General features: G+C 45.4%; 6 protein-coding genes across 8 annotated transcripts; 4 read left to right on the top strand and 2 right to left on the bottom strand.

The window, feature by feature from the left end:
- Positions 1 to 5,269: 5,269 nt before the first annotated feature.
- On the top strand, positions 5,270 to 15,555 carry arrdc3b (arrestin domain containing 3b). 2 transcript variants are annotated; one of them, XM_064309608.1, is made up of 8 exons: positions 5,270 to 5,787; positions 8,793 to 8,874; positions 9,077 to 9,224; positions 10,210 to 10,312; positions 10,606 to 10,862; positions 11,517 to 11,679; positions 12,325 to 12,458; positions 12,774 to 15,555. In XM_064309608.1, exons 1-8 carry the CDS (start codon positions 5,508 to 5,510, stop codon positions 12,840 to 12,842), a joined length of 1,236 nt encoding a protein of 411 aa, XP_064165678.1. In that variant the 5' UTR covers positions 5,270 to 5,507; the 3' UTR covers positions 12,843 to 15,555. The 2 variants fall into 2 exon arrangements, with proteins under 2 accessions (XP_064165678.1, XP_064165679.1); XM_064309609.1 differs by having other exon boundaries at positions 5,647 to 5,787; positions 8,722 to 8,874.
- Positions 15,556 to 100,628: 85,073 nt separating this feature from the next.
- LOC135239425 (lysM and putative peptidoglycan-binding domain-containing protein 3-like) lies at positions 100,629 to 104,104 on the top strand. 2 transcript variants are annotated; one of them, XM_064308068.1, is made up of 4 exons: positions 100,629 to 100,792; positions 101,318 to 101,390; positions 101,494 to 101,773; positions 102,309 to 104,104. In XM_064308068.1, the coding sequence occupies exons 3-4, from the start codon at positions 101,500 to 101,502 to the stop codon at positions 102,878 to 102,880; spliced, it is 846 nt and encodes a 281-aa protein (XP_064164138.1). In that variant the 5' UTR covers positions 100,629 to 100,792; positions 101,318 to 101,390; positions 101,494 to 101,499; the 3' UTR covers positions 102,881 to 104,104. The 2 variants fall into 2 exon arrangements, with proteins under 2 accessions (XP_064164138.1, XP_064164139.1); XM_064308069.1 differs by lacking the exon at positions 101,318 to 101,390 and having other exon boundaries at positions 100,646 to 100,792.
- Positions 104,105 to 105,552: 1,448 nt separating this feature from the next.
- cetn3 (centrin 3) lies at positions 105,553 to 108,359 on the top strand. Its single transcript, XM_064308326.1, has 5 exons — positions 105,553 to 105,709; positions 106,534 to 106,669; positions 106,897 to 107,011; positions 107,176 to 107,367; positions 107,676 to 108,359. Exons 1-5 carry the CDS (start codon positions 105,693 to 105,695, stop codon positions 107,717 to 107,719), a joined length of 504 nt encoding a protein of 167 aa, XP_064164396.1. The 5' UTR covers positions 105,553 to 105,692; the 3' UTR covers positions 107,720 to 108,359.
- Positions 108,360 to 109,535: 1,176 nt separating this feature from the next.
- zcchc9 (zinc finger, CCHC domain containing 9) lies at positions 109,536 to 114,101 on the top strand. The gene is made up of 6 exons (XM_064307827.1): positions 109,536 to 109,665; positions 110,108 to 110,513; positions 110,957 to 111,107; positions 111,356 to 111,448; positions 112,205 to 112,273; positions 113,034 to 114,101. Exons 2-6 carry the CDS (start codon positions 110,115 to 110,117, stop codon positions 113,144 to 113,146), a joined length of 825 nt encoding a protein of 274 aa, XP_064163897.1. The 5' UTR covers positions 109,536 to 109,665; positions 110,108 to 110,114; the 3' UTR covers positions 113,147 to 114,101.
- LOC135239276 (acetyl-coenzyme A thioesterase) lies at positions 113,658 to 126,716 on the bottom strand. The gene is made up of 15 exons (XM_064307826.1): positions 126,312 to 126,716; positions 123,642 to 123,711; positions 123,361 to 123,421; positions 122,791 to 122,892; positions 122,497 to 122,635; positions 120,017 to 120,176; positions 119,369 to 119,488; positions 118,573 to 118,714; positions 118,109 to 118,164; positions 117,790 to 117,853; positions 117,253 to 117,336; positions 116,773 to 116,906; positions 116,453 to 116,581; positions 114,341 to 114,467; positions 113,658 to 113,847 (listed from the first exon to the last, which is right to left on the bottom strand). The coding sequence occupies exons 1-15, from the start codon at positions 126,634 to 126,636 to the stop codon at positions 113,707 to 113,709; spliced, it is 1,854 nt and encodes a 617-aa protein (XP_064163896.1). The 5' UTR covers positions 126,637 to 126,716; the 3' UTR covers positions 113,658 to 113,706.
- A 4,186-nt stretch (positions 126,717 to 130,902) lies between these two features.
- ssbp2b (single stranded DNA binding protein 2b) lies at positions 130,903 to 219,363 on the bottom strand. Its single transcript, XM_064309395.1, has 17 exons — positions 219,210 to 219,363; positions 191,581 to 191,653; positions 188,081 to 188,142; positions 187,441 to 187,525; positions 159,552 to 159,641; positions 143,767 to 143,826; positions 142,951 to 143,017; positions 142,672 to 142,742; positions 142,394 to 142,461; positions 142,054 to 142,099; positions 140,114 to 140,149; positions 138,372 to 138,426; positions 137,842 to 137,912; positions 136,657 to 136,735; positions 134,035 to 134,063; positions 131,931 to 132,029; positions 130,903 to 131,285 (listed from the first exon to the last, which is right to left on the bottom strand). Exons 1-17 carry the CDS (start codon positions 219,263 to 219,265, stop codon positions 131,256 to 131,258), a joined length of 1,077 nt encoding a protein of 358 aa, XP_064165465.1. The 5' UTR covers positions 219,266 to 219,363; the 3' UTR covers positions 130,903 to 131,255.
- Positions 219,364 to 220,563: the final 1,200 nt, after the last annotated feature.

Here is a 220,563-nt window from a genome sequence, read left to right as displayed (position 1 = left end):
GTGCTGATCACCTAGCACCAGTTGTGGTGTTTACTTTCACGTGTGCCTTCAAAAATACATTTTTGCATCTCCTTTTAAAAACCAACATTGTGGAGTGGCGTGTGCCTCTTTAGCCACAACACCACACTTTACCCTTTTTGAATGTGTGTGTGTGTGTGTGTGTGATGTAAACAGTATTTGTCTCCTCCTTATAGTTAAATAAATTGCCTGTGAAACTTCAAAAAGAAAACCATAGAGAGGCGCAATAAGTTCAAAACACATCAATAGGAAGCCCAGCAAAAGCGCCTGGCAGTATCTTGTTTTGAACAATACATGGTGATTCTGAGGTAAGGAATATACTTTTATGGTGATACACTCATGTGTTTGATGAAGATGATCTTACTTGCAAAATAGAAGAATGCAGAGAACCGCCATTCCCAGTGGCTCTATGCATTAATATACTGCCTGGTAAGCTCATTTGAGAATAATTATCTTGAATCATTAATGTGGGAGGATCATCAGGGTTGGCACTTTGTGATATTAACCATGCACACTTCATACTTCATATTTAATTACAAAATGTTTATCTGGCAGTGTAACACCCCTTGTGTGCTGTACCTCATGATGGTCATTCATTCTCTGCTGTAAACACCAGCCGATTGAAGAAGTTCTGAGGCGTCTCTTGTTTAAGACATATTCCAGTCATCCCTGGTCTAACATAAACCATTTCAGATGTTGTCATCATCCCAGAAGAATCTGTCCTTCATATGTCTCGATAGGCTCAGCCATTGTGTTTGCATGAATAATTTTAAATGATCCCCGTGCATTAAGGTAATTACACATTCTCAGTGTGGTTGTTTGAATTCCCAATATTTTTATTGCAAAATTATCTCACGTATTCCGATGAAAAGGCTATTGATATTGGACAAAGTTTTCATCATCTGTATTTTAACACTAATGGAAATAAGCGATATAATGAAATATATATAGGGTTTTAGAGGCTCAGTAAAAAGAATGGCCCTGCTTTTCACTTGTCTCCACGCGTGACAAAGAAACAACTTAGCACACAACAAGCTTTATAAGCAAAGGAGTGTGGCGTTTTACTTTTTAGTTTTGTCGCTGGTTTAATTTCACTGTCCAAAAGCAACACTCCCATAGATGTTGTGCATGCTTTTAATTTCTAATGTCTTATGACAATACGGAGGTAGTTCTATGTATAATTTTTGTACAATATTTTTGTTTGTTTCTGCAAATCACACAAACCGAAATACATGCCCTACATAAGTGCAGACGGAAACGCTTCAAGCTGCACAAAGTTGGTTTTATGTGTCAGTGCGTTTTAAAATGTCTCACCTGCAATTTTTAATAATGCAAGCGCAAGCTGCAGTGTCAAGCGCCGCAGCAAGGGGCGCTATGACAGGAAGCTACAGGATGAAGCCGTCTTCTTCGATCTGTGTTTTCTTCAGCCTTTTCACAACTGTCCTGCATCGCCCCCTTGAGGACTCAGGTTTATTACCTCCACAGGCACATAAGAGCTCATGCTGAGTGTGTGGAACCGGGCCGTGCGTTTGCAGCGCATCGGCCCGGAGTCGTCACTTGCGATCGTGTACTTACGTAAGGGACGTTTCAGGCCTAAAGACAGGTGCGGAAAGACCGAGCAGAAGAAAGCTGAGATCGAAGACAGCTTCACCCTGTAGTTGCCTGCTGTAGTGCCCTTTGCTGCGACTTACAGCACGGGAAACTTCCTGCCTTAGCGTTGTGCGTGGGCACACACCTGTTCCTCCCTCTGTTTGCAGCAGAAAATGATATTGCGGTGGAGGTGTGTGGAGGGGTGTGGGGAATGCAGGATGGGGCAGGGGGGGGGGGAATGGCAGTATCTTATGATTTTTATTGCTTGATCCTTTGTGTTTATTCTGTATGTTTGGTGTTCACATTCAGATTGTACAGACGTGTCATTGACATACAGATGGGTGAAAAAAATAAAGGAAAAACCTGAAGAAATGAGTGAGGAAATATAACGAATGCAGATGCTTCCATACAGGTGTACTGCATGATACAATTGAGCAATTAACATCCTGTCATGCTCTGTGGCATGTATAAATATGCTGAGCAGGCCCAGTTGACCTCAATTTTGGATCAAGATGGCAAGAGGAAAATATCTAAGTGACTTTAAAAGAGGCTTCATTTTTGGGGCATGGATAGCAGGAGCTTCAGTCACAAAGACCGCTCAACTGACTTGTGTTTCAACAGGAACAGTGACTAAAGTGACACCTACATGCCAAATGAAGATCTATGGGAAAGACACCAGTAAATAGGGTCAGAAATTGTGGTCGAAAGCACACATTCGATGACCAGGATGCTGTTAGTGCAGGGCATGATCAGACTGTGTCAGCAAGAACAGTCCATTGACAACTACATAGAAAGGGATATTATAGTAGAGTTGCAGTGGTTAAACCCCTCATTACAGAGATGAATGCAAATTTGAGAGTTCAGTGGTGCAAAAACCATAGGCACTGGTCTACAGTGATGTGGAAAAAGGTGATCTGGTCAGATGAGTAGTCCTTCCCCATATTCTTGACAAGTGGGCGAGTGCATGTGTGGCGTACACCAAGAAAACGGTACAGGCCTGGATACTTACAGTGAAGGGGTCTGGTGGCTCTGTTATGCAGTAAGGGGGGGTGGGGGGGGGGCATTTTCCTGGCATGGCAAACTGTGAATGCATCAACCTAGCGATCAAACTATTCATCGAAGTATAGAGCAAACTATAGATCACTCATACTCCAAACCCACCTCAATTTGTTTTTGTGATGTTTTCACGTATTTTCCCTGGTCATGGATGTAGGGACTTCTAATTCATAGTGTCAGAGAAAAGGGGGTTATGGGGTAATGGCTTTCTATTCTGCCTGTGCCGTATTAACACACTTACAGATGACTTTAGATTTTTGCTGAGTAATAAACCTGAATGGAATTTGAGCCCGAGCAATTTGTCTGAGGGAAAGGGCAGACACACAGTGACATGTATAGCATGCTTTGTACAACACTCACTGTATTCTCATTTACTGAGATAACCAGTTGGTTTCCTGCTTTGAAAATATTTTGAGTAATGGCTGTATATGAACAGCAGGTGGTGGTAAATACACACTTAAGGACCCAAAAAAATATAATGGTGAATTGTGTGTTGTCAGTATTACCTTGATTAAAATTCATGAAATTTTTTTATTTTTTTCATATGCTTAACACATGGATTTCTGTCTTTGCCATGATAGTAATATATGGCTGTCCACCCCATCCCCACCCCCCCCCACCCCAAATAAATAAATAAATAAATAATAATAATAGATAAATAAATAAAATAAATATAAAAAATGTAATATAATAACCTTTTTTGAAATTTGTATACTGCCATGGACCTTCATTAAAACAGCAACAAATCTTACACTGTAATAAGTTTTGTCTGTTCTTTATTTGTCTGTACTGTAGTAATAAGCACCGTAAAAGGCAGAACAGTCAAAATGAATGATTCCTTTATTATTAATTAAATAGTGAATTAATTGAATGATGAGTTCTTTTTTTATTTCTTTAACAATGGCCACTTGGCCAATATTTCCTTACAGAAGGGTTTCAAACGTATTGGATTGTATCAAGGAAGGACATATATGCATGAGGCTATTTCTCATTAAAGGCAGCGTCGCAAATGAATACAGTTTCCAGGTGCCACGGTTCTGGATTATATTTAGCATTTTCAAAAATTGGGGCGAAGAAAGCTTCAGTAACGAGCACAGAGGGTTCATGTTTATGCCATCTATGTTTAGACTCAGGTTTGGGTACGTTTCCCTTATGATGACATCATCGATATCAGTAGTTTGCGATACTGTTGTGTCAGCGAAAACCCAAAAACTAATTTCTGCACTGACGGGCAGAATGAACGCTAGAGGTCGGTATCATACCGTCATATTGTGAATGTGCTAGAAATTGCTTGCTTTGAGTTAATTGCAGAAATTGCAAGGCGGAACTGACCAACTGTCAAAATTAGAGATCAAAAGACCAAAGACCAAAGGAACATACACTCTCAAAACAAATGTGTTAAAACAGCATAATGTGTCATTTTAACACACCTCCATGTGACGTTAAGGACAACACATTTTGTGCTACTTTAAACATAGAGTGTGTTTTTAAAAGTCCCCATTTTTAACACATAAATAGTATATTTGTAACTTTGAAACATATGTTGAAAGTAACAGAAAAACAGTACCAGAAAAAGAGTGTTGCATATTAACACATCCTGTATGTTTTACTGGATGGGCGTTTCGAACGCGTGTGAAATTAAAGATCAGGTAGGAATGGCTCGAATTCATTTCAGGGAAAAAAAATATGAAGTATATGTCTACTCTATATAGCCTAATTATGTCGTCGGCTTTTGGTGATATCAATCAAGTAGTGAGTCATAAAGTCATTTTTTCCTCCACAAGGTGGCGTTCCGGGAGCAATGATTTCGTAGTGTTTTCTGTAGGCACACTTGACTGATTTTCCCCTCTTGCTGTTGGAATTTCAGCGGTTAGCACATTATACTTGAAATATATGATAGGCTCTACATATTGAGGTGTTTGGTTTGTCGTGTAATAGGCTACTAAATATGTTTTTGTTTTCTACTGAGTTTCATGAGACCAGTCAAGTAGGCTACCTGTCTGTGAATCTGACGTTGAAAATTAGAAGGGGGCGTGGTTGTGCCTATTACGCTGTATTGTACCTTGAAAAGCGCCAAACTTTCGGTGCCATATAGGTATGGGGCATGCCTTCCCCCCAAAGGCGTACCTGGGCGGGATGGCATCATATCATCCCAATAAAGCTCGGCCCTTTTATTAAATAATTTGTTGACGCTTTCATTGTTTTAATGCCTATATTGTGTACGATTTTACAGTTCGCTTCTAAGTGTCTAATATTTCAACTGATACAACAGTGAAAATATTAGACATTTAGAAGCGAAATGTAAAAATCGAAAGGCCTAGACCTCTTTCATTTTATGTTATCTGAGGCAGGCAGAGATATTATTTGTATAACAAAATTTTATAAACCCGTTCTATGCAAAGATATAATCTAGATATAATTTTAGCTAAATATTATCAGGCAAAACTGCATTCAACTCCATCAGCTGTTCGTGCACGCTGGTCATCTGGTCCCAAGCCCAGACAGAAAACACCCACTCTGTTCTAGGAGGCGGAAGCAGAGGACGGTCGAAATGCTTTGCACATGCTCAGTGTGGTTGTTTTTTCCAGAAAGCCTCGCTTAAAACGAGCCGAGAAACAAGAGCAGCTTGTCTTTGTACGGAGACCGTAGCGTGACAAGGTGCGAGATAACAGCTCGTCGCTGTTATTTAGCCTTGAAATCTCAATGAACTGTTTGCGAAGACAGCACTGATCCTGCCTGCAGCTTTTTGCAGGGCAAAGGCACAGATCAGTGTTTCAAGATCACATTTGATCTTCATTTTCATAGTTTCATTATCATTTTTTTAAAAACTATTTCTTACGACAATGGTGCTAGGAAAGGTAAAGAGCTTCACTGTAAGCTATGACTGTCTGAATGACAGTAACATCCCCCTCTTTTCAAGCGGGGACTCGGTCTCAGGAAGGGTGATTATTGAAGTCACAGGAGAAATCCGCGTGAAATCTCTCAAAATTCACGCTAAAGGATTTGCAAAAGTTCGTTGGACTGAATCACGAAATGCTGGATCCAACACTGCCTATACTCAAAATTACACTGAAGAAGTGGAATACTTAAACCATAGGGACATCTTAATTGGACACGAACGAGGTAAGAGGATGAGAACATTGTGTCATTTATCTAAGAAAAATTATCAGCCTGGTGTAAAGTAGGTAAGATGTTCGCTTAAGGCACAGGCTGTCTAGATGATGCTCCGATTAGGTTTCTATGTGTATATGCGCATTGGCATAGTCTACTGCATTTAGTTTAATTTAGCCGATAATAATGATTGAGTACATTATTATACAATAATACATGGAGGTCTTGTTAGGAGTTTAAGTATGTCCAAGTCTGGTCTGCTGCAGCTTTTACATTGATTCTAAAAACGATGTCTACTAACTACCGTGTTGAAATATAACCACATAACAGCTATTAGCCAATATATTTGCACACATTAATAGAAATCATTGCCAGTCTTGTTTAAAAAGTAATAACAATGAGGGATGTTAAATGAGACTGAACAACCTGACATACATGTCTTGAAATTGAAGGTCTTCTGAATCAATGAAATCTAGTTCAAATATACGTCACAATTCAAATTGGCATTTATCCGGTTGAGATGAGTTCCAATAAAAAATAAAACAGCAATTAATTCATTAACTTCACTGCCAAGTTAGATTCTTTATCGCAAACAAGCAATACAACAGGCATGCCTTCAAGATCAAATAGTCAATGCGGCAAATGTAAAATGTAACAAATATATCATAATTACACAAGTAAATGATAGCACGGTACATCCTGAATTACGCAAGTAGAATTATATTGTTAATTTCTACATTTCTTTGTTTAATTGTGATCTAGAAATCCTTTTTCAAAGACGATTTTCTTAAGTTTCCACCCTTTGTTAAAAGCGGTTCAATCCTGTTCCGAAACTGGATGTTGAGGAGGAGGGGGTGTGGGGGCTCGCCTTTCTGTTCCCGGATTGGTTGAAGTCCTCGTGTGTCTTCAATGACCTCATACTGTACATGTACCTTCGCAGAAAGTGACTGGTAAAGCGTACAACTTTGTATTTGACCTGTCACTGGAGAGTAATTTTAGGCAAATACTTTGGTGCAGGATAGACTGTATATTGAATAACCGTAGCCTATGTATCCCGTTGTTTAAAATGGCGTTTACTTCGACCCTGCCGCAATTAAAAATTTAATGGCATGAAACCGTCTCAATAGACGGAGCATTTCTTGCTGTGGTCTTTGTGATCTCGCGGAATGGCGTGATGAAAACTGATCTTAATTCTGAGAAGCACAATTTTGATTCATTGTCGGAAAGCAAAATCTTGCTTTCATATTTCTTTTAATAAATGGCCACACGAGAACCCACTGCCAAGAAAAGTATTGAAGACTTCCAAGTTTGCACCCCTCATCCAAACATGGTTACCGGATTGACCGTGATCAAATTGGCTGGGCTACTTTTTACGCATGTTGTCCACGATATATTTCAGGAGAACCAATGTGGGAAAATGAGAAAGATAAATGAGACGACCTGTCATCATTTTAAAAAATTCAAAATAGTTATTCCAGGGAAGTATATTATTTAAATGTAACTCGTATTCGAAAAGATTGACATTTATCCATTCTGTAGCACTCGTAATGTTGGTAATGTTGATTTAGCCTACTATTTTATGAAGTGAATGACGATTAGAGATAGCATGTTACCAATAAGTCTTTGTGTACGATTCTGCTTATGAGCTTTACAGTTGCATGCGTCTGATGTTTGGTACAATTGTTTTTATTTTATTTTTTTAATACACTGTGTAATTTTGTAGGCTACACTGTACTCTAGACGCTACAGTTTACCGTGTAAAGCATGTGTTAGTATCTCGGCGTCAGGAAAGCTGACTTTAAGTGTGTTCTCAATTTTGTAAGAAAACATAACGCTCAATAAAAGTGGAATGAATTGAATCGCTTTCTTGTCTGTGTTTTTATTTGTGTTCGAAACTAAGTGTGTTTCTCTGTTTGCAACAATTATGTCCAACCATAGTACTTCCTTTGCATGCTAACTTCAGCTCATGCTGCGGTACACGCGTTCATTCATTTGGGGGCTTTCCTAAGGTGGAAACATGGTGGGTTGCACTGACTGAATGCCGCACAGTGTAATGTATGCATGGGAGACCGGCTGAGGGAAGCTGCTAGCTCCGGTTTAGTCCGGTCCTCTCCTGCTCTAGTCAGCCTCTGATTGGCAGCTCAGCACTTGTTTACCACATTTCCGTCGCTTGTAAGGCTATATGGAGTGCTGAGGTGGCAGAAAATAACGTTCATTTCATCTGGTGTAAAATTAAATGCACATTATATGTAACGAAGGTTAGGAAAATGAATAATAATTTTATTGGAGTGTATACTGTTTTAAGGGTATGTTTTACTTTTGTATTCCGTGTCTTCAGATATGCAATGCGAGAATAAACTGGTGCAATCTGAATGTTTAATCATTGGAATTGCTCATGCAGGCCTCTGCTGCTCCATCCATATCACCCAACGCAAAACCTATTAAATGTACACACAAAAAAACTTTTTTTTTTAAATTATTATTATTATTATTATTTTTATCATTTGTTTTGACATGGGATTGTCGGTTGCAAATGCTACCAGGCAAAATATGCTGCAATATTATATATACCTTTTTTTTATATGGAATGAATAAACTTGTTTACAGCTAGATTCTCCTCCACCATCCAACCTTTGTGTTCTTTATCCTCACAAGGCGGAGAGTGCTCTGTTGAATTTATTTTGATGGGTTGAATGTGAATGGATGCATTTCTGTGCTTTTTGAAGGAAATGATCACTTTGCTCCAATTTTGAGAATTCAATAATTTGTTAAAGATGTACAGACTCCATCATGGTTGATTCTTTCACTGAAATTGCAGGGGGTTTTATGCCATGTCATTTGATGTGTTTTGGTGTCTTTGGTGTATTGGTGTTTCGTGAGGTGGTTTTAACAGAAAGTAAAATTCTGTCTGTTTGAATTTGATTTTCCCCCTCCTTTTTTATTCAGGAAGCTTCCTAAAGCATTTTACAGGTACGGTATGCGTGTATTTGGAATTTTGTGTTTTTCCTCTCTTTCAGATGAGGATAACTCAGAAGAAAGTCTCACCACTATCCATTCAGGAAGACACGAGTATGCATTTAGTTTTGAGCTTCCACAAACGTGAGTACCCTTTTATTAACTATCAGATAAGCAGGCAAACTTTAATCCAGATGTGCATGCTGGCTGCTACCATCACATGTAATTAGCAGGGTGTCAGTGTTCCTTCTCCTTACAAACGTGACAGAATAACTACGGCTTATGTGGAGGTGTGTGCAGAATATAAATTCATTTTTCCTTCTTTTTTCCCCCTTGCTACACACAGACCTCTGGCTACCTCCTTCGAAGGCAAACATGGCAGCGTGCGGTACTGGGTAAAAGCAGAACTGCACCGGCCTTGGCTCCTTCCCATGAAAGTCAAGAAAGAATTTACAGTCTTTGAACACATTGACATCAACACTCCGTTACTGCTGGTAAGATTCAGAGTTTTTCTCCCACAAGCTTTCATTGTTCTTATACCATATCACCTGCCAGGAGTCGCAACAACCATCTTCAAAATTTCTCTGTTTTTATTTTTGTTTTTTGTTTTTGTTTTTTACCAGGAGATCTCTTGAGGCAAGTGAGTTAGCACACACATACATTACTTTTCAGGTTGTACATGAACTAATCCCTACCCAAGCCTCACAAAGAGAGAATAATAAAAAATAAGCAGAAGTTGTTTCTTTAAAAAAAAATGATCACAGGGTGCAGCCATGTCAGTTAAAAGCAGTTATACCACAGCAAGCTCACAAGGGTGCTACCACTTTTAGCCTGTAGTGTTGCTTCACTCTTGCTAAATTTAGGAGGTTTCAGTTGAAAATGCAATTTCCCTTCATCCTTCTTTCTTTTCAGTTGTTCTCCCCCTGAGCTGATTAGAGCTGCTGCAAACCCGCTTTTTTCCAGTTTAAAAAACCTGCATTTCAAGAGTGTGCTTCACATGCGCTCTTATGTTTCACATTTGAATCCACTTTGATGTGGAAAGGCCTCAACAAGTGGCTGTGAAGTACAGAGTTGTAATGCTGCTAACAAATTTGGCTCTGGGCTTTGTCCTTTTGGCAGAGTGAAGCATTTAGCGGTTAAAGTGTAGCTCTTTCCCTTTTGTCACCGTAATGGCACTGGTCGCATTTATTAGCTTTGACAGGTAAAAGTTAAATCTCCATTCGCTAGTGATGACAGTGCCTTGAGGATGGGAAAATATGGATACGCTTTGACAGGTCTATGAGAAACGCCATTCGCTCCTCCCTTGTCATTAAGGTCTTCAAACGCAAAGCTGTCGGCGCGAGAGCTGATTTAGAGCAGGCTGCAGGCTCGCGCTTCGTCTGTTCTGTGGGGTTTTCTGCTGAAGGTTCGGTGCAGGGTTATTCCGGAGTGAGTGCTAAAAGCTAAGCGTGGTTCTGCATCTCTCTCCGTTTTGGGCAGGCACCCCAGGCAGGCACGAAAGAGAAGACTTTGTGCTGCTGGTTCTGCACCTCAGGCCCAATTTCCCTAAGTGCCAAAATTGAAAGGAAGGGCTACACACCAGGTGAGGGCGCGGCACATGCCTCGACTGTCTTTGCTGAACCCCTAACTGCTCTGAAGAAGCCTGTGTGTTTTAGTTAAAGTCTGTGATGAATTTTGTCGTATTACGGTCACATCTGGTTACATTGCTAATGCTATTATTGAGGCTGAGGGGGACCTGAAATGCTGCCACGTTAAACTTGGTACAAAATGTACACTGATCTCAAGCCTGTGGGTGATGAAGGATGCACGCAGTATAATTTCAAATGGATTCAAACGATCTTTGGGCCTGACTGACGACACGACGTCCTCCTGCAGGAGAGTCGATTCAGATCTTCGCGGAGATCGAGAACTGCTCCTCCCGCGTGGTCGTGCCAAAGGCAGCCGTTTACCAAACACAGACCTTCTACGCCAAAGGCAAGATGAAGGAGGTCAAGCAGCTGGTGGCCAACCTGCGGGGGGAGTCCCTCTCCTCCGGCAAGACGGAAACGTGGAGCGGGAAAATGCTGAAGATCCCCCCCGTGTCCCCCTCCATCCTGGACTGCAGCATCATCCGAGTGGACTACTCCCTCATGGTGAGCATCCAAGGTTCAGTGTTAAATCAAGTCTTGTGGAGCTGATTCAACTTTTAAAGAGTTGATTTAACTTGAGGCGTTTGTGAGACCAGGAGGAATTATAGACTCTATCTCTGTTGAATGTATTCCGTTAATGTTGATTCCGTACTGAGCAGATATGGCTTGCATTTGTAAAAACAAATGCTTGTCAGTTTTAATAATAACACACTACTAATAATTCTAATAATAATGACAATAAAATTGATTCACTCAAGGATGTGCTCCGATGCAGCTCTCCTGTAATTCTGTTGTTGGTGCTGCATCTCATTGAGTTGCTCAAGTTCCTGATAAGCAAGCTTAAGGCTGGAACCCTCGACCAGATCACTCAATGTGTTCTGTGCAAATGCGATCAGCATGTAACAACTGCTGAAATACAGGTCATAAAAATACTAGTCGCACCTGCAACCCTCATATGCTAACTGGGTCATCCGCCGCTTGTGTAAGAGTGATGTTTACTCTGGGCAAGCCCAGGAATTGGCACAAGGTCTTTGAGGAAAGCCAGCCCTCTCCGTCGAAGCTGGACGTGACCGAGGGTGGTCCTGTTGGGGCGTTTCCGTTCTCGCTCACCCTCCTGACCGGGCCTCGCCGTCCTCTCTCTCTCTCTCCCTCTCCCAGGTGTACGTGGACATCCCGGGAGCGGTGAACATGTCCCTCAGCCTGCCCCTGGTCATCGGCACCATCCCGCTCCACCCGTTCGGCAGCCGCACCTCCTCCGTCAGCAGCCAGTGCAGCATGACCATGAGCTGGCTGGGCATGGCCCTGCCGGAGAGGCCCGAAGGTAGGGCCGCTGGCCTCAGTAATGAGCATCGCTCTTCCCAGAACCTCCCGTCTGCTCTTCACAGCTCTAATTGGAGAGCAGGGACCTTTCTGAAACTGCAAAAGGTGGATTAGTTACAGTAATGAGGGCTCATTTCACAACGTGTACTGGTTCCTTTTCCTCCCATTTCTCTTCTGAAAGCCCTCGGCATGTCCGTTGTGGTTTCACATTTGCATATTAACAGATGCTCTTATCCAGAGCAATGCACGAGTGTATTGCATGAAATTCCGTTCCGAACACCTGGTCTACACCAGCATAGATCAGATCTTGGAAAAGTAATTACTGGACATACATTTAACCCTTTGCACCAGTAAAAAAATGATTACTGACAATTTCAAAAGAAACTTCCATTTTCACCAACATTCAGAATGAAATGTCATGACTGTGTATGTTGGTTTGTAACATGACATGTTGCGATCCTCAGAGATCTTCAGGAGTGTTTTCAAATTTCACCTGGATCACGTTACGATATTTCAGATACACACTTTAGGTCTCATACAGAAATGGACTAGCACAATCTAAACGGTTGGGTTTAGACCTGAAAGCTGTTTGGGGGAAAGAAAGATTGAACGTAGCGCTAACGTGCTAACCGCTCTCCTTTCCCAGCACCGCCAAGCTATGCAGACATCGTCACGGAGGAGCGGAGGCTGGAGGCGCCCGTTACCCGGGATGAGTTCGAGGGGACGCTCTTCGCCTACATCCAGGAGTTCCGTTTCCAGCCTCCACCGCTCTATTCCGAGGTACGGGGAGCCGGCCGCACAGCCCAACCGCCAACGGAAATCTCATTAACCTACAGAGTCTTCAGCATTATCCCGCGCCAAATGAAGATTGATGAGCAGGCTTAATCAATGAACTGCTGAAGTTAATGTCTTCAGTTTGCCTACACCTGTGCCCTTGGTCTTCATCCTCCAAGACAGCCAGTTAATGGACAGAGCAAATGTTTAATGGTAGAAATTTGCAATCGAGATGTGCTTGTGATAATGCGGGAAGGTTTAGTTTGTAAAAAACATTACCAGCGCCTGCTTCAAAAACGTTTTTTTTCTCCTGTTCGCTAGATCGATCCGAACCCAGACCGGGCAAACGGAACGGAGGAGGGACGGCCGGACACCTGTCCATCACGCTGAAGGCACCGAGGCCCCACCCAGAGCAGTTGGGCTCCTTGCTTCAGATGTTTTTGTACTGCTTTTCTTCCCTCCACGTCACTGTGGACGAGAGAAAAATGTATAAACGCCAAAAGGTGACAAAGAGGAGGAACGTCCTCTTCTCCCCTATCCCCTCGCTCCCAAAAACCCCCACCCTCCAGAGACATGCAGGATGTACGAGGCTGTTCCGTTCCTGTCGGATAGGTTGGGCAGACGCGAATCCCGCCACCAGGAAGCCCAGCGGTCGGCCCCGGCCCGAAGAGATGGCGCACTTCTGGCCCAAAGTTGTTGTTTTTTTCCCATTTCTTTCAATATCTATGGCACATAAGTGACTCTGTAACGGAGCCAAACAGTCTGAAAATACCAAGCCGGGGGAAAAAAAAGCGGATGGGGGAAAAAAAAGAGGATGACGTTGTTGTAACACACCTCTGTGGCTCTTAGCGACGGCCGTCGGTGATGGACAAGAGCCTTGTCTCCCACTGCGTGTTGAGTTTTGCACATTTTATTTGTTTCTTGTGTCGCGTTTTTGTAAACACTACTTTTTTTTTTTCCTTTCTTCTTCACGACTTGCATATGGTGGACTAAGAATGCAGTCCGTGCTCTGATATTCCTTACCCGCACAACTCTACGAACAACGCAGGTGACCGAATCCAAGAAGATACGACAGCTCGGAGGCTATATATGAACCCCTTGCAAAGCTGTTCAGATGCTCTCTTTTTTTTCTTCTTCTTCTTCTTCGTTGTGCCATTTTCTTAGACTGGCAAGCCTGGTGCCTGTAGAACACGTTCTGCTGTCACTCTGGGCTCTTGGCTCATTAAAGCAGATTTGAGTGTGGCTTCCTTTTATATGTTCAAACAGAAGTTGCCTTCTCGCCAACTGTCCTTTTCATTGTGTTCGCATGCGTCGCACAGCGTCTGCAGGACAGCAGCCACGCAAGAAACCTGCTAAACGGGGAATGTGCTGAGCGAGCGAGAGGTTGAGAGAGAGAGAGAGAGAGAGAGAGAGAGAGCGGGTATAGAAATATGCTCTACACACTCTGTTACTCTTTGCCTTTGTACTTAATGCCACAGAGAAGCGCTTTTGTCACTCACTGCCTAAAAAAAAAAAGCACTCTATCTCAGGTGCCCACCCCCCCTCTCATTTGCCAAAACGGTCGGGAGTTAAACTCGTCTTTATTCCACTTGTTGTTGCACTGTTTGAAAATGGCAAAAAAAAAAAAGGCGAACCGACTGGGGGGGGAGGGGGGGGGAGGGGGACGCGCACAGAAACGCAAGGCAGCTTTCAATGACGAACGACATTCCCTTTTTGTCCCACTGCTCAAGTCTGTCAAAGTCAGATATGTGTTTGCGTGTGTGTGTGAGAGAGAGAGAGAGAGAGAGAAGGAGAGAGAAAGACCTCTGCCAAAGACGATGCAAGGGTCTGAACTGGCCAGCTAAACAGAGATGGAGTGATAGAGCACAGAGAGAAACCCCTAGTCAGGCCCTGCAGAACGAGGAAGCCATTTGAATGAGTGATACATTAGTTTCCAAACTCATTCTATCACTGAGCAGCGAGCGGGTGCATGTGCCAGACCTTTCACCACGATTAGCACTTTTTCATTATACTAATGGTGAGAGTCTGGGGAATAAAAATGATAGTTATAGAAAGCCGAGCAAAAAAAATATAAATAACATCTTAAGCAGGGTTGAAAAATACATTTATTACCCAGGGAAAATATAGATGAAGAATAGTATGGGTTTAAAAAGAGAAAGTTTACAGTCACGCGTGTGTGTGAGTGTGTGTTTATGTGTGTGTGTTGCTGAGAGCCAGCAAACTGATAGGATCGCATTGCGTTTAACAGCCAGTGGACATGTTAAAATGTGATCTTGCCATAGTGGCCTTGACAAAGCAACAGCTGATATAATTATTGCTTTGTAACCAGAGCTTAAAACCATTTGTGGCCAAGCTTGGTTTTTGTTCAGCTCTCTCTTTGTATGAGATGTGTATGACTTGTATTTCTTTTCTTTTCATTGAGGCAAAAAGGGAAGAGCAATTGTCATTCAAAACAAGACTTTGAAAATAATAACCCCTGAGCGAGTGTTTTCTGTATTTTGTTTTCCCTAATGACTGGGAGAAGTAACCTCCCCATGGGCATACGTGCTTTGCTTTCTGGTCAGATAATAGTGTAGGGAACAATGTCTCTCTCTCTCACCTCCAGAGAATGCAGAAGTCAGTTAAAGGATTTGCTTAAATGTTTAATTTCTGTTCTGAGAAAATGTTACTAATGAATGGTGGCACTGACTTTTTTATTTCTGTTTCGTTTGACTTTTTTGACTTGTGGTTGTTAAGCTCTGAAATTGAACTTTAAAACTGGGAAAAATATATATTTACATACTCTATTTCATATCTGTCATTTCCATAGTTCATAACCTGGACTAATGTTATTCAAAGTTAAAGCTAATTTCCTGATATGCACACCAGGAATGACAATGTTTTCAATTGGAGTGGGGATTGGAAACATTTGAAAAACAAGGTGCAATATTGTTTGAGTTTGAAAGAAAATTATTTTGTATTTTTAGTCTGTTGGTTTCTAAAGTTTCCCATTATTTTTCATTTATGTTGTATTTTTTTAGTTGGATGTTGACTGCATAGGTTCTGTTACGTTATGAGTACATGTTCCTTGAATCAAATAAACAAGGTTTTTTTTGTTAAACAATGTTTCTTGACTTGCATTAATTGTCCCTGTACATAATTAGCAGTGATCTTCTGGCAGGCAAATATACATTTTTATTTTAAATTTTAGGTGTACAGTTCATTCATAGTCCTGAGTGTCATGTTTGTTCTTTACTGGCCCCTAATTAATGTGCTTTTACTCACAGTTTGTTTTGGCCATGTTTGGTTAGTTATGGAATTTAATGCTAACCCAAAAAGAAATGAAGACCAGTACTAGTCTCCATATACTTAATTTTATAAAGCATATATTAGCAGTGTCCTTTGTTGTGAACCACCTGTGGAAAGTTCCCTGTTGACAGATGTTCATAAAGGCTGTTGCACAAAGGTGTAAACCCTGTTTTTCAAATCTAAGCAGAAAAGCTGTTTGCTTTCTAGCATTGGCATGTACAACAGCACCCCCTCTGGCAACTAGACTTATTGTTCTGTTTTGGCTGAGTAGAGTAAGCATAATCCTCTAGCACAGGGTTGCATGACAAGGGCCAATCCAACTTCTGCTCTTATTTAATTAGCCCAATCATATCTTGAACCGTCATTTGTATAAGCACCTGGTACAGCCACAGACAATGTATCGCAAAGATTTTACTGTGCTCACTTGCAGGACAGGACCAACACAGTTTACCAAGCTGTCCACAAAAATGAAAGGTGCAGAAATTGGTTGGAACAAAAAAATTGGTTGGGCTGGCCTTCCAGGTTCAAACTTATCCTAAAAGGGACAGTGTGTTTGCAGGTTTTCCTTTCAGCCCAGCACTAAGACACTGATTCTACTTATCAAGGTCTTGATTGAAGACCATGATCAGTTAATTAGTGAAATCGGGTGTCATCGTGCTAGGCTAAGACAAAAACCTGCACACACACCTGCCCTTTTCGGATATGACTGGCTGCAATGCATGGGCTTTACAGAAATGAGGTCCTTGAGTGCAGTATTCTTGTTGGTTTTCATTCTTTCCCTCTAATCAGGGGTGGAATTAGACCTGGGACAGTAAGTCAGTCAATCGCAACTTTGGCCAGTCAGTGACATTAATCAATCAATTAACTACCAGGACCGGCAAAATCAACAATACTTCTGGCTTTGAGGACCAAGATTTGAGCGTCCTTGCTCTAGTACAGAGGTTCTCAAACTTGGTCCTGGGGGATCACTGTGTAATTGCAACCACAATTGCAATCCCAGAACTTTAACAAGCTGTTCATTTTTTGTTAATTACACTTTTCATGTCTAGAGGGACTATTAAGACAACTTATTTCAGAAATAGCTATGCATGCCATGAGGAATACAAGTTCCATATTGGCACTGAGTTATACTGCAAATGATTACATAAAGAGAGGTAAAAAAAATAATAAAAAACTGATCGAATTATGTTTCTGACATAATGTGCTTTAAGAGGATAAATCATTCATCTCAGCATGAAAACCACCTAAGAAAAATTCTGGGACTGCAACAGCGGTGGCAATGGAAACCAGCGGGCACAGTGGTCACCCAGGACTGAGTTTGAGAACTTCTGCTGAAGTATGTTAGTAAGAGCCGCTGCTCCCCTGTATGCAGCACACGCTAATTCTCTTGCAATTTAGCTTCTTTGGCATGAAAAAATAAAACAGCGCAGCAAAAACCCAGTTGCTCAAGGTTAGTCATGAAGGTTTGGGCACACAGCAATTCACTTAACACTTCACCGTCCCCAGCCTGTTAACACATATCTCCTGGCCTGGTGACTCAGGCGTTAGGCATTAATTGACCCCCTCCTGTTGGTGCGGCATGATGTAGCCTCATTAGCATGGGATTTGTAGTGAACATTGCGTGCAAGGGGTGGTTCCTGTTGAACAGTAGCTGTGGAAAATGTCTCGAAGGTCTTTTTGCATGTTCTTTATCTCCTCTGTTTTATCACCGTTGCTATCTGGGGCCTAAGGGAGAAAAGTCATGGGAGGCATTTTGTGCAGTGTATTTTAATGGGACTTTTTTCTTCTACAAACACAGGCCTTCGACACTGGGGAGAAAAAGAAAGCAGGCTCGCAAATAAGATGATTTGCCCCCTGCTGAGCACCTTCCTGCAAAGATAACTCACTACCTCTGTATTAACACTGTCCCGAACCGTCATGCTTCAGTCTAGCATTGCACATTTCACAGCGCAAATTGGCTCTGGATGCGATTTGTATGTGTATGTGGAAAGCTTTGCATAGGATCTTAGTGAGCTCATTTTCTCTGGGAGTCCTTCTTCAGTCATAGTGGTGAGGTTTTGATCCGCACAGGGAATATTTAGGTGTCTGTCTCTCCACTGCACAAGTGGAGACACCTTTTTGTGTTCGTGCTGTTAAAAGTTTTTTTTTAGATCTCTCTTAATTGGCGAAATGGAAAGCACCAAACATTTGAAAGTGTTTATTGGGTGCTTGTGGATTTTAACCTGTGGTTCAGGTGATAATGAATGTGTGGGACAGACAGGGTACGGTGTGCTATGGATAAATGTGTTTCCTGCTTGGTTTTATTCGGCCTTGACTCTCAACATTCATTTGAAATCTTGGATAGCAAGGCCAAAAGGGCAGTCTGGTTCGCATCCTTTCCCCCGAGACGATGTTTTGCTCCCTCTTTAATATAGAGCAGGGCTGTCAAACCCTGTTCCTGGAGATCTACCGTCCTGTAGGTTCTCACTCCAACCCTAACAATGTACATCTCAATTTACGGCTATGGATCTCCTTGAGTTGCAAACAAGTAGAATTAGGTGTGCCAAATTAGGGTTGAAATTAAATCTCACAGTAGATTTCCAGGAACATGGTTGGGCAGCCCTGATATAGAGGCACTGTTCCATGCCACAGATGGAAATTCCAGCATCATGTCCAAGATCTGAGCTGCTGTCACCTACTGCCAAAATACAAAGTAGTCGTCAGCACAACTGGCTTCTCATTTGACGAATGCACAGTTCGTGAATTTTAACATCTGTTTGTAGGAAAACAACATTTTCCCCTGCCCGCATGCACACAGTGTGGCCCACCCAGCCATCAATCATTAGGAACATAAGAATACAACATATAGAACATCATTCCGCCCTCGTTTACCTGCAAACTACAACATCCATCACTGTGTCAAGACTGTATCACATGACCTGGCAAGCTCTTCCATGGATTGACAACTTCCTCTTGTCCAAGTTTACCTTTATCTAATTTTCACCAACGCTCCCCCCCCCCCCCCTTGTTAGTTTCCCTAGTAAGTAAGGTGCTGATCAGTGGAGAAAAAAGAAGCGTAGGTCCTCTGTACAGCATCAGCTGTAGCTCTTCTTTAACAAACGAGGCAAATAGAGCTTGACATTAGAGAAGACCCACTTTTAACCCACCTATTCCCAACACAACCTTTGTAGCCACGGAAACAGAGAGGGAGTTTCGCCAAGGCAACAGGTGTTTAGAGCCAGTAAACACAGTTACACAGCCTGACCCTCCTGGCACTGTCTCATGCTGGAGGTAGACCCGTTTGAAGTTGATAGGACCCTGGCAGGGGACCTCAGGCCACCTTCAATCCCCACCCAGTCTGCATGCCTTGGCACACAGTAAGATGTTCAGTGTAAAATCAACTCTTGCTGAGTACATATGGTCCCTATGGGACTCACATGTACTCTGTTCAAGTTGAATTAACACCGGACATTATGCTGTGCATACGTGCATAAGATTGAGGTTCCTTCACAACAGGCTGCAAAGTTCACATCTTCACTTAATAAGAGTCATGTACATACACTTATTTTATTCCAGTGCATTTATTTAACTTTTTTTTTGTTCATATTTCCTACCCAATATTGATAAGAACAGTTAGCGGTATTCTTAATTAAACATCTGAAACAAGGCCCTCTCCTGCTGTAATGACATCATTCCGTATCATGAAAACACATTGTGAAATTAACGGGCATGGTTCATTTGTTATGTATCATGAAGACAAACTAACTGCAAACTAATTACAATCTACCTGACAATAACATTTGTTCACTAAATCTGACAAATTAAACTTTGGTCACGTGTAATTAATTAGAAAAGCAAAAAAATGTACACTGGGAATGATAGTGAAGTATTCTAAAAACCTTAAAAACCACAGGTAACTGGTGACGAGAATTTTGACATGCGTTTGACACATGCTTCAAAGGCAAGTGAGTCTGCCCAGTCTTTTCTCCTTTCAACTGACAGGAGGTTGCAATAAACATATAAAAAGTCCGAAAAAGGAGGTCAATAAAAAAATAATACTCTTCTCCACAGACTGCAGAGGGTGGGGCGCGCAGTCAAACTAGCGCATCAAAAATAAAGCACAGATACATTACTCAGGCAGCTGCATATGTTTACCACTACAATCTCCCATCATATTTTTAGGGGTGGTATCAGTGTCCCCTAATAGTGGTATGCCCGGCACGGTGTCACCAGGATTGCTGAAATTCTATAGCGCCGTGCTATAAGGAGCGTCGTGTCACATCTGCAAAGCATTTGCCTTGATGTTCACTCTTGTGTAATGGGATTTGCTGGCCTAGTTCTGACCATGAGAATGTGACTTCATGATGCAAAGGAACACAGGCCACACCGCCTGAGTGAGTTTGCATACTTTCTCTGGGGAAAAAAAAAAACTTAAATCCAGGCAAAAGAGGGGGAATACCGAACAGCAGGCATGTAAAGTGTAAGCCGCCTCATTTCTCCTGAGTCACGCTTGTTCCCCGGCCGCCTGGCGCTGGTCGAGCGACCAGCCCGGAGCAGTAGGTGGTGATAAGGGCCGACTGCTCCGCCCTCCTGATCCAGAGGAGAGGGGAGAGCAGTGGGCGGGGCTTGGGCTCCGGTCTCTCCACGTTATACGCCAGGCACATTCCTCCCGGAGCAGGGGTGAGACGCGGGCCACATGTCTCGCATCCCTTAGTCACGAAATGTGGGGGCTCGTCCTCAGCCGCCGAAATGAGGGCGGAGGGCTTTCTGAGCCAGAAATGTGAGCCGGAACATTCCGGTCTTTCTGCGTGCTTGTTTTGTTCGGAGGGGAACGCATGCAGATCTTTGAATCGGAGAAAGTGCCATTGACCACTGAAGCAGTGCTTCCCCTACCCCACCCCACTCCACTTGCTCTTTCTCACATTAATATCTGCCACTCAGCCTCATCTAATTGCCCCTAACATCTCTCTCCTCCACAGAAACATGGGTCACTTTTCCCAGTGAAACAGCTGGGTTATTCTGCACTACACATCAAGGGCACTGGATGGACATTTCAGGTTCTACAAGGATTAGAAGTGATCTACAAAGCCTGGGCCCTGGTAACAGAAAGAGTCTGCTTAAAACCTCCTTGAGTGAGTCCTTCTCTGTTGAGATCCCATCCCAAATGTTTCATTGTGATGCCTGTAAAACACATGAATTTGTATTTATCACTTTAAAATTGACTGCACTAAATCACAACAGATCTTGTTTTTTTCCTGCTTGAATAAAACAAAATCTGAATTGAGACATACTTCACTTCTTATGATGAGTAATGCTTCTGTACTTCTGCCCTTGTTTTCTGTTTGTAGACACCCATAAATCTAACCAGCACTAAATTATGAAAGCTACCTGCAGGCTGCCTGTCCATGTGCACATGGAATATAGCCAAAAGGGACAGAAAAGTATACTTTCCAGTGCCAAAAATACTGAGAATTGTATTTTAATTTGTCTCAAATTTGCCATCTTACACCAGTTCATGTCCCATTGGTCCTTCAACCTCTATGGGGTTATACCCCTGAAGTAAACAAGTTAACAAATCCATGTTTTCTGGAGCCTTGATTCTATGGAAAAAATGAGGGTAATGACTGAGTGATCATCGTGACTGTTTGCACATAAACCTTTTCCTTCAAGGGATTTGTATAAAACATTTTATTTTTATATACAATATATTGAAGGAAAACCATTTATTTGCATTCTGTTGAAGTTATCATGATGAAATTCTCAATGATACCAACCAATAGCTCTTCAAGTCTACTGTTCAGAATTCTAGTTAATTTGTCTCATGACTATATTGGATAAAGGCTAAACTATTTGCCAACCTTTGTTGAAAGTGATGTTTTATATAAACTAAACTTTCTCTTTTTTTGCTCTTCCTCACAATCTCTATTTGTCTTTGGCTCGTTTATTTGCCCTGTAATATGAATACTACCACCTGCCAAGGGACTGTGGAATGGCCAGTTGACTCCCCAGGGCCTGTTTTGCCTGTTTTAGTCCTCACACCGTAAACATAATTAGCCGTCTGTTAGAGTACCATATTACTTGGTCAATATGGTGCCTGTGGGCAAGAGGTACAGTGCTGTTACAGCCATTCATATGAGCAAAAAAAAACTTTTACACTATACAGGAAATGTGCTGTGAAAATAAAGATAATGGCATATGATGGAAATAATGAACAAACAAACACAGTTTAATCAGTTCATTATTTAATTAGGGGGGCCACAATCCTGCGTACAGTTTTATTATAATCAAAAAAGGGCTTCACCTGTTTGGCTCAACACTGTTTCTAGTATTTCCGACTGATATCTGAAAGCTCACATTTTCACATCTCATCTGTCTGAAGTTTCATAACTTCCCCCTGCACTGAGGGTGGATATTGTAAAGCGCTTCTAAGGACTGAGAAGATGTTACCGCGGTTGCAAAACACACAAAACGGAAGCCAGATGCATCTGTGTAGGTAGTGTTTCCAACAATCGCCTAGCAACCCAGTGAGGTCATAATACAAAGGGAAATTCTAATCATGTTGAAAGCTTTGTGAAAGCCACACTGGTGAGCATTGAGGTTCTTGACTTTTTGTTACATGAGAGCTCTAAACATTTCCCGTAATACTGTTTAAAGTAAGGACTGTTTGGACTAAAGGGCCTAAGATGGTGGCTTGATAAGATGTGTGTTTAAGATATTTGTTCCAACAAATCCAGGTAGGATATAAACAGTGAAACGTGTCTTCCAAGCCCAAATATGGAAAGGCCTGTTATTCAAAAAGCATCATTTATTTTTTTCATTATCACCATTCCTCCTGGTAATCTTAATGGATTTTTGTTTAATTTGCTTCCTTCTTTCAATGGTTAAAATATTTTATCAGTTTTCTGAATATAAGTCAGCTGTCAGGGAGAAGACAAAGATGTTGAGCCTGAGGGAGCTGAAGCTGGTAATTTCTGGTCACTGGTCTTTTCTGGACTAAGATTCATTTTACATGCGTACTGTGTGCGTATATTTTCTCTCTCTCTCTCACTCTCCCTCTCTCGCTTTCTCTCTCTCCCTCTCTCTCTTTCTTGCTCTCTCTCTGCCGCTCTCCCGCTCTTTCTGTGCCACGGAATTCTGGTGAGTACAGTCAGCACTGACTCATACCATCCTTGGCTACGGATTCTCTGGGCACACTTTCAGCTGATTCAGCTCAGCCAATGGGCTGCCAATAGTGAGGTTACGCCACTGGGCTGCCGCCCTTGTCCCGCCCCTGTAACGTATGCTAGTCAGGGGCCGTGGCAGTCAGGGGGAATGCCCCGTCAGCTACGACAGCCCCTAACCAGGGCCCCATATCACTGACTAAGGGGCTGTAGTCATTTCTGTTTCCATGTACTCCACTGCCAGAGCTATCTTCATGCAAAGAATCTTGGGTAAACACTAGCTGAGTATTACACAGGCTGTAATGAGCAGATATATGGACATCTATCTCAGTATCTGTCTCACTCTTTTCCTGTCTGTATGTCTGTCTGTCTACCTTCTGTCTGTCTGTCTTGGTTTTTATGTTGAGCGGTCTGGTGTGTTTTCCATTCTTTTTTTCATTCCTCTTCTATTTCTTCAAACTGTTCTTCAGTTAATACTGAATAAAGAGCTTTGAAAAGTCAAGCAGGTGTCATTGTTGAAGGCCAAGGCACTTACAAAGGGTAACAGTGCACACAGTGAAGGGCTGGGTCCTTTGAGACAAGTGACTCAGTATGCTTTGTCACAAAACAGGTCTCCTCCAGAATAAGGTTTATTCTTATTCTTAACCCCGCCACCAGTCCTGCAGTTTCTGGTATGACTTCATCCTCTACACTATCTCAACAGAACTGTCCTCAGTGGTTCTCATGCTCTGTCTACTTAACAGTGATGAAGAACACTACTGATTTACTGATTCTGCTCTCAGTTCACCCCCCGCCCCCAGTATGTGAGTAATAATATTATATGCAGTCGCTCACACGCAACATACAGACCTTGTACTGGTAAAAAAGTACTGGGGTTCTAGCCCCTCCCCAAAAATTCAACCAGCATTATTTTCCTCTTTGAATACAATACAATAAAATAAAATAAAATAAAATAAAAAATAAAAAAACAGAACAAATAACACTGAACAAAACTACTGTAATGGTAATTATTGACAACATTATCATAGCTGGCATTACTGCTATCACAATCATTGGCACCCTCTGTTTACCTCCAACCATGATCCCTCCAGTCATCGTCATCATCATCATCATCATTTGGCAGAATTATCATTGTTTTACTAGAAAACTCATCAGACATTTACATTACATTTCAATCACATAGCAAGTGGTCTTTAACAGAATGACTTACAAAAGTGATTTAATGTAACCATGATAGCACAGAAGTGGGTAGAATGCATTCATAACTGTCCTGTGAATGATCTGTCATACTGGCAATAACTGCCATTAGAATAGCGGGTATAATACAACAGATATAATGCAAGAACAGGCCATTCAGCCCATATAAGCTCGTACAGTCATTTTTCAAGTCTGGCTTTGGATAGCCCATAGGTCTACGCCAAAGGCTTGACAGAAGCAAATATTTCTGCACTCCAGAATGTACCAAGTGTAATATGTTGCATATATCAGCACGGTTCAAAATTCAATACTTTATTGCCATACAACTTAGTTGTTAGGAATTTGCCTCAGTGTGCTCATGGCAGAACAGCAAACAATAAACAGCAAAACAGTCAAGACACATAATAAGAAAAATATATATATATATATTCCCAGTAAATTTGCAGATTTTGTTTAAACCAATATTGTTCATGCAGAGAGGACATGCTGTGCAGCTGACATATTGTTTCAGTATTTTGTTTTGCAGGGCATTACTACTCTCTTAAACCTTCCTTCCTGTCATATTTTTCTTCCATGATGCTAGTGCCTCCAAAAAAAAAATCTATTTTTGCATTTTAAAAACTGTGTTCCTCCATTCTGTTTGCAAAAAGGATGGAGATGCAGTTCATGCACTATGTGGTCACACTGAATCAAGAAGGGGCCATGCTGTTGGGCTGAAAGAGGTGCTGCAGTTGGCTTTGGCTTTGGCTTTGAGTTACTGGAAGATTATGTGTAGTTAAAACCACACCGTAGCATTGATTTCAGATTGTGTAATGAACAGAATTAGTGCTAATCCTATGTTTTTCTGATGTAGTCACTATGATGTCACTGGTCTTAACCAACCAGCTTCTGTGCATTTTCACCTTTCATGGACTCACTGATTGCAGTTCAAACAAAAAGGACAAAAACAAACTAAGTGCCAATAAATAATCAATATTGTACTTTTGCTTTGTTAAAAAGAACAGTCTTTATATATATTATTGAACCTTGACTTTAGTTAATATAGTTAATTATAGAAGTTAATAATAATATAGTTAATAATATAGTTATTATAGAAATTAATATTTATTGTCTTCATGCAGCTACTATGGACTATAGAGGGAAATCTAGACAATGTGTGACGAAGAAAGAATCCTGGGAAGTTATTTATAACTTCTTTATGTGCTTGACCAAGGGAATCCCCATATGATGCCTTGCCCTACAATAAACAGGTTGCCCAGGTCTTAGCTGACGTCATTACAACAGAGCAACCCCTCAATCATTTTTCAAACCATTTTAAGCCTGTTCACAATTAAAGTACAAAGGAAGCTTCCTGTGATCTGTGTGCCTGTGATGATCCTTACTGAATAGCAACTGAAAATCATTCATATATTAAACATTCTAGATGGTTTTTCCGTGTTTGTGTGAAACAGATCTTTTGTCTGGTGTGGATATTTAGGGGTCCAAACAACACAGGTTCTGGAGCACTATTGTTTTTGTTTCTTTTTCTTTTTCTTTTTCTTTTTTCTCCCTTGGCTTTGACCTCTAATAACTTTTAGCTCTAACTCCAGAGGCTTAACAAACTTGGTAGGCTTATTTAGATGGATGACCTCTTGCCTTAATTATGTTATAGTGCAGATTGGCCACCTGTTGGTACTAGAGTGCACATGACAAAATCTTGACATTAACAAGCCCAGTCCCCACGGCACTAGCCCAAGTGATGATGAGGTTGAGTCAGAAGCATAAACAATGATGTTGGCAGTGTTCCCAGAGAGCGAACCACATAATATATGTTTGGCTTAAATTGTGCTGAAGTTGAGATACAATATATCATCCTATACAGATGACAAAATGGGGGGAAATAAGAAAACAAGTTCTTAAGCCTTTCTTAGAAAACAAGGTAACTTGTTTTCAACTAATCCTGGTAAAAAGTAATGGAATTCATAAAGATACTGGCTCATTCTATAACCTATATATGCTTAAAGTAATTGCTATCACACATGTATAGTGACCCATGTATTTATTTTAACAAAGAACAGTGTATCATTTGTTTTGGCTGAAAGGTGGGGACATTTTGATTGATTTGGGGCATTACAAATCACTTTTAATAAAGACCAAGCCTGTGGTGGTATTTGGTTGAGTACAAACTTAGCATTCCAGTTCCAAATAAATTGGAAAATGAAAGGTAATATTTACAGAAACTTCCCGCAATAGATTTATTTATTTATTTATTTATTTATTCCATTTTTCATTTATTTATTTTTTAGCATTTTCCCAACACCCATTCCCTGTTCTTTGGGGATACTCTACTCAGTGTACATGATTGACTAACAAAAGGGGGAGCATTAGTGTATGACTATAGAGCCAGCTCTCATTTGATTGTAGGAAGATTGATTATAAGATGTTAAAGGTTTTCCCGGCTGGTTGCCAAAGACTCCTCAGTTTAATTTATCCATGAATGATTTATAGCACACTTCGACACATCTCTGTTAGCTAAACAAATCCTCTTCAGAATGGCCTGTGCACTGTTTTCCCTGGCCTGTCCATCACAGCAGGCTCAAAACAAAGAAACAGGTGCAGAGGTGGACCTACTTCTTGACCTGCAAACACCGTAGGTCTGCATAATAGAAAGTACCAGACATTATAAAATCACATTCATGGGTGAAACACAATATAGAGAGATGTCTAATAAGGTTTTACAAACTTTCCCCTGGAACGGGGAGGGCCAACTATCACTTTCTAAATGAGCAAAGGTTTGTAGGCTGTGTGTCAGAGACATGTCAAGTTTCCAGACATTCAGTACACTTCATGGTGCAATACATAATTCAGTAGTGAGGTTGATGGGGGTTTTTTTTTTTTGAAAACCAGTAAGTTCTGGCTTTCTCATCAGCCTTTGTTTCAAGACTGCCTTCCTCTTTGACGCATAGCTGACAGGAATAAATCCTGTTACGATAACGTATAGCCTGATGTTTTGTGCTCACTGAATCTCTATCAGTGACACGCCATCTTAAAAGCTTGACCATTGTTTCTTAACAAGATTCTGGTGGCCTTATTGCCAGTGAATGTTAAACACTGAATATAAACATAATCTTTTTTCTCTAAAATAACGTCTCTCTCTCTCTCTCTCTCTCCTTCCTCTCTCTCTCTCTCCCCCCCCCCCTCTCTCTCTCTCTCTCCCAGCTCTACGCGCTCTCACCAGGGAGCTGAGGGGGAGTGATAAACAAGCAGAACTGGTTAGGACCGGACTGGGGTGCGTGCGTGCCGTCTCGGGAGAGGCGGTGTGGTCACCCTCATGCTCCGCCTGCGCGCTGATAGCTGAGAGGGTGGGGACGCGTTATCGCGGCCCTGCATGGCGGAAGAGGCTCCGGCGCAGCACGCTAGCGGGACTCCCTGTTATGACGGGGGGAAATAGCGCTGCGCTGAACCTTTGCCCTGGCCCAAGCACACAAAGAGAACGTAATGCTAATTGAATAGCGCACAACGAACATCTTTTTAATTCATTATGCTCCCCAAAATCCGCACAATTTGCCACACATTTAAATGTTAACCTAATGCAGGTTTACTTAATGTAGGTATTTTCTGATTATATTCCAAAGCATCAGAAGCCGATATAAATGAACGGTATTACCACTGAGGAATGATCGCAATTGGCTAATATATTCACATATATTGAAACACCCCCGTTTACTTAGGTATCAGGTGTGGCCCATTGTACCTGGAAAATTACTAAAGTCATGGACTATGAAATTAATAATGAAATGGATCTGAAAAAAGTTTACGAAAAACACTTTCATTGACTTTTAGAGTGACATATTGAGTCTAGTGCATTGTGTATTATGTGCTGAGTTTATGCATTTACATCTCACTCGGACCCTTACTGTCACACCAAATAAAATAAAACAGGGACATGGCATAGACAAATAGCTCAAGCTATTTCCCAAAAAAACAAGTTAATTAAATAAAAGTAAAACACCATAAAACAATTTTTTAAAATTTAAAAAGAGAAAAAAAAAACACAGACGGGTATTAATAGAACCATGCTTGTAGGCTTGGAGGTCTTGGAGCTCCTCTATTTAGGTTACAGTTTTTTTTTTTTTTTCACACCATGATGGGCGATGCCAGAACAGAAATTGCACGTCATAGATTCCTGCCAGACCCCTTGGCAGGTTCTGGTTTCACGGAACTATGAGACTTATGGGATCGAATGCACATGCAAAAGCTGGTGCTTGGACTCCGAGCCATCTTGACTTGATCCCTGTGACCTTTGGCAAGAAGTACGCTATGTCAAGAGGTTACGAAATGAGGTTGGCCAGCTGTTTTGCGCAGTGTTACAGTTAACACATGAACCCTATCCGTTACGCTCTGCTGTACGTCTGGCTTTCCATGGTTGATTTGTGTCCTTCCTGGACAGTTTGGTAAGTAATCTGACATCTGGGCAGCCTCTGGCAGGACAAACTTTCCCTTGGCTTCCTTTCCTTCACATTTTCTCAGAGAGGATGTAATACACAAGATGCCCCCGGACCTGCTTGTTGGATGCAGCTCTGGATACGCCCCAACACTGACAGTTTCTTAGGCCTAAGGCACAGACAGCTTCTGACTTCCTCTGTAATGATGCAAACAGCCTGAAAGCCAAAGGAGAAGATGGAGTTTATTCACATATTCATCTTCTGAACTTTAACATACATACAATAATAAGAAAACAAAGAACATAAGTCCATCACAGAAACTTAAAATAAAAATGAGGCAGCTAGCATACATGATTGTGATTAATGGGATGAGTGAATGATTCATTTGATCTTCTTTATCTGACACAGGCATATTTTAATTACAATCTTCAGAAGTCCTTTTACTGCTAGATGCCTGTTGCAGACAGGATGGCCTAAAGCTGAAATACATTTCTTTGAATCTCCCTAAATGGTCTTTAAATGAGTAATGTAGCGAATGAATTAGTAAAAGCAAATGGTCAGCCTTGCTCTTTACTGCAAGCCAAGCATTTCTTCTTGGAAATTTCTCACTTGTAATACATTAATATCGTTTTGGTTTGTGGACAATGTAGCTCCACACCTGTTGCAATCATCCACACGCCCTACTATGTCTATTCAAACAGCTGCAATGACATTTGACTGATAGCTCTTCTGGCATATTCCTCAGGAACTGTATATGCAACACACTGGAGTTCTGGAATGTTCTGTTAGGGGACCCTGCCCTGCCGACCACATAAATTACAGCTGGTGGAACTCGAGGAGACCATCCTGAGGCTGTACGGTGGGGTGGTGTTTACTTGTGCGGGGGGGGGGGGGGGGTTTGGGGGTTATACAACACTTGAAAAAAAAGTGTCATAACCCCCGGGTGCCATAACGGCCACTGTACATGAATCCTAGAGTGATAACTCTGTGACCCCAAAAAATGTGTTTGTTTTACTGGAATTATGCAGTGGGGTCTGGAATGCCATGAAGTCAAGGGACCAAGGTACAGAACAGTATGTAACTGGCCAGTCTGAAAGATATATATACATATATATATATATGTATATATATAGATATAATATATATATATATATATATAAGAGAGAGAGAGAGAGAGAGAGAGAGAGAGATAATGAGAGAGTGGAATAGAGACTGGTAGTGTTTCTATGTAATATAATTTGTTTTCATTAAATGAAGCTAAAGTGTGCAAGGACAACAGACATTGTGCAGCATACACACAAACACGTGTATCACAAAGAGACGGAGACATGAATCGAAGCACACCTGCATGTTAACAATATTTAGTATGAACTCTGAGCACATAGGAGTTTTCCTTTCCCTGTTTATAATGGACCAGAAAAAGAAGGTCACCCCTCGCATTGTGTGTGAAACAAGAATGTTCTCATTGCGTAACAGCACAAGGTATATTTTCACAATTTGACAATTATTTCACAAATGACTAATATATTGCCTCGCCAAATTACCCAGGTAAAGCTGCAGAGTTAAAATTAAAAATGAAAAGCATTACATAAAGAACATGTATTATTATTATTATTATTATTATTATTATTATTTATTATTATTATTATTATTAGTAGTAGTAGTAGTAGTAGTAGTAGTAGTATACAACATCAAAACAGATGTCTGTATTTTGAGGAAAGAAGTCTTTTTCACATGTGCAGTTCAGTGGAGCAATCAAGGAACCAATGCCTGTAGTGAGATTTATATTTTTGGTTCCGTCTATTTAGGCTGCCTTGCCTTGAAAGCAAATTAAAATTTAATCAGCATAGGCTTATAATAGCTCCAGTCTGAGCATGGCTGCCCTCTTATGCAGTGATCCTGGATGGTGGATGCAAGAGGCTTTTGGGATGATAGCCCTCAGACAGAGCTAACAAACAGCAGAACTCTGGCTTGAATCATTTTTGTAACAGAGCTGCAGGCTGGGCCAGAGGAACTCTACGGGATTCGGGAGGATTCAGAGAGTGAAATGGAACAGGAGGCCATTATGTTTTAAATCCTCAGGAAAAAAAGCCTTGAATCACCGCTTGCTGAGTATATGGTGGAGGAACGGGATGACTTATCACAGGGAGAAACTGAGAGAAAACCTTGTTTGCTCAGATTGCATCTCTGAGTTTCATGGGGTTTTTTTTTGTTTTTTTTGTTTTCTTCCAACCGTCAACTTTTTACCTGCAAGGCCATCCTTTAACATCACTGCCATACTTCTACAAACAAGCAACTAGCTATAAAAACGTTTGTGACTGAGTCAATGTTTTTAGCAGCTCCATATCCACATGGCCACAGATATGAGGGGAAAACTGGGACATTTTGTCCCATGCCTGGGCCAAAGGGGGACCCAGGATATAGGGCATACCTATTTTGAATTTGTTACAACATATATTGGTGGGGGCTCCCAATATATGCTGCCCAAGGCCAAGAGTATCCATAGCTACAGGCCTGCGTATCCACTACAGTACATTTATGCAAAGGGTTTTTTTTATGCCTGACTTTAGGCTCATCCCTGAATCAACAGTACTAAAAAAATGCAAAATAATTTGTGCAAATGAGGTTTAGGCAAAAGGAAACTGTTATAATTTGTACAAAATGTGCTTTCTCACACGCTGAAGGCAAATTCCAGGGCTCACTCCAGTGAAACAGGAGGCAGCGTGGCGTTAATATGGTATTCCGGTCATTTAAGTCAGCCATGGTGTGTGAAATTTTCATCAATAAAGAGCACTGTTGAGTTGACTCAACAATATAAAATAGGCCAACTTCATAGACTTGCAGTGTTTTCAGAAAAGCTATTCAAATACATAACATGTACAAATATAAAAAGGAGCAGAGTAAGTTTTTAATATTTTAATAAAATAACAAAGGTGTTCATACATACTGTACTGGTTAGCATTAATCATCACTTTGCCCGGGCCTTGTTTTATCCGTTTGTATTTATTATTGTGAAAATAGTTGCTATTTGTTCTCCAATACAGATATAGTTATATGCCGGGTGAAGTTAATCATTCTCTTATGCAAGCAGCATCAATCAAATTAAAAACACTGCATTAGCGGGAATAGAATGTGGAAATTATAACCTGAAACACAGCTTGCCTCAAGCTTTTATCTTTCTGGATCACAGTGTACCCTTGGAGGCTTTGAAGTCTGAAGGGGCGACGTAGTTGTTGACATTCTTGGTGACACACGCTGTCACCCCATGGCCTCTTTTTGGTAAAGCACTGACAGCAACTATTGTGGCACCACATGTTTGCCTTCTTTTTTTGCTGTGTTGTCTGTTCCTGCTTTGCTAAGAAGAATGAAAGAAGGAAACCACTGTAATTTGTTCTGAGTAGGGGCCAGAACATTTTGTATCGTGACTGAATTTGTTCTTCTAGAACCCCAGAACATTGACCAGGAACCAAACCCCAACAGCAGCCCATGAGAAGGTCTTGATACATTATGTCTCGGCTGTGACCTACTGCTTCAACACACGGGTGTGTTAATGAATACACAGTGACTACTTGAGCAGTACCTCCAGACCAGAGGAAATAAATGCGGAATACACAAGTACTGTGAGCTGAAACCCGCACGATGGGATACGCTCTGTGACACAAGGCTGTAGTTTACACCAAATCCCTTGGCCCTGTCATCGCTGATCATGGCTTGTCATGTTGTCACTACTTTATTATCAGTCCCACCATCTTACCTACAGGTCTCTGTACTCATCACAGCCTGCCTGAACAGCATCTTGCGCCGGATGGAAAATCAGCACCAACAATGAAGCTGAACCTGGCAAAGACTGCGGTTCTCTACATCTCTGCCATGTGATCCTGTTTGAGACCACTAGCGGTTTTTCTAGCTCGATGACAACTTGATGATAACACCGCAGATATTGCAGGGGTGAGCTGAGAGTGCAGAATTTCCCTATGTGCAACATAAGAGAATCTGCTCAGTCCTCCACCGACTCAGTCCAGATTGTGGTTTAGGCCCTGGTCCTCGCTCACATACTACTGCAGCCCTTTCCTCAGTGGCCTCCCTTCCTCTGCAGTCCATCCAGAAGGCTGCTCTTTGCTTGGTCTGCAACCTCAAACAGAACACTCCACACGCAATCTCCACTCCTCACTGCCCTCCACTGGCTACCTACAACCGTTCACCTCACATTTAAAACCTTTGTCCTCGCCTACTAGGTTACCAAGGGGACTGACCATACCTTCACAAGATCATCAGACCACATACAGCAGACCGATCCCTCTATTTCCCGACCTCTGGGCGTCTGGCTCTTTGCTGGTCACTCCCTGGTCAAGTCCTAGATGAAATGAGCGCTCCTATTCTGGCAGATCCCCACACCTGTCTTCCACATGGGCATCAAGAATGTGATGGACATCTGCTGGGAACATGGACCCAGCTGTTTAAAATCTAAGCCTTCACATTTCCTGTTTCCATCAAAAGTGCTTCCTTTTGCTAGTATATTTTAAGATTTGGAAGAGTAGGAACTTCAAGGGAAATACTTGTAGCAGTACCATAATTCTCCCTCTCTCATCTTCCACAAGTCTGGTAAATCACTTTGTTGGGGGAATACTTTGACTTCTTGATGATTTTCATCATATTCTTCTGTGCCTAGCAGGTTCATAATTACAATTTTATACGTCCAGGCCATTGAAATGAGAAGTCTTTACTGAACTGAGTTCTGGGCTGCTGACAGGGAAATTTGTCCTGTATTACAAATCCCTACTAGCTTTTCCCAGTCCGCACACAGCAGAGTTACACTGACTCTGAGAGGGAAAAAAATTGCTCTCGTAAATGCAACCATTGTTTCACTTCCTTAGCCATTCAGTTCTGATTAGCCAATCGGTTCTGAACAATGCACTATAAGCCACTCATCGTAGACACTGTGAAATGGCTTGTTTGCCATTGTGAGTCATGACACATGATAGAAAATGGGGCCAGCTTTGTTGTCCATGAAAGTGACTGTGAACACTTGGAACGTTGATTGCTTTCCAGTGGAGCTTTAATTGCTGCAGCGTGCGCCCAGAAATCACGTTGTCTGTAAACAAGTAAATAATTGCAGCTAATTAGCAGAAATTGGCACACATCTTTGAAGCTCTTAGGCTGATTCTGTTTACAGGCCACCTCAAATAAATCTGTCATATGAGAAAATTAAACAAATCATTATCAAAATCCATGTGCAGGTATTTGTGCTAAACACCCCTCCTCCATTTAACATCTTGGACTGATATTGTTTTCAACCACAAATAAAATGATTGCTGAATATGTTATTATTAAATTAAAAAGCACTGATGTTGTTAGATCTCCTGATACCAAAATTGTTCAGTTGGCCTGAATTGACATAACATTACATATGCGGCTCTCTGTGCTATCACAGTCTACAATCCCAATTATATAACTGTTCAGCACTCCCTGCAATGTTTAAAAGGTTAAATCTCTAAAGCACCATCTGAGGCAAACAAATAAAAATGAGACTATCTGCAAAGCAGTTGTTAAATTATTTATGAACTCTGTAACACAAACCCAGCAGTGGAATTATAGAGAATATTTGCCTAAAAGCTTAAGATACTTAATGCAGTAATGTGAAGCCATTGCCAAAATCTCAAATCAAGGGCCCTCACTGAGAGATGTGTTATCAGAAATGAGAATACAATGAAACAAACACACAAAAAAGTTGTAAATGCCATGCCAGAAAGTACTGAATGAATGTACATGAAATGTGTTTGAGTTTAATTGAGTTTTTTTTAGGTTGAACTGAGAGTCAATTTAGATTTTCCTTCCCACTAATGAGCCTGCACACACATTCACACACATACAAACACACAAACACAGACGCCCGCATCAACTCCCATTATACAATTACTCACCCACAAAGACAAGAACTCACCCACAAACACTAAATTTACAAGACCCTGACACCCCCTACCACAGCAACCACTCACACACACTCCCATCAATTCTTATGCGGTTTTCCATAAGCATGTAAACTCAGCAGGAGAGAGTGAAAACTTCTTCAAGGAGAACAGAATGGCTTTCTGTCAGTGCTTCATTACAAGCAGGGTGTTCCTGCAAAACAGCATCCGTGCTCAGCGAACCTACAGAAAGCCATTCTGAGTTAAATAAAAAAGTTAATTATGGACCACATGGACAGAACTCCTGTAGGGGGATTCCCTGCATGTAAAAATGGTCTCTGGAAGATGGATTATCTCTCTCTCTCACCATTGAGCCACTGACACAGTTCTCCTCCACGCTGCATACAGTATGTAGAGGTAATGCTCAGCATCTCAGATAGATAGAGAAAGCATGGAGCCTGCCTGCGGAACCACGTCCAATTGGATAAATTATTTGGCTTAATTAAGGGGGTTCAGAGGCAGCCAGTCCAAGTCCTGGGGTATCAGTGGGAATAATTAGTTAAGTAGCTCTTGGATTTACTGTATGCAGTGCATACACAAATGAATACATAAAGTGTATAATATGTATATGTATGTATATACACTGTGTGAGAGAGAGAGAGAGAGAGAGAGAGAGAATAAGACAGGCTGTGTGTGTTCCAAACCACTGACAATTTCAGAGAGGGTTCTGTCTTAGACTCTGGTGTGCACCCCACCCCCAAGAGATCAAATGAGTGTATTTATTCTTAGTTGGGTCATGGTAACCCCCCCTCACCTTTGTTAAATCCTGGACCTGGCCACCCACACCAAGCTTTATAAATGAGAGCCAATTTACCATTTTCTCCTATGATCAGAGAGAAGTCAAGCAGATGGGTGTGATACGTTAACGAACTCTCTTTGGCAGTTTTGTGACAAACAGACGAGAAGGTTAAATGTGTGGCCTCAATGTGCCAGCTTGTTTTCAAAGGGCTGCCTTTTTTTAGGTCAACATACAATCTTTGTGAGACCTTTGACCTCAGCCCTTTTGGCATTGATAATGTCACTTTATAAGCTTGCGGGGAACCCTGGGGTAGTAACCCCCAAAGTAGCGGCACCAAAAATAGGCCGTCCTGGTTTGTCTCTATGTAGGGAAAACAGCTCCAGTTCCACTCAGGTGTGTGCCTGATATGCATGTCTTCAGAGAGCTTGGCTGTGGTACCGACGTCAGAATTTTTCAGAAACTTTCAGAGCTGTGGAAGTGGTCAGCGTCGTTGCAGAGGGGAATTTACGGTGGCAATCCATCACATCACAGAAAATGCGTTTTCTCGTTAAAGATTGAGGAGATGAGAATGGACCATGAGCAACGAGATTGGAGTCTTTCAAACCACAAGGGACAGACTACCCTGAGTGAGTTTGTGTGTGTGTGTGCATTGGAGAGAATGTGTGCATTTGTGTGTCTGTATATATGAAAATGCGCATATTGTGCGTATTTGTGTGTGCATGTGCGTGTGTGTGTGCATGTGCATGTGATTATCTGTCTGTATGTGCATTGTTGTTTTTCCTCAGTGATATCTGTTGATTAAACCCAGACACAGACTAAACTATAATCTGAGAGGAAGATTCTGACTAATGCAGTGTGTTTGGGCTGGAGGTAGCCTGAGGATTAGGGGTATTACACACCAGACTCAGCACATAGTACCGTGAGGAGAAGAAAAAGAACACACTCAGCATTCACTGTTTTACCTTCCATTCCAGGAACGATCATGCGACTGTTTTACATATTTTGTTGTCTTTGGAGATTTTTGGTATGTTACCATTATTATCCTGCTTAATGTCCAGCACCTTCTCCAAAGCCATGGAGGTTGTCAAGTGCTTGGTGTAAGACAACACTGAAAAGAGTAGGAAAGAATATGAGCATATTGGTTGAAACGAGGACAGATCCCTTTCCCATCAGACCACAGCATGTTCATGTACAGTGTGCAGAGACCTTGGGTGGAGATGAACAGACACACACACCCTCCCTCCCCTCCCCCACACACACGCATGTGCACGTATGCACACACACAAGTAACGAGAACCGGTTGCACAGAATCAATTGGCAAGGCAAGCGTGACCATCAACGCAAACAACAAAAAGCAGGGCAGTGACAGACATAAAAGAAAGAAAAACACACCCAACATCACTCTATCTGCACAGCTAAAAATAGCAAAAAGACAGCCATACGCTTCTGAACGCATGGTTCTGTCAGATTGTGTTGGGTAAGCAGACTGAGCACATCAGCAACGCGAATGTATAACATAGTGTCAGTTATCCGTTCCAATCTCTACCAATTTCACATCACAGGGTCACTGAGAGTTTACAGTATCAGAGCGTGAGCAGAGTTGAGACAGCAGGCTGCATGTTGGTGTTACGTTAGGGTCACAGGAGGCACATGAAATCTCTGTGGAAACAGGCATGTTTAGCCCAGACAGAGTCAAACAAAGAGGTCAGTAACCAAAATTGGAAAGCCCCAATTTTGGCCCAACCAGAACGGGATGAAAGAAAGTGTGATAAGCAGTAATGCTGGTTCGTTTGAAACAGAACTGGGTGGCAACAGCACAAAGACGAGGAAGAAATGACAGCCAGAAGATTACATCGGTTGTAGTCTCCGTCCCCGTTCTGCAGTGGGGAATGCTGGTTGGTTGCACAGACGGTGTGTGGTTTGGCAGCGTAATCCAGATTGCGTGATTCCCCCAGAGAGAATCTGCTTAACGATGGTCTGAGACAGCTCTCCAGGACCATGCCACCAACCCCCACCCCCACCTGACCTCACGCCACCAAACCCCCAACCAACATGTCTTTCCAGACAAACAGAACGACCCACCCACCCACCGCCTCCTGTCATCACATTGTTTGCTGTTCAATTTTGAACAGTGGTGTTACACTGTTCCAACTTGTCAACTTACTGCCAAGCCCCTAATTACTCATTATTATTATTATGATTATTATTATTATTATTATTATTATTAATACATTTTTCAAAGGAATAATTTACAGCACCTATTTCTAATGGAAACGTGCTGCATCACAGAAGCGAGAGGTTTTTGCTGACCTTCACAGACCAGCGCAAGCTCCACATGTGGAATTCATACTGGAAGCAATTTATTCAGGCAGCCTCCTGAAGGCGAGAGGTCAGGCAATGCGGTGCGTTAAAGCTTGACGAGGCCTGCTCGAGTTCTCAGGGACACGGATTAACGCGTCCCACTGCTCCATAATACCACTGGGATGATTAGCTATCGGGGGGCTAAGGCTTGGAGCAGTTGAGCTGGCCAATCAGGCACTGGCAGGCACAGCTGGCTTTGTTGTGTCTCCACGCGCTGGCCCAAGAGGCCATTTTTCTCCCCTTCTTCTGCCAAAAACACCTGATCAGAGAGGCCCCAAGTTGAACATCCTCATCTGTGCTTTCGTGAATAAGGCTGGATTACTGGGGGGATTTCTTCTGAGCGGTAAAGGGCCTGGCCCAGGTCAAACTCAGAAAGACTGCATTAATATTGATTTTGACAATGATTGCTGACTAATTTGAGGTCAATTGAAACTGGCTAACTGTGACAGTCTATAAAGTTACAGGATTTCCAGAAGAGCACCAAAGTTATTTGGATACCTTCATTATTCATGAATTTTCATTACCATGGCATGATGGCATGTTAATTTCACTTGTGCATCTTGAATCTTTCAGGTTTTTTAGCTTACTTTCTTCTTCAATCATGAATTCATTCACTGATTTTAGCCAGTGTCTGTTGAGACATACAGTATGCAGAATTAGCACTCTGCATTTTTCATTTTGATTCTTTTTAAACTCTTTTTTAATTTGGCCAGTAAATGTAAAATGTTTAATGTTTCAAATGTGTGCTGTGTTATGTGTTCACACTTTCTGTTTTGTGTACAAGACACAGCCACTCCTGCTGCCCTCTCCTCCACCTATGTCTTTTCCCACACCCCCAGACCCACAGGCAGAGGCGGGAGGCACTGGCCTCTCCAGTTCCCCTCATACTGATTTCGTATTGTATCGCCCCCTTCTTTCTCCCTCTGCTCTTATGAATTATTTTCATAAGTTCCTGCTTCTGCTCCATGCAAATTTCATATGCACATTCTGTATTGTCCCCTTGGTTAACTTCGGGTGCTTTCCTAATAATGGAATCGATGCCCTACTCAACTTCGCCCCATATTCAGCTTCTCTGTGACTCCAGCCCTTGTCACTGCTGAATCCTTATCCCTGCTGAATCCTTCCCCCTGATGAATTCTTCTCCCTGCTGAATCCTTCCCCCTGATGAATTCTTCTCCCTGCTGAATCCTCCCTGTGGAATCCCTCCCCCTGCTGAATCCTTCTCCCAGCAGTCTGTAGAGGGTAAGTCCCCAACTGTCCTCTCCTCTTCCTCCTTTGTCTCACTTTGCCCTGTCTCCACCAAGCCAGCTTGTCTGTCTGCCCCCTCCCTGTCCCTGGTTAACTGACTGCATACCCCCCCCCACCCAATCAGTCATGGACTCCTCTGTGGACAGGGCTAAGCAACCACAAGAAGAGTCAGGCAAATGCGGGCCATTTCCCATTCCCGGCTGTGTAAACAACCACTGAGAATTTAGCAGGAGTGCGGCAGATTATAATGCTTAGGCAGGCTTTTGGATGTCTGAGCTTCTCCTGAGGAAACCACATTATGCGCACGGAGACATAACAGACAGGGCCCTCCTATCTGCTGCCTTAAACCTGGCTGTGCAGGTGGGCCTCGCCTCTTAATGTCTTAACGCTAAAGAAAACGACAGAGTGCAGCTGCTCAGCCTATCAGGAGCATGTTACAGCGTCACACAGAATAGACATCAATCTGCATTGTAACCTTCATTCCATTAAATATGTGGTATTTTTCCCCTTTGTAAATATGATCTGCCAATGTCAGTCCTCAGCAAACCGTGAAGGAAAGATGCATTTATTTGTAAGTCATAGTTTAGGATACGTTCTGATTGTTTTTGTGGTTCACCACATGTTTGGCTGACATTTCCACACCAGGAAACACATTTTTTTTTTAAACAAAAAACTAATTTCTACCTTCCACTAAAAGCATCATATGAAAACTGTTTTAATTATGATTTTTTTTAAATGATTTAATTTTTAAAACTTAATTCAAAAAACTATATGTACTTTAAACTATAAAACTATATATACTTATAATGTTTAGAAAAAATATCATATGGACATCTACTCATGTACCAATTCAAATAAGATGAGTCAATACTCATATCCCATTACAAATTGTTCTTGTTTATAATCTCACCTATATATGATAATATAATAGCCTATTTTAAAAAAGAAATTCCCCAAAAAATGGTTTTAGTTTTGAAAAAAAAATTCCATAAGGTTGTCTGGGAAAGGGAACAAACTGCAAGCAAATCCATTTTCATAGTGGCGTGGACACTTGGGTAGAGCACATAGCGCTCTTTTCTTAAGGCCAAGGGCATGCTATGGAGAGTCGGGTCAGTGTTGCTAGGCAGGGTTCAGGCCACCTTGAGATGGAGATGTGGAGAGAATAGAGATTGATGAGGGAAGCGAGACGGCCTGTTAGAATCCATCACTGCGCCTCACCACGGGAGTGGGGAGCAGGACGAAGCCTTACAGCGGTCTGGAGGCCCAATCACAGCCACGGTCGGACCGCCAAGATGTATGTCCGCGCACTCGGGTGCGAAATATCCCACCCTGAACAGACATCTCACAAAGGACACGACAAGAGCGTCATCCCGTGCGTCGGGCAGAGATGAAGCGCTTCCTCCCCCCCCCATTTCCCCTCCGGTAATCGTCACCGCCTCGTAGAATTTTCCGGAATTCACGTGACCTCACAGGGCAACCATGACTCTACGGGGGAAAAATGCTGAAAATCAAGCCTCACATACCTCGCAGCGGCCAGCTGCACTGAGAACTGAAGAGTGGAATTAAGTTAAATCGTATGGAATGATTTAAAATGAAGCTATCAAACACCAAAGGGGATGACTTTTTTTTAAAATAAATTACATCCAGTCTACCGCTTTCCTAGGTTCAATCCCCCACAGACCTGCCTTGCTGGCCTAATACCAAGCCGTGTCCCCATAAGGTGAAAATCGGAAGACGGAAATCTGCAAGGCTGACCTCGGCCAGCTGAGGCAAACTGAAGACATAACTGAGGGGGGCCACTCGGCCGCATCATCTGCAGCCTCCTGACTACGCTCAACGGGATCCTCAGATCTTCCGCGGCGACAGGAGGCCCAAACGAAAGGCAGCGAGGCGTTCCCGCTCCTCTCAGCCTCACGCAAGCGTCCGCGGATCTCTGGAGGGACCGATTTCATTACGGGAATTTGTTTTGATTGCTCCGGCGGAGTGAGGGATGGAGACAGAGAAGAGCAGGTGTGACAGCAGGATGCCGGGACATGACCAGGATAGTCATGGGAACGAAGGCAGTAGGAAGTAGGAAGGGTGGAAATTGTTTTTAAAGTTTAAATTCCCATTTTAAATTAGTGTAGAACTAGTGTAAAACAATGAAAACAGATACACAGCTCTATCCTCAACCCACACAGAAAATAAATATATAGTTTTATGTAGTGGGATGGCTGGGAAGTATAATGGTGCGGGAGTCTTATTTGCTTCAGTAAATATGTCCACTAGTATGATTAAAGACTGTAAGCTGCGTCATTTTCTCCAGATTGCTCGAGAACTTGCTCTAGAATGTCTGACAAATGTTAAAATATACATGAAGAAGTATGTAAACACTTCAAATTGTATGAAAATGCAGTACATGTATTACACATATTTAGATATAAATGTATATTTATTTATTGGATATAAATAAATATGTAAAGTGGGGCCTGTATATATGTCTAATCTACATACATATTTGGCTTGTATTTGCATACACTTCAATATAATTGTTTTTTACTGTTGCAGAACAGATAACAAATTGAATAGTGAACTACTGGGAAAGCAGCAGCAGTCGGGCCATTCTCATGTGTCATGCAAAAGGCGCAAATGCAGATGCTTGCTGCAGCACGTTCAGGACTGCACAGCAAGGCAGCAGCTAACTCCAACAGTGATGAGCTCCAAGTAGGACAGATACATTTTTGTCTTGAGGTGTCGCGTTAGCAATTGTGCCACAGCTTTCCAGTCAAAACTGGCAGACCAGAATGGTAATTCAAACATCAGAGCTTGTTTACCCATGCCCCTGTGTCGACTGAGGTAGTCGTCAACATGGAACCGGAGTTCACGCACAGCAAAACAACAACAAACTGATTGTGGATAATGGCAAAGTGTCAGATTAGAGCAGTACTGTAGGCAGAGAGTTTTTAAAACAAAACTGGATTAAATGCACCATGTAATCGCTCAGAAAAAAAAATATTTTTTGCAACTGCAGATAATAATAAAAGGACTTCAGGCTACGTTCTAGGGAAAACAATGTAACAGTATTATCCTCTTGTATGCTGCCAATAAATGCGAGGGCATTTTTTGTCACTATTGTATTCTCTTTTTTACTTTACTTTAATCTTGTTTTTACCTTTGACAAAAGTGACTTTTAGTACAAAAGTATTCTATTCCAAACTCATTTTTCATTCTCGAAGGCACATACATGCATAATCGTTTTATGTCTGCACTTGAGTTTCAAGTTGTAAATGCTTAGAACACTCCTACTACTGACGGTGGATATGTGCTGTGATACAATCGACTTTAAGCTTCAACAATACCTGAGCTGAAAGCCCCATAGGGTGGTACAGCATTGGATAGGGTAGCTAAGAGAGGGAGACTTTCAGATGTTCTCCACTTCATCGCACAAAAACAGCTCTTCCAACTGATTATTCACTTGTGGCCTGCCTGCAGCAGATCATTCTGTAGTCCTTTGTGCTCCAGTGCAGTAACTGTAGCAGCTCAGCTACAGTATATACGCATTGGTGACTGGCGTCCCAGACACCCAGGTTTCGATTGGCACGCCCAAAAATGTAAGGTTACACAACCCACTCATGATCTGCCATTGCAATTTCCCCTCTCTCACTCCAAATCCAGGATCGCTCACCTGCAAATGGTACATCCATGACTGTTACTCTGGATCCGCTACTATGTACACGCCTCTTCAATATGGTTCTGTGCTAAATTGAAGCACGGTAGTGGTTCATAGGTGAGGTACTTTTGGGACTATGCAAATGAGAGCTACAGTATCTACCTCACAGAAATTGTGAGCATTGTGAGAATTGTATATTTATTTTTTGCAATGATAAGAACATCACAAGCTCAGTCCTGTATGTACTGGAACTAGCGCCTGTGGGCTCAAAGGGAAATTTGTCTCATTCAGAATGAAAGGAGGATTTTTTCCTCCAAACCACCACTGTTATTAGTGCACTTCTCCAATTTGTCCTGTGTGAAATGGCTGACTTTTCCATTTACTGTATGTGAAAACCCAGTGAATTTCTGTTTGCTGAAAATGTTTCCCCTATACATATAGTTGTTATTATTTAAATGTTTAACATGGTTTTTGCATCCAGACAAATTGCACTTTGTGAGTGGTAATTGTTACAAAATGTACAGTGGGTACACGCAAATCTTCTGGAGGTCAACTCACTTTGTATGCAGTCCCTAAGCATGGGAGCTTCAAACACTCTCATTAATTATGGAGTTGCGAATACTTCAGCATGTCTGTGCCGGTAAGCATCAGCAGAGTGTAGATGTTGAAAACACAAATTCACAAATTACGGGAAATTAGCCACAGACGTGCAATAACTTCCTTATGGCCTTATGGAGGATGTGATGTCAGTAGAGGACGTAGGTACAGATTTCTTGGGGTATTCTTTTCAGTGACACCTACCCTACTGCAGGGACTTCCCCCTCTACTCTCAGTTCCACCCACATACTATGACCACTGATTATATAGGCTCACCAGATACTCAGCTAATGCATCCCTTCTACCCTCTCTGCTTCTTCACCAAACAAGGATACAGCTGGTTATAGGGGTTTCTGGTGCTATATTGAAATGCCAGTCATCCAACAGCAGAGTACTGCTTTCAGCCGTACCCTATAATTAATTCTCAAAAGATGCCATTAATTGGAATGTTTTGGTTTCAAAAATATGGAGGTGAAACTAACCCTAATCCTAATTATGTTATGAAGAGAGTGTTATAGGTGAGCCTGAGGCCCCAATGACACTTATATTTTAATGAGATTATATATTTGATTTAATGGAAAATGCATACAATATTAGATGAGTGTGTTCTTTGCATAAGAAATCCAATATGGATCCAATTAGTCAAATTATGTTTTGAAATAGTCTGGTTTGGATTCCACTGGTATTGGATTAAATATAAATGTCCCAGCATGCATGTTCTTCTGTTGCCAATAATCCAAAGAGAAATAACCATAATCTGTGCATAATAAACATATGGGAGAGCAGGTTGTCTGGTTGGATGGAACACCAAGTGCAACAACTTGAAGATTAACTATCGCTTTATAATAAGTTACACTAGGCCAAGACATGCATCCTGAGTCCGCACAGAGGATCTACACTTACACTTTGTCAAAAGCAGTAGCTCAAGGCATCTAAAGCATGTGTCACAATGTCTGAAATGAGTCTAGTCGGCAATGCCCGTTAACGTGACATCACTGCAAATATTTGAACTGGTCTGTTGGAAGCTTTGGAAGTGTCTAGCGTCTAAGTATCCTTTCACAGGTAAACGTTACATTTCAGCACTGACGATCATGACGCACTCTTTGAGATAAGATTTTTTTTTTTTTTTTAGATGAAAACATTCCAAGAATATTTCTGCACAATCTACTAGACACACATTTTCAAGAAGAGTAGAAAATGAACACAGGAGAGAAGCCACACTTGATAATCTTCATTGCAATAAACCAGTTCTAGAAAACAAAATCTGTATATCGTGCTTCTGGGAAGGGAAACCAGGGTGAACGAGAAATGTAATATTTCCATTCATATTCTTAGCAGCTGTCATTATTCAAGGGGACTTTCATAGCTTAATGTCTTAATATTAAGCTAATACTGCTCAGGACTTTGTTTTGGGTCAATAAATAGCTCAATCAGACCAAAAAACTTGAATAAATATGAACAATTTAAAATACACAGAAAACATACCACATAACTTGGATTTTGCCAGACATAAAAGTGCATAAAATGTAAAAAAAAAAAAAAAAAGTACATTTCATGTTGTGGTTATAGTCTACATCTATACCTTACTATTTTTGCGTGCTGATTCATGAGTTCGATTAACTGAGAGAAGGCATTTTTTAGCACTTTTGACTGATACAGTGTGTGTGTTGAAGAACACTCCTGAGCAAGACAACAACAGCAGCTCATGGTTAAAACTCATAATCGCCTTGTTACAATTCCACACTTGTAGCCTTGACCCACGCAACATTCCTCGCTTCTGCCCTAAGTGTGTTCCAGAGCAGACACCGAGTGCACGCACGCACGACATCTGCTGCAGATGAACAATGAACAGAATGTTGATCGTGCCGATGCTTTAATAAATAATCCAAATAATGATCCGATGACTAAGTGCTGGCGAATAGAAGGGAGAGCAGATTCCAGGCCTGTTTGCATTAGCGCGGTGGGCGAGCCGGAGCTCGGAGCTCGGAGCTGGGCGCTCTCCCTCCGCGTACGTGCCTGGCATGCTGCTGCTCCCGCTAATTTCCCCACAGCCTTTCCCCGCTGGAGGAGGGCGAGTGAGTCAGTTTTTCCAGATTTGAAAAAAAGAGCTCCTTAAATAAGGCACGGCTCTCGCTCCGCGGTTCATCGACCGGCCCGGGAATCGAAGGCAGAGCCGGCTGCCGAGAGCCAATTCATCAGGCACTTAATCGCTGGTACAGCCAGCGCGGCCTCGCTGTAGCCCCAGGGACATCCAGGACAACTCAGCTGAGAGTGATCGCCAGATAGCGCCTACAGATATTTGGCATGGCCTGACAGGTGTGAAATACTCTACTTAGTGCTTGCTTTGCCCCTTAGACCAAGCTTGTTGAAGGCAGTCAGTGATTAGGTCCACACTTTTTAAGTCCCTTCCTGCGCTGCTCAACACTACGGTCAGTTGTACATTCGGCCCTTGGCATGGTGAGAATTTGAGTCTGTGAGTTATTTCACTGCGTCAAGGACTCGTGCCTCAGCTGGATCCTTATTATCTTCCCAGAGCTGATGTTTGGATGAAAACATGAATCTCACGTGGTTCCAGGTGTTAGCCACCTGCTACTTCTAGGGCAGATTGAAAAACCCTTCATGAATACAATTTAGGAGGTCCCCCCCACAGAGTTCTGTTCTGCACATCATGGGTTGACCAGCCTTTGGTGATGTTCTGTTTTAGAGAGACTGCAAAACTGCTTTCAACTTAAAATTGCATTGCCTGTAATAAACAGATCATGGGATTCTAACCTCATGAGCAATCTACACCTGTGAACGTGTTAGGTTGCTCAGCTAAACTCCAAAGCTTTATTATATGAGATTGCAAAGTGACAGGACTTTTTTCAATCTTGAAGCTAAGAGGGATGCTTTTTTTAGACAATCCCCTGGGAGGATCAGGGAATGGCAGAGACTGATCCTCCTCTATGGACTTCAACAGGCTCATTGAAGTCCAGTGCAAGAGAGGATCATTTCTATCATTACAGAGGACCAAACATGGGCCTGAGCACAGAATTATCACACTAGGCTGAGCCACTGAAGACTCGGGAGCTTTCAGCTGCTAATAAATAAGCATACTCTCATTATGAAGAAGGCCAATAGAGCCTAATGCTGCCCTGGACATTTGAAAATTCTCCCCAAATAGACACTTTGGCTGCACTGCTTTCCAGTTCCACTACAGCGGAAGCTGTTCAATCAGGGAACCAGTCCAGACCTCTGAATCACAGTGAGCTTGGTTGTGCCAGGGGGAACAATTATTCAGCTGTGCTACCAACAAAAGCTCTTTCGCCGTGCCATAACACTTGGTTTTTGACCCCATCTTTACATATTCACCAACATGTCTCTGGCCAGATTCAGGGAGATAATTAAATCTGTGTGATTAATAGAGCGCAGCATTTGGGCTGCGGGTCAGGGGTGGGTCATTCCACATGGAGGCAGGCAACATGGGCCTTCCTCTCAGGATTAGGTTGACTCCCCTCAGGTGAATCAAAAGCACAGCCAGTTCACTTTGTATCAGAAATAGTGTTGTGGTAGTCACTTTCAGTTGTCACAAATCAAAGCCTATGAGTTTTGCCCTAAACACAGCAGCATCAGCCAAATGGACATTTGCCATTCTTGCAGTTAAAGATGCAGTATGTAAATTTGGAGAAATGAGCGACAGAGATTTTGAAAAAAGCACTCCACCCCCTCTCCTTGGCCCTCCAAAGCCTCACTCCACAAATACATGCACGTAGGCTGCCTGTCATCTGAGGGCTGGAGGATCGGAGTGTTGAAACGAAAAGTAGGGAGAGTAAGCATATGCCTCATTCACAAACAATGAACATAGCTATAGTTTCTATTTACAGCTGTGGGCTAACGACAAGTCAATAAATGCAGATACTGGCGTTTTTGCTTGTATGAGACTCAGACAAAGTTCTCGGTGAAACATTAGACAAATAAACATTACAAAAGGCGTCTGGAACTGAACTGGACGATTGTTTTTTTTTTTTTTTTTGGTGGGCTAAATACATCAGCTAACTAGCTAACACTTTCTAGCTATGTCGGCTACACAGTTTGGGGCGATAACAAATTCCAACAGAGAACAAGCAAGATAATTACCAGTCCAGCAGAAATATTGCAAGTTCAGCATCACTTCTGAATTCTCATTGAAAAGCTGAACCAAGGTTCACTGGAGTCTTTTTGTCTCATGTCTTCTTTTTTTTAAAGCAGTAAATTAATAACTATAAACAGTTTTTTAAAAATATTTTATCAAAACCAGTCTCAGACTTGTAGTCAAAGGCGGAACTGGTCATTTAAGCAGATTTTCCTCCGCCATTCTTGTTTGTTTAGGAAACTTGTTAGTTACAGTATAGCAGTATCTCTGGTCTGACAGCGCAGTGAACACGCAACATGATTGACAGGCAGAGAGCTGTTCTGATTGGCATCCTTGTAGAGAGCTGTCCTGATTATAAGGATTCATGCACGGAGAAAAAAAAGAGCGGTTGATTTCAAAGCCTGGGGCAGTCAGAGAGACCCACCTTTTTTTCTTAGATGTTATAAGTTATTGATATCTGTCGGGATGTGAAAGAAATTTAACAAGTGTTCTAAAAACGTACAACCTGCGCCTTAATTCCGTGTTGCCTATGCCTAATCAGAAGAGAATGCTAACAAGGTGCTGATATGCTAAAGTGCCGTTTGCACAACATGAGAAATGCATGCATAATTTTGATTTGCGCTGAAAGCTTGGCAAGAATAATAAGTGGCAATAAATCTATTCTCAGCCATTTGGTCCCAACAGAACATTGTTCCATTTAAACAGCAATGACCCTCATCAGGAACATGTTCCATTCCAATGTCCCCTGCATCAACACACGTTTTGACCGTAATCCCAGCGGGTTACATTCAGTCCTAAATGGAGGCTGCGTTCAGTCCCGAACGCAATCAATAGCGAGTGAATAAAACCGAAGGGAGCACTTGCATTCAATTAACTTTCCATTTGCATTTTATTTGTGTGCTCGCTTTAACAGAGCGCGCACGTCCCGGCACACTCTCGAAAGCGGCGCCGATCGCAGGGCTAATGTGAGACACGTAATTACGGAGGTGCAGCTGTTGTTGTGCTCATTTTTTTGGGGGTGTAGGGGGCGGGGTGAGGGGGGGGGGTGGGTGTTGGACCTATAGCGGTGGAAGCTGAAAATAAAACAGTAGGCCACGGCGTTGCGCTTGGATGTCACTTCCTCCTGCTCGCGCCCGCCGCTTTTTTCCGTCCTCGCAAGCACATTCCGACCTGCATTTGGGACGGGCTCCGGCTCCAGGTTTCCAGCTCCGCGTCTTCTCCCCCATCTGTGGGAGACCATGACGCACGCAGAATATGTACGCTTTCCTGCGGGCCTTTTCCTTCAGGTGAGATGGATCCTGTTACATGATCGAGCCTTCCTTTCACGTAAGGCGAATGTGTGTGTGTGTTTGCTATAAAAATATAGGCCAAGATCAGTTTCCTGTTTAATAAGGGTTTCAGTTAATTCTGTGTTATTTGTATTGTGCTTTTTACAGACACTGTCATCACAAAGCTGCTTTATGGGAAAACTGGAAACAGGAAAAATTGGGAAAGACTGTGCCTGACCTCCCAAAAACCACCAAGTGGGAAGAAAAAAAACACTAAAACAGCAAGTTACTCCTATGTGGGACATGCTGGGGAAATGTGTGCTTGTATTTCTAGGTTGTTTAGAGGAAAAATACAAAAAATGTCTTCACAAGGATTCTAGATTTAACTCCATTACAACACTATGCTGGCCAGCAGAACAGCATAGCTGGTCTGGGGCCAGTCTGGGGAGGCTGTAACACATACAGAGAAGCTGTGTGACTTCACGCTGACCTCAAAATGCGACGTGTCCTATGGCGTGTTTCTTCCTTTTATGCAAGACACTTTTAGGTCTGCTGTAAAAAAAAAAAAAAAACAGGCTTGTCTCAATGTCAGTCTGTTTCTCAACTCAAACTTTGAGAACAAGAAGGCTAGATTTGAAACTATTGGGCACAGAGATATAAAATATGGAAACATGTCCTCGCATTTCTGAGGTATTAAGAGGAAGATTCAAAGAGGGAACATTCTGTGTTGCATACGTTCTACATTTAATCCATTACAAGACTGCCAGCTCACAGAAAAGAGGAGTTGGTAGGAGAAACTCAAACAGATGTGGAAAAGCACTTTCCTGTAGATCTTCCACACGCTCTGAACATGGACCTTCTTTCATGCACGCCACGTTTGCATTTAAGCAAAATAAAAATCCAAAGTCAGTTTGTTTCTCAGCTTTCAGAAAGGACTTGATTTAATCTCTTGAAGGGTGTTTGAGGGCAAACAAAATGGAGAAATATGTTTTCCTTTTCCTCAGCCCTTAAGAGGAAAAGAGCAATCTGTGTCACATAAAGTCCAGATTTAATCCATTGCAATAGCGTGGCAACCCGCGGAAGGGCATATTTGCTTGTACAATCGACGCTCTCAGCGTGTGAAACTAAACTCGCGGGAGGGAGGGGTCCAGGACAAACAGCCGCCTGTAACCTTAGAGGCAGCTGACGTGATGTGAATCGGCCAGCTGTTGCAACAAGCGCTGCTGTGCTGGGTCTCACACAAAGCTCCGTCGCGGTTCATCTGCGGGGCACGATCCGGCCCCCTGCTGCTGGTCGAGGGGATCGTGTCCACGATTCAGTCCACAGGCTTCGATCTCAGCTTTGAGTAACATGTCTTTTGGGGACGTTTTCTTTTTTAAGTCCTTACGTTTCAGTGACTGCCAAAGCATCAAGCTGTTTAAGTTTGGGGGGAAGCGGATGACCTCCATAAAATGTGTGATCAAAGTTAAGAACAAAGTGAGTTGCAACTGAATCATAGTATAAACAGATGGCTGCGTAGGGGAAATCAAACTCTTTGTATCCCTGGAGCGACCTTTAAATCCTTCGGTGAGCGGGGTAGGAGTTCCTGTGAGTTGGGGGCCAGAGACGTGTGCTTGTTCGGTTGCGAAATGATCGCGGTCACGTAGTGACCTTCAGGAAAATCTTTTCTTCTCCACGTGGGCTTTCCCCCATAGCCAGAGGCCACCGTGCGCGGGGAGTTTCCGGTCCTTTCGGTAAACCGGTGCCAGGCTGAGCGGCTGACTTCCCGCTCTCTCTCTCTGTCTGTTGCCTAAGCCCCGCTTCCCAGAAAGAGGCCCCCGTGCCACGGCTCGTTAAATCCACGCCGCTGCCAGGGCACGGGCTGAGTCACCGGCGCGGCCAGATGTGCTTCTGAGCATGCTCACTGGGAGCGGTCATCCAGAGGCTAGCGCGGCTGGTCGCTGCTTCCCAGGACTCCCGTGGACGTCTTCTGCGAAGTGGCAGAACTCTGTCACACACTACTCGGAAAATGAGAACAGAGCATCTGGTGCCATTTTTATTTGGGCTGGAGGAGGAAAAAAGGATCCCAAGAATTCTGATTTCAAATATCAGCCCAGTGAACTTTACTTTTGGACAGACAAAACTATCATGCATTGGAATTGATTAGCAAGGTCAGACCTGACTCACAAGTGTGTATCAATCTTGTGTCTTTATCTTCAAACAAACAATGATTTGACCCTGAAATAACATTTTCAGAGATCAATGGAATTGTTTTTTTTATCATCTGTTCTCTATGCAGGATCATGAAATGCAAGGTTTAGAAAGGCTTGAGAACTTGCAGATATTTTCATCAATGCCGAGCCTGGGATGGCGAAACTTATTACAAAAATATGACAAGCAGCACATGTTTCTGTTAACAGTCTTTACCTCAGGTGTCTTGTAGTAAATGAACTGCAAAGATGGGGTCGATTTGCATAGAGTCACAGAATCACCACCGGCATCCCAAGGAAAAGAGTTGTCAACAGCTTGTGACATTTCATACTCAGGTTGCTCTTTTTGAAAGACATCTTCTGTCACGGTTCACAGGAGGAATAAAGACCCAGGGGCAGCTACCAACACAGGCAGCAGAGATCAGGAAAAACAAGGAGTCTTTACTGGGACTTCAAATAAGCAGTACAAAGCAACAAACAGGGCAACACAAGATAACAAGGCAAGAATAAACCAGACATTCAGGCCTAGCAGCTAGGAACAACATGCAGGAAACAGGAAGACCAAACCAAGAGGTTCAATTAGTTTTCTGAGTTATGACCCAAAGGTCCCCTAGCCAAGGGAATGCTCTTGTTTTTTCTCTAATGAGGTGATGTCACGCTCTGTAGAAGACTCTCCATATTGAGCTGTGGCTGAGGTGAAGTTTCAGGACTGGTGTGGAAGGGGTGGGTTACAGTTCAGCAGGATGGACAAAATTATAGAACAGACCACAGCCTCTCATAGGTGCAGGGGTGTCAAACTACATCCCAAGAGGGCCACAGTGTCTGTGGGTTTTTGTGTTTTCCTTTCAATCACCTGCCAATTAAGGCCTTGAGAACAAGGTGTGGTTCCTTTAGACAATCAATGACTTAAATGAAACACTTCCCAAGAACACCCCAAAAACCAGCAAGACACTGCGGCCCTCCTGCACTGTAGTTTGACACCTGTGAGTTAGTGGATCAGATTTTGCTGGAGTCATTAACTCTTGAGAAAAGTCAAATACTCACCCACCTGCAAAAGAAAGCTCTCAACAGTGTGCCCTTCACATCAAAAGGTTAAATTAATATCCTCGTTTTGCAAATGCCTCCTTTTGTTCCAGAAGCAGGTAATTTATTGCTAACTAAATATTATGTAATGCTGTGTGTAGTTCTATGTAATCCTGGGATTATTCTGTTGATGGAATTCTTTGTGTAGGGAGCAGTATTGATTTTGATTCTAAAACAAATAATTACTTTTTTGTGTGTTTGGGTTGTACTTATTTAGTACTTTATTAACAAAATACATTAGTTCAACAAATGGCCTTGGTTAAATAAAAAAATATAATAGTTATGATTGAGTAATATGCTTATCTCTCGGGCTTTTAAAATTAATTTATGCAATTCTTAGTATTTAATTCTAAGCAAGGTAGTGTTCCTCACGTAAAATATTTCAGCTGTTTCCATCTAAAGAGCACAGACTGGCAGAACCGCCACAGAGGAATGTGGCTTGTGGTTTGAATCAAAGGGAATGTGTCTTATCAACAGTACATCGTGTTTTGGAAACAAAACGGCCAAGTGACTTTCAGTTGGACAAAAAAAATAAGAACATCGAGACTGCCCTCATTGGCACGTGTGTTCTGGCAACCACAACGGTCTCAAGTTCAGACGCAAATATCATTTATAATCTCATAAGGGCATGCTACAGGTATAGCAGTGGAGCTGTGATCCTTTGGTAAAAAAAAGTAGGTGCAGACATGCAAGGCCTGCACCAGTGTTAAATCATTATAATTATACTTCTGCATAAACATGACCATGGCCAGGGATTATGGGACAAGGACGGTCTCCTTTCCGAAAGCATGCAATTATCAGGTCTGTGATTGAGAAGGGGTGCCAAATGCAAACTGCGTGAGACTTAAGATGCCAAAGCCTGCTTAATGCAAACAGTGCCTACTGCACCAATCTCGCACCAGTGATCATGTACATAGTCCACACTCAGAAATAGTGTGCAGAATCATGTCGCCCTGTCTCTCGAACAAATTAATTTATGTGCCAAGTGTGAGGCTCCTAGTGGAGTGCTTTCCTGGTGTGTCTGAGACGTTGTAGGGTTTTGGTTCCTTCAGACTCCATTGCACAGTTTAGAGAAGATCAATTTCAATTTGAACTTGATTGATTTTGATTTGACTGATTGTCAAAGGTTTGTGGCAGTGCCGGGGAACACCATTGGTTGCCGCACGGAGAGAGAGAGCGAGAGAGCGAACACACAAACACAAAATAAAATAAACGCCATCTTCACCCTTTCCCCTCAGGGGTTTCAGGCAAGAACAATAAACTAAAAAAACAAGCTAAAATAACAAAGACAACAGAAAGTAAAACAGAGCAGCAACTTTTCAGTTCCCCACTCCAGTTCCCCACTCTAGACCAGCACCTCCCACCTTTCAGTGGAAGACTACTTTTCTCTGTCTTGATAAAAGAAACAAAACTGAAATTAAACACAACTCAGATAAAGAAACACGCTCTCGGTGTTAGCTCCCAGTCTCAGCCCAGAACTGTGGGGAGCGGCACACCTTTAAGCACCTGGGCTGATTAGCTAACGCAGCCCAGGTGCGCGTGCTCTCTCCGCCAGCCGGTGCAGCCGAGACTAATCCTCTTCTCTGGCAGACTGAATGCTACAGTTACAAGAATACCTGATTCAGCTGAATATCCTCTCTAGAGGACCATGTCTGTTGGTTGATTGAGAGCTGGAAGACCTGCTGGACTGTGGCCCTCACAGAGTTGTAGTGGTGCCAGTTATCTACCTCAGAGGTGGATCAAGAATTTTTTCCAGTAACGAGGCACCAACTAATGAATAAACATGAACAATCTATCAATTTAAATCAATTTGGAGAAAATTTTAATTTGAGCTTGTTTTAATTAGTAGAGCTTACTCAATATCAGAATAAAGAGACAGCACAATTAACACAAAACATATATTCATATCTAAATTACTAAAGAAAAGAGAATTATTAGGGAAACATAACTTCATGCTCTGACACAATGATTATCTCATCCCACCAAGTCTTTGATTTCGGTTGATGGAGGGAGACTGTGTTTAGAGTCCTCTGTCCAATGCGGAACAGCTGGCCACTTGGCTGGACAGGGTCCTTTAGCTGTGTGATAAGGGTGCTCTGGTCCTTCTTCCACAGCAAAGGCCTGCTGGTTTACATTTCTTATTGAAATTGGTGTCTTGACCTCAGGCTTACTCAGAGTCTTTCATCACGAGTAATGGGGAGAAGAGAGGCTTGCCTTGTTCAAAGGCGAGCCCCAGCCTGCTGGACAAAGTGTTATGATGTATGCTTAATCACAAGGTTGAGGCCTGGTTTTCCAAGGGTTGCACAGCTAAGAGCTAGCTCACATACAAAAAAAACAGCACAACAAAATCACCAATTCCAACCAAAAATCTCAACTGAGGTTCCTTGTCTATCCAACTGATCATTCAGTGCTGACTGGCTCCATGTGCATAGAGCGTCCATCACACAACCAGAGATTTTTAGGGGGAGAATTTGCATTCCAAAGGGGTAATAAAAGTAACCCTCAATCAAGTAATGGCAGAGGCAGAGAGTTTATCTTTGGTAAAGGGACTGAGAGCTGAGAGCAAGAATGTTGAAAACTGGTTCAATGAATGAACGTAATGAATGTGCGCCACAGACCAGGCAGAAGTTCAAAGGGAGAATGCTGCTTACGCTTAGTCACGGAGAGCCTCATGGCTCATCTGCAGCCACACACAAAGCGGGTACAGCATAGCGCGGGTCTATCAGCGTAGCGCACGCAAAGTAATAGCGGCAGAAGAGGTTATGTACACCTGATGTAGACCTGCGCTGCTGCAGGTTTGCAACCCACGCCCATTCAATCCTCAACATGCTGCACTGGCTCTGCCCGCAGCTTAATCACCATGCTGCTACACAGGCCGGATAAATGGAGCTTCGGCCTAAAATCAACGGCCAACGGAGATCCAAGTAACCCGGTGAAGTGCAGCCTGTAATCAAACACTCCACCTGAGCAATATAGCGCTGAATAACAAGGGTAAAGCAGCAGGTTTTTATAGAACGTAGCCCGCGGGTCTCTGTGACCAGGGTAAGAGCACATCGTGGATCTTTGCGGCAGCGGTACCTGGAGTTCTGTCCTGCGCCACGCCGATGACTCAGCCTGTCCTAATTCAGCCAACGCATCCCACGCTATCTGCTGAGAGGGAGGCGGCCTGCTCAGCAGCTGGATAAACAGCGGATCGACGCCCTGATGGAAACATTTATCCCCCTAAATCTGAACCATACAACCAGGCCCCGATTCCTTTCTTTAGTACAAAGGGGCGTCTCTGCACAATGCTGCCGCTCTGTAGTCTCCCATTCTCCATCACTGTGAACAGCTTTAATGTACGGTGCATGCAGATTTTTCGCCGCGAAAGGCTTAACACCTAAAGCGGTTCGTGCGTAGCCATTTGAGTCAGCCGAACGTAGCCCGCTTGGATCGTGTGCATTCACCCACCCTGCGTGGCCAAACTGCGCATTCACTGTGCCGCTCGGCTAGCTTCAACTCGCTCTTAAAAGCGGTGTTATCCTAATATTGGAACGTAACCAGAGAATGGTCCTATAATGGGCGCTAAATTACACTTCACAGGCATCAGTAAGCCCAGTTTCAGCATTTTTTTCTGCTCATTTACCTCCTGAAGGTCTGAAATCATATTAAAAACCCTCTTTGCATTTTACAGTAAATGGTTACTTTAAAGGGTATCTTCAAATTAAAAATGAAATTGAAACAACAGGTAACAGAAAGTGATGTTTGCAAAGGAGAACTGGGATCCTAGCAGAAAAAACAAGGCTTGTATAACAGTTAAAGGCTGGGCCTGTTTGGAAGTTTCAGGGTCAAATGCTGTGCAAGGTATTTAACCTGAATTGTTTCAGAATATATCCAGCTGTATAAATGGATAGCATGTCCAATAAGAAATCTAATGTGGATCTGGACAAGGACATCTACTAGGAAAAATACTATGTTAGACTGTTTGTCTTCCCTGGTTTATCAAGAGATGGATCTGGATCACTGATTCACAAAATCCGTCTTGATGTCTGTGGAAGAAAAACATACAATTCTCCAGCCACAATCTACAATATTTTATTTTAACAATTTTAGTAAGTCTGTTTTTCATTAAGCGCACAAGTGTGTTCTTTCATTTTCATGAAACATGTGGGCCTATATTCTCCCATTTTTATTTTAAAAGGGTTGAATTCGGTACAAGAGACTAACAGGCAGAAGGGACACACAGCAATCTCACTTGTATGACTGAGATAAGTTGATAACGCTCAGTTACTTCTTGGGAATTCCATTTAGATAAAGGGTCAATAAAAACAAAACACGTTTGTCTCCCATTAAACAACCTGTTTGTTCTTTTTTATTATTGTGTTTGCCTTGTGTCCTCAAAGGGAACTTTATTTTATTGTGCATCCAAGGTGGTGTCCATAAGCATACAGTAGGCTACTTATCGGATGAGATTTTCTGGCATGTGATAGAAAATTACTGGGCACAGATGTAGAATACAAAGTACAAAAGCACTCTTTAGCACACCTCAAGTATTTATTGGCTTTTGGTATCTATAATGGAGGGCAAGGCTCTGTAAATGCTGAGAAAAATAACTTACTTCCTTTTCACATTTAAGATTGCATTTCTTGAAAAAGGGGGTGGGGAGGGGGAGTCCATTACCTGCCCTCCCATTTGGGCTAGGCAATGCTCCATCTTAAGATGCTTCCCTGCTGCCACACAACACCCCCTCCCCCCCACCCCATCCCTGGGATGCGCCCTGCCCAAGGATATGGATGTCCTCTGAGCTCCGCACTTTATCTTGTCTGCTGGCCAGCAGCTTTTAATAGTGCGCGCCTGGCTCTCGATGCACCGTAAATAAGCAGACTGAGTGGCTGCTGAAAATGTGTTTACACAGCCGGCCTCTATAGCGGCTCCCGCGCGTGGGAGGGGAGCCTGCCCCCCGGCGGTGTCGGATTCCGGGGTCCTGGCCCGGGCTGGTCTCAGTAACGCGGCGGAGGTTCGCGGGGCGGCCCAGAGCAGGCTAACAACACGCGGCATCGCCCGGAAGGTTCTGAGGCACTGCGCTGTACTCTTACGCTGCTATTGATAGCAGTGGTGCTGTAATACAAACACTGCCTTCTGCCTCTCTCGGTAGATAAGTCACAACTCCTACTGAAGGCTTCCACATGCTTCAAACGGTCTGGTTCTTACAACGTGTTGGCCATCAACATTGGACAGTGTTGTTGCTCAGGCCCTTTCCAAAGTAGCTAAACTCAAAAGTGGGGCGAGAAGCTGTCCATCATAGAAGGGAGAGAATCCAAGAATTCAGTGTGTCAAAAACTTGTGTCTTTATAACCGTGACACAAAGAGTCATACAAAGGCACATATTTGTGAACACAGTGAGGCAATTTTTCTTCGAATGTTAGTGGTGAAGTTTAGCTTCTTCTCCTTCTTCTTCTTCTGATGTTTACTGGTGGTTGGCAAACAAACCCTGCCCATTGCACATCTGGCCAATCGCTTTCGGAAAGGTACAATTACGGACGCAGACCCCTTATCCAAACGCCAGGAAAGGAGCTGTCTGACGCTCCCCAACGTTCCAAAAAGCAGTTCATTTGAAGCCTGTGGAAGCCTTGAGACTTAAGGCTGAGGTAAATTAAGAAAACATAAGTTAACCTTCTGAACCTATACATAATACCTATAATTGAGAAAGAGATAAAGAAAAGGAAGAGCTAGTTGCTTTAACCTCCACAGATATACATCTCTGGCTATCATGTGTCACAGGGCAACAACGGCAGCAATTGGCTGCCAAATTGAGGCCACTCTGTGTTGTTTATCTTGGCAGGAACTCAGTCTGGCATGAGATCAAATATAGCACAAACAGTCAATTTCCTCAACTTTCTGTGTTTACACAGAATTCCTTTTTTTTTTACCTTTGTCCTCTTAAAAAAACACTCAGTCCAGCTGTCTCAATCCACCCTTCACAGTGCAGTCCGTAAGTATTTTGACAGTGACACAATTTTTGTTATTTTAGCTCTGTACTCCAGCACATTGGACATGCAATGAAACAATGAATGTGAGGCAAAAGTTCAGACTTCTAGCTTTAATTTGAAGGTGTTTACATCCATATTATGTGATTCGGGTGCAGGAATTACATGAATTATATATTCAACTGATCAAAAACAGTATAGTGTTAAGTTCCAATTAACTTTAAAACTTACTGTTTCTAGTGTTGTAGTCATCCACTTGAAGTGTTGGGGGAGATATCTATTCACAGACAGATTAATTATAATGCTTATTATACGCACACATATACAAGAGTACATGCAATATGAGATTGAGGTGAAGGAGAGTTTGACATCTGATGGTTTCGAAATAAGATTCACTTGGAAACGTTTCTTATTCCTCTGAGGTCACCTCTTGTCACTTCTGCCATCAAGTGTTTTTACCATACTGTGGAATGCGAGGGAGTCTCCATCTATCTAAAAGACATTATTTCTTACACTCCACTTTCAGGTTTGTGGAGCTTGGGATCAACTGATTAAAAAAAAATAAAAATCTGGACAAAGTCATCTACAACTACAGGATGTTTGTTCTATTATGTGGTTTCTTCATTAAGAATAGTTCCTAGTTGGAGCTGTGGGAAAAAAATGAAAGGAAGAAGCATAAAATCTTTGGGAGTTGCCAGATTATGGACGTCCACCAAAAAATTAGTTGGAAGGGTGAGAATGGCATTAGAAATTAGAACAATTGCACGACTGACGTAGTATCATTTCTAGTTCGTCAACACTTCATTGTGTTGCTTAGCTGGGACCCAATTCATTCAAACTAGGTTTCCTGTGTCATGACCTTGGACTGTGAAAGGAAGTGATTGTTTTCCACTGCTTAGAAATTTTGGCAGAAGCTATAATCTTATATTGAGATTTTGTGGTGGCAGTAAATTGCACAAGAGACTTTTGCCAAGAGACTAATAAAATTGGTTTCAGCTAACTCATGTCAATGCATGTGAATTTTAGTGAAATAAGTCAGGTTCTTCCCTCCCCCTGCTTCCTTTGAGGTGCATATCTCTGTTACACTGTTCTCTGTTTAAAATGTACTTTCAGATGCCAGCACTTTAAGAAAGCCACGATGTTTAAAAATGACAAGACATGAAAGTCTTTTTGCGAATAGTTGTTCACCAATGCCTATTAATTCAGAGCTTTTTTGACATTTATTATTTTTAGTCATCTAATGTTAAATATAATATGTGGAATAGCCACATTAATATGTGATGTGTCTTGGCTTTTACATGTAACTGTTGTAAATTGATGTAAAAGTGAAGAATTGTTAGAAACGAGACCCTACGATTTGCAGGCCTGGCTTGGTTTGGATCAGTAGAGTTCAGTTGGGTGGAACTCTCAGGGGATTTCCGCCAACTTGGACTTGACGCACACGGGTGACATCAGCAGCTGTGGGAGCAGAGAGGTCAATGTGAGGACAGAGGGCCTGGCTGGGCTGGCGGAACGGGGCCCCTGGGAACAGTGAGGGACCTGTGGCCACATTCGCTTTCACTGCTGTCCATCTGAGTGCGGGAGCACCCCATTTGAAAAGTCTGAATGATCACAAATTTTCAACAATAATGTATATACATATGCCTAAAAAAGAAGGGAGAGATAAGGGGCTACAGAAACACACTCCTGTTAGGCATTGTTTCAGAGGGGTGACAGAGGGGTATTTCAGTCATAAAAGTGAGATGTGCTCATCTAGCCCTGCTTGAGTGTGGCTATCACGCCATGGCAAGACAGAAACTGACGAAGCAGGCCTTAATCTTAGTCCAAACACCAGGTCACCATGGAAACCCAGGGAGTCACCATTTATCAGTGTTCCACCAATGACCAAACTGCCTGCAGATTTCTGTTTACTCAGCGGCCACTGAGACATGCTGTACCATGTACCGCGTCATATTTCATATCAGATTTTGCACCTTTCCCCATCTCATTAATTTATTTACTTGCATTTCACTTGTTAAAGAGGAGTATTGGGAGGAGGACTACTATATTTTCTTACCATTAAAAAAAGAAAACTTCACATTTTCACTGGGAGATAATGACTGGCTCCTTGCTGTTCAGCTCTCTAACACTGTCATACAGACGCGCTTGCAAGAATAATTGATCCCTCTGAATTGTGCTGGGTGTCAAAGCCAGGAAGTGGTTGACAGATTTATGACCATTACAAGAAATAGGAAGGAATTTGCCAAACAATCTCTTCAAAGTGATCCAGAATAAGCAGCCAATGTTGCTAGAGAAATGACCTCATGAGCACAGAAAAGAAAGCACTGGGAAGAAATGTAAATAAGCGGTGGGAAAGCCTTCCCTTTCGTGAGCTCAAACACGTCCGCCAACATTGTGCTCTCACAGACCATGGTTTAAACCCTAACACAGGGATGCTCAGATCTGGCCCTCGGGACCAGCCAGACAGCGACAGATAACTGACAGATAAGCGACAGATAACTATGAGGTAGACGAGAAAGCCAGAGAAACCGGCCTACTACTGAAACTGGCATATCTAGGCCCTCAGACTTTCAGTTCACAATGTGCATATACTCAAACTAACAGAATTTATATACTTACCGAATATATTCACCTTCATCAGTCCTGCGTCGCTTATTTTTTGCAAATTATCCATCGTTACAGCTAAATATGCACATAATTTCTTTAGCTGAAGCTAGCAGTTAGCTGAAGTTACAATAGTACTATTCAAGCTACACTGTCAACATGGTATTTTTTACACAAACATGAGGCACAATAGCTGTAGCAGGTTAAGTAAGGACACCTGTTTGTTTATTGTAATATGGAGCTAGGCATGACGTGGTATGCATGGATGCACGCGTAGCACTCCAAACGGACCAGAAACGAACAAAAGCTGCTTGGCGGTATGCAGCATCGCATTTCAGTGGATCAGGTACTCTTCAGGTAGTTGGTTGAAATGCTGTGCTGCTGCCACACTGAGTTCACACAGCTACGGAGCCAGTGATTGTTGAGTGTTGAGTGACTGTCAGTGCTCACTGGCCATGTGTTGGGCTACCTGTGCTGTCCGTGCATGCAATGCAATGCCTGGTGTCGTTTAACTTTAAACAGATGGTTTGCTTGTTCTATTTCATGCTTGTTCTATTTCATCCTTAGTTTTCCATTGTCACTTGTTGACATATGCCTCCACCATTTTGTTTAAATGTACATTTTCTGTACATTTTCGAGAACAATTTGGAATAGGCAATCACAAATGTAGGCCAGTTCCATTGCTACCATGTCTTTTCATTTCAAAGGGAATTTAGGGGAGGCAAGGGGCAGTACGCACATCCTTTAAAATCCTTTAAGTGCCACAACTGCTTTTTTATCAACCTTTAAGTCATCAGCCAACGTTTAGTGCAGCGCCCTGAGCTGGGGTCTTGGTAGGTAGTGATGTCATGTTATGTAACAGAAAGAAGCTTTTTGCTGAGTTTTCAAAGTCAGCTCCTGTTTCTGATTTAATTAGAGGGAAGTTGGCGGCGGTCCAGGCCAAATTCCCTCACTGCGATTGGTTGGCCACGGCTCTGAGGTGGTCCACAATGGGCTCCTTCACCCTTCGGCCCGAGCACAGAGAGGCTCCGTATCCAGCCAAATGGGCCACTTAGCAGAAACCCTGAGCTTGCAATAATGACATTTCTTTAATCAATGCTATCGACCGTTTAGATTTCAGAGCAATGGGCCAATTTCATTAGGATCAGCAGTGTTTCCACAGACGTTGAACAGCCAAAGCACAATGAGTCCAGTGACTGCTGTAGACTGAAAATGAATAGAAAAGCTGCCTTAACAGTTTTGGCACTTCAATGCAGGCTGGAGGAACGACCAGGAACGATTCCAACTGAAAGGGGAGAGCTGGCTGAAAAAGAAAACACCGAAAAAGTGAAGTGCATTTGTGCCAATGTCCACTCAGGACACTTAATCTCACCTGTTTGAATCAGCTCTTTTTCACCATTTTTTTTTCCAAATAAATAAATTAATAACTAAATAAATAAATAAATAAATGAATGCCCAGTGAGCTCAAACTCCCATGTCATTTAGACTGATATCATGTGTGCAGTCTACCAAATCTAACAAATGTCTACTTCTAACTGGAGACTTTGATCAAGTATTTTTAAAACAAACATATTTATTTACAATTAATAAAATGGTGTTGGTTTGCATGTTTACAAATTTAAATTCATTATTACATAAAGATAAATTCCTTAGAATTAGGAGACACCTGATGTGTTAGCATAAAAAGCATTATGCTCAATGAAGGATTTCTTTTATTCAAAAAGTTTCCTGTTACCCACAAATTATTATTAGTATTATTATCATTATTATTATTATTATTGTTATTATTATTATTATTATTAGTAGTAGTAGTAGTAGTATAGACTAACATAGCAATAACGTAATTTTTAATCACTGGTAAATATGCATCGGAAAGCGTTGTCAAAGAATAAATGTCAGATAGAAAATGTTGGCTGTGTTTCAACTGGACCACATTTGCATTTTTCTATGCAATTCTTGTGCAATACTATTTTTTTGGCAACTACTAGACTTTGTGTAAGTATTCTATCAATTTAAAATGGCATTTTCACAAATCCATCATGAAAAGACTGGGACAAAACACAAAGTAGATTGAAATGAGACTGTGCTGCGGTGTCGATGCTTGATCGCAGTTTTAATTTGGTTAAAAAGGCTTGACACTATGAGCGATCGCTGCTCTCTCCTATATTGATTATGTTATTTTTAGGCTGTTCTGTATAGTGTGAGTTTTGTTCGATCCTTACTCAGAACACACGCTTGCAGAGAGGTTACATCATTTAGGAGGAGCTTGTTGACAGGCGGATGAGGGACAGGAGGGGTTGTGGGGAGCAAAGATATCAGCAGAGCGAGTGGCACCACAGCAGGGTCAAATGAGCGGTGTGTGAAGCTTCCTAGCAAACTCACAACAACCAGAATGGCATAAATCCACAGCAAAAAAGGAACACGTTACAGAAAGAGGAAGCCTTATGCAAGATTCAGAGAAAAAAATATCTTTCTTTTTTTCTGCCAATGGTGCGTGCCACACTTTCCCCACTCAATTTCTGGTTTAAGCTCTCCTCATTGAATGAATGTGATTTAACCTGAAAACTGACTTTCCTTTAATATTACCTTAGCCCTCAGTTCCAGCAGTGCCGACAAAATCTGTTAGGCATTATATTACATCTGTTGATTAGATGTAATATAATATACACAAATAATGTGAATAATGTGTAATGAATTCATTATGAACACTGTGAGGGCATTTGGCCCTTTGACCACATTATTCAAGCCACTTTTTTCCACACTTTTTCATTTTCTTACATAGTATTATGAGTGTGGTTGTCACTGAAAATCAGTACCAAGCAGGGAATATTTAAGGGGCAGGTGCTCAAAGCGAGTAAAGGGCACACCAACCTAGAACTGTTTTGTGACACACAGATATTGTACAGAATATATTTTAATAAATATATTTTACCAAAATTAATGAATGAAAATTTATGACAGCAGCAATAAAAATAAAAATGTTGTTTTTTTGTAATCAAATCAAAGGGGCATCAGGCACTTGGGGCTCACACTCCTGGTGGACAGTGTCAAAAAAATACATTCCTGAGTGCACTGGTCAATGTTCGAGGGGGGACAATCACCCAACTTTTCCCTTTCTTCAGAATGTTTTTTTTTTTTTTTTTTTTTGAGAATGAGTATTCCCTCTCGGTATGTTTTGAATTACTGTCAAGGTTCTTTGAAGGCATGGGGAATATCACTAAAGACAGGACAAGCAATAAAGCCACTGAACAGATTTCCTTAAGCTCCTTTTATGAAGACAGAACTAGTAAACCCAAAGGACTGGGCGAATCTGCCTGGCTTTTCAATTCTCTCTGCAATACACTCTTTTTACTGTCTGAGTACCACAGCTCCTGAACATCTCCCATTGTCCACATAGAAAAGAAATCCGCACATCATGTCCAGACCCTGTCGTTTTTCAACTGGAGCACTGAATGCACTGAATGGCCTTTACCTTTCTGAGCTCTCTTTCATTTCCCTTCAATAACTGTAGGAAGTATAGATTGTGTTTGACCATGAAGCAAGAGAACCAAGAATACTTCAGTAAAGGAATCTTGCTCCTCATGACCATAAGTTCATTTTAAATGAATTCACAGTTTGTGATATAACACTGCAGTCCCTCGTTCATGCTGGTAAAGGTCTGATATATGGTGACTTGTACCACATCTGAGTCCTGCAATGAGCTGCTTGGTGTGAAAGCAAACTCTGGTAAGAGGAGGATATAAATTTTGTTCTTGACAGTGACACAACAAGATGGGTCTTTAGCAGCCTGCTGGCATTGGTGAGCCACAATTAACTGACTATGGTACTAAGAGTTGCTATAGGCTGCATCTCAAATAGCTACGTTTCTGTCAGGGCCACTGTCATCAAGTAGAACTTTATTGACAATAAAGGCAATACAGTTATGTTTGGCGGTATGGCTCTGTTCTGGAGCTCTCCCGCCAACCACGCAGCCCGCGTGGATAAGGCCGGGAGGCCAGCAGCCAAACCCCCCTAGAGGGGTACACACAGAACAGATCCAGCAGCAAAGCAGTTTTTAACACATATGAATGGAGCAAATGCAATTTCTTAACACATAAGGATGGAGCAATACAACTTCTTAACACATAGGAATGGAACAAATGCAATTTCTTAACACATAAGGATGGAGAATGCAAATTCTTGACGCATGGGGAAGGAGCTGGGGTGGTGGAGGGGATTTACGAAGCAACGTGCAGCGCTTGCATGCAGGAGGAGCAGCCGAATGAGTAGAGGGAGGCTGTTTAAGTAGACTGCCCTGTTAGTGAATGTACTGTGATAGGCTAACATCACTCAGCTGAGCCCTCAGCTGATTCGGCCGGAGCGCTTGACTCTCGTGACCTGCCAGAACTACGCGATGCTCCATTTCTGTCAGGGCCACTGTCATCAAGTAGAACTTTATTGACAATAAAGGCAATACAGTTATGTTTGGCGGTATGGCTCTGTTCTGGAGCTCTCCCGCCAACCACGCAGCCCGCGTGGATAAGGCCGGGAGGCCAGCAGCCAAACCCCAAAACAACCATATGCCGATATGCTATCAATAAGTGTCTCCGGCCGATGTGATGACTATGTGTACGACCACCTGGAGGAAGCCCTTCGTCCAGTCGAGCCTTTCGGCTTGAGGCCGTCTATGTTTTTACGTGGATCAGTGGTTATGTGTACCAACGCATGTTGGACATTCCCTTGAGGCCAGTACTTAGATGTAATATTAATTAATAACCCCAAGGAACATACTATGTGGTATGATATTAGGCTATGTGTACCGACGCTGTCGGTATTTCCCCTCGAGCGCCACGATTTGGATTAACCGGGGGAAATATACTACCGACTACGTCAGTGTAAATGAATCCTCACTCGTTGCATAGCCAGTAGTAGCAGCAGCAGGAGCGCGGTGGCAGTAACGCAGCAGCGTAGGAGCCATAGCGCAGCAGCAGTAAGAGTAGTGATGTGAAGCACGTGTTCAACAATGACGTGATGACTATGTGTACGACCACCTGGAGGAAGCCCTTCGTCCAGTCAAGCCCTTCGGTTTGAGGCCGTCTAATTTTTTTTTTTTTTTTTTTTTTTTTGACTATGTGTACGACCACCTGGAGGAAGCCCTTCGTCCAGTCAAGCCCTTCGGTTTGAGGCCGTTATTTTTTTTTTTTTTTTTTTTTTTTTTTTTTTTTTATTTATTATGGATCAGTGGTTATGTGTACCAACGCATGTTGGACGTTCCCCTGAAGCCAATACTTAGATGTATTATTAATTAATAAACCAGGGGAACATGCTACGTGAGATGTAATATTAGGCTATGTGTACCGACGCTGTCGGTATTTCCCCTCGAGCGCCACGATTTGGATTAACCGGGGGAAATATGCTACTACCTGCATCAGTGTAAATGAATCCTCGCTCATTGCCATCCATACAAGACCAGGAGGGGGCAGCAGCAAAACCCCCCAAAGCAAACATACGCCGACATGTTGTTAGTACTTAGTCTCTGACATAGGCCGACACAGCTCAGGAGGCAAGACCGACTGTCTGGCAGTCGGAGGGCCGCCGGCCCAAACCCCGCCCTGGGCGTGCCGAAGCGCCTCCGAGCAAGACACCCAATCCCCAACTGCTCTGGCGAATGAGAGGCACCAATTGCAAAGCGCCTTGGACAAAAGCGCTATATAAATGCAGTCCATTTAGTCTCCGGCTGAAGTGATGACTATGTGAAATGCCATTCGGCTACCGGAAAGGCCCTTCATCCGGTCAGCTCGAGGCTGTTCTAACATTGTGGGTCAGTGGCTATGTGTACCAAGGGTTTTTTATTTTATTTTATTTCATTATTTTTTTTTTTTTTTTTTTTTTTTTTTTTTTTTTATTTTATACTATTTGTAATGTTAAAGACTATGCCTACGTGTATGGCCTTGGCTTCTATCAATCAAATTTATTTGTATAGTGTATTTTACGGCAGTTGTCACAATGCATTTTACGGACAACCCTGACCTGAGCCCCCACAGGAGCAAGCCTAAGGCGACAGTGGCAAGGAAAAACTCCCTGTGGCAGATAGGAAGAAACCTCGGAAGGAACCAGGCTCAAGGGGGAAACCCATCCTCCTCTGGTCGGCTCAGGTTGTCGATTGTGACAAGCATGTCAGTCAGTGGCTCAGCTACCTCGTAAGTCCAAGGCCATTCAAACTAATCACCAAATATCATTAGGCTATGTGTACCAGCAGCTTGTTCGTATTTCCCCCCAGCACAGAGATTTAAACCAATTAGAGGGAAATATACTACTCATATTAGTGTAATGAATCCTCGTTCAGTAGTAGTGCAGCAGCAGCAGCAGCAATAAACAGCAGGAGCAGTAGCATCAGCAACAGCAACATCAGCAGTAGTGGCAGCAGTACGCAGCAGCAGCAGTAGCACCCAGCAGCAGTAACAGCAGCAGCAGCAGCAGAAGCAGTACCAGCAGCAGCAGCTTCAGTAGTAGTAGCACCCAGCAGCAGCAGTAGTAGCAGTAGCAGCAGCAGGAAACTGATTACAGAGGAAACATTGGCGGCTGCGATGCCGGTACTTGCCAGTAGACAGTAGCAGCCGTGCTCCTATACTGCAAAGCTCATAGCTTTTGAACGGAAATTGTCAATGCCAACGGATGGAGTACATGTCCAAAGCCCCGTAGCTTCACTGAGGATGCTGGGAACCATCACTGCTGCCGTTGCCACACTGGAGCAGGAGTGGTGGTGTAGAACTCCGGAATGGGGACCACATTGCCAATGAGACCGAGGCGGACGGCAACCAGATTTCGTCATGGCATTTCCCAATGAAGGCTCCTCAGGGCTCGCATGGGGGCGCCACCACAGGTACCGGGTCATGGAGGAGAGGACGGAAAACAGTGCTAGTATGCAATAATGACACCAGTTTCTTCATTTTCTTAGATTAAAAGCTTGAGGTATATACAATATATAGCTAATTTAAGCATATTTGCCATGGTGAGATCATATAAAGAACCATGAAGCATAAGGAAATGCAGTTTCCAACAGTGGGTACTCCGGGGTTGAAACGCTTGCCTTAAGAGAGACCAGTTGTGAACGCAGTTATGAGGATGAATAGTCTATGAATCTTTTTTTTTTTTTTTTTTTTTTAATTGTGGGGAAATGCATTATGCAGAGATTGGATGAACATATTACCGTTTCTGCCCATCAGGCGTCACGATGAGGCTAATCTTGCGTTGCGCTATCGGAAGCGACTCCTACCAAACGGATACGCTGGAAAAGATGCATTGCCTGGTCCCGAAAGCCGAGACGATTGGCGATCGTGTTTTTGAGTTTCGCTTACATTACAGGCATTTGGCAGACGCTCTTATCCAGAGCGACGTACAACAAAGTGCACAACCATAACCAGGAACAAGTATGACGAAACCCCTAGAGAGAAGTACCGGTCCAAGTGCAGGGAACAACCGCATAGTTCAACTTGAACCCTGAAGGTTAAACTGATTAACACTAACAACGATAACGGCAACAACGCTTAATTCGCTGACATAAGGGCCACTCCGGGCGAGGGCAGGCATCGAAGCAATAAGGTTCGAAGAATTATTTCTCAATACGTCGTTATTTAAATATTATTTAACAGTTGGGCACAGTGGGCTGCTTTAAAGGGCCACAATGCATTACTAATATGCTTACCGAATGAGTATATTAGGAGAGGAATTGGAACCAGTCTTTTTTATTTATTTATTTATTTATTTATTTATTTATTTTATTAATTAATTAATTTATTTATTTATAATTCACGTATTTATTTATTTTATTAGCCATCGTATTGCACTCTATTTAGACGAAAATGCAATGTACGATTAAAGAAACTATGACAAGTTGCGAAAGCACATGCTACAAATCTGCCTGGAACCAGCCATACCGGCAGCAGGTCCAAGGATGACGCGCCACGCCATTCGCGTGAGCATGCAATTGTAGAGACGGCGAAGCCAATACCTAGGCTATGTGGAGCATGTCCGTAGCAGGAGGTATGATTTTTTCCTCAACATGTGTGCTCAGTCGTGTGGTCACATGCCTGATCACATGCACGGTGAAGAGGTCAGAGCAGTGACGCGGAGAAGGCTACATGAAATCCCTTCTCCGCTGTGATAAGCCTAAAACGCCCGTTTAGGTGTCATGGAATACAACGATACATTTATGAATGCGGAACGTACGCATTCGCGTCTTGCAACAGCACAATATTGAGAGAAACCAGTTGGATAAGACAACGTTAGGCTAATTTGTCTCATTACAATAAACATTAGCTATCCCTAAACATTCAGCATCGTGATCTGACAGCTAAATTAGATAGCCAACCAAATTGTATCCTCGCAGATTTAACACCAATATGAATTTAATGTTTTTATTTTTTCTGTCGCGATGATTGGGTCCTGATAGGGAACCGGCTTTTTAAGCGCAAATCGTGAATCAGTGGAGAACAACTTTCAGAAACCGAAAGTTGAAGCCGAAGCTGGTTTGCATTTACAACATTGGCTGTAGCCTACTTGCCGGTAACAGTCCAACACTCCTTGTAGTGTAGCGATTCAGCGAAGGGTAGAATGCAGCTTTGAACAATTTAGACATCTCAGCTCTTTGCAACACGCCATGCCGCCCATGTTCAATCTGCCAAACCTATAACAGCCAGAGTTTAACTGCCGTCTCGCAACCCAATTTTTTCGGAATAACTGTTTACACCAGGAAGTAGGCATGGGGCTATCTAGTAGCTGCGTGTTAGCGACTGTCCTTAATCCGTCAGCCGTTCGTAATGAACAAGATTCTTTATCGATACGCCTACTTTTCCCATCTCAGCCAAGCGTGAGAACTTTGGCGTTCTCGATTCAGACATTTCCGCTTAGATTTACGTGCACGAACCCCAAATTCGCGTAAAACGGTTGATTGGAAGACCCCGCTCTGATCAAGTAGAGGATGTAGCGTACGACCCAATTCTACTGCGTTCAGGAAGGTAGCCGAAAACATTCACGCCAGGAATTCTTTAGCAGTGACGCATCTAGCTTTGATTCTGGTGGTGAGAAACTCGACAATAAGCATGCCATTAACTTGTGCCCGCATATGTTGGAACGTTTCCGCTTTTAGCGAAAGACTTGCGATATTCGTGGAACCAGCCCCTCTGTGAGACGTCCCCGCAATCGAACGTGTATATTCGGTGTTGTCAATTTAGCGACTTTTAGAGGAGGCCATAGCTACTTTTATAGAAATAGTTGGCAACACTGTATATTATGCGTTTACGCTAGACTCAGAGCTCAGCAGAAATTAAATAAGGTTGATGACATTACCCGGCAAAAATCTGCAGCTAGCAGATATGGACGTGGCAGCAGCTTCCAGGCTTGAACATGGCGTCCTCCATGGAGGGGCGGCGCCGCCGCCGCAAAGCAGCGCTCCTTGAATGAAGCTCCCTGGCCAGTTAGCAGTGAGGACAGTGCACCGGTATCCTCAATATTTGGAATAAGCCGCTTAGACGACGCTTTGCGTGGCTGGCCCCGAATGGATCGCCTGCCTGCTGCAGCTAGACCTTAGAGGTAAGGAGCAATGCAAATGAATAGCGAGACTTCTTCATAGTGCCTAGGCTGTGAGCTTAGACTAGCAGCTAACATGTAGCAAGTAGACTTGGTTTAGACTGGCAACGTGCCGTAGGCTAGCTGGATTGCAGGAAGAAGCGCCGATTTACGAAGCAACGTGCAGCGCTTGCATGCAGGAGGAGCAGCCGAATGAGTAGAGGGAGGCTGTTTAAGTAGACTGCCCTGTTAGTGAATGTACTGTGATAGGCTAACATCACTCAGCTGAGCCCTCAGCTGATTCGGCCGGAGCGCTTGACTCTCGTGACCTGCCAGAACTACGCGATGCTCCATATTATTCATGAACCTTCCAAAGTTGTGGAGTTTGCATTTTCTCTGGGTTTCCTCCCACATTCCAAAGACATGCACCTTGGCTAATTTAAGACCTTAAATTGTGCTTCACAGAAAGCATAATATACAAATGCAATGATGATACAGTAAAAAGTACATCAAGTACTCAAAACACTCTTCCACAAACCACAACCTGACTGTGTGCTTGAAATAGCATAGTCAAGGCCATAGTAAATTGTATATTTAAACATTACACCCTTCTACACATTATCACAGCATGTGGCACATGAATTTAAATTGCAATAATGCATTGCATGGTGTCAGTATGTAAGTGAGCTATAACAGAATTTTACTTATTCTCTCCCATAGAAGAATGCATTCACTTTACTTATGACTGTAAAATGGCCAGTTATGCTCCGGTCACACCTTTATCACTGACTACTAGCTCTTTGAGAGACCTCTGAACATACACTTTGCTCCTCTTCACACTTGTCTCTAGTGTGGGTTTGGAACCTCTCCCAGAGACCTCACTCTCACTCTTTCACATCACCTCAGCACAGACACATCTGTTCCGTCAGAGGGTGGAGAATGGATTCCTTGCTAGGATGTTAACTGCTGCCTCTTCGTCAATGGCGGCTACCTGTTGAGAAGCGTCACCTTTATACAACAGAATCTGGGCACAGTTAAAACATGTACTCCTAATATAGCTATTAAAAATGAAACAGGTAAATTACATGGTATTTCTTATCTCTGTTTTGGTTCATAAATAGTTACCTTGCATTTTTTTGTTATGTAAAATGTGATGTGATTAATATTTCAGGGGTTATTTCTTGATAAGCAGGGCTCCTTTTATATGTTTGGTGTGCTCCCTCTAGATTCAGCCTCGTTGTTTTATTACAGCTGAGCAGGGCCCCAAGGCTCTCCTGGAGGGGCAGGTGGTGACTTACCTGAGGGGAAAGGGATGAAAAGAGAGCAGCAGGGTGGAACAGTGGTACCCAGGGGACCCGGGAAAAAAAAAATCACACAAAAGAAATAGAAAGAAGAATAGTGTCAGCGAAGCAACGGGACAGCAGGCTTGGGCATGCACCTGTCCCACTCAGTTCTGCCCTTAATGTTCGGCTTTGCTTCAGGGCTCCGGTTCCTTCTGGAAAACAGCGCCGCAAATTTGCCCGTATTACCAGGGAAGCATCGAGATCAAAGCTGGGGTAGATGGGCCCCGGGGTTCCTGGAAAGCCTGCATGAGAATAAACGGTACCCTTTATCAGGAACCCCCTTTACCGTGGACTAGAACAGAGGGGCTGTGTGGCACAGGAAGGGGGTCACAAAAGGACACTGCAATGAGCGGCAGCTGGTGGAGAAGGGCACGGGAGCTGCCTGCATGCGTTGAGTAAAACACCTGACGGCAGTTGAAAGAGCTGGCTTGCGCTGCAGTCCTCTGGGAGGGACATTCGTGAACCCCGGGGAATGTGCCTCTGGGCCACAGCAAAGCCCGGCACTGTTACGTAACAGGGGCCAGCACCAGAGAGAGGGACACTGCGTCCCCTGGGCGTGACCTCCATAAGGGCCCAGAACCACTCAACACACTCCTTACACACACTCAGAACACACATTACACACACTCAGCTCACTCATTGCACACATATACACAGTAATACTCCCCCTGCTTATTCCACTCTGACTCATCATCACCCCCCCGTTTCCTGCTGTTAGCTTCACATGGGAGGCGTCAATCATACAGAGGGACAGAGACCAAAGGGCACATAGTCTGTTTACTTTAAATACAAGGTGCTGTTATGTGTGTATGCGTGGGTTCATGTGTGGTGTGTATGTGTGTGCGTGTGTGTGTATGCATGTTCATGTGCGGGTGTGTATATGTGTTTGCATGCACAAGTGTGTGTGTTTGGGCGGTGGTAAAATAACTGCCGCTGACATATCAAGCTATTTCAATACGAATCACAATCAAGAGTTGACTGGTAGCTCTGAAAAGCTCACGCACAGAGCTGTAGAGAGACTGTTCACTGAATCATTAGTCTGACTCATTCAAATGATCTGATGTGCCCTTCTCCATCTGCCAAATGTGAGGCCTGGCTCCAGACACTGGCAAGGGGTGAACTGAGTTCAATGTCAGCGATGGTGGTGACTGCCCTTATTGTGTTCACACCTCTTGGCACTGCCAATGAATTACTTAGCCCATTGGCACTGAATGCATAGTGCAGCTGGAGCCATTCTGCTCACTATGGTTGCTGATTTACAGCCTGAAAAGCATTTGTTGTTGGCTAGCTTGGCACTACATTGTAGTTACAGTATATACAGTATATTGCACCTTGTAATATAAATTGTATACACTATATGGCCAAATGCATGTGCATACCAGGCATCTAACATCTCATCCAAAATTATTGGCATTAATATGGAGTTGGTTCACCCTTTGCTGCTATAACAACCTCCACTTTTCTGGGCAGGCTTTATTCCAAATGTTGGAGCTTTGCCGCAGAGATTTGCTTTCATTCAGCCAGAAGAGCATTAGTGCGGTCAGGCACTAATTTGTCGATTAGCCCTGGCTCGCATTTGGGGCCAGTCAAGTTCTTTGACAAAACCATTTCTATATGGACCTCACTGTGTGCCCAGGGGCATTGTCATGCTGAAAGGAAAATGGGCTTCCCCAAACTGTTTTGGAAGTGCAGAATCATCTATAATGTTATTCTATGCTCGTAACATTAAGATTTGTCTCCACTGGAACTAAGAAACCATGAAAAACAGCCCTAGACCAAGGATGTCCAGACACCTACAGCCACTTATCCTGGGCAGGGTTGCGGGGAGTGCTGGAGCCTATCCCAGCATGCAATGGACGAGAGGCAGGAATACACCCTGGACAGGTTGCCAATCTATTGCAGGGCATACACCGTTCACTCACACACTCACACCTATGGCCAATTTAGAGTCTCGAATTAGCCTACCTGCATGTGTTCGCACTGTGGGAGGAAGCCGAAGTAACCGCAGGAAATACAGGCCGGGATCGAACCCAGGACATTCTTGCTGTGAGGCAACAGTAACGGTGTGTAGTAGCGGTGGTGCCCAGTTAAACTAGTTAACTAGTCAGCCACCGAAAGGCTAAGTGTGTTCTGCAAGGGGCCAACACCAATTTCAGTGTGTCTGGTTTATTCCTACTTGTTTCCCAGTGTTTGTTTAGCTCTTTGTTCTTTGTCTTTAAGTTAAGACTTTTATTATTTCAAGTACCTCTGTCCCCTGAGTTTGCCTCTGCATTTGGACCCTTTCCTTGAGCACCCTGTGATTGGTAGGAGTGTGCTTCACTCACCGGCTTATATTTCACAAGGATATCAGTGAACTGTTGATTACGAGTGATAGCAGAACCCTGTGTCTACACTGCTGGGAATCTACGATGATGAATATGCTACAGGGTGAAGGGTGTGACCTAGTGACCATAGTCTGGGCCTCTCAATGTGAACAGGTGAGTTTGTGCCATCAGGTCATAAATCCAAAATGCCTGAATCAGGCAAGACTCATTGTAAATCACTGTGCGTCATACTGAAAAACCACTCAATGTGTGTTTGGAATATATTTCTATTACCCTGAATGCCAGCGTTTTTTTTTTTTTTTTTTTATAAACTTTTACTCTGAAAGTAAGAGAAGAAACATTTAGTGCAAAATCTAAACTTAAAACTACATCTAACATGAAAAAAGATTAAAATGTAATATAAGGAGACAAACTGTTGGAACACTGCTTTTAAAAAGAAAAAAATGCAGCTTGGGTCACCTTTGGAAAGTTAAAAGACTTCATATGAAATTGGCTACCACGGATGCATTTTGACACAACTTGCCTTCATTGGGGATTACTTCAAGTAATAAAATATGTTTTAAATCATAATTGGGTTTAACAGATAATTGCTGGGAATGTAACCAGGCATTCACATAAACACTCTGTGAGATCGTGGGTGTGAGGAGGCTCTCAGGAGGAGAGAAAAGGTCAGGCAGGAAGATCCTGGAACCCCCGCCCTTGGCCAGGTGGCTGATGGGAAGCGTGATTCCGGGCAGGGCTCATTTGGCAGTGGAAGCTCTGTCCGAGCCAAGCGCATGGTGCGTCTCTGACACAAGCTGCGGAAACAGCCTCGTGTTCACATGTCTCCAAAGCAATCCCAAAGCGCTACGTCTCTTGTTTCTTCTGTCCAGAAGGGGTCCAGGCCTGAATATAGAAAACCTGGATGCGTGCTATTTCTGACAGAGCATCACCAGAGAAAATCTCAGCACCTGGTGATGTCTATAGGTCACAGACTTCAAGCAGTCATTGCAGGCAAAGGATATTTGACACGGTACTATACAGGATTTTCATTTACATAACATTAGTATGTAAATTATGATGCCCTGGAATTGGGGGAAATGTATACGCTTCCTGTAATTTCTAGATGGTGAAACCAAACTGTATAATAAATGATTGATAAAAGCTGAGAACCTGCATCACATGTGAATTATTTAATTACAAATCTAAAAATGTGGAGTCCTGAGCCAAATAAACAAGAGAATGTCTTTGTCTCAAATATTTGGAGCTCACTGCATAGTGTTTATCATTCTGTATGGGCCAAGGGAAGGTTTGTCTTTTCAATTCAATGCTTAACATTTATGGAGCGCTGTCTAACTGATCATCAGAGCAAGTCTGCTTCCTCTTTGCAGAAGAGTAACCCTTTGTCAAAATGCACTTTTCATCCCACAGTTTAGTATTAAAATAGACGGAAAATATGTAAACCCTTACATAACCCCCATCAAGGAAAGGAATCAACAGTTCAAGGCTCAGAAGCTTGCCAACATGAGGATTACAGGGAGCTTAAGATAATGAATCCCTGAAAAAGATAGCAGTTCCTCCCACAAGCACCAAGCAGGCCCATTTGCTTTGTTATTTTACCCACATTTTTATGTGTGCATTCAGATATGGGAAATTCTACCATCAGTGCATTACAAAGGTTCTGTCAGCCTCTGTGAATCGTATTTTCCACTGTCCCTCAGAATGGCAGATAAATGACATCATACTGGGGGGAGGGGTGTGCGAGAAGATTCGTGAGTATGCCCACAGAGCTGGACCAGCCCCAGCTAGATTAACTGTCTACAAAAAAGTTATGATCCCCCATGACAAATGCACACAGGTATATACAGTAACAATTACACACAGTCATATACAGTACTTCATTTTTCAGAATCATAGGTGTGATCTGTTGAGCTTCACAAAATGTACAATGAAATGTTTTGAACTGAAAAACTAATTTGGTTAATTTTATTTATCCTTTGGCTGTTTCAGTGCTTTGCATCTGAGGTTTATTGGAAACAGATCCTTAACAAATTTTCCTTTTAAAAGGAAAGCTAACCTATCCATCTGGACAAATTTGTAACATAGCCGGGAAGTTGTGATTTGGGGGTTGGTTGCACTAACGTGGCCTGGTTCTCATCAGCTCTCTGGAGCCATCCAAGCTGCACTGGACTGAACCAAAATATGTGTCTCTCAAGGATTTGGTTTCTCAGAATACTTTGTTGAACAATGTTGAACAATAATTACAAAAACCACTCCCATCAATCCCAGTTGATCCCCTCTTGCCATTGAACTACTAGGTCGATATCCCGATGTGACGGTGTTCATCACAGTCCATCCCCTGTCCAGCATAATCCACATGTCATGAGTCCATGAAGATTATCATGTTTGAGTTTCAGATGTTTCTGGCTTTTTAACATCCGCTCGGTCCTGTGTAATTTCCTCCAGGACAGTTAAAGATTCTGTGGGTTTATCATAAATCACCTGCACTGTTTGTGCTCCTAATTGCTTCAGTTAAAGCCAATCACACTTCAGCAGCTCTTTGACCCCACTACCCCACCACAGCATGCACTTCTCTCAAGGCCAGAGACGTGTGACCCTGCTCCATGGCTTCTGCAGAAGTGAGCTGGGGCCTGTTCAAACAGGCCTAACCACTGTCAAAGCAAGACCAGCAGTAATCCTTCCAGGGTTGTGTTCATATATAATGATGTTCTCATTGAGTGAACACAGAACACATACTTGTGTCAGCACACACGTTAGCATCCGGGTATTCCGTTTACAGTTGTCACGTCGCCTTTGACATATGGTCCTCCTGATCACTGAGTTCATTATTGTATTTAATTCCATTAATTGGCTTAGCTTTTGCCAGTTATGCAGCTTATCACTGTAATTTCAACTTGGGAAAAAAAAACATATGTAGCTACAAAACTGCTAAGGCCTCGACCGATGATAGTGAACTGTATTTTAAAGACAACGGGTGAAGGTCTCCTGTTGTCACATCCCCTTTCTCCTCTGGCCTCACAAAGATGTGGAGGAAGTGACAAGTGCTATGTTCTGGGGAGGGACAGGATGAGAATGATGTTTCAGATCTTCTTTGAGACTGTTATATGAACCAGACAGCAATTACTCAGTTCCTGTGAGAGAACAGGCTGCCTGCCACCCTAAAGCAGGAAATGGTATGTTTGTTTATTCCTGTTCGTGATCATCTTAAAAGTCACGTGAAAAACTTCGCAGTTCAAATTTCAGAGTACAAAAATAACTCCTGATGAGAAGCATGTCCACTTCCTCTTCTTAGCAAAAATGTGCTGCTGTACACTGTATGGCAAGTTTCTCCTAGTCCAAATGGTTTAATACTGTAAAAGCTGGAAACCTGATTTAGGCCAGATGTACACTACATGATGTCTTACTGTAATATCGCAGGGCATCTCACATTTACTGACCATGATTTCCATCCTACCGTCTTAATTATGCACGCACTACAAGACAAGGCAATGATGTGAGGTTGCACATTGCAAGACAACCACGAGAGAAAGACACACATTGGCTGCCAACCAGTAAAAGAGAGGGTTGCCATGAATTAATAAAATTTCCGTTCTCACCTACAAAGAGAGTTGCAGGTGAGAACAGAAATATAACCAGGGCACTAGATAGCTTCATTCTTCATAGTGTAGCCATAACTATTCTTATTTTAGCTTTAAAATATTATAGCTATCAGCCCTGTACAGTAGGCCTACATTGCCTTGTGATGATATATGATCTAATCCATCATTAACATTTCGGGAAGCATCTCTTCCTTATACTGCTGAAAACTCATTGGCCAATGTGACAAATTGCCACACTACAAGAGCAATGAGAAAAATGTCAAACATCTGAAAATAATTGGCTGGTTCATGACTGGAACAGGAACACCAGGACAGTAATTAACAGGAGCTGTGTGAGCAAACAACTATTTCACAATATGTGAGCAAACAACGCTCCTAAAGAGGCCTGCAATGAGTTGTTTTCACTCCGATCTTGAAAATTTGTCTTGGACGTTCAAATTAGCTGTGAAATCTTGTAGTGTACGCTAGGCCTTCGATAATACATAATGTCCCCTCCTTCTAAATGTAGAGTTTCCTGTATGGACTTAGTCCTTTCTTTGAGTGGAAACCGATTCTGTGTTGATCTGTTTGAAGCAGTAAACTGTTTAGAAATCATTTATAATTATATCTGAATGAGGGGGCGCTGTTTGTCAGTGACACAGATGTCAAGCCCCGTTGGTTGCTGGCACAAATTCTGGAACCACAAGCGATCCAAAAATACGGTTCCAAACTGAAAGAGGAAGAAGACTAACTGTCACAATGTGGCTTGCCTTCAGTCAGTATAAGGAGTGACCTGAATCATGAACAGAATGAGTCACAGAAAAAGACCAGTAACCAGCAGAGGTGCACTGAGCTTGAACACACAGGCCTCACTGGCATCTGTACTCTTGAAATGCTGCTCCTGTTTTCAGTGAGGTTTCACTTTCCCTTCAGACATACAGAAAAAATCCTAACTGCAGGCAGACACCCAGACAACCAGCCCAGCGTTCATGATCTGGAGCACCTGGCTAAGAGTGGGGCTTTCTCATCATCCACCCACAAAAAAGAAATACTCTGATATTAACATGCACACACAAACACGCACACACACCCACACACACACACACACACACACACACAAGGTATCTCAGGCTATGATATGATAAGCAGATGCTGTGTCTCACAGGAACAGGCCATGGTTTCAGATGGGTGCGGCAGATCCATGTGAAGATGGAAGGAGGCCATTTCTTTCATTTTCAAATTTGTTAACCTTGATGTACAGGAAATGCACCAGTTACCACCTTGGACTAATTCATGTGAGCATGTCATTAACAGCTAAGTTCAGAGAATTCAGGGCTTTCCATTGGACTAGCTCTGAGTGAATTATCCGATCAACAGCTACTCCTTGTCTTGTTGGCAGATGGCCATGAAGTGATTTTGTTTTCCTGATCTCTGCCAAATCAGCAACTGTCCAGTATGCCCTCACGCACTTTTTTTTCTTTCCCCTAACAATATTTTTTCAGTTGCAATTACCTGTCTGGTAGAGTATTAATACAAGCAATACAACAACCTGATCAAAAATAAAAAATAAATAAACTGGTCTAACTTCACCAAGGTATTTAACAGAACTGTAACTTCTGAGACAAGACAAAGATTGAATAAATTGACATAAATTAAAACAAATTCTTAAGCATAATTACTCAATTCTAGTAAATTAGTTCATTCTTGGAGCAAAATTTTGTGTAGTACATCATAAATCTAACAATGTAAAGAACAGAATATAAAAACAGCACTGACTATATCAGTATGATCGAGGTTGCGTGCCAGAAATTCTCAAGTATTTTTTCCTCTGAATACTGGGCCTGGACTACTATCATAAAGACTTCTCTTTCTCACTCCACAATGCCCCTCCACACCCCGCTCCTCCCTCCATCCCCCTCCCCCGCTATCAGCTACCGGTCTGAACTAGATAGTTCCAGCCGAGGCAGCCGCGCACTTTTTTTCCCCTCAGCTGCTTTTGTTCATAAAGAGCGAGCGTGAGCCACATCGCTTCCCCCTGCAGACGCTCTCCCAGCCCCCGCTTTCCCCTCCCGCAGGCCGCACACGCTAATGCTCGCACCCACGTGCTCATATTCACACGCTAACACCCTCTCAGACCTTCTCAGTTCTCTGAGTTTCTCTGCGCCACCCTCTCATCAACCCCTCCCCCTCCCCCAGAAACGAATTGAGGAGGAGAGAATAACTCATTCGTATTAATAAAACTATCGTTATTTTATTTTTTTAGGTATATATTTACAGCCTTATTTTTTTATAGATTTCTCCCAGGTCGGTTTTAACCTTCAAGGCTTTTCTGAAGGCCTTTATGTATTTTAATCTACAATTGCTTGTGTGGAGAAAAAATTGAAGTCTGGGTAATTGTGTGTGTGTGTGTGTGTGTGTGTGTCTGTGTCTGCGTGTGTGTGTCTGTGTGTGTGTCTGCGTGTGTGTGTCTCTGTGTGTGTCTGTCTGTGTGTGTGTGTGTGAGTGTGTTCATCAGCATGCGTGCCATGCACTGCAGCAGATAGGGAGGGAGGCTGAGGCCTGCTGGAGTTGACAGGTTGGGGTTAGTGGGTCAGTGTGAGAAAAATGATTGCCGCAGCTGAGCAGGGTCTGAATGGAGAAGCACGTGACCACAGAGGGGAGAGCATTCATCTGTCTCTGTGAAGCAGCGGGACCTGAAACCTACACACACACACATTAGTATACAGAGTATGAACACATTAACACACAAACACAGACACCTCTAACAGGTGCAGACACACCGACACACACACACAAACACACATGCCTAGGCATACGTTTAAACAAAAATGTCAACACAGACACAACCTTTCACTGCACAGACAACTAAGAGATATCATGGCACTGGCATTCCTCAATCTGAAACAAACACACACAAACACAGACTAGATAGATAGAAAGGCTAACAGACAGACTGTTGGCCATGTTCTTACCTACTGTGTGTGGCTGAGCGAGCACTTCTGTAATTGGCTGGCTAGGCTTAAGCAGATATACACAAGTGAAAAAACATGTTATTCAGAAGTAATAGCTTCAGTTTTAAAATGTTTTTAAATGGGGAACAACCAAGATTTTCAGCATGCACCTGTGATTACATATCCAAACTTTAATTTTAACAGTTTGTATGTTTTTTTTTTCAGATTGTTGTAAAGATACATCTTCAGATGCTTCCTTGGTCACATCATCAGTGATGTTACCTGGGGTCATTGAGTGTTTCGGGTCTTTCAACATCATACATCCTTGCCCAGGTGACCCAGCCGAGGCTGGTCAGGCCTTAGCTTGTGCCCTAGTAGCAGCCCCCGCACAGATCTACTCTCATGTGTTCACCATCACCATCTGGAGGCCTTCTCACACTGTTGCCAATGGCCCTTCATCTGTCTGCCCTTGTGATGCCAAGTGCACGGTAGGCCTTGCATGTTGACATCGCCCTGAAAGCCTCTGCACCCCACCTCAATAGGCATGCTCCTTTTCCTCCCTGTTTCTGGCAGTCGCCAACCAGACACTGGTACTTGGCCTTCTTTCCCTCAGAGGCTTCCTCCATCTGATCTTGCCAGGGAACAGTTAGCTCCAGCATGACAATGCACTCCGGCGATTCTGACCCAAAGAGGACATCGGGGATATCTCAGGGTGGTACTGGCTACATTTGGAGGGAACTTCAGTTGCCTGCCCAAATGCACCAGCAGCTGCCTGTCCTGAGCAGTAAGAGAAAGCCAGCAGCTGCTTTTTGGAGTTGACTTTGACATCTCTCCTCCTCCACTGAAATTTATGGTCTGCTTTGTAGGTCTAGACTCTAGGCCTCTTGCTCAGGATTACCTCTGCAATAGTGAGACTTACTGAGAAATGCTTCTATGATAAGCCTACATATTTTATATCACATATGCCATGCCATTTCAGTTAAAATGTATGATATTGAATTCCATTATGGACACATATTTTGATAATCCTAAATATGAACAGCTTCCCAGCACCTCACCATTCCAAACAGGTAATGAAAACACAGCACGTGTTCTCAAGCAGTTTCATGAGCGTTAGATATATCGTAAACAAGCGCGCTGTTTTTCAGTAAGACAGCAGATAGGTCAGTGCCTGGAGGGTAAATTTCAGTGTTGTTTCTGGTGTCATCCGTGTCGCATCTCCCCAAAGCCTCCTTTGTTACCAAACAAACAGCCTGCACTTGCATTTCTGTCCCAAACAAACAGGATTGACGTAGCTCCGCCTCCGGCTGCGGCCACCCCATGGGGGCGACGGCTGGATAAATCCAGGTCGAACGTATCGAGCTTGCATGTATCTAGAGCTCTGCATTACGTGCTTTGTGTATGTGGTGTTTGGGGCGGGGGGTGATGTATCCAACTGGGGCAGCAATGCACACAATCAATGCTGGGGTAGCAGTATAGTGTAGTGTTGTAGTGAACAAAAAAGGATGACTCCATAAATCTCACTGTGGTTAAAGCTATTCGTTAGATATGCCTGAAAGAGCATTTGCATCGGTGCTGGAATGAGCTTCCTACTGCAGTCAGAACAGCAGAGACTTTGGTCAACTCAGACTGAAGACCCACCACTTCAAACTGCACCTTAGTTCCTCCACCCTGACCCTCTCTAACACTTTTACCTAGCCCATACACCCAATGAATTTTAACTTTTTTTTGTTTGTTAGTTTTCAAAGCCTGTGGTTCTCTGCTGCTGTTCACTTAAAGTAGCTTAATTGAATTAGGGTTGTTTTCTTTTTCTTTGTTAGTTTAATGTTTAATAGGGCAGTGGAAGACTTGCCAAACGAGTCTACACTTTTTGGACTTGCTCTCTCCCTTGGGAGTATACTTCATCTCTAAGGGGAAACATTGCCCTTCAAACTCTGATCATTGTACTTGTCTTAGCATCTCTAAAGGCTAAATGCGAGTAAAGTAAAAGTAAAGCCACGTGCCACAGCTAGTGCCTTTCTGCTTGATCCCAGGGTCCAGCTCACACTGGACAGCTAGAGTGTGTCTCCACCTGGGTGCGTTTTCCCAGCAGAGTGTCATTAAAGCTTGCGACGGCCTGTATTCTCAGAAAACGAGTGGTTTGCAGCATGTCTCCGCAGCAACCATGAGCTGCTCCACCGTTTCAGGGAATACTGCTCATACTGCATCTGGCAGCACAATTTGGATCCTCGGCAAATACCAGCGGTTTCCCTTAATACGGAGTTCTGGTTCACTGGAAGAGTGTTCACGATGAGCCAGATCACCTAGGGCTAGGAAGGGAAGGAAAGAATGGGAGGAGTGATGAAAAAAAGATCTCAAAGTGCTTTGCATTATGGGAATTGACGGTAAATCTACACGGAATGTGTGGTAGCAGGTTTCTACCAAAACATTCGCCACACTTTAGTTTGAGTTGCTGAGTCAAGGCCTTAGAGGAAGGCAGACGGTTGGTAAATATTTCTGGGAAGAAACAGCTGACAGCTGACAAATTCCTTGGGAGACCCATGGAGTATGGTGGCAGACAAAACTGCAAACGCTGCCAGATTAAAACAAACATGGTCGTCTTTTGTTTTCTGACCATACCACAGCAAAAACATGTGGGTCTTCAGCCATGAAAGCAGGCAGCAGGAGCAGGCATTCAGCTGCAGCTCAGTGTAAAGGTGCTTTGCACTAACAGAGACCAATAGAACGGGGGTCAGTCTGACCCATGTTTGCCCCTGCTTCCCTCATTTCTGTTAATTTGAAAACCTACTTGAAATGCAACATGTCCCTGGACGTTAAACAGTTGAATGTCTTTACTGACCATTAGGTAGAAAATGTAGTTAAACTGTAAGTAATTTTTACCCTGTGTTTAACTACTGTGCTTACACAGTTACACAATTACTCAAGATACAGCAGTTGCTTATGTAATTATGTGTGCTACATGAATACTCCTGGCCTATCCCTAAGCCTATGCTAACTCTGCTATAATTGTACTCAGCCTTAAATCTTAACCTCAGAGGTAACCTTTGTTATTTAGATCATTACACAAGTTATTCAGCAAAAGGTATTAATTAAACTCTAACAGAATGTTATACCGAGTCCAAGATAGAGAAATGTCCTCCATCACAACAATATCAGAACTTATTTATAACACCAAACATTTATTTTGCATGAGTGATGCCATAGGTATTGCACATACTTGCTTGCAGCCACATGACACTTATCAAATTCAACCAGTTAACTTAATACAACGGCAGCGCAATTACATAGGCATTTACCCTTTAATTGTAAATAGTGGCCAAGTTTAGACTTTGAGGTTGTGTCCCAATCACTGTCAGCATGGCCCGTAGCCCTTGCTTCCCCCTCTCAGCCACAGTTCAGTCATTTATTTCCAATCTTCCCCAATTAAGACTAAATTAAGCTGACTTAATTCAGTGGGAGTAGGAATCCGGTTTAGAGACTGCCTAATCGCATCCTGCATAGTGTCATCACAAGGCCGAGCTGAGTAGTTGTATTGGTAATATTAGTTTACATAACACAAGTTACAATCTGTTTTAATAACATTTTTAAAGAAATCGGCTGGAGCAGGGAATTAGGTCTGTAAATGTTTCTTTGACAGAAAACCCAGAGAGAGAAAGAGAAAGAGAAAGAGAAAGAGAAAGAAATACACAGGGAGAGAATGCACTCCCTACAGTAATATAAATCAGAACTGACATTTAAAATGAAGTCAGAAAGAGAAACAAAAAGCAAAATGTACAAACCAAGAAGCAATGCTAAGGGAGAGAGAATGCTAAGAAGATTAAAATGTCACTTGGGCTCCCAGCACATCAATGAATAAATCAATATGTGGCTCCATCAGACCGTTTCCAGTTCATCCGTCCAACACTTTACACCACGACTTGCAGTGCCTGTGAATTCTCTGATCTCTGGTCAGCCCCCCTGAGGTGACTGGAACCGCAACAGATATCATCATTGAGTAACTGGATCTCTACCTCTATCCCAAAAAGAAAAAAATCTCTACCTGATTCCCAAATGCAGCTGTATATGTGAACTGAACCTGTGCTCCGCCAACAACTTTCAAGTAAAAACCAATAAACTGCTTTGTCTTTAAAACAGAAAGTCTGATTCAGCTTTGTTCAACTTCACAGGCAAAGTAAATACTTTCTCGGTATTCTGCTGATGCTGTGACATTGCATAACATTACAATCAATCAGACAGACAGAGCTGGAGAACATGTGTGTTAGTCCTAGGAATGCAAAAGTGCAATATCGTACATGCTGTACATATCATAAGTAGTTATGTTTGTCGATGAAACTTAATATGTGCAAAGGCTTTATGATTTGTTGTAAATACTTAAAAAAAAAAAACTATATGAAGTCAAATCAGGAAGTAAATGTTATACATAAATACTGGAAGTATTTATTTGCCACTTCACAGCCTGTCAGGGAATGTCTTGGCCATGTGCTGAGGGTGACCCCTACAGGCCAGATTGTGTTACTAACAAAATGAGAGCAATGGGGAATTCCTAAGCAGTGACTCCCCAGGTTAAACGAGCATGGTGGTACAGCTTGGCTGACATGTACTGTATTCCTGAAGAGGTTACATTGGGATAACAGAGCTTCATCAGCAAATCAGGGAATGCCTTTTGGTAAGGTCTGCAATGTAATGTGTCTGGAGTTGTGTGATGATTAATAAGCCAAAGGCTATGACCCTAAGGCTCCAGAAAAAAGTACAGCAAAAGCTACAAGTGTACCCATGGGAAAGGCAAAAATTAATGTTTCAAATTAAAGCATACATGTTAGATGATGCGGATATAATCATATTAATGATTAACATTGTTTTACAGCAATATGCACTGTATAAGCATTTATTAACATGGATATGTTTCAGTATAATGCCTTATCTGAAGTGAGGGCATGAGTTCAGCCAGCATTTAGCAATGTAACTAGCATATTAGCTACAACATATGATGACTAATCGTACAGCATGATTGATGTTCAATTTGTTTTAATATCAGAGAGATGGAGATGTGAGAGATGCTACTGAGCATTGTCTACCTTGATGATAGCAAAACCAGTGCTTCTCTGTGTCATTTCTGTGTTTATAATTTATGGACACAGATGGCCTTGCCATTTAGTCTGTTGGCAAGGTAACTCCAGGTCTGGCACTGACTCTGTTAGGTTGTCAGTTTAGCAAAAAAAGAGAGAAAGAGAGGATATAAACACATGCACATGACAGGAAAGGTAGGGCCTGCCCCCAGCAGTGACAATGGGCCTAAAATAAAACCAAGAGCAGTTATAATTATGAACTTCTTGCATATTCCTCTTCCCGTCTGCTTCTGAGAATCCTGTCTATTGCGGAAACCCAGTACTCTCCTGTTATTCCGGTCAGCCCAATTCAAACTTCCTGTTTACTTCCCCTTTTTATTCAAACGGTCCCTTGCGTATATTGTAACACTGCAGCATACCGCAATTTCTGTATGCCATTCTCTTTGAATCCGTAATTTCATTTTCTGATTAGGGCATGTTATTTTAGTATATCAACCCTGAATCCTGTGTAGGTCTGATTATGACTAGAGTATGATGAAGCGACAGAGTCCTCATCATAGATAGAATGAGGTTTATTGATACAAAAAGGCGCTCAATGCTTTCAAGCAAATGACTATACAGTCTGTTCTCTTGGAACTGAGGCCAGAACCATGCTTCTGTGCCTATCATGCTTATAACTAGGGCCATCAGTTTGCCTTTATCATGTGGTCTGCAGAGATTTAAACTTGTATTTCAATGGTTATCTTCCAGGGCTCCCCACAGCCACTACAATGGCACAGTCAAGTGACTAATTGTACATCTGAGTTTATAATTGAGACATTTATCAAAACAATTAGTTGATCTAATATGGAGGGAGTCATGTTGGAAAGCAAAGATGGATGGAAGTTTAAATGCTGCAAAAAGCATGGCTTTGATCCAGAAGTCCTCACGCCTGGTCCTGGAGAGCCGCAGGGTCTACTGGCTTCCGTTGTTACTCGGCACTTGAGTAGCACAGAAGTTGATCAGTCAAAGCAGTTGATTACACTGTTAACTCAGGTCACCTGGTTTCTTGGGTCTGAATTGGTCGCTGATCTTAAAGAAAACCAGCAGACCCTATGGCCCTCCAGGACCAGGACCAAAACTAGGAGCATCGCTGCAGTATAAAAAGGAAAATGCAACCACACGGCAGCACAATCCCATGTAGCATGATGATCTACATGTGGGAACATTAGAAATGTTAGTTAATGGCAAGATAACTCTGGCGAAGCCCAAAGAGTAGCACCGTCATCCGCACCGGACCCGTCAGGAGAGACAGCGGATTTCAGAACGACGACACAAAGCTGGGTCAGGTTAATGATTGCTCTGCCCTGACTCCCTTTCCAGTTCTCCATTCACGAGATTTGGAGAGGCTGACTTGGGATGAGTTCCATCTCATCCCAAAAATAGAAACCCGTTTTTCCTGGAGGTTCAGGGGTCAATTGAGGGTGCTGAAACTGAAAAGTAATGGAGAGACAGCCGTACTGGCATGCGGAAAAAGATATTGTATTAGGGTCAAAACACACGGTATCTTTTAGCGTAGGAGTGGTCCGATTTTTTTTTTTTTTTAAATGTAGAAATATTATTTGGTTTTATTATAGTTCATTTAATTATCTTTACAATTAATTGGTCATTTGACAATGGCAGAGATGACTGCTGCTAAGTATCATCACTACCCTGAATGAGAAAGCAAGTGAGAGTTTGTCCCTAGACCGCTGATGTGGAGCTCATCATCGGTAAATAATGATGGCCTGTTTCTGACCCAGAGATCGGCGTAGTTTCTTATTGCTGTTTGCAGAGTACGGTATTTAAATGGAGAGTAAAGGCCAGGGAATGCGGTCTGACCAAGCCCGAGTCCCCACCTGTCAATCGCTATTGACCTTAAAACAGTGAAACAGCAATACAGAAAAAGTACACAAACATGTGGTCGCAGTGACACTAACAAACCATGCTAAATATTTGCACAGCACAGAGCAACAGCGAACTTCCCTCTCTGCCCTGAAGAGTTGTCTTTTCCACTCAAACGATGAGCGTTGGTGGACTAAATGGCCTGTTAATCATTAAATATTCTTTATTATGTTTCATTATAGACATTTTCAACAATAAAAGTTTTGATCATGCAGGTTTAGATGTCAGACACACATTTTGGTATTAACACTGAAGGACATCTTTAAGAGGGAAAAAAATAGCAGTCCCAATGTAATAGCCATTGAAGGTCTTGCTAGAAATTAATTTCAATGAGTAGATTCTCCCTGTTTGTGGCACCCTGCCAGCTCACACAAGTCAGGCTTGCCCGTTTCCCTTGGTGCTTGAGCCCATGAGTCACATTTTTGTTTGACCAGGGGCCCAGATCGGCCCCTGCGCTCCCCTGAAGCATGAGTCAGGGGCACCCATCCTACTGCTGACCCCACAGGGCCAGCGCAGGCCTGAGGGACGAGGTCAGCGAAACTGCAGCGCCCTTTAGCACAGTCATACAACAGACAGAACTGCACTGCACACCATGAGCCACAGACACAACCCTTCACCCTGCGGTCAACTTCCAATACGGATGCTCCATTTCACTGTAAAGCCAACAGATAAATATAGCCTTTCATTGCATGGTCAGTCAGGAGACAACACACTTGCTTTTCTCAAGGAGAAAACATCAGTTGGGCCTGTACACACACACACACACACACACACACACACACAGTTCAGAATCATGAATACCTGTTCCGGTTTTGATCCCAGGTATGTGCATTCTCAGTGGGCCGAGTCATGTTACCACAACTTTTTTGTCTTGATGTGAGCGAGGGGGGAGTGTCGGAGGACCACACACAACTGTACAGGGACTCGAAAAGCTTATCACCGAGGTGATAAGCTACAGAGGCTAGAGGAAACGAGGAAGGGAAAAAAATAACAGAATGACAGGAGTGAACTCAAACTCCCTGTCAAGCCTTAAACAGCCAAACCGAAAACAGCCCTGTAAAAACAAGGGCAAAAAACAAAGAAAACACTGAGTCGCAGCTCAGACCCGAAACAAAAAGAAAGGAAAACTTGGGGTCGAACACTGAGAAACCAAGAACCTAATACACAGCTTAGGAAAAGAAAAGAAAAGGTAAAGCCCTAACGGTCTGCCGGCACGAAGCCCAGAAACACAGACCGAAATACAAACCTTCTAAGGGGGAAACGCTTCTTGAGATGCGAGAAAATAGGAGGCTTTTAAACAGGCTCTAAATACCTTACTGGCTCAATGTGAACATAAGTAGACACTGGAGCAAGGACTGAAACTCAGACAGCGTCTTAAATAGCCTTGCAGGACGCAGGTGGCAGAAATCACGGCATAGGGAGGAATAATTGGAAACAGATGCATCCAATGAGCAAATAATCAGGCCGGGAGGCCAAAAACAGAACTGCACCCCAGACCCATGACACTTGAGGGTTACAATGGACACTGCACAAATCCCCTCCTTATTCTTAACTGTGCTGATAAACCAAAACCGTCATAGAAACATGAATAGCCTATCTATAGAGAGTAAGAGGCAGAGACAGAATGTGTCTGTATCGTGGTAACATCTGAGAGCATTAAAGATTCAGCATGATAAATCCACATGCTGACAACTGAAATCCACCAGAGAGCCAGGCTAATTGAACAGGGCACAGGGTGGAAGTAAGTCCTGTCTGGGAATCTTGGAAGAAAATTATGAACTTCTGAGTAAATTAAAAAATCAATAAGCTTAGAGATAAATGCACCACCACTATTTTCCCACAAAATGGCTTGTGGGTGCCATGTAATGGTAACTAGGAGACATAAAGTTCCTCATAGGGTTAGGATCTAATAGGTAATATGTAAAGTTCCTTTTTAAATAGTTTTTTAAATGGAGTGCTGGCATTATTTCAGGGTGAAATTTGATTGCTTTGCCATATATGCTGGGCATACACAGTTTTCAACACATTCATTAACTGTAAAACATGAAATTGTGCCAATATATTGCTGTCATATATGTCAGATGTTAGTTGCCAGATGTTCACATGTTAGCATAAAACCTTGGGAGCCTTCATATTATATTCATTTTACAAAATATCTGATCTATCAACAATCTACAAATCATATTTGGTTTACATCACTGAGCCACATGACTTTTAGTAGCTAATGGGTTTTTGTATAACTACAAAACCTCTTGCTAGTTTGCATGCTTCAACCAGACCAGAAGCCACTCAATGGATACTATGGATTTGTATATTAAGGATGCTAATTAAGCCTAAGAAAATACTTAACCTGAGCTAGCAAACTGTCATAATTTGCCATGCCAATATTTTCTCCCTCACATACAGCCCTAGCTCTCTACCTCGCTCAGCGGAGCATTACATCAGCTGGGCAGGAGAGAACAGCCCATTGTTTCAGCCGCGCTCAGAGCCGCGGTGTGAGAGGCGGTATCTCTTTCCCGCAAGCAGAGCGGGGTGACAGGGAGATATGAAACATGACCCTCCCGAGGCAGCAGGGCACCCCCGCAAACCCGCGCTCTCATCGAAAGTGAAACACTGGCGGGAAGTCCAGGGGTCAGAAAGGACGATGTGTTTCTTCCACCCATTAACTCAGCCAGCTGATTTCACTAATTAGTTCTCCCTCCTACCTGAGGAATTTTGCTAATTAGCAAATCCAGGTGATTGGAACAAAACTCACTTTCTGAGCCTGGATTTTCCACCTCTGCAGTGAAGTCGGGCCATCATTGCAAATAAGATTCTAATCTCAGTTGGCCTGTCTGGTAAAATAAAGGCTAAATAAATAAAATAGTCAAGGAGCTGCACAATTCCACCATTACCTAGTGGTGTCACATCAGTTCATGATTACTTCCATTTGAAAAAAAAGGGTATATTAAATTCCTTTCGTAAGCATAATGCCTTACAAAAAAGATGCACATTAAGAGGAACAATTCAATTTAAGGTATGTCAGAACTTTTGGACTGGACTGGGATTGCATACACATGCCAACAGAAGGGGTCGTGTCTGAAAAGCAAAAAAAAGGAAAGGTACTTGCAGTTGTCTGTGTCCTTGAGGTGACGACCAGAACTTTAACTTACCTTACAAACATCCACTGTGGTACTGCGGCTCTCATGGACACTGATTCAACAGGACACAATAGTTGAGAGAAGTGGCTTTAGATTACTTCTTCCAGGAAATCCAGCTGCTGGGAAACCTGAACAAACAATGGGTTCGGAAAGTTGGAAAGGGCTGGTGTGATTATCAGCGCGAGTGACATTGTTCATCCTGTGAAGGTTAAGTCTAAATTCATTCAACCTTATTTAATTTACAAACAAGCACAAGTATACCTTTGTTTTAATGCAAACAACCGATGATATTTGATAGCAACGCCATTAGTGAATGCTGGTTCCCTGGTTGTGGTTCAAAACTGGGCTTTGTGTGCAGTTGAACATGACAGAGAATCCACAAGACTGCCACTTGTGTGGAACACAGCTGGCTCTGTGTCTTCAGGGGTTTACATAAACTATGGCTCCTCGGGTTAAAAAAGCATAGTCTCTTCCCAGTGGAGTCCAGACTCACAGTTGTCATCTGAGTGGGATACTAGCCAATGGGAAAATCCAGGTGGATGGGGGCACCCTGAAACTTCTCTGGGTCTGCTGGTGCAGCCTGTAGAGTGTGAAACAGCTAGGGCTCAGTGGAGAGCATACACTTCAGGTAGAAGGCTTTTGACATTAGTACAGCTGTACCGCAGTCATGCAAAAGCCATAGTTGTACATTCAAAATAGGAGCGAAGAAAGTGGGGAAAAAACTATAAGAAATGCATACACTGGTTGAATAAATAATTACAGTAAAACCGGTTATATGAAATGAGTCACACAAAGTTATATTTATCTACTGGCAGAACTTGGTGAGGACTAGATGAGAGTCATGTGCTAAAATGTTTAACTATAGAATTTAAAGAGGGCATGTGATAAAGTATGCGATAGAGTCCCTACACAGTCTGGTTACAGATGAAGTGAACAGTGCCAGCATACCTTACATTACATCTCAAATTGTGCATGCCACTTGACAATAGAAAAGTACCATGGTGATTATGTAACGCTTCTTTCTGTCCATTAATTCTTGAGGCACTTCAACACAGAGTCCTGTTATGTTAGGACTGACTTAAAGTTAAGTAAATGTGTCTTAAAAGAAGACATTAGTGTTCATGCACAGTGATCACTTCCATTGTTAGTGGAGCCTATGTTTATTTGTTTGTTTATTTATTTCCAGTTTTCACCTAAGATCATTATAACAAAAGAGGGGGCACAAAATTAGACATGAGAGGGAAAACAAGCCCATGAACTACAGAAAGAGCACATAAACAGTAGTAAAATAAATGATCCAATATCATCAGATCACAGATGACAACACCCAAATGAATATAAAAATGAAATACCTGATGGAGCATTGAAAAACATGTTCTGTAGATGCAAATTTGCTTGGAGTAAAGTTTGTTATGAAAGTACAGAGCTGAATGGTCTTTCAAATGACACGGGAACTCACGTTGTAACAGAATCAGTAGGTTACTGATAATGTTATTGTAATTTATATATTTTTACAACAGGTCTACAAAACACAGGAGCATCTTACTCTGAAAAATGATGCAGATGCATTCTGGGTACTTTTACCTTGCATTCTGCAACAGAACCAAAGTGCGCCCCCCTGAAAATAATTTATTGCCGTCACTTGCTGATTGCACTGGGCAAATGTGCTTTATTGCCGCTTGTATGATGAACATTAATGTGGTTGACACACAGAGCCATGGCTGAGGCCAGGGTAAATTTCCACTGTGTGCGATTTTCAGTTGTCCTGTTTTGAAGAGCTCTGCTGCTGGCACCTCTGTGGAGATTTGAAAGGGTTGCATTACAAGAAAGAGTAGCTTTACAAAGTTAGGCTGCATTCACACGTTAACCACAAATTCTGTGCTGGCCAGGGTAGATAGAGAATAAATACCCTTGAAAAAGGGAGTACAATAAATTCACTTTGCAATCGTAAATATATCTCACCACAAAACACATGCAGTTGTTTTAATATACATGTACCAGAAGACATTTTGTCATGTTCATGCTCAAAATACCAGACAGCAACTTCAAATGATGCAATTAACTTAAAATCCACTGAGTTCTTGGTTTTGTCTTGAAAACAGAGGTCTAAAACCAACTGCTAACTAGCTAGCTACTGTTGCTACCCACCATGTATAGAAAACACCCTAGAAAAAAAAAAAGTGATTGCATTTTTCCAGCGTTAGAGCTGTGTTTTAGTAACATTCTTTGAGGGCCAGACTGACACCATCAACGTCAAACTCATGCATTTTCTCCCTGCTGCAGATTTTAATCATTCAATTTCATACTTGTCCACTTCTGGCAGGAGGATCCTGTTGAAGGTGCCGTCTGAACAGATGGTTATCAACCCAGGATTTAAAGCTGACTGTGGAGTGTTCTTAGATAAGAGAGTGATAAACGGCGAAAACATCTGCAAGCCTGACCTTCGGGGGGAATAACAGGACCGATGATGAGCATGATGGCCACAAAGTCAAGTATTAAAGGCCACTGACATTTATTATGGGGTGATACTGTCATTGATTTACATTCTAACAAATGCATCATCTCCCACACTGGATGGATACTGTGTGCCATATTAATCCAATACAGATTGGAACAGGAGGAGGCAGCATGCAAGACGTACTTGTACCAGATCTACAGGAAGTGACTGAAAAGCCAGTGCTAATGATGCAAATAAGGGTTTTGTTGGTTTACGCTTTTCTTTCTTTGTGTTTAAGATCCATTTTTTTCACCAGCAAAGGTCCATCGAAAATAATGATTTTCACTGCTTTATTGTTGGGGAAAATGTGCAGCTTTCAGAATAAGTAAAGACTATCCCTTTATTTTCTACATACGTCTACAGTATCAGATGTGTTCAAATTTCACATGAAATATTCCTTTCCGTCGTACAGAGGTGGCAGGAGACATATCAGGAATTAAATAAACCAGTTGGAGGAAGGAAACTGAAGGCCGTATGTCTTGAGACAAATCAAAAATGATGCATAACATCAATTCATGTGTACTGCAAACAGCACACGCACGGTGGTTGTACGTGCGTAGGCTAGAGGCGAGAGGGGAAATGCTAACCAGATTTGGTTTGTTCAGCAGGTCTTTGGCTGGCAGAGCTGTAATGTGGTTGTGGAGCAGCACAGTTTCCCTCTAAATCAGAGTTTGTGTCCAAAATTCCATACAGACCACCTGGACCCCAATTGGGGGCCCTGTTTCAATGGATTAGGCCTGAAAAGCCATCGGAGAAGCCAACATGCAGAACACAGACTCCACATAAATCATAAGAACCCAACGCTGGCTTCTTCAGCTCTTTATGCCACTCTTTAAAATAAAATCCAAGTACGTGAAGATCCTTCAAAGAATGAATATCTGAATAAATGTAGTGTTTTTTCTTTCAATTCAGTAGTGGATTTCTTTCTTTCTTTCTTTCTTTTATCTGTCCTTTATTTTAGCACACTACAATGAAAATCTTAAATGGGGGTATGTGTAGGCTATAGAGGAGAGGAAGCTATTTTTAAAATATATACCGTAGGGACAATGACAAGGCCAAAATGGAAAAAACACAAATTTTCCCAGCAGGTGAGAGTGTAATTAAAGGGTCTCTTATCCAGACCAGATCTTTCCTGCCTGCTCTGTGATGAAGCCCGAGCTGGCCAGCGCAAGGCCAGCGGACACAGAGGAGGAAGTTAGCTGTTGGCAGCGTAACAGGATACGGTGACTCAGAGATGGCCGCACTCTTACGGACAGGGGGCTGGTCTGGCAACATTCGCGTAAACCTGGCAAGAGTACCATCACTGGGCTTTTTAAAAAAAGAAACCCTGGAAATTCCCATAATTCAGACATCCAGGCCCTTGAAATGAGTCTACCTCATTCATCCATGGCCTCCACTTGGTAATAGAAGGTGGCATTATGAGTGTGTGGTCTGTCACCACATTAAACCACGGAGAGTGCAGTACTGTTTCGACAAAGCAGCATTTCAGAAAGTATGGAAGAAATCAATGGCATTCCCACTGGAATTTCCCTGTCTTTCCGGCTCCATCAACACTTACAGTCACATATAAAAGTTCATACTGTACACCGGCACATTCAGTGTGAAGCATACTGTGTGCTGTTGCTAAAAGCACAACTTTTATGTCATTTTCACATTTTCTGTCTCTCATAGGTGAAGATGCATTTCATAATGAAATTGGACAAGTTGTAGACCATGGGTTCAGAAGGCAGACCTCCATACCGCAAATGCTCGCCAAAACGTACTGTACATGGCACGTATTCAAAGTTCTGGAAATTTCCACTCCAAGTGGTCTTGGATAAGAGCTGGATGTGGACCCGGGCTACGTGAGGGCTCCTGTTTGCGTTATATCTCCTCTATGAGCAACATCAGTGGAAAATCCCCAGAGCGAGGAGGGACCCCATTAAAATTCATAGCCATAGCAGATGAGCTTTCCATCGTGCCATCTAACTAGCCACATTTCTCTTTCACCAATTTAACAATCACATCCCCCCTCATTTTATGGGAATGGAGGGCTACAGATTTCTTTGTTGTCAGGTAAGGGAGCAAATCCCTTTAGGTGACATTACCCAAATTTGTTGGCATTCCCTTGGCTTTTCTTGAAGTGCTATGATAATGGTCCCTGCTAAAAAGATAAAAACAATATCAGTATATGAAACATGTGGTATGCTTCAATGGAGAATTGTTAAAAATAAGTACATACTAAATGATTTCATATTTAATTCAATAAAATAACTAACGTTTCAGAGCAAGCTCATTGACTAAAATCAACTGATGCTTTTGTCTTGATCACATTTAAAATCCAAACTTCTTTCCAGTTATCAAGGCAACTTTTGCAATTAATCCACTCACAGCAGATTAATGACTTAATATAGATCCATATATATATATATATATATATATATATATGTTCATAGGTAATATATAGGTACAAATCTCAGTGAACTGTGAACTCTTCAACACACAATTAAGCAAAATCTAACTTGTGGCAGCACTGGTTCATAAATATCCTGCACTTTTTTCTGTGATTTTGATAAAGAGAAGCTCCAAGAAAGCATTAGATTTCCCACAGCATAGCTATAGTGCAGTGCAAAGACGGCTAAGAAAACATTTAATATGATTCAATAGATTTGTACAGAAGGCTTGCAAAAGAATACCTGACCAGGGATAAGGTAAATTTCTCAAATTAAGCCTTGAATGTCTTTTGCAGCAAATGTCTGAGAAAAAGAATACAATTTACACAATATTTGATGTTCGGATACAGGCAATAAATGACAAGTTGATAAAGACCGATTGCTCTCAGAGAGAAACTGGAGTTGAACACAGGACAAAGCAAGGTACCACAAATGACCACTGTTCTTGCTCCTGCCCCTGTCTCAAGGGTCCCTGGGATTTTTTCCATGAAAAGCCTCAATATTTCAGTTTACTCTCATCTTTTAACATGTCAACCTGGAAGTCAAAATAGGAAATAGTTAAAGACTATTTGCAAATTAAACCCAGAGAACTGTTTAATAGATGTTGAGGCTGGCTAAACATTTCAAATGATCGCCAGAAATGACAGTAAACATGCATCATATGTGTGATGAACAATTATAGTATTAACACATACATTTGAAAAGGACTGGAGATCATTGTGGCTATGGATGTATTTAGGTCCGTTTCAGATGCTCTCTGTAGTTTGCGCAGAGAATGCAGAATGTGACACTTTTAAGTGTTTTCCATAGATGACCTCATTGGCACTGGAGGAGTAGCATCCCATGAGGACCACTGAAGAAATCTCAAAACACGAGAAAGGAGAGAGGCAGTTTTGACCATTGGTCTCCAACAATCGATGTCTCAGAGACAGTCAACACTGCCACCTTCTGTACAGTCGCAGTACATCAATATGTTTTGGCCTTCGGTTATTAAATGAATTGAAATTGTCTGGTGTTTCGCTAATAAATAACATATGTGTGATGAAAATCTTGCCAGGCCGTAGTGTTTCCATTAAGCTTTCTTAGGAGCATTCAATGCTGTGCATGGGTATTTCTCTTCTTCACCAGCCTACATTGTTGCCCTGGCACCTTGAGATATTGTACGGTACGTGCACACACACACGTGCCTAGTGCTACGTTCTACACGTCCCACAGCTTTCTGGGACATTGCCCACTACGTGGGCGCAGATAAAGCATCATTCCCACAACTATTACACAACTGAGTGACCAATACATTCGTCAGATTGTCTTGTTTACAGCCAGATGTTTAAACAAACTGGCTTTTGCCCCAGCCACAGATTGTGTAACTTCATATACTTTAAGCTGACCACATTGTGCCCTTTAAGTTAGTGTCATGCAGGTCGCTGCCACGTCATGTGACTTGAATTAGTGGGCTGGCCTTTGACATCATACTGCCTTGGCACAGCATCATTAAAGCCTCCCAGGAGTATGTGAATGAAACTTGGTGATTTGATGCTGTTAGCCAGATAGAGGATTGTGACAGATGAGGACACAAACTGACATTTTTATGGGGGAGGGAGCACACACTCTGATCCTCATGAAAATGCTTATTCACTCCATCATCCCACCATGACAAAACAAATTAGGCTAAGACCAAACAACCCTCCCACAGGATCGAGTTTAGAAATCGTTTATGGGAAGAAAGTAAAAAAAGAAAAGAAACATTGTGTGTATATTCCAAAGATGCACAGAGCTGCGTGTGAGGCAGCATCCTTAATTTATACAATAGACTGAGACTGATGGATTATTTGGATGAGACCGTCTGATGTTTGCAGCTCTGGTGCTTCGCTTTCTGCCAACCCCAGCCCACACGCCAGAGATTTACAGCAAGTGGCCACCCCCGCTGGAGTTCCCATCGAGTCAGACGCCAAATTAATCTTCATCAAAATGTTCCCTTTCCGATAATCTGGGTTTTTTTAGATGTATTGCTGCCTATCCCATTTTCTGTTGCTATGGCACTTGTAGCAGAGCAGCGGAAGGATCTGGAGCTGCAGTCTCTATGTCCAATGTGGGGAACAGGATCCAGGATCCAGTCACTCGGCTGCACTGGAAATATGGTTGGGTAGCGTTTCTTTTGAGGCAGCATATTAGGGTTACGTCATTAAGGTGCTTGAACTGGGATTCTGTGATTTGGCCCAAATTAGCAACTAAAGGACAGTCTTATTTTAGTGTTTGAGACTTTCTCATTTTTTATCAGGCTATTGCCTTAGTTAATTTAAACACGCCACTTTGACTTCGAGACCATCACTGGAAGCGACAGTGAGAAATGCACCCATGCCAACTGACAACAAACCAAAAATTCATATATTTCCACAGTCAAAATTAGAACTAGGACGTAGACATGCACAGCCTGCCTCGCGTCAACATTTTCAGTTTCATTTTCATCAGGCAAAATTATTACCACTCACAGGGTTCAGCACCTCTGTAATTCTAGACATCCTAGCAGCCCCAGATATCACAGATGATCAATAAATGGCTCCAGCCCACTCTTGGAGGGAGATACGGGGAGTTGATGCCAGCTGTGTGCATGCCTGAGGTGTATAAGAACCAGGGACTCTTTGAACTACTGTACTTCTTTGTATGTCTGTTCCCCTGCTGATCAGTTTGTATTCATTCTGATTGTTATCTTGGCTACAGGTGTCACTCCAGTCCTTTGTCTTAGTGGTAGAGATGTAGCATGTTCCAATGATGGGGTGCCCGCTGCTGTGTGTCAGATTCCTTGTCATGGTGTCAGCTTAAGTCTTTCAAGAGTATAAGAGGCTCTATCTTAACTTGGAAGGATTATGACTAAGAGCAAATTGTCACAGACTACCATGAGTCTCTCTTATTGTCAGTTGCAGAGCAGAGTAGAAACCCAGATCAGGCCTGTCTTTGAAGGTAATTGTAAATAATATCTCAGGACCTACTAATTAGGCTCCACAAACACATCACCAGCATCAATCTTTATAAAAGACAAGAAAATAAGGCTGCTGTGCTGTCTAACAGAGGCATTTGTGGATGAAACAGTAACTGGTGTCTACTCCAGTCTCTGGTGGGAAAAAAGAATGTAATCAGTGTGAGTTACTCTGGACAAGAGTGTCTTCTAAATGTCGAAAAGGTAAATGTAAAATGGAAGGCCACACCCCCAACAAACCGAGTCTGTGCTGAAACACCGGTCTACCACCAGCCTATTCTGACTCTCTCAAGGCTTCCAATTGGAGGTCCTACCTACAGAACCATGGGAAAAGGCGTGCAGAACAAATTATGCTTAAGAAAATGTCAGTGAGGTAACACTGTCGCCTCACAGCAAGATGATTTTGTGTTTGAATCCGGCCTGGGCCTTTCTGTGTGGAGTTTATATTCTCCCCGTGTCCATGTAGGTTTCCTCCGGGTACTCCGGTTTCCTCCCACAGTCCAAAGACAAGCAGGTAGGCTAATTGGAGACTCTAAATTACCCATAGGTATGAGTGTGTGAGTGAATGGTGTGTGCGCCCTGCGATAGATTGGCGGCCTGTCCAGCAGGTCCTACCTTTGTCCCAAAGCACGATGGCTCCAGCACCCCCCACGACCCTGCCCAGGATAAGCAGGTACAGCTAATGGGTGGATGTCAGTGTATCAATTCTTTGAGTAATTTCAGAGGCTTCCCCGCCTACACCACAAAGGTCAGGACCCCACCGAGAACAAACGCCACCATCTCAACTTTCAAGCCAGTAGAGATGAGGACACACAAAATAGCTCTGGTGCCAGCCCGCAGACAAATCCAATGAGATGCACTGCAGGATTCAGCGTGTCAGCTTGGTGCCTCATGCATTCTCTTTTCATCTCTCACATCAAAGGGCACAGGTACGTTTTCAGGTCGGGCTGGTGAGCAGGAGATCAAGCAGACATGGAGAGCCGGCAGTAGTCAGAGGAGGAGAGGAGAGGAAAATCCATCCTTTTTTAGAACCATGCTGTGCCACGGACCGCATGGCCGGTGGTTTGAGAAGCATGCAGACAACGGAGATCATCGGGAACACAGATCTCAGAGCTGCTGCAGAAAGTGGCAGGCAGCTGGTTCCGCTCTTCATCAAAGCCGTGTCAGCACCATCATCTTTACTCCTCTTTGAAATCTGTGAACTCTCCTTTTTAGCACACAGGCCACTGCCATTTTCATTGAAACTTTCACAGTTGTTTTTCACACACAAACCAGTGTATCTCCCTAAGGCTTAGTTTGTACGTCAAGCATCTGTGAAAAAACCAATGTCTGTGACGTGGTGTATGGATTGTTCTAACGGATGTGCAATAGAGCTTAAAGCAATTTGTGTGTGACCTGACACCTGTTTAAGATCAGACATTAATTCATTAATATCCAAGAGTTTGCAGTGGTGGACAGTGGTCAAAGATGTAAAACTGAACATTGGCAAAGTGCGATAATAGATTTACGAATTGAAGAATCTGATTTTTTTTTAAAAGAGATTATTTACTTTACATTTCTGGGGGATTGATTATAGAGGCAGAGAACAGAGGTAGATAAGTAATGCTTATGCTAAGGTCTCAGGAATAGCTAATAGCCAATCCAGAGGCAGGAAGAGGCAGTGTGCAGAGACCACCTGGGAAGAAACCTGCTGCTTCACTAGTGTTTTCTGCCGCTGACCACATGACAATCTCACACGTCATAGTGTCAGCCTGGCTCTACTTTATCATATTTTAACAAAACATTACCATGGTCTGTCAATATTCAACATATTTTTTGTAGTTCCGCATCACCCTCAAACTCAAACAAGCAGATAAGGCTAATAAACATCAGTGTATGTACTGAAGTGGTACACGTGTTACATATTTCACAAATTCCTTTGCTTTTAGACACAGAGGATGGAAGTAGGCAGAATGTTCACTATTCAATACTTCACTTTCAATTAGTAGACAATCTTAGTCACAGCGACTTGCTTAGTGATGCACATTACCACCCAAGTTATGTAGAGTCATTTCACTGGTGAAGCAGGTGAACCTGTGCGTTCCTTTGAACTGTGGTCCAAAAGGAAAATGGGGATGACTTCCTGCATCCAGGGAGATAAGGAACTCTTGTCTATCCCTCACCAGCAGGCAATAAACATTGAATTAATGAGAATTCAGCTGCATTGTCGTATAGGCTACTCATTAAATAGTTTCCAACCACTCAGAAGTCTTCTCAGTAAGCTCAAAATAATCGTTTCTGTGATCAACATTTTGGGTTGGACAGTACAGATATTTCAAAAACGATACACTCCTTCCACCTTGTGGCCATGAACAGAACGACTAGGAATCCTCACACGTTGACAGTTTCTTCTCTCCTTCACATAGGGATGTAAGCAAGACCAAATATTGTACCTGGTGGAAAATACCTAAAATCGTATTGTAATTTAAAAATCCAGAGCCTGATAATAATATTAAGAAAACGTTATTATCTTCTCCACAAGAAGTTCAGCTAATCCAGAGAAAAAAAAAACATTCCAGCGTGCTTCAATTTGTCGTTAAATCGTGATCGGTCTGTCGCACCCATTGGTCGCACCTCTGTCTGTCTCGAAAAATGTGCGTCATTACGTCAGGACAGTTGCAGACGTGGCGTCGCTAAACAAATCTGTGAAGGGAGCGGAGGAAGACGAAGAAATGAAGCATTTGATAATGTACTGAAGGTAAATTACAGTTCCGAACGTATTTATTAAAGATCACAAGCACCTTCGCAATACAGTCAGTCATCGTTTATGTTGCGTCTTCCGGATATTGATATCGAAACTTCTTGGATTCGCAGTTTGAAAGATAGCGCTCTAGCTGGACTAACATTAGTCTAGTCAGTATCCCGATACAGGTACTGGCTAGCTAAGGTTAGCTAGCATATTTTTAGTTTTGAGTTAACTTCGTTAATGTTTGTCACTCGATAGTTGTACAGTATCTGAGTTGCAACTGAATTATTTTTAATTATAAATGGATACTATCTAGCTTGCTATCCTACCACGCAGATAATCGCCAATTTGTTTCACTATTCGTTGTGACTAGATATCCACGATGAGCCTGGAATTTTACGTATCGATATCGAGCTAAATCCAGTAACTCCAGGCTAGCTACCTGGTTAAGGCTCTAGCACTGGAATTCTCTAATTTAGCGATATTATTAAGAATTGTTGTTAGCTAATGAAACATTCTCTTCTGCCCTTTTGTCAGCCTGAAGTCCACCCTATAAAATGAACATGAAATAAGCTGGGCTAACCTATAGCTAGTTTGGGGTTAGAACAAGGTGAGAACGTAAACTTTTGCAAGTCAGCCGAGATTCACATGTTTTCTAAAATGGCCTCTATTAAAAATAACTTTCTTAATCTTTTTTTTTTTAATCTGAAAAGTGGAAGATGACAGGAAGAAACCAGCAGCGTGGTTTCCAGCCTGCCACAACGGCACAGCCTACAAAAAGCGGACACACATACGTGTTTGGGAACAATGTAATCTCTGAAAATGAGTGTTCTGAAGAGGACAGCGACTGCTACGAACTGCGGTCAAGAGGAAGAGACAGACCGAGGAGAAGTGCCTCTAGAGACAGGCTCGACGATATCGTTTACCTGGTCAGGGACATACAAGAGGGAGACACTTTAAACGCCATTTCTCTCCAATACTTCTGCTCGGTAGGTCAAGCACTTTCGTTAATTAAACGCGAAATGTGTATTTGACGTAGCCTAGTAGGTCAGTTGTTTCGAGAGTATTTAACATCATACTGGATACCTTGATTGTGATGTCAATTTGAATACCACGGGAGAGACGTAAGCACTTGTCTTTCTGAATAAATGCGCGCACTCAGCCCTTCCCTTGTATGCTTTGTCTACCTGTTCCTTTGGACATCACGTTTCCTATTCTTTCTGTTCTTTTTTTTTTTGGTTGAACAAATACATCGTTTTTTCCCTATAATAAAAATATATTTCCCTCTGTGTTCCCCTCATGATGAAAGGGCAACCTTTTTGGGAACACTGCTATCTGCTGAAAACCCATAGTAGTTTACTTCCCCCCCTCCCACATCATCTATTACCAGTGGTTGTAAGTTGGTATCCTCTGTAAAGTATTAATGTAAACATTTAAGAGATGCTAAACCTCATAGTTAATTCTTGCAGTGTTGCATATAGACGATAGTGGTTTAAGAGTGAAGTGCCGTTGTGTGTCACACAGGTAGCAGACATAAAGAGAGCAAACAACCTCTTGACTGAGCAGGACTTCTTTGCACTGAGGACCATTAAGATCCCGGTGAAGAGGTTCAGCGTCCTGACCGAGACCCACAGCCCCACGGCCCTGAAGCCAGGCTCCTCTCAGGGTGCACGGCGCCACTCCGAGACCCTGCCATCGTCAGAAGCAGCAGCACGCTCCCCTTCCTCCTCCTCCTCTTCCTCCTCCATAGATAGTGTGGGCAGCTTCCTGCAGGAGAAGGACAAGGACATCGAGCAGCTGGTGAAGTCCACAGACCCCTCCAGGGGCAGCTTAAACGAGGTGGTGTCTTCGCTGAATCCCCAGCGGCAGTCTGGGGACACCGAGCGCCGAGCGGCAGGCCGGAAAGACCCTTATTATGGGGCGGACTGGGGCATGAGGTGGTGGACGGCAGTGGCCATCATGCTGGTGGTGGGCATCGTAACTCCGGTGTTCTACCTGCTCTACTACGAGGTGCTGATGAAAGCGGATGTGAGCCACCACTCCACCGCGCACCCCACACAGCTGCAAGTCCCGCCCAGCCTGGTCACTGACGCGCAGTAGGGTGGAGCCATCCGTAAGGACAGCAGTACACTCTGACTTTTGTGGGGGTGGGGTTCAGAGACTTCCCACGAGCACCAGCAAACAAGATTTCCAAGTGCAATTGTGATAGCCATGTATAGTTGCAAAAACCTTCTGACCATGGTTTTGGGGGGACAAAAAAGCATTACATGCACTATCTGACCAAAAGTATCTGGACACCCTTTGGTCTGGGGCTGTCTTTCATGGTTTGGGCTAGGCCCCTTAGTTCCAGTGAAGGCAAATCTTATTGCTGCAGCATGCAATCACATTCTAGATTATTCTGAGCTTCCCCAACAGTTTGGGGAACGCCCTTTCCTGTTTCATCATGACAGTGCCCCACAAGCACTCAGCGAGGTCCATATTGTAATGGTTTGTCAAAAATTATGTGCAAGAACTTGACTGGCCTGCACAAAGCCCTGATCTGATCCTCATCCAACACCTCTGGGATCAGTTGGAAAGCCAACTGCGAGCCAGGCCTCATCACCCAATCAGTGCCTGACCTCACTAATGCCCTTCTGGCTGAATGGAAGCAAATCTCTGTATAAAGCCTTCCCAGAAGAGTGGAGGTTGTTATAGCAGCAAAGGGTGGACCAACTCTATATTAATGCCCATAATTGTGGATGAGATGTTGGGTATAAGGTGTCCACATACTTTTGGATGTGTAGTGTATTTTATGCAAAGATAATGGGGCATTCCCTTGGCCTGTGATTGAATTTTATTAGTCTGATCCAAACTTAATTGCCACAATGGGAGGCATACCTGCATTTTAGATATTTCTTTTAATTTTGCGGCACACTACATTGTGATTGGTAAGATATCTTTATTCTGTAATTTATTCATGTGAAAAATGTCTATACTTTCAGTATTAGTATTGATGTTAAATACTTCAGTCTACTCTGAAAAACGCAGTTTAATTTATTTGCATTCCATTGCTGCACTGAGCTGAGCTGGACAGTAACAGGGTTAGATCCTTGTGGTTCATGCAACAATTTCTATTCTATGTTTAGAGGACGGCTATGAAATGAAAAATGCATCATTCACAATGTTATGTCATGCTTATGTTACATTGAATTTCATGTGAGTTAAATGCTCTTTATGGCTGAAATGTCCTGTGCACTTACTATTGTACTGTATGTGCCTTTTCCCTATGGACACTGTTAGCAGGTTCAGTTAGAGACAAAATAAATAAAATATATTTTGAATGAATTTTGATGCTTCATTGATTATGTTTGATTTTTGTCAGAGATCGTTATTTGATATTTAAATAAATGTAAGCTCTACATTTATTTTAATACATGTAAATTGTATAAATGGCTCTGGATTAAATTATCTTCTAAACGTCTTAATGTAAATATTGGTACATTTACTCTAATACATTTACTAATTTTTGCAGGGATTCTTCCCTTTCTTACTGGTCCTTCTTCCAGTCCTCCAGCACCAACAATAACAGAATCACTATCTGTGAACCAAACGCCTTCTGTGCAAAAGGTTTATCTGACCATAATTTGACTAGTGAAGTAATACACAAAAATTGAATTTTACAGTCATCAAAGGTAATCCATCTGCCTTTAAAAGGGAGAACCACAGCGGAGATCAGAGGATTCCCAGCACACTGGAGTTTTTGCATTGTAGAAATTTGGATACCCATGTGATCTGATAGATCACCTCAAATTAAGACCCATTTCATTTACATAGGTATTCTGGAATAAACTTGACAAGCCTTAGGCTATTGCAGGCACCTTGTAGTCTCCATTATTAGTACAGCAGAAACTACATGATAGTGATTTTATTTTTGCCAGAATGGGTGTGACCCATACCAGCATCATAGATAAACATGGTCACTGTTGGTCAGGCAACTGAGCAGAACCAAGGAATTCACTGAGCTCTGCCCCCAGTTGTCTGATACAGCTACAGGGGCCACTTTTTATCTATGAACTGGGTATTTCTATTTAGCAATTTAGTCATTTAGGAACCTCTTTTACCAATGAGTTGGGTATTTCTAATTTGCAATAGTGATTAGTAACATCAAAATCTTAATGTAAACCTAAATTCTTAATGTCATTTATGCAAATGAATTTCACCTGAAAATATTCACCTGAAATTCCCCCTTGGGAAAAATAAAGTCATTCTATTCTATTCTATCTGTCACACTGGGCAGGACCAAGATTTCCCAGTAGTCTGACAAAGAGTGACAAAAGAGCTGCTTTTATCCAACACCCCCATTCCAGAGAACACTACAACCAAAATGCATTTGAGGCGTTCCAAGTAAGATGTCAAATTAATTGATTTTCTTGAATTAAAATGTAATTTTATTTTGGGATGCTGTTGTGCACTGCTGGTATGGATGAATAATACAGGTGTTCGCAAATTGTGTGATCCAAGTATTTATTTATTTGTTTATTCATTAATTTATTTTTATTTTACCTGAGTATACTGGAAACTTTTATTACAGTGCATACATATTGGTACTTCGGCACTAAAGCAGTGCCAAAAATGTGTTTTTTTTTTTTTTTCTCGTCTACATAGTTTGGTCACACAGCATTGCTCCGCAGTGTCTTATGGGAAAAACCAGGTACGACACAACCATACTGGATACTGACTGTTCAGTCGACGAATCACAAGCACGTTAATGTCCTCTGGTGGCCATTAGTAACCAATCACAGTCGGATCGATAGGACTGACTTAACGGAATTGTTTTGGACTTCGCGGCGTTAGAGACAGAGCTGGGCATATTCATTTGAAAGCTGTGTTGTCTTTTGGTCGCTTACATTCTTACAGCAGCATATCAACTACGATGAGCTTGTCATTAAGGTGTACACAATTAGATTAATAACTCAATGCTACTTTAAAAGTTGATAAAGTTTGATCGTGTTATCTAACGCTTGTATCTAACATCAGATGGCAGAATGTGACAGCTGTTGCTAAGAGTGCAGTAAGCTAGCTAAGTAGCTACTAGATACAGTAACTAAGTAGCTAGACGTCTGGGAACGTTGAGCAGGCTAACTTTGGAAACAATTTGGTTCACTTGCCTTAGTTTCGTTTTGTGGTGGTTCCCCTTTGAATGTGCTTTGTCTGCAGGGTTTATTAGAACTGACATCTAAGTTCCCTTAGGAGGTTTTGTAAAGCTACCGTTACCTAAGTACCTATTAGTCTATTTGTCTACCTAGCTAGATCTAGCTATACTGGAGATAGCTAACAATTAGTCGTAGCTAGCTCGTCATATTTTTTTATATGCCTAACTAGCTTCTCAGCGAACTAGCTTACGGTTTGCTCACGTTATTCATGGATGCTTTTATTTGCGTGCATTGCAAGCTGTCTAGGTTAGCTAATATTTCCCGTAAATTGGCTATCTTGGTAGCTAGCCCTTAATTTACTTTCGCTGAGTTTCTTGTGTTAACTAACGTTAGCTACTTATTTGCCCGCCTGTATTTGTGTGTCTGTTTTTATGTGCTTTTAATGTTGTACTATGGCTTCTAGTCTGGTCTGCTTGTTATTAATGTGTTAACATCAGCCTGTCCAGGGACAACAGATGGAAATTAGCGATCTTGCACATTTACATCACATAATAGTGACGTTGATCAATGTGTAATTGTCCCTGTCAAATAACTAAATAATGTTAACCACTGCCTTTTCAGGACTGAACTTGCTGCGGATAGAACTAAAAGGAAAAAGAGAAGGGAATTGACCGAAGAACAGAAACAAGAAATAAAAGAGGCATTTGAACTCTTCGACACCGACAAAGACCGAGAAATAGATTATCATGAATTAAAGGTAAAGTAAATTCACGGAGTGTCAAGTGGTGCTCATTTGTTGATAACTATATGCGGAAGTTGTGTAAGCCCTATGAAATGTATTTGAGGTATCAGAGTATGTTATCTGTATACACGTGAGTGTAGTCTTAGTTTATTTGCTTAGCCATACACAGTAGTGATGATTAAAAGAGTATAAATACCTGCTCTTATCTGTGTGTGTGTGTGTGTGTCTCGTTTATGTTAAAGGTTGCAATGAGAGCATTAGGATTTGATGTAAAGAAAGCAGATGTATTGAAGATACTCAAGGATTATGATAGGGAAGGAACTGGAAAAATAACCTTTGAAGACTTCACTGAAGTGGGTGAGTTAAAGCTTTGACTATCATACTGAATGTTCACACCTTACAGCAAGACTGTCGCAAGGAAATAAAATTGTTGGGAGTAGTAAAAAAAAAAAAAAAACAGGTTAGGAAAACTAATCCCCTTTTTCTACCTTTGTTTCGCCAACGCCCTGCGCATTTTCCAGTCACGGACCGTATTTTGGACAGAGATCCCCGGGAGGAGATTCTGAAAGCGTTCAAGTTGTTCGATGACGACGAATCGGGGAAGATAAGCCTGAGAAATCTGCGGCGTGTTGCCAGGGAGCTCGGCGAAAACATGAGCGAAGAGGAGCTACGTGCGATGATTGACGAGTTTGACACTGATGGGGATGGGGAAAGTAAGTAGACCAGGGCTACATAACTTTAGCCTATCTCTAAACTGCTTTATACCCCAATTTTGGTTCACTCAAATGTTGGACCACAGTGAAATGTTTTCACTAAGTATATATATATATATATATATATATATATATATATATACATATGTCTACAGCTGTAGCTCATGACATTATCAAAAATGAATTCTTTATTTGTATTTACTACAGAATAAATGTAACTTCATATAGACTTGTATCAAAGATACATTTGGAACCACTGTACAAGCTCAGTATGTTCAATATGAATTATTTGCAACTATTTCTTTCAGTAAGCCAAGAAGAGTTTATCTCTATAATGACTGGGGACTCGTAAGAAGGGAAGGGTGGACGAAGACAGTGCTGGTGAAAAGCGGACTAATGTGTTTGCTGGCTGACTGATTGACCTGACAGGATGTCTGTACACTTGGTGAAAGCCAACATGATGTTTTCCAGCTTTTCACAAGTTTTCTTCATTGGTGACAGTTTTGTCAACACAAAGCCATGACCAAATGTATGTTGCTGCCCTGAAAGTGTATTTAAAAAAAAAGAAAAGTTTATTTTCTTGCAACTATTGTGTTGCACTGATCACTGTCACATTTGATTCATTGGCATTTAACCATACCATATGGCCCTGGCTTTATGCAAAGTGAAATTTAAACATTAGTTCTTCATATACTACATTTTTAATTTTACCTTATTTATACACAGGTTATGTTTGGTTGTTATTTTCTGTGAAAGTGTAAATATCTAAATTGAATTGATATACATTATAGATGTCATTTTGATGTTTGGATGCCCCTTAAAAATCTAATGCATACCGTATCTTGTGATTTTGAATGATTAGTGATTTATTTTCTTGGGTTTCATGATGTTAATATCTTGTTAAGTGATAATATTTAATATATTTTGTATTTTTGCTAGATGATATGTTGTACGTGTGCATATTAAATACACTATTCTGAATATCATCCCCACAGCTGAGTTTCATTTTAAAATTGCAATAAAAAATTTACGTCTGCAGAATCAGTACTAATGACGTGCAAAGTGCTTTGCTAAGCAAAATATGAGGCCCAACAGGTTGACTCCTCAACACTGCTAGGTTGTATCCCTGTGTCTTTTGAATTAATGAGTAGATGAATTTAAACAATTCCCATGGCATAAATTTAGTAGATGGGTGTAGCACACAAAATTCCACAGAATAGTATCACAAAGCCACCAATGGACATGTGGTAGGAACTGGAATTTTTTCAGCCATTGATGTCGAATGAAAGGTGTTCAAATGGCACAGCGATGTTCATCGAGCCTAACATATAACGCTGTCATTACGCAACAGTTAACTTGCATCAAAACATGCACAATAGAGGTGCTTTCATGTTAAACGAATTCCAGCTGTCAAGACGTTTGTTTAAGATATAATGTTATAGAGCAGTTTTGTTTAATACAAAACAATGGTACAGTGTCTGTATATATATATATATAATATATATTATATATATATATATATATATATATACATATATATATATAAATTAAAAAACACAAATACAAACACGAGACAACACATCATTTTCCTCAGCACTTCATCCAAGAGTAAGATCATACCTGAGAATAATGTCCGGTTCAGATTGTACTCTTGGATAAGAAAATAAAATTCTCATGAATGTTAAAAAAATATAAAAAATAGACAGATAGGTACAATTTAATTGACTCGTCTTGTCTTTTTAAAGCAATCATACCAGTGCCTACCTGCAAACCATGTGCAAATCGGTGTTGAAGACTCCATGAAGTTGGAAGAACAGTTGGGATTCAACAAGGGCCAGTCTAAGCAGTTCGAAGTTTGACCTCTGAGCAACAGCATGCCAAGTTAACTATATTCCCTATAAAAGGAGTGTCACAAAAGTGTATATATTCTGTGGCCACACAATTTGTTTCAAAATGCCTGACAAGTGTCACAAAAGTACATTTTTTGGCTACGGAATCACGAACGTGCTTTTTCGAGGACACATAATTGGTTTTATGCGGATATTTATTTTTGGTAAATAAAACTCACTCTCTCTCTATCATCTGTAGCTTTAAAACGGCGACCTACTGCGATGACACATAATAATTACACTGTGGATGTTTGGTGGGCAATCAGATTTTTGGTTCTGTTCATTTTTTTCTTTTTAGGGGAACTGGTTGGTAAGTTGCTTTATCAACACGGACCCAAATAATCGCTGGACTGACTTCCCGGAAAAACACGGCAGGGGAAAGAGAAACGTGGATATTTTGACAAGTGAGGTAAGAATAAATACGTTGCTGTTTAAAATGATCTTATTTAGAAAGCCAACGGAGAGTTAAACGGTGATTAAAAAAAAAAAAAAAAAAACATATTTAATATTGTGTCTTTGTTGAATAACATCAGAGTATGACGCGCATATTCTAACTAACGTTTGCTTGAGCTTACTGTCTTCACAGCTCGATAGTAATAAAACGTCATGCCAATTAGTTTGACTAATTTGTTAAAATTATATCTAACTACCTACGTTATGTACTGTGAATCAACGTATTATATAACGCTAATATTCAAGATCAGCAAACAGGCGACTGTATTGTTGAAAATTAAGAATTTATACTGCGTGTACAAGCAAACGACAGCATTGAAAATGAAGTAAAGTTTATTATAGTAAAGTGATTACTTCCTTTTTAATGATAATCTGTACTTTGTTTTCATGTATGGTAGTCCGATAATGACGCGCTGGGCTCGAGCCAACAATGTCCACAAAAACAAACCTGCTGAGGCCACCCCCTGGAGCCAGCTGAAGGCCAACAGGGCCGCTGCGGAGAGAGGTGGTCCAGCGGGTCGTGTCCATAATAGGCCATTCGGCCAGGCAACAGACTCCTTCCGGAAAACCCAGCCAGGCCAGGGAGTGAAGAAGCCCAATAGGAAAAAGAAGGACTACGACAATGTGGATGTGAACGGCTTCCTTGAGTACCTGCAGCAGACAGGCCAGCCACTGCCCCGCGGGCCCCCAGGGGCCCCTGGAGTGGAGGATGGACTGAGGGAGGAGGTGGAGGTGGCACTGAAGAAGGACAAGAGGAGGGAGGACAGGAGGATAAAGAGGCAGAATATCAAAAAGAATGCCATGGTGAGAAAAGGAGAAGGGTGGAGAGATAGCGAGAGAAACAAGTGTAAATTTGGGTCAAATTAAAGCAGCATACTGGATTTTAACATAGAAGGCTGTGTACGGCCTGTCCCCTCACAGTCACAGATTGAACAGCAAAGGTAAACTTGAGCCTGAAACTAATCACCAGCTTGGGCCTCATCATCAGGGACCCCATGGGTGGAGCTAGCATATGACTCACTGACTGACCTATCATAATGTTTTGGTCCTTTCATTGGTTCATACAAGTCGAGTTATTGACAACACTGAATAGTGGCATTGGCTGAATAACTCATAAATCACGTCTGTAACCATACACCTGCATCATTGCAATGATGATAACTGTAGTAGTAAGGGAAAATAATATCTCCTGTCTCGTTTTCCTGGCTTCCTCTCCCTCTTTCCCTACATCCCTCTCTCCTGCCTAGCTGTGCTTTAACTGCAGGAAGCCAGGCCACGGGCTGGCCGACTGCCCAGAGGCAGATAACGACGAGGAAATGGGCCGGGGCATCTGCTACCGCTGCGGCTCCACGGAGCACGAGATCCACAAGTGCAAGGCCAAAGTGGACCCTGCTGTTGGTGAGGCTCCTGTGGCATCACTATGGTTCAGAATGGGAGGGGAGGGGAGGGGTCAGGATAATCGAGCTGAGGCCAGGAGAAGTAGGTTTTGTGGAGGGCAGTTGGCAGTGGAGATTACTGTGAGTTTCTGGATTGGTTTCCCGGTGTCTTTCTGTATGCGAGAGACTCATTGAGGTTCGCCACTGATCTGGGTGCATTTTTAACTTTTTTCTGTGTTTTTTTTTTCTGTCATGTGCGTGTCACCGTAGGAGACTACCCGTATGCCAAATGTTTCATATGCAGTCAGACTGGCCACCTGTCCAGATCCTGTCCTGATAACCCCAAAGGCTTGTACGCTGCAGGTAAGAAATGTGCGGATTCAGATGGCAGGGAATACATTTCCTCCCCTGTGTATCCTAAATTAGGATGACAAGCATTAGCCACATTAGCCGTTTCTGTATTTCTAATCCCAAATGCCTTTAACCCCCTTGCGCAGATGCCATATCTGGGCAATCCTCACCCATTTAGGGGGTGTTCTATTTAAGGCTTTATAACTCCATGTGTGAGCATCACAGAGACTTGGAAAATGGTTTAAATGAAGCAAGACACTTGTACCATTTACAATAATATATTAGATTATATTCATAATTTAGGTAGAAATAAAGTGCCACAAATGCAATCTTTGCAAAAAATTAAGTTGTTCTTCAGTTTGAAATGAAATACTGAGAGATCACTTATATATAACAGGCAAAACTATACATGTCCTGGATCATAAACTCCTTGACCACAAGTGTGCAAAATCTGAGGGTGACATGCAGAACTACTAAATATCTACTAATAAAGCTAGAACACAGAGATTGTTGTTTCCACTCATAGTTTGGTTGCAGGAGCACTGAATGTCTGAGTTGAACAATCTCAGGATGTTGGCATGCTGGTTGTTTGTTGTGCAGAGGTTTCAATGCCCATGACTTTTGTGCTGAACGCATTTCTTTGATATTTGGTGATCGTTTTGCCTGTTTTTTTGTATGTGTTTTTCATTGTCTGCTGAACAACATGTATTTATTGGACTGCAACTGAACATGTGTCACACCTTTGCATTGGCTGGTCTTGCCATTCAGGAGGCTGCTGTCGAGTGTGCGGTTCAGTGGAACACTTTCAGAAGGATTGCCCAGAGCACCAGGAATCAGGTAAGTCACTCCTGAGAACCTGCAGAAACATGAAGGTGGATGCATTCAGAGGGAACAGTTTGTCTGGGGCTCACAGTTGGCTGAAGGATGGGGACGTTCTCTGGGAATTTGCCAGTTGGACGTTTGGCTTCTAATCCCTTTGTAGCCTTGTGTTGCGCTCAGTTGTTTTAACCCTTTAAGGTGCATGATCACAAATGCGTGATTAGAATGTTTTTAACTGGACATTCTAATGCTGATGTAACAATCACTGCTGGTAACTGAAAGCAGTGGAGTTCTAGAACACTGGCTTAAAATGCTGAAAAAATAACCTGCCCTTCATAGGATGGGTCATGCGCATGCTGCACAGCGAGTAAGCGATCTGCAGACCTGGTCCCAGAGAGCCGCGGGGTCAGATGACTTTAGTTTTGACTCCGCACTTAACTGATCGATTAAAGCATTAAAGCACGGGTAACTCACCTCATCCATTTTTTGGGGGATGAGTCGGTTGCTTATTTTAAGGAGAAAACTAAAATCAGCAGATCCTGTGGCCCTCCAGGACTAGGGACGTAGCCCACCTGGCGTAAGTAATTTAACAGTAGATGAAAGTGGCCTTTAAGGGCACCTCCCGGGGCTGGAATGGTTATTTTTTTGTAATGTGGGTCTGCATGCTGAAAGCAGGAAATGAGGAGTAAGATGGTGCGTGACGGTGGAGATGGAGAGGTTGTGCTTTTCCGTGGCAGCTCCAGCTTCCTGTGTTCATTGTCCTGTCCTCCTCCCTCAGCGAATGCGGTCACCGTGGGCCGACTGTCTGACCGCATGAGCGCCGACCACCAGGACGTTCACGTTCCGGTTAAGAAGGCCAAGCCCAAGCAGGCGAAGGTGGTGGTTTTCTGAAAAGGATGTCGGCTTGTCAGAACAGAGATAACGCAGGACATCTGAAGGGCCGGAAAAGAAATCCACTTACCTATCCCATAATTCCTCAGCTCCTGAAAGACATTCTGTTGAGGACTAGCAGCAGCAACGAACAGACTATTATCACAGTTTTTTTTTCAGCATTCCGTTCAGAGACTGGACACGCTTGTGTGGTTATACTGTATTAAACAGGACATGCAGTTGGCTGATCGCAGATCAGTTTTCCCACTGTTTTCTGCGATAATACACAGAATATGCACAGACTAGGTACACAGAAACAAACATTTACTTAAGCTCATACACAGAAGAATACAGTTTTAGGAATTATGGAATTTTAATGAATTAACAGCTTGATTTCCCAAAAATACAAATACATTGTTGATAGTAAACCCTTATGATTTATATAAACTCTAAGTTCACACTTTTATATTTTACTCATGTACAAGCCACAATTTGGACTGTAGACACAATAACCCACCAGGAAAAGAACAGCTTTCATTCAAAGGATTTATTTACAGATAGAAAACAGTTTTGGACGCCTTTCACAAGGCTGTCGTAATGTTGTCCTTCTCCAGAAAGGCAATGCAGGACAGTGCGGTCTCCTCCATGGACTTGGACCAGCCCGCTAAGTTCCCCGCTATGTACGGCAGCACCCCCGAGGTCACCTCGTTGTAGTAGCACACCTGTGTGCGTGAAAAGCAGTTAAAACATACTCAGGTGCTATCCTGTTATGATGTGGTCTGGTCACAGAAATTCTGGGTTAATGTGCATCAGCACCAAAGACTGCACTTTCAGCACTTAGGATCACTGCCAAGTTGCCTGAAACGAGGGAATTCATCTCACACATGGGGGTTTAATCCCTATTCTTGTTGGTGTTGATAAGGAAAAAGTGTACTATGATGTAATAGAACTAAATAAACCTATCAGATACAGATGAGCAGATTGTGAGTGTCAAGACTGCAGCCCACAGCTATTTCACGTGTACCAGCTGAAAGCAGCCTGAGGAATCCCCATACAAAATCACATGGGGCTTTTCATATGTATATCCAGAGCAATGTACAGAGGTACACAGAAGAAAATACTGACCCCTACAGTACTGCAGCTTTATTGATAATAAAGCTGCCTTTTCACATATATTTTATCAGTCCACAGACCCTGCCCCGGAGTTGTTCCTACCTTACAGGAAGTGTGGCTGTTTCTGTGGATAAGGAATCCTGCACACTGTGCTTCGCTCCGGATGTAATCCGGCTGTAGAGGGACTGTTGCCACGGAGACGGACCGCAGGGCAATGACATAGGGGTCACTATGACAAACAGGAAGTGTTAACTCTGCAGTATACTTCAGTTAGGGAAGGAAAGAATGCATCATGGTTAGGGATGTCTGAGCTACAGGATCTAGGCTTATATCATGTGGTAATCAGTATGTGATTCACTGATAGTGAAAATGATTGTATGAATGCATGATGGAAAATCTGTGTGTTCTTCCCTCTTTACTTTTGCAAGGGAGAGCAAAAGTACAAATGAGAGCTTTTGGCACAAAGCAAATTTATGCAATAACCAAGTGTAATAGAGTGATTCAAGTCGACTGAATCCTGAATCTGTCCACTGGGTGTCAGTGTTTCTTTTTCAGATGGCTCTCTCTTCAAAGTGAGGGAAGACAAAAGGCAGATCTAAATAAATCCATACATAACTCCTTCCTGTTTTCCTTGAGTGTAATCATCCAGCCCACAGTGTGATGTCATGTCACATGACTTTGTTCTACAGCTACATTCAGAAATCTAAAAAAAGTTAAACTAAAAAAATAGTCTTAAAAATTAGATTTCAATCTATAAATGTTTGTAGTTTGCTATTTTCATGCGATCTGAACGACATCCCCCCCCCCCCCCCGCCCCACAAACAAAATGCACCACGATCACTGGACTGTGTATTAAATGCTGTTGGGACGACAACCACACCACCCAGTGCGTCACAGCGTTGTAGCGTTGTGGTACTCAAGCGGGCATTCCGCAGACAGATGGCACCGAGTGGTTGCCCTGTGCCCATTTTCTAGGTAGCGGGTAATGTCATACCTCTAACCCCTCGAGCCTCTAACGAACCACAGATGGTGATTTTCCATGGTCAGTGAGTGCAACACGCCCACTGTGGCCCTGGTTCAGCGGTGGCTCCGGTCCCAACTCATACAGTATAGGCCGAGCTGGTGGGACACAGGCTGCAACGATGCCACCCTGTCCCTCGTGATGAGCGCATGACACGTCATTGAGGGGAGGAGCCAGGGGCCTGTCCCGCCCCCCTCTCTGCTACCACTGTCCTCCTGTTAACTCTGCTCAGCTGTTTTGATGAGGTCATCGTGTTTGCACACGTGGGCTGTGTCTCAATCAGCACACTTGCTTACTGTTGTGCTTACAAGTTGTAAGCAACTTGTACACTCAACAGTAGCCAAGTGAGCTGATTGGACACAACCGTGTTTTTCCATTTGCTGATCTGGATATTACTAATTGAGGACTGATTTTCCCTGAATGGCTTCCTTTCGAGTTAAAACAGTTCCCAGAGTTTGTTGAGCATTTATTCAGACAAAAACACTTATAGAACACTGCAGCCAACAGGACAGTCCCCGCCTACCAATAGGACACGATTCAATCCTACATACTCGACCACTCCACTTTGCTGCAGCAAGGCGACTCGCACTCCCTGCCAGGGTGAATGGTTCTCGCTCACCCCTACCACAGAGCTTCTCCACCCTAGCTCCCCAGTGGTGGAACAAACTTCCTGTTCTTCTACAAACCACTCAGGCATTGCCCATCTTCTGCCGTGATCTGAAGATCTCTTCAGACTGTACCTGGACTATCACTACTCTGCAGGGTACTCCCAATCTAGGATCACTCTTATCATTTGTATCCTTCTACTTTGTTCCCATAGAACTTTCATGTTACACTTGCACATTCATCCAGCACTTATATTGCACATGTATTGTTATCTTGATGTTGTAGCTTGTTGTCATGCCTCCTAGCTTGACAATGCTTTCTGACCTAGCCTATGCTTACTGAGTGAACTGGACTTAATGTGTTCATGGCTATGAATAAGTGTTACATAATGACTATTGTACCTTATCAGACCTGTGTTTCGTAGTTGTTCCAATGACCTTTGGTGTGCACTTACTGTAGGTCGCTTTGATTAAAAGCACCTGCCAAATAAATGTAATGTAATGAAAAGAGATTGGCTAGCCCCATGTACATGTAAAGCCCTGCTTTAATCCCTCAACTGTCACAGCCCTGCTATGAATTCACCATACCTGTCCTTGCAGGGCTGTCTCTTTGACAACAGGATCACAAAATCTCGGCCTTGGCTGCTGTTAACGGATGGACACTTAACGTGGTACACCGTCTCCTCCTCGTCAGCCTGCTCCACTACCTCACAGCTCCTGTAGGGGGAGTCAGAGAGCACAAGTGCCTGTAGACAAAGGAGGGTCCAGCACCACCAAACAAGCATAACAATTTCCAAATACTGTGCATTGGCGTACAGATATAGGAATCACAGACACACAGCCAGTTTACTATTTGAAGGTGGTAGTGTTCACTGAGTTGCTTTGCTTCTCTCGGTATATGGCCTTACGAGTAGTGCCTGTCCCAGAGTGGTCGCAAGCGAAGGTCAGACAGCAAGGAGAAGACCTGGAAGGCTGGAGCCTCAACCTCCATCTCCACCTTCAAGGACAGCCGATCCTGCTCCTCATTCACAAAGATGCCAATCTGCAGGGCCAGGCAAAAGCAAAGATAATGCATGGCACACAAGATGTAAAAATCTGCACTTAACATTTAAACACAGAACTGAATGTCTGTCTGTCTGTCATAGGAACTCAAAGATCTAGAGGGACCAGGAAGGAATACAGAATGCATTATGATATTTGACAAAAGACGGTGAACATCGAACATCATTGTAAAGGGAGGCATATTTGCCCGACAGAACACAACATAGTGTTTCAAAATAATACACAATGTCCAATACCCAGAAGTATGTCGGCAGCATATCAAAGCGGAGACGGCACAGTGCACATAGTGCAGCATCCGTATACACATCCAATCATACCATCCATACCTTGTTCTGAAGGCTGCTTGCTTCCCAAGCCTGTTTTCCAGCCAAGACTGTGAGAGCTACCACATTGGTATAGCCCAAGTATACCTGTAAGGGGCAGAATGGGGGAAAATACTTCAGTGATTTCAAAACTGTGAACAAGTGTGTACTGGCACTTAGCCCAACCTTAATTTAAGCAGCAAGTAAACTGATGGGATAAATCTCGCACCTGACATTCACTGTGCAAATATGACATGTTTTTGAATCTCTGTAACTGATTGACCTTTTTCTAAGATGAGTTTTCACAAAGTTAGGAATCAACACCCCTTTACTCTAGCACAAATGCACGTCCCAAAGTAGAGTGGCACTTAAAGGTGCATTACAAGCGTAGAAAGGAATTGTGGGAGAATGATGACATTTATTGGCTCACAGTAACACATGGAAAAAGGTCAAGAGGGTGGGGAACAAGAAAACAAAATGTCACAGTGCTGTTAATTAACCTTTTTTTTTTTTTTAGATCTCTAACAGTCAGAGGAATATAAAGAACATAGAGGGTATTACTTGATTACTTCTGTCCCAGGGAACAGAAAGAGGTCCTTCGTCTTTGAAAGATAAGATGTGCTTTCTGCAGAAAAAAAACAACAAAAAACATGCAGGTTGCCTCTTATTTAAATGTCAGTTTCATTCAAATGTATGACACGTAGTGGGAGATAATTATTTTTATTGAACAAAAATGGGATCTTTCATCCTTCAGGGTACTGAAAAAAATAATAACAAAAAAATCAGAAACAGTATTTTTCTAATTTTGCAGTTTGTACCCAAATGCTTCACAGAAACCATTAAAAATCAAGGGTGAAATGCAGAAAATACATCAGGGTACCTGGCCATACGAATTCTTTTTCTGACAATCGCTGCAAGGTATCTTCTCTCCCCATCCTTCAAAAATGAATGTAAGAGGGAAAACAGGAATACAATTATTTTCTAAATACCCACCCATTTGTGAAAGTAATGATTATATTTCTCACATAGAATCACTCTAAACACTCTCAGTGAGGGCTGCCCAACCCTCTTCTTGGAGATCTACCATCCTGTACGTTTTAATTTCAATGATAATTTGGCACACTCGATTCTACTAATTATCAGCTCAGTATTATCTAGCTGTTGAATAAGGTGTGCTTTGTTAGGGTTGAAGTGAAAACCTACAGGATGGTAGCAGTGTTGGGCAGCCCTTCCCGAAATTACAACAAGGTTGATTAAATACACAATAAAAATGCATTATGAGTTATGATTAAAATGTTCGTATGAGATACCTATAGTCAGCCAGTGCTGCAGTCAGTAGCTCACCTCTGTGGTGAATGTGACATTGGGGAAGGGGTGATGGTGGGTTCTGCTGCGGTAGATGAGGAAGGCGCTGTTGATGTGTCGTCCGCTGCCCTGCTTCCACTCCGCACAGTTGTAGGCCTCCACCCGAACCCCCACCTCCATACTGTGAAAGCGCAGGGAACGCAATGCGTGAAGGTGGGTGGAGAGGCGTGGCAGAGGCGTGAGCATACTCTTCCTCAGGCAGCAGTACAGAGGCTCAGCCACGTTTGAGAGCCACAGTCCATTAAGTCAGTTATTAGTTATGTGCTCAAAAGACACCCTTATATGAAGCAATATCATTAGCAATAACACTACTACACTGCAAGATGCAAACCAGTAGTTAGCCACAAAGACGGGAGGCCTGGTCAGTTTGATAAGAAGCACCTAAAGGAACCTGCAGAGTTTTTGGAAAAGGGTCTTCTGGACAGATGAGACCAAGATTCACTTGTATCACTTGTATCATAGAGACGGCAAGAGAAAAATGTGGAGGCAAAAAGGAACTTCTCCAGATCCAAAGCACCCCCCCCAAACCATCGCTGTATATGGTATGTACTGTGCCCAAGAGTACAACAGCAGTGCCTCACCTTAATACGCCCTGTTTTAAAAATGCAGGCTGCAAATTGTATTCAAGTTGTGGCTGCAGAATGATTAATGGGTTAGACTGAATTCTGCTTCAGGCATTTTCTTTTACTCAGGTGTGTGTGTCTGTGTGCGTGCGTGCGTAAATATATCCGTGACTGCATGTGAAACCGCGTGTGTGTCTGAGCCCGCTTTGTACCTGGTCTGAAAGACATTGTTGACCACAGCCTTGAACACCAGCCTGTCTCCCACGGTTGACGGGCCGCGGAACTTGAACATGTCCACAGCCTGGAGGGTAGGGTAGGTCCCAAACATGCGGCTGTTGAGCAGAAGGGGGTCGAGCAAAAGTCAGTGTGTTGATTTACCTTTCAGGGTCAGACAGTGCCTTATGCATGTACTGAATAGAGCCCATGTACTCTAATGATCAATCTCACTATTAACATTTTATTAGTGTCATTGTTCCTTATTGATTTTAATATCAGTAGTCCTTACAATCAGAGTCCACCCTAAATGCCATATAATCTGTAGAGCTTAAATGTCTGCTGCTTTCCCTCACTCAGAAGAGATAATTCAACAGTTAAAGCAGTTGATTACACAGTTAACTCCCCTCACCTGGATTAGTCTAAACTGGTTGCCGATTTAAGGTGAATTAAAAAAACTAGCAGATCCTGTGGCTCTAGGCTCAAGGCTGGCCTCCTCTGCTCGGGACAGACATTAAGCATCCCTGAAGTTCCCCCAATGTTACATCTTGAGGCGCAGTCTCACACCTCTCCCACAGCTTTCAGCACTGTCCCGAATGCTGACTCAAGCGTGTTATAATCAAGCCAAACATCTGTAATCTGAGCACCTGGCAGCAACGGTGGACGCATTCTCCATCCAGGCCATGATCTGTCCTCCGAAGGTGTTGCCGTGGTGATTGGCGTGTGGCGGCAGGACCAGCTCAATGCTTTCCACGCGAGTGCTCTCCGTAGACTTCAGCAGGGCACCTTCTCTCCCGTTACAAATAACTGCACCCCCAAAAACAACACAGGGCACTGATCACCTCCTGCACACACGGAAAAACTGCACCCCCACCTGGGCTCCAAGCTTACAGTGGGAACAGGAAACTATCCAACACCTCCTGGCATAATGCATGAATATCCTTTATTTTTATTGATTTAAAATCATTACACTGGCTGCCAGTTTATTTTACAATTGATTTTAAGGTGCATTTATGGGCTTTTAAATCTACTCGTGAACTTGGCCCAGACTATTTAAATGATCTTCTAGTACAGTATGTTCCTTCCAGAGCTCTCAGATCCTCCCATTAATTCCTATTGTCCAAAACTGCAACAAGCTGTTAATTTTTTTATTAATAAGGGGCTTTTCACGTTTAGAGGGAGTAGTTACCCACTGAAACCACATGTCAGAAATAGCTCTGCATGCTATCAAAAGTAAAAGTCTCATGTTAACATAGTGCTTAGTGTGCACAAGTTTTTTAAAACCATTTTTTTAAAACTCAAATTTGAGATTGAACCAATAGGCTAATTAGGCTGCTGAACACGTTTAAGGTCTTTCATAATTTTTTCCTTAAACTTATTAACACAATACAGGTTTAGCTCATTATCATTTTCTTGGTGTTTGAGTTATTCATTACCCACCAAATGGTTATTTTAGTGGTCAGGGATCCATAGTTTTACCAATTAGGAGCCTATTCATTCACCTCAGACTTTCAGTTTATCAGTTAAAACATTTTTACCTCCCTTCATGTAATTGTTTCCAATATAATATAATGTGAATATGGGACATTTATTCTTAATTTCTGGCATAATGTGGTTTAAGAGGGTAAATAAGCAAACATGAAAAGTTGAATTAATAAAAATGAACAGCTTGTTAAAATTCTGTAATTGTAGCTGAAATGAAAACCAGCATACACACACGGGTCCCCCAGGGTTGAGTTTGAGAGCAACAGCTTTAGCCAATCGGTGGCTTACATTAGGTGTACTGAAGCATATCACAACCAACAGGCACTGCGGCTCTGGAGACTGGTGTCTGACACCCCTGTCCCATACTTGTATTCATAAATTTAAGAATTTGTGCAAGTATTATTAACACAATTGTTCAATTATTTAAGACTGATTAAGACATATTTATTGTTTAAGACTCCAAAACTCAGTTTTGTGTAATAAAAAAAGTGAAGCACACAGGTCACAGCTAAATTCCTTCATGTAGTATTACAGACAAATCAATTTGGAGTTTGGAATCCCTGACTCTGCTCACCTGTAGGTTCAATGACACCCCCACCAACCAACCCCCAGTGAAACCTCCAATGAAATCGAGAGCCAGATGCTCTACCCCCTGCATTGTCGCCCTTGCCGACCTATGGACAGGTGCCGAGAGCGGTGTCTATTTACAACAAGGCAGTGCTGCCCTGCGGAAAGAATTCTCCAGTGAAGTCAGCCAGAAGGCTGGCATGGAAACAGTGGTGTGTGTCAGTACCACACTGAGGCTGTGATGTCACTCACTACTGAAGAATGAATAATGGCACGGGTCCTGTCTCTAGCATTTTCCTGTCTGTGTTTGCCAAAAAGGCCAGGGAATATAAAATTACAATAATCCAGATGACGTGTTACAAATTCATGCATCAGTTTTTCGGAATCTTCTTCGGAAATGAGGGTCTAACATTAGCAATATTCCTTAAACGGTAAAAAGCAGTATTAGCCACATTTCTGTGCATCGTGATATGTGCATCAAAATCAAAGTTGCTATCAAATAAAACAAAAGTCTTTCACCTGAGAAGTGACATTTAAAACCCTACTTTTAAGAGACACAATCATATTCCTTGCATGTCATCCTAAGAATTATTTCCCTCTAGGTTAGTAGTAGTGTATTCACTCTTGTGTTTTGAGAGCTATGGGGTGGCTTTTAAGGTTTGTTTTAGGCGACTGAGGACACAAGGCCGGATAAAGTAAGCAATTGGAACGGGCTCTCTGTGCTCTCTCTCACAGCAGTGCTTGAGGTTTGGGATAGAGATTAGATTAAGATGGATGTGATGTCCCCTTGTAAAAAACAGAGAGATGCTCAACCAATCATGGAGCATATTGGTAACAACCAATGCAATGACACAGAATACCTTGGTTTTAGCATTGGTGGATGCTACCTGGCTACCTCCTCGTAATTCCTACAGTGACTGTGGGACTCTAGCCAGAAAGTATCCAACAATCACCACTGGTGTTGTTTCACGATTAGTTGAGCTCATCTTTGTTTTAAACCAAAAAGGTGACATCACAGCTATCTTTTCTGTATTGTATTATCCCTGGATCGACACAGGAACACGGTGAATCCTGCCTTTCAGGTTGTGGAAGTCCTGCATCAGGTTGTTGAAGGCCTGCTGGTTGTGGAGGCTGAGCCTGCGTCTCTCTGAGGCCCGAGAATATTCCAGCTGCTCCTCCACGGAGTCCACATGCTCCACAGGGCTCAGGCGCACCTGCAGGAACAGCAGGGGCGGGGTCACGCACGCAGTTCCGCCGCAGAGATCACAGGGGTGGCGTTATGCACTTATTGTACGTCGCTTCGGATAAAAGCGTCTGCCAAATAAATGTAACGTAATGTAATGCTACCGGAAGGTTCTGTCCGCCCTACCTTCTCACTTCCCACAGGCTTCCCCACAAACGTGGACAAGGCCACACACACCTTCTTCAGAACGCCAGTCAGCACATCCTGCACTGAAACACGGATGCCGACCTGCAAACACAAACAACACACTCGTGCATTCAGTTCAGTTCAATTTTATTTGTATAGGACTTTTTACAGAGGAACTGTCACAAAGATGCTTTACAGAGGACACAGAAAAGGAAACACACACACACACACACGCACACGCACTCACACGCACTCACACACACGCACACACACACACATGCACTCACACGCACTCACACACACACACAGGCACACACACACACACACAGGCACAACAGAACAATGCAAATGTTTGGCTTTCACACGTTTTTTTTTTAGCATGCACATTTCTAACAAGCACGTATTTGTATGTTGGAACGTCAAAATTACTTCTCATAAAGAAGTATATAACAGAATTATTATTCTGCAAGGTACATGTGCCAATGGCGGGAATACATAAAGCAATATATATGTTGGCTATCAGCCCTTTTTACTTGACAAAGCAACCGGACACCCAAATGAATGACCTACCTCCATGCTGGTGTTGAAAGCTCTGTTGACTTTGGCTTTGATGTTGATAACTTGACCAACTCTGAACATCGCAAAGACAGACAGCAATCATGCATCAAACTATTACACTGATGAGATGGAGTATAATATACAAAAATTCACACAAGTATGTAAATATAGAAACCTTTGGATAATGTAGACCATCGGATAATTCTGATTTAAACTAGAGCCTTAGCACATAGCACCAAACTAATATCCAAACTTGGAAAAAATATATATTTGGGATATGTGGGATACGGTACCTCACTGTCTCTTCAAACTGAATATCATCCATGGAGGCAGTGACACAGGCAATGCCAGCATGCCGTTCAGCTATACAGACCAGAGAGAGAGTGAGATGTCAAAAAACCGATTTAAAAAAACAATACAAGGACAACCACACACAAATCAGCAGACGGTTCTGATATTCTCAATGTATTTATGCACTTATGTGTTGCAACAACCTATAAGGCATACTGTTTTAACGAATAATCTTTGGCTGTAAGATTGTGCAGGAAATATGAACGACTTTGTCGTCAATATTAGGTATCACTTGTACAGGTGAGCCCTGGCGGAACCTGGCATGCTGCCAGACCACCTGCGCACTTTCAGAGCAGAGACGTCGAACGGCAATCAATCGCCAGCGAAGCAAAGCGCTGTACCATCTCAGGAAAACCAATAAAACATGTAAATGAAGTAACCTTTCCAGCCCCGAGCAGAGAGACGGCGAGGCGAGAGGGCAGACGACGGCAGCGAACGCTTTCGACGGGGAGCAGCGTTTATTTATTTACGGCTGTTTGCGGATGCTCCTAACTGCCGCGTGCAACTTCACGACGGGCTCTGATAGCCTCCTCCTCCTCCTCCTCGCCGCACTCGTCTGTTCTCATTCGTAAAGGGGCTTTTCAGGGCGCGTGAATGATTCATAACTCCAGACGAACTCATTAGAGCCGGCATTCGTCGCGAACCCCCTCCTCCCCAGCAGACACCGGCGGCTTCTCGCCCCGCCGAGGGCCCGTTCACCAACAGCCAGCGCTCACGGGGCCTCGCCCGCCTTCCATCCCGGCAGCTGGGGCAGCCAGCGGGGCCGCCTTTGATAGAGATGTGAGATGTGAACTTCTCAGGGCAAAGAGGACACGGGTAAATCATTTACGCCTTTGTGTTAGCAAAACAAAAAACCTTAAAAGCTGCGCGAACTCCAGTCCAGGAGCTGGCAAGAAGCCACAGGAGCGGCAATGAGGCGAAAGGTAACTGCACTAGAATCATCCTTAGCCTGGGCAAAGTCCTGCAATCACGTGGGGTTTTGTATTTATTCATTTTAACTGTTGTTGTTTTTGTTGAAGGCTGATGATCTGCTAGGCCTATATCTATTTTTCTGCCTTCAATCAGATGAATCCTTGGGGACTGTAAATAATACTGGCCATATGATTTACAAAGTCTTCTGACATATGCTGAAGATGGATAGATAGTGATGTCTCACAAACTCTCATTCACAGTAAATGTCTGCAGGACAGGTTAAAGAGCCATTTGGCACAGCACTGTTCCTGTGATAGGGGAGTGATGAGATTACTATCATGGATTGGCCTGCAGAGTATGAAGACATAAGCACTGCATGTGTTCTTGGTATTTACCTTGCCCGGCTTTACCTAGTATACTTGTGCTGTGCAATCATCATTTACTCTGTTTAAAAAATTATGTTTGAAACTGTGACATGGTAATTTCTCACAAGTTTAAATTCCTACAGGGACAATCCCTGTACTTGCACACTTTACACTCTGGTTGGTTTACCTTTGTTTCATAACAGGTGATAGGCGTATTTTATTGATACACACTAAAACAAAAGCTCCTTTGGAAATTATACCTCCAGATCTTTACACAGCTTGCCAAAGCTCTTTGTATCCTCTTGTAATCTAAGGTTTACTTAAGGTTTAGTGTCAATCAATTTATTCACACCAAATGCTTTCAGTTCTAAGATGAAATCTTATTGAGATTCAGCTGTCAATCACAAGCCGTAACATACGCCAGCCAATCGGCCTACCAATTGACCATGCATACTGACATACCGTATTCATTACTGTCTTACATATCTATTTGGAAACAGTATGTGAAGTCGGCAATCTGTTCGGAACAAAGTAACATCGAGAAATACCACCAGAATCACCTCGAGCGCGCGAATGACACACATCTGACGCTGACTGTCAATCAGAGAAAATCTGTTTCATAGCAACTGGCATTTCTGCCTGTGGCTTTAATGTTGACACGCAGCATAAGATTACATTCAGGTCCCGGAGATGAGAGAGGAGCTTTATGCAATGCGCGCGCGGTTTGTCAGAATCCACACAGCCAGTGTTATTGAAACAGATGGGCGAGCTGACTATGATCTGAAAGCGCAGAGCGAACATGACAGTTTGGCGCCGGTTACAGAGAGCCGTACGCTCGCGGGCCAACTTTCGCGCTGAGCAAACCAGCGCTGGGTCTCCTCGGGGCGCTGTCGGCGGTCCCCGCGCCGATGTCGGAATGACAGAGGAACAAGCCGCGCAGCTTGCTTCTCGAGAACAAGCCGCGCAGATATTTACGATTGTTGTTCCACTCAGGCGGAGATAAAAAGCAGAGCTCCAATCATTTGGCCGTGTGCAATCTCCAGTGGTTTAATCTCCAGGTTTAATCTAAAGCACAGCCCATTCCCAACTCTGAGGTTCCACTGCAAACAACATTTGCAAGAATAAAGAGCAAAAGCCTCGTGTGCAAATAATCACACTGAACAAAAATTCAAAGTCCAAGAAAAGAAAAAATTCCCTGGAAAATTAAAAGAAAAATAAAAGAAAGAACGTTCTTTCCATTGATGTCATTGTTTAACGTACTGTAAGAAACTATTGGTTTGAAGATATTTTGGATTGACTCAGAGGTCAGAGGCTGGGAGGTACCGTCACACTTACCTGCCAGGCACGCAATGGTGTCCATCCACTTCAGCAGCTGCCCGGCGTCCAGCTCGCCCATATGGTTGGCATGGCAGGGCAGCACCAGCTGGCACATCTGTACCACCTGCACCTCCGCCGTGCCCGAGCCTCCAGCCGACCTCCTCTCCAGGGCCCCTTTCAGAACCGGGCCCTCGGGCTCCCCCTGGGCCCGTACGACACCGACGCCGAAGTCGCGATTCCGGCTCATGGATGCGAGCGAGGGACTGACTGAGCGGGACGGTAACGGATCGTGTGTGAGAGAGAGAGAGAGTTCACCGTGTCCCTCAGCGCCTGCCCCTCGCATCCTTATCTGAGCTGGCACGCGCCGCCCGGGTCAACGACCTCCGCGCGGAGAGAGAGAGGACTCGCCGCAGGACGGGTCCCAGGGACGGAGCCAGGCCAGCTGAGCCACAGCCAGAGCCCCGCTAAACGGGGGGGGGGGGGTCAGGTGACCGGCTGAAGCCGCGCCAGGACCCAGAGCATGCCGTGACGTCCACGCTGAGGAACCCAAACCCCAGGCCCTCGGCTCCTTCCGCAGCCAGGCCGTAAAAATAGACATTTTTTCTGCTGCAGGAAGAGGCTGTGCTGTGACGGCGCACACGAGCGAGCGAGCGGTACCTGTGCAATGCGTCTGTGTCAGTCTCAATTCGAAAGCCTCAACTTGAAATCAAATACTGACACTGCGAGAAGAAAACATACTCTTAGGACGGGAGACGGTCCGCTCCTAACCCAACGCGCTTTGTCTCGGCACACGTTTAGGATACGGCTGAACACCTGGAAAAGCAGAAGAGGACCTGCATTCAAGAACAGCATTCGGTGTACTCTTATGTTCAGAGACTACTAATTAGAGGTCAGCTAGCATATGACCAATGATTTCTGATACATGTACACAAGAAACACACACGCTTATATGCACCCACACACACACATACACACACGCACACACACACACACACTCTTCAGTAAGCACGGGCAGGAGTACACACACCGACTTGACACACAAAGGGCCAATCAGAGAAATAGAAGATGGTTTCCTGGCAGAAAAAGAAACACGCATCCGTGCGGGTGAACTCCAGAGGAAGCTCCGCCAGCTCTCCCCCAGTCAGAGACGAGCGTCTGAGCGGGAGACGAGCGCCGGTCGCGCTGCGGCGCTCACGGCGCGTTCGATTGTGAGCGAGGCCCAGTGTAAACAGGCACAGCTGCTGGAGAAAGCACGAGCCTGCCCCTGCACAAAGCGCCGCGCCGCGAGCGCTAATCCAATTACGCCGGCTCTCCAGACAGCGCGGGGGGCGCGGCCGGCTCTGCGTCGCTGGGCCGGGGAGAGAAGTGCCGGGGCCCGAGGGGGGGCGATGCGTTCCGCGGCCGAAAGGCTTTCTGAGGCGGTCAGCGCGCTTACTGGTGCCTGCGAGTCCTGAACCAGGCCGCTCTGGCCAACAGCGACAGGGACAGCGTTAGCGACAGGAACAGCGTTAGCGACAGGAACAGCGTTAGCGTCAGGAGCAGCGTTAGCGGCAAGAACAACGTTACCGACAGGAACAGGGTTAGCGACAGGGACAGCGTTAGCAACAGAGGAACAGCGTTAGCGACAGAGGAACAGCGTTAGCGACAGAGGAACAGCATTAGCGACAGGAACAGCGTTAGCGCTGCATGGCTGAATGAGATAATGCTGTTGACTTGATGGGATCTGCGCCTGATTGCTGCGGATGGTACTTCTGTAATCAGGGACTGATGAGAATAAATAAACAGAGAAGTCGTGACACACACACTCGCTTACACACATGCTCGCTCACACACACACACAACCTCGGACATATGCTGCCCACGCTACTATTGAAGTACACATTTGTTCATGCGCGCACACACACACACACAAATATGCATGCACACGCACACATGCACACACGCACGCACACACACACACGCACACAACAAGGTTTTTTTAAGAGGGGAGAGAAGCTTTATATCAGTATATCCAAAACCCATATTGTACTTCTCAGTGTATTTACAAAACTCAACTCAAGGTAAAAAAATAATCACATGAAATGAATGAAAATGAAAAAAACTAAAACAACTAAAACTGAAAAAGTGGCAAGTCTTCAATTTACAAAATCTCCCTCATAATTCCAACAGCAAAATTTGACATAAAAAAATGGTAGATACAATTACAATGATAGTAATGCTAGAAAAGTTGACATCCCTCCTGTATTTTTTTTTTAGATATTTCTTAAATAATTCACAACAACACAGATGAATTGGAATTTCAAGCTATAAAATTACACTTTGCTGCATAAAAAGATCGAAGAAGACAATACAATTCACAAAACTCGACCTTTTCCAGAATAGTAAGTAATCATAATAACAATAATCATTGTAATAACAATGGGCAGTGGTTTACGGTAAGAAACAGAATTGAATATATTTTTTAATTATTTACTTCAAAGAAAATGAAAAGTACAGAAATCACAGTTTGTCCGGATGACAACCATAAATAAAGAGATTGACTAAACAAGAATGAATTGTAATCCTAGAACAAATATCTCGTCATACCCTTCTCCTCTGTGGTAGCTGTAGCATGAACTAGTAGATACAGCGCTGTAGCATTATGTAATTGCCACAGCTATTATCTGTTAATATGTTACAGTATACCATGAGCATGAGCTATCCAGAACACAATAAATTACCTCAAAGCATCATGTTAAACAATGTCAGTGGAAAATGAAGTCGTGTCTATAAGTCAGTATTTGGAGAAAAGAGACTTAACGCGATTGTCATGCGTCCTATAAACTAAAATAAGGTTAGGTACAAAATTCCCAATAAGTGGCCATTACTTCTTTCCAATTTATTAAGGATGTGGCTCATTTCATGCTGAAATAAAAATGGAATGCAAAGAACGCACTTTTAACCCCCAATGGTCTCTTCAGTATGTAACTTCTGCTATTGCGGTGCAATGTGTCTCTATGCATGTTATGTCATAAGTCATTACGTGCTGAAACTTTGAATAGATGCGACTGCAACTGTAAATCTCATGCGAATCCAAGCAACGAGAGGAGTGAAGCTTATGCAAACAGTGCTCCATATGTAAGTTGAAACAAATAAGGAAAGAAAAACAGGAAAAACACATTGGTACAGGTCCGAATTACTCAAAATGTCTCACTAGCGAATGGTACGGGTGCACATTTATACTACATTTCAGGCAAGGTTTTCATACGGTGAGAGGATTCAAGGAATTACATTATGGTGGTGTCGTACGGGTACACCTTTCAGATTAGGTATGGATCCACTTGATAAGGAAGCTGACTCGGTAGGGAACAGTATCGGTACTTATCAGATGATATCAATCAGAGATTAGCCATTCCAATCTACCGAAGCCAATGGGCCCTCCCCGCTTGCTTGTTCACCTCTATTAAACAGAATGAGCACTGTACTGCAGTTCTACCCCACCTCTTAGCAAATAGCATTACCACCAATGCCTCACGCTTGTGTAATCCTATTGTGTATTCACCTCTCCAGAACAATGTTTTTTTTTTTCAGGGACCTGTGGCGTTTCCATACTTCTCTACAGCTGAGAGTGCACGGCAGATGGAGGGCTTGATCTAAGCCTTGATTCAGGCCTGCTCACGAGGCTTTGACCTGTTATGGAGAAGAGGGCCAACATGCTGGCGCTGAATAAATGCCCCTAACAGGCCACCGTAGCGTATCCTGGGAACTCTGGGTATCCAAGAGCAGCGACGCTGGATACCGTCACGATTACACTGGCGCAGCGCACACGGCAACTGTTGCCGAGACTACACTGCTGCTCGTGGGACCATTATACACGCTTCCAGTTCTCATGCTCTAAACAAACACAAGTACAGTTAAAAACAAAACCCTAGCTTTAACTGAATCCAATTCACTGTTTACGTCTACAATTTATAAGCATAACAGAGAAATGCGCAGACAGTTCACCAGAAGATGCAACTCCATTGTGAGATATCACTTCAGATGTCTGGGTTTTTGAGACTGTACTGGGATTGTCCGAGCTAATCCGAGGGGTTTCCGTTTCTGGGGCGCAGGGATTTCTTCGCATGGTGACCCACCCCCAGGTCATCATTTTCATTGGCTCTCTTCTCTCCCAATAAGGGGACGCCTGCATCTCACACACACGAGAAGCTCCTCTTCCTAAGCAGGGACTGAACAGGTCCAAATGGCTGTGATGACTTTGCTGACCTCTAGCTGAAATGCACTGCTACTGCAGCAGCTGCTCAGGGAGTGAGTAAATCAGTCAGTGAGAGAGCGAGTCAGTTTGTCAGTGAGTAGGTCAGTCAGCCAGTCAGTGAACAGCATGGTCAGTCAGTCAATGGGCAGGTCGGTCAGTGAGGGACACTATCGTATCTAGGTCTACTTCCTCTACTTGCAGCAAAAAAAACAAAAAAAGAAAACAAAAGTGAAACAAGAAAAAAAGAATAATTTCTTACCAGTAAAAGCGAATCAGAAAAATAAATTTAAAAAGTAGAAAACAAAGTTTTTTAACAATGGAAAACAAAACGCAGAAACATAAAATAATCCATCCTCATATTTGTTTTCTTTTGAGTTTCTTTTTTTTTTTCTCGGTCCAAAGCAGGATCAAGGAATACATCTCTATTTGTATATACATGCACATGTATCTGATTGCACACCCACATATATACACAAATATATAAATATATAGATAAACTGTGGCCTTTTTAAGTCTTTTTTTTTTGTTTTGATTTTTCCTCTGGGTGATCGTTAAAATCAGGGTCAGTCTCTCGGTCTTTAAGGGCTGTATGTAAAATGAGGATAAGATGAAACCAAAGGGTGCGCAGAAAAGGCTTCAGAGAGCTGATGAAGGCTAGACACAGCAGGATGTAGCGAGTTCCATGTTTCAACTGTACTGTACACTCCACCGGACGTCCCCACAAAGCGTCACACGCTCATGGTCATGTTTGGAGAGTACTGTGGGGAAACGGGACAGATAAAACACAGTGAAGAACTTCGAACTGGGCATGTAGTACAGGTGAAACACACTTTGTCACATTTGAAAGGGTACTGTGATAACACTGCAAAGATGTAACAATAATTGCCAAATTTGCAAGTGTATTGTGAGGATACCGCAGTGATGTAATACTCATTGTCATGTTGGAACTGTACTGTGGGGACAAAGAACAGGTCAAAAAAATGGTCATGCGTATTGTGTTTGGGGAGTGTTATGGACAAAAAGAATGATGTAACATTGATGTGCAGGTTCATGTTTGTTCATGTCTGTAAAATCCAACACCTGTAACTGTTCTATTAAAGAATTTGAGAAATCAGAACAGAAATATCATGAGAAAATCACATTAACCTCATGCAAAGCATGTGTAGTTGGCCTGAAAATGCTACATATAATATTATCCAACAATTTTATCTGGAGCGGTGTCAGAAATGTATAACCAGTAATGCACTGTAAGTCAAAAGCTGTGACATGGAACATGTTCTAAGTAAAGTAAGAGGCTATATGAAGCCGTGGCAATACACACAACAATCATACATAATTTACGCTCACACACATTGTGTGAGCATGCATATGCACACACACAGGCAAGAGCAGTGTTCACATACGCTTTCATTCTGAAAGGGGTTGAGGAAGTTCCCGCCCATCTCTCCATCATCTCGGGGGGTTCCGGGCTGGTTGCTCATGCTCATGTTGCCGGGAGAGTTCTGTTTGGGTTAAGAAAACAGCAAATCAGTGGAATCATGGGAACTGTAGTTCAGCTGGCGTGGATGGCAACAGTAAAGGAAAATAACAAGCAGAAAAACCAGAAAAATAAAGAGCAGAACATCTGCTGCCACAGGTTATATCAGTATTTTGTCATGTTCATGCATAATATTCATTATTATATAATGAGGTTTCACGAAAGCATTTCTGTTCATACACCTATTTGGTTAACGAAAGCAAACGACAATATAGGTACATGATGAATTTAACACTACATGAATGTTACATTAAATAGAATACATCTTGGGGGAAAGTTCATACATAGTTGATGATTTTAAACCAAGTAGATACGTGCTTTGTTTCTATACATTACAATGACAAGGGCATGAAAGGTGTGTATGACTTGACCTACTTTCTTGAAAAACAGTTCATTTTTTATTCTGTTTTCTCCGTCACATACACTGTGATACCTACTGATACTGATTTCTGAAATACTGAGTTCTGCACGGAACCATAAGGGCAGTGAGAGGTTTACACATTAATTTCGTGATTGGTTAAATCTTGTACAAAGAAAATGATGGTGGCAGCTCTTCCTTAACAAACAGCATGAAGCCACTGCACAAAAAGGAGGCACAGGACCTTAATGTGGTGAAAAATGCTGCTGCCTGTGGATGTGGTATGCCTGAAGTCTATCTTTTGGTGAATGATTTTGCATTGTTCTTATGCAACAGAAGTGCAGAGAATAAAATAGCGTATATTCATACATAAATGCATATCACGGAAATAAACACAAGTACATTATATAACATCTGTCAAATCTTCGACAGATTTACTGCAGCACTGAATTATCCCGGCATCCCCACTCCATTCACTTTTGCTGTACATCTCTTCAGGAGAACAACAGAATGTAAATGTGATAGCGGTACTTGAACTACAGGAAGGTTAGGGGTAAAGTGTGACTGTAGAAGGGCTTTCCTCTGCGCTGAACTGAAGTGCGTTTGATAATGGCTCCAGAACACGGAGCGCATCGCGACTTCCTCCGCTCTCATCCCTCCGTTGCCGCGGGAGCGGGTCGCTCTTTGACGACCGGAGTTTTGGGGAAGCTTTGAAGTTACCCCACGCCACCCGAGGGGGGGACGCTGCGAGGCCAAACCAATCGCGTGGCTCCCCTGAAAGCGGGAGAGGAGACGGGCGGCTGTCTGCTCCTCTCTGAGGGCTGTCACCTGCGGCTCTCTGCGTGTGTGTGTGTGTGTGTGTGTGTGTGTGGGCTGACTGCATTATCGCAGTGCAACATGCGTTTAGCACCCCTAGTCTAAACAGGCACGGGACAGTCATATAAACAGACAGCGACACCAGTCTGACACCTGATACCAGATGAGACTCGCGTGGCTCAGCGACACTGGGGTCCAAGTCGAGGCACATTCAGCCATTTGCACACTCAACACCCCCTGGTCTCGTCTCCTCCCAGTGGGCGGGGCCAGCTCTGTTTGCTTAACGGGATGGTGACAGCCCCGCCCCTCTGGCTGCAGACAGCTGTGTGCTGTTTACAGAGAAGTCATGAGGCTTGTGGGAGAGGGGGACTATTCTTAGAGGCACGAATCCTTCCAGGCCGAGCTGGCAGGTAACGCGCGCGGGGGGAAAACGCTGCCAGGAGAGCCGCCCGGTCCAGCGCGACGGGCGAGAGCTGAACGGGAGCGTCTGACGCCGCGAACGCTGCGGCGCGGTCCGCTAGAGCCGCCGTCAACCCCCCCCCCCCCCCTCACCCCTCCCCTCCTTAGCTCTCCCCTCGAGACCGAACGCCAGTCTCTCAAATGACAGCCAGGAAACTGGCGGAACAGAACACACGGCGTACAGAGAAGGCCTGGTGGAGAGCTTCTTTAGCTCTCATTCAGACACAAAGCCAGCGTGTGTTAGGACCGTCCCGCGGCTTTTTCGCCATGTTCCCGTTTGAGGCTGACAGCGCAGGGCTGATGAGTAACAGATGAGCGCACTGATGGCGACACTCACCTTGGGCAGACTGTCCATGTCACCAGATCCTGGAAAACAAAAGAAAGAAGAGACAATCGAATGAGGCTCCAAAGGCTCCCTCCACTGCTCACCCGAGTGATACAGGCATTGTGAGGACCGGTCCTGAGCCTGGTCTGCCTGGATTATCCTCCTGTTTAACTGCAGATGTCTTAGCAGCTGGTTCTATCTGAAGTGCACTGCAGGCATATGAGTGACACGACTTACATGAAACACGCACTCTGTTAGCATGCTTCACATTAGCACAGTTTTTGTTAAAGTATAGGTAGGGACCCAAAATGGGACATGGGAGTATATGAAGCAGGTCCCAAAATTAGTCTGTACTCTCCTGGGCTTTGCTAGTATATGTGTTTGATGGATGCCCGACAGGTACTAAATTTCTACTTTGGGTCCCAATATTAAGAAGTATTTCTAATTTGGGTCCTGACATGAAAAAGTTTAAAAGGCAGTGCCTTAGCTTATAGCACAGTACACATTATTGACAGCTTTTTCGTTCCACACAAGGGCAAGATTTAAGACTGAACCTGATTCTTGCTCAAGTGCAAACCTTAATAAGCTCCTGAACACAATCAAATTTCCCATGAATAAATGTATGGTCACGGATACGGAAGGAAATTTTTTTTTTCATTTATGACGAGGGAATATTTAGGCGAAATTGTAAGTGCCCAAAAGGGGGCGCCAAAGGACCACGGAAGTCGGCACACGCACTCGACAGCCAGTCCGAGGACACAATGATCACAGCGATATTCACAAACAAGAGATGCTGTTGGGAAGTGATAACAATGAGTCCGCGGGCGGGGAACGGAGACGGGGGGAAATGAGAAAGTCCTCTCGCTGCTGCTTTGATCACGGCCTCTCGTGTGAGAGCTGACCCAGTCTGCCAAGACGTTCTCATCACAGGAAGAGACGAGGGAAAGAAATCACGGCGATGTCAGGTCAATGGCACCGATCTTTAAACAACAGTTTTACTTTAAATTCATGTGCTAAATTGTTTCATAAAATGTGCCTTTGAGTGACTGCTTTAAAAAGATTGGGATACAGCCCTATGTTCCGCTCACGCATGATGTTGACAATCTATTGAGAACAGTTTCAGTCCAGCCTTTGCTGGAAAATCCAAAGGCTCCCTTTAATGGTTAATTTTCTTTTGTTCGGAACACTATGAAAATTTGAGCAGATGAATTTGAGTAACTTGGAGGGTCTCATGGCTGACCTAAAAGCTTATGGAGAGCGTCAGAATGAACAGTATTACAGAAATGTTACTTAAGGGTATGTTACTTAATGGTACTTAAGGAGAGGTGCCACAGGTGAATAGGGGGGAAAGAATTCCTCCATTTCCTCCAAACAAAATCACATTTTATATTTTGAATGTGCATACAAATTCAAACATCATTTTTGTATTACGACTTAATTGTTTTTGGAACATACGCAAATTATTGCATGAATAATTAAAAGCTGTACATTTGCATATTATTTCTAACACTTTTTTCTCAGTAGATTATGTTAGAGTTCATTTTTCTGTTTCAATGTGAACAGCTCAATAGCTGGTGATTTACAGATGTTTAAAAAAAAAATTGTTGTATTGGTGAATTATTGAACAAACCTATGTATATGCTGAAAAAATAAGATTTATTTGGTATTTCTCCACACAAAATGCCCCATGATAAAAATAGAAATAATAAAATATATCAAAAACGCTTCCGTAAATTACCAGCTATTTTGGTTTTCATACAATAAATATGTCATTTAAAGAAAATAGCCATTGGTATCTTGCATTAGAAAATTGTGTAGTCCACTTGTGTGACAAGTAGTGTGACACAAATTCATTTATTTTTTATAATCTGAAATCTGAAATAACATATAATACTATTTACAGACAGATAAAAGGCAATTCATATAGGTGAGCCAAGGAGGGCGATACTGATTTTGCATTTAAAACAATCACAACACCAGAAAAAGCCTTTTAGCACCACTAACCAATCAAATTGTAGTTTACTACCTACACTTGAGGTATCATTGTAACAGGCTGTGTGCATCTTTACTTTATTCCACAGGGACCCTGCACATTAGTAACATCTGAATGTGCCAGAGTTAGCCAGGGAGGCTAATTCTCATCTGTAGCCCCTGGACTACGCGGCTTTGGACCGTGGGAGGAAACCGGAGAACCCGGAGGAAACCCACGCGGACACGGGGAGAACCCAGAACCTCCTTCTCACGAGGTAACACGCGGTAACCGCTGCGCCACCGCAGGCGCTGCTCCACCTGTCAGAGGGGTGCTGATTGGGTGGGTCTGCTCGGATAAACGGTGACATCAGCACTGCTGTGGTATCGGGTGGGGGGTTTGTGTTGCACAGCTGGTGGCTGGGTCGTGTGGTACGATGGTTAAGGAACTGGGCTAGCAGTATCCCAGGGGCACTACCACTGTACCCCTGAGCAAGATATTTAACCACTGTTGGCAAATGGAAAATATCCAGCTGTATAAATGGATTTTATGGGTATGTGTATAAAAAGGTAAGCTATGTAAATCATGCTCTGGATAATAGTGTCTTGGAAATGCCTGCGTGTAATTTGTTGTTCTGGGGTACCCCTGTCCCAGCCGAGTCTTACCTAGTGACCCGTTCATGTGGTGCGGCTCCATTCCAGGCATACCCCCCATGGGGGCGTCCGCTCCTGGGCCCATGGGGAACTGCAGGCCAATCAGAGAACAGAGGGGAAGGGGGTCATCACATGATGCTAAAGGGAATGCTGGGAAACCACGCAGAAGCCACTCTCTCGCCCACAAAGGCACACACACACACACATACGCAAACACACACACCCACACAAATTCAAACACACAGACACAACTTAAATCCCCACTCTACATACACCGCACACAAACACACAGACAACACATGCCCCAAATACTCCCATCCGTGCACACACGCACATTACACACACACACACACACACACACACACACACATTTCCCTCCTCAAAAGCCGCAGGGTGAGGTTCCGGCAGTGAGGAGACTGGGGCCCCTCCGCCGCCCGTGTGCTGGACTGAGTCCTGCTACGACATTTTCCCAAACCGCCCGCCGGCGTCTCCGATAGTGAATCTGAGGCCGGATTATCCAGGCCCCTCACTCTAAATTATTCAGTGAAATTCAGGAAATGTTGCTGCGCTCGGAGGCTGTCAGTTTCCAAGCGGCTCACCGCAGAACAAGAAGAACAAGGAGCACAAGGTAACAGGCCGGTCAGCCATTTCGGCTCAGCATTTCTCCTGTGTCACAGTGTCCAGCACAGCGTCAACTCAGACCTCGAACGCCACGGTGCGATCAGGCGAGCCATTCCACGTCACCAGTGCAAAATGTACCTCAACACTAATTCCCACACACGTTTCGCTGACAGAGCTCAACCTGAAACATCCTCAGTAGCCCACTTTGGAAGTCCCTGTTAAAATATCTGCAGCACGGTGAACTGCAGAGAGGCGGTTCAGGCCGAGTTGAAGAGATCAAACAGGAAGCCTGCGCGCTGGTCTGAGTCACGGGGGGCTGAGTCACGCGGGGTCCAGGGGAGGTCGCGGCGCGAACTCTATCCCAGGACTGGAGGGTCAGGCGTGAGTCAGACGCTGGCGGCCAGCAGGAAGGCCGCCTGGCGTCAGGACAGGCTGCAGCTGCGGGGGCCATGTGACGGCCCCAGAGAAGAAAGGCCATCGTGGCGGCACCAGCGCAAAAACGTTAACCATAATGGCTGGGCTTGGTCTATGTGTCTCGCGAAGCGTGTTTCTGTGTCGGGTTCGCGTCTCTCTTACGTTTGATCGGTTAGCCCCAGGAGGCACTGCATTGATCATAGTGTACATGTTCTCCCCGGAGTTTGTGGAATCTGAAAAAAAATACAGATCATTTTTATTAGAGAAACAAAATAAATAAACCAGCAGGTTCAATAAGAACTCATATCCATTACCGAAGGAATACAAAGAGGCCTTAACATTATCTGGATAAAACAGGTCATCTTTAAAATGAAACATCTCTAAAAAAAAAACCATTCTAGACTAACATTAGCACTCGAACTATACAACTGCAAACTGAAACAGCTTCTCCCTTGGAGAAAAAGCAAGTAAAAATTTCAAAAAGAAACTCACTTGGAAAAGTGTTCGTTTGAACAACCGAAGCACACACAACTTAACTAGCCCTTGCTGATTTGAAACTGATGACTGACTATGATGTAATAACTGGTAAATGCTTCATACAGTATGTCCAACCAAACACTTTCTCTAAGTTTCCCTAACACACTTCTAAGGCCCAAATCCCGAAAAGGTACATTAGTGTCAGAGTGAACTACCTGCTGGGCTGGGCATTATGGGAGTTCCTGGGGGACCCCCTCCTCCAGGTGGACCCTTGAAAAAAACAAGTGAGAGTTATGCCTGTAGAGCACAGACCAGCACCGGAGGTCTGTACAGTTAAAACACAGACCAGCACAGGAGGTCTGTAGAGTTAAAACACAGACCAGCACAGGAGGTCTGTAGAGTTAAAACACAGACCAGCACAGGAGGTCTGTACAGTTAAAACACAGACCAGCACAGGAGGTCTGTGCAGTTAAAACACAGACCAGCACAGGAGGTCTGTACAGTTAAAACACAGACCAGCACAGGAGGTCTGTAGAGTTAAAACACAGACCAGCACAGGAGGTCTGTCCAGTTAAAACACAGACCAGCACATTAGGTCTGTAGAGTTAAAACACAGACCAGCACAGGAGGTCTGTGCAGTTAAAACACAGACCAGCACAGGAGGCCTGTACAGTTAAAACAAAGACAAGAAAATGTGAGTGAACACAGGCAAACCTAGGTATGCACAGAAAAACACAGGCTCTTCCTGACACAGGCTGGCTCTTTAGTCCCAGCAGCCACAGTGTTTGGTCTTAGTATCGGGAAGGCGGGCTTCTGAGCGCGCTCAAACAGCGAGAGCATCGTTAGCGTGCGCCGCCGCTGGGTGTCTGGGGGCCCAGTGCTGAGGTCAGCAGCCTGCATTCCGGCTCTTTCCATGTGGGGCGTAAACATGCCCCCCCCCCGCTCTCCTCCCCTTCCCTCCTCCCTCTCTGAGATCCCAAATCAAATTAGAGCGCCTCTTCTCTACTGCTGAGTCGGCCAGGGCTTCCCAGGCGAGCGCGTCCTCACGCCGGGCCAATTTCAGTAAACGCAGCAGGAGCAGGCCTCTGGGGGGGGGGGGGATTTACGGACTGCTGACAGGATCCCCTGTATCCTGCGTGTGTCTCTGACCAGACTTCACTCAGCCACGGTAAACCACGTCACCACGGTTTCTACAGGAAGACTCCTTTTGTGAGCAAGTGCATACTGTGAGAATGGGACTGGCTCGGCAATAATGGTTTCACTGATAAATCAGCACAGAGTCGCGGTTTGAACCGTGCTGTTCTGGATGGAATGTGACCGGGTTTGGTCTGAACAGCGTTATTCTCAATGTGACTAGGTGCGGTTTTTAACAGTGTTACTGTCAGTGTGACCGGGTGTGGTTTGAACCACCCTAACCTCGATGTGATCGGGTGTGGTTTGAGCCACTCTACCCTCTGTGTGACCGGGAGTAGCTTGAACCACGCTGTGCTCGATGTGATCGGGTGTGGTAGTTGACCCATGCTACCCTCGATGTGAACGGGTGTGGTTTGAACCACCCTAACCTCGATGTGACCGAGTGTGGCAGTTGAACCACGGTACCCTCAATATGACCGGGTGTGGTTTGAGCCACTCCACCCTCTGTGTGATCGGGTGCGGTCTGAACCACGCTACCCTCGATGTGACCGGGTGTGGTTTGACCCACGCTGGGCTCCACACGGTCAGCACGCTGACAGAGGACAGTGGAACACAGACACTGGTCTGTTGAGTAGTTTCCCTTCTGGAGGACCCAGAACTCGCCCTGCCTTCCTGCTGCAGCTCCAGAGCCACGGGGGCCAATGGCACACGTCCCACAGCGCTAAGCCTCACTGGACTGGGCCGTGCAGGACGCGGGGGTGAGGGAGAGGTGTCTTCACCCCCCCCCCCAAAGGAGTAAGAACATGGCTCTGCCATCACCTACCACATAGCTCCCCGGAGACGCTGAAGAGTACGGGATCTGGAGAGAGAGAGGACAGAAGAGGGGAGAAAGGGAGAGAGAGAGAGAGAGAGACCATCAACAACACAACAACCATCTTACAAAACCCAACATATAAAAACGGCTGTGACATTTCTGTAAATATCGCTCCTCCACAGGCTGGTTTAGACAGATAGATAGATGGATAGATCTTTATTGTCACTGTGCTCAGAACAATGAAAATGTGTTCAGCAGCTCTTCAGCAGTGTGCAGCAAGGAGAATGCCGGGCCGCTGCGTGCAACCATGCCGCCATTTATGTTCACACGGCTTGTGGGCTGCCCTTAGCAGCTGAGTCTCAGTGCTTCTTGCCTTCGTTACGATCGGCTGTATGAGGTGAACTGCCTCTGAGCAGAGGCTCACCATCAGTGCTCATATCCTTATATATATCAGTTATAGTACAAGAGACATAGCACTCTTAAACAAGCCCCTTCGCTTTGGGATGGTTTCAGATGAACTACACTGGAGCCTACTGTACGGCGTTCTGTCTGCCTCTTTAGCTGCTAGCCTGCTCCCAGAGCAGAGCCTTCATTAGAATAGACGCTGACAGCGTAATGATCGCTTTAAACGTGAAACCGTAACCCAATAAAAGAGGTCCCTCTCTGACAGCACATTAAGGGCGAGAGAGGCACGGTCTCAGATTACAGCAGTCTGAATTTAAAGCCTCAGTTCAGGACAGCCCGGGGGGTTCTGTCACAGCCAAAGGACCGTCAATCATTCAGCCAGCCAATGAATCTGTCCGTCAACAAAACAAACAAAAATGAATCAATCAGCCGACCGACCGATTCGTCAATCGCAGAATCAACCAGTAAATCGGCCAATCAGCCAGTCGATAAATCAACCGATCAGTCGATCGTTCCTGCTCCGGCGCAGAGACGGGGAAGCGTACGAACGACTCCGATTGGACGCTTCTGCAGCGCACGGTCAGTCAGTGCAAGCGTGGAACAGGCATAGCTAAAACACGAGCTCTCTGTCCCTCAGAGAAGGCCGAGGGCAGGCGGCCGGGGCCCAAGGCCGTGAGCTGGCGGCCCGGCGCGCGGCGTAGGCACGCTGTTTAAAAGGCCGGCGCTACGGAGAGGGTGTGCCGCGGGTGTGCCGTGGGTGTGCTGTGGGTGTGCTGTGGGTGTGCTGTGGGCGTGCTGTGGGTGTGCCGTGGGTGTGCTGTGGGCGTGAGTGGGCGTGCTGTGGGTGTGCTGTGGGTGTGCTGTGGGTGTGCTGTGGGTGTGCTGTGGGTGTGCTGTGGGTGTGCTGTGGGAGTGCTGTGGGTGTGCTGTGGGCGTGCTGTGGGCGTGCTGTGGGCACGCTGTGGGTGTGCTGTGGGTGTGCTGAGGGTGTGCTGTGGGTGCGCTGTGGGTGTGCTGTGGGCGTGCTGTGGGTGTGCTGTGGGTGTGCTGTGGGCGTGCGGTGGGCGTGCTGTGGGCGTGCTGTGGGTGTGCTGTGGGCGTGCTGTGGGTGTGCTGTGGGCGTGCTGTGGGTGTGCTGTGGGTGCGCTGTGGGTGTGCTGTGGGTGTGCTGTGGGCGTGCTGTGGGTGTGCTGTGGGTGTGCTGTGGGTGTGCTGTGGGAGGGCTGTGGGTGTGCTGTGGGCGTGCTGTGGGCGTGCTGTGGGCACGCTGTGGGTGTGCTGTGGGCGTGCTGAGGGTGTGCTGTGGGTGCGCTGTGGGTGTGCTGTGGGCGTGCTGAGGGTGTGCTGTGGGTGCGCTGTGGGTGTGCTGTGGGCGTGCTGAGGGTGTGCTGTGGGTGTGCTGTGGGCGTGCTGTGGGTGCGCTGTGGGCGTGCTGTGGGTGCGCTGTGGGCGTGCTGTGGGTGCGCTGTGGGCATGCTGTGGGTGTGCTGTGGGCGCGCTGTCCTCCCGCAGAAGAGCGCGGCCAGACTTTCCGGCAGACTCACCGAGTTGGCGTTCGGAGGGTTTGGCCAGGGTCGACCTCCGGGGCCCCTGGAAGAGAGCGAGAAAAAGAGGAAAGTTTGAAACGGTGCGACGCGCCGGGGACCTCTCCTGAAGCGCCAGGGTCCGGAGGAGTTTTCTAGAGGACCGGAACATTACCGGGCCTGCAAGGCTGAAGTGTCAGGGTGATAAAAACAGAGAGGCAGCGTGTGGCGCTGTACCAGCACGGCTTCAGAAGCCTGTTAAAACCATGGAGCCACGGAGATCTACGCCGGTTACATTCAGGAGCCCCTGAACAGATGGAGAGCAGGAGGAAGTCACACACACACGCATGTAAGCACTTACATGTTCATCCCGGGCATTCCTGGGCCACCTAGCGCATTGATGGGGGGCCTCATTCCCCCTCCGTATCCCTGCAACAGCAACAGAGGGATACGGTCATTCCAAGAGACGGGCTCGGTCAGGAAAAAGCCCCCATTCTGCAGTTCGATCGGGATGTTTATTTTGACCTGAGAAGACAGCGTCTATCAGAGTACAATTATTCTCGAATCTGGATCAGAATTCCTTTTATGGAAAGATGAATTTGACTTCCGTTCCAGGTTTTCCACCAGCCAATCACATACCTGTGGCCCAAGTGGGACCATCCCCCTTGGCGGGGTCATCCGTTGCATAGCCCCGCCCATGCCTGGATGGCCTGAGAGGTAAAAACAACAGGACACAGATTTATTTCAAGCATCCTGAATTACATATACCCAAACATTTAGCTACGAAGATATGTATTACAGTTATGTAACAAAAACTAATATGTAGTATTTTATTTGTTAGTACATTATTAGCATACAAAAACCAGGCACAGACACACATTCATATCTTGAACAGGGACCATTCCTGTGGACACAAACCTTGCTGTCTTGTGGGGTCCATTCCACTGGGCAGTAACGGCTGGTTTCCTGGGACTCCCCCAAGAGCCTACACAAACGAGACACTGCTCAGGGTGCGCATGGAGAAACTGTCTCATCCAATCACCAACTCACAGGAGCTGGAGTGGGTGGGCTTAGAACGTTAAACTACCATTAAACTACCACCACTAATCATCACTTGCTAACATTTATAAAAGCAGAAATGTCACTCGAGGGCTCATTTCTCAATTGCAGTAACCCGGGGAAACGGAAAGGGATTCACAACAAGCCAATCAGCCGTAAAGCGGATGATTAGGAGGCGGGATTGTGAGAATATGAGAATTAGGCTCTTTTTAAAAAGTTTGATGTCATAGCTACTGAGTCATGGTTTTATTCTGGGTTGGTCAAGAGAGAAGGCTGCCCCATATCGGGACACAAATACCACTTCCAGCATTGCCTGAATTTTCTGCCATCCCAAGTATCGATAATGCCCACACTTGCTTAGCTTCAGCCATCAGGCGAGAGTAAGTCACAGGGTGGTTTGGCTGCTGGCGGTAATATGAGATTATGTTTTTTTTATTGGTTGTGGGTGTAAAGTGTAGGTTGATTTGGTACAGAAATAATTTTGAAGGTTTGAACTGTAAAACTTAACCTAAACAAAGCTTTCAAATTAGGCCGAAATCGAATGTGGAAAAGACAAAATTTCTCTCACTGATTTCAACGTGTAAACATGGAGAAGGGGCACCAGCCCAGCCACTAGTCAAACAAGAAGAGACTACGTATCCCAGCATCGGGTGGTGCGCGCAGTTGAGGCCGTACCTGATTGGGTATTCTGAGGGGAGGTCTGGGGCCGCCAGGGTAACGAGGAGACATGAAAGGCTGTGGAGAGAGAGAACGAGGTTTAACCGGAGAGCAGCTCGGCGGGCTCCAGACCGACGGCAACCTTTCACCGGACCGCCGCCCGGCGGCTTCAGATGAAAGCGCCCCTCTTTCGGCAGACGGCGAGAGCACCTGTTTGAAAACGACTCGGAGAGCGCGTGGAACAATCGAACGAGGAGCCTTTCTTCCTCGTCCCAAACGCAACGCTGCCAGCGCACGGAGCGCGAAAACGACTCAAAATAAACATTGAACGCAACATATTTTTTTTACTATAAATACTCTTTGCAGACACGGTCCAGTAGGTGCGCAGGTTCCCTCCCGGGTTGATTCCTGGGCAGGCCGCTCTGCCCCAGAGCAAAGCGCTCATGTGGAAAAGCCTCAGCAGACGCCCAGCTGGCGAACGGAAAACACGAGCAAACAGAGGCGCTGGGCAGCCTCCGCCAAGCATAGCCAATAATAACACGGCATTATAATAATCAGAGCAATTATCGCCATGGCAGCCCTCACGCTTCCATTCCCAGTTAGGACCCCCATCACGAAAAGGACGGCCGAGTGCACTTCACGCCGACCCCACCTCTGCACGGGGCTGCCGCACGAAGACGACCGGCTACACTTCTATGTTCAAATCCGAGGACAAGGCGCATTGTGGACGTACGAACAGTTTCGTGCGGTCAGCGGCCCACATTAGCCGCCGCGGGTTTCGACACCAGCCCCGAAAGCAAATAAAAATAGTTCAAGTGTAAAGCGATAAAATGAATCAACATCTCTCCCTCGTAAAAATAAGTGCATCGCCCACTGCGATAAACGGTGTGAATGTGCAAATATTTATGCACCGGATCACTACCCACAACCCCGAACCTCCGACTGCCACACTGAACGTCCCCGCGAAGAGGGGGATACCAACCCAACCGTGCGAAAGCCCGCAGAACCAAACGGTGACTCACGCGCGGTCTGAGCACCGACGCTGGGATACATGTCCCAGCTATCTGAACGTTCGTTTGCGAGGGGTGAATTTTTGTTTACACAGCACAAGGGAAAAAGTGAGATGGGTGTGGCTCTTGGCGTTTGACCCCCACATGTTCCCACCACCCTCCCACTGCCCCACCCCCAGCCTTCCCGATAGCTGAAGGACAACAGTCACACTCTGAAGACCTCTGGCTCCACCTTTTTCACTGTGTCAGTAAAAACACAACCACACACACACCCAAACATAGCCACACAGCCACACATACACACACACACACACATACACACACGCACACATGCACACACGCACACACACACACGCACACACACACACACAACACACACACACCCACAACACAGCCACACAGCCACACACACGCACACACACACACACGCACACGCACACACACACACACCCAACACACCACACACACACACCCACGCACGCACGCACGCACACACACACACACCCCACACACGCACACACACACACACGCACACACACACACGCACACACGCACACAGGAACAATAATGAGAGCAGCTGAGGGCTGAAGTCAGCCTGTTAGGCCTGTGGGGCCTGTTAGGACGTGTAAAAGCGAGGTGTTCCAGGGGAGCCGGGCAGGCGGCGACACGGCCCGGTCCGCTGAGCACAGAACCCGCGCGCGCACGGGCCCGCCGCGACCGCCCTGCGTCCGGACACGCGCGACCGGGCGCTTCATAAAACATGGAGGGGGACTGCAAGAGCGCGTCAGTTATGATGGAGCTGATGAGTAAGAGCAGAGAGCAAAACTCCGGGCGCCTCCACGGTCAGAGGCCAGTCCCCAGAAAACATGCAGACAACTTTGCTGCCGGCTGGAGTCACATCAGCCCAGAATCTGCAGGACTGGAAGAGATGAAAGCGTCTATCGAGAGGCAGGGCTGAGGAGGGTCTGAGAAGAAAGGGCCATGGGGGAGGGTCCGAGAGGGCGGTGTGGAGTGCGGGGTGGGGGCAGGGCTTGGAAAAGGGCACTGGGTGGCGTTTTGTGGAGTGGGTGGGGTCAGAAAGGTGGGCGGGGCTGCTCTAGGGGCACATCGTCAACTAGCTAGCCAAGGGCCTATGGTAAAGCTATGGCCAATGGTAAAATTCAAATTCAAGTTTATTTATTTATGCACCAAAGGCGCCAGAAGACCATTCCAGATTGCGCAGCCCTAACGTGTGTGTTTTGCGAACGCGTATGTGCTTTGCGTACATTTGGCACGCGTGGCTCTGAGTGGCCAGCTGCTGCAATTAACCCCTTACATCGCTCCAATTACAAGTAATAGGGGCCAAGCGGATGCCTCTTCCCAGAGGGACCGGAGGATTTGGGGGGTTTGACTCCGAGGTCAGGTGCTGAAGCCGCCCCCCTTGAGCAGGCTACTTGACCTGAATACGCTCTGCTCTGCTCTGCCCAGCTGCAGAAAGGCATTACGAGTGGAAGCGAGGGCGGCATTGGGCTCCCTAGTTAAGGGCATCTGCTGGGCTGACAAGCGACGGCGGGGAAAAAAAAGGCGAGGCTGGAGGCTGCAGCCTGCGGTCAGAGGCTCCCGCGGTTACCGCGATTTCTGGCTATTTTTAGCCTTCGGCATCGACGAGGAGCGCCTCGGAAAGCGCCGGAAGCCAGACCGATGGGATACCGGGGAGCAGTAGTCCCGTGCTACTGGACTACCTGGAAGAGGGGCCCAGGGTCTGGGCTCGGACCCCAGGGTATGGGGAGCTCGTGGTGGGGGGGGGGGTCCGGGACCTCCCCTTTCCTGTAGCGCGTCAGTTTTGGGGTGCCCGGGGGCCCGGTGAAGCCACGAGACTCTTCCCCAGCCCTGCTCCGATGCTCGCCGCACAGCGGACGGCCTGTTTAATTAGCGAGGGGGGAAAAGGGCTGAATTAATTAGTCCGGCTGCATAATTAATCAGCCGGGCGGCGGGGGGCGGCCAGTGACCTCCGCGCTCGGTCCTCTCTGCGGGCGGGACGGCGGGGAGTCGCGTCACCTTAATCACCGCGGCAACGTCAGGAGGGCCCTCTCAAATCTCACTCCGCCATCGGGGGGGGCTCGAGGATGAGGATGAGAACGAGGAAGAGGAGGAGGAACACGGGGGTCTTCCTCGTCTTCCTGGAGAGACCCGTCCTCCCACAAGCTCAACTCCAAGTCTGAGTGTTCGGTGCCTGATGCAGGTTTCATAACCAGCCAAATTAATCGCATATTAAAGCTTGTGTCTTTATCAGGCTACCGGATTCTGGAGGAAAAAAAAAACTACAAAGGTACAAAGGAATATCGTGTAGACTGGAGGCAGGGAGAAGCCAAAAAATCAGTTCCTTGGAGAAAGGAAGAATGAAGAGAAACCACAGGAGTAACTCATACCGCTCTAAGCTCTTAACAATTAATCAAAGTGCAAATCCTACCTTTACAGTTGTCCCCGGGAAGAAGTTGTCCCACATCAATGCAGGCTAATGCGCTTTCTTTTATAGGCTTAAAAACATCAACCGCTTCCAAATTTTAACATCCATCATCTTTGTCGTTTAATCTTTCCTACGGATTTGCTGGGATCTAAAACTGGCTGAAATTCATTTGCATGCCTCTGAGTTTCACACCAGCTAATAGGGTCCCAAAGGTTTACATTTCAGGACATCCTTTTGAGCCCACCTTTAGCACAGACCTCTACAACAGCAGACGCTTCTTTATATGAACCGAAAAAGCTAGCGTCGCACAGTAGTATCAGTCCCTAGACTGTTGAGCATTAGCAAAGCACCTTCCGCAAGACTGCCTTCCTATTGGTTACACAGTAGCAGGCAAGCAGTCACACAGCAGTCCCCATCATGTTCAGAGGTGAAAACTCCAGGTTAATAAAGTAAAAGTCCTCCACATGTACAGTATATGTAACACATTATATGTAATACAACACTGGCTGCACATTAAAATGTTCATGCAGATTGGTACAAGAATCCCATTCAAAGTTACACATCTATCTACCTTGATTACTTGAGAAAATGTGTGGATAACTAGGCTGCAACATAGATATACAATATGAAACCAAAGTCAGACAGGTACCTAAGCATTTTTTTCTATTTTAGACAATATTCCAATGTCAGTGCATCCTTTGACAAGCTAAACCTGGGTTCACTGCTGTAAACTGAAACTACATGACAGCATGCATGAATTAGGAATTAAATGACTGAATATACAACACAAACAATGGTAGCATTCCTATTTTACGGCACTTAGCATGAATGCATGAACTATTCATTAAAATTTAGATCACTAGAATCATTTGGATCGTTCACAGACATGCAAGCATTTAGCTTCATTTTGGGAATATTGAGAATATATACGAAATACCGTAGTTTTATTTCTTAATGTAATATATGTAAATTGTTAACTTAATTTCATGTACCACAGATGCTTCACCTGAAGTTCTGCCTGGGAAAAAGAGTTATTCTCTCCTATTCTATTCTCTCCTATTCTATTCTATTCTATTCTATTCTATTCTCAGCAGATTTTTTAGAGTCCCCGGCAAACCGGACGGCTGAACGCAGAGCGGGGAAGACGCCGCGCGACACAGCGCTGCGATCGAAGCAGCCGGCGTCTGCGGCGGGGGGAACCGCGCGTCTCGCCCAGACTCTCCGCAGCGTCGCCGATCGGCGCGGAGGGGGAAGCGGCGCGGACCGAGACCGGCGGCGCGCGGAAACCGCACCCCCGACGCACACGCTCGCGATCCGGCGTCTGCCTCATCCGGGAGCAGCTGGCAGGCTGACGGGGATTTGCTGTTTCGCGTTGTTGCGCATTTGTACGGCTTCTCCCTTTATTCCTTTACTGGCTAATTACTGTAGGAGGCTACGGCACTGAAACCACTAGCTGCGTTAGTGAATTAATAACGGAACCACGATAGCAATGTTGGAGGCACTTGAGGCATAATATGTGTGTGTGCGTATGTGTGCGTGTGTGTTCATGAGTCTGTGTTCAAGTGAGGGTGTGATCAGTGTTCTTCCTCACACAGAGAGACACGTGTGCAGCAGTTCACAGAAGTCTGCCTCTTATCAGGCCCTCAAAGTAAAACAGACTGTTTACTGCGCTGACAGGGAGTCAGCGCTTGTGATGGAGAGACGGCGCTCGGCTGCAAAACACCCGATTGGATCAGCATGCGTGAACTTTATGTTCTCCACAATACAATGCAATCATGTTTTGTACTGTTGGAAAGCTGATGTCATGGGGAACAAGCTGGTGTCTTTGGTGGCGGGGTGCTGACTAAAGATCTTGATACCCGTGGGTTAGCACCCAGCCAGGTACAAAAAGTGACCGGGTGCTTTGACAGTTTCGTATATAAGAGGACACGTGCAGTGGTTCGGAGAGACTCGTCCACACAGCCCCCTGTGCGTGTAAGCCATTTAAGCGCATAGCCATTTCATCACTCACGTTTTGCACCATTGTATATTGTCATAATTACTGCACACCGAACAATAAACTGCATTCATTTTAACATGGCATTGCTATTAGACTCCTACCACTGGCGCACTGCACACCTAGCAGTTTTAAGGTGCTAGCAAACACATAGGACTTAGGATATCTGCATATCGTAGTCACTCGCCTATACACTAGTGTCAGAGCAGGATACACAGTTGTATTTATGCAGGCCACACAAGCCAAAGACATGTCCGCAGCTACCAAGTTAGACAGCGATTCATATAAAGCCGCACTACCGGCAGACAGCAGACTCCTCCGTCTATGCGTAACAGTTAGCAGAGAGGAAAGGTTAAAACCTTCTTTTTGGAGTCAGATACCTGAGATAACATTCATTTAATCCTGTTCCAGTAGCACCAGGTAAAACTACACGCCATCACCACTCAGATACTTCTGCTGTTTGGTGTGTCTGAGGGGTTTCTTACACATATACGCAGACATGTACATACATGTACACACACAAACACAAGCACGTGCACGCACACACTCATACACGCACACACACACAAATGCACATGCACACACGCACATGCACACACGCAAGCACTCATACGTATAAACACACACACATGTGCACACACACGTGTACGTACACACACACACACACACACACACACACACACAGAGCTGTGTTCCAGCTCTGTTCTCTGGGAGTGCTCCTGTGTGTTTAAAGTTGGCCTCTCATAATATACAGCAGCATGAAGCTGTCTGCTCCCTCAGCTCTCCTCCCCCCTTCCTCTCCCCCCCCCTCGCTTTCCAATAGGGAGCCTCCGACCATCCTACTGGCTCAAAATAGAACAGAGAGAGACAGAGAGAGAGAGAGAGAGAGAGAGAGAGGGAGTGCGCACACACACACACATACACACAGACACACACGCACACACACACATACACAAGGATGGAGGGCAGGAGAGAGGGAGTGCTGAAAACTAGAAGCAATGCCAGAGAGAGAGATAGAGAGAGAGATGGCCACTTCTACATTATTACAGCCTACAGCATTTGCCTAAAATGCACATAGTCTAAAATGCAGATACTCCATTTACTTATTGATTCTTTGTATTACCAGTATGACTCCAGTACTCAGGGGAGAAATGCACGTAATGCCACTAAACTGCACATTAGCAAAGGCCTGCTCCACCAATGATACACAAAAAGAGCTATCATCACTGGCACCACAGTGAAGAACACACCGCTCCGTTCTTACAAGACACAGTACGTACTGCTGAATCCGTGGAAGTGCGTGCTGGACCTTCCCCTGTCTTTGCCAGCCGACAGCACAAGATCTCACTGGAACACAACGGTCTCGTTAAAATGGCGGCCAAACACTCTTAAATCGACCAAGTCACCTTTTTCTGTGGGCAGATTGGCCCTTCTTCCACAGATCTGCCGTTCTCCTTCGCACGGACCGCACGGACCCCGACGCCACCTCACGCGCAGCACCGCATCACGAACGCGAGCACGTACGAGCCGCTGCTCGCCACCTGATTGGCCAGGCTCCTGCGGAATGGCGCCACCAGCCCCCCGGGAGAGGAGGCAATTTCTCAGTGGCTGGGTTTTTGTTGATGGCGTAGTTTCCCTTCAGTTATTCGGCTAATTAAGATTCGCGAAACGGGAGAGGGTTGTTTTCCACCTGTTGATCGATTGTGCACACGGGACCGAACAACATTAATTCCAGTGGATGTGGAGAACAAAACAAACGCACCTTAATGAAAACTAGCAGATAGCGTAAGCTAAAGTGCACTCTCAAATGCATGTTTTCTTTAATTAAACAATATATAAGTGAGTGTGGGTGCGGCATGGTAGTGTAATGGTGTGAGAACTGGGCTTGTAACTCTGAGATCGCAGGTTCGATTCCCAGGCAGAGCACTGCTCTTATAGCCTAGAGTGTGAGGTACTCAACCCGAACTGCTTCAGTCAACATCCAGCTGTATAGCTCTAAGTGAGATTGTATGTATAAGTCAGTCTGGATAAGAACATCTGCTAAATGCTAAAAATGCCATGTAAAAATGTACACTGACAAATGTTATTTAGCTAATGCGCTCATATAACCGAAGTATCACTTCAGCCAAAAGAATGGCACACTCTGCTCATACATTTGAAAATATGATAACACAAAGCAGTTATTAACCGGACAACATGGAATTAATACAATATTTCATTCATTAATTAATTAAAACCAGATAAGGCCAGTTACTGTAGTAAAAGTCTGAGACACAGAACAGTAGAAACATTTGTTGTACGATCCTTAAACATTCTTTAAAAAATCCTTTTGACTTTTGTCATGGGCTATATGTTATAAGGTAAGGAATTTCAGTCTGGAAGAACACTCCCGAAATATTTAACCTTGGGGATCTATGTGGAAATAAAATCCATACAGGAGATGAAATGAAAAAGCAAAAAAAAACAGCCAGCTGTCATTTGAGAAGGATACAGGAAACTGCCCTGCCTGATATCATGAAATCAGCAGACTGCTATCTTTGCAGTGCATTCATTTACTCCAGCACTGAGAACACTTTAATGGAGCGAATGTTCATGCGACAGCACAAACTGGTGATTATGAAATGGCAACCTGCCCATGTATCACCCTGCGAAATCCAAACTCGGCAAACAATGAATTAAAAACCTTTAAACCTAGAGACATACATGGCTCGGATGGTTTACCTAGCACAAAATCTAAATAATACGGTGTATATAGACAACGTTAAAATGGGGGAATCCTCATTGTAAAAAAGACAGTGGGAAAGGAGATGTATCTGGCTCGTTCATCTCACGATATCAATTACTATAGCCAGGCTGTCATTTGCCAGGATGGCTGTCAGTCAAGACACGCAGCCAATCCAGACAGGAACCTGTCCCGTCCAGCGAATGGCACAAATCCAAAAGGCCTGTGCAAAAGGGCTCACGGAGGGTGTCAGATCCAGAAAGAAAAGGTTTGAGCAGCACACCGTCAGCCCAAAAGGCTAAGGAAGCATATGGATAAATTCGGAGTCTTAGCAAGGCACTGCTTCACTGGCTGGTCTTCCACTCCAGAGGGGCTTCTCTTGTTACCCCCTTGAGTAAGTCTCTTAACTTCTGTATTCACCTGCAAACATCCAGCTGTGTAAACTGACAGCACGTCTGGCAGAAGCTACGCGCTAAGCTACGCGGCACAGAAGCGCAGCGTAAAAACTCCTGAGGTAAAACTCTTTGGTCTGGCGTGCACCTGACCAGCAGAGGGCAACGCTCGATGAATTATGGCGTTCACCTTCAGCACCAGTCTCTTCACCCCCAATTTATCGTCCCCTTCCTTCTTTTCTCTTTAAACACACTGGCGTGGCGGTTAAGTCATCATCGCGGCCCAAATCCTCATTTAAAAAAACCCCCTCCGGGACCGACTGATCAGTAGGGGAGGGCACTGCGCCGGGGAAATGCTGTCGGATCGGACGGGAGGGAAGGAAATTCGGTCCCCCCGCGTCGGATGTCCGTCCGATGGAATCACGGGTTCACCTCGGTTCCCTTGGAAGAAACGGCGGGTCCGTACGAGGGCGGGGTGATTTATCTGTGAGATGAGAATGTAAGGGACAGGGACGAGTCTCCGCGCTTACTGTAAGGCACCGCGCGGAGCGTAAATCACAGACTCCATAAATCTCCGTCCCTCCGCGTCCCATTCTGCCGCTACGCCTCTGCGCGCCTGCACTGCACGGGTGTAACGATCCGCGTCGGACGCTGTCGCCACGGAAACGCCCGCGCGGCAGCCGAGTCTGAGGCGGGCTGCAGGCGGACATAACTCAAGGACGGGGGGGCCCGAAACGCATTCTACAGGTGAAGCTGAGAGAGAAAAGGAAAGAGAGAAAGAGAGATAGAGGGAGAGAGAGAGAGACGGACAGACAGGGAGAGAGAGACGGGAGGAGAGAGAGAGAGAGAAACAGATGAGGGAAAGAGAGAGAGAGAGATGAGGGGGAGAGAGAGCGAGAAAGAGATGAGGGAGAGAGCGAGAAAGAGATGAGGGAGAGAGAGAGAGCGAGAAAGAGATGAGGGAGAGAGAGAGAGAGAGCGAGAAAGAGATGAGGGAGAGAGAGAGAGCTTCATAATGACAATAAAAATAACATTCATAAAGCGGGCAGACGGACAGCGTGACATCATCAGGTGCATTCCATCAGCAGAACAGAGAGCCCTGGCCAGCGGTCCTCAGACGGGGATGCAGTTTGGCATCATGGCTACAGCCCCTCCGATCGATGCGTCATCGGGCTGCCTGCTGCGGCCGCTTCAGCACGTACGCGATGGCGCTTCGACCGCGGCGCGGCGCCCGCTGCGCGGGAAGCGGGGTCAAGCGAGGGGAGGCGGCGCTCTCACAGCCTCGCGGCGCAGGGCACGCAGCGCAGGGTACGCAGCACAGCACTGGCCAGGAGCAGCACAGTCCCCAACGGGCGGGAGAGGGCGGGGTCCCCCGGGCAGCGCATGAGGCTACTGGCTAGCTGGAAACACGGCAGGGCAGAGGTCTCAAGGCTTTCCGAGCAGACGGACGGCGTCGGGGGCCAATGAGAGGGCTCTGAAGGAGCCCTGTCCCCCCTCCCTCTCAGAGCTGAGAACTCGAGAGGGGGAGGAGCCACTCCACTGTCACACACAGGCGTCTGCCAGTAAAAATGCACCGTTTGAACACTGGTGCCTGCTTGGCCATGACACCAAACTACCCAGCAGGTAAATGTGGAAGGGTTCTTCACGCAATGGAGGATCTCAGTGTCTTTATTTCTTGCTGCAGAGTTGCTATCGCTGCTTTAATGTCATTGAGCACAGCACTTGCTCTTTTCCGTCGGATTCCCGGCAGTTCTTGTTTCGGATTCTTCTGGTTACTTTGCGGTGGAGTGCGATACATTTTTCACTTTTCTGTACGTCCAAATGTTTATAGCTAACGTTTTAGCTGAAAAAGGTTGGAACTGGCTACCAAATGAATTTAAGTAATACTGAAAAGTGTACGAGATAAGCAACTACTGTGTCGTTGGTCCAACCAGAAGTCCCTGTGGAAGGGTTCTCCTGTTGCGTATAATGGATACAAACTCACATCATGCTCAGACACTGCACTGCACCACTGAGATACGAGCCAGTTGTGAATAAGAAGTCCCTGTCGGAAAGCCACAGCAGCTGTGCGTTGTACTGGCTTGGGAACCAGTCTGGTTGTCAGGAGGTTATAGGTTCACATCCCCAGGCGGGCACTGGTGTCCCACAGGACGCGGGTTCCTAACCGCCACTGTACGGGTGAACACCCAGCAGCGCAAAGGGACGAATAAAACCTGAGCTGTGTGCATCAAATTAAGCCGCCCGATTCTTTCAAATTCGCAAGACGACGCAAACGTGAGGGATCCACGAAACAGGCACAAATGCAAGAGGGGTGGAGTCTGGAAGCACAGTGGTCAACCGAGCCAATCACGAGGCGGAAGTGAACTGCGCGTTCCACAGCGCTCGAGCGGCCCTTTAGAGCGGATGATATCGGCTTCTGGCACGCGCCCACGGGCCGCGGCTCTGCTCGCGCTGCGCGGTCAGGGACCCCCGCCGCCACGGCTGAACCCGAGGAGGAGGAGAGAGAGAGAGAGAGAGAGGGAGAGAGAGAGAGAGAGAGAGAGAGAGAGAGAGAGAGAGAGAGAGAGAGAGAGAGAGAGAGAGAGAGAGAGAGAGAGAGAGAGAGAGAGAGAGAGAGAGAGAGAGAGAGAGAGAGAGAGAGAGCGCGCGGACGCGAGGCCGGGGAGAACAGCCTGTCCCGGGCGATCCTGATATCAACTCGGCGATATGACACGCCTCAGCGACTTCAGACAAAAAAACCCTACTGCACCTCAGCTGGGGCTGAAGAGCAGACGAGCAGGAGGGAGGGAGGGAGGAAGGGAGAGACAGAGGAGTGGGAGAGAGAAGTGAGAACAAGCTAGAGAACCAGAGAGATAGAATGAGAGAATGCAGGATAGACAGAGAGAGGAGAGATAAAGAGAGAGAAATGCAAACAATGCATTTTCAGCTTTATTCTTTGGTGAAATGGCCCTTTCAGATTTTTCATTGGTCAGTCCCTGAAGTCCAAAAATGAGCCTGCTGTTGTTGCCTTCCGCACACAGAACAGGTGACACAGACACACCCTCTGCCACAAAAAAAAGCACCATTGTTCAGCCGTGCTAACATCTATCCGCGTTCGCGCTTAGCAGCAGACACATGAGCTGCAAGTGTGAAAAAGGTTCCCTTCAGCCGACCGACCGGCAACTGCCTCACGCGGCTAGCGTCTACGAACAAACAAGCAAGGGGCGAGTAATAATGGGATCTCTTTAAGTCATTAACTCCGTAGAGGGCCACTTTAAGTCATCAGCTTTGGCTCTTTAAGCCTGACCACACCCCCCGGTGACATGTCTGCCTGTGTGACATTCTGCCGCTTTTAATCGAGCTAATTCCTGTACGCCGCAATCAGATATATCTGTCCATTGCTGTCCTGAGAGACAAGATAACGCACAGGGAACGCTTATAGCCGATGCACGCTCTCACTTGCAAATGGACCAAGCAGGAACACGGTGTCACACTCATTTGCTTCCCCATACGCTCTTGTTCACTTCCTCCTGATACATACTCAAAATCAGACACTTCTATCGCGTTAGCCAAATAAGGTTAAAAATATATCATGTTTGGTTCCTGGTGTGGGATGGATGGGGTACTAATCCTGGCCATGGTTGGAGATCTGAACGAGGTTTCCTGAGGGGTGTGGGGGTAAGCCATTTAGGCAGCAGTGTAATATACTGGGCATGGAACTCAGAGGTTGCAGGTTCAATTCCCAGGTGAGGCACTGCCATTGCAACTTTGAGCATGGTTACATAACCTGATCGACTTCAGCAAACATATCCCTGTATAAATGCACTGTGTTAAAAAAGGCCCTGCAAGTCTCTCTGGATAAGAGCATTTCGTAAATACTCAAATGTAATTGTAATATAGCTCCAAATTCCCCTACCATTGACACAGAATGTGAATTTGTTCCATGCCCACAGTACACATTGCACAGCTCACAGACACAGCGTGCATAGCTCGCAGACACATAGTGCATAGCTCACAGACACATAGTGCACAACCTGTTTTCGACTGCAGCCTGCGTGACTGCTGTGTCACTGATGAAGAAAACAGAACTCGGGCACAACAGTTCTGTCATGCTTCCTGCTCTTAGAGAAAGCGGCATGCTAACGCCAAGAGGAACGCGGACACAGCCACGCAAAAGGACAGCTCTGAATGCTCTTTCAGCTAAAATGTCTCACAGGTTATTTCAGGAACTCACTGAAATACCAGGCCTACCGTAAAGTAAAGGTACTAGTTGTTCATTTACTTCCTTAATGTGCTTCTCCGTAATTTTTCTTCCGATCGTTATGATAAAGAAGTAATCTATGGCCCCGCAATGGACCGGAATGCTATGAATGGGACATATTTAAGCCAGGGTGCTGGAGGGGACAGAGAGCGAGGGGTGAGGAACGGAAAATGGAAGCCAGTAATCTGTAATGCTTAAATAATATTATCCCTTCCTTCCCCTCGGCTCTCTCTGGCTCACCTACAGTTTTAAGGCTGGAGTGTGCAGGTTGGAGCTTGGAGTAATGCTCACTGTACAAGACATTAGAGAGCGTGGTAAACTCACTGTACAGACACTAAGCGTGGAATCCTCACTGTACAGACATTAGAGAGCGTGGGTAAACCCTCACTGTACACAGACATTAGAGAGCGTGGGTAAATCCTCACTGTACAGACATTAGAGAGCGTGGGTAAATCCTCACTGTACACAGACATTAGAGAGCGTGGGTAAATCCTCACTGTACACAGACATTAGAGAGCGTGGGTAAACCCTCACTGTACAGACATTAGAGAGCGTGGGTAAATCCTCACTGTACAGACATTAGAGAGCTGGGTAAACCTCACTGTACAGACATTAGAGAGCTGGGTAAACCTCACTGTACAGACATTAGAGAGCGTGGTAAACCTCACTGTACAGACATTAGAGAGCGTGGGTAAACCCTCACTGTACAACATAGAGACGAAATCTCAGTACAGACTAGAGGCGGTAAACCTCACTGTACAGACATTAGAGAGCGTGGGTAAATCCTCACTGTACACAGACATTAGAGAGCGTGGGTAAACCCTCACTGTACACAGACATTAGAGAGCGTGGGTAAACCCTCACTGTACAGACATTAGAGAGCGTGGGTAAACCCTCACTGTACACAGACATTAGAGAGCGTGGGTAAATCCTCACTGTACACAGACATTAGAGAGCGTGGGTAAATCCTCACTGTACACAGACATTAGAGAGCGTGGGTAAACCCTCACTGTACACAGACATTAGAGAGCATGGGTAAATCCTCACTGTACAGACATTAGAGAGAACGAGTGTGTCTTCATTTTCAGTGTCTTCACTACCATTAAAACGGTCAGATACGCAGGCCCCAAGCTCCCCCTCAGCAGTCTACTCCTTCCCTCTCTCTTTTAATCTCAAATTCTCTCTGTCCCCTTCATGTAGGCCTAAGTGCCTCCGCTCCAGCTCTGTCCTTAGATCTGTAATGATGCGTGCTGTGACCTCACACAAGGAAGGAGAGTCCGCCACAGACTAAAACTTCATTCATATTTCACGCCCATTACATTTTCCCCACTAGAAATCCTGCGCTATATGCTAAAGTGGTAATTCTGCTGTTAATGGCAATGTAAACAGTTCGACACACCATTGGCATCCACAAAGCCCCTGCTTTCCTTGTTCCATCGTCTTTTAAACTGGAAAAATGTGGAACTGGAGTTCACTAGGATAACTTTACCACCTGTGGAACTCCTTATAAATGATTATTTTCTTAAATCCCCATGCAATTAAAATGAATCACTGTAGCTGCCTACAAAGACATTACGTATAGAAGTGTTCAATGCCGCTTAAAAATGTTTTTGGGACTTGAAAGGGAATATTTGCCGACTAATCATTGTTAAAAATTATGCCAGCCAGCTCTAACAGGGGATTGGTCAGCAGAGCATTCCGCCCCACTCAGGTAAAGAGATGCATCCATTGGCTGAGAGAGAGCAGCCCGGAGCTCTGTCAGCCCCAACAATCAATTACCGAGCCCTTAACCGGGAAAACGGCTCAAATCAGCGGTTGAAAGGAACGGAGAGCGCTTGACGGACTGACAGCACGTCCCCCTGCCCCGCCAGTCTTACTGCAGCAGCGGCCACTCCAATTACACTGATCACTTCTGTCGGCCTTCCGTAGCGATCGTCTGCTCACTCGCTCAGGAGGGAGAGTATGAAAGACAGGCGCGAGTCGATTAAAGACGGGAAGTACCGCGCCCCACCAACATCTTCCTCAAGGGGTCTGCGTCGGCTACAGCCAATGGCCAAGAAGCGTCTCATTTTGTGCTACAGCCAATGGCCAAGAAGCGTCTCATTTTGTGCTACAGCCAATGGCTAAGAAGCGTCTCATTTTGCACCACAGCCAGTCAGCCCAGGCCGAAAACACACCCACAGGGAGTTTTCATGAACATATGCTCTTCACCCCTGAGAGGGAGGGACACAAGGCTACAGCCCCCCCCCGCCTCCTCATCCCCAGCCCTGCTTGTCTTCAGCAGCAGCCTGGGCTTCCCCCCGCGAAAGCCCCCCCTTCTCTGGCCCAGGGGTGGCAGTTTTTCCCCAGGTGTTCTGGGTCTCCCTCTCTTACGTTTACCAACACCTGCCTGTCAGAGGGCAACCTTAGGTGTTGGATTCGGTAGGCGTTCACAGGACAGGCCAAGGCCAGGCTAACGTTCAACTGAGATGCTACAGCAAGCAGAGGTGCTACAGCCTGCTGCAGCTCACTGGAGATCTTATTCGGCCAGAAGATCTTTCAGGAGAGAGAGAATGAGAGTGCTTGCGTATGTTTGTGAAGTCGCAAGTGAGAAGTCAGATGTTGAGCATGCGTTTGTGATCACGCGTGTACCTTCGCCTGCATGAGCCTTTCACCCGTGTGCATATGTGCGTGTGCCTCTGTGCATGTGTCTACATCCGTGTGTCTATGTGCATGTGTCTCTGTGCGTGTCTATATGCATGTGCCTCTGTGTGTGTGTGTGTGTGTGTGTGTGTATATGTGCGTGTCTACTGTGTTTGCCTGTGTTTGCCTGTGTCTATGTGGTGCGTCTCTGTGCGTGCGTGCCTGTGCGTGCGTGTCTATGTGCGTGCGTCTACTGTATGTGCCTGTATGCATGTGGGCGCATGCATATGGTTGTTTGTGCCTCTCTGTGGGTACTGGCCCGCGGGCTGAGGGGGCCGCCCTGGGAGGAGGCGTTCTGTGCCGGCTGTACTGTACCTGGAAGAATCCCGGGGGGACGGGCCCCACTGGCATCCCGTCTCCTGGAGGGATGTTCCCGAGGACCGGGCTGGGAGCCGCCGCCGCGCTCTGGAGAGGAACGCGGAAAAACAGGCGCAGTCAGTCAGACAGAAAACATCAGTCACGCAGCAAAAAAACAGCACCCATAAAAAACACAGCCAGTCACACAAAGCAACAGCCGCGCAAATAAGTCACACAGCACAAAACTACAGCCATACAGACAAATAGTCAGCCAGACAGCACAAAACTACAGCCATACGAATAAACAGTCAGCCACACAGCACAAAACTACAGCCATACAAATAAACAGTCAGACACACAGCACAAAACTACAGCCATACAGATAAACAGACAGACACACAGCACAAAACTACAGCCATACAGATCAACAGTCAGGCACACAGCACAAAACTACAGCCATACGAATAAACAGTCAGCCACATAGCACAAAACTACAGCCATACAGATAAACAGTCAGACACACAGCACAAAACTACAGCCATACAAATAAACAGTCAGACACACAGCACAAAACTACAGCCATACAGATAAACAGTCAGACACACAGCACAAAACTACAGCCATACGAATAAACAGTCAGCCACACAGCACAAAACTACAGCCATACAGATAAACAGTCAGACACACTGCACAAAACTACAGCCATACGAATAAACAGTCAGCCACACAGCACAAAACTACAGCCATACAGATAAACAGACAGACACACAGCACAAAACTACAGCCATACAGATAAACAGTCAGACACACAGCACAAAACTACAGCCATACAGATAAACAGTCAGCCACACAGCACAAAACTACAGCCATACAGATAAACAGTCAGCCACACAGCACAAAACTACAGCCATACGAATAAACAGTCAGCCACACAGCACAAAACTACAGCCATACGGATAAACAGTCAGCCACACAGCACAAAACTACAGCCATACAGATAAACAGTCAGCCACACAGCACAAAACTACAGCCATACAGATAAACAGTCAGCCACACAGCACAAAACTACAGCCATACGAATAAACAGTCAGCCACACAGCACAAAACTACAGCCATACAAATAAACAGTCAGCCACACAGCACAAAACTACAGCCATACGAATAAACAGTCAGCCACACTGCAAAAAACATCCACATAAATGAAAAGATACAGTCAGTCACACAGTACTAAACAGCACCCACACAAACAAAAAAGTCAGTCACACAGCAAAAACACACAAATAAAAAACAGCCAGTCACCCAGGACAAAACAGCACCAGCAAAAATAAAAAGTCACATAAAAAACAGCCCTTGCACAAATAAAAAAAAGCAATCAGCCACAGGGGAAAAAATAACAAGTCAGTCATCCAGCACAAAACTGTACACACGCAAATTTTAAAAAGTCACACACAAGAACATCGTCAGAGAAGAAAATGAGCAATCACACACCAAAGAGGCAGAAGGACAGAAACGGAGACCACTGGTCCTCTGAACTCGAAATAATTAGCCGATGAAAGACGAGAGGGATGGGGCGGAGGAAGGAAGGAAGGGAGACGGCGAGAAGCAAAGAATGGAAGGAGAGAAAACAAAAAAAAAAACAGAAAATGGTGGATTAACGAGGAGAGACATTAAATAAGTCATGGATTAGCAGAGCTGAGGGCTTCAGAGAGCCAACGGCCTGCCCCGTCCGCTCCTCCACCCCCACACCCGCTAACGAGAGCAGGTACAGCTCCACTGGGAGCTCCAGAGTGAGCTGGGGGTCTGATCCAGCCACGTCCAACCCGCCATCTCCCAACGAGCCACTTCACACCACAAAGCTGCACGTCCTGGTCAGGACCAACCACTTAATCCACCCTGCCTGGGTCAAACTGTTTATTCTGAAATACGTTTACACCTGTAAAATTCCAACAGATCACTAGGAATTTAAAAAAAAGGCACACAGGCTTTCACCAATGCTCAGAACAAAATTAGTTTTATTATTTATGTTTTGTAATTCCACCCCAAAGCACTTTCGACTGCTTAAAAGGTGCTCTACAAATAAATTACGCGCTTTGAAACTGAGAATCTAAAGAAGAATTCCAAATATGTTTTTGAACCACATCTAAAAAATCCACACATAACGGCCGTTAAAGACTGAAGTCGAGTGGACCAGGAACCAGCCTGGCTCCCCTGGTCAAGGTTGCGGTCGGAGTCCCGTGGTCTTTTTTTATGGTCCTGACCCGTGCCGGCTCACCGGCGGCGTTTACGAGCGGCCCGTAGGCAGGAGACGAGCTGCTCGATAGCGTTCTGTCCGCCGCCATCGCCGTAGAAACCGGTGAGGTAAACGTGGATGGCAACCAGCCTGGCTCTGGCTCTGCAGTGGAAAAGGTGTGTAGCTGGAGCCAGACTACGACATCCTGCACATCCTCTTTCCTCTCCGCTACACCCCCCCGTCCCCCGCCCCACCCCACCCTGACGGCTCATAGGCCCTGTTTCTATTCTAGTGCAGCGAGCTGCAGGGATATAGCTAAGAGGGGGGAGAGGGTTGCTGAGTTTGAAGCCCTGGCTATGCCACTAGTGAGTGAGCAGTCATCCTCGGAGGGGTGGGGGGGGGGTTGGGTTGGAGAGAAGGACAGGGATGGAGAAAGAGGGAGGGAGAAACAGAGAGCGAGGGAGTGTGTGTGTGTGTGTGTGTGTGTGTGTGAGAAACAGAGAGGACCTGATGCAATCCTACAGGGACAGAGAGCTAGCCTGTGGTAAACAGGCCTAGGGGAAGCAGATGGACTGTACCTATAGCAGCTGCTGTGTTACACTGTACAGCGCAGTTCAGTCACAGCGACCTCATGAGCTCACAGGCCCCGCAGCCAAACCCTCCCCCTCTCACTGCCCCACCCACTCCCCCTGACCCCTCCCCCACCACGGCCTCGACTCCTCCCCTCTTACCCCCTAATCCCGCCCCCTCCCCTCCTCGCGCATTTTGTTTTTCCGACGCTCCGATGGGCTTTGCCGCTTTCGGGTAAACTTCCCGCTGCATTGTGCCAACCGTGCCCCGCCCCCCCCTCCTCTCACCCTCCGAAACAATGGGCACCGTCTGGGGCGAGCGGAAACGAGGACGCACACGGCGGCTATAAACGGCCTGTGTTTTGGCGTGGGAGACGGGGGAGAGCGGAGGGGGCGGGGAGGATGCCAGGGGGGGCGTGGGGGAACGACACGACCGCAGCGAGCCACTGGGCGCCGCCGCCCTTCCTGCCGCGGCGTCACCCGCTGCTGCGCTGCGCCCGGCTTCAAAGCCGCCACCTACCACAACGCCTCACCTCCGATCTGGGGTCAAAGAGCATACTGCAGTCCTCCAGGGGCAAATAACATGACCCAGGAAACACATACACTGTGTGTGCCTGTGCCATACAGTATGCGTGTATATATAACTTTGTGGCTGTATTTGTAATACAGAAGTGCACAGAAGAGCGTGCCCTCTCTCTCTCTCTCTCTCTCTCTCTCTCTCTCTCTCTCTCTCTCTCTGTCCTCTCTCCTCTCCCTCCCTCCCTCTCTCTGCAGTCACATCTCAGTCCCCACAGTAAGGCTGTTTCTGTGAGCTGAGCCCCAGCGCCTGGCTGTTTGAAAACCAATCATCCTGCAGGTCTTCTGCTGCTGCTCGCGCTGCTCCTCAGGAGTGACCGCGCGGGTGAGGGACGACAGCGCACACACACACACACCCCCAAACCTCCCCCCGCACCAGCCCCCCCCAGGCTGCTCCTCCCCGGGGACCCCCACCGCTCCGCTCCGCTGCCCGAGCTCTGCTTCCAATCCCAGCCGCAATCTCAGCACCCTGCGCCAACACCACCCCTCTCCCTCTCTCCTTCTCTCCCTCCCTCTCTCCCTCTACCTCTCCTCCCTCCCTCTCTGCCTCTCCCTCTCCTCCCTCCCTGTCTCTCCCTCTCCCCCCTCCCTCTCTCTCTCCCTGGCTCTCCCTCTCCCCCCTCCCTCTCTCCCTGTCTCTCCCTCCTGCCGCTCTCCCTCTCTCACTCTCTCACCCTCTCCCCCTCTCTCTGTGTCTCTCTCCCTTCTTTGCTCCCTGTCTCTCTCTCTCTGTCTCTCTCTCACTCCCTCCCTGTCTCTCCCACTCCCTCTCGCTCTCCCTCTCTCTCCCCCCCTCGCTCTCTCTTACCTCCCCCTCTCTCTTAATCTTGCTCTCTCTCTCTCTCCCTCCTCCACCTCCTCCACCTCCTCCCTCCCTCCTTTGCTCAATATAGGCATGCTCTGAAATTCGCCTGCGTCTCTGTTTAGGTGGGGAGTGCACTTTTGAAAGCGGGGGCCGTGGTAGCTGTGAAGCGCTCCCCATCGCTCTCTCTCGCTCTCTCTCTCTCCTCTCTCATCACCCCCTGCTGTTTTATGGCTTCCTCTTTCTCACTGGGTAGGATGCCAGAGCACACCGGTCTGCATGTGCTTAGGTACCTTTCCACACTCCCACCTCACCATCAGCATGCGCACACCTTAATGCGCTTCCTAATTTAGGCTGAGGCCACTGGAAGCAGCCTTCAATGTGCTTATTCTGCACACAAACGCAGATGCACGAGCACACACACACATACACGCACACGCACACTCCCCTACACACAACCACACACACATACACGCACACGCACACTCCCCTACACACAACCACACACACACATGCACGCACACAAACACTCCCCTACACACAACCACACACACGCATACACGTACATGCACACGAACACTCCCCTACACAGAACCACACAACACAAACTCACCCTATACACAAATGTACACACATATACTCTCTAACACAAACATGGGTAAATATATACTGACATTCAAACACACATGCACCACACGTGCACACACACATACACGTGCACACACACACACACACACACACACACACACGTGGGTAAAAAGGCCAGCGAAGTAGTTTCAGCCATTAAATAGTAAACACCTTTTTTTAAAGACACACAGCTTCTTTTGCCTGGAAACATGAAGAATGTGTTACTCTCAGTGGAGACTGTGATAGTCAGATGATCTGAGATTTCTGTTATTTCTTCCTCTGCTGTACAGGCTCGCCCACCAGCTCCCTGATTCCCTCCCTCTCCCCTCCTGCCAGCCTATAGGCCTGCTGAGCTCCTGCCACAGCCTCCTGACTACCCGCTAGAGGAAAGAGTGTGTGTGAGTGTGTGTGTGTGTGTGTGTGTGAGTGTGTGTGTCCATGTGTAAGTGTGTGTGATTGTGTGCGTGTGTGAGTGTGTGTGTCCATGTGTGAGTGTGTGTGATTGTGTGTGTGACTGGGCCAACATGGCTGCTGACCGAGCGAGATTTCAAACATCCATGAGTTAACAGACAAACAACATTCAATTCCCCTGCCTCCTCACAACAGAGCAACTCCTAGCTATAAAAAGAACAGCATCAACCACTGAGCAATCACCGAGATAACAGCGATTAGCACAACTGCAGTTCTGTGCATGCTCAAGGCACATAATAGCGCCGTGTTCCCACAAATGAGCACAAGAACACAAGAATGGCAGACAATCAGTCTATTACAATTTAAGAGAGACTTGCTCTGAACAGCGCTTAATAGCCCAGATGATAAATTCTACAGCTCGGCAATTAGGACTCTGGGATATGCCGAGAGCGGCGAATCAGAGGCGCGAGCGTTTCCGCAGACGTGGATGAGAGACAGATCTTTGGCGCTTGTTACCGGGGCTGCAGGGTCACGCAGTGGAAATTTCACTTTAGCGTACTGTCCCTTTCAGTCTGGACTAACGCGCACGCTGTTTCTTTTTTTTGTTTTTTTTTAAAGCAGTCCCGGCGCGTTTCCGTGGTGAAGATCCCTATAACGTGGGCGTGGCGGCTCGCTGAGAGAGCCAGCGGGAGGAGGGAGCGCAGGCGCGCGTTTTCTGAGGCTAGCGCTGCGTTTCGCCAGGAAGCCAGTCGGGCGCGTACTGTACCAGCCGCCGCCGCCACGCCGACCTGGCTCTGTGACCCCCCACACCCCGGACCAATCACGCAGCTCCAAACATAAAAACGCCCCCTAGCGCCCAACACGAAAATAACAAAAACCAGAGTGCGTACGGTGTTAACGGACCCCCGTTAGACTTCAAACCCGAGGAGCGCGGCTTCTCCCAAACGAAAGCACCTTTTGGAAAACAGGTTTGTTTCCTGAATTCTTAACGGCGCTGCCTTCCCGGGGCTGAGGTCACGGGCGGGGGGCCCGGGGGGCCGGCTGGGTTTGAGCGCCGGCCCTGCGTGCGGCTCCGTCTGCTCACAGTGCACTCTGGGAAATCGAGCGGACTGACGCCGGATAGTTTCGGTGCGGCCGTATTAAAGACGGCGAGATCAGGCGACGCAGCTGCGTGGCGCTGAGGTGCGGGTCTGGCCGGAGTGGGACGAGGTGCTGGGACGCCACCCCAGCCGCGCTGAAGAGCAGGCCCTCACTGTCCGCTGATCACGCGCTCATCCGTCCCACAGACTGATGAAACTCCCTTCGTGGGGTTGGGATATCAGCGCCATTGCTGGGCCCCTCAGCCAGGCCGAGGGGAGAGGTAAGGTTTTGAGTAGGACTGAATAATGTAATGAATTAGAGGAGGCAGAACGTCATAGTGCACTGACACCACAACACTTTCACAGTGTCACTGAGAGAGGGAGAGGGAGAGGGAGGGAGAGAGAGACAGAGAGAGAGAGAGAGAGAGAGAGAGGGAGAGAGACAGGAAGATAAGGGGAAGAGAGACAAGAGAAAAAGACAAAGAGCGACAGAGCATGAAAGAGGCGAGAGACAGAGGGAGAGACAGGAAGAGAGAGAAAGACGAAGAGCGACAGAGAGGCAGGGAGGGCGAGAGGGCAGAACGAGAGAGGAAAGGGGGGTGGGGGTCCGAGACGAACGAGGCGATTAAAACCCTAACCCTAACCCTAACCCTAACTGTCGGAGACCCCCAGGACACGCAGGGTCTCCGCCCCTCCGCAGAGGACCGCCTCCAGGAGCCGGCTGATCTGGGGTCAGAGAAGGACAGCCCGCGTTCTCCCCTGATTGGCTGCAGCCCGACGCCGCAGAGCTACGCTTCGTATTTCCACTTAACGGCTTCATCGCGCAACGCGCCGGCAGGTGCTAACAACAAACGAGACAACCTTTTAACGACGCGGCGAGGCCAGGGGCCCGCCATCGGGCCGTTCGGTCCCCTTCCAAAGCCAGGAGTGTAATCACCACTCAGAGTGGAGTATAATAGGCATTTCCGCTCATAACCAGGCGGCAAATTAGGTCATCGTCGCAGCGCGTCTCGCAAATTAGGTCCGAGCGATAAAAATAAATAAATAAACGCGGTCGCGCTTTGGCGGCTCGTTCTCCTCCGCCGCCGGACTCCGGGAGCGCGCTCGTTCGCCCGTTTCCTGTTTACTCGGCTTCCCGGCGTTCGGCTCGTCGCCGTCTCTAATCAGAACCTCGGGTTTATCTTGGCGCCGCGGACGCCGCGCGCATGCTAATCTCGCTCCGTTTTCTCTCAAGGTTACCGCCGCGCCGCGCTCCTCGCGGAAGAGCCGCAGCCCCGGGAGAGCCGCGGAGCTGGAATTATTCTCCACTCTCATTAGAAAAGAGAAACGTAAAAAAAAAAAAACCTCAGGAAAACGCAGACTGAATCACAAGCCGCGCTTGGGCTAGGCTGCGACGCAAACGTCTGGCAAAAAACACGCGGCTGTGTTAGTTAGGTTTTATATTAAATTTATATTAAAACTCACCAATGGTAAGTTTCAAGGATAAGCTGCTTTAAAAAAGAATTTCAATAACAAATCAATTGTAAGCTTACAATCCACAAACTTTAGCTCATACCTTTTGGCAAATACTGTATGCTTTCAGAAAATCCACAACAACAATAAGGCACAACAAATGAAATGGCATGCATTGGGTGTGTTTAGACGTTCTTTGCCATTCAGACTCCTCTCTTTCCTGTACTGCTCAGCTTGCTGCTTTAGTAGGCACTGCTAAAGCATTTAGCTTCAAGCAGCATTTAGCAACATAGCCTTACGTTTAAATAAAGTTAAAAGAAAAACCTTGTAACCTAAAAAAATTAATTCAAAGGACTTCTGAGTAAAAAAGAATGGCGACAGAGCTCAGCGGGGGGGCGGGGGGGGGGCAGTTGTCGATCGATAGCCACTCCAGGAGAGAGGGACCGGAGGAGAACAGGCGGTTTTTACTTTTCTCTGGTTCCAAGGCCATAGTTACAGCAGGAAATTCAAATGACACCACTCAGGAAGTTAATAAACCCCCCAGCTCCGCCCCCTCCGCCCTCCCCCAATGCCATTAGGCCACTTCCTGAATGAAGCCTGCAGTCTGACCGGTCAGAGGAAGCTCTCAAAAAATGTGTGTGTGTGTGTGGGGGTGGGGGAAGGAATTATTTCTGCTCAACATCAACATCAAAGTATCACACCCCTTTAACTAAATTTTGATATGGCTGAACCCATTGTGAAACAAAAACAAAAAAAAAAGAAAATAATATTCAAAAAATATAAACCCATCAAGAAAAAACAAAAAAGAGATTTTTGAGGAATACAGCCCTGAACTTGAGCTAGCCTTTGTATGTTTACCAAAAATAATTCAGTGAATGTTGCAAGAACACGCCTTGTACACAAATTCAGACACTTCATATTCTTGTGGAGTGCCATTGGAAGTTTGTGACATAACATTGTATGTGTGTCAGACACGGCGTTTCCTGCACTGAATTGCCTTGGGCGATCATGTAAATGATCCGAGCATTTATTGGAACAATTTGATCATGAATGATGCCGTATTTCTATCTTTTTAAGTTTTGACTGCTTTCAAGTTAATCTGCAACTGTGGACACACTAAACTAAATTCAGTAGAATCTACCTAATTGCGTAAAAGAATCAGGCAGTAGACGAAGAGTGCGACACCCGTGATTCTCAACAAAAACCAACTACCCTCGTACATTTTGGTGGTTTTGTGTCTTTATAAGGTGGTTTATTGTGTCATCGGTAGTATTTATTATGCAAAGTGTGTATATGGACACAATTCCAAAATATGTGAAAATGGTTTATGCTAATATGCAATCACTTCATAATGTAATGAATGGGAAATGGTTTGTAATTTGGAAATTCTCTACAAATTTCCAAATTATTCAATAATCCAGTATGCAATTAAGTGCATTCTGATTTTACCTGTATGTACAAACTGAACCAAGAAATACAATTCTGTTGCTACAAGGTACAAGTTACACCAGTGTCAAAAAGGATGGAGCAGGAATTATTTGAGGGACTGTATAAAACAATTTTAATATATTAAGGTGGAATTAGTGTGGATTCATTAAGTTAAAGGTTAATATTGTACCCTCAGTTTTGAGTGACAAAATGAAATGCATTTAAAGACATATTGCAATTCCAAATACCAATATTCCTGTAGAACGACCCCTTACACTGTGCTAGCCCTTCAGTATAGGCTATGCTTCCCCCCAATTCTGGCACTTACAAAATGTAACCCTTCAACAAATTTTAATTGTTTTTCATTTTTGCCATGCGTCTACATCTCAATGTATTGTGGCGGTCTCTTGAAGAACAGAACCCTCCATTCTAAATATTGCTAAATATAGAGGGACAATGCAAAGGTGGCAGTGAAGCTGGACTGACCAGAGTCGCTGTCACGCCCAGTCCCCACCTGAGCCCTACTGTGAGCCAGGAGAAGCCCTGCCACAGATATCAATGGAGCCAGAAAAGGACAGGCCTGCCGTGCTGACAAGAGTGAGAACGCAAGGGCTGAACGGACACGCCCAGGCTGAGCGGGGCGTCCCAGGAGGGCGGGGGGCAGAGCGGGACATGCCCATGCCCATGTCCCGCTCTGCCCCCCGCCCTCCCGCCCTCCCCGCCCTCCTGGGACGTCCCGCTCTGCCCCACCCCCGCCCTCCCCGCCCTCCTGGGATGTCCCACTGTGCCAACCGCCCCCCCACCCCCCATCCCCGGTGGGACGAGCCCCCGCTCAGCCGTGGTTGAAGATCACAGAAACACCTCGCGTGACCCGGGGAACCGTTTGGGGGACGGTGATAGATAACGGTGCGATCCCCACAGCAATCCTCTAAACGGCAGGCCCCCTCCCCCCCCCCTCCCCCCCCCCCCAGTCCTCAGACACAAGGGGAAAGGTTCAGATGTCCACGGGGGCTAATGGAGGACCAACTGCTCACCCCCCCCCCCCCCACCCTTGCCATTCCCGGGAGAGAAATCTTTCTCAGAGACAGAAAGGAGGGCGCGTATCCAGCTGCAAGCGTCTCCGCCCGCCGCTCCTTATCTGCACAGACGTTTGGAGACGCCTTTCTTCTCTCCCCCCGAGGAACGGCGTGAGACTCCACAGCACAAAGGCTGCTCGGGCGTCCTCTCCGGCAACAGCAGGAGGACGCCATCAACTGTGAATCTGCCCTCCCCCAACCCCACCCCAAATTCCCCATGGTCCGTGAACTCGGTCACCTGGTCAAGCGCACAGTCAAATGGCTGATGATTCTGCGGAGAGGATCTCAGTCTACACACTGCCTTCACTGGCCGCAGGACCGCGTGGCTCTTCCCCGTCAGTGCCCAAGCAGCGCTGCTCACTCAGCTCGCGGTGAAAGAGCAACGCAAACACGTATCGTTTCCCCGGATCACCGTCTGTGTTTTGTGTAGACGGGGAGGTCAGGTGCAGTGCAATACAATACACCATGAAGATGGACGTATTGACTAACAGAGTTTCCCTTTCGCTACAGAGATGCTAATGAAAGACATTTAAAGACGTGATGCATGGCCGTTCAGACAGTTATGCTGACATACTGAGCGTCGGACACACACACACACACACACACACACACACACACACACACACACACACACAGAAGGGAGATATCTAAAGTAAGAGCCACTCCAGGCACTCTTCCAGAAGCTCATTTTTATATACATTTTGAAGTTTTCTTTGCACAAAACTTAAGGGCAATTTCAAGCTCTGGCTGGATACAGGCGTGCGGGTTAAACAATAATCGCACGGTAAATTACCCATCAGCCCTCTGTGCCATTTAAAGGGACCACACGCCTTCCACCTCTCCCTAATTACAGGGGCCACTTCACCTCATACAGGGAGGGGGGGGGGGGTAATACTAGCAGCCTCACCCCCTCTGGTCAATCCATCCTTAAACTCCAGCACTTTAAACTCCAGGGAATCACAATGCTAAACCCCTCCCACTTTCACTGAGCAGCCAGGCTTGTCACATGGCCTTGATGCTACAGAGCTGGGGTGATAATATATTTTATTTTTATCATTATCATTATTATTATTATTATTATTATTATTATTATTATTTATGCTTATTTTCTGAGAAGATATCCTTACACAAGGTAAGTCATAGTACTGGCAGTTCACATGCTTTGAATGTGGCCACTCAACTTGAAGACACATTCGTAAAGCGATCGCTTTGTTCACATGCAGAGTGTCCAGTGCCCATACCACTACACAACCAAGCTCTCTCACAGAGCCGCGTTACCATAACGATGCTGACGCCTGCGGTCAGCCTGGCTGTGGGTACGCTGACAGAAGTGATACAAAGAGGACTTTTCAGGACACGCAACAGAACACAGGGTCAAAACAGAGAGCCCAGGCCTGCACCAACAGACAGACAGACTGACTGACTGACTGACTGGCAGACGGACAGACAGACAGCAGCTCCGACAGTCCTCTGTAAAGTCTCGGGCTTGTATAATGTGACAGAAGGGGGGGCGGGACGAGGAGATGGCCAGAGTAAATATTTACAGCAGAAGTTGGGGCTGCGATGGGGTCCATCGTTAAAAAAAAAGAGCTGTTTGTTTGGATTTTCGGCAGGACTGAGAGGGTGAGCAAGCGCTCCCTCATCCAAGCCCTGTCCCCATCTGTGTCCCCCTCTCTCAATTTCCATTTTACAAGCATTATTGGAATGACATATTTCATTATCCTTATTTCCAAGGCTTTCATTGTTAACTGTATTGAAAGAGAACAATTTATCAGTTATTTATAATATTTTTTTGTTCCACAATAGTGTCATTTAAAATAATTAAAATAAAAAATAAATAAAAATAAAAAAACAACAGCAACAACAACAACAATGTGTGTCACTGTTATATAATAATAATAATAATAATATGTGTGATTATTATTATTATGATTATTATGATTATTATTATTATTATAGGACAGTGATACATACTGCTGAATTCACCAAGGATAAATGGGAGCATGTGTCTGCAAAGGAATAGCATTTCAGCACATACCTTCTTTGAGTGTGCCAAATATAAGTCCCATGCATTAGACATTTATACATATCACTCCCTTCGAGAAAATATTAATATTCCTCAGCAATACCAATATTAATAACACACAGAATGGAGATCTTTACCCACACACACCCACAGAGCACCTTGGCCAGTCAACACAAGTTTTTTTTTTTTTTTTGAACGACATGCCCATTTTTAGACGGGCATGTGGCTGGCAGCCTCTCCCTTGTTGCAGGGGTGCAGTGCCTCGTTTGGGATTAAAGAGAGGGGGGCCAGAGCCCTGCATATTCAACAGCTCGGCCCCCGCCAATCACAATCGGGGGCCTCGCCACGCACCCCCCACCGGAGGAGGAGAGGGAAGGAGAGAGAGAGTGCGAGAGAGAGAGAGAGAGGGACAGAGTGAGAAAAAGAGAGAGGGAGAGACGAGAGAGAGAGGGACAGAGTGAGAGAGAGAGGGAGACAGCAAGAGGCAGAGGGAGAGGGTGAGAGAGATGAGAGAGAAAGAAAGAGCGAAAGAGAGGGAGACTGGGAGAGGGAGAAAGAGAATGTGAGAGGGAGAGAGAGAGGGAGAGAGACTTAAAGACAGGGAGAGGGAAAGAGACAGTGAGAAAAAAAAAGATTGTGAGAGGGAGAGAGAGTTAAAACAGGAAGAGGGAGAGAGAGACAGTGAGAGAAAGAGAGAGATGGTGAGAGGGGGAGAGAGAGAGAGAGAGAGAGGAAAAAAGACATTTGTTGCCGTGGAAACGGCTCCAGCGCCTCACAGTCTCTCAGGAGGTCTGCAGCATTCCGCCAGGATGGAATGAGGTTCTTACCCATATTTACCACAATGATGAAGATACTTTACCCCCCAACCCCTCTGCCCCCCCCGCCTCCCAAATCAATGCACACCACATTAGGGCCGGACGCAAACCCCCCTACACAGCAACTTCATAAACTGCTGCGCATCGTCCTTTTCACCAGCTTTTATTTACTAAACCCCCCCTCCCCCTCCTGAGGAAGGTGCACAGGAACAGAGCACAGCCCATTACTGGAGAGCACTGCTGTCGACTGCACAGAGTGTGTGTGTGTGTGTGTGCAGTGTGTGTGTGTGTGTGTGTGTGTGTGCAGTGTGTGCAGTGTGTGTGTGTGTGTGTGTGTGTGCAGTGTGTGCACGTGTGTGTGTGTGTGTGTGTGTGTGTGTGTGTGTGTGTGCGTTTGTGTGTGCTGTGTGTGTGCATGTGTGTGTGTGTGTGTGCGTGCGTGCGCGGTGTGTGTCTCTGTCTGTGTTCAGGCACTCACAGAAGGCTGAAAAGTGAGTCACGTTTCCTGCGTGAGCACCATGTGTACAGAACTGGGTCGGACCGCGCCTGAGTACTGACCCAGCCTGCGCCCATCTGACCCAGCCTCAGGACCGGCCCCCCTCCTTCCCATCATGCTCTGGGTCTGTGGATTCGGTCTCAGCAGGCTTTCCTTTTCAAAGGGCAGGTTAACCGAGATCTCAGCGATGCCTGGGGGAATTAGAGTGGGCGGGGAACGCGAGGGATTGGGCAGCCAGTCGGAGGCAGTCGGGTTGATCAGACGACCGGATTGGTTGGAATTAGCCCAGGACACCCGGGCAGACTCCTCCGCTCCTCTGCGAAGTTCCACAGGATTTATACTGACCTGAGTGACCTGAGTGCAGGCCCCTGCGTTTGCCGTCTCACCAGAAAGCTGTTTGTTTCGGGCTCGGTGCTTTCCTTAAGGAGGCCCTGGCTGAAAGACACCCACCTTAAAAAGCACCGGCATCCAGCGACTGCCAGCCCACCTCCCGCACACAACAGAGCCCATCGGGGACACACGTATAGAGCTTTACTACAATGGAAGTAATGCCACACCAAAAATAAAACGGCTCAATGTCTATAAAACAGACGAACGACGATAAGAATGATGATGTAACTGCACGGGAAAGATGGTGGCGAGTGCTGCCCCTGCATGGAGAACCTGACTCCTCCCACTTCTCTTCACCACATTGGTTTTAAGGTCGTTGCATCGCTGACAGTCAGTGACCTCACAGAGACGCACGCGTCTCATTGGACAGAGAACAGAGGCCTCTGTCCAATGAGACGTCGTTTTATTCTCGTATTTCCCTGCCTGTCAAGTTAAACAACTTAATGCTGCTACAGCCAAAATGTAAGTTCTACTATTTTGGAAAATAAAAATAATTTTTGAAACGTCATGAATATAGTGAGTCCATGTTTTGTTGATATTACTTTTCATAATTGACCATAAAAAATACATTTTATATATTGTTTCAAAGGCAGAGCAAACAGGAAGAACCTGTGGTATTAATTCTTTCTAGAAATGGTTCGTAGTGATAAAGAGGAGTAAAATAGGGACAGTCATAATACGACAGACTGTGGGGAATTCAAATTCTATTCACCAAAAGTGCAGTAATTCTAAATGTCCAGTTTCTAAATCAGGTGCGATTCACATTGCGATGTTATCGTGCGAATAGTTGCTAGGGTATAATTATTAAATGGGAAGCCAAAATCGGGGTCATTTGAATATAAGCCAACACAAATATCCAAGCAAATCTTTTTCTCCTTCAAAAGCGACAGAGTCTAACTCCTAAAAGTGGGGTGGGATGGATTCCTCTGAATATCTCCAATATAACTCAGTTTCAGGCAACACATTTGCACTAGGAACTGTGGCTAGATTTTGGTTGAGCTACCACCTTTGCCTGATTTTCGAGCCAGGTAAAACCTTGTATGTGTGCATGTATGTGTGTGTGTGTGTGTGTGTGTGTGTGCATGCATGCATGTGTGCTTGTGTGTGTGTGTGTGTGCGTGCGTGCATGCCCGCATGTGTGTGTGTGTGTGTGTGTGTGTGCGTGAGGTGAGGTAGAGGGCACGTTCACAGGTCACACGAGGACATGTTATTTGGGGAGGAGGGGGAAGTGTTTCAGTTGGACCTCAAAAGGGACCCAGCCCTGCTGAGAGTCACCCCGCCCTCACCCCGCCCTCACCCCCCCTCTCCTCACCCCCCGCCTCCCCTCCCCCAGTCTCTGTGCTACAGCCAGATGGTACAGCAGGGGCCCAGCAAACCCTCTGTACTGCCTTCAGTTTCACCACAGCAGGCAGGTCGCTCACACACACTCACACCCACACCCACACCCACATGCGAACACGCGCACACACACCCACACACTCATATACTTACGGACATGCACGCACACACACACACACACACACATACACATACACACACATGCACACACACACACACACATACTCACACACACACACACATACATACATACTCACACACACATACACATATACATACACACGCACCCACACACACACAGACTCATACACACACTCACACAGGCACAAACGCACATGCACTATCGCAAACACAAAGACGCGCACACGCAATTCTGTTCACATACAGCGATGAAGCCCTAAACACGAGCGCCCTGCTCGACTCAGGCTTCACACACAGGTCTGTCAGTGTGAAAGGCTGCCTCTTACGGACAGTCACACCCCTCGTTGGCTGACTGTAAACTGAAGCGGAGGGCAGGCCAGTGGTGAACGAGCGCGCTCTAAAGACCTGGCGACAGACAGCAGGTGACAGACGAGGCGAGCACAGGGCCCGTCGAGTGCTTAACCTGGCAGGGGGAGTCCCAGCACATGGCAACCCCAGATCAATCATACATTCAGGTGACACAGCACGTGACTGCGGCCATGCCAACATCTCCATAGCGATCTCCAGATTATGAAGACTGCCACTGCTGGTAACCAAGGCGATGCCCCATCAGTCATCAAATCTTTTTTATTCTACAAAGATGTGCTTGTGCAATGCTATGTATCACTCATCCCTGAGGTCTGTGCGCATGTGTGTGTGTGCGTGCGTGCGTGCGGGCGTGTGTGTGCATGCAAGAGTGAGAAATCAACAACCCTCTCTGTGTGGTTCTGAAACACACCGCAGCCCGGCGGACTCACGTCACAGATAATAACTGGGCAGCGCGCACACGCACACACACACACACACACACACACACAGACACGCGCACACGCACACACAGTAACCACGGCCTGCCTCTCCCAGCTAGGTGAATCATCACAGTGAAATAATTCAGCTCTACCCAATTAAACTGAGGCATGACGCACCAGGGTATAGATTTTATAAAACGGCCTTCAAATATTTTATTTGTGCATGTGTAAAACACTTTTTTTATCACATGGTTATAATTAATATCAATATGATTTGCTGATTTAATGCTAAGAGTAGTTAAAAGGACCAGCAGCAGCAACAAAAAAGTACTAATAATAATAATCATATTTTATTATTACTTAATTATTTATTTTTAATCAAAAAATGCTTGACTGTCTACCTTATTTGGATGTTCTCTCCGAAATTCAATTTTAAAAAATCAATCACACGTATAGAATCATGTTGTGTTTTCAGGTGGTCTGGTGGCACTGTGATCTACTAGTCATGCTGCTCTACGTCCGATTGGTTGGGTGGGCGGATGCCAGTGAAGGGGGGGGGGGGGGGGGGGACCTCCGCTGGGGTTTACCGAATCTGAGCTCATGTCACAGCGCCCTCGCGGCTCTTTTAACAGGAGCGCTGAGGTGCGTCTGAAACGGGGTCTGAGACGGGGTCTGAAACGGGGTCTGAGACGGGGTCTGAGATGGCGGGTCTGAGACGGGGTCTGAGACGGGGTCTGAGACGGGGTCTGAGACGAGGTCTGAGACAGGGTCTGAGACGGTGGGTCTGAGACGGGGTCTGAACGGTGGACGGGTCTGAGACGGGGTCTGAGACGGGGTCTGAGACGGGTCTGAGACGGTGGGTCTGAGACGGGGTCTGAGACGGGGTCTGAGACGGGGTCTGAGACGGGGTCTGAGACGGGGTCTGAGACAGGGTCTGAGACAGGGTCTGAGACGGGTCTGAGATGGGGTCTGAGACAGGGTCTGAGACGGTGGGTCTGAGACGGGGTCTGAGACGGGGTCTGAGACGGGGTCTGAGACGGGGTCTGAGACGGGGTCTGAGACGGGGTCTGAGACGGGGTCTGAGACGGGGTCTGAGATGGCGGGTCTGAGACGGGGTCTGAGACGGGGTCTGAGACGGGGGTCTGAGAGGTGACGGGGTCTGAGACGGGTCTGAGACGGGGTCTGAGAGGCGGGGTCTGAGACGGGGTCTGAGGACGGGTCTGAGACGGTGGGTCTGAGACGGGGTCTGAGACGGGGTCTGAGACGGGGTCTGAGACGGGGTCTGAGACGGTGGGTCTGAGACGGGGTCTGAGACGGCGGGCCGGGGAAGCTAAGGGACGGGACGGCCGGCTGGCTAAAGGGGGCTGAGTGGAGGGGTGTGGAGCGCAGGGCGGAACCACGGTCTGAGAACAGGAAGCGGTCGTACCGTTCGCCGTGTGCTGTGCCAATTTGACAGATTTGTGGTTCTTCTGACATTTTAACGGGAAACCCAGTTGAGTACATGATACAGATGCTGAAGACACCTGGACTAGGACAGAAGCGTGGCTTTATGACTGGAGAGAGAAGCAGACACTCACTAACAGCCTGGATCCTACTGCACGGGGCCTGGAGAGCAAATAATGTCAGAGCAGGAGCAACTGATTGGACAACAACTTGAAACACCTTGACCTTGGAGCCAATCAGCTGCACCTTCAGGCCCCTAGAATTTCCATGTTAATGAGTTTCGAGGAGTAGGACTAGACACAGAAACTGGACTTACAGACAATAGACCGTGCACACAGTCTGGCGATGTATCACGAATGCCATTTTTTGTAATACTGCAAGCATTAAGGGATTACAACAAGTAAAACATGATATTAATCCACAGGAATTATGTAAATTAATTAAGTGATTCAATTACCGAAACTGAGGGAGCTGTTTGCAAAGAAACATGCTAGAACTGACCCAGTCAGTTTAGCCACAGCCTACGCAGAGCAGCTAGTGGAAAACTGTGTGCTGTACGAAAACTAGTGTTTCAGCCACAGTCTTCACAGGTCCCAGGCCACAGTGCTGAAACCACAACCAAGGCAACGGCACTCAGAAGCTCACCAAACGGCCCTGCTAAAAGACCAGTACTTAGTGAGAGTACGACTGGTGGTCAAGGATCTGGCCTAAAGAAACCAACCATCTTCAGACCCCCTCTGGCCTGTTTCCATGAGGTCCTACTGCAACTGTACTGGGGCGGCTTCCACAGTGAAATCACTGTAGAGCACTCTACAAGAGAGAAAGTGGAACATTAGAAGTTCTACTAAACACCAGCATGTCTTAGCCCAAATCTTCAAAACAGGATCACAAATGGCTCACCAGAAGACTCCCATCTCACCTCTGGATTAAGAGGACAGTAAGGGAGCCACACATCAATCAAAAGAAGCTCCTCCACCCCACCGTACCTCCACACTCAGAATACGTAAGCCAATGGCCAGGTTCTCTGAACTCACACCCCCCCATTCAGTCAACCAATCAGAGCCTTCCTGACACGGTGGGCGGCGTCATACATCCCAACAACAGCGTCATTGTTCTCCTTGCGTCAACACAGAAGTGCTTTGCTCTGCCTCCTGTGTAAGACCTCTGATTATATGTTCAGGCAGAGATGTGTTTGTGCTCAGGTTTCGCTAGCGCGAGCGCGTACGAGCCAGTCGACACGTAAGGAACACGGTAAAGAACCTGCGTTTTAAAAAGTTTGCGGTGCCAGGAGTGTGTTGCTAATGTCATTATCATCTCTAATATTATAATCATCAACCTCATCATTAGGAATCTGGTGAGTGTCAGAACCCCCTCTGATTAATATGCAGATTAACACTAATTGGATGCCTGATTAATTCAGCACGGCTTCCTGAAGATGCTCAGGTCTGAGGAACAGTCTTCGCTGGGACACATACTGCAGGGTCCCAACCGGGAAAAAAAAAACAGAGGGGAGAGGGGAAGGGCCAACGTGTGCCATCTGGAACAACGAGACGAGTTTTAACCAGCGGACCAGCCCTGTGCACACACACACACACACACACACACACACACACACACACACTCCCCCTCACACACTACACCACATCACAGAAGCCCTGTACCATGCACGCTGTGTTTTAAATAAATATTTACAGGGATCACAAGGGCTGATGTCATAGATGCTTAACAAGATCCACAAACATACATTGAGCCCAACACCAAGTTGCTGCTGTATGTACTGTATAATGTACAATAGCAAGCGTCAACTCCGCGGATGTCACGGCATTGTTAAGCTGGGTTTCAGCAGGGCGCACGACGTGCGATGTGTGAAATGCAAAGCAGTGCTGCGTCGCCACCGCGTACGCGCATGCAAAAACATTAACGATGCATGAAATAGGAAGTGTTGCATATGCAAACGCGTGTGCAACCGAGCGCCTCCCGGCTCCGCCCACCCCCCCACCTCCCCCCCGCCCACCGAAACGCGCGGTTCAGGCTTCCCCACCTCGCCTGGCTCTGAGGCCAAACTCCCCGGCCGCCTCCCGGACCGTTAAAAATTCATCCTGGGCACGGAGGAGGAGGATGAGGAGAAGGAGAAAGGGGGTGGATGAAGAGGACCACCTGCATCTCTCCGAATCCTGGGGCTCGCCCCTCCCGCCAGAGCCTCCTGCATTATAGAGGAGCGGGCGCCCCCGCCCCCGCGTCCCGTCTCTCTCTCTCCCCGCTCATTAATCATTTACCCCGTCCCGGCGCTGCCGGATCCCGGCTGAGCCTCCCACCCCCGCCCCCCCCCCTCACCCGGGCTCCGCAGGAGCTGCTTAACCCTTTCCTGCCCCGCCGCTCCCCTCCAGGAGCAGCGGCACGCTCTTATGGATTATGATTATGATTATGACAGCGTCGGCTGGGCCTGTTCACAGCGCTCCTGTGGAGGCCTGGAGTCTGTGCTCTGCTGGGCCTGTTCACAGCGCTCCTGTGGAGGCCTGGAGTCTGTGCTCTGCTGGGCCTGTTCACAGCGCTCCTGTGGAGGCCTGGAGTCTGTGCTCTGCTGGGCCTTCACACCCCCCACTCCCCGCCGCGCCCTGGAGGCCGGTTCGGCTTGCGGCCTGCCTGCGCTCTGAGGCCGACTCCCGGCGTCGCCTCCGTGGAGTCTGAGTCTTCTCCTGGGCACGGCAGGGAGGCGGATGTGTGAGATGGCGTTAAGGCGGTGGTGGAGGACCGACCTGCTTCTCTCCGAATCCTGGAGTCTGTGCTCTGCTGCCTGCTCAGAGTGCATATGGAGCGGCTGTGGGCCCGTCACAGCGCTCGTCCGGTCTTCTCTGCTCGGCTCATGTAATCATTACCCCGTCGGCCTGGATCCGTGCTGAGCCTTCACCCCGCTCCCTCAGCCGGGCTCTTGCATGAGCTGTTCAAGCCCTTTAGCCTGCCCGCGCTCCCCTCCAGGAGCAGGCACTGGTCTGTGATTGTGGTTAGATTTGAGCTGTCGGCTGTGGCCTGTTCACAGCGCTCCTGTGGAGGCCTGGACTCTGTGCTCTGCTGTTCACAGCGCTCCTGTGGAGGCCTGGACTCTGTGCTCTGCTGGGGCTGTTCACAGCGCTCCTGTGGAGGCCCGGAGCTCTGCTGTGCTCTGCTGTGCCTGTTCACAGCGCTCCTGTGGAGGCCTGGACTCTGTGCTCTGCTGGGCCTGTTCACAGCGCTCCTGTGGAGGCCTGGAGTCTGTGCTCTGCTGGGCCTGTTCACAGCGCTCCTGTGGAGGCCTGGAGTCTGTGCTCTGCTGTTCACAGCACTCCTGTGGAGGCCCAGAGCTCTGCTGTGCTCTGCTGTGCTGGGAAAAGCACACCGCACCACTGAGATAGTGTTTGTGTAGCGCTGCTGCACGCTCAGTGTAGGCACACACCCTTCCAACAACTCTGTAATCCTCTTTGTTCTACTGGTCTGACCAGATCCACCGCCATATGTACAGAATATGTAGACATTCAATTCAATTCTGTTGCCAGCAGCAAATATATTATATTTACAATCTGATATTTGTTTGGTTGTAACCATAAGGATTTCGCACCAGCTCGTTGTTGCCTAAACCCTTTTGTATGCACTCATGTAAGTCCTTCTGGATATGAGTGCCTGCTACATGTCTGAATGTAATTATGGTGTGTGTGTGTGTGTGTGGGTGTGTGTGTTTGCGATGTGGTGTACAGAATATCATTTAGAAAACTCAGTGTGTGCCCAGAAGGTTATGTGGTGTCATCCTGGGTGGGGCGTTACACTGGGGGACCCTTACGTCGAAATCACACGCAGTCACTAAAGCACTGATGTCCGAAAACTCAAAGCCGACCTGTCATACTCTGCCCGAAACCTGTGCTGGCTCTGGGGGGCTGTGCTGGTACACTGGTTCCGCTGAGAGGGGGCGGTGGGGGCGGCTGTGGCTGTGTGTGCCGTCTGAGGGGCGGGGCTGTGGCTGTGTGTGCCGTGTGAGGGGCGGGGCTGCCGGTCCGGTACCACAGAGCTAGCTCTAGCGCCGTACGGCCCGCCGGACAGTCTTCAGCTCCCGGCTTAGTGCCGGTCGAGCGGTCCGGGCCGGTTACCGGGGGCTGGCCCCAGATAAAGAGAAAGAGCGAGGGTGAAGAGCACGCTCGCTTTCCCCTCAATCCGCTCATGTCCCGGACCCGGGTGGAGGGGCGGGGGGAGGGGGGGGGACGGACCAGGGGCTTAAGCCGCAGGCTTAGCGCTCGCCGATCCGGAGGCAAAGGCCACTACAAAGAAATCCCCCCAAATATGGCCGCCGCTGATGATCCGCACCGCGTTTAATCCCGGAGGGAAGTACCGGATCAGCACGCGGGGCCCTCCGGACCGGGGAGGGCTCAGACCCTTGCTGGAGCGCACCTCATTTTAAAGAGCTCTTTTTTTTAACGGTGGAGGTGCTTCGCGTCCCGCCGGGCCAGCTGACGGGACGCCGAATCCTTCGCGGGACTCCGCGTTTCCGGCGGCGACGGCTCCGCCAACGAGCCAGAGCGACCGCCTGCCGTCTCTGAGGCCCGACACGCACGGCAGCGCACCGCAAGGACGCGGATCCTCACGGAGAAGCCGGTGCGTCTGCTCCTAACAGCCGCGTCTCAATCCGTCACGTCTGACTGGAGACGCGGGCCCAATGGAGCCGCCGCGGAGAGCGTCGCAGAGCGCCGACGGCGAAGATCACACACGCCACGTGAAAAGGAACAGGAGATGAAAAACAGCGGCAAACGGCAAACAAACGAGAGACGGAGAGAGAGATGAAAGAAGGAGGAGAGCCGCTGGCAGGAACGACAGCCCGATCTGACGGCACGGTCAGACCGCGTTCCGTCTCACGTCTGGGACGCCGTCTTCGCCAGCTCAGCCACGATCTCAATCGCAGCTCCTTTCTTAATTGAATATTCTCAGATTGTTGCGCATTTTATTTATTCGTTCGTGCTTTTTGTGGATTATTCTATGTAAGTGTGTTTCTGGGGTGTAATATTTACCAAGCAAATTTCCCCAGGAGAGACAATAAAGAAATGCATTTCACTGAATTATGGGGTATGTGGACGTGTATCATGTATGGCATACTGTATAATACACACATAAGAGATCCTGTCCCAGTTGAGCAGGGGGAACCTGGAACCCTGGTCCCAGTAATGCGAGCCAATATCATGTTTCATACACATGCAACATACTACAGCAATTCAAGCTTTTGACCCAATTCCTCAGCTGGGATTCAAACCCACAACCTTCCATTTACAAACCTTCCCTTCCAGGTACCCTCCACTCACGGGCACTCGAAACAGCCCAAGATGGAATCAGCTAGGCCCGTGCAGAGACGACACTGTCTGTACCTGAGTCTGTTCAACCAACAAAATGATCGGTATGCTGATAGTCAACCAGAAGTTGTGATGCATATTTTTTTGTAGCAAATAAATAGTCAAAGACATATCAGCATAGCTAGGCTGACATATTTATGCAGTGTCTCTCTCTCTCCCCTTGGTTGTGTGTGTGTGTGTGTGTGTGTGTGTGTCTCTAAGCCCCTTACTACAGTACAACATAGAGGCACGAACCCATAAGAACTGAGGGATGCTCAGAACAAAGACGATCACAACTTTGAAGTCAAACTGCAAAAATAAAAAAAAATTGTACTTAAATCTTTAGCTATAAATCATTTTCAAAGTTAGTAACTAATAACTAACCAAGTAGTAAGTGGGACCTCATGCCCAAGTCCTCTGGCTTGTCCCCTTCTATGCTATGTGCCGCACACAGCAGGACACACACACGCACGCACGCACACACACACACACACACACACACACACACACACACACTGAATCCTTTCTGTCTGACACCTCGTACCGTGTCCCTAAACAAAGGAACAAAGGGATGAAGAATCACACTGTACAGCCAAGAAGCCACACTTTGTTTTTAATCAAAACAACATGCCTTTTGATGGCTGAGGAGAACCACAGAACGTTCTGGAAAACACAGCGAGCTACTATTTGGGGTGAGAGGTCCCTCTTTGATACTCGCACTCATAAATTAAAACCGCCATCGTCTTTCCTGTGGTGCCATTCGGGTAATGGGGGGGCGGGGCGGTGTGGGGGAGGGAGAGGTGGAGGGGGGTAATGCCCGTCTAAGCCGGCGCCCCCCCCCCCCCCGATATCAGGGATTGGCGCACGTGCCGCTGCGCTCTTATCAGCGTGGCACAGACCCGTGGCACAGCACATAGTCCCGCTCGCAGGCGTTACCAGGGCAACCAGGGGCCGTGGAGGGGGTCAGCTGACCCCAGCGCGCTACTTCGTTGGTTGGGGGGCGGGCACCGGTGGTTTGGGGAAGGGAGTTGGGCTGAGACGGAGTCGGGAGAGACCCTAAAAAACCCCGGTACCGGCGGTCACCCCGCCCCTCGCAGCGCTACCGGACTACCGGAGATTAATGAGCTGGGCGATCAGCGCGCAGCACGCGCGGCGCGGGGTTAAACAGGCGTTAGGGGCTCACTTAGCGCCAGGTGAGCTCAGCGCCTCTGTGGAGCAGGGCTACGGCTCCTTTCAGGTGTTCATAATTAATCTCACGCATCCTCCGCTTTCACCCGCCCAGCTGGCTACTTAGAACCGTGCTGCAATAGGATTATTTCCTTTAATCGGCAGACAAAAAACACAAGTGCACAAACATGCACTCACGACACAAGCTAGCGCTGCTCTGGGCTGCCTTCCCTGCCTGGGCGTCCTTTGCGTTAATGTAACCAGGGATGAGCAGCACTTGCTAGCAGATATAACAGATCTTTAGGCAATGCAGGTGTGCGGCACATTGACAGAGAGAGAGAGAGGGAGAGACAGACAGAGAGAGATACAGAGAGAGAGAGAGACAGAGAAGGAGAGGAGAGAGGAGAGAGCGAGAGAGTGAGAGGACAGAGCGCGAGAGAGAGTGAGAGGAGACAGAGAGCGAGAGAGAGAGTGAGAGGAGAGAGAGAGCGACAGAGAGAGCAGCAGAGGAGAAAGAGAGAGAGTGTTGGAAGAAAGAATTTATAGTGCAGAATGCAGCTCTTCCTCGGTGCCTTTGCACAGAGAACATGACAGTGTGACCTTGTCTGAGGACATGATCTGCTGCCTGGATGTGCATGCGTCTACCCTCGTGTGTGTTTGTGTGTGTGTGCGCGTGTGATTGTGCGTGTGGTGTGTGTGCGCATGTGTGTGCGTGCGTGTCTCTGATGTGACTACAGACAGCTTCGTCTGTACCTGCCACATGCAGACGAACGAGCTCGGCCATACCTCCAGTGATGAGCCGAGATGGACTACAAGCCTGCTGTCATCACAACAAACACAGAAAAATGACCGGCAGCCCCGGAACAAACATACAGGAATTACTTCACGCTTAAACATCCTCAATCAGATTAATGCAATTACCAGACGCCCGACTGCCCTCAGCTCTGACGCAGGCTTTCGCCCGTCTGCGTTTCTGCTGCTGCAACGGCGCTTTCGGGAAGACCGCAAATGCAATTATTCGCTGAAACGCTCGCTAATCGCGGGTAGCAACCGGTTCATTCGTATGTCCGGGGCGCAGGACAGTTCCGGGTGCCACAAAATCCCTTTAACGGCAACGGACAAATTGAAACTTCTCCCCAGCGCGGTCCGGAACGATGCGCTTCAAGATCGGTAACCTTGAAGGGGACAGCGCAATTGACATGAAAACAAACGTTTTTTTGTTCGTTTGTTTTTCGTCCTCTCCCTTTAGCAAGGATGGATGAACAGAGGAGCGGAGATGACACCAAGCCCATTAGCATACGCGGAGCGCGTCCAAACCGTTAGAAGGCATTTCCATTTTACACCGTCGATTTTGACGCCATTCGGTCGCGTTCGCGCTGTGCCAATCTCCTTCCGTGTTTGCCGCGCGGTTAAAGCGAAGGAGAGGGATTCCCCAGCGCTGATCCGTTTATCCAGCGATTACCTAGCGCTGGCGTCTTAAATCCAGCGTATTTATTTACGGTAAGGGCTGTATTATTCACGGGCTCTTCCGACACTGAAGGCTTTGCAGAGTTTAACTATATGCTACAGCTGATCTCGGGGACCCAAAAGTTCTAATTTGCGTCTTTAATCTATAATTAGGCCTATTCTGCTTCCCTCCAACAGCACTCCAAGGAAATGCAGCTAATTGGCAGTAGAAAAAAAAAAAGAGATCAGGGCCAACGCACATGCCCCCCCCCCCCCCCACCCCCCCTGTGTGAGATTGTGAGATAGGGCTTTCTTGCCCTCAACCAGCAGCTCCTGTTCACCACGGTTACTGGAATCACACATGCCCTTCCCCCCCCCCTATTACATCACGGCTTAAACTCCTCCCCTTCAAAAGTACTTTTCCCACTGACAACCAGAAGCGGTTCTTAACAGAGATGCAGCCATTTTCTGAGACTGGTAGTGGTGTGTGGTGAGGTTTGGGGGTACACATCAGTACCACAACTCAACAGGAAAATATGGTAACACTTTTGGGGGTGGGGCTAGATTGACTGAAAGGCCCGCTCTTGTCATCATGAGCTTACATTCCAAACACTGTGGCGCTACTGCTATTAATAAACTAACCACATCCTGAAAGAAATGGTTTTGTTTCACTTCGTTTCGAAGGGCCATACGGGCACGTCAGCATTCGCACGAGAGGGCTGAAACAAAGACGCATATTTAGGGTGCATTAACCGCGAAACACGGAGGAAAACAACGAACGCAGAAGCGCTTTCGGGTCGCGCCTGCTTATCTCTCTCCTCTAACGAGACGCCGGGCTCTGCATTGGATGCACGAGCCCAGAGCCCAGAGCCCCGCCGCGCTGGGTCCATTCATCACCCGCGCTCTTCCGCTGTCCGCCCGCGCCTTCGGGCCCGCGCAAACAGACGCGGGCCCTTGGGCGCCGGCGGCTCTCCCGCCGCACCGCCAGCCGCCGGCGCACAGCTCGGGGACCAGCCGATTACCCACAATGCCTCGGAGCGAGGGGAGGGCGAGACGGGTGGGAGGTTACCGACTCCACAGGCCGACCGGATACTGCGTTTAACGTTGAACGTTTCCCTTATCATAAGAGGAGAAATGTTTTCGTTTGATTCTTAGGACGAGCGAGACCATGGATAATGCTGTGGCAATGAATGTGAGAGCTGTTAGGCATACCCATCCGGAAGTTCTTCTGGTTGCAGAATTATATGGACAGAAGGAATGAGGGAAGGAGCTCGCCGTCTGCTTTGTCTACGGAATCTGCGATGTTACGGAACATCAGGGGAGTTCTGTTTCTCACCACACAGATCTCCAGGAGTATCACTGGATTTCATTCATGCCCCAACTCTCGAGAACGCTCTTTTGCATTACCGCTGCAGTTAGAGCAGCCACGTGCATTTAACATGACATTACGCATGTCTAACAAACGGAGGCAGGCGGCTCAGATTTTGTGAATGACTGGTCACTGTGTCCAGTCAGAGTCCAGAACCATGGACTGAGCGGTCACAGAGTAGGAAATCCCCCGCCTCAGCACTCTCTTCTCAGTAAACACCACTTCACTGGTCATCCAGCCTGTCACTCAAACGTATCGGCTAATACGGCCAAATAGCTGCTGGGGGGCGTCACCTTCACCATCGTGACTCTAGCTTGGAAACCAGCTTTTCCAAATTGAGCGGCCTCTCTCAGTCGTTCATTTTCCCTCAGACCCATTTTAGCAGAGGACCATCCCCTGAGTGGAAATCCTTTGCCTCTCTGACCTCCAGCGCAAGATGCTGTTCAAGTAACTGCCCGGTTCCAGAAGGGAGAAGGAGCCTAAGAGCCTGCCCTGCCTTCAGGAGCCAGCGCTGGCCGCCCGTCAGCTCCTCTGAGCACAGCCGCACTCACACTCATTAGCCGCGTCAGAGCGACGGGAAATCCACTTCCTGTTGCAAACTGCAGCGAGCTGCAGAAGAGGCCAGCGTTTGTGTTGCGATGGGAGAGTACGGCTGTCTGTCTGAACCCCAGGAAGGGCAGAGCTAACGCACGCCAGCACGAGAGAACAGGAAGGCCTTGCTGTACGTTGGGAAACACCGTGGCTCAAATGCAGGGATCGGCCGATGGCCCCCGCCGTCCTCTCGACGCCTCCGGCTCTGCGCTTCACGCTGGATTCCCGACCGGAAACACTTTAACACCCGACAGAAAGCAACAGGGGGCTGCTCCTGGAGCCAGGAGCCACAATGGCGCACTCACGTAGTCGTGGAAGGCCTTGGCTTCGCTGGAGTGCTCACATGTCTCTCTCCTCTCGGGTGCTGCACAGTACAGGTCCCAGAATACACTGCAACACACAGGCAGAGGTGTGGGCATGCACATCTCACACATACACAAACAAACATATATCACACACAAATACATGCACACAAACACACACAGACATACACACACAGTCAGACACACACTGGCCACATATACCTGTATCACACACAAACACGTATACGCACACACGCACAAATGCGTACACACACGTGGACATTGGGGCACACACATACACACACCCAGACACACACACACACACACAGAAAGAAGATAATGTTCCAGCAGAGATGCACGGGTAAAATTTTCTTTTACACTGAAACTTTGCATTATGCAAATGTGCTCCAATTGACAACCAGGTGAGCCGGGGCTGAGCTGACGCGAAAGTTAATCATTTCCCCGCCTGTTTAAACCACATCAGTATATCACACTGCGCAGAGCCGTGCGAGTCATCTGGGGTCAGGAGCGCTACTTTCTCTAACTGCGTTTGCTTTGGCTGTGGAGGGAGCAGCAGAGGGGCGACAGGGAACGTGCGATTTCTGCAGGTCCGAGGAATGAACGGAGGCGTCGGCAAACTCACCACCACCACGAATGCAGGAACCCTGGAGGTTCTCCTAATGTGATGTTCTTCTCCCATCGGATCTGACGGGGGGAAAAGAGAACAGAGTGAGCAAAGAACGCATACGAATGGAAACAAACAGTGTGGCCCATACACTGTCTTTCGGGCTAGCCCTGTTCACCTTCTCCTCAGTCAACCGAACAATAATTAATTGAGCGAATTTCCAGAACAACCTAATTTACATCAACGATAAAGACTGAACAACAACCTGCTTAAATACTGGCAATTACTCTCCGGTGAAGAAATTATTCTGAATAAAAATGCATCCATCCATCAGGATAATTCAGTGGCAAATTGATTTCCCTTCGCATAGGGCATGCAGAGAGTGAAGAAGCTGCAGCGATGGCATTATCGTTGCCAATACGGACCAAAGGTGAAGAGGTTCTCCTCCCCTCAGATCTCACAGAGGGACAGAGAACTGGAGGGAGAACGAGGGTGAAGACGGGAGGCTAGCGTTAGCATTAGCACGACCCGGTAGCCCCTAAATCCAGGCTAGCCCCGCTAGCGTGTTCTCGCCTTTCCGATGTTACCCGGTTGCCAAAAACCCCGCGGGAACAGGCGTGCGCTAAGCTCACTCCTGAGCTTCCCCGTGAGGTCAGGGACAGCTAACGCTGTATGCAAGCATCAGGAAGAAGCCTGAGCACGTGAACCACACATACACATTTATTTTTCTTTATTCAAAGTTGCTCTTGGCGACTGGGCTGGTTACGCCGACGGCTTTTGGTAGAACAACCCTGTGCGGGCCGCCCTCTCAGCGTCCGCTCCGCACGGGAGGAGGGGGGAAAGCTACACGGAGACCGGATCAATTTACTTTGATGAGTCTTAATTAGAAAAGTAATCGTAACGATTAGGGTTGAAAGCCTACAGTAAGCAGCTGGACGCCTTCCAGAAGTCTATCAAGCACATTTGCTCTTTTTTAGTGCATCGATTTATCCCGACTGATCCCCCCCCCACACACATGTGCATTATGTGGCATTAAAGCCAAATCAGTCACCTGTTCACTTCCACATGGCTGTGGCAGAGAGAATGAATTGCAGTGATGCGGCTTTTACACTGATAAAGATTCTCCCTGTTACAAATGAGACAAGAGTGGGGAAAATACCATGTGTAATGTTCTTTCAGATAAACCTGCCCCTTGTGTGTAGTTTTTTATTTATTTATCTGAAGTTCTGGACTGATATCGTTGTCGGATTCTCGCTTTCCCGCTTCTCTGTCCCTGGACAGCACCCGCGGCGTCGGAGGTGAGCCACGCGGTTATGATTCTGCCTCAGCTCTCAGGACCCGGGCCTGCTGCCGCCCCTCGACCTCACGAGCCCACCGCAGTGCGGGCGCCTTCCAGAGCGAGACGGGCGTGTGAAGGGGGCTCGCCCGAGTACCCCCCCCCCCGCTGCCCAACCCGCCAGCCTTTACCGGGCCCTTCCACCGGGCGCTCGGGAGCGCGGCTCGTGGGATAAGGGCGGGACGGGCGCGAAAGTTCAGGGCCCCGCGGCGCGCGCAGACTGCTGCTAACCGCTCTTATCTGGATCAAACTGGAAACCGCTCGCTGACTCCACCGTATAGATCTCAGCGGAGCCGACCGCTTTTCCACACATGCCTCATTTCACCTACGCGGGAACTGGCCAGGCTAAACATAACGTCTAAAACGCAGACCGCCTAATAACGTTACACAGCAGTTAGCAGCTTAACACATTACTCATATCTGTATGGTAATCGGTCCATCTTTCACCACACTCCCTTAAAATAACAGTGACTAAGGCGCTTCTCATAGAAAACCATACTTGCGGCGAGCGCAAGTCGTTGCTTGGACACTTTATCTGTCTCTTTTCCTGTTCTCTCTTATACTTCTCTCTTTTACTGCGAAATGAAAGAGAGCGAGAAAGACGTGAAGGCGTCTTCTAAAATGCGCCCTTCCCTCGCCCTTTTCGGGCTTCGGGTCCCGGTGCGTTCTCAGAGAGCGAGCCTGCCCCTCGAACCCGAGTTCATAGCAGATAACGGCCTTTTAAAACTGATTTTCTAGCGCGCGGCGTTCAAAAAGGCGTGTAATGCGTTAAAGGCGTCAGCGCCGGGTGCGATCCCGAACGCGCTGCAGCGTCTGCAGCCAGCGCGCTTCGAGCGAAAAGACGCCACCGCCTCGCTTTCATCCCCCCGATCCACGCTGCACTTACAAACACCGCCGAGAAGCCACCTGTCAGACTGGGGGAATGCCTTCTCAGTCCCGCAATGCACACTGGGATGCATTCCGCAATGCTGACTGGGAAATGTTGTTCATCGTAATAAAACAGGGGTCACATTGTGTTTAATTTTTCAGTGATTACTCACGATTACTAAATTTAGCTAATTCAAAGTGTGATTGCAAGGTTTCTTTTTTAAAAAATAAAACATACAAATGTAAACAACATAAAAAAGCACAGAAACGTACGTCTGCACGTCAAGTCCAGAATTGGAACACACACAAAGTGTCAAGTGTGGTATGCTTCTTTGCAAATTGCAATTGAACAATCTTACATCAATGATAACCAGATTTGACAATAAACAAATTTCTGTCTCAGTACGCAATGTTGCATACTGAGACAGAAAGAACGCCATTGTAAATTAATCACAGTTGTCACTTGTACTCATATGAAAATAGAGGGGAAAATCAATGAATACAGACATTCATGCACAGACGATCAGAGAACTGGTGCTTCCACCTGAAGATTTAAATTCCTCAAAGTGTCAGGACACTACCTGGCTACTGCAGCTGGAAGCCAAGGTGTGAAGCACTGCCTGAGTCCACACACACCACTGCTCAGCCCTGAACTTTTACCCCACTAGTGCTGGGTCAAGCTGCATTAGTGGAGACTGTTAGGCTAAGATGGTCCAAACAGCATGTGATCGAGGAAGTGTGCGCATTTTAATAAGCCAGGACTCCTGGTTTTTATCGTTACGAAGCAGGACTCATTCTGGAAATGAAATAGTAGAACGTTTGGAGTTTTATAACGGAAAAAGTAATATACTGGTATGAAAACGTTCTGAGGTAAAATTTTCAGGCAGTTTTTAATGAAAAGTTGTAGTTACAGTACATAGCGGCTACGGACAATGCCCCGCCCTTCCCTGCTGTACAAACGCTCTTCACAGTCCTCCTCGTTGCCAGGGAAGCTCAGAAAGACAGGGCCGGGTTCAGACGGGGTCCTGAGGAGTTTATGTTTCCCCTCGTTAGACGTGGAAGTGGCTGAGAGCAGGGCTTCGCCATGGCGCCTCTCCCAGCCCGCCCCCACGCCCCCGCCTCTCATCCGGCCCTGTCAGACGAGACGGACGCCGCGCGGCTAATGCACCCCGCGCGCTGAGCGCTGCTCCTGCGCGTAATCACATCAGGCGGGGGCGCACAATGCGCTAGCCCGCCCACCGGAGGCTCCGCCCACTGGAGGCTCCGCCCACTGGAGGCTCCGCCCACTGGAGGCTCCGCCCGGGAAAGCGCTTACCTCCGACAGGAAGGTCTGTGCAGACTTCTGAGCTCCTACATGCAGCAGGTATTCGTACACGTAGAGCGCTAACCTGGAGAAAGAGAGAGGAGAGGGGGAGAGAGAGAAGCAGGGGTTTAATGCCTGATCCCGCTACGGTGGGACGTGTTCCCTCAGGTTAAATGAGAACATGTCCCGCCACAACCACAATCACAGAAACGAGTACGCTGAAGGGCAGAGATCGATATACGGACAGTTCAAAGCACAGGATCAAGTTACACACATGAAACAGATTTGGGTCACGTGCAAGGTCAGGTACATTAATACAGGAGCATAAGCGAACTCCATGTGCAAGTACAGAGAGTCACTAGGTAGACCATTTCCTTTAACAATATATGCCTTTCCTGTCTAAAGTCTACACAATTTTAGGCACCTGTTCATTCTTTTAATTACTCTCCAGTTTGCTGAAATTGTATCTAAAGCAAACCAGATCCTCAGTAAAACCCAACTCCTAATCCCATACGCTTGGCGTTCATGTCTAATGGACCCCACTGACAGTTCTTTTTCTGGATACCAACCACGTGGAATGATCGCTTTGTAAACACATCAATATCGAGGTCCAACCCGCAGCCACTCCGATGGTGAGGGACGGCTGGAAATGGCCGCTGAATCTGATAGCGTCCGAGAAGGCGCTTTATGTCCTCGTGCTTGCAGAGGGGGCCGCCGGCGGCGTGGACAGAGACCTCCATAAATCAATCAGCGCGGCCGTGGCGCGGCGGCCTCCGGTAACACTGCACTCTCACGAGTCACGGCGGGCCCTGAGCCCCGAAAGACGGCGGAGAGAAGCCCCCTGACAGACAGGGGCTGCGGAGGAGGCCGCTTGTCCCAGCCGGGGGCGGGCTTTGAAGGGCCGCGCGGTGCTACGGAGGCGCCCGCTTTCCAGCGGAGTCAATACAGCCCAAACGGTCTCACGGGGAACGCCTCCGAACTGTTAGCATGACGGGGAGGTGCTGCTGGACCAGCGCAATGCTAACGGCCGTGAGGGAAAGGCATGTGGGTCCCTTTAACTGAGAACAAGAGGCGAGCGTCATAAAAGTAAAACAGTGAGAAAGGTAGAGAAAGGGACAGAGAGAGGGAGAAAGTGAGAAAGAGAGAGAGAGAGATAACCCAGAGATTAGAAGAGCGTTCTGACAAGATGACAGGGTTCATTACAGGCCGCTGGCCCAGAAGATTCATCCGCTGCAGCTTCAGAAGGAGAAACAGGACGTCCGCCGGCACACCTTCCCCCCAAAAAAATTTCAGCTCCTGCTCTCACAAATATAAAAGCATTTTTGTCTCCTCTCCCCCTCCTGCCCCCTCCCTCCAGGAGCAGCACACACCAGGACTGATTGGCCACCGTGAAGAATTCCACAGAAAAACATCTCAGGGCTGAATCGGAAAGCGAGAGTAGAGCTCGGCGCAGTGGAAGAAAGGTTTTTTTGGTTTGTTTTTTGGTTTATTTTAGGACAGAACTCTGAGGTGAACAAGCAGCAGGCAGCTGGGTGTGACAGTACTCCGTGGGCTGCTAGATGCCTCACTCAGTTAAGGCCCCACGCTGTGCTGCAAGGTAGAGCCCCATCGTCTCCGTGCCTGTGATAGCAGATAGTTGGACATTCCAAATTAGGATGAGAATTGGGCATGTTCAGCCGCACGTTGGGCAGAAAATTTGTTTTTAATAAATTAAACATAAAAAAGACGCCTGCCAGTGACTAATTGGCCATGAACTGAAAAGACCCTGTCTTGTATAATTTAGGATGAGTTGAATTGTTCTGACATGGGTGGACTTGTTCATGATGGAAATATCAGACCTAGTGAAAAAATGAATATTTCCTTGCCGAACCGGATCTCAGCTCAACTGTAGCTCCGTGCTCTGCCTTATCTCCTTCAGAGAATTCACTGGAAGGACAGTTTCAGCCCCGGCTTTCAAATGTGCAGTTTGTCACATGTGCCAGGATATTGGTCACACTGTAACATTCTATATGGCAGGCCGAGTAGGATAAAAGAGACACTTTGGACGGATAAAGTAACTGAGTCAAACAGAATTAGAACTTATAAAAATAAACGTGTGGGATATCTCCACATTCAGCAGGAGGACAGGGACGAGACTGAGGCTTACATCGATCTGTTCCGATGCAGAGCTGCTCGTGTGATCTGCGGTAACCTGAATCGAGAGCCTGCCGCTTCAAGAACCTTTGTAGTCTGGCCCGTAGCAGAAAGAAAAACGTTCACCTGCACACACACCTGATGGGACACCGTGAACACACTCCCGTGGGTGACCTCGTCGTAGCGATGATTGAGGAGCACAACTGCCTGAAGTGTAGTTAAACAAACACGACAGCAGGCGTCAGGTGGCCAAGGCCTTTGGCACGTTGAATTACTATTTTATCATGACATATAAAAAATGTCCTGTTTTGACATTGAAATATCATAGTGCTGCAGCTCGTTATATTCCGCAATACCTGATATTGAGTATTTAGTATGCTCCCAATGTTATAAATTTAACGGACGGACGTTTTGACCGGAGAAGGTTCATCATCAGGGCAGACCTGTCCTTGGGTTTGAAATGTTGTCCCACCTTTTAATTCATAAGATAGGGAGCATAACTCATACATTCAGGTGTCAAACTCTATATCGCCATTTTAATTTAGTCTGACCAGTGTGCCAGGAGTGGATGTCCATTCCCCAGAGTCGAGACCTAGCCTAGTTCTCTTCCCACTTCCCTGAGACCCTTGCACTTGGCTTTTCATACAGGTCTGGGGCCTAAAATGCCTGTAAGGTGCTTTTGAGTCAGTAGTCGTTTTTGAAAAGTGCTATACAACTAAAAACCATTTTGAACTGAATTGAATAATAAGTGCAAGATTTCTTGTTATTGCTTTTGTCATTTTATCAGCATAGCACCTCACTATGTCAATGTACACGCACGCCACCTTAATTGTACTACTGAGTAGCCTATTTATTGAGCTGCGCAGTATCTAGAAATAACTGGATGCTTGTTTACAAATAGAAATACTGTCTATTCAATATTTAATATGAGTATTTAAATGCATAAGACAGCGTGCAGAATGCTGTTGATGCTTTAAAGCGATGCAATTTATTCAATCAAATGTAGCAGAAACAGTCCTTGTTTTCCAGCATGTGGAGTTCCTGTATATGAATATCAGATTAAGATTGGCAAAGCCCTGCGCATACGTAATAAGATATTTATTTCACCTTTGTTTAAATAGGAAGGTCAACCGCAAACTCGTGATAACACTGAGAAACAAGGTGGGGGCCTCATGCAAGGGAGAGGTCAATCGACTGCAAGGGAGTTGGACAGGTGGCCAGATTGAGTCTGCAGCTGGGAATTTCACCAAAGCTCCGGACCCCTTCTCTTTCAATACATGCCACCGAAAAATCTTTCACATCTACAGTGAGTCAGACCCTTATATTCAAGATGTATGTGCAAGACGCTCAAGTAAGTCACAAGTATTCACTTTTTCCTTAAATCTCTCTGAAAACGACTTCCTGCCCATCAAAGTGAGCCGGTTGGCCGCATGGAATGTTCCGGTAACGAGCAACGAGCCGAGCGCTTTGATCGGCCCCAGAAAGACGGAGGCCACGGACCGTGCAACAAAGACCCGGAAAACCTCATAAAAGTGACCCAGTTCCAAGAGGCCTCTTCTGTGCTAATCAGGAGCAGCTTGACCCAGGCGTGTTGGAGATGTGCACTGGCCCATTAGTCAGCCCACCGCCTCGCCGTTGTGGGGAAGTGGGGAGGAAACGAAGGCCTTTTCGAGGGCTAGTGTACCGAGAATCAGTCCGCACACAAAGACCGTACAGCCAAAGGAAGATTGGGACTGCAAAATGGGCATCCCTGGCCGAGGCTAAGGCCCCACGGTGAGTCACACCGACTGTAACTCCATTCATCTGGTGATTAAGTGCTCTACTGGACAAGGTGTAGTGACCCACACGTTTGATCAGGAGCTGCTTCTGGTCCAACCACAACCGCACCGTGGATGAGGTTAGAATAAGGAGGTGCAGGCCCGGAAACCCGGTCCAGCCACCCGCTTTTGGTAGTGCTCTGGGCAAAGTGCCTTCACATTAAGTTCCAGGCCACCGTCATAGACAAGTCAAACACAATTCCAACAGAGACCTCACTGCTAGACAAAATACACACAGGCAGCCATTAGCTGAAAGCTTCGACAGATTGTCCTGCTGCCCAGACTTGACCGGTGCATTTTAAATTGTGACCAGGTCAGCACGTCTGTATGGACGAGAATATCGCAAGAGAAAGATGTGACAAGAAACCTTTAAACAAAGGCTTTTTTCAATCGAAAATGTACTTCTCATTCTTCAGAAGTACATACTTCAGCTGAATAACTGACATAAATTCAAAGGATCTAACACTGCCGATTGATAGCATTTCATGCTAATTCAAATCCTCACCTGCCATTCAATCCCAGAGGTCCGGCAGGTATGTGTCTGAGGACTAGAGAGGTCTATCAGCCTCTCTGAGTTAATAGATTCTGACACAATGCTGCACATTCTATAGACCAACCACATACTCAGCTCAGTATACATAACGCCGATAGTTCTACCTCTCTAGCGTTGAGGCTGAACCATTTAAAAATGACAAACCTTATGAATATTCATGAAAGTGCATGACAAATTATGATACTGGGGCCATGGATGTTCTGCCCTTGGGCACAATTTATGAATAACTCATAAACTCCAACAGAGCAGCAGATACTCCAGTTACCTACCGGAACCTTCTATAATCAGGAGCAAGGAGGAAGGAGAGAACGGAAGGAATACGGAAGCCGACCCTTCGATTGGTCAAAAAGACTTAAGATGTCTTTGGCCCTGTTCCTCACCAGAAAGGACATCACAATGCGAGGGGCCTGTGAGCATCTAAATGCTACAGAAAGGGTAATCAGCAATGCCAGGTCTTTATCTGACTTTCAGGGATTAACCAAGTGTACCGGACCACGTCAATGAGAGATAAAAGAAAATAAGTCCAATCTGTTGATAGCCAAAAGCCTGTTGATGAACAGTATGCTTTACATTTCAATGAATGCTCTCAGTAGGTCTCCGGAGGTCAGGAAGCGTCAGGAGCTGCTATGGTTACGAGGTGACGAGGATCGAATGTCAAAAGCACCGGTTTCAGCGTGCCGTTGGGTGATTCCCGTCTCTGAGCTCCTCCCAAATGGAGACCTGCCTGGACAGCAAGGGGGAGTGGGAAAGCACCTTCACGGCTGTGTGTCCATAGAAACTGAGTTGCAGTCAATCAGGAAGAGCTTTTCAACCAATTTCAGCAACAGTAGCCACCATTGTTTCCACCTGGCCCCTCCCCCTGATTTCTGTCCACACCCAACAGGGGTAGCAATTACAAGAGCACAGGTGCGAGTCTGCACTACACTACACTACAGTGTGGATTTACAGTGCGTGAAGTAGGCTTGCTTTCTAAGTTAATGGGCAAACAAGCAGGTTAAATCCCATTAAGAACCGCCATCAACTTGAAGTCATAAACGTATTTGCTAAGACGTGGGTAAAGCAGGCAACTGGTCAGTTTTTTTAAGCACATTTTTAAGAGCCCTCAAAATGTTTTAAAACTGAACAATGCATTTGTAATCCTAGTCCTTAATAATTGCATCCTAAGAGTTCATGAAATAAATAAATAAACAATAAATTCATTCATTCATTCAAGTTTATTTCACATTGACATCATAATTACATTGGATAAACCAGATGCATTGCTTAAGTGTTTTAGCATACACGCTAATTCTCAACACATTAATTGCAATTAATACATAATAAGCACAGCATACTGTTTTTTCCCCAGTGTAACAGAGTATAAATGTATAGTCTAGTCTTAATATGTAGGCTATGTTAGGATAGTTAATGTGCTAATAATTCAGTTCAGTCGAGAACTTCTTACTACACAATTATTGACTGAGTGTTAATTATTCTTTGTTGTTACACTGAAATTGTATCTTTTTAAGATTAATGTTTTACGTTTCTTCTTGATAGGTCTCCTACATGGCTGTAATATAAGTAATCAAAGTAGCACGTAGAAAGCATCCTGGGTACTGTGTAGGCTATCTAAAAGGGAAAATAAAGTTTTAGACTTAATTAGACTTAACAGGTTACACCCAAACAGCTTTTTTAAATCAAGTTTTGCAATGACATGTACTACAATGAAAATAAAATGTAATGGAACAGTCTTCTGATTACCTTTAAATCAACACCAAAACCTGTTATAGAAAAACCACAGTAATTCAAGGTGAGACCTCAATGAGGTGAAATGTAGTCATTTGGATATGCCCAAAATGTTCGTAACAATTTATGCTAGACGTGACATCTAGCCTAATATGGAAGGATTTTATATGAAACATGTCAAGGTGCTTTTACTTCTGTTTAACGTTTACTGTAGCTCTATTAAAGGTGTAAAAAAGTTATTTGCCTAACAAGCCTTCGATGAACAGTCACCAAATTTGGGAGTTCTTTGTCAGACAGAACAAGCCTCTTAATCATTGATGAACTACTTAATTAGTTTTTTGACACAATTTTGTTCAAGACAGGAAGATGAACACAAATTCATTCAGATCTCCAATTCCCTTGCATAGCTTCCTCTTAAAGAACAAACAATAAATAAATAAACAAATACATGTACATAATAACATATTGAATCATTTTCACAAAGCACTAACAAATGGGCTAGTATTCAACACGAAGTGTGCTCATGTTCTACCTTGAGAAATCTAGGCTATGTTGAATAAAAAAGGTCCAAGCACAGACTCTTCACATTGTAATAACCCCCCCCCCCCCCCCCTCCCAAAAAATGACCGTCCTGTGAAAAATTTTAATTGCACTGGCTGAGTTGACAATCATGTTAACATTACTGTTTTCTAAGGTGGAAGTCAGCATCAATTGTGACAGGGCAAGGCTAACATGAATGTTGCCCATTTCAAATAAAATCAGTTGCTGGAAAAGTCTCTCCTTCGTCATGGCTATAGAATGTAAATGCAGCCAAGCAAAACAAAAGCCCTCAACCACAGTTTGGCCAGAAAAGCAGAAGCGGGAAGCGGTAGACAGTAAATAAAATAATAAACAAATTAAAATGCATTGTATTTATCGTTCCTACAAAAAAGAAGAACCGAAACACCCATATCTACGGTACACGAGCCAGGTCCCATATGGTGGGCTAATGGGATGCGGCTGTTCACAAGCTGGGGACAGTACACAGAAAACCAGCACAGCGAACAGAGCCGTTTACTGTGCGTCAGCGCTGCAATGCACGGTGTCTACAGTATAGGACAAAAAACAAAAACACCTGGGCTGTAAGGAGGGGAAAGGCAGAGAGAGCACGACAGAGTGAGGAGAGGCAGAGGGAGTGGCTGAGACGCGACTGAAAGACTGAACTCGACCAGGCTGCAAGTCTAGAGGCAAACCACGGCCTGAGATGAAAGTGCCTTTTCGAGGGGTTGGAGGTGGGGGGTGGAACTCATGCGGAGGGGAGGGGGGGGGGGGGCTCTGGAGGTGCGGAACCTCGCAGTGTTGTGCGGGTGATGGACGTGGCAAAACGAAGGCAGCAAACAGAAAGAGGGTGCAATAATGCGCGAGAAAGTAGGCTACCTTCAGAGCAATTCCAGAACCCCCCCCAAATGGCATACTGAGAGAACAGCTAACGCGAATACCTTCTGAGGCTGCCAGGGTATTAGTCTTCATCCTTCATAACAAAATAACCGACTTCATATACGTTCACGTGTGTGTGTGCATGCACCTACAGCAGCCCTTTTGAGAAAAAAACTGCTCTAAGGCATTAATGCCAATGACCGTGTAATACCAAGTAACAGTGCAACCACAGCCAAAATAGCGAGTGAAGTATAAAAGTACAATATTATGTTGCACTTTTAGTTGTGAAACACGGTGTTTTAGGCATCATACCAGCCTGCATAATATAGGCTATTTTTGGAGCAAGTGGTGTCAGGTTTCCTCTGCTCTGTGTCTAAATTATTTTTTATTTATTTATTTTCTTTAATTCAGGTCTTGGTGCAAACGCACAAAAAAAGTAAAACTTTGGTTTTATTCACACTTATTTTTGAAGCTGGGCAAGGTGCTGATTGAATAACATTCTTGGGAAGCCTGCTTGTAATTTCATTTTATTGTGCAGTACAAATAATTGTGCAGGAATATCACTGACTAAAAAAAGCAACCACCGAGCCAGAGATGAGGTAGAGTGAATGATCAGCAAATGAGCCTCTTCAATATTCCCTGGAACAAGTTACCATCTCAAATCACAGAATTGGACCATTTTGAATGAATTATCTTCTTTGAAGTCACATGGTTATTGGAATTGTCTAAATATCTTTATCTGTACAATGAAATGGCCTACTTATAAACTTACATTACAGCAAAAAACAAATAACACGGGGAAGACTCAATGTCATCTAATATGCAACCTTAGCATTTCTTACCCAGTAAGGACAATCATTTCTGTCTTAACCCAATGAGAGTTGCCTTTTCATGGGAGATGCACATTACCACCAGTGTGTCTGCCATGCAAAAACCATGAATATTGCGATCAGTAATTTGCGATCGTCTATGTGAATCAGACACACCTTGTATTGAGCTCCATTTGCATAAAATTAGTCATTTTTGGTGCTGAAATTAATATGTAAATGACACAATGTTAATGGACATAAACCAGACTCTGCACTGTGTCCCTATTTCCATGATAGTCCATTTCACCTACGGCGGGTACTTTGATTTATTTATTAATTTTTTTTCTGACATTGCCAAGGTCTAACAGGCACAAAACCGTCGCAACCCTTGTGAATTACCCCCGAATGTTCTCCATCAGTGATGCCCAAACGTTCCAATAAGATGCGTCTCATGAATATTAATGAAGGGCCATGAACAAGTATAATACTGTGGCTATGAATGTTCTGTAATATAGCACTAGCACTATCAATCAGAATCTCCTGTCCTGCAGAAGTAAAAGATGAAAAGAACAAGCGATTTCATCACCTGGCTAGTCTGGTGATCAAATGGTTTGGAGAAGAAGAAACAGTCAGGAGCGCATTACTGTTCAATACAGAATGCCCTGGGCACTAAAAAAAAGGCTGAACCTGAACCACTACACATGGACTGTTCTCGTTCTTCAAGGTTTTCTTTCTATCCTCGTTAAGTTTTCAACACATTGACACCGGGTTCTTGATGGAGTTACCAGTGATGTCAGGGCACTCTGCTGAGAGCGGCAATTGGGCCGAGACAGCCGCAACGCTTGGCATCTCCATGGTAACGCTTTAACGAGCCGCCGCGTGGCCTTCCGTGTCCCCGACAGGGCGTTATTAACAACCGCGGTTAGAGATGAAAGGGCACCGAGAAGAGGAAAAAAACCCTGACACAAACAAAACCAACCCTGCGAAAGCGCACCTCTGCCAGAGCCAAACCACCAACCGACTGGGAGAGGCGGGGCCCACTGTTTTTCCCTCTTATCGATAGATAACGGTGTGGTCTCAACGAGGCGACCGAAAGGTACCGCGTAGCCCTGAGCAAACACGAGGACTGCGTCGCTAGCCCACCGCTTCGGCGGCCAACTCTTGCCTCGCTTGTGGGAGTTTTCTCACCGTCAGAGTAGCCATTCAGGGTCCTGTTTATCAGGAAGAAAGGCAAAGGACTGTAAATGCTTCACGGCTGAAGGACGGTGCTGGGACGAAGTAAGTTAGAGAGCGGAAGATGACAAGATGGCACAATTAGATGGCACAGACATAAAACAGGATAGTCTTTTAAGCAGGCCTAATCAACACTGCTAGCTTTGCTTAGCTTAGCTTTGCTGAGGTTGCCAAGCTCCAGGCTTTAGTGAACCTAAACTAAACACACCGTAAACAACTCCACACCCCTTTCATCATTACAGACCCTGTTTAATCCCTTTTTCTAATATTTAAGCCAGAAGATAAATTATGTTCATTTAGGCTAAATGTTTTATTTGTAAGCAGGAAAATAACCAAGTTTCCTTGATGCAGAAAGTCATATCATTTCTAAATATGAGAGCTGGCGGACGTTCGGTAATGGACAGTTTATCTCATTGGCAGCCCACTAAACTAACACTCTGCTTATTGGTCAAAATGCAAATGGCATAATTCATTTTGGCCTCTGAAAGACAAATACTGATTTGGAAATTAGCTTTGGCTATAAACACACATTTGTTTTCTTTGGTTCTTTATGCATAGCACAACTATTAAAAAATTCTGATTGGTTTATAGCACAGAAGCAAGCCCTAATGGTTTAGGTTGTACAGTGTCTAAGCTTTTTATTGTATCTCAAAGACGCACTCAGGATGCATAAAGGGCTTTCCAACACAGGCCAATTAGAGGATACGGTGAGAATAAACACGCACACACGTAACATAACAGCGCCTGCGGTTAAAACTTAAGACAAGGAAAATAAATTAAGGAAATACAGATACGCAGCAAATTAATGTAGGCCTCTCTGTTTATGAACTGCAATCCTTTTTTCGTAACATATAATTGCTTTTTGATTTGCTGTAAACAACATATAATACATAATGCAACAGACACACGTAAATATGTGAGCATGTGTGTGAGCATGTACGAGTGCACATTATTGGCTGTATATTGATAATGTGGTGGTTCATCGTGTCTCGTGATAAGCCTCTGTACTGTAGGTTTTAGAAAGGTGCGAAACAATTAAAGTGTGTGATGACATATATATATTTTTTTTACAGCTGGTTTTTCCCAGGTTAGCTGGGAGCTCCCGTGCGCAGGCTGTTTGCCCATACTCTGCCCTCTTTAAGACTGCGCTCGCTAGGCTGGGCAAACAGCCCCCGCAGCCGAGCCCGTCCGCGCCCGCCGCGCCGGGCCGAGCACAAACAGCACGTCTGGAGCCCCGCGCAGGTATCGCCGCGTTCGCAGATAACGCGCCGTGCGTTCCGCCGAGACGCAGGCAGGAGGAAATTGCAGCCGCGTTGCCTGGCAATGCCCGCGCTGCTGGAATCAATCATTAAACCGCGGTGTAATCCCCGCGTCGGCGCCACAGCAGGGCGCGTCGGCGGTCCGGTGCCCGCGGGTTCAGGGTACGCCACCCCCGAGTCGGGCTCCGCTCATTTTGAGGGGACGCCAGTCTGCCCATCTGTCTGCCCCAGAGCTCCGGACCTGGTCTTACAGGGTTCTGCTGGGGGGCGGGGTTCAGGTGAGCAGGGGGGCGGGGTTCAGGTGAGGGGGGGCGGGTTCAGGTGAGCAGGGGGCGGGGTTCAGGTGAGCAGGCCTCAACCAAGCGCTGTTGGCAGTGGGGGCTGAAGCTCATCCCGGTCTCAGTGGCAAAAAGCAGCCAGGACAGGACCATGGGAAATTACCCACAAGCCATCTCTTTTAATGCCAAAAACAGCGCAGCGAGGTTTAGTTTTCTTACAGTGGGACCGAGCCCCAATCGGAGAATGTAGAGGTTCATTGTTATGGGGGACTGGTGTGAATTTAAAGCCTTCATTAAAAATCACCCATTTCAAAAACCCAACCCAACACCTTTGACTGTTCAGGGAAAAATGATAAGCACTTTCATTTACAATTAAAATTCTGAGCAGAGACCTGCAGTATATAGCTGACAACAGGAGCAAAATTTTAAGATATTCTGATATCTTATATTTTAGAATATTATAGTATGTCATAAAACTATATTTGGAGATATTCTGGAAAGTGTGAACAAAAATTGAACATTAAAAATGATCCATAAAAGGGTCATATGTCCCAAGTGAAAACCAACAAAATTCCCTTTACAAGGACAAAGTGTTTTTTTTTCCATCCAAAATCCGAGACACCTAAAAAAAGCTAAAGGACAGAGCTGCTCCAGTATCCACCAGCTCTCAGGTGCACATTTGGGGGGGCAAACCCCACATCCACAAAGTTAGTCTTTTTTCATGATTTTTTTCCCCAGTTGTTTTCAACCGATGCTTACCAACATTTTTTAGAGATGCAGGATAATATCAAGTTCTTATCTGTAATAAACCAGGATTATGTCCAGCATGAGGACACAATGCACCTGTGAAAGACAGCTGATGCATTCGAAGCACAACTGATAGGCCTACTGAGCATGTGAAAATATCCTTAAAAAGTAAATGATTTAAAATGGCTTAAAAAGTCACCTAATTACAGTAACCTGAGACTTTCATTTATTATTCATTTTCATTTTTTTAACAGCCAGACTCACAAGCAAAGTAACAGAGACTGAAGCTCTCTAGACTCATGCCCTCTTCTTAATAATAAAGTAAGGAAATTGAAATACTTTGTTGTGAAAATAGCATTTGTTACATTCTGCCTTCATGTGCTCATCAACTATGCAAACACGACTGCAGTTTGCATTTGTGCTATAATTTTAAACAAGGCACTGTCAGAATCAACCAATCAAAAATCAGACACTGATATCGGCCCTGGAACGTCCATAGCGTGCGGCACAAATTTGTTTTTCTTTTCGGTCAATTTGGAGTGCCACAGACATACAACACTAAATCCTAGAGCACCAGCAGGACAAGCACATGACAGGCCTATGCATATTAATAAGGAAGCATATGGCCTTAGCCAGTAGTAAAAGCCACTGCCCTGCTGCCCTCCCTCAGGTCCTCCCATTTAAGTCTATGACTCCATCTATGTCCCCACATACCCCCATCCTCAGACCTGGCTCCGGCTCACCCACTGATGCATTACTGAGCCGGCCACTTACTGCAAGCCGCATGCCGGTAAAACATTTCAGCATTACATCACAAAGGTATTAATAAAAACAATTAGGAGAGAGCCAATAGCAGCACAGCCTGGTTACGAGTGCACTTCCTATTTGAGATTGCAGGGTTTAGGTTGATACCTGAGTATAATAATATCATATATATATATATATATATATCCTGATAGACTGAGATCAGGGAAAATATGTGCTTATTACAGTACCTTGCAGTTTGTTCGTTTTTTATAAAGAACCACATAATGTTCAATCAATAGTGCATGTTAGTGCTTGCCTATGAAGAATTCTGAGAAAGAAGAGAGCTGAAACATGGAAGGGAAACAAAAATTTTAAATGGTTTTCATTTTTGGTTTAAAGGTTTTTTAATCAACTTTATAGCTTGTGTAGTCCCATTTTCCATTAGGCTAGTACCAGTACTAGTATCGCATTATAATTGATGAAGACATTGGGGTAAAGCACAATTATTTTGAACTGTGAAAAAATAATGTAAAAATAAAAAACCAGGATAAGTAATAGGCTATGTGTCAGAGGCCTTCACTACCTGCTGCCACTTGCTGTTTTAGCCTTATGAGAAAGCTACAGGAACACGTACATGTAGGGCAAACAGTCAATGCAGCGTCACTGAATTTTACACGTCACTTTCAATGGTCCTGGCATGCTCCTGTCTAAACATGTCCACCAGGATTTACCCCCTCTCTCTTACATGTTTAAACCTTGATAAAAAGCTACCATAGGGGTCTCTCACCTCTCCTCAAGGTGTAATCCAGCCCAAAGAATGGCCGTTGAATGACCCCCCAATACACTAAGCTGCTCTTACACTGGTTCCAAAACAAAACAATTAAGAAGATAACGGTGACAATTAAAAACACAAAGCGTGATGCTCGCACAACAAGATGTGAGAGTCTCCCTCACTATGCGCAATCTTATCTAGTCTGCTACACCTGCACGCAACTTGCTTTGGTCTACAAAAATAAGTGTGCTGCAAGAGTTGATTTGGTGGCTATCATAACATATTCTGATATCACTGTGACATTTTTGTGAACTACTTGCACAACTAAACCTTGAACTACTTCCAAAACTAAGCCTTCCTCTTGAATAGTGTAGAATGAACAGCAGTGTGTGAATGCAAGGCCAATTTTGGCTAAAGATAGTAGCCTGGACTGCGCTGTTAATCTTCATCAAGGTAATTGCTTTAAAAGGAAATATATTTATTATTCATATGGAAAATTCTCAAACATTAGATTGAAGTGCTTTTATATGAATACTCATTACAGCACTAAATGCAAAAAAATAGTATTTCACTTCAGGCCAAGAAAACAACAAAACCATGTTTAAAAGGTCAATTTTGTGTTTTATCTGTTTGATTGAGATTGAAACTTTAGGGTATGGCACGTCTCAATCGGATAGTTGACCCATCAAGTGAAGTCTTCTTGTCTGAGAGGACCCCATATTTGAACAACAGGCAATATGACAATGTCAAAATTTTGGACCAGATTTAATGGGAATGTCTATTATATTGACTTTGATTACACAGAAAGGTATAGCCTACAAGCTTTGTCTTTTAGTGCATTGACTAAGACACCAAAGTTCCCAGAGGCACTGATTTTCCGTCCAAGGTAATCAGAATTTAACGCATGTTCTAGGGCTATGTTGCCTAGAGTGAAGAGGTGTCTGCTTTCCTGAGATTTGGATTTTTATCTTTTTTGTTTTTGAAAGGTTATGATTTTTGTCTGCTTTAAATGAGCAGGGCCCAGTTCTGACAGCACTTCCTCAGCAGATCCAGAAGCTGCTGTAGTCCCTGTGCAGTGGGCGAAAACAGCACCAGGTCACCTGCAGAGAGCAAACATTTAACTAACTGTGTTGTTTAGGGTGAGGCCAGGGCTGCAGACTGTTCCAGTAACAATGCGAATTTGGTTATACAAATATTTAACAATGTTGGACACTCTCCCTCTCCCCCTTTTTCTATCCATTTCTCACAATTCTCTCTCATCATTCTCTCTGTCTTTCCTTTTCCTCTTAATCTCTCCCTTTTCTCGCTCACTCTCTCATGTAATTGCCAACCCCCGCCCTTTGTTCTGAAGCTCTAAATGGAGTGAAGGCTGCTGCATTTCCTCAGTAGGAAACTGGAAATACGGCACTAAGAAATATGAATGGAATAAAGTAAAACAGTACATGCCCCAGCCTTGTAGCTTTTATACAACAGTCATTTTAAAAGTCTAAGCAGCACCTCATCCTCAATATTTATACATAATTTATGCTTTGTACAGTATGCATTCAGACAGGAACTGAATGTACTTCCAAGAGCCTGTGCCCAAGTCGGTAAGCATGACTAAGTGTTGATCACAACTTGCTGGCTATGTTGCTGTTGTCTGTCAAGGTTCCCGATAAAAAAAGCAACACACTCCCGCTTAATCATAAGCAGGAAACCCCTTCCTGGCATTCCCAGAAAGAAGAACAAAGACAGCCTAACTGGAACGGTAAATTAAAGGCGAGCGCCCACCAAACCAGCCTTCAGCCAATCAGTGGCAAGGAGCCGAAGGCATTCCGAGGGAGAATTCAAAACCCCTCCGCGGGATCGGCGTCGCTCGCGTGAGCGAAAACAACGGTTCCTGCTGGGACAACAGGAAGCGGCAGCTTATCGAGCACAGCGGGAGGAGGCTCTGGGTCCTGCGGCTATGGTCTCCAGGCCAAAGCGCTGCGGAATAATGGTCAAAAGTCGTGCCCGATGGCTGACCAGCACGGCCTTCAGAAAACAAACCAAAAGGTGAAAAGGTGGATGCATCTAAATGCAAGACCTAAAAGGACTTGAGGACTTGCTTTGTTTTTGTTAAGCTTCTCTGTGGAGTTACTTTTCTTGTCACAGTTGACAGAACGTGACCACTTTGGTGATGTGCATTTTTACGCAATATATCACGGTGATCACAGTGAAGTGGGTTGTATTACTAAGTGATAAAGGCTAACTCATCTGCTCAATGAAAAACGTGTCAAATATAGGCCTAATTTTTTACTATTTCAGATAAAACCAGGTAAACGTTCTACTGTGGGAAACAGGCCCGTTAGGCCAATCTTACCAAGTATTTATGACATTCTGATTATTAATACATCTTTTGCCCTCAAAATATGAATCATAACTTCAAATATTTCAACGGTGAGCTGCCAGTTAAAAGATGAGTAACGGCGTTTCCTCAATTCTTAAAATATTTGAGTAACAGTGGTGAGATTTCTGACTGAAAGCCTACAGGGTATTTCTGATGTGCAAAGGGGAGCGGGGGGGGGGATGTACACCCACAAACCGCACATATATAAATACCCAGGAGGACTGAAGAAAATTAGCAAAGAAGGAGATTCATTTACCGAGGCGCAAACTTCAAAGTGAAGGGAAGTAAATAGTGCCTTGGCGTGTTTAATGTGCCGTAAGTGGTGCTCACTTTCGGGCACCACATTCGGGCTCCTTGCAGAGACTCTATAAAGGAGCTCGGAGGAACGGAGAAACTGGAGGGGTCTGCTGGGTGTACAGCTGGCTGCCGTGAAGCCCGTCAACATGAGCAAAACAAATTACAGCAATATATTGAATCATAATAATATGATTAATAACCTAATTGTTTAGACTCCATGTAAAAACAACTGGAGTGCTTCAGAATGCAATACAATGGAATGTTCAAAATTTAAAAATTCCACTCATACATTTGTAAAAAAAAAGTATTCGAAGACAAAACAGGCATACAATAAAAAGTTGCATTAGCTACAATTTCAGGATGAGATTTCGCACACACACACACACACGCACACACACACACAAACTTTTCCTACAACAGAGGACCGCTTATATAACGATCTGCGACTGAGAAACAGGAGCGGCAGACTCGCCCCGGCGTTATGTCGAGCAGCCGCGATGAGGACCTGCTCCGCCCACTTCAGGGTTTTTTTTTTTCCATTGGATGTTTTTCCAAGGCCTTTTTGCCAGCGCCGTTTGAGCGTCGCAGGGAAATGCAGGCCATTATCTCTCATCCTCCACCTCCTTATTGAGACGAATGATGAAGATCGCTTCCTGGTAAACAAGCCTCGGGGGCGGCGGACTGCGGAGTGGGCGTCTGCCGGGGGGGGAGGCCGCCCGCCAGAAACGCAAGCGTGCGGGAGCTGGATACGCTCTCCTCCGGCGCGGTAAACGCGCTTCAGCGGGACGCGACGTGCCGCAGTCCGCAAGGCGGGAGAGCGTCGCCTCGTATGCAAGCACCCCCCCCACACCCCCCCACCCCCACCCCTTCACTGGAACTTTCTGTTCTGTGATCTCTATAACGCTCATTGATTTTGCCCAGTCTGAATAAAATGAGAAAACACATAAGGAGAAGGTGGGTGGACTGTCTACTCTATTTTTTTAATGAATAATAGTACAAGTTCCAGTTTGCTCAAAAGAATCACAACAATGTGAGATGACACACGCTCCATACACCGTGCACAATGCTCCATGAAGACAGGAGTCTCTGTATCCGACTGTGTCCTTCTCGAAGGCCGGACCGCTTTGGCGCTTGCAGTGACTCTACCTGACACCTCCGCATCTTAAAATGCTGAACCTGGAGCGCGGCCGCTCTCTTGCGAAGCTTCGGCGCTGCCTCGTCATTCGCAGCGCTTCGTTTACGGGAGTCAAAGCGTAATTCTGCCCCCCCCGCTTGAGCTGCAAGACATCGTGATGGTAAAGAAAAAAAAAAAGAAAAGTCCTGCTCACTCAAAAGACTTTGTAACATAAAATTTTGATCTTTGGGCAATATAGAAGCGAAGATGAAAAAACAAGACACCTGCGAGATAGAGTATAGTACACTGGACTAATTATATCGTATTATCCATTTATGTCAAGCATTTGTTATTATATTTGTGAACGCTTAACTTGATTAGTAATTCCCAACCAGTGCACAAGTTCATGTAAAGGGCAAAGAACACCAGACATGAGTCTGTGATTCCTGTCAATCAGAGGCTGTCAGGTGGGGGCCATTCTACGGATGACACAGCCTACACTGACAGGCCCTTTTTCTTGTCCAGAGCTGATCAATGTTGTAGAAAATAACACTAATGACAGCCAGGTGTCAGAATCTTAATCCCGTAAATGCCACAGGAAAAAAAGTCAAAGTACAGCCTTTATTTTAAATGGGAAAGAGTTTTTACGATTGTTCAATGGCCACCGGAATCCGAACGGAGATCTCGATCATTAGCACACTGAATGGATGGAGGGACTGAGGGAGGGGGGCGTGGGACAGAGGAGGAGAACACTGTTCTACAGCAGCGTCTGAGGCGCTCTGTCATGCAAGCTTAACCTTGCACTGGCGTGCCGGTGACGCCTCATGCATATTAACGCGCTGAAATATCAGAAGGGTCCACCTCCAGGGCCACGGGGGGTTCTACACGGACACAGAACCCAGCTGATCAATCTGGATTCTATTTGGCAACCCCAACACATCTGTTACATTTCAGCCAGACATAAGATTACATTCTTTATGTACTAATTCAGACAGCTGTTCTACAATGTTTACCGTAATTCAGGTTAAGTACCTCGCTCAAGGGCACGATGGCAGCCCCTGAACCTGGGGAATCGAACCTGCAACCTCAGAGCTAGGAGCCCACGTCCCTCACCATTAAGCTACTCCGCTACGCAGGACCCCACTAACAGGACTGCCAATGATGAGAACAAGTAATCGAATGAGGAAGCGCTGAGTCAGAAGAATCAGTCCATTTTTATTGAATTTCCAAAAGAAATGGACTGCACTGTTAGTTAAGCCTATACATTAAAGGCACAGGCATGTCAATGAAATTTACATTTGTATTTTTTTTCTGGTGATAATGCGCAGTTCCTTTTGAATTTGCTGCTGCACATTAGGAATCTGTTTATACCCGGAATCAAAACAGAAGCTGTGACAGTTCCTCTCCAATTAGCTTGTAAACATGCAAAGATGTTTTATTAGAGCTGACACAACAATAACAGAGATTGACGATGGCAACACCCCAAGCCAGTGAATCTGTTACCCCATTTTATTATATAGGCCTCGTTTGTGAATTTTTTGATTGCATGAAACACGCTTTAATCCAGCAAGTGCTTCATTGGTAATGACAGCTGCATCGTAAATGTGTTTGACAGACAAATTGAGGGCTATACAACAGCCAAAACAGCAGGCTAATGCTAACTGCAAAGAAGAGACCAGAGGCAGAGACAAGGAAGCAAGGAAGAGACCAAGCTTGTCTGCTGGAGCAGCTGTCAAGTCTTTCCAGACTCCCACTAACCACTGTGGTGAAGGTTTCCACTGGAGCGTTCGCATTTAGCTTGTACTCATGTTACTCAAAATATGTCTGCAATACTGTTTTCTGTTATGCTCTTACAAACTCAACACTGAGCATTTTAGCGTTGGTTATACTGGGTTTCCTGCTGCAACCACGGTGGCCAGAGCTGGTTGCCAAGTCTCTGAACACGCAAAGACACGCGATGAGGCTAGGCCTCAGATATATTCCACCACAGGAAGGACTACTCCGCTAGAAAGGAGACTTCAACACTTCCTAATTTTGCACTCTCACTCCAGCTGACATACTACTTAAGATGAATGGCATTTTTCAGGAAATGATGTCCCTTTCACCCGTCCGCTCCAAATGCCGTTACTCAAATGGAAAGTGTATGCCTCATCGACGTTTAGTGGTCTAGGTTGTCAGTGAAGAGCCACTGCCCATTTCTTATCTCCTCTCGGTGCCATTTTTTAAAATGGTTCGTCGTGGGGTTTACATGTGTGCTGGAAAAGAAAGCTGGAACAAAGCAGGAATTTTCAAGTGGAAAGAATTTTAATAACTATTGCACTCGCAGACGGCAACCGTGGAGTTTATTTGATAGTCGGAGGTGTTCGGTTCTCTGAATAGGATGAGAACTGTCAGGGTTCGGACCCGGGAATGAGGCGGGAGAGGCACGTCTCTGTAACTAGGGCAACAGGGGGAGTAGCGGAGGGAGAGCGGGATCCCGGGTGGCTCCCGGGCAGCGTTACGCTCGCTAGCGCAGGCCTGAGCTGCAGAGTCTCGGAGCGCTTGGGAAGCGCGGAGAAAAGACCCGGCTAATTAGGAGGGAGCGTTCCGAGCTCCCTCCTCCCGATTCCTCCCGCCGCGGGAATCCGGGCCCTCCTCCCCGAACGGGAAACCGCTCTTCCGCTCGCCGACTTCCGACGCCGCCGATAACAGGCTCCCGGATTCCTTCACGCGCTCGTCCCTCTTTGTGCCTCTCGTGTTATCCGATAGCGCTCGCGAGTGCCGACGTCGCGTCCAGGCGACTCCCGGGGGCGTCCCGAAGAGGCCGCCGGAACGCGGGGGGGGCTTTTGTTGAAGCGCCTCGTCGCTTCTCTCGCCCCTCTTATCAAAGGCGGGCCTTTCTCTGCGCCTCCGTGCTTCGGCCGCGAATTCCAACGCCGGCCGACTTGAATAGACGGCACCGCGCAAAAATAAAAACGTCTCTTTTCTCTCGAGCTGTCATGTTGACAGTTGGAGCAATGTGCCAGCACTTTCAAAGACTGAAAGGATTTCTATAAAGCGAAACCAAAGGCAGGTAATCTCAGGAAAAGCCTAATAAAGCCGTGGGAACCCAGTGTAATAGGTCACAACTGAACAGTTTCCCAACAGACACGGCCTTTTTGTCGCTTAAATTACCATTACACAATCAGCTCAGCTGTGGGAAGTCGTATCATAGAAACTGTATTATTATTCAGAATGCTTGTACAAGTTCGACATCGATTTAAATAACAACTCGGTGGCGTTTGAGCTTCCTGCGCACGTGCACGTGGAGATGCTGAAAACCTCAGATTGAAAATGCATATTTCATTCTGCGAGATAGGACAAGCACAGCGTTTTAGGGTTTAATCAAGTGTAAAATTAACCACAAGGAAAACATAACAATAGGCCATATAAATATAATACAATAACGCAATTTAGCATAACGTTTTTTTTGACATTTCCGCACTTCTGGATGCAGGGCCTTGGGTCAGAGCAGCACAGCATCTTCTTCGGCACAAACAGCTATGCTGCTGCCAGCTCTTACACACGTGAGCTGCTCTTGAACTGTAAGACTTCTGTTAAAATGTAGGCCAGATACTTTTTTATGCTTAAAGTGATCATGTATAATCTGACTGAACCTGCAGTTGAGGGCGGGGCCATATGCAGCAACCTCCACTGGACTACTCCACTCTTCCTCGAGGGTTCCGTCGCACCTGATTCAATTCCAGGCAGTCGAATCTACGGAATCAATCGCGCAGGTTGCAGCCGCCCGCCCTGGCAGCTGGCGGCGTGTGAACGTTGCCCTTGGAGACGGCACCCATCAGCGCGCCATGTTACACAGCGCAGGAAGGTCACTGAGGACGCCGAGGGCTGCGGTTTTTTTTTCTTTTTCTTTTTTAGGACAGTGTCGCAGGGGAGGAAACGGCGGCATCTCCAAAAACCGTCTGCTAACACGTTGCTGTGCCCACTTCCTGCATGGTCCCTTTGTTTTGAAGGAGACAAAAAAATCCCACCGCCATGCTGTGGGCATCAGGAGTGTGTGCGTGTTCCCTCATCCCTCATCCCCTTAGGAACAGGATCCATGGGGACGAGACTAATAATAATTTAAATTTAAATGATTTCTTTTTTTTTTAAACAGCATGTCTGGCACGTGCCGCCGGGCTTGGTGAGCGGGCGGGGCCAGTGCGAGCGGGCGGCGTGCCAGGCAGTCGCCAGGCCGACGCTTGTTACCGCTCTCCTCTCCGCCAGATGGAGCTCCTCCCCCTTCGGGGCGGGCTGTGCCCCGTGGACAGATGGAGGGCACCAAAGTGTCTGCTGGGTGACGAGGGACCACCCGGGGCCCAGACCAGCAGGTGGGCAAGGCACACGCAACAGCCTGCTTTTCACCTAGACCGACGGGCTGAGGGGACACGGGCGCCACACAAAAACAAAAAGAGGTTTGGAAGTGATTAGACTTCTGGACTTAGATTCTGGATTTGAATGTCACACGCTCGAATCCTACTGCCGCTGTACCTTTGAGCGAAAGAACGTTATCCTTAATTTCCCCACTGAATATCCAGTTGCATGCAGGGTTCGCAGAGTGCATTTCCACTTAATGGACGCAAAAACAGTTCATAAAAGCTTGTTTTTTTTGTTTGGTTTTTTGGAATGGGGGGAGTTGTGGGGTCTGGTCCCAGGTTCGAACCCTGTCATGGAGCAGCTCGTGTAGATGACAATCCACTTCCCCAAAACGGTCCAAGTTAATAAGAGTCGAGCTGTGCTCCACTGCGAATGCGTTCCGCGCCATTAGAAGACGGCACCAGATAGCCGCCGTTGCCGCGGCCGCAGCGCCTCGGCGGCTGCCCTCGGCGTGCTGACGCTCACGCTATTGCGCGCGGCGGGGATTTCGTCGCACGTGGCGTGGCGGCTCTGGGCCGTCTGCCGCCTCGCGGTCTAACAGCTCAAGGCGGTCCGTCGAGCCGGTCGTCTCCATCCGCCCCGCGGTCCAGAGCCGCTGGAGTGAACGGTTCGCGAGACGAGACCAGTCCAAGAGCAGAGACAGGCACAAGGGGAGGGCGCTGAGGGTAATGTGGGTTCATGCCAGCGTCACAGTGTGTGGTCGTCTATGAAATAACGATGCTCGCTCAACTAAACACACTGACATTACTGGGCCTATGCTCCTTCCTTATAAACAAGGCCTTGGCCAGTAAAGTGGAAAGTTAAAAGACCTCATCTTTTTTATTTTGGTCATCAAAGAAACTTAATAAGGAAAAGACAGCCACACACTCAAAAAGTTTATATTTAATGGAACTGAGAAATCACAAAAGTTCCAGTTACTGACTGTCAGGGTTCAGCAGTACCTGATGGAAATGGAAGTTCAGTACACATAATCTTCTGTTACACTGAACTGGGTTCCCACTGTTTTCAAAACATTATTTTCCAGGACATTTCACATGACCAACACCTGCAATGTATATAGAGGGGGAGATTGTGATTGCGAACCAGGGCACCTGTGGTGACGGACATTTAGGCCATTTTCTCATTTTCCATGACTTTTCCATGACCAAAAAACTGCACCAAAATTCCCCGTTTTCCAGATATTCCAGAACACATGGGAACCCTGACTGAAGAATGTTTCCTTTGCTTATTCACATTAAGTTCAGTTAGGATCAATCTGTCACCCTGTCAATTTGAAATTGGAGTGTGGGCTCCTCCCTTTCTTACTAAATTATAAGATTCCATAAGCTTATGCTGTTTTTTTTTTTAACATGCCATTTATTTCTTTTAGAAATGTTATCACCAATCAGTTGAAAATGGCAGTAGGTTGAATTTATATGCAGATTTTTTCGCAGGAGAAATCCAGGTGACTTAACCTTAGAAAACAACTGAATTCAGCTGTGTTCTTGTCAGGATTGCAGCCTGCAGCTAGGGTAGAAAAAGCAACCCATTACATTGAGGATATATCCACTGAGACAATGAAAGGCAGTGTGTGCAACAGTAGACCAGTGATTCTTCTGTTTTTCGTACAGTGTGCCTGTGTTTGTGTGTGTGTGAGAGCAGAGAGCAGAGCTGTCCCTCCCACAAGACAGATCAGGAAAGCACACTCATGGCTCCACTTACTCGTCCAGGGGCCTTCTCGCATTGGTTTCCCAGCAGAACATTTAGAAAGTGCTAATGTTTTGGAGGGAGGCCCCAAATCATTTTTTGCCCAGAAAGGTCTAGGGACGACCCTGGCGGAGAGGATACCCCGATCCTCCTTTTTCCCTTTATAATAAATCCTAAGGATTGTAGGACAGTAGAACTGACTTCAGCTACGCCTAAAACCACCAGGATATGCTTCAAGCAAATGCTCAAGTGAAAGAATTACCAGCAAGTAGCACAATGGTGCTAATTATTACTGCCAAAGATCCAGGATGAAAAGATGAGCAAGCAAAAGACAAACCTCTTCAGTCCTTACGACAACTGCATTAAAATTCCCTGTCACGGGCAAAGCAAATTCACCCTCGGAACAGGGCCCACGTTTCACCAACAGCAGTGGAAATGTAAAATGGACACGTGAAACCTAAAGGCAAGCGAAGCTGTGCAAAGGAAAATAACACCTGAACCTCCACGAAAGGAGCTCGGCGTTCCACCGCGGTTCAGTCTCTTAAAAGGGAATCCGGTCAAAAGCCTTCGCGTTGTGGACAGTTTCGATGTTGTGCTGAAATCCTTTCCCTTCTTTCCCCGTCAAACACCGGCAGCTCTGTGGCGTATCTATTTTCCCCTGCCGTCGTTTTCGGGAGAAGGGCTGTTGTTTCTTCCGCTTCTTCCCTCTGGAATAGCTGTGCTATCAGTCCGGTGGCCCCCCCACCCCCACCCCCGGCTCCCCAGCAGGGGTGATGTGTAGCACGTTCCGCTCCGTGGGTCCACCCGCTGCGTGCGGCGCTCCGAGGTTTGTGAGGATGGGCGGCTCTCCAGAGCAATGTTCCCGATTCTCCTTGAGGAGAAAATGGCGCTGATGACCTGCGTTTCCCCCCTCCAAATTTTGCTTATAATGTTGAGATATGAGCCTTTAAATGCTGCACTTTGCTTCATTCACTATACCAGTTGAATATCAGCATGACTTCCTCAACACTACAACTACAATACCTTTATATAACTTTGGACTGCTAATTTTTTCTCATAAACTCACCAATCTCTAAGGCATGATTGCATGCTGTACCCAAAAATCCTATTTAATTGTTGTAAGTCTTATTTTGTATAACATACAGTACAGAATATAGCCAGGGACCGTAGTCATTATTTGCATAAGATACAGTTAAAAAAAAAAAAAAACTTTTCCTGTATCAAACACTTCCCCAAAGCATTTCACTTTTTTATTTGCTTGAACAACAGTGAGCGAGGTTTGCAGGTTTTTATCATGAGAGCTCCACAGAAGCCTGCATTGGCTTAGAGCAAAAATCAGAAAGCCCCAAGACACAGGAACTCAGCTGGGGAGGGAACACTTCGTCAGCATGTTTCGTCCTCGCACTCAAAAGAGGGTTCCCCTAACCCAGCACCACACGGGAGGCCACTCTCACTGAACACAACAACGGACCTATCCAATACGCGGACGCCGCGGGGAAACTCAATATCAGTGGGATTCTTCCTGGAGGTCAAATGCACTACACTGTAAATTAATGAAGCTGAAACTCTTTTTTCTTTTTTTCTGGCTGTACCGTCTGAGCCCTGCTGTGGCGTATGAATGTGCCCATTTCAAGGCGGGGGGAGAACCAAGCGGCAGTGCATGACGTCTCTGTAGTAGTAATGAGGATACCCAAGCACTGCGCACGCCTCACTGCACTCCCCCTCTCTGTCTTCACGCAGGTTAAACGCTGGTCTCATCTGATCTATAGACAGCCTCACTTTGAGAGGCTTAACACACCTAATGATTTAAAGAGGAGCGTTAGGATAAACTTGACTGCGGCATTACGAGAGCATGAGGGGGAAAGAACACGTATGCACACGCGTCGACTCCCCTGCAAACTATTTGGTACAGGCCCTTGGCCAACTTTATCATACTTGCTACCAGCAGACTGACATGAATTTGAGTGTTCCAGTAGTGGCTCCTGGGTGTATGAATATTTATTCTCTCAAGATAATTCAAATATATAATACCTAGAGGATGCGAATACCTCACTTAAGTCTGCAGGGCACTTTTCAGGACTTCTCTAAAGTAAAGAAGAAAGAGCTGTGGGCGGAAGTGCAACATCTCTCTGGATGATTGACAGAGCATAACAAATGTAATGGGACCTTGCCCCCACCCACCCTCATTTTTACCCTGCACCCCTTTAACTGTTCCCTGCGTCGCAGTTATATCCATTTTAAAGGTTGCATAGCCTAATACTTCAAGAAAAAAATAATAAACTGGATGTGAAAACAATTAGGCTACATGTTATGCAACCTGCAAATGTTTTTCAGTGTTAGTACATTAAGTATCTCGTCAAAAGAGACAAATCCAGAGGCAGTACCAATACAAAAGACAGAGGACTAAACATAGTAAATTCCGGCTTACGAATTCACCTCACATCGCACACCAATGTTTTCTGCCCCCTAGATCTCTCTACCTGGTGGGAATCCGCAAAACCCTGGTAATTACCATAATTTTGGCAAGGTGACTCCCAACAAGAGAGAAAGGCAGAGGTGAACATTTCCAAATCGCCAGACTTCTTGAAATTAAGTGACGCAGCAATGTGCGTCTTCCCAGAAAGCGACAATCGCGCGGGGTTCCTCGCCTCTGGTACAGCGGCTACTGTGCTGGTCTGCAACCGGTTTACAACTCGAGCTCCTGCCGACTACAGTCTCAACTGCGGTTTAGCTAAGGCGTATACGTTTTCGTTCACGGGGATGTGTTACAGTTGTACCCAGTTTTATTAATATGACATGAATGTTCGTGCTGCATTTTTGCTTTTTGATATCACACTATTGTTCAAAAACAATGCATTAAAGAAAGTGATATGAAGTAAAATATGTCACTAATCAAATTTGTTTCAGTGACATCCTTTCCAAAACTGACACGAACTGCGCGTGTGCATATTTTTCTATAATCTATGGTGTATCCTGCCTTCTGTCATGTCACGAAACTCAACGGTTAAGCCACAAACAAATTTATTTATTTTCCTTCTGCGCATGAAAATGGCTAAATTCGTAACCATGCAAGTCGTGGGCCAAGTTAGCAAATTAGCTGGCAAATAACAGACAGGTAATCTAACATATTTCCGATCTCGTGATAACGAATAACAATTCGCTAGGTAGCTCGTAAGAATCTAATTATATTATTACCCATCATAGCTAGCTACCGTACGTAAGCAACTAGTTAAACGAGTAGGCTATCTTAAGTTATACATTTATTTGTGAATTTCCCATCGACTCAAAGTCAGCGGAGCTTTTCCATTATCTAATATGACAAAGCTTTCATTTCACACAGAAAGCAGTACTTTTAGTTGACAATGATGCCAGTGCGTGAGCAACACAAACTAACACTAGTTAGCTAGTTGTGTCTTCCACACCCATTTCCATAAACAGTATCGATAGCTAAACATCCAGCTGCTGGTTAAGTTCCGAATCGTAGTGCGGACTGTTTAGCCATGATAACGTTAGTATAATGTATACAGGCTTCAGACACTCTTTTAAGCAGCTGTCTAGTTTGCTAATGCAATGCAACAACAGTCATTTTCAGATAGCTAGCTAACATTAAGTAATATAACGTAAGATGGCCCAGGGTAAAAGTTCAGGCTCAAGCAAAGTCTAATGTTCATAAAACAGGCAATTGGTATTATTTAGAACTGAAAGCAAAATTAGCATAGCTATATGACTTAGCTAACAAGCTAACCAATGACATAGCTATATAACTACCGTGTAACTTCACGCTCAAACTAGTTAATCAAGGTTAGCGAACTAACCAACATTATTATTTAGGCGCTTCATCCGTGAAAGCGTTATCCTGCTACCTAATTTTGTTGCGCTAGCTACTGAAGTCGCCAGCGTCAACTCCAAGCAATCGCAATAATTTTAACAATGTCTAGATACCCAACAAACTAGAATAAGGTACGTTGCCGGTGTCAATCTACGTAGCTAACTAGCTGCACATGGTTGGCCTCCCCGCGTCCATTTTTGCAGAAAATAGTTAATGTTATATTTAACAACGCCAATGTTACCTATTTCTGTTGCCATCTCGCTACATGTAGCTAGCTAGCTACGTTTCTCTTTTGCACACTCCTGACAACTGACAATAACAACTTTCTCAGCCAACCCAGCACTCTGTCGCTATCGCTACATTATCAGCTCCTCGCCAATCCATTGCAGTTACTCCTCTGGCCGCTCCGCGATTCATGCACTTTCTTCATTATCGCGATTTCCCCCCCATAAATAAAACTTACTTTTCCCTGGCTTGGCTGTCGGACGGTACGTTGTTACTCTTGCCTTTGGCGTACATGCTTGCAGAGAGCTCCGATTGTCACGCACCTGTCAACCCATCACAGCCTCCCCGAGCACAACCCCGTCACCATGGCGACACTAGGAGCGTCGCTTCCCATTGGTGTCTCGCTGTTAAAACACGCCCATTTTCTCTGGTAACCGCCATGACTGGCAGTTATTAAGCTCCGCCTTTTTCCAAACAACAACCCCTCCTCCTGCTGTCTCCTATCTCTCTCATTCCGCCCGCCTTTAGCTGAGCTTGTTGGGTACGCGCGCCGCCTGCGATCTCTCCCTGAACACACAGACACACACACAAGCTTAGACACACACACACACTCCCTCCCTCTTTTCTCCCCTCGCTACTCCCCCTCCTAGCTCGAAGGGCAATTTGAAACCGTCTGAGGAGGATTTTAAACAACTGGCTGTTCCTTTTATAGACAATCACACCCTCTACAGACTGGCAACCCTGTGCTTGGCCAGATAGCAAACACGGAGTGGATTTGTAAAGATGTTGAACTTGACAGGCTTCAGTGTGACTAGGAGATACAGGAAATGCAGCTGCACACTGTCAAATGAATGCAAGGTAAATCACTAAAAGGTGTTTAAGTATACAACTGAGAAAGAGAATAAAGTACTTTTTCAAGCATAGTTTTGAAGGAGAGGAGAAGTTAGGTTCAGAACTTATTTGCATGGATATTTTGGGACCTTCATGCAAACTTTACACACGTCCCCCAGCCCCCTGACTCCACCCAGAGCTATATCCATATCTGTTTGCTCATCCTCTGTTAGTGCTTTCCAGCAACATGTAAGTTTTCTGTAAACACACATCAAGGTGCTCATGAGACGGATGCTATTGTGCTTCTAAAACATATATATTATATCGAACATGAGTTGAGCACAGAACTAGTTCATGTCTAGGATGCAAGATCATTTAATGCATGAGAACCTCATTAAATAAACCAAAAACAGCCAAAATTTCCTGTCTTAAAGGAATAAATAAAAGTTTCCAGGGTTTTAAAATATAAAACAGAACATGGCCTACTTGGAATAAAGTGCCCAACGTGTGAATTGGGGTTGGGGTTATGTTACTCTGGAATGAGTCCCCAAGGGCCCAATCACCATCAGTTTCTGGTGAATAGTGATAGACATGTGATTTTGGTGGGACAGCGTTCTGAAACAGCTTCAAGGGAGGTTGTACCAGAGAAGTGCCACAGGATAAGAGACAAATATTCATCCTCCTTTCCTCTCTTTTTTAAATGAAAACCGTTGAATAAATTACTTGTATTCCTGTTAGTGAATGCAATTACTGGTAAATGC

The sequence above is a fragment of the Anguilla rostrata genome, chromosome 14 (genome assembly GCF_018555375.3).
Source record: "Anguilla rostrata isolate EN2019 chromosome 14, ASM1855537v3, whole genome shotgun sequence".
Classification (NCBI taxonomy): Eukaryota; Metazoa; Chordata; class Actinopteri; order Anguilliformes; family Anguillidae; genus Anguilla; species Anguilla rostrata.
The sequence above is the reverse complement of the archived record's forward strand: the minus strand, read 5'-3'. Positions and strand labels throughout refer to the sequence as shown.

Bases quoted from the DNA above. Each gene is read 5' to 3' on its own strand.
- LOC135239276 (XM_064307826.1), bottom strand. From the start codon at position 126,636: ATGCGAGGGGCAGGCGCTGAGGGACACGGTGAACTCTCTCTCTCTCTC. The intron at 119,489-120,016 runs GTGCTCAGATTA...TCTGCTCAACAG, and splicing joins GCGTCCACCGTTGCTGCCAG to CCGCATGTTTGGGACCTACC. The intron at 117,854-118,108 runs GTACCCTGATGT...TTTTTTCTGCAG, and splicing joins AAAAGAATTCGTATGGCCAG to AAAGCACATCTTATCTTTCA.
- zcchc9 (XM_064307827.1), top strand. From the start codon at position 110,115: ATGACGCGCTGGGCTCGAGCCAACAATGTCCACAAAAACAAACCTGCT. The intron at 110,514-110,956 runs GTGAGAAAAGGA...TCTCCTGCCTAG, and splicing joins ATATCAAAAAGAATGCCATG to CTGTGCTTTAACTGCAGGAA. The intron at 112,274-113,033 runs GTAAGTCACTCC...CTCCTCCCTCAG, and splicing joins CCCAGAGCACCAGGAATCAG to CGAATGCGGTCACCGTGGGC.
- cetn3 (XM_064308326.1), top strand. The intron at 107,012-107,175 runs GTGAGTTAAAGC...CGCATTTTCCAG, and splicing joins TGAAGACTTCACTGAAGTGG to TCACGGACCGTATTTTGGAC. The intron at 107,368-107,675 runs GTAAGTAGACCA...TATTTCTTTCAG, and splicing joins CACTGATGGGGATGGGGAAA to TAAGCCAAGAAGAGTTTATC.
- LOC135239425 (XM_064308068.1), top strand. From the start codon at position 101,500: ATGACAGGAAGAAACCAGCAGCGTGGTTTCCAGCCTGCCACAACGGCA. The intron at 101,774-102,308 runs GTCAAGCACTTT...TCACACAGGTAG, and splicing joins CCAATACTTCTGCTCGGTAG to CAGACATAAAGAGAGCAAAC.
- ssbp2b (XM_064309395.1), bottom strand. From the start codon at position 219,265: ATGTACGCCAAAGGCAAGAGTAACAACGTACCGTCCGACAGCCAAGCC. The intron at 191,654-219,209 runs GTAAGTTTTATT...CTCTTTCTCCAG, and splicing joins GACAGCCAAGCCAGGGAAAA to GTTAGCGCTCTACGTGTACG. The intron at 143,018-143,766 runs GTACGGCCTCAA...TCGTTTGTGTAG, and splicing joins CCCTCAGAATACCCAATCAG to GCTCTTGGGGGAGTCCCAGG.
- arrdc3b (XM_064309608.1), top strand. From the start codon at position 5,508: ATGGTGCTAGGAAAGGTAAAGAGCTTCACTGTAAGCTATGACTGTCTG. The intron at 11,680-12,324 runs GTAGGGCCGCTG...CTCCTTTCCCAG, and splicing joins CCTGCCGGAGAGGCCCGAAG to CACCGCCAAGCTATGCAGAC. The intron at 12,459-12,773 runs GTACGGGGAGCC...CCTGTTCGCTAG, and splicing joins CTCCACCGCTCTATTCCGAG to ATCGATCCGAACCCAGACCG.